Genomic DNA, 288358 nt, shown 5'->3' with positions numbered 1-288358 from the left:
GTTTTTTCCCCATTGAAAATGAATGGGAAAAATTTTGGACGTCCATGGACGTCAATGGCAGCACCCCCCATAAGCGTCAATGGAGTTGGGGACGTTTGGGGTATACGTCCTATTAATATCTGGTCATTTTCTGTTGATTTGGGGAAATTTAGTTTTTTCCCCATTGAAAATGAATGGGAAAAATTTTGGACGTCCATGGCCGTCAATGGCATCGACATCCATATAGTCAAATGAATCCAAGTACATTGGCATCAATAGATTCGACATGCATGGCCGTCAATGGCATCAATGCAATGTAAAGTCCATTGGAAATACTATTGAAAGTGAATGGGAACTTTTCCCATTGGAAATGAATGGGATAGTTTTTGGCAAATATCCGGAGAACCGTAAATTTTTTCCAAATTCTGTATACAATCTTTATGCCCCCCACCGTCCCGGAATTTTTGATGTCCAAATTATGTGATTTGGTCAAAAATTGTAGGACAAGTAGCGTTTTGAAAAAGTTGTAAAAAATCGGAAATTTGCCGTTTACGGGCAAACGAAAAATTTTTCGGGGTCGTTTGAAAAATTCCCATCGTCGCGCGAAAATTCCGGTCGTGTCGATACTTGAACGGTGCCGATCGGTGGTACGGTTCGGGCTGCGCGGCGCGCCGAAAAAACGCGGAGAAACCATTGCATAATAATAATAATAATTAGCCCCACTCAGGTCTATCAATGGAATCGACCATAATGCCAGTCAATGGCACTAAACAAAGTAAAAGCCATTAGAAAAGATTGGGAGAATTGGACGTCCATGGCCGTCAATGGCGGCACCCTTCATAAGCGTCAATGGAATTGGAGAAGTTTGGGGGACACGTCCTATTGATATCTGGTCATTTTTTGTTGATTTGGGGAAAAAAAAAAATTCCCATTGAAAATGAATGGGAAAAATTTTGGACGTCCATGGACGTCAATGGTATCAACTTACATAAGCGTCAATGGATACCAAGTACATTGGCATCAATAGAATGAACAAACATGAAGAAATGCCATTGGAAATGAATGGGAAGTTTGGACGTCCGTGGACGTCAATGGCATCACCCTCCATAAGAGGCAATGCAATCGGGGACATTTGGGGGACACGTCCTATTGATATCTAGTCATTTTCTGTTGATTTGGGGAAAAAAAAAAATTCCCATTGAAAATGAATGGGAAAATTTTTGGACGTCCATGGACGTCAATGGTATCAACTTACATAAGCGTCAATGGAATCCAAGTACATTGGCATCAATAGAATGAACAAACATGAAGAAATGCCATTGGGATTTAATGGGAAGTTTGGACGTCCATGGACGTCAATGGCATCACCCTCCATAAGCGGCAATGCAATCGGGGACATTTGGGGGACACGTCCTAATGATATCTAGTCATTTTCTGTTGATTTGGGGAAAAAAAAAAATTCCCATTGAAAATGAATGGGAAAAATTTTGGACGTCCATGGACGTCAATGGTATCAATTTACATAAGCGTCAATGGAATCCAAGTACATTGGCATCAATAGAATGAACAAACATGAAGAAATGCCATTGGATTTGAATGGGAAGTTTGGACGTCCATGAACGTCAATGGCATCACCCTCCATAAGAGGCAATGCAATCGGGGACATTTGAGCGACACGTCCTATTGATACCTAGTCATTTTCTGTTGATTTGGGGAAAAAAAAAAATTTCCCATTGAAAATGAATGGGAAAAATTTTGGACGTCCATGGACGTCAATGGTATCAACTTACATAAGCGTCAATGGAATCCAAGTACATTGGCATCAATAGAATGAACAAACATGAAGAAATGCCATTGGAAATGAATGGGAAGTTTGGACGTCCATGGACGTCAATGGAATCACCCTCCATAAGCGGCAATGCAATCGGGGACATTTGGGGGACACGTCCTAATGATATCTAGTCATTTTCTGTTGATTTGGGGAAAAAAAAAATTTCCCATTGAAAATGAATGGGAAAAATTTTGGACATCCATGGACGTCAATGGTATCAACTTACATAAGCGTCAATGGAATCCAAGTACATTGGCATCAATAGAATGAACAAACATGAAGAAATGCCATTGGAAATGAATGGGAAGTTTGGACGTCCATGGACGTCAATGGAATCACCCTCCATAAGCGGCAATGCAATCGGGGACATTTTGGGGACACGTCCTAATGATATCTAGTCATTTTCTGTTGATTTGGGGAAAAAAAAAAAATTCCCATTGAAAATGAATGGGAAAATTTTTGGACGTCCATGGACGTCAATGGCAGCACCCCCCATAAGCGTCAATGGAGTTGGGGACGTTTGGGGTATACGTCCTATTAATATCTGGCCATTTTCTGTTGATTTGGGGAAATTTAGTTTTTTCCCCATTGAAAATGAATGGGAAAAATTTTGGACGTCCATGGACGACAATGGCAGCACCCCCTATAAGCCTCAATGGAGTTGGGGACGTTTGGGGGACACGTCCTATTGATATCTGGTCATTTTCTGTTGATTTGGGGAAATGTAGTTTTTTCCCCATTGAAAATGAATGGGAAAAATTTTGGACGTCCATGGCCGTCAATGGCATCGACATCCATATAGTCAATTGAATCCAAGTATATTGGCATCAATAGATTCGACATGCATGGCCGTCAATGGCATCAATGTAATGTAAATTCCATTGGAAATCCCATTGAAATGAATGGGAAATTTTCCCATTAGAAATGAATGGGATAGTTTTTGGCAAATATTCGGGGAACCGTAAATTTTTTCCAAATTCTGTATACAATCTTTATGCCCCCCACAGTCCCGGAATTTTTGATGTCCAAATTATGTGATTTGGTCAAAAATTGTAGGACAAGTAGCATTTTGAAAAAAATTTTAAAAATCGGAAAATCGCCGTTTTCGGGTGAACGGAAAATTTTTTGGGGTCGTTTGAAAAATTCCCATCGTCGCGCGAAAATTCCGGTCGTGTCGATACTCGAACGGTGCCGATCGGCGGTATGGTTCGGGCTGCGCGGCGCGCCGAAAAAACGCGGAGAAACCATTGCATGATAATAATAATAACTAGAAACTGCAATTTCGGGAGAAATTACACCATGGTCTTTCCTCTGTGGAGATACAAATCTTAGCCCCACTCAGGTCTATCAATAGAATGGACCATAATGCCAGTCAATGGCACTAAACAAAGTAAAAGCCATTAGAAAAGATTGGGAGAATTGGACGTCCATGGCCGTCAATGGCGGCACCCTTCATAAGCGTCAATGGAATTGGAGAAGTTTGGGGGACACGTCCTATTGATATCTGGTCATTTTTTGTTGATTTGGGGAAAAAAAAAAAATTCCCATTGAAAATGAATGGGAAAAATTTTGGACGTCCATGGACGTCAATGGTATCAACTTACATAAGCGTCAATGGAATCCAAGTACATTGGCATCAATAGAATGAACAAACATGAAGAAATGCCATTGGAAATGAATGGGAAGTTTGGACGTCCATGAACGTCAATGGCATCACCCTCCATAAGCAGCAATGCAATCGGGGACATTTGGGGGACACGTCCTAATGATGTCTAGTCATTTTCTGTTGATTTGGGGAAAAAAAAAAATTTCCCATTGAAAATGAATGGGAAAAATTTTGGACGTCCATGGACGTCAATGGTATCAACTTACATAAGCGTCAATGGAATCCAAGTACATTGGCATCAATAGAATGAACAAACATGAAGAAATGCCATTGGGATTTAATGGGAAGTTTGGACGTCCATGAACGTCAATGGCATCACCCTCCATAAGCGGCAATGCAATCGGGGACATTTGGGGGACACGTCCTAATGATATCTAGTCATTTTCTGTTGATTTGGGGAAAAAAAAAAATTCCCATTGAAAATGAATGGGAAAATTTTTGGACGTCCATGGACGTCAATGGCAGCACCCCCCATAAGCGTCAATGGAGTTGGGGACGTTTGGGGTATACGTCCTATTAATATCTGGTCATTTTCTGTTGATTTGGGGAAATTTAGTTTTTTCCCCATTGAAAATGAATGGGAAAATTTTTGGACGTCCATGGACGTCAATGGCAGCACCCCCTATAAGCGTCAATGGAGTTCGGAACGTTTGGGGGAGACGTACTATTGATAACTGGTCATTTTCTGATGATTTGGGGAAATTTAGTTTTTTCCCCATTGAAAATGAATGGGAAAAATTTTGGACGTCCATGGACGTCAATGGTAGCACCCCCCATAAGCGTCAATGGAGTTGGGGACGTTTGGGGTATACGTCCTATTAATATCTGGTCATTTTCTGTTGATTTGGGGAAATTTAGTTTTTTCCCCATTGAAAATGAATGGGAAAAATTTTGGACGTCCATGGCCGTCAATGGCATCGACATCCATATAGTCAAATGAATCCAAGTATATTGGCATCAATAGATTCGACATGCATGGCCGTCAATGGCATCAATGCAATGTAAAGTCCATTGGAAATACTATTGAAAGTGAATGGGAACTTTTCCCATTGGAAATGAATGGGATAGTTTTTGGCAAATATCCGGAGAACCGTAAATTTTTTCCAAATTCTGTATACAATCTTTATGCCCCCCACCGTCCCGGAATTTTTGATGTCCAAATTATGTGATTTGGTCAAAAATTGTAGGACAAGTAGCGTTTTGAAAAAGTTGTAAAAAATCGGAAAATTGCCGTTTACGGGCGAACGAAAAATTTTTCGGGGTCGTTTGAAAAATTCCCATCGTCGCGCGAAAATTCCGGTCGTGTCGATACTTGAACGGTGCCGATCGGTGGTACGGTTCGGGCTGCGCGGCGCGCCGAAAAAACGCGGAGAAACCATTGCATAATAATAATAATAATAATAATAACTAGAAACTGCAATTTCGGGAGAAATTACACACCTTGGTCTTTCCTCTGTGGAGATACAGATCTTAGCCCCACTCAGGTCTATCAATAGAATGGATCATAATGCCAGTCATTGGCAAAAAACAAAGTAAAAGCCGTTAGAAATGAATGGGAGAATTGGACGTCCATGAACGTCAATGGCATCACCCTCCATAAGCGGCAATGCAATCGGGGACATTTGGGGGACACGTCCTAATGATATCTAGTCATTTTCTGTTGATTTGGGAAAAAAAAAAAAAAATCCCATTGAAAATGAATGGGAAAAATTTTGGACGTCCATGGAGGTCAATGGTATCAACTTACATAAGCGTCAATGGAATCCAAGTACATTGGCATCAATAGAATGAACAAACATGAAGAAATGCCTTTGGAAATGAATGGGAAGTTTGGACGTCCATGGACGTCAATGGCATCACCCCCCATAAGCGGCAATGCAATCGGGGACATTTGGGGGACACGTCCTAATGATATCTAGTCATTTTCTGTTGATTTGGGGAAAAAAAAAAAATTCCCATTGAAAATGAATGGGAAAAATTTTGGACGTCCATGGACGTCAATGGTATCAACTTACATAAGCGTCAATGGAATCCAAGTACATTGGCATCAATAGAATGAACAAACATGAAGAAATGCCATTGGAAATGAATGGGAAGTTTGGACGTCCGTGGACGTCAATGGCATCACCCTCCATAAGCGGCAATGCAATCGGGCACATTTGGGGGAAACGTCCTATTGATATCTAGTCATTTTCTGTTGATTTGGGGAAAAAAAAAAAATTCCCATTGAAAATGAATGGGAAAAATTTTGGACGTCCATGGACGTCAATGGCAGCACCCCCCATAAGCGTCAATGGAGTTGGGGACGTTTGGGGTATACGTCCTATTGACATCTGGTCATTTTCTGTTGATTTGGAGAAATTTAGTTTTTTCCCCATTGAAAATGAATGGGAAAAATTTTGCACGTCCATGTAAGTCAATGGCGGCACCCTTCATAAGCGTCAATGGAATTGGGGAAGTTTGGGGGACACATCCTATTGATATCTGGTCATTTTCTGTTGATTTGGGAGAAAAAAAAAATTCCCATTGAAAATGAATGGGAAAAAATTTGGACGTCCATAGACGTCAATGGCAGCACCCCCCATAAGCGTCAATGGAGTTGGGGACGTTTGGGGGGATATGTCCTATTGATATCTGGTCATTTTCTGTTGATTTGGTGAAATTTTGTTTTTTCCCCATTGAAAATGAATGGGAAAATTTTTGGACGTCCATGGCCGTCAATGGCATCGACATCCATATAGTCAATAGGATCCAAGTACATTGGCATCAGTAGATTCGACATGCATGGCCGTCAATGGCATCAATGCAATGTAAATTCCATTGAAATCCCATTGTAAGTGAATGGGAACTTTTCCCATTAGAAATGAATGGGAGAGATTTTGGCAAATTTCCGGGGAACGGTAAGTTTTTTCCAAATTCTGTATACAACTTTTATGCCCCTCACCGTCCCGGAATTTTTGATACCCAAATTATGTGATTTGGTCAAAAATTGTAGGACTAGATACATTTTTAAACTTTTTTTTTTTTTCGGAAAATTGCCGTTTACGGGCAAACGGAAAATTTTTCGTGGCGTTTTGAAAAATTCCCATCGTCACGCGAAAATTCCGGTCATGCCGATACTTGAACGGTGCCGATCGGGGCTACGGTTTAGGCTGTGCGTTGGCTCAAAAAAACGCGGAGAATAAGATGAATAAATAACTAGAAACTGCAATTTCGGGAGAAATTACACACCTTGGTCTTTCCTCTGTGGAGATACAGATCTTAGCCCCACTCAGGTGTATCAATAGAATGGATGATAATGCCAGTCATTGGCAAAAAACAAAGTAAAAGCCGTTAGAAATGAATGGGAGAATTGGACGTCCATGGACGTCAATGGCGGCACCTTTCATAATTGTTAATGGAATCGGGGAAGTTTGGGGGACACGTCCTAATGATATCTAGTCATTTTCTGTTGATTTGGGAAAAAAAAAAAAAATTCCCATAGAAAATGAATGGGAAAAATTTTGGACGTCCATGGACGTCAATGGTATCAACTTACATAAGCGTCAATGGAATCCAAGTACATTGGCATCAATAAAATGAAAAAACATGAAGAAATGCCATTGGAAATGAATGGGAAGTTTGGACGTCCATGGACGTCAATGGTGTCAACTTACATAAGCGTCAATGGAATCCAAGTACATTGGCATCAATAGAATGAACAAACATGAAGAAATGCCATTGGAAATGAATGGGAAGTTTGGACGTCCATGGACGTCAATGGCATCACCCCCCATAAGCGGCAATGCAATCGGGGACATTTGGGGGACACGTCCTAATGATATCTAGTCATTTTCTGTTGATTTGGGGAAAAAAAAAAATTTCCCATTGAAAATGAATGGGAAAAATTTTGGACGTCCATGGACGTCAATGGTATCAACTTACATAAGCGTCAATGGAATCCAAGTACATTGGCATCAATAGAATGAACAAACATGAAGAAAACCATTGGAAATTAATGGGAAGTTTGGACGTCCGTGGACGTCAATGGCATCACCCTCCATAAGCAGCAATGCAATCGGGCACATTTGGGGGAAACGTCCTATTGATATCTAGTCATTTTCTGTTGATTTGGGGAAAAAAAAAAAAATTCCCATTGAAAATGAATGGGAAAAATTTTGGACGTCCATGGACGTCAATGGAATCAACTTACATAAGCATCAATGGAATCCAAGTACATTGGCATCAAAAGAATGAACAAACATGAAGAAATGCCATTGGAAATGAATGGGAAGTTTGGACGTCCCTGGACGTCAATGGCATCACCCCCCATAAGCGGCAATGCAATCGGGGACATTTGGGGGACACGTCCTAATGATATCTAGTCATTTTCTGTTGATTTGGGGGAAGAAAAAAAAATCCCATTGAAAATGAATGGGAAAAATTTTGGACGTCCATGGACGTCAATGGTATCAACTTACATAAGTGTCAATGGATTCCAAGTACATTGGCATCAATAGAATGAACAAACATGAAGAAATGCCATTGGAAATGAATGGGAAGTTTGGACGTCCATGAACGTCAATGGCATCACCCTCCATAAGCAGCAATGCAATCGGGCACATTTGGGGGAAACGTCCTATTGATATCTAGTCATTTTCTGTTGATTTGGGGAAAAAAAAAAAAATTCCCATTGAAAATGAATGGGAAAAATTTTGGACGTCCATGGACGTCAATGGAATCAACTTACATAAGCGTCAATGGAATCCAAGTACATTGGCATCAAAAGAATGAACAAACGTGAAGAAATGCCATTGGAAATGAATGGGAAGTTTGGACGTCCCTGGACGTCAATGGCATCACCCTCCATAAGCAGCAATGCAATCGGGGACATTTGGGGGACAGGTCCTATTGATATCTAGTCATTTTCTGTTGATTTGGGGAAGAAAAAAAAAATTCCCATTGAAAATGAATGGGTAAAATTTTGGACGTCCATGGACGTCAATGGCAGCACCCCCCATAAGCGTCAATGGAATTGGGGATGTTTGGGATATACGTCCTATTGATATCTGGTCATTTTCTGTTGATTTGGAGAAATTTAGTTTTTTCCCCATTGAAAATGAATGGGAAAAATTTTGGACGTCCATGTAAGTCAATGGCGGCACCCCTCATAAGCGTCAATGGAATTGGGGAAGTTTGGGGGACACGTCCTATTGATATCTGGTCATTTTCTGTTGATTTGGGGTAATTTTGTTTTTTCCCCATTGAAAATGAATGGGAAAAATTTTCGACGTCCATGGCAGTCAATGGCATCGACATCTATATAGTCAATTGAATCCAAGTACATTGGCATCAGTAGATTCGACATGCATGGCCGTCAATGGCATCAATGCAATGTAAATTCCATTGGAAATCCCATTGGAAGTGAATGGGACTTTTCCCATTCGAAATGAATGGGATAGTTTTTGGCAAATTTCCGAGGAAGCGTAATTTTTTTCCAAATTCTGTATACAACTTTTATGCCCCTCACCGTCCCGGAATTTTTGATGCCCAAATTATTTGATTTGGTCAAAAATTGTAGGACTAGATACATTTTGAAACTTTTTTTTTTTTCACGGAAAATTGCCGTTTACGGACGAACGGAAAAATTTTCGGGGCCATTTGTAAAGTTTCCTGTGTCACGCGAAAATTCCGGTCGTGCCGATACTTGAACGGTGCCGATCGGTCTAACGGTTCGGGCTGTGAAGCGCGCGTTTTTTTTCCATTCAAAATGAATAGGAAAGTTTTTGGCAAATTTCCGGGGAACCGTAAATTTTTGCCAAATTCTGTATACAACTTTTATGCCCCTCACCGTCCCGGAATTTTTGATGCCCAAATTATGTGATTTGGTCAAAAATTGTAGGACTAGATACATTTTGAAACTTTTTTTATTTTTCGGAAAATTGCCGTTTACGGGCGAACGGAAAATTTTTCGTGGCGGTTTGAAAAATTCCCATCGTCACGCGAAAAATCCGGTCGTGCCGATACTTCAACGGTGCCGATCGGTGCTACGGTTTGGGCTGTGCGTTGGCTCAAAAAAACGCGGAGAATTATTGAATAATAATAATAATAAAGTTGCACAACAACATAACCTTGTTCTTTCCTTCAGAAAGACCAAGGTAATAATAATAATAAGTACAATAAAGTTGTAGAATATCATTACCTTGTTCTTTCCTTTGGAAAGACCAAGGTAATAATAAAGTTGTAGAATAACATAACCTTGTTCTTTCTTTCAGAAAGACCAAGGTAATAATAATAATAATAAAGTTGTAGAATAACATAACCTTGTTCTTTCTTTCAGAAAGACCAAGGTAACTAGAAACTGCAATTTCGGGAGAAATTACACACCTTGGTCTTTCCTCTGTGGAGATACAAATCTTAGCCCCACTCAGGTCTATCAATGGAATCGACCATAATGCCAGTCAATGGCACTAAACAAAGTAAAAGCCATTAGAAAAGATTGGGAGAATTGGACGTCCATGGCCGTCAATGGCGGCACCCTTCATAAGCGTCAATGGAATTGGAGAAGTTTGGGGGACACGTCCTATTGATATCTGGTCATTTTTTGTTGATTTGGGGAAAAAAAAAAATTCCCATTGAAAATGAATGGGAAAAATTTTGGACGTCCATGGACGTCAATGGTATCAACTTACATAAGCGTCAATGGATACCAAGTACATTGGCATCAATAGAATGAACAAACATGAAGAAATGCCATTGGAAATGAATGGGAAGTTTGGACGTCCGTGGACGTCAATGGCATCACCCTCCATAAGAGGCAATGCAATCGGGGACATTTGGGGGACACGTCCTATTGATATCTAGTCATTTTCTGTTGATTTGGGGAAAAAAAAAAATTCCCATTGAAAATGAATGGGAAAATTTTTGGACGTCCATGGACGTCAATGGTATCAACTTACATAAGCGTCAATGGAATCCAAGTACATTGGCATCAATAGAATGAACAAACATGAAGAAATGCCATTGGGATTTAATGGGAAGTTTGGACGTCCATGGACGTCAATGGCATCACCCTCCATAAGCGGCAATGCAATCGGGGACATTTGGGGGACACGTCCTAATGATATCTAGTCATTTTCTGTTGATTTGGGGAAAAAAAAAAATTCCCATTGAAAATGAATGGGAAAAATTTTGGACGTCCATGGACGTCAATGGTATCAATTTACATAAGCGTCAATGGAATCCAAGTACATTGGCATCAATAGAATGAACAAACATGAAGAAATGCCATTGGATTTGAATGGGAAGTTTGGACGTCCATGAACGTCAATGGCATCACCCTCCATAAGAGGCAATGCAATCGGGGACATTTGAGCGACACGTCCTATTGATACCTAGTCATTTTCTGTTGATTTGGGGAAAAAAAAAAATTTCCCATTGAAAATGAATGGGAAAAATTTTGGACGTCCATGGACGTCAATGGTATCAACTTACATAAGCGTCAATGGAATCCAAGTACATTGGCATCAATAGAATGAACAAACATGAAGAAATGCCATTGGAAATGAATGGGAAGTTTGGACGTCCATGGACGTCAATGGAATCACCCTCCATAAGCGGCAATGCAATCGGGGACATTTGGGGGACACGTCCTAATGATATCTAGTCATTTTCTGTTGATTTGGGGAAAAAAAAAATTTCCCATTGAAAATGAATGGGAAAAATTTTGGACATCCATGGACGTCAATGGTATCAACTTACATAAGCGTCAATGGAATCCAAGTACATTGGCATCAATAGAATGAACAAACATGAAGAAATGCCATTGGAAATGAATGGGAAGTTTGGACGTCCATGGACGTCAATGGAATCACCCTCCATAAGCGGCAATGCAATCGGGGACATTTTGGGGACACGTCCTAATGATATCTAGTCATTTTCTGTTGATTTGGGGAAAAAAAAAAAATTCCCATTGAAAATGAATGGGAAAATTTTTGGACGTCCATGGACGTCAATGGCAGCACCCCCCATAAGCGTCAATGGAGTTGGGGACGTTTGGGGTATACGTCCTATTAATATCTGGCCATTTTCTGTTGATTTGGGGAAATTTAGTTTTTTCCCCATTGAAAATGAATGGGAAAAATTTTGGACGTCCATGGACGACAATGGCAGCACCCCCTATAAGCCTCAATGGAGTTGGGGACGTTTGGGGGACACGTCCTATTGATATCTGGTCATTTTCTGTTGATTTGGGGAAATGTAGTTTTTTCCCCATTGAAAATGAATGGGAAAAATTTTGGACGTCCATGGCCGTCAATGGCATCGACATCCATATAGTCAATTGAATCCAAGTATATTGGCATCAATAGATTCGACATGCATGGCCGTCAATGGCATCAATGTAATGTAAATTCCATTGGAAATCCCATTGAAATGAATGGGAAATTTTCCCATTAGAAATGAATGGGATAGTTTTTGGCAAATATTCGGGGAACCGTAAATTTTTTCCAAATTCTGTATACAATCTTTATGCCCCCCACAGTCCCGGAATTTTTGATGTCCAAATTATGTGATTTGGTCAAAAATTGTAGGACAAGTAGCATTTTGAAAAAAATTTTAAAAATCGGAAAATCGCCGTTTTCGGGTGAACGGAAAATTTTTTGGGGTCGTTTGAAAAATTCCCATCGTCGCGCGAAAATTCCGGTCGTGTCGATACTCGAACGGTGCCGATCGGCGGTATGGTTCGGGCTGCGCGGCGCGCCGAAAAAACGCGGAGAAACCATTGCATGATAATAATAATAACTAGAAACTGCAATTTCGGGAGAAATTACACCATGGTCTTTCCTCTGTGGAGATACAAATCTTAGCCCCACTCAGGTCTATCAATAGAATGGACCATAATGCCAGTCAATGGCACTAAACAAAGTAAAAGCCATTAGAAAAGATTGGGAGAATTGGACGTCCATGGCCGTCAATGGCGGCACCCTTCATAAGCGTCAATGGAATTGGAGAAGTTTGGGGGACACGTCCTATTGATATCTGGTCATTTTTTGTTGATTTGGGGAAAAAAAAAAAATTCCCATTGAAAATGAATGGGAAAAATTTTGGACGTCCATGGACGTCAATGGTATCAACTTACATAAGCGTCAATGGAATCCAAGTACATTGGCATCAATAGAATGAACAAACATGAAGAAATGCCATTGGAAATGAATGGGAAGTTTGGACGTCCATGAACGTCAATGGCATCACCCTCCATAAGCAGCAATGCAATCGGGGACATTTGGGGGACACGTCCTAATGATGTCTAGTCATTTTCTGTTGATTTGGGGAAAAAAAAAAATTTCCCATTGAAAATGAATGGGAAAAATTTTGGACGTCCATGGACGTCAATGGTATCAACTTACATAAGCGTCAATGGAATCCAAGTACATTGGCATCAATAGAATGAACAAACATGAAGAAATGCCATTGGGATTTAATGGGAAGTTTGGACGTCCATGAACGTCAATGGCATCACCCTCCATAAGCGGCAATGCAATCGGGGACATTTGGGGGACACGTCCTAATGATATCTAGTCATTTTCTGTTGATTTGGGGAAAAAAAAAAATTCCCATTGAAAATGAATGGGAAAATTTTTGGACGTCCATGGACGTCAATGGCAGCACCCCCCATAAGCGTCAATGGAGTTGGGGACGTTTGGGGTATACGTCCTATTAATATCTGGTCATTTTCTGTTGATTTGGGGAAATTTAGTTTTTTCCCCATTGAAAATGAATGGGAAAATTTTTGGACGTCCATGGACGTCAATGGCAGCACCCCCTATAAGCGTCAATGGAGTTCGGAACGTTTGGGGGAGACGTACTATTGATAACTGGTCATTTTCTGATGATTTGGGGAAATTTAGTTTTTTCCCCATTGAAAATGAATGGGAAAAATTTTGGACGTCCATGGACGTCAATGGTAGCACCCCCCATAAGCGTCAATGGAGTTGGGGACGTTTGGGGTATACGTCCTATTAATATCTGGTCATTTTCTGTTGATTTGGGGAAATTTAGTTTTTTCCCCATTGAAAATGAATGGGAAAAATTTTGGACGTCCATGGCCGTCAATGGCATCGACATCCATATAGTCAAATGAATCCAAGTATATTGGCATCAATAGATTCGACATGCATGGCCGTCAATGGCATCAATGCAATGTAAAGTCCATTGGAAATACTATTGAAAGTGAATGGGAACTTTTCCCATTGGAAATGAATGGGATAGTTTTTGGCAAATATCCGGAGAACCGTAAATTTTTTCCAAATTCTGTATACAATCTTTATGCCCCCCACCGTCCCGGAATTTTTGATGTCCAAATTATGTGATTTGGTCAAAAATTGTAGGACAAGTAGCGTTTTGAAAAAGTTGTAAAAAATCGGAAAATTGCCGTTTACGGGCGAACGAAAAATTTTTCGGGGTCGTTTGAAAAATTCCCATCGTCGCGCGAAAATTCCGGTCGTGTCGATACTTGAACGGTGCCGATCGGTGGTACGGTTCGGGCTGCGCGGCGCGCCGAAAAAACGCGGAGAAACCATTGCATAATAATAATAATAATAATAATAACTAGAAACTGCAATTTCGGGAGAAATTACACACCTTGGTCTTTCCTCTGTGGAGATACAGATCTTAGCCCCACTCAGGTCTATCAATAGAATGGATCATAATGCCAGTCATTGGCAAAAAACAAAGTAAAAGCCGTTAGAAATGAATGGGAGAATTGGACGTCCATGAACGTCAATGGCATCACCCTCCATAAGCGGCAATGCAATCGGGGACATTTGGGGGACACGTCCTAATGATATCTAGTCATTTTCTGTTGATTTGGGAAAAAAAAAAAAAAATCCCATTGAAAATGAATGGGAAAAATTTTGGACGTCCATGGAGGTCAATGGTATCAACTTACATAAGCGTCAATGGAATCCAAGTACATTGGCATCAATAGAATGAACAAACATGAAGAAATGCCTTTGGAAATGAATGGGAAGTTTGGACGTCCATGGACGTCAATGGCATCACCCCCCATAAGCGGCAATGCAATCGGGGACATTTGGGGGACACGTCCTAATGATATCTAGTCATTTTCTGTTGATTTGGGGAAAAAAAAAAAATTCCCATTGAAAATGAATGGGAAAAATTTTGGACGTCCATGGACGTCAATGGTATCAACTTACATAAGCGTCAATGGAATCCAAGTACATTGGCATCAATAGAATGAACAAACATGAAGAAATGCCATTGGAAATGAATGGGAAGTTTGGACGTCCGTGGACGTCAATGGCATCACCCTCCATAAGCGGCAATGCAATCGGGCACATTTGGGGGAAACGTCCTATTGATATCTAGTCATTTTCTGTTGATTTGGGGAAAAAAAAAAAATTCCCATTGAAAATGAATGGGAAAAATTTTGGACGTCCATGGACGTCAATGGCAGCACCCCCCATAAGCGTCAATGGAGTTGGGGACGTTTGGGGTATACGTCCTATTGACATCTGGTCATTTTCTGTTGATTTGGAGAAATTTAGTTTTTTCCCCATTGAAAATGAATGGGAAAAATTTTGCACGTCCATGTAAGTCAATGGCGGCACCCTTCATAAGCGTCAATGGAATTGGGGAAGTTTGGGGGACACATCCTATTGATATCTGGTCATTTTCTGTTGATTTGGGAGAAAAAAAAAATTCCCATTGAAAATGAATGGGAAAAAATTTGGACGTCCATAGACGTCAATGGCAGCACCCCCCATAAGCGTCAATGGAGTTGGGGACGTTTGGGGGGATATGTCCTATTGATATCTGGTCATTTTCTGTTGATTTGGTGAAATTTTGTTTTTTCCCCATTGAAAATGAATGGGAAAATTTTTGGACGTCCATGGCCGTCAATGGCATCGACATCCATATAGTCAATAGGATCCAAGTACATTGGCATCAGTAGATTCGACATGCATGGCCGTCAATGGCATCAATGCAATGTAAATTCCATTGAAATCCCATTGTAAGTGAATGGGAACTTTTCCCATTAGAAATGAATGGGAGAGATTTTGGCAAATTTCCGGGGAACGGTAAGTTTTTTCCAAATTCTGTATACAACTTTTATGCCCCTCACCGTCCCGGAATTTTTGATACCCAAATTATGTGATTTGGTCAAAAATTGTAGGACTAGATACATTTTTAAACTTTTTTTTTTTTTCGGAAAATTGCCGTTTACGGGCAAACGGAAAATTTTTCGTGGCGTTTTGAAAAATTCCCATCGTCACGCGAAAATTCCGGTCATGCCGATACTTGAACGGTGCCGATCGGGGCTACGGTTTAGGCTGTGCGTTGGCTCAAAAAAACGCGGAGAATAAGATGAATAAATAATAATAATAATAAGTACAATAAAGTTGTAGAATATCATTACCTTGTTCTTTCCTTTGGAAAGACCAAGGTAATAATAAAGTTGTAGAATAACATAACCTTGTTCTTTCTTTCAGAAAGACCAAGGTAATAATAATAATAATAAAGTTGTAGAATAACATAACCTTGTTCTTTCTTTCAGAAAGACCAAGGTAACTAGAAACTGCAATTTCGGGAGAAATTACACACCTTGGTCTTTCCTCTGTGGAGATACAAATCTTAGCCCCACTCAGGTCTATCAATGGAATCGACCATAATGCCAGTCAATGGCACTAAACAAAGTAAAAGCCATTAGAAAAGATTGGGAGAATTGGACGTCCATGGCCGTCAATGGCGGCACCCTTCATAAGCGTCAATGGAATTGGAGAAGTTTGGGGGACACGTCCTATTGATATCTGGTCATTTTTTGTTGATTTGGGGAAAAAAAAAAATTCCCATTGAAAATGAATGGGAAAAATTTTGGACGTCCATGGACGTCAATGGTATCAACTTACATAAGCGTCAATGGATACCAAGTACATTGGCATCAATAGAATGAACAAACATGAAGAAATGCCATTGGAAATGAATGGGAAGTTTGGACGTCCGTGGACGTCAATGGCATCACCCTCCATAAGAGGCAATGCAATCGGGGACATTTGGGGGACACGTCCTATTGATATCTAGTCATTTTCTGTTGATTTGGGGAAAAAAAAAAATTCCCATTGAAAATGAATGGGAAAATTTTTGGACGTCCATGGACGTCAATGGTATCAACTTACATAAGCGTCAATGGAATCCAAGTACATTGGCATCAATAGAATGAACAAACATGAAGAAATGCCATTGGGATTTAATGGGAAGTTTGGACGTCCATGGACGTCAATGGCATCACCCTCCATAAGCGGCAATGCAATCGGGGACATTTGGGGGACACGTCCTAATGATATCTAGTCATTTTCTGTTGATTTGGGGAAAAAAAAAAATTCCCATTGAAAATGAATGGGAAAAATTTTGGACGTCCATGGACGTCAATGGTATCAATTTACATAAGCGTCAATGGAATCCAAGTACATTGGCATCAATAGAATGAACAAACATGAAGAAATGCCATTGGATTTGAATGGGAAGTTTGGACGTCCATGAACGTCAATGGCATCACCCTCCATAAGAGGCAATGCAATCGGGGACATTTGAGCGACACGTCCTATTGATACCTAGTCATTTTCTGTTGATTTGGGGAAAAAAAAAAATTTCCCATTGAAAATGAATGGGAAAAATTTTGGACGTCCATGGACGTCAATGGTATCAACTTACATAAGCGTCAATGGAATCCAAGTACATTGGCATCAATAGAATGAACAAACATGAAGAAATGCCATTGGAAATGAATGGGAAGTTTGGACGTCCATGGACGTCAATGGAATCACCCTCCATAAGCGGCAATGCAATCGGGGACATTTGGGGGACACGTCCTAATGATATCTAGTCATTTTCTGTTGATTTGGGGAAAAAAAAAATTTCCCATTGAAAATGAATGGGAAAAATTTTGGACATCCATGGACGTCAATGGTATCAACTTACATAAGCGTCAATGGAATCCAAGTACATTGGCATCAATAGAATGAACAAACATGAAGAAATGCCATTGGAAATGAATGGGAAGTTTGGACGTCCATGGACGTCAATGGAATCACCCTCCATAAGCGGCAATGCAATCGGGGACATTTTGGGGACACGTCCTAATGATATCTAGTCATTTTCTGTTGATTTGGGGAAAAAAAAAAAATTCCCATTGAAAATGAATGGGAAAATTTTTGGACGTCCATGGACGTCAATGGCAGCACCCCCCATAAGCGTCAATGGAGTTGGGGACGTTTGGGGTATACGTCCTATTAATATCTGGCCATTTTCTGTTGATTTGGGGAAATTTAGTTTTTTCCCCATTGAAAATGAATGGGAAAAATTTTGGACGTCCATGGACGACAATGGCAGCACCCCCTATAAGCCTCAATGGAGTTGGGGACGTTTGGGGGACACGTCCTATTGATATCTGGTCATTTTCTGTTGATTTGGGGAAATGTAGTTTTTTCCCCATTGAAAATGAATGGGAAAAATTTTGGACGTCCATGGCCGTCAATGGCATCGACATCCATATAGTCAATTGAATCCAAGTATATTGGCATCAATAGATTCGACATGCATGGCCGTCAATGGCATCAATGTAATGTAAATTCCATTGGAAATCCCATTGAAATGAATGGGAAATTTTCCCATTAGAAATGAATGGGATAGTTTTTGGCAAATATTCGGGGAACCGTAAATTTTTTCCAAATTCTGTATACAATCTTTATGCCCCCCACAGTCCCGGAATTTTTGATGTCCAAATTATGTGATTTGGTCAAAAATTGTAGGACAAGTAGCATTTTGAAAAAAATTTTAAAAATCGGAAAATCGCCGTTTTCGGGTGAACGGAAAATTTTTTGGGGTCGTTTGAAAAATTCCCATCGTCGCGCGAAAATTCCGGTCGTGTCGATACTCGAACGGTGCCGATCGGCGGTATGGTTCGGGCTGCGCGGCGCGCCGAAAAAACGCGGAGAAACCATTGCATGATAATAATAATAACTAGAAACTGCAATTTCGGGAGAAATTACACCATGGTCTTTCCTCTGTGGAGATACAAATCTTAGCCCCACTCAGGTCTATCAATAGAATGGACCATAATGCCAGTCAATGGCACTAAACAAAGTAAAAGCCATTAGAAAAGATTGGGAGAATTGGACGTCCATGGCCGTCAATGGCGGCACCCTTCATAAGCGTCAATGGAATTGGAGAAGTTTGGGGGACACGTCCTATTGATATCTGGTCATTTTTTGTTGATTTGGGGAAAAAAAAAAAATTCCCATTGAAAATGAATGGGAAAAATTTTGGACGTCCATGGACGTCAATGGTATCAACTTACATAAGCGTCAATGGAATCCAAGTACATTGGCATCAATAGAATGAACAAACATGAAGAAATGCCATTGGAAATGAATGGGAAGTTTGGACGTCCATGAACGTCAATGGCATCACCCTCCATAAGCAGCAATGCAATCGGGGACATTTGGGGGACACGTCCTAATGATGTCTAGTCATTTTCTGTTGATTTGGGGAAAAAAAAAAATTTCCCATTGAAAATGAATGGGAAAAATTTTGGACGTCCATGGACGTCAATGGTATCAACTTACATAAGCGTCAATGGAATCCAAGTACATTGGCATCAATAGAATGAACAAACATGAAGAAATGCCATTGGGATTTAATGGGAAGTTTGGACGTCCATGAACGTCAATGGCATCACCCTCCATAAGCGGCAATGCAATCGGGGACATTTGGGGGACACGTCCTAATGATATCTAGTCATTTTCTGTTGATTTGGGGAAAAAAAAAAATTCCCATTGAAAATGAATGGGAAAATTTTTGGACGTCCATGGACGTCAATGGCAGCACCCCCCATAAGCGTCAATGGAGTTGGGGACGTTTGGGGTATACGTCCTATTAATATCTGGTCATTTTCTGTTGATTTGGGGAAATTTAGTTTTTTCCCCATTGAAAATGAATGGGAAAATTTTTGGACGTCCATGGACGTCAATGGCAGCACCCCCTATAAGCGTCAATGGAGTTCGGAACGTTTGGGGGAGACGTACTATTGATAACTGGTCATTTTCTGATGATTTGGGGAAATTTAGTTTTTTCCCCATTGAAAATGAATGGGAAAAATTTTGGACGTCCATGGACGTCAATGGTAGCACCCCCCATAAGCGTCAATGGAGTTGGGGACGTTTGGGGTATACGTCCTATTAATATCTGGTCATTTTCTGTTGATTTGGGGAAATTTAGTTTTTTCCCCATTGAAAATGAATGGGAAAAATTTTGGACGTCCATGGCCGTCAATGGCATCGACATCCATATAGTCAAATGAATCCAAGTATATTGGCATCAATAGATTCGACATGCATGGCCGTCAATGGCATCAATGCAATGTAAAGTCCATTGGAAATACTATTGAAAGTGAATGGGAACTTTTCCCATTGGAAATGAATGGGATAGTTTTTGGCAAATATCCGGAGAACCGTAAATTTTTTCCAAATTCTGTATACAATCTTTATGCCCCCCACCGTCCCGGAATTTTTGATGTCCAAATTATGTGATTTGGTCAAAAATTGTAGGACAAGTAGCGTTTTGAAAAAGTTGTAAAAAATCGGAAAATTGCCGTTTACGGGCGAACGAAAAATTTTTCGGGGTCGTTTGAAAAATTCCCATCGTCGCGCGAAAATTCCGGTCGTGTCGATACTTGAACGGTGCCGATCGGTGGTACGGTTCGGGCTGCGCGGCGCGCCGAAAAAACGCGGAGAAACCATTGCATAATAATAATAATAATAATAATAACTAGAAACTGCAATTTCGGGAGAAATTACACACCTTGGTCTTTCCTCTGTGGAGATACAGATCTTAGCCCCACTCAGGTCTATCAATAGAATGGATCATAATGCCAGTCATTGGCAAAAAACAAAGTAAAAGCCGTTAGAAATGAATGGGAGAATTGGACGTCCATGAACGTCAATGGCATCACCCTCCATAAGCGGCAATGCAATCGGGGACATTTGGGGGACACGTCCTAATGATATCTAGTCATTTTCTGTTGATTTGGGAAAAAAAAAAAAAAATCCCATTGAAAATGAATGGGAAAAATTTTGGACGTCCATGGAGGTCAATGGTATCAACTTACATAAGCGTCAATGGAATCCAAGTACATTGGCATCAATAGAATGAACAAACATGAAGAAATGCCTTTGGAAATGAATGGGAAGTTTGGACGTCCATGGACGTCAATGGCATCACCCCCCATAAGCGGCAATGCAATCGGGGACATTTGGGGGACACGTCCTAATGATATCTAGTCATTTTCTGTTGATTTGGGGAAAAAAAAAAAATTCCCATTGAAAATGAATGGGAAAAATTTTGGACGTCCATGGACGTCAATGGTATCAACTTACATAAGCGTCAATGGAATCCAAGTACATTGGCATCAATAGAATGAACAAACATGAAGAAATGCCATTGGAAATGAATGGGAAGTTTGGACGTCCGTGGACGTCAATGGCATCACCCTCCATAAGCGGCAATGCAATCGGGCACATTTGGGGGAAACGTCCTATTGATATCTAGTCATTTTCTGTTGATTTGGGGAAAAAAAAAAAATTCCCATTGAAAATGAATGGGAAAAATTTTGGACGTCCATGGACGTCAATGGCAGCACCCCCCATAAGCGTCAATGGAGTTGGGGACGTTTGGGGTATACGTCCTATTGACATCTGGTCATTTTCTGTTGATTTGGAGAAATTTAGTTTTTTCCCCATTGAAAATGAATGGGAAAAATTTTGCACGTCCATGTAAGTCAATGGCGGCACCCTTCATAAGCGTCAATGGAATTGGGGAAGTTTGGGGGACACATCCTATTGATATCTGGTCATTTTCTGTTGATTTGGGAGAAAAAAAAAATTCCCATTGAAAATGAATGGGAAAAAATTTGGACGTCCATAGACGTCAATGGCAGCACCCCCCATAAGCGTCAATGGAGTTGGGGACGTTTGGGGGGATATGTCCTATTGATATCTGGTCATTTTCTGTTGATTTGGTGAAATTTTGTTTTTTCCCCATTGAAAATGAATGGGAAAATTTTTGGACGTCCATGGCCGTCAATGGCATCGACATCCATATAGTCAATAGGATCCAAGTACATTGGCATCAGTAGATTCGACATGCATGGCCGTCAATGGCATCAATGCAATGTAAATTCCATTGAAATCCCATTGTAAGTGAATGGGAACTTTTCCCATTAGAAATGAATGGGAGAGATTTTGGCAAATTTCCGGGGAACGGTAAGTTTTTTCCAAATTCTGTATACAACTTTTATGCCCCTCACCGTCCCGGAATTTTTGATACCCAAATTATGTGATTTGGTCAAAAATTGTAGGACTAGATACATTTTTAAACTTTTTTTTTTTTTCGGAAAATTGCCGTTTACGGGCAAACGGAAAATTTTTCGTGGCGTTTTGAAAAATTCCCATCGTCACGCGAAAATTCCGGTCATGCCGATACTTGAACGGTGCCGATCGGGGCTACGGTTTAGGCTGTGCGTTGGCTCAAAAAAACGCGGAGAATAAGATGAATAAATAATAATAATAATAAGTACAATAAAGTTGTAGAATATCATTACCTTGTTCTTTCCTTTGGAAAGACCAAGGTAATAATAAAGTTGTAGAATAACATAACCTTGTTCTTTCTTTCAGAAAGACCAAGGTAATAATAATAATAATAAAGTTGTAGAATAACATAACCTTGTTCTTTCTTTCAGAAAGACCAAGGTAACTAGAAACTGCAATTTCGGGAGAAATTACACACCTTGGTCTTTCCTCTGTGGAGATACAAATCTTAGCCCCACTCAGGTCTATCAATGGAATCGACCATAATGCCAGTCAATGGCACTAAACAAAGTAAAAGCCATTAGAAAAGATTGGGAGAATTGGACGTCCATGGCCGTCAATGGCGGCACCCTTCATAAGCGTCAATGGAATTGGAGAAGTTTGGGGGACACGTCCTATTGATATCTGGTCATTTTTTGTTGATTTGGGGAAAAAAAAAAATTCCCATTGAAAATGAATGGGAAAAATTTTGGACGTCCATGGACGTCAATGGTATCAACTTACATAAGCGTCAATGGATACCAAGTACATTGGCATCAATAGAATGAACAAACATGAAGAAATGCCATTGGAAATGAATGGGAAGTTTGGACGTCCGTGGACGTCAATGGCATCACCCTCCATAAGAGGCAATGCAATCGGGGACATTTGGGGGACACGTCCTATTGATATCTAGTCATTTTCTGTTGATTTGGGGAAAAAAAAAAATTCCCATTGAAAATGAATGGGAAAATTTTTGGACGTCCATGGACGTCAATGGTATCAACTTACATAAGCGTCAATGGAATCCAAGTACATTGGCATCAATAGAATGAACAAACATGAAGAAATGCCATTGGGATTTAATGGGAAGTTTGGACGTCCATGGACGTCAATGGCATCACCCTCCATAAGCGGCAATGCAATCGGGGACATTTGGGGGACACGTCCTAATGATATCTAGTCATTTTCTGTTGATTTGGGGAAAAAAAAAAATTCCCATTGAAAATGAATGGGAAAAATTTTGGACGTCCATGGACGTCAATGGTATCAATTTACATAAGCGTCAATGGAATCCAAGTACATTGGCATCAATAGAATGAACAAACATGAAGAAATGCCATTGGATTTGAATGGGAAGTTTGGACGTCCATGAACGTCAATGGCATCACCCTCCATAAGAGGCAATGCAATCGGGGACATTTGAGCGACACGTCCTATTGATACCTAGTCATTTTCTGTTGATTTGGGGAAAAAAAAAAATTTCCCATTGAAAATGAATGGGAAAAATTTTGGACGTCCATGGACGTCAATGGTATCAACTTACATAAGCGTCAATGGAATCCAAGTACATTGGCATCAATAGAATGAACAAACATGAAGAAATGCCATTGGAAATGAATGGGAAGTTTGGACGTCCATGGACGTCAATGGAATCACCCTCCATAAGCGGCAATGCAATCGGGGACATTTGGGGGACACGTCCTAATGATATCTAGTCATTTTCTGTTGATTTGGGGAAAAAAAAAATTTCCCATTGAAAATGAATGGGAAAAATTTTGGACATCCATGGACGTCAATGGTATCAACTTACATAAGCGTCAATGGAATCCAAGTACATTGGCATCAATAGAATGAACAAACATGAAGAAATGCCATTGGAAATGAATGGGAAGTTTGGACGTCCATGGACGTCAATGGAATCACCCTCCATAAGCGGCAATGCAATCGGGGACATTTTGGGGACACGTCCTAATGATATCTAGTCATTTTCTGTTGATTTGGGGAAAAAAAAAAAATTCCCATTGAAAATGAATGGGAAAATTTTTGGACGTCCATGGACGTCAATGGCAGCACCCCCCATAAGCGTCAATGGAGTTGGGGACGTTTGGGGTATACGTCCTATTAATATCTGGCCATTTTCTGTTGATTTGGGGAAATTTAGTTTTTTCCCCATTGAAAATGAATGGGAAAAATTTTGGACGTCCATGGACGACAATGGCAGCACCCCCTATAAGCCTCAATGGAGTTGGGGACGTTTGGGGGACACGTCCTATTGATATCTGGTCATTTTCTGTTGATTTGGGGAAATGTAGTTTTTTCCCCATTGAAAATGAATGGGAAAAATTTTGGACGTCCATGGCCGTCAATGGCATCGACATCCATATAGTCAATTGAATCCAAGTATATTGGCATCAATAGATTCGACATGCATGGCCGTCAATGGCATCAATGTAATGTAAATTCCATTGGAAATCCCATTGAAATGAATGGGAAATTTTCCCATTAGAAATGAATGGGATAGTTTTTGGCAAATATTCGGGGAACCGTAAATTTTTTCCAAATTCTGTATACAATCTTTATGCCCCCCACAGTCCCGGAATTTTTGATGTCCAAATTATGTGATTTGGTCAAAAATTGTAGGACAAGTAGCATTTTGAAAAAAATTTTAAAAATCGGAAAATCGCCGTTTTCGGGTGAACGGAAAATTTTTTGGGGTCGTTTGAAAAATTCCCATCGTCGCGCGAAAATTCCGGTCGTGTCGATACTCGAACGGTGCCGATCGGCGGTATGGTTCGGGCTGCGCGGCGCGCCGAAAAAACGCGGAGAAACCATTGCATGATAATAATAATAACTAGAAACTGCAATTTCGGGAGAAATTACACCATGGTCTTTCCTCTGTGGAGATACAAATCTTAGCCCCACTCAGGTCTATCAATAGAATGGACCATAATGCCAGTCAATGGCACTAAACAAAGTAAAAGCCATTAGAAAAGATTGGGAGAATTGGACGTCCATGGCCGTCAATGGCGGCACCCTTCATAAGCGTCAATGGAATTGGAGAAGTTTGGGGGACACGTCCTATTGATATCTGGTCATTTTTTGTTGATTTGGGGAAAAAAAAAAAATTCCCATTGAAAATGAATGGGAAAAATTTTGGACGTCCATGGACGTCAATGGTATCAACTTACATAAGCGTCAATGGAATCCAAGTACATTGGCATCAATAGAATGAACAAACATGAAGAAATGCCATTGGAAATGAATGGGAAGTTTGGACGTCCATGAACGTCAATGGCATCACCCTCCATAAGCAGCAATGCAATCGGGGACATTTGGGGGACACGTCCTAATGATGTCTAGTCATTTTCTGTTGATTTGGGGAAAAAAAAAAATTTCCCATTGAAAATGAATGGGAAAAATTTTGGACGTCCATGGACGTCAATGGTATCAACTTACATAAGCGTCAATGGAATCCAAGTACATTGGCATCAATAGAATGAACAAACATGAAGAAATGCCATTGGGATTTAATGGGAAGTTTGGACGTCCATGAACGTCAATGGCATCACCCTCCATAAGCGGCAATGCAATCGGGGACATTTGGGGGACACGTCCTAATGATATCTAGTCATTTTCTGTTGATTTGGGGAAAAAAAAAAATTCCCATTGAAAATGAATGGGAAAATTTTTGGACGTCCATGGACGTCAATGGCAGCACCCCCCATAAGCGTCAATGGAGTTGGGGACGTTTGGGGTATACGTCCTATTAATATCTGGTCATTTTCTGTTGATTTGGGGAAATTTAGTTTTTTCCCCATTGAAAATGAATGGGAAAATTTTTGGACGTCCATGGACGTCAATGGCAGCACCCCCTATAAGCGTCAATGGAGTTCGGAACGTTTGGGGGAGACGTACTATTGATAACTGGTCATTTTCTGATGATTTGGGGAAATTTAGTTTTTTCCCCATTGAAAATGAATGGGAAAAATTTTGGACGTCCATGGACGTCAATGGTAGCACCCCCCATAAGCGTCAATGGAGTTGGGGACGTTTGGGGTATACGTCCTATTAATATCTGGTCATTTTCTGTTGATTTGGGGAAATTTAGTTTTTTCCCCATTGAAAATGAATGGGAAAAATTTTGGACGTCCATGGCCGTCAATGGCATCGACATCCATATAGTCAAATGAATCCAAGTATATTGGCATCAATAGATTCGACATGCATGGCCGTCAATGGCATCAATGCAATGTAAAGTCCATTGGAAATACTATTGAAAGTGAATGGGAACTTTTCCCATTGGAAATGAATGGGATAGTTTTTGGCAAATATCCGGAGAACCGTAAATTTTTTCCAAATTCTGTATACAATCTTTATGCCCCCCACCGTCCCGGAATTTTTGATGTCCAAATTATGTGATTTGGTCAAAAATTGTAGGACAAGTAGCGTTTTGAAAAAGTTGTAAAAAATCGGAAAATCGCCGTTTACGGGCGAACGAAAAAATTTTCGGGGTCGTTTGAAAAATTCCCATCGTCGCGCGAAAATTCCGGTCGTGTCGATACTTGAACGGTGCCGATCGGTGTTACGGTTCGGGCTGCGCGGCGCGCCGAAAAAACGCGGAGAAACCATTGCATAATAATAATAATAAAGTTGTAGAATAACATAACCTTGTTCTTTCTTTCAGAAAGACCAAGGTAATAAATAATAATAATAACTAGAAACTGCAATTTCGGGAGAAATTACACCTTGGTCTTTCCTCTGTGGAGATACAGATCTTAGCCCCACTCAGGTCTATCAATAGAATGGACCATAATGCCAGTCAATGGCACGAAACAAAGTAAAAGCCATTAGAAATGAATGGGAGAATTGGACGTCCATGGACGTCAATGGCGGCACCCTTCATAATTGTTAATGGAATCGGGGAAGTTTGGGGGACACGTCCTATTGATATCATGTCATTTTCTGTTGATTTGGGGGGGAAAAAAAATTCCCATTGAAAATGAATGGGAACAATTTTGGACGTCCATGGACGTCAATGGTATCAACTTAAATAAGCGTCAATGGATACCAAGTACATTGGCATCAATAGAATGAACAAACATGAAGAAATGCCATTGGAATGAATGGGAAGTTTGGACGTCCGTGGACGTCAATGGCATCACCCTCCATAAGAGGCAATGCAATCGGGGACATTTGGGGGACACGTCCTATTGATATCTAGTCATTTTCTGTTGATTTGGGGGGAAAAAAAAAAATTCCCATTGAAAATGAATGGGAAAATTTTTGGACGTCCATGGACGTCAATGGTATCAACTTACATAAGCGTCAATGGATTCCAAATACTTTGGCATCAATAGAATGAACAAACATGAAGAAACGCCATTGGAAATTAATGGGAAGTTTGGACGTCCGTGGACGTCAATGGCATCACCCTCCATAAGCAGCAATGCAATCGGGGACATTTGGGGGACACGTCCTATTGATATCTAGTCATTTTCTGTTGATTTGGGGAAAAAAAAAAAATTCCCATTGAAAATGAATGGGAAAATTTTTGGACGTCCATGGACGTCAATGGTATCAACTTACATAGGCGTCAATGGAATCCAAGTACATTGGCATCAATAGAATGAACAAACATGAAGAAATGCCATTGGGATTTAATGGGAAGTTTGGACGTCCATGAACGTCAATGGCATCACCCTCCATAAGCGGCAATGCAATCGGGGACATTTGGGGGACACGTCATAATGATATCTAGTCATTTTCTGTTGATTTGGGGAAAAAAAAAAATTCCCATTGAAAATGAATGGGAAACATTTTGGACGTCCATGGACGTCAATGGTATCAACTTACATAAGCGTCAATGGAATCCAAGTACATTGGCATCAATAGAATGAACAAACATGAAGAAATGCAATTGGAAATAAATGGGAAGTTTGGACGTCAATGGACGTCAATGGCATCACCCTCCATAAGCGGCAATCCAATCGGGGACATTTGGGGGACACGTCCTAATGATATCTAGTCATTTTCTGTTGATTTGGGGAAAAAAAAAAATTCCCATTGAAAATGAATGGGAAAAATTTTGGACGTCCATGGACGTCAATGGTATCAATTTACATAAGCGTCAATGGAATCCAAGTACATTGGCATCAATAGAATGAACAAACATGAAGAAATGCCATTGGAAATGAATGGGAAGTTTGGACGTCCATGAACGTCAATGGCATCACCTTCCATAAGAGGCAATGCAATCGGGGACATTTGGGCGACACGTCCTATTGATATCTAGTCATTTTCTGTTGATTTGGGGAAAAAAAAAAAATTCCCATTGAAAATGAATGGGAAAAATTTTGGACGTCCATGGACGTCAATGGTATCAATTTACATAAGCGTCAATGGAATCCAAGTACATTGGCATCAATAGAATGAACAAACATGAAGAAATGCCATTGGAAATGAATGGGAAGTTTGGACGTCCATGAACGTCAATGGCATCACCTTCCATAAGAGGCAATGCAATCGGGGACATTTTGGCGACACGTCCTATTGATATCTAGTCATTTTCTGTTGATTTGGGGAAAAAAAAAAAATTCCCATTGAAAATGAATGGGAAAAATTTTGGACGTCCATGGACTTCAATGGTATCAACTTACATAAGCGTCAATGGAATCCAAGTACATTGGCATCAATAGAATGAACAAACATGAAGAAATGCCATTGGAAATGAATGGGAAGTTTGGACGTCCATGGACGTCAATGGAATCACCCTCCATAAGCGGCAATGCAATCGGGGACATTTGGGGGACACGTCCTAATGATATCTAGTCATTTTCTGTTGATTTGGGGAAAAAAAAAATTTCCCATTGAAAATGAATGGGAAAATTTTTGGACGTCCATGGACGTCAATGGCAGCACCCCCCATAAGCGTCAATGGAGTTGGGGACGTTTGGGGTATACGTCCTATTAATATCTGGTCATTTTCTGTTGATTTGGGGAAATTTAGTTTTTTCCCCATTGAAAATGAATGGGAAAAATTTTGGACGTCCATGGCCGTCAATGGCATCGACATCCATATAGTCAATTGAATCCAAGTACATTGGCATCAATAGATTCGACATGCATGGCCGTCAATGGCATCAATGTAATGTAAATTCCATTGGAATCCCATTGAAATGAATGGGAAATTTTCCCATTAGAAATGAATGGGATAGTTTTTGGCAAATATCCGGGGAACCGTAAATTTTTTCCAAATTCTGTATACAATCTTTATGCCCCCCACCGTCCCGGAATTTTTGATGTCCAAATTATGTGATTTGGTCAAAAATTGTAGGACAAGTAGCGTTTTGAAAATTTTTTAAAAAATCGGAAAATCGCCGTTTACAGGTGAACGGAAAAATTTTCGGGGTCGTTTGAAAAATTCCCATCGTCGCGCGAAAATTCCGGTCGTGTCGATACTTGAACGGTGCCGATCGGTGGTACGGTTTGGGCTGCGCGGCGCGCCGAAAAAACGCGGAGAAACCATTGCATAATAATAATAATAATAATAATAATAATAATAAAGTTGTAGAATAACATAACCTTGTTCTTTCCTTTGGAAAGACCAAGGTAATAATAATAAGACGAATAAAGTTGCACAATAACAATACCTTGTTCTTTCCCTTGGAAAGACCAAGGTAATAATAAATAAAGAAGTACAATAAAGTTGTACAACAACATAACCTTGTTCTTTCCCTTGGAAAGACCAAGGTAATAAAGTTGTAGAATAACATAACCTTGTTCTTTCTTTCAGAAAGACCAAGGTAATAATAAAGTTGTAGAATAACATAACCTTGTTCTTTCCTTCAGAAAGACCAAGGTAATAATAAAGTTGCACAATAACAATACCTTGTTCTTTCTTTCAGAAAGACCAAGGTAATAATAAAGTTGTAGAATAACATAACCTTGTTCTTTCTTTCAGAAAGACCAAGGTAATAATAAAAAGTACAATAAAGTTGTACAACAACATAACCTTGTTCTTTCCCTTGGAAAGACCAAGGTAATAAAAATAAGTACGATAAAGTTGCAGAACAGCATTACCTTGTTCTTTCCCTTGGAAAGACCAAGGTAATAATAATAAGACGAATAAAGTTGCACAATAACAATACCTTGTTCTTTCCCTTGGAAAGACCAAGGTAATAATAAAGTTGCACAATAACAATACCTTGTTCTTTCTTTCAGAAAGACCAAGGTAATTACTTACCTTGTTTTCATGGCTGGGTTAAAACAAAAACGGTTGCGCGATATCTGTAAACGGGCGTTTTGAGGGAAAAACGGGCCAATTAAAAATAGTGTGCGGGCAGCATAAAGACATATAGTTCTATCAAACACAACAGTTGTTTTTTTGCTTAAAATACAGCAGTTTCTTTTAAAGAGGAGTGCAAGAGCAGAAACTGCTTTTTCGGTCTTGTCTGTGTTTTCTGCCATATACATCTGGTATCGCTGCCAAGTCTGACACATCGTTTCGCCATTTGCGCGCTGCTGTCACTTCTACTCGCCGAGACGCCGACTCATCCCAAGAAAACAACGACAAATACGGTTCATCTTCTTCCTTGAGTTAATGAAATAATGCATTAGCTTGCGCTAAATGTAGTTTTAGATTCATTCTGCACGTTTCAAAGTCGCTCGCTCAAACCAACCGGCTGTTGCTTGCTTCGCATGCCTCCCTTTCAATAGTTGGCGCCTCGCTCGGAAATTTAGTAAAAATGATCACATTCAGTTCGTCCTTCTTGACATCACAAGGGCTCTTGGGATAAGTAGTCTTTTGTTCTGCTTTCGGTTTTGAAAAAGGACAAGAAATGATGGAATTATGGGATACATGGTTCATGCAGCGTTTTAATGCATATTTATGAGGGCAATAAAACTATAAAACTCAATGACGTTATCTCCCGTTTTTCTCGGCCGATTGACTTCAAATAAAAACTGGTGTGGACATCAACTTCCGCACTTTCAAACGAGACCAACCAGCAGCACGTGGGTGACGTAATTACAGCTTCAAAGACGATATGCGTAAACGTGTCGCTGCCGACACGTTCGGTGTTAAAGGGTTAAGCAGAGAACAGCTGTACTCCCGTCTCTCACTATTGTCAGTCATTTGTTGTCACAAGAAGAGAGTGGCGGTAATAGGTCGAGGTCATCGGACAAGAGCAGGGGTTCCCAACCTTTTTTGCACCACGGACTGGTGTTATTTGGGTCTTTTTTTTTTCACGGACCGGTGTTCTGACAAATTTTGCAACCCATCAAAAATTGCAACGATGTGGTTCTGCGCATGCGTGTAACGTTAACCATAGCCGCAAATGCAGCGATTCTAAAGTAAGCTTAGCTGCACACAAAAACTGCACACCGCTCTCACCAGTAACGACTTCGCCTTGTCGTTAAGCATTAAATAAGAAGCCTGCTTCATAAAGATACGATGTTGGAAATTGCAGCAAGGTTTTCAATGCTCTCGTAGCAATGCCAGGATATTCCGGAATGACTTTAATCCAGAACCTCGGTAGAGTTGTTGTCTCAAATGTACATTTAATCAGGCCGTCGTCATTTGGATATCTACAAGTTGATCCTCCTGTTGCACAGACATGCTTAAATCACTCAGTTTATTCACAAACGGGTCTTCGCCGTTCGTGGGTCTTCGAGGTTGTAGGCTCGTCAGGTGCCGTTTTTGCTGTAAAAATATCTCCAAAGACGTCTGTTTTCCAGTCATCTTCGCTCGTGTGGGGGCTAATTATTTCCGGGAACAAATGTGCTGCGGCCGCGGCCTAGTAATACGTTATTATCGAGGACAAGATATATTATAAGGACATAGATATATTATATACACAAACAAGATGTACTGCTAGCGGTCCAATCAATGGATTTTGTATGACGACATTGTAATGTATCCCGTAGTATTATATCTAGAGTAGACAGGGATATTGGTGTGTTAAGCAGGGGCACAGGGTTAATTCGGCCCGAATGCGGTCGTTATTAAATTATTATTTCTGTGCGGCCCGGTAGCAAATGCGCACCGGAACCAGTCCGCGGCCCGGCAGATGGGGACCCCTGGACTAGAGTGTAGTTTTGAGCATGGACTACGGTTTTGAAGTTAACGGTTTCACTCGCTCGTTGACAGAACCCCCACCCAATTTTTTTCTTCTCGGATCTACGTGATTCAGAAGAATTACCCATTTTGATTTTAATACAGTGAACTTTCGCCGAAAGGTGGCAAGTTTGCATGCCTAATAACACATTCTCCCAGTCCTCCTCTGGATCATCCAAATGCTCTCTAGCGAACCGCAGATGGGCCTAAACGTGTACTGGCTTCAGCAGGGGGACACGTCTGGCAGTGCAGGATTTGAGTCCCTGGCGGCGCATTGTGTTACTGATAGTAGCCTTTGTTACTATGGTCCCAGCTCTCTGTAGGTCATTCAATAGGTCCCCCCGTGTGGTTCTGGGATGTTTGCTCAGATTCAAAATATTTACTGTCATTGTTACAAAAAGCACAACAAAATTTTGTTTGGAGGAACCCATAAATACCCTTAAGCACCAAGTGTAAACATTGACACAGTATTAGACATACAGTGCCTTGCAAAAGTATTCGGCCCCCTTGAACCTTGCAATCTTTCGCCACATTTCAGGCTTCAAACATAAAGATATAAAATTTTATTTTTTTGTCAAGAATCAACAACAAGTGGGACACAATCGTGAAGTGGAACAAAATTTATTGGATAATTTAAACTTTTTTAACAAATAAAAAACTGAAAAGTGGGGCGTGCAATATTATTCGGCCCCCTTGCGTTAATACTTTGTAGCGCCACCTTTTGCTCCAATTACAGCTGAAAGTCGCTTGGGGTATGTTTCTATCAGTTTTGCACCGAGAGACTGACATTCTTGCCCATTCTTCCTTGCAAAACAGCTCGAGCTCAGTGAGGTTGGATGGAGAGTGTTTGTGAACAGCAGTCTTCAGCTCTTTCCACAGATTCTCGATTGGATTCAGGTCTGGACTTTGACTTGGCCATTCTAACACCTGGATACGTTTATTTTTGAACCATTCCATTGTAGATTTGGCTTTATGTTTTGGATCATTGTCCTGTTGGAAGATAAATCTCCATCCCAGTCTCAGGTCTTGTGCAGATACCAACAGGTTTTCTTCCAGAATGTTCCTGTATTTGGCTGCATCCATCTTCCCGTCAATTTTAACCGTCTTCCCTGTCCCTGCTGAAGAAAAGCAGGCCCAAACCATGATGCTGCCACCACCATGTTTGATAGTGGGGATGGTGTGTTCAGGGTGATGAGCTGTGTTGCTTTTACGCCAAACATATCGTTTTGCATTGTGGCCAAAAAGTTCAATTTTGGTTTCATCTGACCAGAGCACCTTCTTCCACATGTTTGGTGTGTCTCCCAGGTAGCTTGTGGAAAACTTTAAATGAGACTTTTTATGGATATCTTTGAGAAATGGCTTTCTTCTTGCCACTTTTCCATAAAGGCCAGATTTGTGCAGTGTACGACTGATTGTTGTCCTATGGACAGACTCTCCCACCTCAGCTGTAGATCTCTGCAGTTCATCCAGAGTTATCATGGGCCTCTTGGCTGCATCTCTGATCAGTTTTCTCCTTGTTTGAGAAGAAAGTTTGGAAGGACGGCCGGGTCTTGGTAGATTTGCAGTGATCTGATGCTCCTTCCATTTCAATATGATGGCTTGCACAGTGCTCCTTGAGATGTTTAAAGCTTGGGAAATCTTTTTGAATCCAAATCCGGCTTTAAACTTCTCCACAACAGTATCTCGGACCTGCCTGGTGAGTTCATTGGTTTTCATAATGCTCTCTGCACTTTAAACAGAACCCTGAGACTATCACAGAGCAGGTGCATTTATACGGAGACTTGATTACACACAGGTTGATTCTATTTATCATCATCGGTCATTTAGGACAACATTGGATCATTCAGAGATCCTCACTGAACTTCTGGAGTGAGTTTGCTGCACTGAAAGTAAAGGGGCCGAATAATATTGCACGCCCCACTTTTCAGTTTTTTATTTGTTAAAAAAGTTTAAATTATCCAATAAATTTTGTTCCACTTCACGATTGTGTCCCACTTGTTGTTGATTCTTGACAAAAAAATTAAATTTCATATCTTTATGTTTGAAGCCTGAAATGTGGCGAAAGGTTGCAAGGTTCAAGGGGGCCGAATACTTTTGCAAGGCACTGTAAGTACAAAAAAAGACTCAACAGCAGCATAAAGTCATGTCAGTGCTAAAGTGCAGAGCAAAAGTATACCTGATAAGAACAGTTCAAAACCAGATGAGTTAATCAAGTATAATCAAGTATACTGGCTGTCAACCAATAGGTAAGGGTAAGGGAGGAGGAAGTAGTGGGTAGTGACATACTGCGTTCTACCTATTGCAGATTCAGTCTTCCCAGCCTGGTGCAGGTCTACAATTTTGTCTCTGGTGTCCTTCGACAGCTCTTTGGTCTTGGCCATAGTGGAGTTTGGAGTGTGACTGACTGAGGTTGTGGACCATGTCTTTTATAACGATAATGATTTAAAACAGGTGCCATTAATGCAGGTAACGAGTGGAGCCTCGTAGACCTTGTTATAAGAAGTTAGACTTCTTTGACAGCTAGAAATCTTGCTTGTTTGTGACCAAATACTTATTTTCCACCATGATTTGCAAATAAATTCTTTAAAAATCATAACAATGGGATTTTCTGTTTTTTTCCACATTCTGTCAGTCATGGTTGAGGTTTACCCATGTTGACAATTACAGGCCTCTCTAATCTTTTCAAGTAGGCGAACTTGCACAATTGGCGGTTGACTAAATACTTATTTGCCCCAGTGTATATACATCGGACTTGCTGTGTGTTTTCATCAACAACACAGGTTTGCATGGTTTAAACATCATATCTGTGTAACTAAAAAGTAAAAAATACCAAACGTCAAACGTTTTTTGACAATTTATTTACAGTACTGTGGTGACCTTTTATTATAGGACATAATTCACCCACCGAACTTGTGTGTGGGAGATGTTGTACGTCACAGTCATGTGACACAGACACTTAAGTGCCGTGTGTGTTCCGGCTGAGTGAGCAGAGTTCCTAGCGAGTTACAAGAGACACATGAGCCGCCGAGCACGGCAAATAAGTCTCCATCCAACGTCTTAGCGCTACAGTACCATGTTTCCAAATTGTAACGTGTCCCAGAACAGAACTTATATTGAAATGGTATTAACAAGGAACATTTGTAACGGACAAAATTCTTAAAAACAAGATTTTTTTGGGTGTAAAAACAATATGCTCACTGAACTGCTCAAACGAAATGAACCCTTTCAAAGAGGAGCAAGTTATTTGGACCACAGCAGTCCAACTGGCTTCAGTCATGCAGAACCTTGAAAGAGGGAGTAATTCACTTGATTGAGTCTCCGCTGCCCTCTGACACCGTTAATTTCCTGCAGGAATGATAGAAAAAATACAAAGATATATGTTCATCCTTACACAAAAAAACAGTATACACCCACCTTCAAAAACACCTACACACACCCACACAGACTGCAAATAAACACACTATACCAGTACTTCTCAAATGGTGGGGCGCGCCCCTCCAGGTGGGTGCAAAGCGATGCCGGGGGGTGCACATGTGGCTTCATGGAAGATACATTTTTGCCGACGTGTAATTGCACATCCACTCAGTGGATGACAGTGGCGCTCTCGTTTTCAGAGTGTTTGCAGTGTTTTTGCAATAAACTAGAGCACACAGCATAGAGCAGGATATATGAAGTCTCCCGAAAGCGAAGTCGAGGAAATATGAAAAAGCATACCTTGCATTTGGCTTCACTTTTAAAACATTGGGAAACGAGTAATGCTTGTACATCTACTGTGTCCCAAAATTTTGAAGGGAAATATGAAGTGAAGTGAAAACAATGAAGACATCACTTAGGCTAGGTCCATACCGAAGGTCTTAATGCACAGATCCTAGTTTTTTGTCATAACTGACCCGCATGTGCAGGAGCATCAAAACAAATGACCACAAATGCTGGCTCAACGTCATTCAAAAAGAGGACACAAATAACAGACATACTAATCATAATAATCCCTGTTTAGTCTCATATTCAAAGTTTATATGGATCGATAGCAAGTACGTACTGTCCGTGCATGACACACACACATACGGACAGTTTGCCCCGACTCTCGGCCGTGTAAACAATCTTGAAATATTGCTCATATGTAGCAGAGAGAAACCGAGCATTCTCTGGCTCATCCTCAACCCATGACTGTTGTCAAGCCCGACTCTTCCCCAAAAGCCGTGTTTAAGGCAAGCTAGGCGCTAACGCACAGCTGCACCGCTACCGTAACACCCCGCCTCTCTCGCTCTTTGATGACATAATTGCTGCTGAATTCCGATTTGGGAGACTTGACAGTTCAGACCGCCGCGACATTCTGGAAAAATGTGGGCCAGATCGGATTTAAACCACACACGAAAGTGACCATTATCGGATTTGAAATGGTCCACTTCTATGTGACTTATCCCATTCAGACCGTCAAGTTAATGCTTCACTCGAGTCAGATAAACACGGAAAAATCGGATTTGTGCATTAAGACCTGCTGTATGAACCTATCCTTGGAGACATTAGACCCCAATTACATTGACAAAACTCTTGAATTTTTTTTCAGCAAAAACATGCTGAATATTGCCAACAATTGTCCCGCTTTGTGAGTGCTGCATCAGTAAACTAACAAGCACTGTTAGCATCATACAACATGGCATTCGAAGTTGCTCAGTCCAAAAATAAAATAAAAACATACCATTGCAGAGGAGCTGATACTGCCTGCAACATTGAACATGATCTCGGTTATGCTGGACGATACAAGTACTGCAAAAATAAAAACTGTCCCTCTAATGTTAGGCTAATTTTTTTCCATTCATTTCTATTATTTTCAAAGTGCATTCATGGTGCTATTTTATATCACAATTACATTGACTCCTCGACCAAATTACTCTTCAGATATTCCTTCCTGCTTGTATGCAGTACAACTTTCATGCTGTTTCAACCTAAATCCGGCGTTAGAATTAAAGATGCACCAATTCCGATACCAGTATCGACAGGAAGGGCCGATCCAGCCCGAAATGGTATCAGTATCGGCGAGTACCAGCAAAGAAGGTTACCGGTCAGGTAACACTGAACGCAGCCTTTTTTTCTCATCACTTCACGATATGTTGTGTGATCAAATGTGATTACTTTGCATGCTTTGCTAGGGATCACACAGACCGGCCAAGCTGCTCAACTGGAGCATCCAGAAGTCAAAGGTACCTTTACTTTTCTTGTCTTTTACTGAAAAAAAATGTCACAGTAATTAGAGGGCCCATTTCAAAAGTGCTATACAGTAGAAGTAAGCTAACTGTAGCGGACCCGCCCAGAATAAGGGTGAGACTTGACTGATGATTTGGTGTCTTTTATTATCAAACCTTGCAAAACGTTTCTTTTAACCAGTGTTACTGTAATCTGATTACTTTCGTTCAGTAACGAATAATCTAACGCGTTCATTTTTCGAAGCCAGTATTACCATGCTATGAGCGCTGTTGGCGGCCGACAAATAACTGGCTACCTCTCAGGATGCTAACAGTGGAAGACGTAGGAGAAGAACCACAAACGGCTGCATTTGCTTATTGGACATGCAGCCATGACTTCACATTTCTCTCCAATAAAGAATAAAAATATAAATAAAATATAAAAAAAATATCTCCGTGCGTCGCAAACTTTGCACTGGCTCAAAAGGGCATTCGACCGCTAATAACTCTACATCTAATTCAAGGAACCACTTGGAATTACAGCACAACGCGACAAAAATCGAAACAAAGTCATCAGGTAACGAGACAGCCAGCACTTTTACAGTTTGTAACCAGCCTTTTCGTACATTTTATAGTTACAGTTTGTAACCATAGGCGGAGTCTGACTTTGTGTGTGTTTGGGGGGGGGGGGGGGGGGGCAAAGAGTGAGGCAAAAGTCAAAAGTTTGGTCAAAAGTCATATGTGCTTTTTACATATTTTCACTACTAGTTATTCTCACTGAAAATATCAAAAGTATGAATGAACATGAGGAATTATGTTCTTGAAAACAGGTTTTATAATTCTATTCTTCAAAGTATCCACCCTTGAGGTGTCTCCAAACTTTTGGCCTATACTGCATGCATTATGAAATACTTTGTTGGATTCTTGTTCATTTCATATGTTTTTGTTGTTTTATTGCTTTACAACTTTTATAGACAGCATTTTAACGGCTAGGTCTTTATTTTAAAGGGGGAGTTCAGAAATTTTGACATTAGGCTTAATCGTCGAGTTAGCGGGGGTTTAATTAGTCGTTGGAGTTGTTTTGAACAAATTCCGTGCAGTTTGTCAGTTATTTTTTAGTTTCAGGGCTCCGGAGTGGCTGAGCTAGCGCAAGTCAAAGGTGGTTGAAATCAACTCCATCGACTAACTAAACCCCTGCTAACTTGAAGATAAAGCCTTATCTGAAAAATTCAATTACATGCGAGGAAATTTTTCTGTTGAGCCAGCAAAGAGAGAAAAATTGGGAAAAGTAACTGACAAATTACTTTTAAAGTAACTTAGTTACTTTGATAATAAAGTAATCAGTAAAGTAACTAGATTACTTTTTTGAGGAGTAATCAGTAATCAGTAATTAAATTACCTTTTTCAAGTAATCTGTGACAACACTGCTTTTAACCATAAGAAAATTAAACCGATCACCTTAGAAAATTAAAGGATCACTAAAATCACCGTAAGAGCTTTGCCTCTTCCAGAGGGGGCGCTACACAAAATCAAAACACTCATTCACCGTCACTCCTTATCCCCCGCCTTCAACCTACAACATTGCAAAACACTTGAATCAGGAAATACACTAAAATAAAAGCGTAACCTGAAGTAATGGTGAATTGGAAAATAAAAGGCATTCGGTAGATAGGAAAATTAGGCTTCTTTTATTTACAAAAGAAGAAGAAGAGAGTAAATCTGTGCTAATGTAAAGTGCTTTGGGCGTTGTAACAATTTAAATAAATGTGCTATATAAGTACTCTCCATTTACCATTTACTATAAGCAGCTAAGCTGTGTGTACATGTGCATTGTTTGCATTTGTGTGTTGCTATAGATGGAGTTGAGTTATGTTGCTGCTGGTGCACAAAGAGGGCTAATAGAGAGACAGGATGCTGTGGTCAATTATTGTTACTTATAATTTCATGAAAGTTGCACTGTTTGGCCTATGAGAGGTTTAAAAAAGTTTATTCAGTTCATTTAGAGTTTATTATTATGACTGTGTTTTTACTTTCTTACTGTTGGGCTAGTGTTATACGTGTTTTAATGTCACGAATTTAGCACTATTTTGGCCTTTGACAGCCAAAGGTTTATTCAACAGTAGCCACGTTTACATGCTGACTTTTATTCATACCGATTCAAATCATTCCGAATGGAAATTTCAGATCAGCTGTTTACATGTCACTTCATCTATTCCGATCCAGCGTTTACATGTGTCTGCCTTTATTCCGAAAGGACGTTTGACAACTGCCGTCTGACATGCGCAGATTAATCAAAACAAAGCGTCACGTTGCAAAACATGGAGATCGATCGTCAGATCAGCTGCTGTTTTAACTTTTCGAGTGGAAACAAAACTTCAGAATGACACGCCGTTCATTTAAAAAGTTGTGTGGGTGCGCTGTGCGTGTGCTTGGAAGCCATGTTGCAAGTGACGTCACCACGGAGCATGTGCAGAAAGAACGCAAACAGACACCATTCCGCTTCCCTGTTTACATGATATAATTTTACTTCTAATCGGTTTGGGAAAAGGAATATTCCACCCCTGTGAAACGGAATGAAATTCCATTCGGTTTGGGCCTGTTCATTCCGAATGAGGTGTCTATATGGAACACATTTATTCGTTTTGAACAAATATTCCGATTGTAATTGGAATATTTGGCTCCATGTAAACGTGGCAAGTGTCACCCATACGAGATATGCAATAAAAAGATCTACTGGATTCACTTTGTATTAGTCTTGTTCCTGTTTCGCAAAGGTAAGCAGCAGCCTGACAAAGCCATGATAATATGTATAAAAAACAGTAGTATTGGTATCGGGGCCAAAAAATGGTATCGGTGCAACACTAGTTAGAACGCAGCGTGTGTTTGAGTTTATCAAAGCTCTGCCTGCCTGCGTCGGCCTCCTTCCGGAAGACGTGGCGCAATGTCTGTAGGAGCTGTCCCGTCAACTGATGGTGAAGTCTATGGCCCGTGAATGAAAACTTACCATTTGGATAATTTAAGATGTCATACGTCTCATGAACAGTCTCACCAATTTTGAGGACGATCCAACTAACTCCTTAGGTGCCAATGTCTCAAATGGGCACTTTGCAAACATACTAAAATTTCACATTTGATCCAAAATACTCGATTTCATGTTGGATTTGGGATATGAGTCCAAGAGAAGTGAGTCCAAAGAATTTTTTTCAAAATTCAAGGGAACGTTGTTGAGTCATTTTGTTATGGATTTTTGTAAAGTTTCAATATCATCAAAATTTGTGAGTTTTAAGTTTGTTAAGGCCTCCAAATTGTCCATTTCTATTTGCCCTGCGAAAAAAATCCCTTTGCCTTACAATAGGGCTCTCGCAACACTCGGTGCTCGGGCCCTAAAAATTGGAATTGACAGCGTAATTTTTGAGTTACTGCCATACCAACACCTTAGCAATAGGGATGACGTAATTTATAGAACGCCGGCCTAGCACTCCATTTATGGAGTAAATAGCATCACACTATCATCGCCTTATTTCAAAACAATTTTCAACGATTTAACCGCGAGATTCGTCATGCCATGTCGATATTTAGGGATTCATTGCTCACGTGAAGGATCGAGATTTTATCTGTGGCCCAAAAAAAAAAAACTTTAGCCAGGATTTGGGCATCGTTCGTGAGAGTCAAGCGGATCAACTTCACACTGGCTGTGAGATCTGTTCTTTACCTAAACCCTTTCAACGATGACAGCTTTGAAAATATAGCAAAATATAACCCTTGTTATTCAAAGAATCTTAGTGCCCCCTGATTGGCATTTCTAATTCTAATAATGTAACCACATTCTCACTAGTCACAGAGTGAATTTGGATTCACCTTAATCAGTTGATGATGACTTGGTTTGGTTGGGTTTTGATTTTGGGCTTCGAGTTGGCATCACTACTCATTGATACTGATCAGTGATAATGAATAATATTGCAAAGTGACTGTGAAAGAAGATTCACAGAGAAATTGGTCCACCACTCGTTCCTTCGTGACCAGTGTTGTTAATAATGATGTTAGAGTATCACAGCGTTTCTAACGGTGTTATGTTGTGTTATGTAATTATTATACGTGTATAGATATCCAAAATCCAAAAACCTCTTCATCAGCCCTTTAACTGTTAAGTTTCCAAATGATGGCCAGACTCAGTTAAGTGTGATCTTTATCATGATTCCCTCTATATTGTGTGTTGCATCTATTTTTAGTCATGCTTATGTTCGAAATTCTCATCCTTTTCCCTGTGTTTATCCATGTTGTCTGGTTTCAACGATGTAATCTTGATTGGGATGAGGCTTTCTGGGTCATATGGTCCTTGCCACTTTGCCAGTAGCTTGCTGTTGGCAGAAGGAAGAACTGAGAGGAGAAGAACTGAGCTTCTCCAAATGAACAGAGTGAAATGGTTATTTTTACATACAGGTGAAAGCGGCTCACTAAAGAGCCCAAGAAGACCAGAAAAAGGATTCGAAATAGGCTCATGAGAGGTAGTATTACAGCCACTTCTAAATTTAGATTTTATTGTAATTTTTCAAGACTGTGCAGGTCCCTGAGCAACAATGCAGCACACAAACGAGGAATAATTTCCCAGTTTTCAAGCTCTTGTTTGACCTAAGATTTTAATGACCTGCCAGTGATCCGTCAGCAAGGAACAAAGTGGCAATGAGATCACATCAGCGTCAATGTCAGTGAACAGGCTGACCCAAGTATTGTTATTATTCCTTTACAGGGTGATGGATTACAGTATTTGATGCCTTCAGCTTCACACCTTCTACGTTAGACATGAGCCAATATCAGTTTCTCAAAGTATGCTATCTGTCGCTGGGACTTTCAACAACAACAAAAAAACTTCTCGAAAACTGATGGCATAGTCAGGAAAAATGGTCAAATAGGGTTAATTTGGTTCTCCTTCCAACAAAGTGCATCATTGACAATTTCCAAAAAATAAAGAATAATACCATCCATCCATCCATTATCTTCCGCTTGTTCCGGGGTCGGGTCGCGGGGGCAGCAGCTTTAACAGGGAAGCCCAGACTTCCCTCTCCCCAGCCACTTCAACCAGCTCCTCCGGCGGGATCCCAAGGCGTTCCCAGGCCAGCCGAGAGACATAGTCTCTCCAGCGTGTCCTGGGTCGTCCCCGAGGCCTCCAGCCGGTGGGACATGCCCGAAACACCTCTCCAGGGAGGCGTCCGGCAGGCATCCGAACCAGATGCCCGAGCCACCTCAGCTGGCTCCTCTCTACGCGGAGGAGTAGCGGCTCGACGCCGAGTCCCTCCCGGATGACCGAGCTTCTCACCCTATCTCTAAGGGAGAGCCCGGACACCCTGCGGAGGAAACTCATTTCAGCCGCTTGTATCCGGGATCTTGTTCTTTCGGTCACGACCCAAAGCTCGTGACCATAGGTGAGGGTAGGAACGTAGATCGACTGGTAAATCGAGAGCTTTGCCTTTCGGCTCAGCTCCTTCTTCACCACTACGGACCGGTGCAGAGTCCGCATTACTGCAGACGCTGCACCGATTCGCCTGTCGATCTCCCGCTCCCTCCTACCGTCACTCGTGAACAAGACCCCAAGATACTTGAACTCCTCCACTTGGGGCAGGATCTCATCCCCGACCCGGAGAGGCCACTCCACCCTTTTCCGACTGAGGACCATGGTCTCGGATTTGGAGGTGCTGATCTTCATCCCAACCGCTTCACACTCAGCTGCGAACCGCTCCAGTGAGAGTTGGAGGTCACGGCTTGATGAAGCCAACCGCACTAAATCATCTGCAAAAAGCAGAGATTCAACGCTGAGGTCACCAAACCGGACCCCCTCAACGCTTCGGCTGCGCCTAGAAATTCTGTCCATAAAAATTATGAACAAAATCGGTGACAAAGGGCAGCCTTGGCGGAGTCCAACCCTCACTGGGAACGAATTCGACTTACTGCCGGCAATGCGGACCAGACTCTGACACCGGTCGTACAGGGACCGAACAGCCCTTACCAAGGGGCTCGGTACCCCGTACTCCCGGAGCACCCTCCACAGGATTCCCCTAGGCACACGGTCGAACGCCTTCTCCAAATCCACAAAACACATGTAGACTGCTGGGCGAACTCCCATGCACCCTCGAGGACCCTGCTGAGGGTGTAGAGCTGGTCCACTGTTCCACGGCCGGGACGAAAACCACACTGCTCCTCCTGAATCCGAGATTCGACTTCCCGACGGACCCTCCTCTCCAGCACCCCTGAATAGACTTTACCGGGGAGGCTGAGGAGTGTGATTCCTCTATAATTGGAACACACCCTCCGGTCCCCCTTTTTAAAAAGGGGGACCACCACCCCGGTCTGCCAATCCAGAGGCACTGTCCCCGATGTCCACGCGATGTTGTAGAGGCGTGTCAGCCATGACAGCCCTACAACATCCAGAGCCTTTAGGAACTCCGGGCGGATCTCATCCACCCCCGGGGCCTTGCCACCGAGGAGCTTGCCAACCGCCTCAGTGACTTCAACCCCAGAGATCGAAGAGCCCACCTCAGAGTCCCCAGACTCTGCTTCCTCAAAGGAAGGCGTGTCGGTGGAATTGAGGAGAGCTTCGAAGTATTCTCCCCACCGACTCACGACGTCCCGAGTCGAGGTCAGCAGTACACCATCTTCACTATACACAGTGTTAATAGTGCACTGCTTTCCTCTCCTCAGACGCCGGATGGTGGACCAGAATTTCCTCGAAGCCGTCCGGAAGTCGTTTTCCATGGCCTCACCGAACTCCTCCCATGTCCGAGTTTTTGCCTCGGCGACTGCCGAGGCCGCAGTCCGCTTGGCCAGCCGGTACCTGTCAGCTGCCTCCGGAGTCCCACAGGCCAAAAAGGCCCGATAGGCCTCCTTCTTCAGCTTGACGGCATCCCTTACCGCTGGTGTCCACCAGCGGGTTCGGGGATTGCCGCCACGACAGGCACCAACCACCTTACGGCCACAGCTCTGATCGGCCGCCTCAACAATGGAGGTGCGGAACATGGCCCACTCGGACTCAATGTCCCCCACCTCCCCCGGGACAAGGGAGAAGTTCTGCCGGAGGTGGGTGTTGAAACTCTTTCTGACAGGGGATTCTGCCAGACGTTCCCAGCAGACCCTCACAATACGTTTGGGCCTGCCAGGTCTGGCCAGCATCTTCCCCCGCCATCGGAGCCAACACACCACCAGGTGGTGATCAGTTGACAGCTCCGCCCCTCTCTTCACCCGAGTGTCCAAAACATGCGGCCGCAAGTCCGATGACACGATTACGAAGTCGATCATTGAACTGCGGCCTAGGGTGTCCTGGTGCCAAGTGCACATATGGACACCCCTATGTTTGAACATGGTGTTCGTTATAGACAAACCGTGACGAGCACAGAAGTCCAATAACAGAACACCACTCGGGTTCTGATCGGGGGGGCCGTTCCTCCCAATCACGCCCCTCCAGGTCTCACTGTCATTGCCCACGTGAGCGTTGAAGTCCCCCAGTAGAACGAGGGAGTCCCCAGAGGGGGAGCTCTCTAGCACACCCTCCAAGGACTCCAAAAAGGGTGGGTATTCTGAACTGCTGTTCGGTGCATAAGCGCAAACAACAGTTAGAACCCGTCCCCCCACCCGAAGGCGGAGTGAGGCTACCCTCTCGTCTACCGGGGTAAACCCCAACGTACAGGCGCCAAGCCGGGGGGCAATAAGTATGCCCACACCTGCCCGGCGCCTCTCACCATGGGCAACTCCAGAGTGGAAGAGAGTCCAACCCCTCTCGAGAGGATTGGTACCAGAACCCAAGCTGTGTGTGGAGGAGAGTCCGACTATATCTAGTCGGAACTTCTCTGCCTCACACACCAGCTCAGGCTCCTTCCCTGCCAGAGAGGTGACATTCCATGTCCCAAGAGTTAGCTTCAGCAGCTGGGGGTCGGACCGCCAAGGCCCCCGCCTTTGGCTGCCGCCCAACTCTCTACGCACCCGACCCCTTTGGCCCCTCCCACAGGTGGTGAGCCCATGGGAAGGGGAACCCATGTTGCCTTTTCGGGCTGAGCCCGGCCGGGCCCCATGGGGACAGGCCCGGCCACCAGACGCTTGCCTTCGAGCCCCACCTCCAGGCCTGGCTCCAGCGGGGGGCCCCGGTAACCCGCGTCCGGGCAAGGGAAACTGGGGTTCATTAATGTTGCTCATCATAAGGGGTCTTTTTGAGCCATACTTTGTCTGGCCTCTCGCCTAGGACCTGTAGGGTCACCCATGGCAAAGAATAATACCATTTACAGAAAATTTGAATGGAGTTCAGCAATAACGTCCAAATACACACAAACACAAAAACTCACACGAAGCACAGGTGGGAAATCGGTTAAGAAAACAACCTTTATGCTTTGACGTGGACCCACCTGCCACGGTCCCTCTACTTTCAAAAATGCCTCTATTTATGCAATTAGCTTCTACATGGATTATTTATGCCACCTGGTCCGGCTACAGATGCTCCAGTGCCGAGGCGGCTGTTTTGGCCAGGGCCTCCAGGCTTGTGTCGGCTTCTTCTCCATCAACCCCCTTCTTTGTGAGTACAATCGCCTTCGCTCCTTCCACTGCTTGAGGAGGTTCTCGTGGTATGTTAGCTTGCTCCTTTTCTTATCCGAATGGAAAATTAGGTCCCTGGGCACATTTTCCTGGTGAAATCATATGGTCCTTGCCACTTTGCCAGTAGCTTGCTGTTGGCAGAAGGACGAAGCAGGACCTGCTTGTTGGTCTTATCATGTCTTCTGCGTTTTCCGGGCGTCATGTAGATTGACCTCTGCCTTCTCATGATAATTTGCCAGCCTCACTCTCAACTCCAGCACGAACTAGACCACACTTCTGTCACCTGACACAATAGAAGGGGCCTCCAAGTTCTTCCTAAGTAGGTTCAATGGTCCTTGAACATCCCAAAGGTACAACAGTTCAAATGGAGAGAATCCGGTCTATGCCCAGGGCACTTCACGGGATGCAAACAACAGGAACGGCAGCCATCGAGCCCAGTCTTTTCCAGTGTTGTTCGAAAACTTTTGAAGCATCTTCTTCAAGGTTTGCTTGAACCTCTCCACGAGTCCATCAGTTTTTGGTTAGCATGGAGTGGTCTTGATGGTGGAGATGCCTAGTTGTTTGTGAAAAAGTTGCATTAATCTGGAGGTAAAGTTGGTTCCATGGTCTCTAATGATTTCATCTGGTATTCCTATACTCTGGAGAAGTGTTGGACCGATGCATGGAGTACAGCATCAGGGAAGCATGTGGCATATTCACACATGACCAGGAGGTACTTATGTCCACCACCACTTCAAGTCAAGGGGCCAATAATGTCCATCGCAATCCTGTGGAAGGGGGTAGAGATGATCGGGAGCGGCCAAGGGTGGACTGGCATACGGGGATTTCCCCAGTGTGGCCTAACCATCAAATTAGTACACACACGCAATCCAAGAATTACGATAAATGCAGCAAGCAGAAAGGCCGTTGACTTTCGTGTGCTTGCGTTGTTCCCAATGCTTAAAAACACTCTCAACACTAAAAAATATAATGCCACCATTGTCATCATTTAAAACTGAAATAAAGTCGCCTGATCTTAAAACAGCTCGATCTACATGTGCATTAGATGCACTGTCACATCAGTACAACATTAGCAACAAGTCGTTTTAGTCGGTGGTAGGTTACAGTTCTCATTTTTGTTACACTGTAAATGCACAAATCCGAATAAGTACTGACCAAGGTTGGTGAGTATCAGTAGCAGACCTTGCTGACTACTCTCATACTCAAAACTATCAATTTTACTGTACAAATATTTAGAAAAATGAATTGAAAGTTCTAGATGTATACAGCACTTTAATCAGGTTACAGTTCTGATGTTTGTGGTACTGTAAATCCACAAATCTGAATAAGTTCTGGCCAAGTTTGGTGAATATTCGTAGTGGACCTCTCTGACTACTCACATACACACACACAAATCTATGCATTTCTACCACACATATATATATAGCAAATTTGAATTAAAAGTCCTACATATCGGCTTTGATCTGGTTACAGGTTACAGTTCTCATTTTTGTGGCACTGTAAATCCAAAATTTTGAATATGTTTTGGCCAAGGTTGGTGAATATTAGTAGTGTAGCTCTCTGTGTTGCTGTCTGGATGGCTTCCAACACGATCAATGAAGTGACCCCCGGGTGATCTGACCTGCGGGTGGCGTAGGTCTTTTGACAGGTTGGACATGTGCCACAATACTGCTGTATGTCAACATTGAGAGCCAATAACACCGTGAACTGACCCGCTGAATGTTTTATTGGGACCAAGATGTCTGCTAGGTGCATGATAAGTGACCTACAGCTAGCTGAGACTACCAAACGTTTGCGGTTTTTGTCTTTTGCATACAATATCCCGTTTTCTACCACTAATTGTTCCTTTGCTAAACCACTTTCCTTTGTTTCTTTAGTCACTTTAGCAAACAGATTTTTCAATGACTCATCTTCCTTCTGTAAAACGGACAGATCTGGTATTGACAGCTTTTCAATATCTGCCGACCCATCGATTTTTGGAATTTCTGAGCTCAACTGTTTTTCAAATCGGTGTTGGGGCCGAGACTGCCTGGCTCCCATTGTGCCCCCATCAAACAAACTACTGTCAAAATCTGATAGCAGTTGAATACAGGAATCTTCTTTAGTGTCTTGAAACCGACCATTCACACAGTTTGGTAGTAGGCTCTGGGCTTAGTTGGACACCGGCCTTTGCCTAAGCTCCTGTGATTATAGCTGCTATTGGTCATTTTTCAACCACCCCGACAGCAAAATATGGCTGTTCGTTGATTGTAACACTGAGCTCTGCTGTGGGATAAGGATGCCTATCCCCATGGACACATACAATTTCTTCTTGTTGCCCATAGTTTACACGCTACCGGTACAACATCCTGGCTGACCAATGACATGAAGCTGCCACTGTCTATAGCAGACATGTTCAAAGTCCGGCCCGTGGTCAAATTTCATCCAGCCCCCAGCCTCCGTCATAAAATCAATAACATCTGGCCCACACACAGACTTAATAAATTGGTCAGCAGTACTGGTACCAGCATATGAAGTATCTTACACACTAAATGCTGCTCCTCATTTACCCACACATAGGCAGCAGCACTTTAAGCAACATTACCCCGTGTGACCCTTTACTCACAATTTTCTAAAATGGCGACAATCAACAAAAAAAAAGAAAGTTGACTGCGACGGCTGGCACTTCAAGGATAGGTGGAAATTGGACTACCGTAATTTCCCAAATATAATGCGCACTTTTTCCCCCAAAATCAACTTGTAAAATCAAGGTGCGCATTAATAACGGGTACAGGGATGGAGACAAAAATATAAATATATATTATATCTATATATATAAGACCTTTTTTTTGTTATTGACACGGCCTGTTCTAAAGTCAAGTCCTTCTTGTTATTGGTTCGCTCGCCCACCAGAGGGCAGTATAGGATTCCCTCATAGTCCTGTGAGAGTAGAGTAACTGAAGTTGTTTTTTTCCCGGTTTAAGAAATGTTATTGCAAAGAGAGGCGGTTGCTCTGCTCATTCAATCTGAACTAGTAACAATTCCTTGTTCTATCCCAAGTTATTGTGTGCGTCCAATACCAAAACCACACATACCTGTATTAACGTGGATGGAATTCAAGTAAACTTGTGATTCTCAACTCCTCTTCTGTGTTCATTTAACCCTAAAGTCTTGGGGCAATACATGGCTAATATTACATTCTAATAGATGTACATTCTGCGATTATCAAACAGGATCGCCAGTAATCATTCGACACTCCAAAACACGGCCATATTGTGTTGAAGAAATGTATGCGGCAATTTGTTGCCAACCATTACGGTACGTGACGTCACCATTTTGTTTCGGTCGTGGTGAGCTAGGGAAGGAGTCGGAGTATCAAACAACGGAGCTAATCCGTGTTGCTTTATTGACATTTAGGCTGCAACAAAACACGGTAGCAATGTCTGTCTCACATGCAACCCGCGGAATATAACAATCTTTCCAGCTGTTCCCTCAACAAAATCCCTCCCCCGGGAACTATACAACGTGCCAACATAAGTTCCGCCGGTGAATTCTGTTATAACTCGTTACACGGTAATACTTCACTCTGATTGGTCGAATAATTTCATCTGTGTTAAATTCTGCTTTTTCATTCTTCATAAAGCACATAATTTAGTGTCTTGAATTCATTTGAGTCAATGTTTATTGCAGCTCCGCAACTCGGACCGTAACAAATGTAACACAAAACAGACTTTCTGTGTCCGTCAACTATATCTGTCCCTCGGGAAACTCAAACACAAATAACAATAGTTCCTCTTGTTAGTCTACAGCGATGCGCGCTTTTGGTTTTCCGACTTCTAGCCTCACTTTTATTTTATCGTATCTATCCATGGAAGAAACATTTATTCATCATGATGAAACGAGCAAGTTATACACCAGCCTTTAAAAGAAAAGCCACATCTTTTTTGTTTTCTCCTGGATTCTTGTAAGTTGGAGAAGTTGTCAAATCATATTATTACGTACATATTGTCAGTTTACGGTAATGTTTTGAACTACCAATGTGCTATGCTTGTACTGTGTTTCACCAGTCAGTAAAATGACATTTCTTTATCTGTACACGAGCTGTTTTCTTGTATTCTTGTATTCTTCTATTCATTGGTGCTAAAATTAGGGTGCGCATTATAAATGGGTACAATAATTTCCCCTAGATTTTACAAGTAAATTTGGGGTGCGTGTTATACATGGGTGCGCCTTATATTCGGGAAATTACAGTATTTCTTCACTAAAATACGCAACTGTCTGCCTCATTTGCAAAGAGACAGTTGCTGTTTTTAAAGAGTTCAATGTGAGGCGATATTACCAAACAAGACACGCTGACATGTACGACAAGATTACAGGGAAGATACGTAACGAGAAATTGAAGCAACTTGAAGCTAGTTTAATTACACAGCAGCTGTAGTTCGCAAGAGCCCGAGAGTCGAAAGAGAACACCACAAAGGCTAGTTGCGAGATTGTTGAAATTATTAATTTAAAAAAATAATAAAGCAAATGTGACACACAGAATGGCTGGCTGAAATTTGCTTAAATATATTGTTCTACATTAAGGACGTCAGCCAAGGTCGGCCCCCCACATTTTTACCACACCAAATCTGGCCCCCTTTGCAAAACGTTTGGACACCCGTGGTCTAAAGGCTCGCCATGTTATTTACATCATCAAACTTCGGGCTGTGACCCGGGAATGAAACGGTTGCTTTCACACATGCTTTTTTTAAATTTTTTTTTAAAAAAAATTTTTTTATCAGGCAGTCTCATTGAGATTAATATCTCTTTTACAAGAGAGGACTGAGCACAAAAACCATTCACAAATATCAAACAACACAAAATACACTAACGGAAACAGTTACAATAATCAGTAAAAACATCAGACAAAAGAGATTTAAAATCACCAAGATGAATGATTGACTATAGTTTAAGGTTTGGAGAACTGATAATAAAGATTTAACATCTTTAATTTGACATATTGTACATTGAGTAAATGAGCACGGAGTAATTTACATTCCAAAAATGGCACTTTTTGACAATAGTTTGTAAACAATAGACTTTATTGTCATGAAACTTGAAACAATGAAATCATACATTCAAAATGTCAATGCCAATTATACAATGTTGTGAAACCTAGCAAAACAGTTCCTGGCTGGAACTAAACAAAGTGCACTCTCACAGCCATTTACACTTCCAGGTTGTCTTGGTTCCGCACTGCTTGAACTTTCGATGACCCTCCGTGGCGGCACTAGATGGAGATGCAAGTTCCTGGCGGAACTCCATCTGGCTGAGAGGTCGTGGAGTATTGGTGGCAGCCATCTCATCGTACAAAAGCCAGGAATTCACAATTGCTACATCCACCATGTGGAAGAAGAAAGTCTTATACAATTTATTGGTCTTGTGCAGCACATTGTAACAGCTGATAAACTAATCAGCCAAGTTCACCCTTCCCATGTATGAGTTGTAGTCTCTGATGGACATGGGCTTTTGCAGATGACGACTACATGCTCACCAGTCTTCTTGTTTTTCAAGCTCAGTTGAATGTTCACCAAGTCAGTACCACTGTGAAAAGACTCACATCTTTGGTATCCCACTCACAACTTTAGTATCTCGCCACTGCACAAAGAGTAACCTTCCATCTCTGATCCGTTTGACGGTGCCTCGGTCTCTAGGAGGTAAAGCATTGTGACCATTCTGGGGGAAGCCTAGACAGTTCTCACGAAGGGTGCCGACTGCAATTGTCCTATGATCAGCCAGATAATTGTAGGGCTCTGGACTGCTGTAAAAGTTATCAATGTAGACTTTGTATCAACGACTGAGCATAAGGTGGGTCAGATTATCTACAACATCGAAAGATCAGCCTCTATTCGTATTATGCGCTCTTTTCCAGCATAAAGGTCAAACCTTCAGGTGTATCAGGTCTTGGAAAATGCTGCAATCCAGAGTTTGAATCCCCATTTGCTAGGCTTTTCCTTTATATATTGTTTGGAAATAAACCTGGCCTTGCTTGCCTCCATCCTCTCATCAATCGGGAATGAACAATCTTTGGCAGGATTGTTCTATCTGATTGATCGATGGCTTCAGCTTGTGGAGGTTGTCATAAGCAGGATCATCGGCTCATTTCTGTTGCTCATTCTCTTGGTCTTCTTCTGGATCAGACAAGTGTAGGTTCCATAAGATGGACATGAGATCCAGCCGGCTCATGGTGATCTTGCAGAACTTTTGGCCAAAGAAATCATCACTAGCCCAGTAACTCTGGGCCTCGGGGACACAAAACCATGCCCATGCCCAAGGCACCAAACTTCTGACTGTCCAGGGGAGTCCACTTGAAGTTCTTGCCAGCCTCTGTGTTTCTCACAAGGGTATCAACCACTTCCCTGTTGAAGAACTCCTGGAAAATCTGGATCAGAGTGTACTAGGCCATTGAATTGACACCAAGGTTCTCCAGCTGGATGAAAGTGTGGCTGAGGTGGCGGCTGGACGTTACCATCATCCACCTACCTTGAGATTGGCCTATCTCTTTTTCTACATCAGGGAGGGGTCTGTTTATGCCTTTATGCTTGGCCTGCCCCTTTGTGGGATTCTGCCCCTCTCAGGCCCTGGAGCTCAATCTAAAAAGAGAAAAATATATTATATAATGTATTGTTATGGATAACCATTTATGTATATATATGTATATATACTTATTATTATTTATAATAGCCCATAGCCATTTTTACTCCGTATTTTGACATTCACACAAGAGTATCATATATATCATTGAATTTTTAGATCCAAAATGAATTTGAGCAGTTTACAGAAAAAACACCTTTTTTGTCATTGTTTATATGAGCAATAATCGCGCTGTTTAAGGTAGGTCGGGAGGGCTCAGATCTTATCTAATTTATGTTCATTATAAATGGCAATATTTTTTCATTTTACTACGTTCTTGGAGGGGAACAATGCCATTGTTGATTAGCTCCTTTTCCACCGAATCCATGTCCCCTCATTAAACTCTGCATAATTGAATGTTTTTATTCACCTTCCACAGTTTGGATGGCCTTCTGCTGGTGTCCCAAACTTTCTTTTCCCCCTTCCTTGTTGCGATGCCATATTTCCAGTATAATTGTAATAAAACCCGAAAATTGCAGCAGAGAGGGCATATAAAACTTTGTGGATGAAGAAGGCTGCCACTGACGCAAACTTCGACCACCTTTTTCCGGTCACCTGGGAAAACTCGTTTGGTTACAATATAACAGTGCTGCCGTCTGGTGTTGAATGAAAGAGCTACAATTTGACTATACTGGGAAAAAATGACGTCGTTATGAGGCATACAACAGTCATTACGGCCTAGAGAAATCAAGGGGAGGCCACCCCTTGTACAGCGCGGAGTGTAAAGGGTTAATGTCCGTGCCAGTCGACCTGGGAAATTGCTTTCAGACATAAGGGCTAACCCTTCAAATCCCGGGATTTAAGCAGAGTTTAGCGTATGTCATAAAGGGGCTTCACTCTCCTGGAAGTGGCGACAATTTGACAAGCGAAAAAGTCATGAAAGTGAAACCGAATGCATGCCTGTGTGGCTTGGGGTACCACGCAGTTTACTTTTGTTGTTTCATTTTCCCCTACTCATTTTTATATACTACAGTTTGCATGGCATTGATTTGGGAGCGGCCAGCCCCGCTGCTGGCTGAGCAGAGACTTGAGAGCTCTGTAACACCTATATCCATGTAATCCGCGACAGGAGGAGCACCAATGGGCACCGAATTAAAGCATATTATTGCAACATATGTTTGAAGTGTCCAAAATCAATGTGTGGATGGACCATGCGCTCATCACAGCTCGTTCATGTCAAGCAAGCCGGTCGGTTCCGCATTCAGGATTACAGGTTGGCGGAGAGGCAGATACACTCATCAAAAGAGCCAGATATGGCTCGTGAGACATAGGGCTAGAGAATCCATTTTTGTGCAAAGTGAGGCGGCTCACGGCTCTCAATGAGGAGGAGCAACTTCTTTGTTGTTTAGTACTACTCATGAAGAAAAGAAAAGGGCATAGAGCACCGTCCTTTAAATAAGAATCGATGGACTGAAGGAGAATACAATTCACTAGTGAGACCAATGTGTGACATAGGCAAAGAAGTCCATTTCAAGTACTTCAATATGTCTGCCCTCAAGTTCGACGATTTGTTACATTGAATCCGACCCTATATCAGTCTTGCAGGTACACATGCTTGCCCAGCAAAACGGGAAGACAGACATTCTGTCACTCTCCGTTTACTTGCTTCGTGAAACAGCTAGCAGAGCCTGGCACATAGCTACATGTTGGGGGCCACAAGACTCTATCAAATTTTCACTGAGGTCTGTGAGTTAAAATGGTCAACGTTGTCGAGCGAATTTGTTTCATTACTAGATAAGGACAAGTGGACTGATATAGCCTATGAATTCTGGCATGTGTGAAATTTTCCAAATCATTTGGGTTGCATTGACGAGAAGCACGTGGCTATTAAAGCGCCACCAGATGCAGAGAGTGACTACTTAAATTATAAAGGCTCTCACTCCATAGTTCTCTTGGCCATCTGGGATGCCACATACAAATTCTGCATGTTAGATATCGGACCATGGAAGGGAAGCGATCGTTGGAATTTCCAGGAGTGCTGATTTGGAAGAAAACAGCTTCAAGGGACCTTGTACATACCACCCCCAGCCAACCCTCCTGGTACAAATGTCACACTTCTACATGTGTTCCTGGGTGATGAAGCATTCCCCCTACACCAAACCTCATGCGTCCTTTTCCAGGTTTGAGTCTTTATTCATATATTTATAAAAATATTTCAATCATTTTCTTTATTAGAAGGGAAAAAAATCTCAATCATGAGGAACAAATCTACAACATCGGCAGTCACTCGACAGGATAGTTGTACAGAACAGGTTTGGCATTCTAGCTGCATGATGGCAAATCATGAGACATCATATAGAATTCCACCCAGACAAAGCTGTGAAAGTTTTGAAGAACTGTGTTGCTCTTCATAATAATCTCAGCATCACAGTATCACCAACACCCCAGCCACACGCTACAACGCACCTCTGACATCGCCATGATCGGCCTAGACCAAAAAAATCATGTAGTCTGGGGAAGGCATTAGAGACTGTGCTGAAAAGAAGAAAAGAAACTGAGCTAAGCTGGAGGCGGTGGAAATGAACATGTTGAGCTTCTCTCTAGGAATGACCCAGTTGGGTAGGTTAAAAAATGATTTCATCAGAGGAACAGCCAGGTTCTTCATTATTTGAAGACAAGGTTAGAGAGAGCAGACTTTGGTCGTTTGAATGAACTGTGAGTAGAGTGGTAAAAAGATGTTGAATCAAATCAAATTTATTTATGTAGCCCCTTTACAACAACCCGAAATGTCCTCAAAGTTCTTTACAACAACGAAAATATAGTTCAAGATTAATAAAAGGATGGAAAGTATTGAACAATAAAACTGAGGGGAAAAAAACCAAAACAATGCAAGGCGCTAAAAGTAAAAACAGCAGATAAAACAATAAAACTGATCAAATATGAACACATTAAAACCCTTAAGAAACATAACCAGGCTACCCTAGTCAGGAGAAAAGGAGAGTCTAAAAACGTGGGTATTTAACCATGATTTAAAGTGCCTGTGACAGGCAAAAAAAAAACAAAAAAAAAAACGAAGAAAGTAGCAAAATGTCATTGTTTCAATCGCTCTACTCCAATACTTTTAAAGGATATTCTTTTTATCTAAGTATTTTCCCCAATTGCTAAATAAATGGTGTGGCCATGACAAATAACAGTTTTGTGCTAAATGGAATATAAAATATTAAAAAGCTAGCCGATAGATATGCTAACCCGAACTAAGCAGCTTTTCCAAGTCTTATTCTCGCCTTTCGAAGCGAAAAATCACTACAAAAATTCCCCCGATCATATCACACGGCGGCGGGGTTGTTAATTGTCTTCACCGATCGGAAACCGAGATATAAGGACTGTATGGTCGACTCCATTGAATACTGCTGTGAGATGTAGTGTTTCATTAGATCGGACGGCTGTGTTTCCATTATCCAAAGAAAGGGTAATGTCGTTTTTTTGGGGGGGGGGTTTGATACACAAACTTTTGTTTTACTCCATGCTCTCCGCACAGTCTCTCTCCTTCCTTCCAGCTCAGCAGTCATCGGCTCCTCCCCCTGCAAGAGCGGAGTGGAGGGACGTTCTCAAACTGAAAACAAGCAACTCGTTGAAGGAAGCGATGGAAGACTTTGTCCCCAAAAGAAAATCAACATCTGAAATTTGGAAGTATTTTGGCTATCGACAAGATGATATGGAACAAAAAACAGCCCGTCTGTCGACAGTGCCCCACTGTGGTTGCCTCAACACGAGGTAATACGTCGAACATGTTCAATCATCTAAAACGCAAGTATACCTGCAAGTATCTACTCATTCCTGCTACGAGCTCCCCATCAGAGAGGCTTTTTAGTAAAAGTGGGAATATTGTCACTGCCAAAATTCTTGTCTCAAGCCCGCAGTGGTGTATAAACTAGTATTCTTGGCCAAAAACCTGAGACCCAGTTGAGAAATGCTGAGCGAGGAAGGTGGCAGATATGAAGACAAATACCAAACACAGCCGCAGGGATGACTTTTCTTCTTTTTATTCCTGTGACAGCTATGAGAAAGGCAAGAAATTTGGGAGTTAAAATGGTTCTGTTATTCATCAGTTATTTACAGTTATTCACAAGTTCAATTTAGTTTATTTTTTTTCTTTTTAATATATTACATTTATTGTAAATTGTATTTTTCAAATAACACAGAGGTACATATATTTTTCATATTAAATATTTTTGTTTAAAGATTTTTACAACTTTTGCATATTTATATTTTTTTGTTATATTTCTTGTACAACTCAGGGGACTTGCACTTGCACTTTTATTTGGCATTTAATATTTTTGCTCAAATATGTTCACAATTTTGTTATTTAAGATGGCGCCCCTGTGTTTGGCTGGCCGTCTCACTCTGCTCGATGTATTGTTATTTTGCCTGTATTTACTACTTGTTATACGGACAGTGTCACCGCTGCACGTGTACGATCGCCTGACACTTTTAAATATACGTGACACGTTGGAAAAGTTGCCGTATGGTGGCTATAGTCACTCAAAGTCACCGCCGCCTTTTTTGGCGTTTTTACCACCACATCTACGGCGTCTTCCTTGTTGGTTGCCTCGTACCTACCGCCGCCGGAGACGTGGAAAGCGGGGAGGAATTGCAGTCAAATTAAAAGCCTACCTGGCGTCCTATCGCTGCGATCGCTATCATCCACCGGCTAGACCCCTGACTGCCTTCAAGGGATATGATCTACGGAGTTCCTTGGAGTTCCGTTATCGGTGGATTCGGCTGACTAACCGGGACGTCGGGACGCTACTTCCGCGTTGTCGGCCGGTGAGGCTTTCCCTGCGTGGCTCTGTGCCGGGGAACCATCGCCCGCTCCGCGGCTTCACCCCCACAGCTGAGCACTCCCTGGTTCACTCAGCGCTAATTAACACAAGGTCCCTTACGAATAAGACGTTTATTTTGAACGACTTCTTTTCGACACATCATTTGGATTTCCTTTTTCTAACGGAGACCTGGCTGAAACCAGGTGAATGCAGCGCCTTTTCGGAGCTCCTCCCATCTGGCTGCTGTTTTTTCAGCACCCCGCGAGCGTCTGGCCGTGGTGGCGGCCTGGCTGCTGTATTCAAGGACAAGTTCAAATGTAGGACCATAACTGCTCATAATTATTCAAGTTTTGAACTGCAGTTATTCTCTATCGGGCTTTCTCCCCCATTGCTTTGTGCCACTATTTATCGGCCCCCTGGTTTTAACAAGGATTTTATCCAGGAGTTTTCTGAGTTTTTATCAGACTTTATTCCAACATTTGGCAGGGTTTTAATTTGCGGGGATTTTAACATTCACGTCTGCTGCTCTGCAAATCAGCTGGCGAATGAGTTTAAAGGACTTCTGGACTCATTTGGCCTCACCCAGTCTGTGAATGCACCAACTCATGAGCATGGTCACACTTTGGATCTGGTGATTTCGCTTGGACTTTCAGTCTCCATCAGAGAAATAGTGGATACTGCCATCTCGGACCACCTTCCCATCATTTTTGACTTTGCTGCCCCTTTGTCTGCAGAAAAGCAAATTTCTCCAGCTTGTTACCGCCGGCGCATCACTCCATCCACAGCAGGAGAGTTTGTGACTGCATTTGGAGACCTACAGCAGCATCCTGACGCCGTTCTGCCTTCTCCTGTCTGCTCAGACAGTCTTCTCTCCATTTTTTGTTCCACCTGCACTGCTGTTTTGGACTCCATTGCCCCTCTACGGCAAAAAAGTTCCAAACCCAAAGCCACTCCATGGTTTAATGACTATACCCGCCTGCTCAGGCAAAAATGCAGGCGGGCTGAACGTCAATGGAAAAAGGACAAACTCCATGTTTCTTTGGAATTGCTGAGGGACACCTTGGCTGCCTATCAGGAGGCCCTAAAACAGGCCAAGTCGAATTATTTATCTTCTATTATAAATAACAGCTCCAGCCATCCAAGACTGCTTTTTAACACAATTGACTCTGTTTTAAACCCGCACCCCACTGTCTTAACTGATGTGTCAGGTGCCACTTGTGAGGAGTTTCTCGCTTTCTTTCAAAACAAAGTCTCTTCGGTTAGGCAAAATGTCTGCAATTCGGGTATCTCATCAGATAATCTACATCCTCCAGAACTGCTCACTGTTTTTGAACAATTTGATCTCCTTTCATTGTCATCTCTATCTGAAATAGTTAGTGGCATGAAACCCACTAACTGTCCGTTAGATATAATTCCAGCTGGCCTTCTAAAGGAAGTCTTTAGTTGCCTCGGACCAAGTCTGCTGGCTCTTATAAATAACTCTCTCAGTACCGGTTCTGTCCCAGCTGCCTTCAAACAGGCTGTAGTCAGACCCCTTCTTAAAAAACCCCATCTCGACTCCTCCGTGCTGTCCAATTTTAGACCCGTCTCCCACTTGTCTTTCCTTTCTAAAGTTTTAGAAAAAGTTGTTTTTATTCAATTGCAAACATTTCTAGAGACAAACTCCATCCTTGACAAGTTTCAATCAGGCTTCAGGTCCAGACATAGCACTGAGTCAGCACTGTTAAAAGTGCACAACGACATTTCCCTTTCTGTAGATAATGGAAACCCAGCAATCCTTGTTTTACTAGATCTCACAGCAGCATTTGATACAGTCGACCACACAGTCCTTGTATATCGTCTAGAACACTTTATAGGTATCCGTGGTAAAGCTCTACAGTGGTTTAAATCGTACCTGGAACATAGGACCTTCTCAGTAATGATTGGGGAATTTTCCTCCTCACAAACCTCTCTGTCTTGTGGGGTGCCACAAGGCTCCATTTTAGGGCCTGTTCTCTTTGCACTTTATCTCCTACCTTTAGGATCAGTTATAAAAAAACATAATATCTCTTTTCATTTTTATGCTGATGACCTGCAGCTGTATCTCCCCCTGAGACCCAACGAACAAACTGCTCTCACTAAATTAATGGAGTGCATATCCGATGTGAAGCAGTGGCTAGCGCAAAACTTTTTACATCTTAACGAAAGCAAAACTGAATATATTACTTTTGGCACACCTTCTATGTTAAATGCCCTTGAGCCCAACCCTGGCACTCTGGCTCCCTTTTCTAAAACACATGTTAAAAATCTTGGAGTGATATTCGATTGCAGGCTCAACTTTGAAAAACAGATTAGTTCTGTTGTAAGAGCAAGTTTTTTCCAGCTCCGTCTCTTGGCCAAAGTGAAGCCTTTTCTTACTCGCCACGACTTGGAAAAAGCAATTCACGCTTTTATAAGCTCGAGGCTGGATTACTGCAACGCACTTTATGTTGGTCTTCCCAAGTCCTCAGTTTCTCGTCTCCAACTTGTTCAAAATGCTGCTGCTCGATTTTTAACAGATACACCTAGACGTGAACATATTACCCCCGTGCTATCATCGCTCCACTGGCTTCCAGTCCATTTTAGAATTGATTTTAAACTTTTACTGTTTGTTTTTAATTCTATTAATGGCCAGGCTCCTTCTTACTTATCAGAAATTTTAACCATCCGTAACTCTGGCAGGACTCTTCGCTCTACCGGCCAGCTTCATTTGCAAGTCCCAAGGTCCAAACTCAAACAGTGGGGAGACCGATCTTTTGCGGTTGCTGCACCCAGGTTATGGAATAGTCTTCCCCCGGAGATCCGCACCACTACAAATTTGGGCCTTTTTAAATCTCGTTTAAAGACACACCTTTTTAGACTCGCCTTTCCCCAAGATTAGTTTAGCCTGGTTTTATTTCCTTAGGGTTTTTAATGTTTTCGGATTTTATCTGTTTTATTGTTTTGTTTGCTGTCTGACTAATCGTGATGCGATGTTTCGTTTCTTTTTTTCTTTTCTTTTCTTCCTAATGTCATTGTATAATACTTTCCTGCCTTTTATTTACTATGTGCCATGTTTGTCTTTGTTGTAAAGCACTTTGGGGACCTTTCGGGTTTTGTAAAGGGCTATATAAATAAATTTGATTTGATTTGATTTGATTTATTTTACCGAAATTTTTATTTTTTGTTATATTTTGTGAACAAATCAGGGGACTAATGCACCTGCTTTTTTATTTCTCATTTAATATATTTGCTGCTGTTGAAGTGTAAGATACAGAGTTTAATAAATCTATTTTGTGAAGAGACATGGCTTCCTTTATCCCTTCATTCAGCAATCTTCATCATGCACAGATTAAACGGTATTATATGAATAGACTGTGGTCACAGTGAGTCAACCAAAGTCTTTCGAAAAAGCTATTCAAGTCATCTTGTGAAAACTTCAGTTTTAAGATCACAATATAATACCGCAATATAATATTGCTAACCCCCCAAAAATCGCAACAATAGTTTTTTTTTTCAAGTAAGGGCCAGCAGACTTGATCCAAGGGAACTAAAAACTTCCTTACGAAGCCTAGCTGGCATTACAGCTAATGGACAGTTAGTGGGTTATATGCCACTATTTCGGTGAGATATGAGAATGAAATAAGATCAAATTGCTTAAAGACAGTGAGCAGTTCGGGAGGACATATATCATCCAATGAGATACCCGGGTTGCAGACATTCGGCCAAACCAAAGAGACTTTGCTTTTAAAGAAAGTGACAAACTCCTCTTAGGTGGCAGCTGACACATCAGTCAAGACAGTGGAGTGTGGGTTTATAACGGAGTCAATAGTGTTAAAGAGCAGCATTGGATGGCTGGAGCTGTTAGTTATAATAGGGGGGAGATATTTTTTTTCTTTTTTAGAACTGAAAGTGCCAGTGAATTTAACTCTCAACATACAGAGAACAATCCCTTGGGAGTAAGAGCATTTTATTTATACAACTCCAACTCTTATTAATTAAAGCAATAATGAAATAAAGTGCAAAAACCATTTGAAAAAAATCAAACATGAGAAAAGGTAGTCAGTCAGGCTGCAAACCAAATAGCCTGATAGCAAGTCAGTCTGCCAACCAGCTAGCCAGTCAGTCAGGTGAAGAAGGCAGGCAGCGAGGCATGTGCTGTCACATTTCTCCTCATGTCTTACTTACATTAATGAATGATTAGTGCAAAACTGTCACTTAATAATAACAATATGCAAAGTGGCAATCACATTGTCCAAACAACCACAAATATGCACCCAAGTGAAGGTAACAAACAGAATGATCCCTTACGTTTATGAGCACCTCATCTTTACAAAAGATGTCAGGTCAAACTCATTAATTAATTAATATTAATTAATTCATATTAATTAATTAATTAATAGGCCAATGAACAATATGCATTCACTTTTCAAATGTAGACCTATGCATTCTGCCAAAATATGTTATTATATTAAATAGATAAACGGACATAAAGACTTGTACTTCTTAAAACATTAATGTTAGTATGAGTTATAATGATTTGTTATTAAAACCCCTTTTGATGTTTTCGTTTTTATAAGATTTGTAAAATTAGTTTAACTAGAAGGTCCCCATTGTTGTTGACGTTGCAGTGCCGCTTTCAGAGTATGAGTAGTGGCGTAAACATGTCATCTGTTCAGTCCTTTCAATTTGAACCCAAGAGGAACATTAACTCATTCACTCCCAGCCATTTTCACCAGATCAAGGCCCTTCGCTCCCGGCCGTTTTACTGAATTTTGACTGATTTTGCAAGGCCGACAGAAAATTCTGTTCTTTTGCTGTATAAACATGGAACCCACCAAAAGAAAGATTAGACTCTCTTCTTTCAGCTGAAAAATAAGTAAGTTCATATCTTTCTCCATTCTTTAGAAATCAGCATTAGAAAATAGCTTAGTTTGAGCAACTTTCCAATTACTGATGAAAAAACGGAGAAAATGAGCTTTTTGTAAACGCATACATGTCAAACATAACTTGTGACTTTAACACAGCTATTTTTTTGCATTAGTTACATCCCAAACATCTGAATGTTTTCCTTTTACAAATATCATAAAGAACAAGACAAATAGAACTTTTGATGGCAAATTAACAATTTATTTACACATTACTACAGAGTATGACGCTGGTGTCGCCGAGATGACGCCGTTGTCGCCGCGTCAGCCGTGTAAACTTTTCCCTCATCTTTGTCTGTCTCACAAAGATGAATAATTTTTAGTCTCTGCGGGGTCTGCTTGGCGAGCCCGCTGCACGGTGGTCTCAGTCGTTTTGCTCGGTCGTCCAGCGCCTGGCATCATGCCACCAGCGCTCCTTTGTTTTTTGTTTGTCAGAAAGAGTGGAAGCTATAGATGCTTCTTATAAAAAAAAAAGAAAAATGCAAAAGACGTATAAATACGTTTTTGCGACAATGAAGCATTTAAAAATAGAACGTGTTTATACGCTTTTGGGAGCAAATGAGTTAGTGAGCAGTAGAGCACTGTAGATATTTCACAAAACGAGCAGCAAAAGAAAAATGAACAGAAAGGACGGGATGAGACGAAAGTAGGACAAAAACGGTGTTCTGCCAAAATGTCCTTCACCAGCAAAATGTCTACTAGAGACGAATTTAACACCCAAACTAATACCGTGCGCTTTCAGCTTGTTTTGTTTAAATGAACAACATGACATGCTTTCAGTAGCCGCAACCTTGACAGGAAAACGAGACGGGGACAGACACACACAGACAGATACAAACACACGCATATACTTTCGTACTTGTGGTATAGTGCAATATACACTCAGCCAGACGTGGCGCTATATTTCTGTCTGTCATTGTGTTGTACATGAAAGTGTGTAGACAAAGTGAATGAGGAAGTGTTGACCATTTCAAGGCTGGATGTTTTATTTGACAAACCACTGCAAACCTTCAACATATACAACAAAACTATAAGTACATCATGTTACAATACTCATGGCTTTGGTTTGCTGAATCGCCAGTAGCCATGGTTGTTGTTAAGACTGCGCCCTCTCGTGGGAGGAAGTGGAAATGCAGAGGAAACTACGAAGGCTTAGATAAACCAAAATGGTGCGGTTTTCAAAACTGATTGTACCCAGTTGAACGTTTTTACATCATTTTAACCAGAAAATAAATTCATGAAACTGCCTTAAAATACAGTTTATGGGGGCTACTGCCAGTTTGAATTGAATCATCTGTTTAATTGACAAAGGAGGCGAAGCTCGACTTCGGGGTGCCAGAGCTCGGCTCCAGAGGGCTCCAGCCCACTTTAACCCCTGGTTACGTGTCACCCCAAAATGGCCTGTAATCTAAATTTGGCAATTCTGAATTGTCTTTTGGTCCACCCTGGGTTTTACATCCCTAACAGATGACCCTATTTGTGCAAAGTGTTTATTTTAACTGGTTTGTAACTCTAAAAGCAAAATGAAGTAGGCTCTCACCAGTAAATGATATGCAGAGGTGAGTGGAGCTCATTACTCACTGTCACAGGGTGATAGGCAGGAACATGGTCTCTGAAAACACACGCAGAGGGCTATTTATAAATAACAGTGGAAGGAGCGAGAGGTTGACATGCAATTTCATGTATTTCTCACCTAGCCCTCCTGTGACGATTGTGTGTTTCTCCCTAAACAGCTGACACAATGCATCAAAAAGATCCCAAGCGTGCACACAATATTACAGCTACAATTTTAGCTTTATTGCAAAAATAATAGAACATACATATACAGAAATGCCTGTTGTGAGCTAGCGTACATGCTCCTCTGTGGGAGCTATACATTCCAGATTTCTTTTAATTGGTCGCAGCTTTCCCCAGGGTGGGATGCTGTGTGGAACAGAAGATACAGTAATTGTTTGCCTTGGGAGATGCGCATTAAATACAATCCAGAAGTGTCCCCTATTGATGCCCCCTACCAAGGAACCACACAACTTACTCTGATATCATTAATAAGAGTATTAACAATGTATTTCATATGAACTGTGTTGATGTATTATTATTCCTATGATATTGTTGAATTAAAACAAGCAAACTGATAACGTGATCTTCATTATGTTGCCCTCCTGTGATCAGTTGCCTTTGATAGTTTTTTCGGCATGGGCAGCAATTAGGGATTCCATTATCGATATTGCTTAACGATTTGATTCTTTATCGATTCTCTTATCGATTCTAATTTAAGGAAAAAGAAAAACAATCGTTTTGATTGGCGAGATTGTTTTTTCAGAAGTCACAACCTTACAAACTCACAACAAGGTCAAAAGACGCCCAAGGTCTCAATGTTAACTGTGGCAATAAGTGGCAAATATACAAAAAGGTGATATACTGAAACATTTTTCTAACAGAAATTTAAAAAAAAAATTGTATACAGTATATTGGCATATAGGTTGCCGTTCTTATTGTTGTTATTATTTACCATTATACTGAAATGCATGCCTTAGTTTTTAGTGTGCTTTCACGCTCAAGTGACGGCGCCCTTGCTCTTCCTCACGCGAAGAAGAACGCACTCAAGTAAAGAAGAGCGCGCTTACACGCAAAGAAAAAGTGCAGCTACAAAGCATCCAAGCGAGTGAGAGAGGGAAACACTGATACGAGCCTACGTTCTTTGTTCATGTTTGTAAAATATCTACAGAGGCAACGTCTGTATGTATCATCTTTTGTGTTGTTGTTGTGTGTTTCCATTCAAGATCGGATGTAGTGGTTTAACGATGCGCTAATTCTAGCGAACGCATGCTAACCCTTTGTGTTATTACTGTATTAGCAGGTAATCATCGCTGATTTACGCTGATGCGAACCTGTTTGTTATTGGGGATGAATTTGATTTGTTTCATTTCTATTTTTAGTTTCATTCTTCAAGTGATGGTGTCATAACGTAGGCTGAATAAAGCTAGCATATTATACCAACGTCTTCTGCATCGTCATAGTTCGCTGTATAGCCAGGACTGAGCCTTTGCGTTTCAGTGAGGACAGTACAGCCGTATTCCCTCCAGATGCAGTTATCTCCACTTTGCAAAGACTGCAAGTCGCTTTTCTTGTAATTTTTCCTCGTAAAGTGAAGAAACACTTTCGATTCATACTTGCGTTTGAACCTACGTGCTGTCATTGTTATGTTTACGGCTGCAATGCTCACGCTAAACCATCGTAACCTTTCATTTTCACCCACTTTCCTGGTCAAGTGTAGCCAAACTTTGGAGCGAGTGGTTCTTGGCGCCATGCTGGTTTGATGCGTCTGGAAAACAAGACACGTCACGTCATGTGATGACGCAATATGCGTCTTTAGGAATCGTTAAAGGGATCGTTAAAGCTTTTTCATTGTGATGTCGAGGCCTCGAAACATTAGGAACCAGTTCGGAATTGGAATCGGATTTCGATTCCCATCCCTAGCAGCAATTGCTTTCATAATAGGCTTAGACCGACTAGACCTTTGCTATAAGGGCATGGAATGGCATGAAACAGTATTTACGCAAGAAGCTTATTTAAAGTGTTTACACACAACTACTCTAAGTAATGAAGGGAATAGTATCTTTTCTCGTATTTACCGTTTGTATTACTCTAACACACCCAATATAAGATAAATAGCATTTATATCATAATTTAAGAAAAACAAGCAGAATATATTTGATATTATGAACAGTTGGACTTGCATTTGAATTTGCAGCGCCAAGACAACGATCAGATAAGGGCAGAACAGATACAGGACGACTTCTGACTATGGAAACCCAACATGCGCGTCATGCAGCTGACTGAGCAAGATTGACGCTGACAAGCAGGTGATAGGCAAGACATCTACAAGCCTTGCCTGACACAGCCAGACTATTCTCCCTGTATTTTTCAAACACTGTGAGAAATAGTCTGGGACCCAGCCCATTAACGGCCTATTGAGCAAGGTACAAAATCAATCGTCCAATCAGATTCGTTTATTGGCGTGACATGTTCTTAACAAGTAACGTCACTCTTGCGCTCCGAAAGTCGCGTCTACAAAAACACAGATGGCAAACGGGAGAGCCGAGAATATGTTCCAAATCGCGCTAAAACCAGTTTTAAATTACCAAAAACACATCGGAACAAGTCATTGACAACAGTCAACATGGCTCACGCTAGCCATGTTGAATAAACTTCTCCATTCTCCGCTCAACCTAATTACTTGTCGCTTTAACAACGTCAGGTCTGCCCATCACGGCTTGCTCCACCCTCGGAATTTGATCCGCCGAACAGTCGCCAGACTCAGTCGTTGGAACAGCGGTGAGTCTGGTATACCAGGCAACTACAAGCCCACGTCTGCACCACCAAATCCCGTGATCAGCTCTTCTGGACAGTCCAGAACAAATGGCGGGACATCTTATCTTGCCACAAGGAACATCTGATACGGAGGACCCCGAAGTGAACACTCAGCACTCACGTGGCGCTGGCGATGGCAAAATCCTTAACTCTCATAGCCCTGACAACGGTAATGCCCGAATTCTCCCATCCAACAGACAATAATCCTAAACAACGCCCAAACAAGCCCTTCTTCCGGACAGCAGCGCACCTCACCAGAGCCTTTAGAAGACTGAATGTATATCTAATCGTTGTCCTTTTTCTCGGGAATCTTTAGTTGACTTGTGATTTGGTGCCCCTGGATCCAGTTTGCCTCCTCGGCTGGTCTCTCTGTGCTGTCTAAATGCTGCCGACTTGGAATAAATTGTCAACTTGTGCTTTGAAGCCTTTACCCAGCTTTTAAAATCGTGTCAGAACAAGGGGTTAAAACTAAGGTGAACGTGCAGAGGTTGGTCTTTTGGCCGGGTGTTCGGACTTCCGCCCACCCAGATCATCGGAATTGCGCTAGCGCGGTTCGGCTGGCGTGATTCCGGCAGTCTGGCCAAGAGGTCAGATTCCTTCAGTAATTTAAGTAATGTAGCTAAATAAAAACATTCCCAATTTGTTTAAGTAAGACATTGTTACATACTGAATACACAGTAAGACTGTTCATAAGAATTACAGCGCCCTCCATAATTATTGGCACCCCTGAAAAAGATTTTTTTTTGTTTTTTAGCTTCTAATATATTTTTTTTTAATTCAAATAATATGGGACCTTAATGGGAAAAAAGAGAAAAATCCAACCTTCAATACAAATGCATTCATTCAGTGGGGAAAAAATCCCACATCAAGAAAAAATTATTTGACATCAAATAATGTGTGTCACAATTATTAGCACCCCTGGTGTTAATACTTTGTACAACCCCCTTTTGCCAACAAGACAAGGTCTGGGGACTGAGATGGACACGGGAGGAGCTTGATTTTGTGTCTGGTGAACCATTTCTGTGTAGATTTGGCCATATGATTTGGGTCATTGTCTTGCTGAAAGACCCAGTGACGACCCATCTTCAGCTTTCGGGCAACAGATTTTGATTTAAAATCTCCTGGTATTTCAAAGCATTCATGATGCCATGCACCCTAACAAGGTTCCCAGGGCCTTTGGAAGCGAAACAGCCCCACAGCATCACTGACCCACCCCCATACTTCACAGTGGGTATGAGGTGCTTTTCAGCATGCGCATCTTTCGTGGCACGCCAGACCCATTTAGAGTGTTTGTTGCCAAAAAGCTCAATCTTGGTCTCACACTGGGACCGTGTGCTTTGGTCAGATGAGACCAAATTATTTAATGCGAGACGCGGCCCTCCTGCGTAAATACTACTACCGGTAGCTAGGATTGGGCCGGAAGTCACTCGTGTAAAAATACGGTGGATCCGATCAATTTTCAAACTAATATGCAATCATGACCTACTTTTTGAGTCCATCAGATCTCTTGAGTGGTAGATCGGGGCACAGTTGACTTGTCTTTGTTGATTTACTGCTGTCTTCTCTGCTATAATAATAACCAACACGGCCCCGTGTTCAATACAAAACTCTCCTACCACAACAAAACAAGTAGGAACTAATATTCACATAGGAACTAAAGATATACAATATAAATGAACACTACATCACATTTGTAAAATATAAACAGATAATAAAATAAGTGGCACGGTGGCTGAGTGGTTAGCACGTCTGCCTCACAGTTCTAAGATCAAGGGTTCAATCCCGGGCTCCGGCCTTCCTGTGTGGAGTTTGCATGTTCTCCCCGTGCCTGCGTGGGTTTCCTCCGGGAACTCCGGTTTCCTCCCACATCTCAAAAACATGCTTGGTAGGCTGATTGAACACTCTAAATTGTCCGTAGGTATGAGTGTGTGCGTGAATGGTTGTATGTCTCCTTGTGCCCTGCAATTGGCTGGCAACCAGTTCAGGGTGTCCCCTGCCTACTGCCCCGAGTTAGCTGGGATAGGCTCCAGCACCTCCGCGACCCTCGTGAGGAGAAGCGGCATGGAAAATGAATGAATAAATAATAGCCCATTCAAATAAAATAAATTGAAATGAGCTAAAACACCTGTAATTAAATAATAAGAATAATACACAGATCCTGCTTACACAATTAAATTTATTAATTTCTGTGTCGTGCTTTAACTTGAGAAAATCCACCAATAAAGCTTTTGGAAACCGTTCATAAGAAAAAACATGTTTCATTGAGGCATTTCATTTGTAAAATACATGTTAAAATCTTTGTCATTGGGATTGCTTTTCTCTTTAGCACAGGACTTCTTTTTTCTTCTTTCTTTCAGAAAGTAAACTGACCAATACGCGGGGTCGTAAAGGCAAATTGTTGTTGGATTATCTTTAAATACCCACTACTTTTTGAGCAGAATTCTAGCTTTGTATAGGCTAATGTTCCTATTGTTGAAAGCACAAAAGTGTGTAATAAACAACTAGCACATTTCTATTTTGCATTTTGTTTTCTTACTGTACCGAAAATGAACCATGACCTCAAAACCGAGGTACGTACCGAACCGAGACTTTTGTGTACCGTTACACCCCTAATAATCAACATTTTGGACCCAAAAAGACTAGACAAAATCCAAAAATCTTATGTCAAAAAGTGTAATATTGATTTCCCATTGACAACCAAACATGCTCGACGAATCGTTTGGCAGCTTGATAATATTTATTGAACTTATTAGCATTTAACTCAACAAGAACTCAACAGAAAAAAATAAGACTGAATAATTTTATATTTGACAATTCAACACAAACAGCAGTTATGGTTAAAACAGGTTATATTCAGTACACTTTCAGTGTTAAAAGGTGAATATATACACTCACCGGCCACTTTATTAGGTACACCATGCTAGTAACGGGTTGGACCCCCTTTTGCCTTCAGAACTGCCTCAATTCTTCGTGGCATGGATTCAACAAGGTACTGGAAGCATTCCTCAGAGAGTTTGGTCCATATTGACATGATGGCATCACACAGTTGGTGCAGATTTGTCGGCTGCACTTCCATGATGCGAATCTCCCGTTCCACCACATCCCAAAGATGCTCTATGGGATTGAGATCAGGTGACTGTGGAGGCCATTTGAGTACAGTGAACTCATTGTCATGTTCAAGAAGTCTGAGATGATTCCAGCTTTATGATATGGCGCATTATCCTGCTGAAAGTAGCCATCGGAAGGTGGGTACATTGTGGTCATAAAGGGATGGACATGGTAAGCAACAATACTCAGGTAGGCTGTGGCGTTCCAGCGATGCTCAATTGGTACCAAGGGGCCCAAAGAGTGGCAGGAAATTATTCCCCACACCATCACACCACCACCACCAGCCTGAACCATTGATACAAGGCAGGATGGATCCATGGTTTCATGTTGTTGACGCCAAATTCTGACCCTACCATCCGAATGTCGCAGCAGAAATCGAGACTCATCAGACCAGGCAACGTTTTTCCAATCTTCTATTGTCCAATTTCGATGAGCTTGTGCAAATTGTAGCCTCAGTTTCCTGTTTTAAGCTGAAAGGAGTGGCACCTGGCGTGGTCTTCTGCTGCAGTAGCCCATCTGCCTCAAAGTTCGATGTACTGTGCGTTCAGAGATGCTCTTCTGCCTACCTTGGTTGTAACGGGTGGTTATTTGAGTCACTGTTGCCTTTCTATCAGCTCGAACCAGTCTGGCCATTCTCCCCTGACCTCTGGCATCAACAAGGCATTTCCGCCCACAGAACTGCCGCTCACTTGATATTTTTTCTTTTTCGGACCATTCTCTGTAAACCCTAGAGATGGTTGTGTGTGAAAATCCCAGTTGATCAGCAGTTTCTGAAATACTCAGACCAGCCCTTCTGGCACCAACAACCATGCCGTTCAAAGTCACTCAAATCACCTTTCTTCCCCATACAGATGCTCGGTTTGAACTGCAGGAGATTGTCTTCAACCATGTCTACATGCCTAAATGCACTGAGTTGCCGCCATGTGATTGGCTGATTAAAAATTAAGTGTTAACGAGCAGTTGGACAGGTGTAAAGTGGCCGGTGAGTGTATATACGTATATACTGTATCTATATATAAATACGTAGGCCTACATGTATGTCATCTAACACAAAAAGGGTTTGGAGGATATCTCTTTGTGTACCCATCACCTTAACAAAAGTATATACATGAAATCAAGCTTCTCAAAAACACACAACTATATACAAATTGAAAAGATTGACAGTGGAAAATATATCAAATATAAGATTGAAAAAGAGTGTTAACAATTATTGACAATAAACTAGTTCTATTTTTTTTTTTTTTAGGCATGCCACTCAGTTTTCCCAACTTATTCAGGACACAGAGCTTATGTCACATACTAGTCACAAAGCCAACCCTTCCACCGTTTGCGCGCTGCTGTCACTTCCCTTTCCGACTCATCCGAAAAAAAAGACAAATCCGCCTCATCCTCATTCTCGAGTTGGTGAATGCATTAACTTGAGCTAAATTTAGTTTTCGATTCATTCCGCACGTTTCAAAGTCGCTCGCTCGCTCACTAAATCCACCCGCCCGTCGCTCACTACCTTGCCTCCTTCTCCTTAGGTGGCGCCTCGCTCGGCAATTTATTTATAAATCTTCACCCATAGACTTCATTATTATATTAATGGGTCACATTCAACAGGCACTTGTCTTCAAGTAGGGGGTCATCCCACACTCCACTTCAGTTATTCGCAGTCGGTCGCAGCAACACATGCAGCGATCCAACGCCGGATTTTGGTTGAAAAAGTACGAAAGCTGTACCGTATACAAACAGGAAGGATTGTCTCAGGTGTGATTTGTTCGAGGAATCAAGGTAATTATTATATTTTTCGTACCATGCATGCATTTTGAAACGTAAAAAAAAAAAAAAAAAAAATCAATTGGAGAAATTAGCCGCTACGGCATTGGCGTCATAGTTTGCAATGTTTAAGTAAAATAAATGCTAACTGCACATTTTTTGTTGTTGTTGCTTTTAACCAAGAATGGAGACTGTTTTACATCCATATCTATAAACAACTCAGGGATTTAAGCATTTATTCACAAGAATTTTCACTGTAAAAAGCTATTTGTCTGTGATTCCACTTCAGCTCTGACGCCAACAATACTGGCCCCCTATTAATCGGCCCCGCATCCTGTGAATATATTATGAAGTCTATGGTTCACATTACTTCTGTCCTTCTTGGCTCAGGGGATATGTAGTCTTTCATGGTGCTTTCAGTTTTGAAAAAGTACAAAATATGATGGAAATATGGACATAAACACATGGTCCATGCAGCATATTAATACTTATTTATTAGGGCAATAAAACTATAAAACTCAAATGACATTATATCTCGTTTTGCTTGGTCGATTGACTTCAAGTAACGACGGGCGTGGACCTCAACTTCCGCACTTTCAAATGAGACCAACCAACGGCGTGTGGGTGACGTAACTACAGTGTGACGAGGCTTCAAAGATGATATACGTAATTTTGGCGCCACCGACAGGTTCAGTGTTAAAGGGTTAAACATTTCCAATTCAAGTTGTGTAAAGTTTACACGTTAGAACTATTTCACTTATTGGCTACATGTGGAATTTAGTGACAGACGCTCTGATTCCATTTCCGCTCCCTCCACTGCTGGCGTCTGATTGGTCGTGTACAATGGCAGCTTGTTCAACGCCCTCCCATGCAAGTCCCAACTTCATCAAGAACAAATCAGTGCAGAAGGTGATTAGTTCAGTCTCGTTTCTCCAAACAATTCGTTCAAAAAGAAATAGATCATTCGTGACCGACTCAACACTATTGCCCCATTCTTGTGTGGACCACAACTGTACGCGCATCTTGTGGAATTTACCATTTAGGCATAATTGCTTAAAGTGCGAATGACACCAAAAAGCATTGTTTATTTCATATTTCACGCGGTGCTTTATAATCCTAAATGAAGTGGACCGCTTGGATGTGTGTGGAAGCGATCGTTTTTTATATTCGATTTTTGAATCCCGCGCTATGAAAATGAGTGACTTATTTTTAGCATCACGCCAGCCAAACGGCGACAGGTAATTGTTGCTGCACCAGGCAGAGGTGTGTAAGCCTTTTTGGGCTTTAAAAGGTTCCCGTTCACCACGGATATTGGCAAAACAAGCCCTACTACTGTGGGACCATTGGACTTACGAGGAAGTGAGTAAACATCGTATTTTGTATTATGTCAAATACTGGGATCATGGCACATGTTTTAATACGGAGGTGGCTTGTATTTTGTGGCTGATTGTCCACCGAAAATGCCACTCGGCCGACGACCGGCGGCTTGATTGCACCCCCCCTCTATACTCGGCTTATTGCCCTCTTTGTGTGCCCAGTGTTCTGTCAAATTTCCAAGCCCATCAGAAATTGCAACTTTGTGTTAAAAATGGCCGCGAATACAGTGATTATACTGTAAAGTAAACAATACAAACCTTATTTAAATAAAGCAGTATTTACTTATGTTTGCTCACTGACGGAAATGTAGAAAAGTTCTCCTCAGACACATCCTGACATGTTAGCTGCACAACAACTGCACGCTGCTCTCTTTTCACGTCTTCGCCGTGTTGTTAAGTATTATTTTATGCCATATTCGTGTTGACCATGTGGCAGCTACGCGCTCCTCCGACGTCGGCCGTTTTGCCCGGCGGTACTCTCCAGCTGGTTCCCAGGCGAGCTCACCTGTCCGTAGCAGGAGAACTAGCTGTGACTTGCTCGCAGCCGGGCGGGTTGCTGATCGGCGAAGACAATCGACAACCCCGCTGCCATGTGAGATGTTCCGGGCTAGTTTTGTGTGATTTTAGGCTTCGAATAGCGAAAATAAGACTTTGAGACGTCACTCGGTTTGGGTTAGCATGTCGGCTAGCTCTCACAGCTCTTGGTTTGTTTACATTCTCCGGAGCCGGCAGGTAAATGACAAATGCCTAACTACGTTGGCATAAAATATTGTTCGTGAGGTGTAACAGAAAAGGTGAAGTCGACAGTTTTGACCATTATGGAGTAATTTTGCCATGTCGTACTGAATAAATATTTATTATTTCATACTCCATTTAGCAAAAGACTGTTATTTGTCATGACCATACCATTTATTTGGCAATTGGGGAAAAATACTTCGATAAAAAGAATATCCTGTAAAAATAACAGAGTAGAGAGGCCGAAACAATGACATTTTGCGGCTCTCCTCGTTCTGAATAATTCCCCCTCAATGGGTTGAACTCTAAATCAGATGAAACTATGACCCTGCCGACATCGTCCTCCTGTTAGGGACGTTAGAGCCCTATAATGGTAGGCGTGGCTAAACGGTGGATTAAAAGACTAATTTTTCGTCATCTGCGCTTTGCCAAATTGTTGTATATGGCCAAATCGTCTTAAAATATGATGGGGGGGAGGGTTTGGAGGACCGTTGGGGGAATAGAGTACAAAATCAAACGTTTCTGTTTTGAACATTGTCATATGCAATTGTTTAGCCACAACTGGATTCACGACCTCATTACTATTCATCCTTCACACAGCTGCTGGAAACAGAAATACTGTTTAATCCATCTGCAGGTGACCGATACATCAGGATTTAATGACACTGTGCGCTGGTTCTTATGGGAAACGCAGTCTTCCTTAAGGAAAAACACTACCGCTTTTGTCTACCTGCGTCGCTAAAATTGCCTAAAACTGAAAAGTTACCTAGCGTTGCTTTACATGTTCCCAATACACATGTTTTAATAACACGGAATAACGCACGTATTGTTCAATATGTATCAGTGGGAAATTCTGTGATATTTCATGCAGTGAAGTCATACTCAACTCCCAGCCCTCTTATTATTATTATTTTTTTTTTTACAGGAGATAATTTTAGTGCAGACATCCTATTTGCATACTTTGTACAAAACGTCCACTGTTACCAACTTGACTTTTTCGCGAAAGCAGGCAACTTTCTAAAGCAGTGGTCTCCAAACTATTCCACATAGGGCCGCAGTGGGTGCAGGATTTCACTCCACCAAAACAAGACCACACCTTTTCATCAATCTGGTGTTTTATAAGTGTAATCAGTTGTTTTAGTAGAAATCACATTGGTTAAAAGGTCTGTGCTTGATCGGTATGAACACAAACCAGGACCCACAGCGGCCCTTGAGGACCGGTTTGGAGACCCCTGTTCTAAAGCCTCTTGGCGACTTTTTTTTTTTTTTGTGAGTGAGTCGTTGATTTGTGTGTGTGCATCTGTTAGGCAGGAATTAAATTACCAAACATTGTTTCACCAAATCCTCTATGTACATAGATTAGCACATACAATTAGTGATGGGTCCGTGAGACCTAATGAAGCGTGTCGACACAGTGACACACTGTTTTGACACAGTGTGGATACTGTGTCACTGAATACTGACACCTGCTGGACATAAAAAATCCCTACAGGCAACCCACTTGACAGACTGATACTGAATTGATGACATAGCATGTAAAATCAAATCATTTAAGTCTTTGCATTCATATTGCATTATTCCATGTCTTTAAATTAATGTGAACATATATTATAATGTGAAAATGTAAGTAATAATGAATGGGTGAATGAGGATGCTTGTGGACTTTTTGTTCTGATAAAATTTTATTCAAAAACATAGCTTTTTTTAAAGGGGAACTGAAGACCTTTCCAGATTTTGGTGTAATTTTATGAATACAAACTTGGGACAAGTTCGTCAAAACAACCATGACATTATCAACACGTAATTGTAAGGATAATTTGCGTTTTTTTTTTTAGTTTTTTTGCACTCCCTTAATGGTCCCTTCGCAAACCCGGAAGTGTGACGTAGGCAACAGAAGACTACTCACAGCTAACATAGCAGCAACAACGATGTCAGTGATATTTCCACCAAAGGTAACCATTCAGGATCGCTCTTTCGTGACGCTACCGATGGCAAAGGCTCCCAGGAAAGATGAACTACAATTAATCCCTACATGTTTGAACCTGAGGCGTCAGATGACGGCGATTTACTTGACACAGCAGATGGCGTCATGACGCCAATTGACAGCTCGACACTTCACGAACGGGAGAGTGGTAAATCCAGCATCGTGATTTTTTTATTAGAATGCGATTACATGATTGTATATTTTTCCATGCTCTACACATAGCTAAAACTGGATATTAGGTAATGGGACAGCTCCTACCGATCTAAATATGATAAAGCTAGCCCAAATGTGGCTAAATGAATGCTCTACACATAGCTAAAACTGGATATTAGGTAATGGGACAGCTCCTACCGATCTAAATATGATAAAGCTAGCCCAAATGTGGCTAAATGAATGCTCTACACATAGCTAAAACTGGATTTTAGGTAATGGGACAGCTCCTACCGATCTAAATATGATAAAGCTAGCCCAAATGTGGCTAAATGAATGATATGGTATTGATATTTCAAAATAAATGACAAAACCATTTTATTTTCCAGGTGTTGCTGTAAACCGTCAAGTAATTACCCTTCCAAGAGTATGCCTGTGTGTGTATGCCAGGAGATCCCAGACGTGAGAGCCAAACTTGCGGAGGCTGAAGCACTGACAGGGGCATGAATTTCATTAAAAAAATAAAACCATAAATTGTTAACAACATTGACACATTTTGTTGACTGTTTAATGTATTCTATTGGTATATAATATATTCTAATTATATTACATTCTGAAAAAATATTCAATAGGCCGCAATAATAAATGATACCAGGTTTATGTTGAATCAGCATTAGCTTTCGTTGTCAGATTGTGACACGTTATACCAAGCACACAACGGCACACATCAAAGAGCATAATTTTAGTAAGCAACACAAAGTTAGGATAGCAACGGACTAGCGCAACATTGAAAAATGATAATGGCAGTGGGAAATATGTATTTACTCTTTTCTGTAGCATGAAGTGTTCTCTATACAAAGATAATGCATTATCATTAAAATATGAAGGTAACTTGATTTTTCTTTTAAAAAATGTGTACTGTATATATGACTAGTTTATGATTTCATATCATCAAAATTTGCTACATTTATTTCTCCTATATCATCGTCATCTGATGTCGCAGACGGAGGAAATTCAGCATCTGGCAGGCCTCATAGGATCTCTTCAGTCGTCATCGCTGGACACCGCATCACTTCGGTCATCATATGACTCGACCCACTCTCTTAATTTTGGGAAACTGGGGGGCAACTGACTTGCAACGCTTTTTTCATCGTGTTGAGGGTTTCCGCCACTTAATTTTTTATGTTTGGCTTCCTGGAGGAAAAAAAAAAATCACAGCAGCATGAAAATATTGGATGAATCCCAATTTTAATTTAATAATAATTTCTTGGTGATCAAATAATAATGCCCCAGTCATAGCAGCATCTATTTGATGCTATTGTTCCCTCTTCAAATAGGCAGACCTTGATGTTGAAATATAAAAAACAACGAGCCAAGGACCTATTTGGTGCTGGGGACATTTGAATTTACATAACACCTATTGATATAGTAATAAAATCACGAGTAGACGACATGTCAGCCAACCTATCTACTTATGACAGGCCAACAGCAAAAAAAAAAAAAAAAATGTCGCACTTCAACAAACTGGCAGTAGGAGTCCCCCTCGTTTATAAAAAAAAAAAAAAAGCAATTAATGTTCTACTTACGTCTTTGGAAAACCAAGGTTGCATTGTTGTAGCTTTTCAAAGCTGTCGTGGCTGAAATGATGAAAACAATGAGCCGATTGGGGACCTGTATGCATGCTAACAAAAACGGTCCAAACCTTTGCAGGAGAAGTTTTTTTTTGGACTACTCCTAGAGTCTCGAGTCTTCCTGTGAGTAATTCATATCGCTACACATCGAGATGGCATGACGAATCCCGCGAGTAAAACCCAGAAAATGTTTGCAATATATGGCGAGGATAGCGTGGTGCTATATTTCCGTGTTCAGAGTGGTGGCGAGGCTTCCTGGAAGTTACGTCACGAGGTAGGGGTCGGCAGGACGGCGCGTCCCTCGTTGCTATGGTGTTGCTATGGCCATAACTCAAAAACTACGCGGTCAATTATTATTATTATTTTTTTTTTTTTATGTGACTTTTTGAGAGAGCGAATGACGCATTTAATTCAACTGAGTAAAACACTTAAGAGCGAAATCTGAAAAGCTCTTCAGTTCCCCTTTAATGTTTAAAACAGAGTTGGTTCCTTTTTATTTGTTTATTTTTTAAACAAGAAATTTCACCTGCTGTGGACAATACACACTCGCATGGAACCAACGATGCCAGCATACACAAGAATTTCTTAGCCAGTTGAAAGAGGTTTGGATAAGATGTCCATTGGCTCCTCCAGTATTGAAGAAAATCTGCATTGCGTGCCATATTCGGCTCAACCATGCATTGTTGCACTTTTGCGATTTCATCTACAGTTGCATTGCCTCCTTGACTCCCCACTTCGTCATCTAAGTGGTACCATAGCCCATCAGAAAAAAATTGAAGTGGAAAATAAATAAATTATAGCTTAATTACCAATTTCTAATAAATTACCAAAAAAAGCTACTGAGGGAAAGTAAAGCAGTGGCTCTATACCTGTGTTTATTTTGGGATTATCAGAAACTTCATTCTCATGCTTGGCCCAATAATGCTTCAGCATTGAGGAGGTGGCTACTGTATATGACAGGTTGAAAGTACAAACGAGACATTTCACCTGCAAAAAAAATAACATTAATAATATAACTGGTGACTTTGGAGCCGCGCCGTGCGACGCAATCCGCTCAATACGTTCAGACCAGGAGTCATACCTGCGCGAAGGACGCATAGAGGACGAAAGGTGAGTGCTTTGACCAGTAAACTAACTGCCAACGCTTCCTTTTGAAGGCATCAAATGGGTTATTTCCCCGCACTGCAAGCGACGGACCCGCGTGTACCCGTCATACTAATAAACTAAGAGTTACCTTAAAATTAATTGTATTTTGAATGGAAGATGACAAGTGTGTTTTCCCTGTGTTACGTACATTTCGACAGCATGTAGACAACGAGGAAGTAACCAATGAGATGTGGATTATTTCAGCAGATCCATTGCGTTGACAGATGCGCTTCCTTTTGAACCAGTTTGCCGCGTCATGACTGTGTCGACACAGTTCAATGAGTTCATGCATTGGTCACGTGATTTTCTTGTAACGATACGCGCACCAAAGCAGGGGTTGCGCTATGAGCTTGGCGCGCGCGCCGGTGCATTTGTGTCACTGTGCCCCTTCACTACATACAATATGTATATACAGTGATCCCTCACTTATCACTGTCAATGGGGACCGGACCCGACTGAGTGAAGTGAAAAACTGTGAAAAAGGGACACACCCTAGCTTTGACATACTTTTTTTTTTTTGTGTGTATCTATAATAATATGTGTATATAATATCCTATAAATGCACATGTTATCATCAAAACATTAAAAAATAGTTTGACACATACAGTAAATAAAACATTTATATAAATAATACATACTGTATATGTCAGGCCGAGACGACGAGCTTCAGGCAAAAACTTTTATTTAGAAAACAGGTTCTTCCACTGACATGCGGGGATGAGGAAAAATACCAACATAAAGTGCTCCAAACGGAGGAATACGTCACGATCAAAAGAAGAAAAAAAAAAGCACTCCAAAAGGAGGAAAAGTACAAACATAAAACGCTCCGAATGGAGGAAAAAGCCAAGATATCTATGATCAAAAGTTCAAACAAAAGCACTCCAAATGGAGGATAAAATCTAGACAACTATGATTGCTGTGAAACCAGGCCAACGTGACCAACATGGGTAGTAAGACAATTTGGCACAAGACAAGGGAGATGCAGGCTATCTATACATAAGAGGTAATGGGGAACAGGTGGAAACAATAGGTTATTAGCTGACAAGAGGAAAGGCAAGTGTGCAGACACAAATACCCCTTTCCCATTGGCTAAAAAAACCCATGTCAACCCACTAACAATCGGCTTTTGGTGGCAGTGGGAAAGGTCCAGCGACCCGCCTCGACCCGTGTCAATCAACCCGCCAAGCGACCCGTGTTAAAATCACCTCGGCTCTGATCGTCATGCAGTGTGAAAGCAAAACCCCGGGTCAACAGTCAACACCCTAATCTACGTGTTGACGTAGGCTCTTACGTGATGCGTCATAACAACGTGCCAGTCGCCTCCCATTTAACAAGCCCCACAACCGTAGTTACGTCGATGCTCACAACAAAGCTAGTAGAAGAAGAAGCAGCCAGTAGCGCACCACATTGAACAACATGTCCCAGCATTGGATGATGCATGATGAGACCTGCTAGCTCCTTTCCATCCGTGGAGAAAGGAGGCTTCCATGTTGCTCTGCATTGTATACTTCCTTGAACTGAATGAATTCAGTCTAACCCTTTTTTTGTCAATGGGAAAGGTGCCAAATGTCAATTGCTAGTGGGTTGCATCGGCTTGGAAAAAATACGCATTGACCCACGAGTTTCAGTGGGAAAGGGGCAAAAGAGGGTGAAGCCTTCAAAATAAAACAGGAAATGACGTGACACAACTCCCCCATGACGTGACAGTATCATTACGTGACCAATCTTTCACGTGATACGTGTGTGGGTGTGTGCAGGTGAACACAAATATGTAGATGAAAATCAAGTGTACCAAAGGCACCAGCAAGTAACAAAAAAAGAAATAATTCCACTGGCGTAAATGGGCTTCTTGTTTTGTGGGAATTAAAGTTTTCATACTTTTTTTTTTTTTTTAAGTGGCGGGAATGGGACTTGGGGTTCAGTCATTTATATTTAAAAACAAAAGTTTTTCCGGACTAGGGAACTCCTCTTTCTTGCTGGCTCCATCCTATCAACTACTGTACTACATCTTCTCTCCTAACTCATAAACCTTTCACTCTCGAAACTACCTCCAAATTATCCTACCCCTCACCTCGCAACTGTCCTTCAAACACTCACATTTTGAATGTAGCCAGAGGTGTTCATATACTTTGGTGAGCTGTCAAACCGCCAATCTAAACCAAAAATCTAAAGCACTCCCTGAAGCAATCACGTGGTACAGCTGGGCAGCAAGGCTTCGTGCATCATCGTTTTTGTAACCTCCCCTAAATGAAGCGAGCCTCGATACACTTCGTGGAAACATCCCTTCATTACTTGACACACGCTTCGAAGGCTCGGCGCACCTCGTTACGTCAATACTGGTCGCCATTCGACACCTTGTACTGTACTTTCGAGTCGCATTGTATTTGCTCGCTTGTTCGTCAGCCGCCTTTGTTTTGTGACCCTCTACCTTGTGCAGGTATTCGAGTGTATTTATTTTTGTTGTCTTATCGGTTCTCTGCCTAACGCTTAGTTTAGTGTTATTGGTCCCGTCGACTTACCGTCACAGACCCATTTAGTTATTCCTCTTTTTCCGCGCCCGTGTGTTTATTTTGTTTGTATTTAATAGATAAGTGTATTTTGTAATCATGTTTGAACAGACATGTTTGCAACTCCTAATAAGTGCAACTGTCATATTACGGTAACTGTGTTTCTATCTGCATGGCATACTGTGATAATGATTTAAGCCTGGTGTTCCTAACTGTGGGCCAACAGGCCAAAAATGCCCCTCCTGAGCGTCCAGTCCAGCTTGTGGTTGTTGCTCTGCCTGCCAGGTTTTTGTTTATTCACAGGCACAAATAATAACCCTCAGCAAGTGTGGCAGGGCAACCAGACCAGATTACAAACATCAGAGGCTGCAACGTGACACCAGGCATCCCAGATACAGGTCTTGCAGAAGACATACAGAGAGAAATACAGAGAAATAGTCTGCTCTACCTGTCCCAGTTCCATCTTTTGCTTTAGGATCAGTCCTTCATTCTTTTGGTCTTGGATAGAGGAATAACATCTGTGATGGTGGGGGACTCCACATTTAGCTGTATGATGACCCTGAGTATGTTCAGCACTGTAATTTCCCTGTCATAGCACTGCTACTGCCACAACATTGTCACATGCAACTTACTAAATAATATGATCTCATCTGCCTCAATCTGGCTACTGCATAATTTGGGTGAGATTTGTGCAGCAAACCCGGAGCGATTTTCGAGAACCGGGACCACGGGCTGTAGTGTGTTTGCGATATTTGATGAGTGCTTTGAAAAGCGCAATGTGTTTTGAAATCCCTTGCGGTGCCATCCTAGAAAATAAACAGGAATTAGGACTGCAAAGGGTACGTTCGTTTCTCGACTTCCAATGTTGAATAGCAGCCTTAGTCCGGCCCCAGATGGGCTGTGTTGAGACTAGGACAGGAGGCAGGTATGGTATCCTCATTCAAGTAAGTCTTCCAGAAAACTAAGATTTTTTTATTAGAAATCCATGTCAAATGTGGCACACATGAGAAACTTCCATGTTTGAAGATTCTTTCTACAATTTGCAACAGTCATGGAAGTTAGTTGTTCTCATGAACTGGTGTAAATGTTGCTGTATATTTTGTAAATATCATTATGTTGTGAAAATATTAATGTTTGTGTGTTTTCTAAAAATCCATGTTTAATGTGAACATTTTGTTTCTGTAAATTTGGTAAATATTTAAAAAATAAAATTTAAATTTAGTATTATGTGAAATATAGTCTATATTAATACAGAAAATGTTTTCCCCCTTCCATCCAGACTCTCTGGAAGGCTTGAAACACATTGGATTTACGGTTTGCATCAATGGTATCCTCTCATAAGAAACTTCCCAATAACAGAAGAGAATACAGTATTCCCATTTTGTCTCATACCAGCCTTCTCCAGCTGGTCACGTGCAAACTCGTGCGCAGTCTCCAACTGGTCCTGAAGCTTTCGGCTATTTCTCCAGTCCCGGCGGGGCCTCCAGGCTGTCTGGTGGTCTGCCAAACGCCAACTCCACAAGGCCCAGCATCAGCAAAGAAAGGGTGCAGTTTATTGGACTCTGCACAGCTGATCGATGGGCCATTCAAATCAGAGGAATGCGCAAATCCCAGTCACGTTGGGTGCGGTCTTTTCACCAATCCGTCGCTCTGAGGGTGCAAAGGCGTGATCCGTGACTTTTACATGTTCAGTCGTACTCATATGGAAGCAAAAACCTTGCTACGAACTGACTGAACATTCCCTCCGGCAGAGAATCTGCCACTGTCTCCGCCTCCTGATCTGACAACGCATAAGCCCCCATCCATTTGGTGAAGTACTCCATGGCACATAATACATACTTATTTCAACTCTTCGTCAGAGGAAAGAGTCCCATTACGTCCACAGCCACTCGCTCCATGGGTTCCACCACCCCTTGCTGCTAAAGAGGTGCATGTGACTGATCCAGGAGTCCTTTTAAACGGCACACATTCAACACAATGCCGACAAAAGTCCTCCACGTCCTGCCGATGCTGTCCCCAGTGGAATCCTTGGTGCAGTTGCCACAGGGGTCTTGGTGCTTCCAACGTGTCCAGAGGCAGTGCCCCAATGGCATGCTCCCAGCACTGCGTCACTGAGCGATCTGGGTGCTACAATCTGCTACCGCTCCTCTCTGATAGCTTGCTCTTTCCAAGCACACTGTAGCATGCCGTCCATCATCCCCAGTACAGCAAACTTACTCCAAAGTCCTTTCGTGCCTGCATGCCTGCGTAGCGACCCACCACACTCTCCCATGGCAGCCAACAACCGTGAATGATCCACTCACGTACTAGCTTGAATTTGCTGTCCTGACTGTAATGTGCAGCATGATGGCCCGTCAGCACCGCCACTATCTCGTAAGTCCATTCTTGAGCATCCAGTAACTCCAGCCGTCCACAGCGCATGGCCTCCTAGAGAACACATCAGCGTTGACATGCTCTGCTCTAGCCCGATGAACCACACTGAAGTTGAACAACTGGACCTCCTCCAGCCAACGTGCCACCTGTCCTTCAGGTTCTCAGAAGGACATCAGCTACTGTTGTGCAGGGTGATCCGTCATGGTAGGAGGCAGGCACAGGTAGTACTGGAAGTGCTTAACAGCCAAGACGACCACCAATAGTTTGCGCCTCGTCACACAAAAGCGCCTCTCACTCTTATTGAAGATGCAGCTGAAATAGGCCAATACTTGTGAACCGTCAGGCCCGACGTCTACAGGATCGCTCCCATGCCGACATTGCTCCGTCTGTGTCCAGTATGAATGGCAGGTCTGGGTCTGGCAATGTGAGGACACTGGCATTAGTGAGCGCCCTCTTGAGGTTGAAGAACGCCTCCTGACAGTCTTTTGTCTACATGAACTGCTGGTTGTTCTGAAGGAAGCGGTACAAGGCTGCCCCAATGCAAGAGAACCCCTTCACCTACCTCCGGTAGTAAGAAGAAAGTCCCAAAACTTTTGAGCTGCGGTCTGGTCTTTTGGAACCGGCCAGTCTCTCATCGCCCTAATTTTCTCCTCCAATGTGCTGATGCCCCTGTAATCCACCTTGTGCTCCAGGAATTCCAGCTCTTGCCACAAGAAGTGGCATTTTTTCTGCCAGCTTCTGCAATTCTTCCCAACATTCGTTTCAGGGAGCCCAGTGCGGCCTGGATGAGGACGTCATCCAGGTAGGTCAAGCACTCCTGCCTGGAGATGTCCACCAGCACTGAGTCCATCAAGTGCTCAAACGTCCCTGGCGCGTTACACAGGCCAAAACTCATGACCTTGAACTGCCAGTGTCCTCTGGTGGTGTAGAAGGCTGTGTTTGGTCTTGACTCAGGCGTGAGGGGAGCACTGCACAGGTTGAGCGACAAGAACCATGCAGCCTTGCCTGAATATGCTGCCCATGGCACATCACTGACAGTTCTTCACCACAGCTTCCCTCTAGTCCGAAAGGATGGCAGATATGATTGAAGAAATCAAACGGATCATCTGCATGACCCTGCCAAACCTGCCTGAAGAGACCCAACGGAAAATAATATCGAAACTTCGGCATTCTGGCTTGGAGTCAAAACAAGACTTAAAATATGTGCAACACGAGGACATTGCTGATCTGTTACCTGTTATCCAGTGCCCCAATCTCCTGAATGTATTTCAATTATGTAAAAGAATGGTTGATTTAATATGGCACTCTCATAATTTATGCTCTTGTACCTTCCTTAGTTGTTCGAATATGCCTGATATAGTTATGGGGGGAAATATCAGAGCATCCTTTTTTCTTAAGTATCATGATATCTTTAGTGTCTGGAACAACTAAACGTACATCTATTTGGACAAATAGAATATTTGATTATAATAAAAGTCAGGAAAGGCAGCTAACATTATGGTGAAACACCTTATATAGGGCAATAAAATAAACACAAAATTGAAAACAAGGGTGCTCTAATAATTTTCAACTTTTGGACAAATATCAGCAGGGACATATGTGATATAGTTTATGGGCTCTATTCATTTATTTTGTTTGTATTTTTAGAAACCGAGACAGTTGCACTGGATTTGGAATTCATTCCAACATGGTCACCATTGAACAGTTATTGTTCAATGTCTTCATCACCATTTTCATCACAGCTATTAACCATTTCAACTTCTTCAGCCCAGTCAAGAAATGCGCCAACCAATGGACACTCCACATCACAGGATACGGAAAACATGGCCAGAATTATTCCAGGTCCCTTGGGAACAAATGCCAAAAGATATCCGTTCTGCAATTGCGGATGGCCGTCAGATGATACGAGTCCTTGCAGATGAAATGAGAAGATATGAAAGTAACCCCACTTGCAGTTTCTGTATGTGGTTCAAAATATCATTAGGCAGTACCCAAAGAGTTTTACTGACATGTCATCAGACGGATCACTCCTGTGTGGAGGATATTTATCACTTTTGAATCAACTAAAAAACCGTAGTGAGAATTTGAAACAAGATGGAAGTTTCTCATGCCACTGAACCTCTACAGGCAAGAGGGGTCTGAGTGACACATATGGCCAGTGGTTCACGTTGAGCAGCGAATGCATATGGGCGCGAACCAACACGGGGTGCCGTCAAGAGGAATCCTCCCGATCACTCCCAGTACCAGTCAAAATTTCTCCCTCTCCCGTTTAATTTTTTTATCTCACACCTTCAAATAGTTCATTAGGAAAGTCAATAGATTGTTGCCAACAAATTTGATCATCGATTTTTAGCGGCAGTTATTAGCAGTCCCGTTTGGGTCCTAGTTTGTGTGCAATGTGAGGCTGCACGTGCACCAGTGATTAGACCCAGAGAGAAGGAGTTCGCTGCAACAAAGTACCCGAGTTCGATTGTCTTGTGTGTTGTTAGATCCATGAGCATTTGAGTTATTACCATTTTTCAAAAATGGGTAGTTGTGCGACTGCTTATTATATGGCTGGACCAGATTTCGGCAATAAATGAGCAAATCAGCAAACAATTTAAATTGTGGAGCAACACCGACAGAGACCTGAGGACATTTACAGACAGGAGGGTGTAAGTGGAGCAGAAATGTGCAGAAGTTCAAAATCGAATGCCGCCCCAATTCTCGCTACACCATAGCCATTTTAATACACTTCCACCACCTGTGTTGAAGATTTGAAAGAAAAATGCCCTTTCTCTTCACGCCAAGTACATACAGTATATAGACATTTTGAGTTGCTTACAGACATTAATGTGCTTCGTAGCTTGGAACTCCGTATGGAGGAATATGGAAAAGCTATTCTAGAATAATTCATTCAGGGTGAAATCTACCCAAAAAAATGTCAAGAAAATCTTCTGTAATGGTGACGATAATAAGATGGCATTTCGTGTGGTTCAATTGTTCATGGCGCACTTTGGAGAGGACCGTAATGGACTTATCCTCCTCACAGATGTAGTTTGTTTTTTCTTATTGACACATACATATGTCATATTACATTACTAGTATAGCGGGAGCATGTTTTTCTTTTATAAAGTTTATTTGGTCTTCTTTGGCCTTATTGTCAGACCTGTATAACTGTTACCATTTAATTTTGTTATGCAAAATTTCTTAAGCATGTTGACTGCAGGTATGTCCGAAGCATCATTCCTCTCTAAATTTTGCTCATATTTTTACTAATTCTGAGTTTGATCTTCAATTTCTTTCTTTCATAATGTATTTGTACTCAATAGGTGTCCATCACAGCAGCTGGCGTTGAGACAGCGCTCAATGTTCCTTCAAATCCTCATCTGATACTGTATGGTATGCATTTAATAAAAATTAGATGATGAACATATTGTCTATCATTTGGGCCTTTCGTTGTAAGTTTACTCATTTCTATACGAAATAACGTAAGGTCCAAAGTTTCTATGAAATTAAGTTTCAGATGGAACAAAGCATGTCCTGATAGGAGGATGGATGATTACATTTGAAAGCTGTGCATTCTCAGAGAGTATCACACCAAGATTCACAACAGGGCTTGCTGCTGTGTTCGTATATACAGTATCTACAACCTTCACTATCAGGAAGACGCTGAATGCGCTCTGGAGTTCATTCAGAGGTAAAACCCCTCCAATCTTGATCAGCATAAAATTACTGTAAATTTAAGAAATGCAAAACTCAACAGTTTTTCTGTCACAAGCCAGGAAACAGATACACCCCCCAAAAAAACTGACTCCGGGACAGAAGCACAGTTCACAATTTAATAGCACGAGACTGCAGCTAGAGTCGGTCGTGAATCCACGACGACAGGGGTCATGAACATCAACTGTAGATTCTTGCCAATAAGTCACATCATGGGGTCCGAAATAGCAGAGGTACAGGCACGGAAAAGCTGGGTCAAGGTCCAGGGCAGGCCGAGGCTATGTCTACATAAGGATGAGTAATGGCCCTAAACGACTAATTAGTTAGACTATATGGCATGTCAGCCACACTAATGTAAGGGAGACTGGAACAATGTGAGACATTTTTTACATTTGTTCTCCTCCAAGCAAGCTAAAACAACAAAACCGTAAAGTTTCCATGTTTCCCATTAATTTATGATGACTATAACAATGGAAATTATCAGAATATACTAAGGAGGAATATTATTGACAATATAACTAGTTAAACAAAAAACCCAACTATTTATCCATAACCATTTACCCCCATCTAAAGTGCAAACTATGACAGAGTAGAAAAATCAAAGTGGTGAAGTGAACCAATGAGTGGTAAACTGATTCAGTTACTTTTTCAATCTTAATATTAAAAAAAATCATAATTGCAAATGGTGTGAAATTTAGAATCCTAACAGGTAGCTTGACAATAAGACTGTTCAGAGTGAATGTCAGAATAGTAACAGCATCCTCAGGTTTGGTCGATTAAACACATTTTTTAAACACCTGAACGCAACTCAAGATTTACTTCACCATAATAGAATATCTATCTATCGGCGGGGCCCATGGGGCCTGAGGTAGGGCTTGCTGTTCCCTGCCGGTGGGGTGGATATCCCCTGGTCTCCGGCACTCGGTGTGGCGCCTCTCTAGGGTGCGGGGTGGGTGCCCGGGCGGATGCGGGGGCGCGTGGGGTGGTCTAGGGCGGGGGTTGATCGGGGCCATGGTGCTTCTCCCGCCCTGCGGCCGGCAGCTCAGAGTTTGGCCTGTCAGACACCGTGAATGGTATAAAGGCTTAAATCAAAGAGATTTCAGTAGATCTAAATCCAGATGTGATGTTGTGTAGTGTCACTGCTGAAATGAAGGAGTGAAACAAGACGTCCTATCGAACAGCAAAATTTTGTAATTAAAAAAAAAAAACTAAAAAAAAAAAACCCCTCTCCTAGCAACACAGGCTAATCTGAAGCTAGAATCATCACATTGTTTTATTAAGTATGTTGTTAGTTCATCAGTAACTACACATTCTTGTTAGGGTATGCCCCTCCACATCCCAACCGGCTGTAACCCAGCAGACACAAACACTTTCTTATTTTTTGTGTGTGTGTGTGGCATCTTTGCTGCATTTTTAGTATGTTGGTTATAGGACTGCAACTAACAATTTTATAATCGATTAATCGGATGATTAATTTAACGATTAATCTGATAAATGTCACTTACCTTCACAATTTAACTTAAAATTAACTCAAAAATATATGTGCCGAATTTGCTGCTCAACATGTATTTGCGCCACTGTAGTTCATCAACTTGAGTGAAAAAATATTTTCAAGCTTCAATTAATTTGCTCTGGGAAACAGCTGATTAAGTTGACAGAAAAAAATGTACTTTTACATGCAAAAAATATATTTTTGTGGAAAAAAAACATTTACCACAGTAGGAGAAGGAGCTCTTCTTCATGGACAAGGTGAGCTGGTAGGGGCTTGAAATCATGACGGGTGCGTGATCACAAATGTTCTTCCTCACTTAGATACAGGAGGTGTCTCACATTACCCCAGACTCCCCTACTTCTTGTCCAGAGGTTTTATTATACGAGCTAGAGGAGTGCATGATTCTTTAAATCTAAACTGCTTAGTATAGCCAGGCCTGAATTGGGAACGAAGGAAGTGACATCACAGAGCACGCCATCACCTTTACGCATTACGGCATTGTAAACAATGGAGGCAAATGGTACAAATGTGACCTTCCTTCTTTTTTTACATGTGAAAGAGCTTGTAAATTTTACACTTGAATATGTCTGGAGAAAACATCGAACAACACCGAAAAATTATCAGCTTCCGGTTCAGCTCCTATTTGTGTAGACTGCGCAAATGCAGGCATCTCTTCCGGGAGCTTGGCGATTATAAATCCACCTTAAACATAGTGCGGCGCAGGTATAAAATGTTGTCTGAATTACAAGGCAAATTTATTATACATCCTAGTGTAGACATAGTAGCCTGAGGGTCAAAACACAAATACCGCAGAGAACAGGCAGAAGCACAGGCAAGGTACAGGCTCGGGCAAAATTCACTGGGTCAAAAAAGATGTCAGGAATCCTGATTATCATGGTGGGAAAAATGCTCATATGCTGCTGAAAGGCAAACAAACTCGCACTGAGGCAAAGGGCTAAGAGTGTATAAGTAGGGAGGCTATGATAAGGATCAGGTGTAGAGAACAGGTGGGTTGAATGAGTGCTAATGACTGTATGTTTGTGTGTGTGTGTGTGGGGGGCACAGGGCTGATGCTGCGCTTTAACATTTCCTGGATTGCTCAACGCCCTCCCTCGCAGCTAAAAAAGCCCCAACTTCATAGAACGAATCAGTGCAGATGGTGATTAGTTCGGTCTCGTTCACCCAAACAATTCGTTCAAAAAGAACGAATTGTCTGGACCGATACAACACTAACTGAGACTTGTCCACACAGACTCACTGCTGTGATCGCAGCCCAAGGTGCATCTACAAAATGATGACCTTCATGTCCAAACTGTTGTTTTCTTCAATAACCAATTATAATCAACATTTCGGACCCCCCCAAAAAATCCCAAAATCTTTTTTCAAAATTTGTAATGTTGATGTCCCATTGACAACCAAACATACAAAACAAAATAAGACTGAATATTTATGTTTGACAATTCAACACAAACAGCAGTGGCCTATACTACGAAGCCGGTTTTCTGGCTTAGCAGGGTAACTTCGAGAGTAACTTTATCACGTGCGACGTAAGTTCGCGGCTATGCGAGACTACGAAAGGTGGATATGTTGGAACCGAGAAGTGTTGCCATGGCAACACACGCCACACGCCAAACCTGGTCGTGTCAGAGTTAGATCTTGCTTAACATCAGGATTCCAATGAACCACGCTCTATTTAAACAGCACTCCTCCGCGGACGTGTCTTCCTGACAATGACAGCGTACTTGGACGACCCATACGACATTGGCGCGCGGATTGTGAGGGGCTCTCTCCGGAGGACACGGGTATTTCGGGACCGCCAGAATCCGCTGGCGTACCCGGCAGATGTTCTCCATGAAAGATATAGATTTTCAGCTGAGGGAATTTTTTACCTGTGCCAACTGATCTAGGCAGACGTCACTAATGTAACCCGCCGAGTCAGGCCCTCACAACCGCGCAGATTGTGTGTGCCTGTCCGTGCGCTCTTTCGCCAGGGACAATATATGTATTCCATCGGTGATGCTGAATATCTGCGTAAGAACACTGTATGCCGTGCGATTCGGAGTGAGGTATGGAAACGCTTCAAATTGATGCATTTATAATAATCATAGAAATATGTAGACTATTTAAACATTGAGAAAACGTGCGTTTTTTTCTGCCAACTCGAGGAGATTAAATTAAATGTCAAATCCACTGATAGGACAGACGCACAGATATAAAAGATATAAATGTTTATTGAATATGCATCTTACAGTCTTGTTTAACTGTGAAAAATCGTTACAAAAGACGGGCTTTTATTTACGCAACAACGCATGGCATCCCCGCATTTCCTTCTTCTTCTGAGTCCTCACAAATATAACATAATTTTTTGGGGGGGGTTCGGGCTCGGGCCTGCAAATCAAGTTTATTGATCGGACTCGGGTCGGGTCGGGCTGGATTTTTTAGGCCGAAACTAAAAAAAAGAACATACGTATTCGTACAGTCAAGGGGACTAAACATACAATCATCATGTTTCGTGTGGTGATGCGTGACAATTATTTCTTACTGTTAATGTACCAAATCTTATTTTATTGTCCTGACAGCAGGCTTTATTTCTTTTCATGGACATAAGTAAACTGGCATATTGACGCATTCACAAATCACACGAGCAGTAAATTAAATTCGCTGTCAACAGACCCGTTGCGCTCTACTCGCCGAAGCGGTGTTGGATTTCGCAGTGGGGGTGGATTTTAATTCCTCATAATTCCGCATGATCATCGCGCATTCCTCCTCCGTGAAGTAAGGTGCCCGTGCCATCGTCACAAGTAGTGTTTGACTCTGGTCACCGCCCCCTTTTATGTGAACGCGCAGTAACTCTGACTGGGTTGACACAGGTTCGACTAATCAACCTCATAATCAGCGTCGTAGCACCGATTGACCACAAACTAGACAACCAGGTTTTGTCAACTCCGGTTACCCGATGGTAAACTGGATTACTTCTGGGGAGGTTGAACTCGGTTCGTAGTATAGGCCACAGGTATGGTCATAGGCGTTTATTTGCCTTTACACGTACTATGGACAAAACAGGTTATACATATACAGTGCGAAATAGTGAAAAAAAAAAAAAAATCTCTATATATATACTGTGTTGGCCCGAAAATAAGATGGCCCTGATTATAAGACGACCCCCTCTTATTCAAGACTCAAGTTTGAAAAAAGACTTTTTGAACACCAAATTAATATTTATACAGAAAATAATTACAGTACATTCGAAACAAATAATTATAACAATATATTTGAGAGAAAAAGCATGTTATTTTGCCTCATTCAAATCTTAATATCTGAACATTTAAATATGTAAACTAAAGTGCAATCACATTCATAAATGAATGGCTTCTGGTTTTTGAAATGTAAATAAACCAATCTATTGTGATAAAACAACAAAATTGCAATAACTGCATTAACCATCAAAGTGAAGTCTAACTGTAATGATAGTCTTGAAACAGATCTGAATAAGGAAAAATATTGCAATAAAATAATGCAAACCAGTTAAACTTCAGAGTAGCTGAGATCTGTCATTTCAGAACATCGCTTCAATGATATCTGGCGCCATCTAGCGTCGTGAATGGGTATAATGTCTAGACAGCAAATATAAGACGACCCCCTCTTTTTCAATCATATTGCAATGCAAAAAACACCGTCTTATATTCGGGCCAATACAGTAAGTAATACATATCATCTAACACCAAAAGGATTTGGAGGATATTTCTTTGTGAGGTTAGGTATTGTACCCATCACTTTATCAAAAGTATATACATGCAATAGAGCTGCTCGAACACACACATCTATATACAAATTGAAAAGATTGATAGTGAAGGGAAAAAAATCAAATATAACATCGGGAAAAAAGTATTTAAAAAAATATTGACAATAAACTACTTCAGTTCAATTTTTTCAGGAATGCAACTCAAAGTTTCCCCTAGAACAGAACACGGAGCTACGTCACACACAACGTCACAGAGTCTACTCTTCCGCCGTTAGCGTACTGCTGTCAGCCTGTCACTCTTCTAACTCGCCAACTCATCTGAGGGAAACAACGAGAAATGCGGCTTATCCTCCTCCTTGAGTTTATGAAATAATGCATAAGCTTGCGCTAAATTTAGTTTTCAATTCATTCCGCATGTTTCAAAGTCACTCGCTCAATCCAACCGGCCGTCACTCGCTCCCATGCCTCCCTTTCCTTAGGTGGTGCACCGCTCTGTTATTTATGTAATATGCTCACATTAGGTGTGTCCTTCTTGACCTCACAAAGGCTCCTGGGATATGTAGTCTTTCGTACAGCTTTCCGTTTTGAAAATGGACAAGAAATGATAGAAATATGGAGTTACAATGCTGTCAGCATTGATGCAGAGATTGAAGAGGTGGGGGGTCAGCCTGTTAGTGCTCAGACCATACGCCCGCCCGTCTCATCGGACCATAGGACATGGTTCCAGTAATCCATCTGCTTTGTTGACATGTCTTCAGCAAACTGTTTGCAGGCTTTCTTGTGTACCGTCTTCAGAAGAGGCTTCCTCCTGGGGTGACAGCCATGCACACCAATTCGATGTAGAGTCACGTGACATTTTGGAGGGAAAATGACAAGCAGTACTCAATTTGGATATTTAGGGATCTACATAGTTTCTATGGGGTTTACTCACTTTTGTTGCTAGGGGTTTAGATATTAATGGCTATATTTTGGGTTATTTTGAGGGGAAAATAAATTAACTCTATTATATAAGCTGCACACAGACTAGTTTTCATTGAGTCAAAGTGTCATTTTGTCAGTGTTGTCCTATGAAAATATATACTTAAATATCTGCAGAAATCCGAGGGGTGTACTCACTTTTGTGATACACTATGTTCCATGCAACATTTCAATGCTTATTTACGAGTGCAATAAAACTATAAAACTCAAATGACATTATTACTTCAAGTAAAACTGACGTGGAGCTCAACTTCCGCACTTTCAAATGAGACCAACCAGCGGTACGTGGGTGACGTAATTACAGCATGATGAGGCTTCAAAGATGATATGCGTAAAAAAGTCGTCACCGACACGTTTGGTGTTGAAGGGTTAATTAGTCGTTGGAGTTGAATTAAACAAATTCCGTGCAGTTTGTCATTTATTTGTTAGTGTCAGGGCTCCAGAGTGACTAAACCAGGGGTGCTCAACTCCAGTCCTCGAGAGCCCCTATCCAGCTTATTTTCCATATCTCCCTCCTCCAACACACCTGACTCAAATAATGAGGATCATTATCAGGCTCCTGCAGAGCTTGCTGATGAGCTGATCGCTTGATTCAGGTGTGTTCAAGGAGGGAGACATGGAAAACAAGCTGGATAGGGGCTCTTGAGGACCGGAGTTGGGCACCCCTGGACTAAGCCATCGCGAATCAATGGTGGTTGAAATCAACTCCATCGACTAATTAAATTCCTTCTAACTAGAAGATTAAATGTGAAAAATTCAATTACATGCAATGACATTTTTCTGTTGTCATTCTTATGTTGAGGCAGCAAAGGGAGAAAATTGGTAAAAAGTAACTGATAAATTACTTTTAAAGTAACTTAGTTACTTTGATAATGAAGTAATCAGTAAAGTTACTAGATTACTTATCGAGGCGTAATCAGTAATCAGTAATTAAATTACTTTTGCAAGTAATCTGTGGCAACACTGTTGACTGATTAATGATTGTTGTGAAGCAAAATGTTGAATTAGCTGTGAGAGGCTCCAGCATCTCTGCGACCCTTGTGAAGATCAGCATTTCAGATGAATAATGAATTGATATGAATGTTATGGAGAAATGTGGCGTTAAAGGTGATGCAATGAAAAATGTGCCATTTTGTGCTGGTACACAAGAAGAAAAAAAGACGCACCAGCGCAACCAATAAAAAAAGTAGGTGTGGAGCTGTGGCAATATGTATCGCAATGCATAGATTTCATAATGATATTGACGGGGCATTGGGCCGACTAAAAGGGGATCTGCATTGTTGGCGTGGCTGTCAAAGCTGACCGAGTGGAATCACAGACAGAGCTTTTTTCGTTGAAAAATCTTGTGAATAAATGCTTAACTCCCTAAATTCTTTATAGATATGGATGTAAAACAGTCTCCATTCTTGGTTAAAAGCAAAAAAAAAAAAAAAAAAACCTGCAGTTAGCATGTATTTTACGTAAGTATGTCAAAGAATGATGCTAGTCTGTTAGACAATAGCCACGTTTACATGCTGACTTTTATTCATACCGATTCAAATCATTCCGAATGGAAATTTCAGATCAGCTGTTTACATGTCACTTCATCTATTCCAATCCAGCGTTTACATGTGACTGCCTTTATTCCGAAAGGACGTTTGACAACTGCCGTCTGACATGCGCAGATTAATCAAAACAAAGCGTCACGTTGCAAAACATGGAGATCAATCGTCGGAGTGCTGCTGTTTTAACTTTAACCCACTTGTTGTGTTTGTGGGCTCGTATCCGCTTCTGCTGTTTTGCTCTTTTGCCTTGTAGTAGCCGGTTTTCCACCGGTTTCTAATCCGGTCTATTCTTCGTGTAACCTCTCGTGAACTTTTTTAAATAGTTCACTGTTCCTCGTTTTACGCCCGTCTATGCAAGCAATTATATTCAATTCTTTTAAAGTTTGAATTAAATACAATCTTTCCGCCGGACTTAGGTGCGCTGTGCTTGGAAGCCATGTTGCGATTGACGTTACTTACGTCACAAAGTGACGTCACCACGTCAGTACGGAGCATGTGCAGAAAGAACGCAACCAGACACCATTCCGCTTCCCTGTTTACATGATATATTTTTACTTCTAATCGGTTTGGGAAAAGGAATATTCCACCCCTGTGAATCGGAATGAAATTCTATTCGGTTTGGGCCTGTTCATTCCGAATGAGGTGTTTATATGGAACACATTTATTCGGTTTGAACAAATATTCCGATTGTAATTGGAATATTTGGCTCCATGTAAACGTGGCAAATGTTGGGGCAGCCTTTCACCAAAGAGCTTTTTACGTTGAACATACTTGTGAAAAAACGGAAAATATAATAATTACCTTGAATCTTCAAACAAATCACTCCTGAGACAATCCTTCCTATTTGTATATGGTACAGCTTTTGTACTTTTTCAACATATATCCGCCGTTGCATTGCTGCATGTGTTGCTGCGACTAACTTCGAATAACTGAAGCGGATTGTGGGATGGCCGTCTACTTGAAGGTGTGGCGCAGTGAAGGTCGAATCTGACCTGTCAATATGATTATGAAGTCTATGCGCATTGTTAACTTTTTCCAATATCGTTTAGGCCTTTCCCAGAACTATTCAAGTTATCTGGTGAAAATGTTTCTAATTTTAATATTATCTATAGCAACCTCCCAAAAAATCGTAAAGATAATTTATTCCAATATCGTTCAGGCCTATTCTAGAGTGTTAAATATTCATGCTAATTTGTGTGTTCAAACTGGTCTCTCAAAAAAGTGATTGAAATTACTGTTCCATGTACTGCATCCTTGCTTGCACACAGAATGATTAAATCCGAATTGTTAGTGGTTCATCTCTGTTTGACAGTTTCACGCAAAGATGTTTTACCACTACATGCAGGATAATCTGCGTATTGCCTTGTTGACCAAAATAAACACTGAACAAAGATGGCAGCGACACTTGGCTCCTGAGGGTTACATGTGGCCCCTGTTTCAGAAAAATCCTGGAACCGCCACCGTCCATAGTGCCTAACTGTAATTTTGCAGTGTGGCTAAAAGGAGTCATAAGGTTTTTATGACATGGCGAGCTTTAACGTTCCACATCAAGAGGAGAAAAAAGAAGAAGCCCTTTGAGCTGTTGTGTAGTCAAAATTTTCTCGAGCAGAACGCAGATGGCGAAAAAACAAACTCCTAGTTTTTTATGATATCTACAAAGAGAGTCTTCGCAAATACAACCAGGAACTGAAAAATGCTAGACAATCATATTTTTCAGAGATCATTAGTAGAAACACCCACAATACTCGCACACTATTTTCTGTTGTTGACAAACTGACAAACCCACAAGCATCAATACCTCAGGAATTGGCATCTGAGGTGTCCTGTAATAATTTCGCAGCATTTTTTACACACAAAGTACTAATGATTAGACAGACTGTGTGCAACTCCGGATTAACAAATGTTACACTAAATGCCTCCCAACATGTCCCCCACGTCAATCTTAGACAGTTTAGCCTCTTGGACTATGCCACTTTAACAGAAATTGTGTCGAAACTAAAGCCCACAACATGCTGCCTTGACATCCTTCCATCAAACTTTTTCAAAACTGTTTTTCATTGCATAGCCCCAGACATACTTCAGATTATAAATACTTCCCTCCAAACAGGAGAGTTTCCTCAGACTTTAAAAACTGCAGTAATAAAACCTCTCCTAAAAAAACCTAATCTGGATGCCTCAACCATTAGTAATTACAGGCCAATATCAAATCTGACATTCCTGGGGAAAATTATCGAAAGGGTTGTGTTTGAACAGATCCAGACTTTTATGATCCAAAACAATCTTTTTGACTCATTTCAGTCTGGATTTCGGCCACAACACAGCACCGAGACCGTGCTTATCAAAGTCCTAAATGATATTCGTCGGAATACCGATGCAGGCAAATCATCTGTTCTGCTACTATTGGATCTCAGCGCCGCATTTGACACGGTTGATCACAACATACTACTCAGCAGATTGGAACAGTGGGTAGGGCTTACTGACACTATTCTTCAGTGGTTCACATCCTATTTACATGATAGGGATTTCTTTGTGTCAATCGGAAATTATCAGTCAGAACGAACCAAATTCACGTGTGGAGTCCCTCAAGGGTCAATTCTTGGACCACTCTTATTTAACATCTATATGCTTCCGTTAGCTCAGATAATGGAACAGTATGACATCTCCTATCACGCCTATGCAGATGACACACAACTGTACATTTCTGTGTCCCCACATGATTATAGTCCCTTAGTCTCCCTGAGTAAATGCATTCATCAAATCAATGAATGGATGTGCCAGAATTTTCTCCAGTTAAATGTGGAGAAAACAGAGGTGATCATTTTTGGGCCAAAAAAGGAAAGGTCAAAGATAAGCAGCCAACTTAGCACAATGTCACTTACAGCTACAAATCAAGTCAGAAACCTTGGCGTAATTATTGACTCAGACCTAAAATTTGATAGCCATCTAAAGTCCGTTACTAAATCCGCTTATTACCACCTAAAAAATATAACCAGAATTAAGGGGCTTCTGACTCAACAAGACATGGAAAAACTTATGCATGCATTCGTTTTCAGCAGATTGGACTACTGCAACGGTATATTTACAGGTCTTGATAAAAAATCAGTCAGGAAGCTGCAGCTAGTACAGAATGCTGCAGCCAGAGTCCTCACAAATACAAGGAAGCTGGACCACATTACACCGGTTTTGAAATCGCTACACTGGCTTCCAGTGAGTCAAAGGATAGACTATAAAATACTACTGCTCGTCTACAAAACACTTAATGGCCTTGGACCAAAATACATACTTGACTTGTTAGATTCCTATGAGACATCTAGACCCTTAAGGTCGTCTGGAACGGGTCTTCTGCATGTTCCAAGAACAAGAACCAAGCAGGGTGAGGCAGCATTTAGTTATTATGCTCCTCACCTCTGGAACAAGTTACCCGAAGGTCTGAAGTATGCTCAAACCGTTAGCTCATTTAAATCAGGGCTAAAAACGCTTTTGTTTAGCACTGCATATCCATAACTGTCTATATATTTCAATCTACCTGCCTTCTATTCCTCTTGTGCTTATCTCCATTGCTGATTTCAATGATTATTATTAGTAGTAGTTTTTGCTTTATTTCTTGTTTTATTTTTATTTATTTATTTTTATTCTGTGATTAAATGCGATCTTTTGTCTTGGTTTTTACGTTGTGTTGATTTAAATGTGATTTTTATGGTTTTCATGTGATGTAAAGCACTTTGAATTGCCTTGTGTTGAATTGTGCTATATAAATAAATTTGCCTTGCCTTGCCTTGCCTTGCCTTGGATCGCCTTTTTCTCCAACAAAAATTGATGGATACCCGTCGTGACGTCACGCCTCTGCTTGCTTGTCAGACTAGTGCTTAATTCTTTTCTGGCTGGGGAGATAAACATTGAGGCTGCGAAGCTGTTCTATCGAAGCTCTGAAAACACGAAGTTACAATCGCTTCTCCTTCGAGCGGTCATCACTCTTGGTCTGTTGGCTCTTACAGGTCAGTCCAAATAAACTAGTTGAATTAGGACTTTCTGTGGGACATTTCTTATCAGCTTGAGCACTCGGTGAGACTTTTGCCTGATGATATTGCAGAAACACAGATTAAATCAATTTTCATTATTGGAATTCTTGAATACAGTACTGTCTTGGTGCCGATAAATACTTGAGAGCACGCTTCTGTCAAGCTTTACTTGAGGAGGGCATTTATTTATTGTCCTCTACCGCCTCTTAGAGGGCTGCGCTTGAAATAGCAACATAAGAGGAGGATTTGCCACTTGGTTCAATCTGCTTTTTGCATTCGTCACTTCACCAAAAGATCCCTCCCATAGGGTTTCAAGCAGTTGACGTCAAAATGTTAAATAAATACTAGGCCAGTTTTTTTTTGTTTTTTGTTTTTTTAATTTGTATTGTTGTGAGGCTACGATTTGATTTACATTATTTCACTAGAAAGAGAAAAGAGCTTTTTGTTAAAACTGGATTTTTTTTTTGTAGAAAATCTATCATTTAAAACATTAATTCAGATTATTTATTTGTACAGTAAGATTTGAAAAGACAGGTCTAATTTTGGTCAAGGTTGACTCGCTAATACCGAAGAGGATTTTTTTTTTTTTAATCTTTATTTCATTTTTTTTTTTGTTTGTTTGTTATTATCGTTAGGAATAAAAAAGCCTGTTGAGTAACCTATGAGAATTTTAATATGTGTCTTTGGTTATATAGTTATCATTTTGTTATAAAACTGATTTTTCTGTCCAAACGGAGGAGGCACTCTTTAAATATATTAAATTTTACTCAAAGTTCACTCAGAACTCCTGCGGAGGAAACTAATTTCCGCCACTTCAGTCTGAAATGTTGTTGCGGTCACGTCCTTGACTTACCACTTTCATTATAATCCTCTGTCGTTTGAGGCCGCAAGCTCGTTGCATTAAAAAAAAAAAAAAAAAATTTGCACATTTTCCAGATTCGTTTACAAGTGCTTTTCTCTTTTTAATTTTTATTTTTCAGCCCCACCCTTGCTTTTTTTTTTTTTTTTTTTTATCCATGATCCAGCACAGGACCGAGCTATTAGCTAATTTGGCTCAATATTGACTCTGATTAGCGGGTGGAGCTGCATTATTTTTCTTTTGCGTTAGCCTGCACACATCAGGATGCCTCTGAAAAAAAATATATAAATATGATAATACGTATATTTTTAAGATGACCCACAGGGACAGCAGTAACTAGAGATGTCCCGATCTATCGGCATCCCGATCGATCGGGTCCGATCACATCATTTTCAAAGTATCGGAATCGGCAAAAAAATATCGGCCATGCCTTTTTTTAATATATATATATTTTTAATTAAATCGTTTTCTAATTGTATTTAACGTTACAGACATAATATGTTACACTCATCCAGAGTCTTTAGTTTAGGCTTAAGGTAGGGTTACCAAAAATATCCCGATAACGGCGGCAATTTATTAAAAAATGTGTCACGTTAAAATATTCAACGCAATTAATGTATACACTGCACGACCCTCTCACTCATTGTAGCGCTCAATCTGTAATGACCCTGTTTTACCAATATAGAGAGGTAAAAGGCAGCGCAAAATCAGTAGAGTGAATTTTGGCAGCCTTTGGAGCCTTCCTTTAATTGGCTATATCCTTGCAATCCCTCTCCCTGTGATTAGAATTATCATGGGAGGCAAGGTGGGGAAGCAAGATGGCAATTGATCTTTGTCTTAGCACCTTAAGTTCTTTCCCAAAGCAGAGAAGATATATCCATTGGTAGCACGACGCACAGTCATGGGTCCACTTCCCATCATGCATTTGGGATGGCCACAGTATCATTTACTGAAAGCTCAGCAAATACGCTAGATGGCAATATTTAGTCACAATACACAAAGTCACAAATCTTTCTATCCGTGGATCCCTCTCACAGAAAGAATGTTAATAATGTAAATGCCATCTTGAGGATTTATTGTCATAAGAAACAAATACAGTACTTATGTACTGTATGTTGAATGTATATATTCGTCCGAGTTTTATTCATTTTTTTCTTAATGCATTGCCAAAATGTATATGATCGGGAAAAATTATCGGGAATGACTGGAATTGAATCGGGAGCAAAAAAAAGGATCGGGAAATATCGGGATCGACAGATACTCAAACTAAAACGATCGGGATCGGATCGGGAGCAAAAAAACATGATCGGAACAACCCTAGCAGTAGCAGCATGTAAGTAATACTCACCATTATGCATAAATCCCAAACAAAAATTATAATAGTTAAAAAATGTGTAAAACCTGCACCAGCCTTCCTGGCCGGCCGGCCGGCCCACTGGGATTCGTCCCTGTCCTCCCGATTAGCCACTCCAGGCCTGGTACCAACGTAATGAAATCAAGTGCAGAATATGTCTCTGTCTTAATGACATGACTCTTTATATTTTGTATGACTTGGAATAGGCAGTGTAGCGCTACTCCAACAACGTGTTTAATCCATGATTGTCTAGCCTTTGAGTGAGCAAGGGCAGGTGTGTTCCATTTAGCTCTTTCATTCCCCCTCCGCCCTCTAAGTGGCCTCGGTGTGACATCATAGCAAGGGCTGAGGGCAAGTGAGCGAGGGCTACTTAAACTGTTTTTGAAATGCAGCAGTTTTTTGTTCATCCCAATGGATGAGAGTTTAAAGCAGTGGTCTGCAACCCTGGTCCTCAAGAGCCACTATCCAGCTTGTTTTACATGTCTCCCTCCTTTAACACACCTGAATCAAATGATCCGCTCATCAGCAAGCTCTGTGTGAGCCTGATAACGATCCTGATTATTTGATTCAGGTGTGTTAAAGGAGGGTGACATGGAAAGCAAACTGGGTAGCGGCTCTCGAGGACCAAGGTTACAGACCCCTGCTTTAAAGTGCGTACAACAGGAGAAAAAAAGTCTTAAATAGGAGTATTATGTGAATTAGAATCATATTTTGAGACGATTCGACTATATACAACAATTTAGCAAAGTCCAGATGACGAGAAATTAGTCTTTTAATCTGCCGGTTAGCCACGCCTACCAATATAGGGCTCTAGCGTCCCCAACAGGTGGATGACGTCAGCGGAGTCACGATTTCATCTGATTTAGTATGCAGCCCATTGGGGAGGAATTTTTTACAACGAGGAAAACGCGACGAAGAGAGCCGCAAAATGTCATTGTTTCAGTCTCTCTAGTCCAATATTTTTACAGGATATTCTTTTTATTCAAGTATTTTTCCCCAATAGCTAAATAAATGGCTTGAAAAGGACCAGTCAGCCCGTTGAGGGGGAATTATTCAGAACGAGGAAAACGTGACGAAGAGAGCCGCAAAATGTCATTGTTTCAGTCTCTCTACTCCAGTATTTTTACTGGATATTCTTTTTATCCAAGTATTTTTCCCCAATAGCTAAATAAATGCCATAATCATGACAAATAACAGTCTTGTGCTAAATGGAATATGAAATAATACAGATGCATTTATTCAAGACAACATGGCAAAATTACTCCATAATGGTCAAAGCTTGTTCCCCTGCTACTACGGACAGGAGAGCTCGCCGGGGAAGCAGCTAAACAATGACCGCCGAACAAACTGGCCAACGTCAGAGGAGTGTGTAGCTGCCAAATGGTCAACATGAATATGGCAAAATAATGCTTTACTACACAGCGAAGTCATGAACAGCGAGAGACTCAGTTTAGGAGGGCAGCTGCAGTTTTTGTGCAGCTAACATGTGCAGCTAATGTGTATGGGGAGAGATTTTTACATGCCCATCCATGATCAAACGTAAATAGTCCTTTATTTAAAGAAAGTTTGTAGTGTTTACTTTGTAATCACTGTATTCGCGGCTATTTTTAACACAAAGTTGCAATTTCTGATCGGTCGGAAAATTTGACAGAACACCGTGCACATGAAGAGGGCAATAAGCAGAGTACTGTATAGTGCTCTCCCGGCGGGTGGATGTGCAACAAGCCGCCGGTCGTCGGCCGAGTGGACAAGGGGCATGTCAGCCACAAAATGCAAGTCACCTACATATTAAAATGATCCCAGTATTTGACATAATACAAAACACGATGTTTACTCACTTTCTCATAAATCCCATGGTCCAACAGCAGTAGGGCTTGTTTTGGCCAATATCCACCGGTGAATGGGAACCTTTTGAAACCCCCAAAACGTCTCTCCCTCGTACAGCAAGATTTTTCTGCAGCCGTTTGGCTGGTGTGATGCGAAAAATAAACGTATTAATCCGCAAAATCAGCTAAATCCTTAGTCCTTCTCATACAACAGTACGGCTGTATAGTGAAGAGGACTCCTTCCTCTGTACACGTCACAGCGCCCTCTTCCTCAATGCAAGACTGAAGTATGTCATTTTCGTAGTTCGGAATTCAAAAAATTGAATAAATATATCGATCGCTTCTTCACACATCCAAGGGGGGGCAATTTGGACGTCCATCCAGCCAGGGATCAGGATAGTTAGGAGGCTGTGGCTGAAAAATAGCCCCTCCCCCCTAGATATTAGGATTAGAAAAGAGAAATAAAGTAAAGACAAGTGGTAGGTAGAGTGAGAAACGGGATAGGACTCAGTGCCTGTACTTCCCCAGGCATTATAGCTTCTAGTGCAGCTTAGACTGAACTGTGAGTCTAGTCCGATTTCATCTAGCCTGACCATAAGCTTTGTCAAATAAGAACGTTTTTAGTCTAATTTTAAATGTACAGACTGTGTCGGCTTCTTTAATACTAGCTGAGTGCTGATTCCGTAAGACAGGAGCTTGGTAGCTAAAGGCTCTAGCTCCTACTGTACTTTTAGAGACCCTGGGAACTACCAGTAGACCTGCATTCTGAGAACGAAGTGTTCTGTTGGGGCGGTATGGAACCAGAGCATCGGTGAGATAAGATGGCCCCAAACCATTAATGCTCTTAAATGTGAATGGCTTGGAGCACAGGGGTGATGTGCTCTCTTCTATTAGTTCCTGTTAAAATTCTTGCTGCTGCGTTCTGGACTAGCTGAAGACCTTTTAGGGAACTTTTAGTAGCTGCAAGTAAGGAGTTACAGTAATCCAATCTAGATGTAACGGACGCGTGAATGAATTTTTTTGCATCGTTTTTAGACAGAATATTTCTAATTTTGGCTATGTTGCGCAGGCTTTTCTGCAGGTTTGTTTAATATGAGCTTTAAATGATAAGTCTGGGTCAAATAGAACTCCTGGGTTTTAACTGTGGTGCTGGAGGCTACACTCACATTGTCCAGTTGCCTCTGATATTGTTGTTACTATGATGATTGTAATTATGATGATCTTTAATATTATTTACTTCAACTACTGTGCTGCTGTGGCTGCTAGCCTGTTGCTAATCAGTACGTGTAGATGGCCAAATTATGTCAACGCATAAATGCAAGTGTTACAAGTTTTTTGTTCGTTTGTTTACAGGTGCAAAATGCTGTTAGGCAACTGAAGACAAGTGGCTGTGCCTCACAACAACAGTAACTGTACGTTGCTGGACATATATCGAGGCTACGTATGTACTACCCGGGGGCGGCCGAGAGGCTGAGACAGATGGTGGCTCGCCTCGCGGCGGACTTTCAGCTCGATCCCGAGGTCTAACTACAAGCTTTTTAACTGTACAACTTTAAGATAAGCAATTAGAGCTAGAATTACCGAGGACAGTGGGAGGAAGCCCGTCTGGAGGCTGCCGAGGGTCTCCGTAATGTCGGGTAAAAGTTTGGCAAGGCTCCCTTAAGATCTGCTGTCTTAACATATTCCTTCGTTAATATTTTTCTCATAATTTTATAAACTGTGATTTATTGACCTGTTTTGCACATCCACCAATTGTTTTAAATTAAACAAGGAATGGAATCATGTTGTCCAAATGTTTTATTGTGATCAATATCTGCAATAAAAAATGACATACTATTTTTGTTTATATCTACATAACTTGTAGTATTTTGTATTAACAACAAAATCCGTGTCAGCCTTTCTGCATTCGGCAAACATAATAATTTTTGTAATTTCACCTCAACTTGGTCACTCAAGTGGCCGGCGTATCAATCTACACCTCATGTCATCACAGGCAGACAGGTTGTTATAATTTTGTCCACGAATGATCAAGGAAGTGATAAGAACAATCATACAATATTTTAGGTATATCCTTAGGTTTAAATCACATCCTTAACTTCTTGTCTGCAGCTTGTTTCGATTTAAGGCGTATCGCGAGATAGAGCCACACTTGCGCTTTGAAGCTTGTTAGAATTTTGTCCACGAACAATCAATGAACTGATAAGAACAAACGCACAGCACAGAAAGTCTCGGATCGTCATCTATGTCGTGCTGAATCTATTTTTGGAGATTCCGTGGGTTCCTCTGGTTTGTTTTTGCAGTTTTAACTTTGTCAAAACACTGCTTACGTCAACCAAAATTCATGTTGTTCTTTCTGAACCGGAAGTTTGGAGCAGACATTTTCTAAGATGCTGCCGCCCATGTTTCGCTCAGGAAACTTGTCTATAAAATAGTTTATGTTGAGAGAAATGTGTTAAATACATAAATGTGTCCTCAGTTGATGTAAAATACTGTTGTTCCTATTCCCAATTGTTTGTTGCTGATTGACTGTTCTCCATTGTTTGTTGGTGATTGGTTGTTTTCGCCACAAGATGGCAGTTGGGGACTCTATTTTTCCAAAGTGCGACACATATATGTACCTACAGCAGGAGTTACGTCACAATTGTTTGCCGTTTCAATGTCTAATTGTTTGTCAGGCCAGCAGAGAGTGATTGTATCTGCATGTTACAACAATTAGATAGCTGAGTTTTGGCTAAAAATAAAACATCTTTTCTGCCTTTCATTCCTGCAAATGCAAAGTTAAGCTGCAACAACCTCAACAGGTTCTTAAGTCAACCTCAAGTACTCCCTCAATTTTAGTAAAAATAAATAAATTAATTAATAAATAATTAAATAAATAAAAAGTATACTCATAGCACACTTGAATAAACTTTTTTACTAAGAATACTGTTGACATCAACTTTTCGTTGTTTTTTTCTGACAGGTTTCACTAAACTGCTGTCAGTCCACTTTGGTCTTTTGATGCAGATGGCTGGCTTCACCTCTCTTCTAGATGTGAGAAGGCACATGTTTGTACTTGAGGTACATGTCTGCTCAGTCTTTCCATACTTGACCCAAAGTTCAACTTTGATGTACATGGCTGTCAATGGAATCCAAGTACATTAGAATCATTGGAATCGACATACATGGCCATCAATAGCATTGATGTACATAACTGTCATAGGAGTTGATCAATGTGGTTACCTGACCTCAAATTTAAGCCTCACTAGAAACAAGAAAAGTTTTACTTTACACTTGCAAAGATGAATTAAACATCAATTTTGCCCAAATAACTTGTAAAAAGGGGGGCATGGAGGAAGAGTGGTTAGCGTGTCCGCTGACAGTTGAGATCAAGGGCTCAAGCACGGGTTCTGTGTGGAGTTACCATTTTATTTTTGGGGTACGGTACTATCGCTAATTTTATCTTGTATATTAGACTGACTTTTTAAAGGCTCAGAAACCGTTTGCAGGTGTTTTGATTTACACATGTGGCAACTGTGTACAAAATTGAGGCTTTTCATTTTATTTACTTTTTTAAGTTTGTGGTTATAATAAGCTGAAAAATCTTCAGAATCAGAAACACTATGAGGAACTGCTTGAGATGAGCCATTACATGCATATTGACATATACAATTTCGTTGGTTTAATCTTTTGTTAAATTGTCAAAATGAAACCTTTACTCGATGTTCAATTTTTTCGGGGAGTACGGTACATACTTTGATGTAATTACAAATGCTTTGGTAGTAATATCTTCATTTATTTTGCTTGCAATGAAAAAACACAAAAGAGAATGAAAACTGATAATGATTAATTTTTTTTCCCCATTCTCTTCTGTGTTTTTTCATTGCATGCAAAATACATGAAGATATTACTACCAAAGCATTTGTAATTGCAATCATTTTCTGGGAGAAATTGATCATTATCTGACAGAATTGCAGGGGTGCCAATACTTTTGGCCAGCAGTGTATATATAGATATTGCCGCCCCCCTCAAAACATTTCAACTTGAGGTCACTCAAGAATCAAACTGAACGAAGTACTTCTGAAATTGTATTGTAAGGGGAATGTCTGGAAGATGTCAACTGTAAAATCTCTTTGTGAGCGCCACCTTTGTCAATGCTGCTGACACTTATAAATCCTGAGGTAAAGAGAACTGAGGTGGAGTCATGGGACTAGTTTCCTGATGTCTTTACCCAAATCAAATCAAAAGACACCACACTGACCTCCAGTTGACCTGTCCTCAATCACATCTTTCTACTTTTTGGGCTTTCACACACTAGATTCCCACACTCATGTAAATGTTTGAAAACTCATTTTACTTTGCCGTTAACATGCAGAAAGGACCACTGTTTTTGTCCTGCTAACCATGGAAACATTTGAAATTCTAAACAAGTTTAATTCAGCACGATCAAGAAGAGGAACTAAAAGTTGATTGCAATATCTTGTGGAGGTACCGCAATACAGGAAGAGCACAGTCAGCCTCTACTTCCTGTGAGATTTAGTTGCCACACTGCACCATACAAGCATGCTATGATTAATAATTATATCACTGCATATTATTTTGTTTAACGCACTTGCCTAATCTTCCAGATTAGGGTAATCTTTTTTACAGGGTGCCATTTTGACATAACTGAGCAAACATCAACAGAGGGAACATTTTGTGCTAGTTAGCCCTCAGCCTTGCTTTGCTAGCATCATAGCTAACACGATTGGGGACGTCCCGATTGCATATTTTTGTGTCCGAATCCGAGTCACATGATTTTGAGAATCTGTAGATACCAAGTCCCCCCAAAAAGTTTTTTTTTTTTTGTATTTCTGGATTCTTTTGTTACTTTTAGGCCCTTAAAAAAAATCTAATCCTTTTCACCGGATTCCGAACCGCTGAAAGAGATTTAACAGACGTATTATATTGTTTGTAGAGTTACGTCCTATAATAAAGCCAGTCTGGTTTTATGAATTATAGTGGGAAGAGTTTTTTCTAATCTAGTAGCTGAAACCTTTGCAATCATTTTAATATCTGTATTCATTAAGGATATTGGTCTATAGTTTGCTGGTTGGGTTAGGTCTTTCCCCGCTTTTGGCAGTAGTTTGATTACTGCAGTGTTCATATTGTCTCCAATTTGACCCTTGGGACTGATTTCTTGAACCATTCTATATAAAATTGGTGCCAGCATATTCCAAAAGTGTTTAAGATATGATGTCGAGAACCCGTTGGGCCCCGGTGCGCTACCTGTTGGCATGTCCTTTACGACATTCCATAATTCAGCGAGGGTAAGTGGGGTGTCTAGCAATTGTTGGCTTCCTAAAGTTATTTGCGGGATGTCATATAGATAACTTTGTGCTGATAAAAAAAATACCATTGTTTAAAAAATAACAACAAAATCAAACATCTTAAGCAGTTACTGACAATGTTACTCATTACTTGAGTAATCTTTTCACCTAATACTTTTTTTATTTGTATTTGAGTACATTTTTGGATGGCTACCTTTACTTGAGTAATCTTGTTTTGAAGTAATGCTGCTCTTACTTGAGTAAAATCTTTGGCTACTCTACCCATTTCTGATTAAAGCCACCAAACCTCCCCCAATTCAAAATGGATTTGATGTTTATCACTGTCAATGGCACTAAATGAGTAAAACTTGAAAGTGAACCCCATCAAAATGTTTCTCAAATTTGGTGTCAAACTGACCGCATGAATCCATACAGTGTTTACAAGCTGAAGCATTGAGAATTAAGTGATCGCGACAGTTAGAAGACAAAAGTTTCATTGCCAAAGTCGGAGAAGCGGCTCTTTCTCTACACTGTGAGCACGTCTTTTCATTCCCAATGACACTCTGACCTCCAGTCTGGGCAACGAGGGGGAAGCCCTCATTGGCCTGTTTGTGGATTTCATAGTGAGAGGCGCCAGCGGACAGCGTGTAAACCCGATTGAAAGATACAACAAAAAGGCCTCTCTGTCCTCGCCGAGAAAACATGCGGCAGGAAGAAGGAAGCGGCACTGCTCGGCTAAACGCACTTAATGGAAAACCAGTCCATGACTCAAACACTTCCACCAAGTATTATTTGATGTACATGTGCCAAGATGGCCGCAGTCATTTATTTACTTTGTAAATGAGCTGCCCCAAGTGGAACTTATTAATCCTGATGTCATGAATGCTAAATGACTAATGTTACCCCTATTCATCAGTTAGCACTACAATGCAAATGTCTAAAGAGTAAAGACACAAAGGAATAGAAACAAAAATGTAACTTTTGGGCAATATTTTGAAACTTGCAATTTTCTAACAAGGGGCAACCGACCGAACCGAAATATTTCCAAGGATGCTCATTTTTATAGCATTCTGTGATTGTTCCACTTCCTTAGATGCAACATGCCGATGACACAAATGGGTAATTTTTTTTATTTATAGGGTGCCAATTGTTGTCAGTAAAATGCCAGTAAAAATGAAGCTGTATTTCACAAAAGTTGGACAAATACTCAATCAACATATTTTTTGTGTGTATTATCAATTGCTGTCTATTATAAATTTAGGGTACAGACTCCTAAATTCTGTTTTAAAATGTTTACTATTGGTAAAAGGTTGTTATGGAATTTTGCTCTGTCCTCAGTGTGTTTCAGTCAAATTCAATCAATAAAATAACTAATATGAGTCGAATCACAGTGTATGAGAGTACCTTTATAGCTGTCACCAGGGCTGTCGACAGACTTGCAGGGGCCCGGGGACAAGAGACCATTATACCCCCCCCCCCCCGGCCCACTCCTGCCACTGGCTTGTCACGACAACATTGAACAACTTTTAACGCTTTGAATCACTGTGTTAATAGGATATGTGATATTTGAACTAGCAAAACCGATGCTATTTATTGCTTTTTAATTATATTCATTTTGGTCATATCTGTATGAATTAAGTAATTAATTAATTATCTTTGGGATATAACCTCTAACAATTTTGTATGTGTGCTTATCGTCATTTTCAGATGGTTTCCAAGCAATTTGTTACTGCAGTCCCTCAAACAGCATGACTCTTGCAAATGGATATTAAAAAGTTATTTGCTCGCAGCAACAATAAAAAAATGAGGAATGAAAGAGTTAAGCTAGGTAACCCACCTAGGCAATATGGGGGGGTTTCATCCCTCCTTCCACAGCACAGCCATCACCCCCCCCCCCCCCCTCCCGGATCCAGGGTAGTCCCCCTGGCCACCCGCGCACCCATCGACTAGCCTTCAGGGATGGCAAGAGGGGACGCATCACCAACCCCACGCCCAGCACTGCCCGCCCACCCGGCCCACGAGCCGCAGCCCCTCAACCGGCATGGCACGCCACAGGGCCCCAGGTGGCCCACCGAGCCCAGGGCAGAGCAGGGTCCCTCGCCGGAGCAGGCAACGTCCAGCCGATACACCGGTGCCCAGCCAGCGACCCGCGACGGAGCGCAAGGTGGACATCCAGTCGGAGAAGAGAGGGGAAGGCGGAGGCAGGAGGACGCCGGGGAGCCGCCGCGGGGAGACATGAAATCGGAGCCCAGACCTCCCCCCACTCCCGCGGCCAGCAGCCCAGGCAGAGGCGAGGCCACGCCCCGGGAGCCACGCCATAGAGAAAAAATGTGGGACCCACCTACCATCCTATTACTGTGACTGCCAGGTTCGCGGCTGGCAGCAATTACCCAGCACCGTGATGGGATTGCGAGGGGAGGGTAGTGCAATGTATGCATTGAAATAGGAGAGCTTGGCTTGGGGCGGTAGCCATTCAAATCTAAACCCCTGGCAACAAAAGTGAGTACACTGCATGGGAACTACGTACATCCCTAAATGTCCAAATTGAGTACTGCTTGCCATTTTCCCTCCAAAATGTCATGTGTCTCGTTACAGGAGTGCTGTCAGCATTGGTGCAGAGTTTGAAGAGGTGGGGGGTCAGCCTGTTAGTGCTCAGACCATATGCCGTACTCTACATCAAATTGGTGTGCATGGCTGTCACCCCAGGAGGAAGCCTCTTCTGAAGACATTAGACAAGAAATTTGTGATACACTGTATTATCATATTTTATTGACTCTATGGCAGTGGATGGAAACGCAATCAGGAACCTTAAAAGCTCTGAGGCATTCCAGTACTTGCACAGCCACAAAGTTGGATGTGTCATCATACACAAACACGGGAATTTTGTCTTCATGAAGGCCTCACTGCTCCGTACAAACCACAAAGCAAGGCTGCTGGTAACAAAGGAGGGAGACGTTGAAATTGCCGGCGGTACATACAGTGTATCACAAAAGTGAGTACACCCCTTGCATTTCTGCAGATATTTAAGTATATCTTTTCATTAGACAACACTGACAAAATGACACTTTGACACAATGAAAAGTAGTCTGTGTGCAGCTTATATAAGAGAGTTAATTTATTTTCCCCTCAAAATAACTCAAAATATAGCCTTTGATACCTAAACCCCTGGCAACAAAAGTGAGTACACCCCTTAGAAACTACGTACATCCCTAAATGTCCAAATTGAGTACTGCTTGTCATTTTCCCTGCAAAAAGTCACGTGACTCGTTACAGGAGTGCTGTCAGCATTGCTGCACAGATTGATGAGGTGGGGGGGTCAGCCTGTTAGTGCTCAGACCAAACGCCGCACTCTACACCAAGTTGGTGTGCATGGCTGTCACCCCAGGGGGAAGCCTCTTCTGAAGACGGTACACAAGAAAGCCTGCAAACAGTTTGCTGAAGGCATCTCAACAACGCACATGGATTACTGGAACCATGTCCTATGGTCACATGAGACGGGCAGGCACCGCACAAATCGAAGTGTTACAAAATTTTGTCCGTTTTTTTACAGCTAGAAAACGCTGTTTGGCAAGGGAAGACAACTTGACTTGTACGTTGATGGACATATATCAAGACTACGTGCATTCTACTTTGATGATGGATGGCTCGACTCCCGGTGGTGGCCGAGGGGCAGGGGCTGGGACAGACGGTGGTTCGCCTCTCGGTGGACCGTCAGCTCGATCCCGAGATTCAACGCCGAGCTTTTTAACTACAGCAACTTAACACTAGAAGTCCCAGAGAATTCTGCTACTCCTAACAGTCCCAAGCAATGGCCAATTTGGCCTCTCCTCCAAAAAAACCCAGAGGTGGCCTAAATGACCCAAGTGCTTTTGAATTAGCAAGTCGTTGTCGGACAGACAACAGCCGTTCATATGGAAATGCAACCACTTGTGTTGGTATCTGGCCCAAATGGAGGGGAACACACAACAGTAGTACTATTCATGTAATATTATGTGTCAGTTCAAGTCAAGCTACATTTATGGGGTTTTGCACATTAATAATGTGTATTGTTTTACGATTTTACTGTCGGAAAAAATATCTCTGACAGTGTATTTGTGGGGCCTTTATATGCTAGCAATATTTGTTATAACAGTATATTTGTGATGCCTGCAGAAAATAGAACATTGAATCAGTATCAAATGTAAAACTGAAATAAGAGTCTGACAAAGTTAATTTTTGTCTTTTCTTCCTGGTATTTATTGATGCACAGGATTCAAACAAGAGTAATCATAGCAAATCAAAACTATCAAGTCAAAACGATGAAATACTATAGAACACACATAAATGTACCTCTAATACACCCTCTATCCTCTATACTGGACTTGTTGAAAGGTTATCAAGAATTTTTTGTTTTCCTGGGACTACTTGGTATACAATGAGGAGCAATTATTTGCACTCCTTGTGATTTTGCAAGTTCACCCACTTTGAAAAGAGGTGGAGGTCTGAAATTTCAATCATAGATGCATTTCCACTCATAGAGACAATCTAAAAAAATCCAGAAATCACATTGTATGATTTTTAAAATTTATTTGCTATATATTTTTATCTACTGGGGTTCAGTTCATGTATTTGTGCACCTGAGAATCAGCAATAATTATGACACTCAAAGAGTTGTCATTCTACCTTAAAAAAAGTCCACCTTTACCCAACCCGTTTGAGCTCATCATTGTCACCTGTGCACCCCACAGTCAGTTATAATCCACCCGCTACCATGGGCAATACCAGAGAGATTTCGAAAGGCACCAGATAAAAAAATTGATTAGCTCCACAAAGCTGGAAAAGGCTACGGGACAACTGGAAAGCAGCTTGGTGAGAATAAATCAACAGTTGCAGCAATTGTTAGAAAATGGAAAACGCTAAACATGACTGATAATCTACCTTGGAATGGGGCTCCATGTAAAATCTCTCCTCGTGGGGCATCACTCATGATGGGAAAAGTGAGGGCTCAGCCTAGAACTACATGGTAGGAGCTGGTCAATGACCTGCAGAGAGCTGGATGCACAGTTTCAAAGGCTGCTGAAGCCAGTACATGTAAAGGCCTGTCTGAAGTTTGCAAGGGACCATCTGAATGATGCAGAGGGGTCATGGGAGAAAATCATGTGGTCAGATGAGACCAAAGTAGAACTTTTTGGTGCTAACTTTACTGTCGTTTGTGAAGGGAAAAAAAGGCAGAGTACAATCTCAAGAACACCATCCCCATTGTGAAGTATGTAGGTGGAAACCTCATGCTTTTCGGCAAAGGGGACAGGACGACTCTATAAATCAGAGGATGAATGGTGCAATGTATCGTCAGATTTTGGGCCATGACCTCCCTCCCACAGTCAGGGACTTCAGGATAAGTCGTGGCTGGGTCTTCCAACATGACAATGATCCGAATCACACAGCCAAGCTGACCAAGGAGTGGCTGCGTAAAATGCATTTCAAGGTTCTGGAGTGGACTCCAGACATCAATCCAAGAATCCAGAAAATCTTTGGATAGAGCTGAAATTTGGTGTTTCTCAACGACAGCCCCGAAACCTGACTGATCTAGAGAAGATTTGTGTGGAGGAATGGGCCAAAATCTCTGTTTTCATATGGGAAAACCTGGTGAAGAACTACAGAAAGCGTCTGACCTCTGTAATTGCAAACAATGGCTGCTGCACTAAATATTAGCAATGATTTTCTCAAGGGTACAAATACTTATGAACCCTAATAAATTACGAATAATTTATTGAAAAAAAAATCATACAATAAGAGTTCTGGATTTTTTTTAAGATTATCACGAGAAGTCAATGGGGTTTTGGTGCTCTCTAATATTACTAAGGGTGTCCCATTTTGGGACACCCTGGAGATCCGCCCCGAAGCCGAGCCTACCCTACCGCCTACCGCAAGCCGCATCCAATTTCTACCCCTTGGCCTTTCAAACGAAGCAATAAGGGGTAGGACTTGAAACATCAGCCCTACGAATTGGGACACCTCTTTACACTCACGTACGTCATAAGTCCGTTCGGAAAGTTGTTACGTATCCAAAAGCAACGACAAAGAGTGCACTGAAAAACAAAACAAACATTACAAATGAAGAAACACAATGAACAATGAACTAACATTACAATTAGTTGTGTCGATTTTTTATTTATTATACCCCTAATTAGTGCAATTTTATCGTGATGAATCTTTTTTTAACTATTACTTTTCTGACTGAAGAAAACGCATTGAGAGTAGATAATACTGGTCATCAGCTGTTAGAATATTGTTTGGATGTATCAAGCTTGTTTCATTTAATTTAAGCAAAGCAAACAAAACAAACACCGGTAACTAAAGGAAGGGTCCACAACACATGCACATAGATGTGGAGCACGAGTTCAGTTTAATTTAATTTGGTTTCAAATTCAATGTAATATTTACACCATTGTATGAAACCTGAATGATGGCTTGTTTCTGAACCAAGAGTGGTATTTACTAATCTTGCATATTTTTTTCCCAGCAATTTCATGTGTGGTGCTCTTCATTTCACCACTGTGTCTTGCTGTGCTTAGTTGTATTATTTCTAAATATCTATGCACATAAATGTATATCCACAGCAAATTGTTAATTGATCTTTTTGAAATTGTTTTTTTTTTTTAACATGTAGAGGGTATTCAAACAAATACATCCGAATGAATTAGAATTATTAAAATACTGTTATTAAAATATTCTCAGAAGTTTAGCAGTTTAGTGTCAAGTAAGAAATAAGTGTCTGAGTAAGTCAGGCTACTTTAGCTGAGGCGGGGGTTGGACGAAAAAGGCTCAAGTCAGGCTACTTTAGCTGAGGAGGGGGTTGGGCGAAACCTTGCTGAGTGAGGCTGCTTTCTCTTTCGCCCAACCCCCTCCTCAGCTAAAGTAGCCTGACTAGTAGACACTTTGTTACTTGCCTACTGTAGGTTGATAAATTTGTAGGTAGATTTGTGTATGTCTTAGTCAATCCAAAAAAAAGGTTCCTTCAATCAAAGTATATATTTTCATTCGAAGAGCACCACACATGAAATATATATTATATATACGGTGTATATATATATATATATATATATATTTTTTTTTTTTTTTTTTTTAATGCAATTTCTATGTTATGACAAAATAAACACCTGATCATTTTACCACCTTAGGAAAGGATCGGCATACATATTGCTCCTTTGTTTTTTGGTGAGACTTATTAATTAGGACTCAAAATAAATAATTGAGGAGGGCGTAGGGACCAGCCCTGAGCAGTTGCTTTTGAACACACTGAAACAATGACTGAATGTTGAATTATCAGTCCTACTTATGAAGATGGTATGTCCTGTATCAGAATTTAAACAAATACATATAAAAACAAATTCCCCATTTATTTTCAATGGCAAGTAATCAAAGTCCCTGTGATTTTTTTACCATTTATCATGACAGCCCAATGAGATTGTATACCACTAACTCTCATATAGGTGAATTAAAAAAAAAAAAAATGTAAAAAATCTGACCTACGTTTTTGGGGGAGGAATGAAAAAATCAATTCAATCAGTTAACATAAACATCTTTGATGTGAAATGTTTTCTATTGTATATTTGTAATAGCGTGTAGAACATGAAAAGTAACATGAGTTTTTTTGCTGAGTAACAAATTACTCTTACAATGAGGTAACTGAGTTACTTCTCCCAAAAAGTAATTTAGTTAGTAACTTGTAACTAATTACTTTTTTACGTACGTAAGATCGACAACACTGTGCAGTATATATTCCCTTCATAATAATTAGGACTATTAGGACATTCAGTCATTGTTTCAGTGTGTCAAAGAAACAGTTCAGGGCCGCTCCCTTCCACCTTCTCATGACACAAATTCTGTTTCTGTTTTTCTCAAAGGTTTTCTACACGTTTTCTCGTACTAACTTCAGACAAAATGGCCACAATTCATGCTCCATTAGATCCAGTCATTCTAAACCAGACATGTCCAAAGTCCGGCCCGGGGGCCAAATGCGGCCCGTGGTCAAATTTCATCCGGCCCCCAGCCTCTGTCATAAAATCAATAACGTCTGGCCCGCACACAGACTTAATAAATTGGTCAGCAGTACTGCAACCAGCATATGAAGTAGCTTACACACGAAATGCTGCTCCTCATTTACCCATTAAAAGGCAGCAGCACTTTAACCCTTTATTGCCAAATGTATCACATTTGATACACCTAAAATTTCATGATTTTGAGACTAATTTAGAATTTTGACATTTCTTTTCGGGAAAAAAAAATGATGGATGCAAGTCAACACATGCATCTGCAGGTTCCATGAGAAAAAACATGATTTAGCATGGGTTATAGATATTAGAGCGCTTCTTACACATATGCATTTTGACTTTTCTTTTTACAAATTTGAAAAATAGGTTTCATTAGGACCTTATTTTTCAAATTTTGGGATTCTCTGATAATTGCTTCATGTTGCAGGTATTTAAGGGGTAAGCAACATTACCCCGTGTGACCCATTACTTCCATTTTCTAAAATGGCGACAATCAATCAACAAAAAAAAGAAAGTTGACTGATGCCCAACGTTTCAAGATTAGGTGGAAATTGGACTATTTCTTCACTAAAATACACAACAACTGTGTCTTGCCTCATTTGCAAAGAGACAGTCGCTGTTTTTAAAGATTTCAATGTGAGGCGATATTACCAAACAAGACACACTGACATGTGCGACAAGATTACAGGGAAGATAAGCAGTGAGAAATTGAAGCAACTTGAAGCTAGTTTAATTTCACAGCAGTAGTATTTCGCAAGAGCCCGAGAGTCGAAAGAGAACGCCACAAAGGCTAGTTGCGAGATTGTTGAAATTATTCATTAAAAAAATAATAAAGCAAATGTGACACACTGAATAGCTTGCTAAATTTTGCTTAAATATATTGTTATATATTATACGTAAAAAGGACGTGAGCCAAGGTCGGCCCCCCACATTTTTACCACGCCAAATCTGGCCCCCTTTGCAAAAAGTTTGGACACCCCTGTTCTAAACTATATACATGATCTCGCTTTAAACTCAAATTGCAGTTCTAAAATGTTTTTTTTTTGCAAAAACAATGTACACATTTGGGCCATTTTTTTCCTGTTTTTCTGTGTGGAGTATAGGAGAATTAAGTTAAAAGTTTGTAAAAAGCGTAAAACTCCATAAATAAATGTAAATTCATAAATGTAGCTTGACTTGAACTGACAAAAACTATCACATTAAGTGTGCAACCGTGGTGTGTTCCCCTCCGTTTGGGCCGCATTCTAACACGATGTATGTCTAGTGGTTGCATTTACATATGAATGGTTGCTGTCTGTCGGACAACGACTTGCTAATTCAAAAGCACTTGGGTCATTTGGGCCACCTCTGGGTTTTTTAGGAAGAGAGGCCAAATCGGCCATTGCTTGGGAATATTAGGAATATTTGTCTTGAGGAAGGGCCGAGTCGGCCTCTGCTGGGTTTTCTAGTGTTAAAGATACGCTATTGGATCTGGAATTACCAAGGACAAAGGGAGAAAGTCCGTCTGAATGCCATCGAGGGTCTCGTAATGTCGGGTGAAAGCTCCCTTAAGCTCTGCTGTCTGATAACACATTCCTCGTATGCTCAACCGTCATTAATATTTTTCTAATCATTATATAAATTGTGATTTATTGACCTGTTTTGCACATGCATCAATCGTTTTAAATAAAACAAGAAATGGAATCGTGTTGTCCAAATGTTTTTAATTGCGATCAATATCTGCAATAAAAAGGAAGGACATACTAACAAAATCCGTGTCCGCTCTTCTGTAACCCGCAAATATAATATAATATAATATAATATAATATAATATAATATAATATAATATAATATAATATAATATAATATAATATAATATAATATAATATAATATAATATAATATAATATAATATAATGTGTAATTTCATCTCATTTCGGTAACTCAAGTGTCCGGTGTATCAATGTATACCTTATGTCAACACAGGCCGACAGGTTGTTATAATTTTGTCCACAAATGATCAACAAAGTGATAAGAACAATCATACATCTCATCTACGTCGTGCTGAGTCCATTTTTGGAGATTCCGTGGGTTCCTCTGGCTTGATTTAGCAATTTTAACTTTGCAAAGACACTGCTAACTTCAGGCGCAACTCATGAGGTTTTTTCTAAACCGGAAGTTCGAAGCAGAAATTTTCCAAGATGGCGCCGCCCATATTTCGCTCAGGAAACTTGTCTATAGATTTCTCATCAAGTATCTAAAGTAATTTTCACTATTACGACAGCAAAGCTAGACTGAGGGCTAACTCTTGCACAAATGTCCCATCTTTTACTGTCCACTCACTTCCGTCAAAATGGCATCCTACTATATATATGTATGTATATATATATATATATATATATATATATATATATATATATATATATATATATATATATACAAAAAAATAATAATTGAGGAAACATCCCGTTTGAAACCTTGAATTTAGCTGTTCAGCTCTGTTAGAGCAAGTGTGTTCAAAAAGGACAAACAGTTGTGACATTCACTGGTTGAGACATCAAACGTAAATTTACTTAGAAAGCAGATTTTAAAACCTGTAACATTTTCTGATGCAATATAACCACGGCACACTGTGTAGCAGGGCGATATGTGCAAATACGGCATCATTTCCACATTTTGTAATCTTTATGCAGAATGTTAGGTATGATTCTTTAGTTCCCGTTTTCCGTACAACAGCCATGCCGACAGGCATTCATGTATAAAAGGTTGAATATTTGCATGTACAAATTACTATTATTATAATTACTCCCTATTCAATATTGAGGTGCTGGTCATCTTGAGCCGACTTTCCTAATAAGAATCAGTATGTTAAATGCCATCAGTAGTTTAGAGTTGTGGTCCATCGGAAATTCATTAACTTATTACAAAACGTATGTATTTTTTGACAATATCCTTGTCCATCTCGATTATTGTTGCTTTGTAGCCATTACATTTTTTTTTAATTTTTAAAAAATCTTTTCTTTTTCACCCAATTCCAATCTTCTAAAAATGTTGCTGAAAAACAATCGCTGCCAGCCGTCCCAGTCAAAATGAATCGGATGTAGTGCTGCAACGATGAATCGATTAACTCGAGTAATTCGATCAGAAAAAAAGCTCCGAATCAAATTTTGCTGCTTCAAGGATTTGTTTAATTAATTAGAGTTGTGTTGTAATGGTTTGTTTTGAAAGTGCTGCATTCAATTTGATTTGGGTGGATACACTGCCCTCTAGTGGAAACAGTGAATATGCCATAACTCATGTAACATAGCTGAATCCAGGTGCTCCATGTTAAGACCAACATAAGGTATGTTTTTGTATGAGCTAATAGGTTTGCTTATGCATTCGTTTTTTATTTTAGAAGTACTATATTTAGCTGTTTTTTTTTTCAGGGAATAAGTGTTTGAACAATTTGTTAAGAGCATTGTAAAAAAAAAAAAGTTAGCATTTTATAGGATTTATAAATATTATTCCAAGGAGAAACACTTGTTTTATATATCCTAAAATTTATTTTGCAACACATTAAATGTTACTCGATTTAACCGATTAACTCGATTTAATCGAAATTACTCGATTATTCGAACTGACATTCGATTATCCAAATAGTCAATAGCTGCAGCCCTAATTGGATGTCCATCGCCGTCAACGGCAATCAACAAGTTAATACTTAAAAATATAAGTACATTAAAAAAAAAAAAAAAAAAATCTTCTAAAAATGAGGTGATTAAGCCCAGTGTTGTCAACTTGGCAACTTTCTCGCTAAGTCTGGCAACCTTCCAAAGCCTTTTTGTGACTTCTTTTTGTCACAAGCAACAAATCCAGTGACAAGTCACTATCATTTTTTCTATTGTACAAGGGCCATATAGTTTAAAAAAAAAAAAAAAAAAAGTTCATTTTCTAGCTCTAGACATATTTAATGTGTTTTTGTGTTGTTTTTTTAACTAACATTTTGCATCTCCCACAACGTTATCCCTCTCTCATACAGCATCCATTACAATTACACGCAAATTAGGTGATGATGTCATCTAGCGACTTGACTGCAAATAACTACTTTCTTTACTGGTGAGTTGGCAACACTGATTATGCCAAATTTATGAAAATGTAATCAGATCGGGGACTTTCCAAGTGAGGGAAAATATCATGCTGCAAAGATTAACCGATTGATTAATTCAATTAAAAAAAAAAAGTTTCAAATCATACTTTTTGCTGCTTCGAGGAGTCGTTTAATTAGAGTGGCACTGTGCAGTGTTTGCATTTAGTTTTATTGATTTGGGTAGATACATAACCCTCTAGTGGCAACAGTGAGTATGACATAACTCATCTTACACGGCTGGATCCACCTGCTCCCTGTTAAGACCAGCATAAGGTTGTAAGTTTTTGTTTGTGCTAATGTGATTATGAATTCGTTATTTAGTTTAGATGTGTAATTAACAGTTTTCTGGGAAATATTGTGTTTAAACGATTTGTTAAGAGCATTGTAAAAAAAAGTTATAATTTATATTTTATATTATATTTTATAGCATTTAAGCTAGCTAACTTTTGCTATGCAAGTTTGCCAGTTCTCTTGTAGCTGCATCTTTATTTGTTTATTATTTTATACCGTTTGAGGCTCAGTTACTTTATTTTTAAATGCATTTATTGCTCTTGTAAAATGGAAATGCAATCCTGCATATTTTGAAAAAACTCTGGAGTTTCTTTTTTTAGTCGCATTTAATGCTGTTGTGGAACTGCAAAATTAGCAAGCCTTTTACATCTCTTGAAATTGATTCTGCAACGAATGAAATGTTCCTTATCCGATTACTCGATTATTTAAATAATCAATAGCTGCAGCCCTAGTTCATTATAAACCGATTTGACCTTTTAACATGACGGTTTTACCACAAAAAAACATTTAGAATGGCCTAACCAAAATCTGGACTCAAGACCCCCATAATTTAAAAAAAAAAAAAAAAAATGTGTGTGAAGGGATCTAAATAGGGCTGTAAATTATCATTGTACATGGTTTGGCACGGTTTCTTTCACACTAAAAGCAAGTGATACAAGCCCCCCTTTTTTTTTTTTTTTTTTTAAACTCATTATACTACTTAATGTGATCTGTTAATCAGGAATGTACCAATAAATTGTTTTAATCAAGTTGAGCCTTAAATGTATACTGTATAGTGAGATTGCTTACTTTCCTTGACTGCATTTGTTAGTTTACAGGTCTTTTTTATTTTTTTAAATGGAGTGCCATTTGGACGTAACGGTCGAAACAAGTGGGGACATTTTGTTAGTTAATCCTCAGCCTAGCTTTGCTAACACAATATCTAACATCCTTTAACCGAGTGGACACGTTATGATCAACTACACTAAACTTACTTCATAAAACTGCAACATCTGATTTTTAAAGGAGTTTTTTTTTTAAATTGCTTACCACAGTTGAATTTTGAATTTTATATAAACACTGAAGAGGTGTCATTAATAAATGGGGAATTTTCGAAAGGGACACTAACACAACAGAGTGGACAGTGATACTAGGGACTAACTATGAATAAAGACAATAAAATCATAATTATTTTGGATTTTTTTTTTCTACTTACATTAGTTATTTTATAGACTGAATTTGAATGAAACAAATTGGCAACAGAGCAAAATTCCATAAACATTGGACAGAAGTAAATTAAAATTTGAAAATAAAATTTAGGAGCCTGTACACTTGAATTTATACTAGACGGCAACTGATAATACACACACACAAAAATTTGAGTACTTGTCCAACTTTAGTGAAACTACAGCTTCATTTATACTGGGGACACAAATGGCACTCTATTAAAATAAAAATGAACGTACTTTTCTTCACGCTTACATTACATTCCAGTTCATTTGTACAAAAGGGTTTAGTGTCACATTATAACGTCATATTAATATTTTTTAACATGTTACACTACAAAGTGATAAATTTGCCGTTTTAATGATCTGTCCCCCATTTTAATGTAAAACCTCACGTTAAAGCATAATAATGAACTATTTTTCCTATTCTATTAGTATGAATTAAATGTTCAATTTGGCACAATCATCACACTCAGACATAAACTTAAGTTACCTTAGTGGATTGCATCAAGTTGTGCCTAATTAAAGTGAGTATAAATTACAAGTAAGACAAGCACAAAACTGATTGGTACATAAAATGCATTTTTTGTTGTTGTAATACAAGTCTCAAAACTGACAAGGTTCATCACAGATTTTTTTGTCCAAAAGTAGAATCACCACAATAAAAAGTTCTCATTACACCATTAAGGAAAAGCAGAACAACTAAACAACGTCACACATGGCTTCTTCACCGCAGTACCTGGACATTGGGCGTGATTGGAAAACGACCTAAGTAAAGGCTAAGAAATAAAACTTTCTGATTGCCATAGAGACGCACTGCAGAGAAAGGAGGGCTCGTCACTTGGCACAGTCGCAGGGAAGGCACTTGACATGTGGTTATCGTGACTTGGCCTCATGCAGCCACAGCAATTCACTAAAAGGTCCTTGTGCACAAAGTCCCAAGTTCTACTGGTAACACATCCAACATCTTGGAAAATAGGAGAAAAGGTACAACACAAATAAATCAGTAGAGAAGATTCAAAATAGAGAGGGGCATTATTGATCTCCGTGAATTTGGGCCCCCAACCGACGCAAATTTATATAAAAATGTTATTTGTGCTGGAAAAAAATTAGTTTGTGCTGCAATCGTTTTGAGATATTCTTTTATAGGTCAATCTGGGGTCATCCAGCCCCCCCATTTGATTAAAAATGGCTAAAAACTGTGTCGATTGTTTCTGGTACGTTTGTGCTGTAAAAGTAGTTTCTGCTGCCATGGTTTTTCAGATTGAAATATCAATTTTGAGTGATGTCATGGAGCCCCCCATTTATTGCGAAATGGACCCGAAATTGTGCCATTTGTTTATGCTACGTTTGTGCTGTAAACATTTTAGTTTGTGCGGCTGTCGTTTTATAGATATTAATTTCGAGTGATGACGTCAATCGCAGCCCCTCCGTTGCAATTGACATCATCACTCGAAATTAATATCTCAATGTCTACGAAACGATAGCACAATTTTTTTTTACAGCATAAACAAATGTACCATTTTGTAATAAATGGGGGGCTGAGTGATGTCATCACTCGAAATCAATAGCTCAATGTCTCAAAAACGATAGCAGTACAAACGAAACTACAGCACAAACGAAGCATAAACGAATGACACCATTTGTAATCAAAATGTGGAGCTGGTTGACTTCAAATTGACCCATAAAAGAATTGTAAATATCTTAAAAACGACAAAAACAAACAAAACTTTTTATAGCACAAACGATTAACATCATTTTTATATACATTTGCATCTGATAGGGGGCCAACTTCACGGAGGTGCATTGTTGTTGTCGTTTAATGGATTGCATGGGATTTATTGTTGACTAATCATGTCCATCCATAACCTAATGGTATTTGGAGAATATCCCAACTGACTCTGGTCAAGAGATTTGGGGTAAACCCTGCCAATTGACAGCCATTCACATTAATATTTATGAGAAATTTGGAGTCTTCAATTAAACAACATAGCAAGGAAGTTGCAAACTTTTTAACACAGAACTATAGTTTAAAGTAGGGCCTTAATTTATTCAGTTCAATATGCTCTGTGACTCAGCTGAACGATTATGTCTATAACAACTTGAGAGTGAAATGCAGGGCTTATCAGAAGCTTACTCAAACCAAATATTTTCGGGGCCTTGAAATAACAAAGAAAACAAAAAACAAAAACATGACCAAGCAATGGCTTGTAAGTCAATGTACAACTGCACTTCAATGAACCTAACGTGCATGTTTTTAAGATTGTGGGAGGAAGCCGTATAACATGAAGACTTCAAATATGAAGGCCCCGAGCCGTAGTTCAATCCCCAGAACTTTAAGGCAGACAATCTAACCACACTAAATCCACAGTGCTGCTTGACTAATGCAAAATAAAGCGCAGTAATTGGCAGCAACCAGCTGAGGTTCAGTTGATTCAGTCTCAACTAGTTTGCACACTTGAAGAAAAACATGACGCTAGTTTAGTCTTTAAACATAGAGAAGAGCTGCAAAAAGCTTCTTCTCAAAATTAAAATGAACACGCGTGTTGGATTTTTTTGCCATCTAAAATGAATACAAAAATATTTAACATCCAATTTTCCTCATTGTCTAAACACCCAGACCCCAGTTAAGCTCTTTCACACACCCCATTCCCCCCCTCAAAATATCTTAAAAGTGACCGACATAACACTGACTCCACCACTTAGCACAAAAGATTATTAAAGCAAAACATTAGAAAAAAGAAAAATGTTTCTTAGGTTTCACAATAACACATTCCCACTGAGGCACATTTTCAGAGAAGTGTTATATTATACAAAAAAAAAAAAGCTGTATTTGGGGAAGGGGGTTGCAAAAAACATTCAAGTACTCTGTCATGTAAACACATTTCAGGACTATTGTTATTAGGGATGCATGACTTTAGTAATTTTTCACTCGATAAGGTGGAAGCCTTCCATGGGAATTAACTGAAAATTGTATATTTGGACATTTACACTGGACCCCACTGTATTTGTGGTTCGGCATTCACAAATTCACATCAACTTTTTTTTGGGGTGGGGGTGGGGGGCATAGCTTATCTGCGGAAGTATTTTTCCCCCCATGTCAATTTTAAGAAGGCAGCAATTCAGGTTTTTTTTTTGCTATCCAACAGAGAAAAGAAACCAGGAATTTAGAAGGGGTCCACTGTAGTTAAGGAAAAAATATTTGGGGCTTAATCCTGATTAAAAACAAGCAGATTTAAATGTAAGTACAATGGTGCCTTTACTAACATGTGCCCTAATTATGAATTTAGTTTTGAGCCTGATGCTCGTTCAATTAATTCAGTTACTAGCAGGAGCAATTATGTGACAGTAATGTGTTCGTAACTGGCCAAGTATGGAACCCTAAAGGGGTCAACATTTAATAACATTACAATTTTTGTTTATTTCCTACTGCCATTTTTCACAATAACTTTTCATCATGTCTTTTTTCAGCAAAATGAGGTTTTTCAAGCTAAAAAGCATTTTTCACAGTCATTTTTCCCCCCATAATGTATTTTTCCACAATGGCCTTTTAATTTCATTCTGTCATTTTCCAGCACTATTTACTGTGTGCTGTCAATCAAATACGTGAGGCGGAGTCAGTTGAGGGATCGGCTGTATCGTAGAGCCACTTTCAGAATTAAGGTTGGATTGTCATGAAAGGCCTTAGAGGATTTCAGCAACAGTGTGTTTTCGATGAGATGCTTTCTGGAGGTTGACCTTATAGTTCACGGACGCTACCAAATGCTAACTACCAGACAGTACCAAATGCTAAAGGTCACACTCCATGATCCAGCCAATCACTCAACTAACTCCGCCTTATGTATTTGATTGACAGAAGACAATTCATTGTGCTGAAAAACATGAAATAAAAAAAAGCCATTGTGAAAAAAGACATTATGAAAAAAATGACAGTGAAAAATGCTTTTTATCTTGTAAAATCTCATTATCAAATCAAAAGACTATTGTGGAAAAAGGCATTCTGAAATTAAAAAAAATATAAATATGAAAATCGCTCTTTATCCTGTTAAATCTATTCATAATAATATTACCGTATTTCACATTTTATGGGCCATATTACACAATTTGTTATTTAACAAAATGGTATTTGAAAATTTTGCTGTTATTTATTTAATTTAGGCCCTTCTGGATTTCCATCGGCAAGGAGACCTGTCGATTTTGCGTGGATTTATGACACAAAAGAATGTTGACATTCAATGCATTTCTCTTAAATGACACTAATGTTCCATGGGAAGCTTCCAATTCAGATTTTTTCCAAATATCCCTTCCACCTTTGTAACCCTAACTAATACAAACAGCAAATTGTTGTCCTTTTGTGCGAAACCATAAGACAACGGTGAGTAGAAATACTTGAAAAGTGAAAAGGCATGATTTAAAAAGATAAAAAAAAGGGGGGAAAAAAAAGCACAATTATCTGATTGTGGTTTTTTTCTAGAGCAGAACACAAGAACAACACTGGTCGCCTCCAGCTGGAACAGTGGAGTAGTTCATCTGTCTGACAATTTCTGCAAACAGTTCATCCACGGAAACTTTGTTTTTGGCAGAGGTCTCCATAAAAGGGCAGTTCCAGTCCTGGGCTAGGGCCTTGCCTTCCCCGGAGGACACCTCTCTCTCTGCCTCCAGATCCACCTTGTTACCCACCAAGATCATGGGCACCCTCTCGTACCTCTTCACCCGGATGATTTGGTCCCTCATAGGCTTGATGTCCTGGAAGCTCTGCTGGTTGACCAGGCTGTAGACCAGGATGAAGCCCTGTCCGTTTTTGATGTACAGATCCCGCATGGAGGCGAACTGCTCGGTCCCGGCCGTGTCCAGGATCTCCAATACGGACGGGGACGAGTCCACCTCGATCTCCTTGCGGTAGAAGTCCTCGATGGTGGGATCGTACTTCTCGATGAAGGAGCCCGTCACAAACTGAACAGTGAGGGCAGATTTCCCGACTCCACCCGAGCCCAAAACAACCACTTTGTATTCCCTCATGGTCGTGGAGAGAAGAAAAAGGAGAGGAAAATAGCCAGATACCTCCTTTTTTGTTGTTGTCCCGCAACGAAGCCGTCAACGCGAGCGAGCAAGGCCAGGGAAGGCTGCAGCGCCTCGGCCGGAATCACACCGAGCGTGCGGGTGTCGCAAGCCCGGCCCCGGGGGAGAGTGGCCGCTCCCAGGACGTTGACGACCGAGTCAACCGAGGCGCATTTTCGGGGGTCCTCCGTTCGGGCGAGTACGCCGAGAAGCGTTGACGCTTCTGCTCAATTTCAACGGCATTTCCTGCCCACATCGTCAGCGCGTTAACAGCCCACGGCTCACTTCCGCTTTCTTAAAGGAGACGTCACACCCACGGCGAGGAAGGAGACAGAAGGAGACAGACGTTTGTGGACGTGACTGGACATGTGCCCCCCACCCCCCTTTAACTTGGGACATGGATGGAAGAGCGATAGACAGTTCAGAGCATCATTCGATTTTAAAATCAATTTTTCAAACTATACTGAAATATTTATTGCTTTTATTTGTGTTGGAAACATAGAACAGAGCAAAAATACAAAGCTATCCGGATTTTGTCTATTTTTGGAATACAGTCCACAAACACAGGAAGTATGGGTAATGCATTGTCGCTATCATTTTAATTTGATCATTTCCTTTATTGAATCTTAGACTTCATAACCTCTTGACATGACAGTGGAAACGGGGCCGATTCGTAGGGGGCCTACTTTCAAAAACTTCAAATAGTTTCAAAACCAAAGCTGCTACCGATCTAAAACCAAAACAAGCAACTACCTTAGCCATATATGAGTCTCCATGAGCAGCGGCATAAAAAAATTCATAGTCGTTCCCTTATAAAACCCCCGATTAATTATATTTTTATGTAAGTATAACCCAACTTAAAATGGCTATAAAAGTCTCAGATTTTACACTAGATGCACAAAAATCACCAAATGCAGAGACAATCACCTATGTTTTCAGGATCAACAGCAACATTAAATATATCATATAGGTTTTTGACCAAAATAGCAACTTAATTTTGTTTTTATTTCCTGCAAGTTTTCAACAGCTAATAAATCACTCAATTTAACATCACAAACTTAATACTTGAGGAAGACATGCAGAATCAATAATATAAAAATATAAATATAAAATATAAAATAATATGTAAATAGATGATTAATAAAAGTCTATATACAATAACAACTTATTATAGAATAGAATAGCCATTTATTATCATTATACACTATAAACTGTTCGCAAATGAGGCCTAGCGGCCGTCTGACGTGGGCAAAACTTTTCTGGCAAAGATTTATGTGAATAAATACTTAAATCCCCGAATTCTTCATAGATATGGATGTAAAACAGTCTTGATCCTTGGTTTAAAGCAAAGAAACCGTGCAGTTAGCGTTTATTTTGCGTATATAGGTCGAAGTACAATGCTACTCTGTTAGAGAATGAGGCTTGCGGCCACCTGGAGTAAACTTAGCTTTTCTGGCGAAAATTCATGTGAATAAATGCTTAAATCCCTGAATTTTTTTTTATAGATATGGATGTAAAGCAGTCTCGATTCTTGGTTAAAAAGCAACGTGCAGGTATCATTTAGTTTGCATAAATATTGCCAACTATAAGGCTAGTCAGTTACGAAAATTAGCCGCCTCCATGTGTAAACAAAGGAGAAAATTCCTGCGAATAAATGCTTCAATCACTGAATTCTTTGTAGATGTGGACGTAAAACTGTCTCGATTCTTTGTTAAAAGAGCAAAAAACAGGCAGTTATGCAAAAATAGTGTATTTACCTTGGATCCTCGAACAAATCACTCCTGAGACAATCCTTCCTGTTTGTATGCGGTACAGCTTTCTTAGTTCTTCAAAAATCCAAGCTTGAATCCAGCTTAGACATAAGCGTGTTCCGTCTTCGCCTGACTGTACTAAATGAAGCTCGGCCCCCCTGATAAGGCGTGAGGCAACCAATGACGAAGGGTCACATCAATAGGTAATGAAGTCTATGATTTAATATTATTATATTAATTTTGTATTTACTGACCTGATGTCAGCATACGCACACATTACATTCTGGGTCATGTAGACCACAATATTAACATTTGGTATTGTACCTGTGACCTACATAAACCAAAATCTAATGTTGAATTATAATTCTAAAAACATATATATATATTTGTGAGTTTTGATAATTTATTTATGCATTAATGAAGTTAAAATTAATACAAACAGTAATACACATCAGTTATGGTTGCTAATAACACTCCTAAGTGCCCCTCCCCCATCCTTAAAGTAATTAACTCATTGCCAGCCATTGACAATAATGGACGCCCAATTAATATACAGTCAACTGTGAGGACTGGCTGTGAATTTCATTTTTCAGTGCCATTGACGGCACAAGACGTCCAATCCATTTTGATTGGGTAGGCAGCCATTATTTGCTGCTAGCCCTCCCAGTCGAAATGGAATGGACGTCTAGCGCCGTTAATGGCAGCCAATGAGTGGCCTATAAAGGGTTAACCAAAAATACGCCTTTGTTCATCTCTGGCTGCCACAGTGACAGGCAGAACTATGCGAAAATCCTCTTCCACTAGATGGCAGTATGTGCAATAAGTCTATAAAACCTGTTGCCAGGCAATACTGTATGTCATATGAAAATACATTTCAGTCTGCACTTTTCTATTTTTTCTTAAATCCAAGCATAAGTATGATGTTCATCTCTGCTTTTATATACTGGCTAAAGCAGAGGTGGGCAAACCGGTTATCAAGGGCCGCAGTGGGGCTGCGTTTTAATCGCGGTTTAAATGAGCCCTCGCTCTCTTGCCCTAGCCACCGCCCCCCCGGGGGAATCCCCGCCGCCATCTTAAGGGCCGTTCCAATTCCTAAAACAGCGAAGTGAACTTGGTGAGATGGACCCTCAGAGGGCTCAGTGATCTAGTGAAAAACGATGGTCACTCCGGAGTTCCCTGTATCCCACAATGCATTGCAGTGGTACACGGAAAATATGTCCAATGTGGTGGTGATAATGAAGCTCAAATACCGTTGGCTGCTGTCTATTTACCACCAGAGAAGGAGACAATGAATGGAGGAGCCAGCACAGTGTTTGAATGTGCTACCAAACTGCCTTTGGAATTGTAAAATTTATCATTGTTGTTAATAAATAAAATTTAAAAAATAGACTGTATGTGGCAGTTATGGCAGGACGTATGGAATCACAGGAGTGCCCAAAAAAAAAAAAAAAAAAAAAAAAAGAATAAAGAGAAAAAAAATGAATAAATCTGATCTAGCACAAGCAGTTAAACCAATGAGAGGTCCCGGGAAACAAGAAGCACCTGACTGCAATCAACTGATTGCACTTGTAAGATACCAGATTGGTGAAAAGGTGTCCTCTTGATGGGTTGCAACAAAAACCCGGACCCTATATGGAACAGTTTGTCCACCCCTGGGCTACAGTATAAGTACAAAATCCGATGCAAACATGTGAAAAGCCTATTGAAATGATCATTTGTGGTTGCACATTGCGAGAGGACACCCTGGGCCACACTTCGATGATTGCCTTTGTTATAGTGTCATTGGATTTGCAGCCCCATGTTTTTGTCATTTGGGTGAAGAGAGGGGCGGAGCTGTCAACTGATCAGCACCTGGTGGTGTGTTGGCTCGAAGGTGGGGTAAGATGCTGGCCAGACCTAAACGTATTGTGAGGGTCTGCTGAGAACGTCTGGCAGAGTCCCCTGTCACAAGGAGCTTCAACACTAGAAGTGGGAATCCTCACGTTTCAATTGTGATTCGGAGGCAACGATTCAATTATAAATTGATTATTGATGCACAACCCCGAACCCCTTTTTAGCTGCTTTTAATGTTTCGTACATTAGTTATAAAAAATAGTACAAAAATCCTCTCAGGCTTAAATAAACTGTTATTTCAGTATCAAGTTAACAGTTGAAAACAGTAAATAAAATACTCAAGTCCTCATTCCGTATCAACAGAAATAATTGTAGCATTTTGCAGGAATATATTATTTTCATCCAACCAAATAGTGCAAGCAGGTGTAAATAAAAGACAATGTGTACTACTACCTCAATATAAATGGCTCAAAAAAGTGCTTTTCTGCTTTTTAAGTTGGGTAAACATGAACATGTAAACACTAAGGTGCAAATACCTATATATATATATATATATATATATTTTTTTTTTTTTTTTTTTTTTTTTTTTTAAGTCATTTTGCATCCAAACCTCAACAATCGAGTTGATCGACATGCTCAGATTAAAGTGCTCTGCTGTGCATTGACTCCTGCAGTCGAAAAAATAAGGTTCTGCGTGTGGGCGTAGCATGTCAGATGGCTAAAGTTATCCAGTTGGGCAGCGACAACCATATTAGTTGCATTGTCTGTAACAACAAAAACGTCTTTTTTTGCGATGTACCATTCATTTAGAGCACCGCTTACCAGCTCAGCCATATTATCACCCTTGTGGTTTTCATGCATTGCACATAAAGGTGAGTCGGTCTACATTCGACAGCGATGGCATGATTTCTACTTTTGTCTGCTTGTAGAGAGCTGGTGTGCCGTGTCAGTGAAATAGCGCCGTGATTTGATGGCGTAATTCGGCTGTATTGCTTTAACCATTCTTCGAAATCCCCTATTATCTAGAAGAACATTTTCTAGTCAAATCCAAAATAATTCAACACGTTTGCTTATAAATTTTTGGGAGCAGGTCTGATCTCATGGAGAAGTTGGTTGGTTAGGTCAGCTATGCTTGTTGCTGTTTTGTATTTAGGAAGTGTGAGTTGTGGATGTTTACTCTTGATCCGTTCCCCGTAGCGTCCGGAAGAATGTGCTGACTGTGTTTTAGTTCCACTCTACTTGGCATATTTAAATAATCGGAATTTGGATGTTTTTAATTGTTCTCAAATCTTCCTCGGCCGAATCGCGAATAATCTAAGAATCGAAAATTTCACACGCCTTTATTCAACACCCACCTCCGGCAGAACTACGTCTTTGTCCCTTAGGAGGTGGGGGACGTTGAGTACGAGTGAGCCATGTTCTGCGCCTCCATTGTCGTGGCGGCAATCCCCGAACCAGGACACCAGCGGTAAGGGATGCTGTCAAGCTAAAGAAAGAGGCCTTTTTGGCCTGTGGGACTTTGGAGGCAGCTGACAGGTACCAACTGGCCAAGCGGAATGCTGCTTTGGCAGTTGCTGAGGCAAAAACTCAGACATGTGAGGAGTTCGGTGAGGTCGTGGAAAATGTTGGTCCACCATCCGGCGTCGTAGGAGAGGAATATAGGGCACCATTAACACTGTGTATAGTGGAGATGGGGTACCGCTGACCTCGACTCAGGACGTCGTGAGTCGGTGGGGAGAATACTTCGAAAACCTCCTCAATTCCACTGACTCGCATTAAAAGTCATTCAATTTATTTTGTCAGCATTCCGGGCTTAAAAAGCAGTAGACGAAATATATGAGGCCCTAAAAATTATGTATGTACTTATGTATGTATAGGTTAATGGTTAAAAAAACTATGCTACATAACTTATTAGAGTTGTCCCATATTATCGGGTAGCTGATAATATAGGCCGATAAAATTGAATGATATTGGATAATATTGACATCAGTTTTTCATTATCGTATTTTGGCCAATATGCATGTTGCCTTCCAAGGTTAATGTATAAGACTTTTGCCTTTATTCAAGGGCTGGTCACAGCCTCTAGCACAGCAGTTATGCTTATTGACCATTAGGTGTCTCTAAACTAAGATGCTTAGGATTTGTTACGTGAGCATATGATTTGCATTCATGGTGCAAAAATTAAATGATCAATAACTGATTGAAAAATAATGTTGTTCACGAGTAAGGGTAGGAGGGAGTGGGAGATCGACGGCGGACCGGTGCAGCGTCTGCAGTGAAGCGGACCCGGTCCGTTGTGGTGAAGAAAGAGCTCAGCGAAAAGGCAAAGCTCTCGATTTACCAGACGATCTACGTTCCTACCCTCACCTATGGTCATGAGCTGTGGGTCGTGACCGAAAGAACAAGATCCTGGATACAGGCGGCCGGGAATAGTTAGGGTGTCTGGACTCTCTCTTAGAGATAAGGTGAGAAGCTCTGTCATCCGGGAGGGACTCAGGGTCGAGCCGCTACTCCTCTGCGTTGAGAGGAGCCAGCTGAGGTGGCTCGGGCGTCCGGTTCGGCTGCATCCTGGACGCCTCGCCTTGGGATTCCGCCGTAGGAGCTGGTTTAAGCTGCTGAGTAGAGGGAAGTTCGGGCTTCCCTGCTTAAATTGCTGCCCCTGCAACCTGACCCCGGATTAAGCGGTAGATAATGGATGGATGGATGGATGAATTTGTGGCTGTGAATTATCATTGATTGGTTCTGTCACTCGGCACACGTTTCTGGCTCAGAACAAAGAGATTATTTGTGATAAAAAGCAATAATTTACCGACAAATTAATGGTTATTGGATTATTTACTGGGGCACAGCTGATGTGGTTGTGGGAATTCGTTAGGTGTTTAGAAAAAGCATTCAGCCAATTACAGGATATATTACAGAAATAGTTGACTCAATAGTTTATGAATTGTACTGAGCGAGAATAACAATTCACACCTTGTAAGAACAAACAGGGAATTGATCATGACTCCATTTGAAGGTGTGACAGTGTGTGGGTGGTGTTACAGGAAGGTGAGAAAATGCCTTCATTGGCATTCTGATTTTTAAATTTGTTTGTTGTATATACTTTATTCCCGTAACTTGTGGCAAAAAAAAAAGCTACTTGCTGAAATTAATAAATTTTATTTGTTTATACCTACAATGGTCATGAGACTGAAAGTTGAAATTATGTAGTTCATTTTCATGTTTTCTACATTTTTTTCCCGGATAATCATACAGTAATCATAATTGAGGTAAAAAGTTTTCAAATTTGGCTGTGCTTGTGGACAAAAGCAGTCGTGTTTTACCTGAAGGCTCCATCTTTAATTATGTTAGTTATACCCTAAGATTTTTTTCAGTTATACTAGTATTTAATTTATTTAGTCAGACAGACAATGTTGCGTGGTCTTCAGACAAATGTTTATTTTTTGCATTCCTGGATATTTAAGAGATTATTAACAAGTTTGTACTTATTGTGTATGTTAAAATAATTAAGGGTTTGGGTTATTGTTTACGATATGATTTCTGTCCAAAACAACATTCTAAAAAGCTGTTGTTTTTTTCATCAAGGTACATGTACAGGTACTTGTGTTGCTGGCTGGATAGCTTCCAACACTGTCCATAAAGTGGGCCAGTCAATGACTCCCAGGCCACTCCACCCCCCAGTCCGCCCCTGAATGCGTGTGGTCTCATGGGCACCAGTACCACCGGCATAACCTAACATCTGTCACACATGAGCCTCGATGGAGCTGTTCCAGAACTCGTCACGAGGTCACCCCAAAGGCAGCGTGCAGTGCTGCTCTCATGCACACCCGTGTTAACCAGTGAAGTCTGTCCTAGATTTAAAATAAATCTCACACACACATGTCGTGTTGCATGAGCAAATCAAAGTTTTATTTATTTTTTTCATCCATACAGATAAGAGTCAATCATGGCAACAATCAAGTGTGCATAAAGAAATCAGACATCATTGTGTGGCAACTGTTAGCGAATACATAAGTGGTAGTTGCACCTACAGGTAAAAAGCTGGCAAAAAGCGTTGGTGTGTTTATGTGCCCTCAGCAGGGAAGATACAGACTGAACGTCTTGTTTTGGAGAATCTGGTGCTTTGGTTCTATAGCAACAATAGAGCAGCCGCTTTACATTCATTTCAAAGACTTGACTTTGCCCAAATGTGCATTTGGTGTGGCTGGCCTTCACCTGCTGAGTGCACAGTCCAGAGATAAGAGCAACAAAACGTGCTTTTTAAGTTGGCTGGAAATATATATGGCTCTGGAACAGTACAGCGGTGCCTTGAGATGTGTTCCATTTGTTCCGTCTTAGCTCAAAACATCTTTCCTAGGTAAAATGAAAGTAAAATGACATTGTTTCAGACCCCCCAAACATGGTTTCATTCACTGCCTTAATAAGTATAATCATTTATGTGTTTGGGTTATTTTTAATAGGGTGTCATTTGTGTCTGCAGTATAAATTAAGCTGTATTTTCACTAATGTTTGAGAAACACTCATTCAACTTAAGTGTATTATAAATTCTATTGTAAATTAAAGGGTACAGGTTCCTGAATTCATTTTTTTTTTTTAATTTAATTTACCTCTGGTAAAAGGTAATGGAATTTTGCTACGTCCCTAGTGTATTTCATTCAAATTCAGTCTATAAAATAACTAATATAGGTAGAAAACATTCCCAAATAATTTCCCAGATAGCAGACTGACGTTGAATGAACGCTGATTTTCCATCAAAATAATCAGTATGGTTGACGTTGAAATTCTCAACAATAAACAATGTTGAATCAACATTGCAAATACCGATGACACCTGACAGTGACGTTGAAACAAAATTGTTCTATGGTGTGTCAGATGATGGTTGGGTTAACATGTACTGTTGAAAGTTGACAAACTGATTTTTGATTGACCGGGAAATATGATTGAAAAGTCTTCGAAATATGGATGAACGGCAGTTGTGGTCAAAAAATAGTTGTGTTCGTGGTTGAGCGGGAAGACGTATCACCTCAAACAAACTCCACTGGAAATGCCTCATTTAAGGATAGCCATATTTAAAGGTAGGCCTGTTTCGTTTCTTCAGAGCCTTTATCAGCAATGATGTCTTACGGTAGAATAAATCGTGTTTGTCATCAAAGTTGTACATAAAACGGTTTGCCTGACACGTGACAAAGTTGCCGAAACTGTAAGAAACGGTGCATTTGCTGTGATTGGCATACAAGCGAAGACCTACTTAGCCTTCATGTTAGCTAACTTAGTTCAGACAAACATAATTCTTTTTCCAATTAAAAGGCTAAAATCACTAGATATCACGCATTCAAGTCTTGTCTAAATTAATTTATTGAATACAAAGACAGTACGGTCATTTTTCCATCGTAGCTAGCTAACTAGCTAGCACCGTTCCCAAATGTAGCCCTAATTTGGTTTAGGATTGGTTAAGAAACTCACTTCACCACAAAATACTGAAGTATGTTAAACTAACCCATGAGACCTGCAGAATTCCTTGATATGAATTAACTGTGAATGCCGTTTTGTTTGTATTTTTCAGATTCCCTGAAGAGGCAGATAGGGATGGCCGCGTCACAATATGCATTTGCTGTTGTTGTGCAGAAGTGGCTACGTTATATCCCAGACCACGTTGGTGGCAAAGTTTGTAGCAAAGTTTGTCAGAGTGAGGAGAAGGCTTAAGTTTTAAATAACTTTACTGAGGGTTAATGAAGTTTTCTATTGTTGTGATTCAATTAAAAATAATTTTGAAATCTGGCCAAATTTTTATTTTATTATTTATTCATTATTAAATTATTTGTTTTGTTTTTTTATCGATAATGTATAATATTTTATGAGTCAGCATAGCTGTTTCTTTTGTTTGTAAATAAAGCAGGACCTCTAAATATGGGCATATCTGAAAACATTAATAGCATCATGGTTGAAAATGAAGGAATTTAGGAAAACATTACATTGATTCAGCATTGTTCTAATATTATTAATAATCGAAAAGACGTTTAGGTTTTGTAAGGATTACAATGTTGGAACAACATTAATTGAGGGTGCAAAAGTGATGACAAATCAACGTCGGCTGTCAACGTTGATTCAACGATATAAGATTGACGGCGGAATGTCGATTCAACATCATTTCAACGTCTGTCTGCTATCTGGGTTATTTGATTTTATTGTCTGCGATAATCGTGTGTTGTTTTTAAATTAAAATATATTACCTAATTAAAAAAATATATATATATATATTAATGTTTTCTGTTTCATCCCAAGTGTCAATGTCTCTATTGTGTTCGTGTGATCATATCGTGCCCTCTCTGTTAAAGCTATAAATCAAAGAAATTAATTGAATTGAATAATTTCAAATGGTTTATTAGTAAAATGATAGATTTCTTATCAGGTATTCACAGTCATGTTCGCTATTATGCTAGCAAAGCAAGGCTAAGGGCTACCTTTAGCATAAAATGTCCCCTCTGTTAGTGTCCACTCCGTTTCGTCCAGATGGCACCCTATAAAAAAAATGACCCGTTTACTACTGAAAGGAATGGGTGGGACTGAGCCTCACACTCCTTTACATACAGTGCTTTTATCTCAATCTTCCGCTTGCAAGTCAAAGCAAAAAATACATATATGTACTGTATGTACAGGGTGTCCATTTATTTATTTATTTATTTTTAAAGAAAATTCATTCTCAACTGCTAATGGAAGTATAAAAATGCAATTCAAATGTGTACGTGTCAAATTATTAGCTGCAAAAGGGATGTATACATTTTTCTGGGACACCTTGTACTTATGTATACATGTAAACTAAACCAGGTCACTCGTATCTCAAGGCACCACCGTATTGGGTAGGATGAGTGCTTATATTTTCATTATTCTTTAAATAACATATTTGCTTGGAAACTTTTATCACACAAGTGTAAGATGAGCTGTTCAGAAGTGTTATTTCACCCCACTGTGGATGTTATCTACTGTACGGATTATTGTGAACTTTTTCCTTACACAACTATGTTTTTTTTTGTTTACATGGTTATACATGCAGTCAAATCATAATGGAATACATTTTATGTTTTTTTTTTTATTTTTTTTTTTATATCAAGTGAAGTGTGGGAGCAGCAATGTGGCCAACAAATGTTGTGATGTGATCATTTGTAGGGGTGGGTAAAGCAGGACACGGGGGGGCATTACGCCCCCTAAAACATTCCCAGGCAAAACTATACCACCGATAACAGAAGACAAAAAGCGCATAGCTTTCGCCGAATGCATTGGCCAAGAGACTAGTGCCCTTCTCTGCAAGCAATTTTAGCTGTTCTTCTAATTTATGAATTTAAATTAATCTAACAAAATTCCTTATAATTATAGATCTGTTTTTATTTTATTCAAAATAATATCTCAATATGATACACATTTGTCTCTGTTTGACTATATACAGAAGTGCAAAAAGTCACAACCTTCATCCCTTAGGTTAGAACTCATCATCTGCAGCATTTCTGACTTCACCAGCAGGGGAAAGTCTTCTCTCCGATTCTCACCAATCACTCCCCCCCCCCGCCCCCCACCCGAAAAACAAAACAAAAGCAAATAATAATAATATCCAAAAACCCCAAAATCTTAACTGCTCTATTTGGCCTGACATTCAGGGCAAACTTAAGAAATATTTCCAACCAAACGACAATTTCTTTTTTGAAATGGATACAGTAGAAAACAACGTTTATCCGAAAACATGGACAATCTTTAGATTGATACATTATACTTTCAAATATGATCTTTGACATGTCAACAAGGAAAACGGTTGCCTAATTCCTCGTATCAAAAGACAACTAGACAAACTTGTAATGTAACACCAACTGAAGAAAAAAAGGACATCCAGCTATGAATGATGTGAATATTTAAAACATGATCAGTTATATGCTTTGAAAACAAAAGTTATGAATGTCAAACAACCTCAAAATCTACGACGACTATATCGATGCGGTCAAGTAATATAGTAATATAGTAAGGCAAAAAAAAGAAACATCTACAACTATGCATATCAAATCCGTAAGTAGTACATAATAAAAGCTCTTAAATGGATTTTAAGAGAAGAATTGTTATCTAGAGAAAGAGAAAAGCACAAACGTATCGTAAGCGGCGTGTGAGATAACTAGAAAACATCATTGGTGCTCTTTACCTGCATGGTAATTGACAAGTTTGGGCCGTGACCCATTCATGGTCATCTAAGGCTTTGTTAGGTACAATACAATCGCTCAGGCGCAGTCATACTTCTCTGGCGACACAACAGTCCGATCAACACAAATGTAATACGGATGAAATAAAAAGATTCCTGGATGAGAAATACTGTAACGACTGTTGCTTTTTGTCATTTTCAAATGGGGGACTTAAGGCAGAGGTTCCCAACAACACTTCAGGGAGGAATTTGGAATACACTAAATTGTCCCACAAACAATAAAAACATGGTATTCTGGTCGGTATAGTATTCCTTAGGGATGTCCCGATTCGATCAAGTGATCGGAAATGAGGCCGATCGCGCCATTTTTCAGAGGATCGGAATCGTGTGAAAAGGGTTGCGGTTTTTAATTTTTAAATATATATGGCGGAAAACACAGATAAGACTGAAAAAGCCGTTTCTGCTCTTGCACCCCTCTTTAAAATAAACTGCTGCATTTTAAGCCAGAAGAACTGTTGTGTTTGATTGAACAATATGTCTATATGCTGCCATAGCGTATACATGGTGCATGAAGCCCCCGAACTATTTTTAATTTGTCCGTTTTACCCTGGAGACCCCAGTTTACAAACGTCGCACAACCGCTTTTGTTTCAACCCAGCCATAAAAAGAAGGTAAGTAATTATATTTATTATTCAAAATGTTGTTCATATTTAGCTTAGAATCATTAATTAATGTCTAATATTTAGTTTAAAAAAAACGACTTTAAAAAATTATTTACTCGCATGTTTTAAACTTTTAAACAACTTACGCCACAATAATAATTATAATAATAATACTGTCGCATTTTCCCCAATATTATAGATGATACATTATCAATCCAAAGAAAAACTGAAAAAAAAAAAAAAAAAAAAAACATTAAAAAAGGTAAATAATGAAAAAGAAAATCTCGACCACTCCTTGATGTCTGCGATTTCTGCATCGCAACCCTTTGTTATATGAACAGGTTTCACCCATAGAATCCCCCCAAAATTCGGCTGTGGCCATTCAAAGCTGTGTCTTGACACTCGGTGATACACGCTACATGGAGTTTTTGGATCGAAAAGAGGTAAGTACACTATAATATCTCGTTAAAATCATGGCGTCTTTAATTATGCTCTCTCATGCTCTTACCTCCAGTTAGGGTTTTGCTGTTTGAAAAAAATAATAAAAATGCCCTCCCGTTAAAAAATTTTCTTCCCCCAGAAAATTGAGATTTTAAGCTTTGTAATGATATATTACACATGTATATAGGATAATTTTTAAATTTGGCCAAATTGGGGGTCTCAGAGCGGAACTTCAAGTCACTGGAGTGTTTTCAGCCATATTTATGTTTTTTGGCTTCATGCTCGCACAGCCTATCACTGTCCCTCCTGCAGTTTTTTTTGGTCAGCAGTGCAGCTGTAGTTTAGTTAATATTAACGATGATTGACAGGTTTTTAGCTTTGATCTGGCGAGTGAAGGCTTTGTAGCGCTACGATCAAAGTCGTGAATGGGTCAACCATCGTCTAGTCAATCTTCGTTGTCAAGAGGCTGTTGTCGGCAGCTTCAGTGAATTAAAGTGGACTCACTCATATAAACTATATGAATGTTATGGAGAGTGATTAAAAGTACGGTATTAAAGGTGAAGAAATGTGGAGCTTTGGCAATATACTATATACCGCAATGGTCATTTTTTCCAATATTGTTCAGGCCTGAATTATATAATTATTTATTTTTTACTTTTTAAGGGCTAAAAATTAACAAAACAATCCAGAAATACAATGTCATTGTAAAAAATTACAAAAATAGATACGTTTTATACTCGCAACACTCCCGGAAAAAGCGGAAGAGGAAGTACTGTAAAAAGAACAGGACTGTAACATGTTTGGAACTTTTGTTCAAATTAAAAGAAAAAATAAAATTCAGTATCGGATCGGGACTCAGTATCGGCAGATCCTCAAAATCAGATGACTCTGATCGGGACATCCCGCGTATTCATAGAATTAGAATTAAGCAGAATATTTTATTAAATCTCCACCAATCTCAGCGGGCTGCTGTGATAGCCAATTATACTACTCCGTGTTTGATGACCAAATTTAATTATTTTAATTTTATAACTCCTACTGGTATGAATGTCTTTATTTTTTGAACTTGCTAAAATGTTGTTCTCACTAACATACAGCATACACCAAGTTTGCAAACCTGTTTTTCGCTTTAAGTGGGTTTGGCTCCCTTAAATACTGAGAGGTAATCTTTTTAATAGGGTGCCATTTGTGCCTCCAGTATAAATAGGGTTGACAACTATTGAAACCGAAAAACAAAATTGTCCCGTAGTCAAAAACAAAAGTGCGCGTCCTGTATTAATCTTAAAAGGGATGCGCTTTGTCCTGTATTTTCATGAAAATCAAAAAGTGTTTTATTTGTAGACAGAAAGAATAGTGGTATTGTGCTTTTCAAGAATATTCCCCTGCCTCTCCTGACCAATGAACTGACAGACAAAACAATGACAATCCCACTCATTTCATTGGTCGAGAAGTTACTGTCACTTGCCATGAGGAAAACGAAAGATAACATAAGAGTGTGGGATACAAGAGGTCTGAGTGAAGCAGGAGTAAAAGGCATGTTTAAAATGATCATTTGTTTTCTTGCTTTTTTTTATACGTATGTACCTTATTTTCACTATTTGTATTATATTTTTGTGTTCTATCAATTTCGTGTGCTATTCCCTATTATATTTGGAGAGATCATTTGTGGAATTGTTATTGCTCAGAGGACTTTGAACGCAGTTGTTACAAAAAGAAAGTTTACTTTATGTTTGCACGTTTCAAATTTTTTAAAAAAAAACAGACCCCCAAAAGCTTAAGCTTGACAACCAATGAGGTGTCACTTTTTTTCAGGAAGTTGGCAACCCTAAGTATGAATGAATCTGTATTATCACTTAAGTTGGACAAATACTCATTCAACTTATCTTTATGTGTATTATCCATTGCCGTCTATCATAAATTCAAGGGTACAGGCTCCTAAATTCTATTTTATTTTATTGACTTCTGTAAAAGGTTCATATGGAATTCTGCTATGTCCCCAGAGTTTCATTCAAATTCAATCTATGAAATAACTAATATACTGTAAGTAGAAAACAATTGCAAAATATATATTTTTTTGTCTTGCACGCCAGACCCACTTAAAGAGTGTTTGTTGCCAAAAAGCTCAATCTTGGTCTCAAAGAAAGATGCGTATGCTGAAAAGCACCTCATACCCACTGTGAAGTATGGGGGTGGGTCAGTGATGCTGTGGGGCTGTTTCGCTTCCAAAGTCCCTGGGAACCTTGTTAGGGTGCATGGCATCATGAATGCTTTGAAATACCAGGACATTTTAAATCAAAATCTGTTGCCCTCTGCCCGAAAGCTGAAGATGGGTCGTCACTGGGTCTTTCAGCAAGACAATGACCCTAAACATATGGACAAATCTACACAGAAATGGTTCACCAGACACAAAATGAAGCTCCTCCCATGGCCATCTCAGTCCCCAGACCTCGTTTTGTTGGCAAAAGGGGGTTGTACAAAGTATTAACACCAGGGGTGCTAATAATTGTGACACACATTATTTGATGTCAAATAATGTTTTCTTTATGTGGGATAATTTGCATGGATTGGGAACCACTGCCTTTACTTAACTCCTTGGCTGACATTGATGGTGATAGACTTCTAATTCATTTGACCTGGGAATGGGTAGCTCTCCCAGTTCAACTGGACCGGATGTCTATTCGTGAAAAAACTTTAAATTCACAGCAGAAGGATGAAAAGAGCCACATGATTGGACGTCAATCATCAGTTAAATTCGACATGGTGACATCTGACTAGGACAAACAATCATTCAAGTGTTTTTTTTTTGTTTTTTGGTGGGGTTTACTATGACCTAAAAGACCTTTCTTTCATTGCCATGACTACGTAGATCAACAGTGCTTCTAACAGGGTCGGCACTCTTTACAAGAGGACAAAGGTAACAACAACCCTCCTCATCAACAGGCTTTAGAGTCAACGGACTTGAGCGACGACTTAATCCAAGACAAGACAAACGAAAAATAAGAGCACTCTAGTCAATGAATAGGAACTACTTTTTCCATTCAAAAGTCATTGTTAAAGGACTTAAAAAGAACACAAAAATTAGCACAATAAACCCTCTTCTAAAATTAACATTAAAAAAAAAAATCTTAACATTAAGAGCCATACAACTTTTGTTGTTGTTGAAATTTTACCCTAAGTAAACAAATAACACTGCTGCGACAACAACACTCTGGTTTGAGCTGTATGACATCCATGGCACATGACAATGTGAAAAGAGCAAGCCTGGCTGTGCTTTCAAGGTACACAGGTATGTTGGTTTACCCACAACATTCATATGTCCACGACCCTCATTTACTGTATTCATCCATCCCTCCGTCCGTTCGTGTCTAGTTTGACTAGTAGCTGTACACTCACACAATACTGCACAGGCTCAATCGTCTCAGCAGTTTCCCCGTTTCAAAATGGCTGCGCCGTTTTCATTTCGATTCAAATTCAAGGTGCATGTCTTATTTGTAAACGATGAAATATGGCTGATTACGTCATCAAAAAAATAAGGAATAGAAAAAAAACAAATCTTGGTCGCCTGACGTACCAGAGGTGTACTTTGACTCATGCAACGCTACTCTTTGACCTTCTCTGCATCCGCTAAAGTGAATTACAACCAATCGAGTGCTGTGATTTAGATATACAGTACAGCGGTTTGATGAGACTCACTGACTCCCCTAGCCCTAACCCATCCCCAGGCACCAAGACGTCCTCATCTCTCTCAGCTTTATAAATGTGGGTAGATGGCACGGGTCGCACCCTGGATGTTTTTGAAAGATGGCAGACCCTCCTCATTCCCGTTGCTTGACATTCTGAAGTTTTATGTAAATAAAGGCTGAACTGTTTTGGCTTGGACGGTGCCAGCAAACATTCATTTGATCTGGAAGAGAAGAAAAGACAAGTTGGGGCATCAGAAACTATTTGGAAGAGTTCATAGGAAAAACACAGGTGGACATGCATTCAAAAGAACAGTCACCCTGACGTGCTCAAAGCGCTTTGACAATACTTTAACGGTCTATAACAATTAGAGGAGTAACGCTACACAAAAATGTAATTTCGGTTTGGTTCAGTTTTTGAAGTGCTCGGTTTGGTTCATTTTCGGTACAAAAAGAACTTAAAATGCTTTTATTTTCAAAAAATGTATTTATAGTGGTAACTGGACATACGATCGCATCTACATACGATCCTTTCGACATTTGACGTAAAATTTGACTCGTCACAAATGACGACATGTTGGAAATACAGTGGTACCTCTACAAACAAAGTTAATTTGTTCCAGGACCTTAATTGTAAGTCGAAATGGTCGTATGTCGAGCAGGATTTTCCCATAAGAATACATTAGAATTTCATTAATTCTTTCCGCAGCCTGAAAACCTACACTAAATCCTTAATAAATACTGTTTGTACTATTACAGATGGCAATTATACACAGCAAAATAAATTAAATTATAAATAAAAATCGGAATAATAATGATAATTCCTGTAATAATGTAACAAATCGGGTTCTAATGTGGCCGATGTGTTTTGCGTACTGTACCTGAACACACCGCGTGGCTGACGTCACAGTAAAATAGCTGCATGCAGTAGAGATTTTAGTTTCACTTTTAATGTCCTGTTGTTCTGGTGTACTTGTGCAACACAACATGGCTACTGTCCGCTGTAGCCGATGCGAACAAGATGAAAAGAGAAAGTAAAAACTCTACCGCACCTCTCTCACTCTGTCATCAGGAACAGCATGCAAAACACAACCGCCACATTAGAACATAATTCAATACATTATTATTACTATTTATATTAATATTATTCCTATTTGTATTTATAATTTATTTGTTTTGCTATGAGTATTTGCTATTTGTAATTGTTTCAGCAGTGTTTATTAAGGCTTTAGAGTAGGTTTTTGGGCTGTGGAACGAATTAATCGAATTATAATGTATTCTAACGGGAAAATCCCACTCAACATAATACCATTTCGACTTAGAAACCAGGTCGTGGAATAAATTAAATTCATATGTAGGGGTATCACTGTATACATAATATATAACTGTTATTATTAGGGCTGTCAAAATTATCGTGTTAACGGGCTGTAATTAATCTTTTTAATTAATCACGTTAAAATATTTGATACAATTAACGCACATGCCCCACTCAAACAGACTAAAATGACAGTACAGTGTAATGTTCGCTTGTTACTTGTTTTTTGGAGTTTGGCGCCCTCTGCTGGCGCTTGGGTCCAACTGATTTTATGGGTTAGTACCATGAGTGAGCATGGTGTAATTATTGACATCAACAATGGCGAGCTACTAGTTTATTTTTTGATTGAAAATGTTTCAAATTTTAATAAAACGAAAACATTAAGAGGGGTTTTAATATAAAATTTCTATAACTTGTACTAACATTTATCTTTTAAGAACTACAAGTCTTTCTATCCATGGATCGCTTCAAGAGAATGTTAATAATGTTAATGCCATCTTGTTGATTTATTGTTATGATAAACAAATACAGTACTTATGTACTGAATGTTGAATGTATATATCCGTCCTGTGTCTTATCTTTCCATTCCAACGATAATTTACAGAAAAATATGGCATATTTCATAGATGGTTTGAATTGCGATTAATTACGATTAATTAATTTTTAAGCTGTAATTAACTCGATTAAAAATTTTAATCGTGTGACAGCCCTAGTTATTATTATATTGTACTATAACCTATTGCATGACGATATTACGCCAAAAAAATACAACACACCTTCCAACTATAACATGTACAGAAATAAAATATCACCCGTCCAATGAGCATGAGTGCCCTCTAACGGAGAAAACATTTCCTACCATTAAATTTTGTCATAGTCAAGTGGGGCAAATAAAGAAATCTGCACTTTAATGTTGACTGTATGTCAAATAGTTTAATTTTTACAGCGCTTTACAGACGCCACGTGATTAAACAGGCCGGCCATCATAGGACTTCCGACTTCAAGTTTGTGTGCAGTCATAGGACTATATCGTTACGTCTTATTGGTATAATAGAGTCATGTGGTTATTGTTGCGACGTCCCTTTGGTGAAACTCCTGCTGACATATCTAGCGAATATAAAGTAAAATCTAATGCTGTATGGAGAATACAGAGGAAAAATGTGAGGACGCTAGTGCAGAGGTGGGTAATAACGCGTTACATTTACTTGAGTAACTTTTTGGAAAAAATGTATTTCTTAGAGCAGTTTTACTACACAATACTTTTTATTTTTACTTGAGTAGATTTGTGAAGAAGAAACACTACACTTACTCCATTACTTTGGGTTACTCTAGAGTTGTTACATTTTTTTCTTTATTCTACATATTGACTTTATTTTTGCCGACAGTACTGCGACCTTTTTCAACAATGAGAAGTCGCAACAATAAACACATTATACCATTCAGAGGTAACAATGTTTTTTCTCTACTAGAGGGCTCTCACGCTCTTTGGATGGGTAATCGGTCATATGTTCCGGTCTAAATTTGATGATTTTTGTATCATTTTTGGCATAATACAGTCATGTAATAGTCTCAGTAACTAACCAGGGATCCCCAACCATCAGGCAGGGGACCGATACCAGTCCATGGTGCATTTGCTACCGGGGCGCAGAGAAATAATTTGTTAACGACCGCAATCTGGCCTGTGCCTCTTGACATATCCGAGTAGAGATTTGCATACGTTGGCTTCTAGTGGTTGGCCACCATTACTGGAGTGTTTGTACACCTATAGCAGCCCAGCATCAGTCAATGTAAACGGAAATGTTAGCTCCTGTTGGTAGTGTGCTGCGGGCAGCGATTTCTTTGGACAGCTTTTTTACGGAGAAAAGGCCACCTGCCGATCCAGATGAGGAGCATACAATCAAGTCCATTATGTATAATATGTGACTAAAAGCTAGCAAACGAGGTAACAAAGGCAATAGCAGTATATTATTTGTCATTTAATTTTGTAAACTATTAAATATAAATGCTTGATCTCTATTTGCTATGCATACCTGGTATTTCATTATATTATACTGTATGCGTGGTCTGCTTTCCTTTGTTGTACTTGGACTTGTTTGACGTCACACCAGCACCAGTTAACATTTCAAACGGTAAACGACGCGGGCTCGGTGATGCCCCCCCATTGGCTCGCTATTAGCCGGCTAGCTCATTGAGCAGCATTTGTTTTCACCGCTCCACCGGTGCCACTAATAGCTGCCGTTTTCCTTGTTGAATTGCCCGAGATTTGGATTTCCCTCAGTATTATTGCGCAGCAATTTAGATATGTTTCTGAAATCAAATACGTCTCTATTGATTTACCTTATAGCACTATTGTACGCTCTTTGTCATTATTGTATTTTATTTTCTAATTGTGTGTCCATAATTTGACTGTGACAAATTAATAAATGTCAGTTGCAAGAAGAACTATGGTGTGATCGATATTATCGGCGTGAAGAAATATCTATCTTATTTTTTACTTTATTTAATTGATATGACTTATAATACATGTATTTGGATAGTTGTTTTGAGATTTAGGGGGTATTTAGAAGTACTTAAAGGGTTAATTCTGACTTACGTGGAAATTCGGGTTACGTCGCCGGCGTAGAAACGGAACTTGTTTGTAAACCGGGGACTACCTGTACTGTAATTTTTCTGCCACACAATACTGGTCCGTTAAAAAAAAAAAAAAGGCCCATATCACAACAGTCCATGGTGCAAAAAAGGTTGAGGACCACTGGGTACAGTATAATAATAAAAGTTCATGTCGCTGAAGTTGTGCTGAGAAAAAAAAAACCATTATTTTAAAACTAAATCAGACGTAGTAAGCAGTTACTCACAATGTTACTCATTGAGTATTCTTTTCAACGAATACTTTTTTACTTGTACTTGAGTAAATTTTCGGAAGACTACATTTACTTGAATAATATTAATTAGAAGGAACATTACGCTTACTTGAGTAAATTTTTTGGCTACTCTACCCACCTCTACTCTAGTGTAGCCCAAAGTAGCGGAGTGAGAGTAACGTTTCTTCTTCACAAATCTGATTAAGTAAAAGTAAAAAGAACAGCTTTACATTTTTCTCCATCAGTTACTCAAGTTCACGTTACTACTCACCTCTGCATACAAAATATCCATTTTAAATGGCTACAAATGATCAATTTCGTTTTTTTTTTCTTTTTGGTAGATTCGTTTGATGAGGAAAAGTAAAACAAGTAATAATGTTGGTTTATGTTTTTTGTTTTACAGTATATGATAAATATATATTGTATTTAGTGAAACCAGTAATTAAGAAATATTGGAATAATATCAGTCGGTAAAGTGTGTATGCATGATGGATCAAAACAGAGACTCACTGTTCTTGATAGGAACTACATTTGAGTCAAGTACTTGTGACTACTCAGATGATCTGCAGATATTATTGGAATCTGGAGAGGGGTAGAAAGCAGACACGTGATCAAATGGTGAGCGATCCGGACACAAAATAAAGTCAGCGTAGCGTTGTGCACACAAACAAACGCCATCCTTTCATTTTAAGAGAAGTTCTCAGCTGGAAAAACAAACAAACCAAAACAAGACCGAGATGACAAAGAAGAAAAGCTATTAGGCTAAACTTGAGTGAGAATCAGCGCATCTGGACAGCATGAAGAAGGGGACAGCATTATGATTATTATAAAGGCAGTGAAGGGTCAGTGAGTTGGCTCCCCCATGCGAATCTAAGTCCTCCATGTTGTTGACCTGCACACCGCAACAGAATAATACACAAAACTGGCTCCTCATCCTCAAACATGTCTTCATATAGACTTTGACTGGAATGTGCCCGTAACAATAATACTGCACTAGAACATGGTACAGCTGCGATTCACGTGCCGGAAGCAGCGGCGGAAAATTTCAAAATTCAAAAAAAAAATAAAAAGGAAGAAGAAAAAAAGCCAAGCACCAAAGGGCACAGATAGCAGCTGTTTGCATGAGCTGTGCGAATGGTGAATGTTGGGGGAGGTTAAAAAAAAAAAAAACAACAACAAAAGAAAACTACCTCATACATACCAATTGCATGTATTCGTTGGTAGTCAACTTTGATAGGGAAGAGTCCTCAAAATGGGAAAGGACAAAAACGGGAGTTACAATGAGGACAACATTATAATGCAATAGAATTTATCAAGAAGGACAGATGAGTATTTCTCATGTAATCATTGGCAAGTTGGACTGCAGTGTAGGCCAACAAGAGGGAGTACCGCCTATTTTGCAACCCGCCCACTCGCTGTGAGACACGAGCATTGCTTGATCTTCCATGTGTAGTGGGAGAGAGAGAGACAAGAAAGAGAGAGAAAGAGGGAAAGAGGCGGTTAAGGTGCAAACCTGATTGGTGGAGGCAGTTGCGAAGGGAACGCTTGTGGCAGATGTGGTGGCTGCAGACACAGTGACTGGCGTACCACCGTGCATCATGGGAACTTTTTTGGAGGGGAAAATCATGTAAGCAAAAATACACAGAAGAGCAGTGTGGCCACACAAACACAAACACACGACAGAAGGGGTTAGACAAGAGAGTGCGAGACAGGAAGTTCTCGAGGGATTCAATTTAACGTGGGCCCTTTTTTTTTACTCTGCCAACACATAAAATGGTAAAGGTGATTTGGAGTTAAGGGATTTTTTTTTACAAAAAAGGCTAATTCAAATATAACCTCGATATTTTCACTCGTTATTGTTTAAAAATATATATCCAATCATACTGGAAGTCTCCCGCAAAGTGAGCAAGGGGCACATAAAGAGACTTTCCGACAAAATCTAAGAGAGCTCATAGATTTGCACCAAGCTATTTAAATTGGGACTGACCAATGAAGAAGAAAATGTTTTCTCTTTTCACCGGTTCTTTAATTCTCTAAATGAACAGATGATGACGACACACATCTCAGGAACAAAAAGAAAGTGATAATCACCTAAATACTTGGGATGTCCCGATGAGATCACGTGATCGGGAAAAGGGTCGATCACGCTTGTTTTTAGAGAATCGGAATCAGGTGAAAAGGATCGGGTTTTTAATTAAAAACAATATATTGATGTTTTTCTGCCTCATCATAGACCTCATAATGGTATTGACCGATAGGGGGCCGCCCACATCGAGAGGAGCTATTCACAAACACGCACGCAGCGATCTAACGCCGGATTTCTGTTGAAAAAGTACGAAAGCTGTACCGCATACAAAACAGAAACATTATCTCAGGAGTGATTTATTCGAGGATTCAAGGTAATTATTATATTTTTTGTACCATGCATGCATTTTGAAACGTTGAGAGAAAAAAAATCAATGGGGAAAAAATTAGCCGCTACTGCTTTGGCATCATAGTTCGCAATATTTATGTAAAATAAAGGCTAACTGCAGGTTAGCAACAATCAAGATCAAGGGATTTAAGCATTTATTGACAAGAAATTTCAACTGAAAAAGCTCTTTGTTTACATAGTGCGGTTGCTAATTTCCTTATTAGACTAGCCTCATAGTTCACAATATTTATGTAAAATAAATGCTACCTGCACATTTATTTTTTTTTTGCTTTTAACAAAGAATCGAGACTGTACGACTGAATGTACGTCCATATCTATAAAGAATTCAGGGATTTAGGCATTTATTCACAAGAATTTTCAACGGAAAAAGCCATTGTGGCAGCCCCCTTATCACAACAAAGAGACTAGCATCATTTTTCGACATGGTTACATAAAATAAATGCTAAATGCACGTTTTTTTTTAGCTTTTAACCAAGAATCGAGACAGTTTTACGTCCATATCTATAAAGAATAAGCCGCTACTTCTTTCCCTCACTTTGAATCCTGCGGCTTATAGTCGAGTGCGGATTATTTGTTGATTTATTTGGGTTAATAGGTAACCCTTTATTTGACAGATAACATTAAGTGTCATCCGGCAAATTATGTCCCTAACTCCATTAATGTCCAGTTGGGATCGTTTACATCCATTAAAAATGGAGATAATTTGCTGGATGACGCAAAATGACATCTGTCATCAGCATTCATTAATGGTCATGGCAGTGTCATATCAAAATTAAGATGTTCTTATGACAGTCTTATGCCGCCACTGTCAGTAGAGTCTTAGCAAATACCAAAACTAGCAATTATTGAAACAACTGGAACAGTAACCGAAGAAATAATTAGCACAGAACATGAGTTAGATTGTTATTCAAATCTGTAGCGCTGCAATGCATGCTAGGAGGCATGTTGGAAGACAACAGTGTTGACAGCAGGTGGCAGCAGAGGTTGCCTGTGTCCCCCAAGTGAGCAGTGACGGCCAAATGAAGCTTCTTGAAGCAATGAAGCTTTCCAGCCCATTGGCTCAAAGCTTAATGGTTCATTTGGTCTTATGATGGATGCCACTGTCAAATAAACTGTTCCCGGTTAATATCTTTTAATGTAAATATACCATAATACAGCGAGGACAGCGGCGGTTTATAGTTCAGTGAGGCTTATCTGTGAAAAAAATGCCGTTTTCGTGTCAAATTTGGTGTAGGCGGCTTAAAGTCAAACATGCCTTATGGTCCGAAAATTACGGTATGCAGTTCCCACCAGATCATAACAATATTCGAACATGCATCTTATAGAAATTGTTTTAACATGATTCATAAACACAAGGTAAAATGGGCCGCATCCTTCTCCAGTGATTTAGGGTTTGACATGCTGCATTACCAACAGTCACATACATACAGTGGGGAGAACAAGTATGTGATACACTGCCAATGGGAAAACCCATTGGCAGTGTATCACATACTTGTTCTCTCCACTGTACGTAATATTTAGGAATAGTTATTTTGGCAGAGGTGATAAGGGAGCACGGTTAAATTGATCTCCCTCTGTGTTTGAATGTTTTTAGTTTTCATGGTAAGGCACGCTAAGGTGTGACCAGCCAGAAGCAAGTATAAGAACATGCATGAGAGGGTATATGGTCATGCAATAGAGAAAACAATAACAACAATTAGAAAAAGCACTTCAACCAAATCCAATGAATAATGATGAATCACAGGTAAAATACAACATTGAAATATTTGTCTTTTACACAAAGGAGTATTACTTTTGCAGCAGTGTCAGCAGCTCAGTCTGCCACATTTAGACATTTCTCAGGCTCAACTAGTAACATTTTGGTGCCGCATGCAAGCCACAGACAGGAAGTAACACAGAACTGAAAAAGGAGAACTGGAACCTACCAACGCCGGCTGCAGGGGTCATGCACAATATTGAGCCTGCCCATCATGCAGTGCAACAGGAAGTGGATTGGATAAGGGGAAGAGAAATCAAAACAGCCCGTCACAAGGTTCGTTAGAGTGAGAGGGAAGAGATAAGGTGAGGTAGGTTAATATATCAGGTCAGTCATGATGGATGTTTTCAAGTTTAAATATGGAACACCCGAGAGGTATGAAACTTTATATAAACAAACTTGAAGAAGAGTAAACGCGTGCAGAAGCCACACTCTGCAGCCTGTTACCATTAGATGTGGACATGTCCCCCGTCCCAGCTCCAACAGAAGCCCAAGTCATTTGAAATCAGTGACCATTTGAAATGAGAAACTAATGGGCCACCAATAGAAAACCTTTCAGTTTTTTTCAGGTCGTGAAAACGTATCCAGATTCCAGGAACACCGTTTCCACCAAGCGGGACAGTTTGATACACTTGTATAGTTTATACTGTATGTCATTTGGCAGTGGTGGAATGTAACGAAGTAAAAGTACTTCATTGCAAGTAAAAGTACTTTGTTACTGCACTTAAGTACATTTTTGTGGATCTGCACTTTACTTGAGTACATTTATGAAGTGGTACGTTTTACTTTTAAATTAGTAATTATGAACTGTTATTTTTATATTGTACTATAACCAGTGTTGTTAATCTTGCTTTAAAAAAGTGATTAATTACAGTTACAAATTACATCTTCCAAAAAGTAATTGAGTCACTCAGTTACCTGAAAGTAAAAGTAATTAGTTACTTGGCAAAGTAACTCGTGTTACTTTATATGTTTTTTTTTTTCATTAAAAAAAAACATACGTCACAAAATGTGAAGTTCAAAGGGTTTTTGGGACGATTCGCCTTAGCCTAATTCTTTACCCTAAACTTAACTAGACACAGTAGAATTGTGGATATTGCGATATCTAGACAGTCACCTTTGCTATGTTTGGATGTTGTGAGTCAACCGTTAAAGTTGTTAAAATTGCTCCCGTTATTGCATTAGGTCCCGTCTGTCTACATTCTATATGTGACAGTTTAAAAACTGTTTCGTCTCGATAGATTCAAGTCAAGATTTTTCCCATTTAGGAGTATTTTAGATAAGAAGTTACTTAGGTTCTCTAGGAAGGTTCTCTACAACAGAGCCTTCCTGAGAAGTCTACTGCTTTAAGATGGCGGCTGTTTACTAAAGCGGAGAGTGTATCATCTACTTCTCTATATATTTGCAAACGCCACCGAGTCTTTCATTTCGCATCTCGTTCTATATGCATGTGATATCTAGCGTAGCATAATGTGGGCATAGAGATTGCAGGCTGTCGGCTACAGTCAGGTATTATTGGAGCCATCTAGCCTAGCATTGCGTTTGCAATGGCGTCACAACTCCCTTCCCTCCTTCCCACTCCCGCTCTTCTCTCTCCGTGTCTCTCAGACTTTTCTCGCGTCATTCAACCAATGTAGTAACGCATAGAATCATCCGTCGAAAGAGAATGAGTGCGTTCTAGTGGAGAAAAAAAATGTTACCTCTGATTGTTAGAATGGAGTCATGTGGTTATTAATGCGACGTCTCATTGAAACTGAAACTGTTGGCAACTCTGGCAAAAATAATATCACTATGTTGAAAGAGTAAAAATGTAACGAGTCTAGTGTAGCCCAAAGTAGCGGAGTAAGAGTTTTGTGTCTTCTTCACAAATCTCCTCAAGTAAAAGTAAAAAGTATTGTGTGGTAAAACCACTCTAAAAAGTTGTTTTTCTCAAAAAGTTACTCAAGTAAATGTAACTGAGTAATAAATGTAACACATTACTACCTACCACTGGCAGAGGCATTTAGTTATTTTCCATTGTGTGACACCACCCACAAAAACAATATAGTGGTACCTCCACTTACGAATATCTCTACATATGGAATTTTGAGGTCACGAAACGCCTCAGCGGGAAAATGTTACCTCTTGTCACGAAAGAAATGTTAGTTCCCAGAGTTTACTGAATGTAACATACTTATAGCCGTTTTGCCATTCGATTGCCTAGCCCTAGCATCTTCCTGGCATCCAACTGGCTAAGAGTGACCCCTACTGCATGTGTCTATCCCAGCATCTTCTTCATTCGCCACTTGTGTTGTGACAGCTTTACGTGTATTAACTTTTCTTTATTCTTTGTTTTTATTTACATTATGCACAACTCTCACTTTATGTTTATTCTGCAATTATCTAATTGTAAGATGTATTTGTGACATGTTTTCATGCATTTTTATGCTTTATAAAAGATTTATGTCTGAATTTTGGGGGCCTTGGAAAGGACTAGGGCATTTACATAGAAAACGCCTCTCTACTTAAGGAATTTTCAATTTACAAGACTACTTCCAGAACCAATTAATTTAGTAAGTAGACGTATCACTATATTGTAAACTGATTACCGTATTTTTCGGACTATAAGTCGCACCTGAGTATAAGTTGCACCAGCCATAAAATGCCCAACGAAGAGGAAAAAGCATATATAAATCGCACTGGAGTATAAGTCGCATTTTTGGGGGAAATTTAATTGATAAAATCCAACACATAGACCAGATATGTCATCTTGAAAGGCAATTTAAAATACACATACAATAGAGAACAACATGCTGAATAAGTGTACAGAATGATAATGTGACATGATGCATAAACAACGAAATGCGAACCGGGCTGGTATGTTCTCGTAACATAGCTATTTAGAGTTATTCAGATAACTATAGCATAAAAAACATGCTAACAAGTTTACCAAACCATCAGTGTCACTCCAAAACACCAAAATAACATGTGAAATGATATAATAATGTGTTAATAATTTCACACGAGTCGCTCCAGAGTACAAGTCGCACCCCCAGCCAAACTATGAAAAAAACTAACTTATAGTCCAAAAAATACGGTATGTGACTTTCAGGGAAATTACCTCAAACTAAAATCATAGACTTCATAATGATTGACGGGTCAGATTCCATCTTCACTGCGCAACGCCTTTATGTTGGGGGCCGCCCGACAGTCCGCTTCAGTTATTCGCAGTCGGTTGCAGAGTCAACACATGCAGTGATCCAACGCCTGATTTAGGATTGAAACAATACGAAAGCTGTACCGCATGCAAACAGGAAGGATTGTCTCAGGAGTGATTTGTTCGAGGATTCAAGGTGATTATTATATTTTTCGTACAATGCATGTATTTTGAAACATTGTAAAAAAAAAAAACAATGGGAGAAATTAACCGCTTCGGACTACCATCATTCTTCGACATATTTACGTAAAGTAAATGTAAACTGTCAGTTTTTTTTTTTTACTTTTAACCAAGAATAGAGACTCTTTTACGTCCATATCTATAAAGAATTCAGGGATTTAAGCATTTATTCACAAGAATTTTCAACGGAAAAAGCCATTGTGGCAGCCCCCTTATCACAACAGAGCTAAGAGACTAGCATCATTCTTCAACATAGTTACGTAAAATAAATCCTAACTGCATGTTTTTTTTTTTTTTAATTTAAACCAAGAATCGAGACTGTTTTACATCCATATCTATAAAGAATTTGGTGATTTAAGCATTTATTTACAAGAATTCTCACTGGAAAAGCTCTGTTTACATAAGGCGGCCGCTAGCTACATTCACTAACAGACGAGCATTGTACTTCTACATATTTATGTAAAATAAATGCCAACTGCACCTTTTGTTTTTTGCTTTTAACCAAGAATCGAGTCTGTTTTACGTCCATATCTATAAAGAATTTGGGGATTTAAGCATTTATTCACAAGAATTTTCAACGAAAAATGATCTTTGTCAGTGATTTCACTCGGTCAGCTTTGACGGCCTCGCCAACAATGCAAGCCCCCTATATATCGGCCCCGCGCCCTCTGTCCCGTCAATACATTCTCTAGAGGTAATCTTAATTTGACCTCAAAATTGTTTAATGCACATATCTGTTTAATGTATCATTACAGTTCTCTTTGCTACCTACAATTTGACATTAAGAGACCAAACCTGGTAATGACGTACTGTACAGCTTCCTGTTTGAGGGCAAAAAAAAGAAAAAGTTTGGCATTCTACTGTTCGGAGAAAGTTATAGTCCATGTTATGTTTATCTTGAAATTTCATTTCAAATCCAAATACACTGCACCTATAATTTTGGTGAGAATTAAGTTAATAACAGTAAAAAACCTGTATAATGATGATTCAAACTGTACCACTTTGTGGAAAAGTGACTACACGTATAAACAGCACCAAGTTTACATGTGCTTTTAGAGAAATTAGGAGGGGTTGTAAGGTCTTCTAAATGGGCATGCAAAGCAAACAATGAGGTGTCTTGAGCTGACTATCTTTGGAGCATCCCCCCACTCAAAATAAAAAAAAAATGCACACGCGCCGGCTAGACGATCCACATTGTTATGAACAGCCTGCCATCTTTCCAACTCCAGCCAAGCGATCCAGGCATCATCTGGCTGATAGTTTGCATACCTGATGGGAGAAAAGCAGCCTGCTGCTGAAACTGCATGCTGGCCAGGGCCTGTTGGTACTGGAGCATGCCGGTGTTAAACACAGCAGAGGCCCCGTTGGCCTTCTCCAGGGCTGCCCGCTTTGGCAGGGGAGCCATGACATTGGGGGCGATACCCTGCCCAGCCAGATGACGTGATAGAGAGATAAAGAGTGTGTGGAGGGAAAAAAAGATGAGTTGGAAAAACAAAAGAAAAACAAAACAAAAAAAGGAATATATGTTAGAGGACATTATAGGAGCAACATTTACAACATCCTGTGTGTACATCAATAATATGATCATATCAGTAGCAAGCAAGCAGCACTCCGACACATGTACAACACAAGCAGGAGCATGGTGCCGACTGGAGCTATTGGCTAATAAGCAAATATGAAATAAACATCTTCGTATTAACTTGGTACTTGCGGCTAACTAGATAGCAACACAAGCAAGCATTAACAATTAAAGAACAACAACAACAGAGCTGCTAACAAGAGGTGGAAGCACAGAGAGAGGGAAGCTGCACTGCTAGCTCCATGATAAACTGTGGAAGCCGTGTCTAAGTGATGGTTCACTCACAGACTCAAGTTAAAAAAATATATCTTTGACATGAGGCCACCTTCGAGGTCTGATGGCATGAACCATCTCTTTTGTATCACCTGTTATGGTGTGATTCCCCTGTATAGCTGCAAGACCTCTTAGCCCCACCTGGCGTGCACTTGCGACACATTCATGCACACAGTCGATAGCTTCACGACACTTAGACATAAGACATAAAGCCAAGCTCCTACAGTATTATAAAGGCTTCCCTAACCCTCACAAGCTTTTTTTGGGTTAAAAACACTCTAGGCAATGAACTGGTTGCGGCTGCTTGTGAATTCATGTTTGAGGTGACCTCGTTTTGAAGTCCCAAACCCCTAATCGAAAACAGCCGCTGCCGCAGTCATTTCATCACACGCAGTAATGACAGAAGGAATCAACAGACATTGCACTGAGACAGAGACAACCCAACAATATCAGTTAAAACACTGCTACAACAAAGCCACATGCCAAGCTAAAAGGTGAAAGGTCATAGTACCAGGTCAAAGGTTGCGTCGAGGGGTCGCTTCAGTGATTTGACAGCCGACTGAGTCTTAATTAGCAGGCAGCGAGCACATGATGGCAATGGGCCAATGGGGTTCAAGCGCATTAACATAAACCAGCAAGCAGAGGTGCATCATGGGGGCAGCAGTGCAGTTTGGGTATAGGTGAGAAAAAAAAACAAATAAAAAAACAAATCATTGGAATGCATTTTTACAAGGGGATTACAGGACTAAGGCATGCACAATGTGGATACTATAGCTCTACTGCTCAACAGTTACATGATCATCATGAAACTACAATACATACAATACTGCTAGTCTACATTAGTTAACGCCACACACAAATGGATGGCTGTAGCAATGAAAACATTGTCCACTCATTATTTAACTTGGTAAATAATCATATCAGACTGAATACAGTGAATCTCCGCTATGTTGCGGTTCATTGTTTATATCCTCGATTGTTAGGCAGGTACATAAAGGGAGTGTTTTTGCGTTATTCAATATGGGCTATTTACACCAAGCAAATTTCAATTAGCCCATATTTAATTAGCTACTTTTGTTAGATGAAATGATATGGTGTGGTTGACATCGCTCATCTTAAAATGTACATTCTTAAATCTTTTGTTTTATGTGACAAAGTCGGAGTAACAACGAAATTAAAAAACAGCCTGAAGCAAGTAGAATTTGCAGAAGAACCGGCGCAAAAGGACAACTTACTAGAGGTCGACCAATAGGGGATTTTCAAATGCCGATATCCAAAGCCGATTTTGTTAGCTGATATTTGAGGCCGATATACTTTTTTATTTTTTTTTTAAGCACGTAGATCATGAAAGACACTTTTTTTAAAAATTGCTTCAGCAGCTTCAAATTCACAAGTACAATGATGACCTGAGACTTAAAGTATTAATTCAGTCTGGTGCCACCAAACCAACGAACGCACCACTTCTTTTTATGATTATATACACTCAGCAAGAACAGAACTTTTTTTTTTTTTTTTTTTTCAGTTTGAGAGGATGCTCGCCAAGCCAAAGCTAATGGTAAGGCGAATGCTACGCAAATTCTATGAGTTACATTTAGAATGTAAGTATTCGTGTTGCACCGATATCTCGCTGTGCTGCATCTAACCCCACCAATATCATTCCGATACCTCTCTGTTTGGGGGGGATATATATATATATATATATATATATATATATATATATATATATATATATATATATATGTATATATACAGTATATATAGTATACAGTATATATATATATATTTATACACATACATATATACATATATACAGTATATATGCCGGAAAACACTCAGGTGACTTGAAGTTCCGCTCTGAGACCCCCAATTTGGCCAACTTTCAAAATTTTCCGAAATGCATGTGTGATACATCATTAGAAAGCTTAAAATCTCAATTTTCTGGGAGAAGAAAAATAGGGAACAGGAGGGCATTTTAAAAGTTTTTTAAACAGTAAAACTCTATCTGGAGGTGAGAGCACGTGAGGACATTATTACAGACGCCATGACTTTAACGAGATATTGCGTATTTACTTTGTTTCGATCCAAAAACTCCATTAAGCATGTATCACCGAGTGTTAAGACCAGTGTTGTTAATAACGGTGTTACAATATAACGGCGTTACTAAGGGCGTTATTTTTTTCAGTAGTGGGTAATCTATTTAATTACTTTTCTCATCTTGGCAACGCCGTTACCGTTACTGAGGACGGAAAGGCATGCGTTACTATATTGGTCGAAAAGTCTGAGGGAGACGGACTCACCGAGACGACAGAGCAGAGCAGGAGTGGGGAGAAGGCAAGAAAGTTGTGACGCCGAGCAAACGCGATGCTAGGTAGCTCCAATAATACATGTTGTAGCCGATAGCCTACAAACTACGCCCGCATGTTATGGTAGATATGGTAGACATGGTAGATATCACATGTACTGTATATAGATATAACTAGATGCAAAATGACAGACATGGCACTAAATGCGTTAGTAGACAGCCGCCATCTTAAAGCAGTAGACTTTTTAGGACGGCTCTGTTGTAGAGAACCTTCCTAGCGAACCTAAGTAACTTTTTATCTAAAATACTTCTAAATCGGCAAAATCTTGACTTGAATCTATCTTTAAATGATGAAACCGTTTTAAAACTTTCGTATGTCGGAAGTACAGAGAAGGGACTAATGCAATAATGGGAGCAATTTTAACAACTTTTAACAGTTGATTCAGGGTAAAGGGTAAATTAGGGTAAAGAATTGGGCTCGGGCCAATTGTACCAAAAACCTTCACAAAAAACTTCACATAGTGTGGCCAATGTTTTTTTTTTTTTTTTTTTTTGAGGAAAAAAAAAAAAAAAAAGTATTTATCACCAATTACTTTGCCAAGTAACAAATTACTCTTACATTCAGGTAATTGAGTTACTAACGCAATTACTTTTTGGGAGAAGTAATTTGTAACTATAATTAATTACTTTTTTTCAGTAAGATTAACAACACTGGTTAAGACACAGCTGTGAATGGCCACAGCTGGATTTTGGGGGGATTTTATGGGTGAGACATGGTAATATAACAAGGGGCGCGATGCAGAAATTGCAGACATCAAGGAGTGGTCGAGATTTTGTTTTTTATATACTTACCCTTTTAAACATTTTTTTTTCTTCAAATTTTCTTTGTTGGATCAATTATTTATCATCAAACATATCGGAGATATAAATACAATTAAGTGATAGTTATGAGGTAGATATCTGTGACTTTTTTACAGACACCATTTTTTTCATTGTTACATAATTTGTTTAAAAGTTTAAAATATGTGACTGAACAATTTTTTAAAGTCTTTTTTTTTTTTAAACGAAATATGAGACATCAATTAACTATTCTAAGCTAAAAGCGACAGACATTTTGAATAATAAATATAATTATTACCTTCGTTTTATGGGTGGGTTAAAACAAAAGCGGTTGCGCGACGTCTGTAAACGGGGTTTTTAAGGGTTAAACAGACAAATTAAAAATAGTTCGGGGGCTTAATGCGCCATGAATCTGCAATGGCAGCATATAGACATATTGTTCTATAAACGCAACATTTGTTTTTGCTTAAAATACAGCAGTTTCTTTTAAAGAGGAGTGCAAGAGCAGAAACTGCTTTTTCTGTCTTGTCTGTGTTTTCCGATATATATATATATATATATATATATATATATATATATATATATATATATATATATATATATATATATATATATATATATATATATATATATTAAGGCTGGGACTTTAACGCATTAATTTCGATTAATTAATTATAAAGCTTTTAACGCGTTAAAAATTTTAACGCAATTAATTGTTTCAGTTTCATTTGTCCGCATGCGGAACCTTCCTACTCATGTGTTTCTGGTACGCCGGTAAATCTGACGCACACAGACAAACGCTAACAGCAGCAGTGATGGGAGGTGACATTTTACTTGGACAGTTAGGGGCTAGTAGGCAGACCAAAGAACACCGATTGAAGTCTGTCGAGTATGTTGGTTTGACACGGGACTGGACTTTCTTGAGCAATTCTAACTATCTCAGAGTGACCACACATAAAATACAAGTCGTCAACAGTGAATGGCATTTGGTGTCTTTTGTCCTGACTGTGCAAAAAGCCAACGACAGACGCCAAAGAGTAAACTTTGCAGACCAGTTTTTTTCCGGTAGCTGAGTCCTGGAAGATTGAACGAAAAGTCACAACAATTGGTACGGATTGTTAAAAAACTTAATGTTGAAGTGTTGCACTTTGTTATTTTCTTGCAGTTTAATTATCAGTGTTTACATTTCACTATTTGAAAGAAAATGTTTGGCAATATTTTATGCCTCATAGTTTTATCTTGTAATTACTGAAAAATACCTAGTTAGTGTTTTTTAACTGTTTACATATCTAAAGAAAAATGTTTTCAAAGAACATAAATAATCCGGGTGCCTGAAACACTTGAAACCTGAATAGCTGATAAGCACTTTGACCAATTGTTTGCTGATGACATTACATATTAACAGTAATAAATTTGTTGTTAAGCTCAAAAAGGCTTTTTTTATTGAGAACATGATTTGTTTTGTCAACATATGGTTTTCAATTAGAATGCGATTAATTTCAATTAATTAATTACAGACCCTGTAATTAACTCGATTAAAAATTTTAATCGAGTCCCACCACTAATATATATATATATATATATATATATATATATATATATATATATATATATATATATACACATATATATATAATACTTGGATGTGAAATCATTGCTATCATGGCTTTGTCAGGCTGCTGCTTACCTTTGTGAAACAGGAAGAAGACAAAAACACTAATACAAAGTGACTAATACAAAGTGAAGCGAATAAAAGTGAAAGTGAAATGTTTATTGCATACCTGTTATGGGTGACAAATAATAATTTAATAATAACTACAATTTTAAATACATACATAAATACATAAATACACCTTTTCTCATACACATTTTATATTTATATTTAGCTTTTATACTTTATATTTGTAAGTCACGTTCGAGATTTTAAATGATCCTGCACTGTAAACGGAGATGCTCCGCAATTTCGTTGTACAACTGTATAATGACAATAAACTGCTATTCTATTCTATTCTATTCTATTCTATTCTATTCTATTCTATTCTATTCTATTCTATTCTATTCTATTCTATTCAAAGTGGGGGCGCACTTCCTCACACGAAGAACAGCACGCTTACACGCAGATACGAAGCATCCAAGCGAGGGAGCGAGCTAGTGAGAAAAACACAGCTGCGAGCCTACATGCATTTTTGATGTTTGTAAATTATCTACAGAGGCAACGCCTGTATGTATCGTCTTTTGTATTGTTGTTGTGTGTTTTCACTCAAGATCGGACACTTAAAGCCAGTGGTGTAGTTGTTTAGATGATCATTTGGGAGTTTAGTGCAATGAAACAAATAACTTCATCATCCAAACAACTATACAACTAGCTTTAAGTGTCCGATTGCGAGTGGAAACACACAACAACAATACAAAAGATTATACATGCAGGCGTTGCTGATAGCCACCGAGCGAGTGAGGAAGCTAGTGAGAGAAGAAAACACAGCTACAAGCTATGTGCGTTTTTGATGCTTGTAAAATATTTACATAGGCAACGCATGTATGTCTTTTGTATTGTTGTTGTGTGTTTCCACTCGTGATCGGACACTCAAAGCTAGTTGTATAGTTGTTTGGATGATGTGCGGATGCTAGCGAACGCATGCTAAAGTTTGTGAATGTCATAACTGTATTAGCAGCTAATCATCATGGATTTGCGTTATTGCGAACATGTTTGTTACTACTGACGAAGTTGTTTGTTTCATTTCTATTTTTAGTTTAATTCTTCAAGTTATGACGTTGGATCAACGGCAAAATAAAGTCAAAAAATCATACCGATGTCCTGTATCATCATTTGTATAGCCAGGACTGAGCCATAGCATCTTGGTGAGGACAGTACAGCTGCGTTCAAATGATGCCAATAAAAGGTATCAGCCCCCTATTTGTTGGTAATCGCGGATACGGATACCACCATTTCGCATCGGCGCCCCCTGCCGATACTGGTATCGGTGCAACATTAGTTAGGATCACTCAGAAAATGCCTTCCGGGGTCCTACCCTCAGTCAGCGGCGGCCAAAGTTGCCCACACAGATGCTAGACAAAAATATTTTTTTATCGGCTTATTCTCGTTGTTAATCAATCAATGGCTGATGTTGGGAAAAAAAGTCCATATATCGGCCGGCCGATATATCGGTCAACCTCTACTGCTTACCAAATGAAAGTTTGACTTTTAATGTGATTATGGCATTCAAGGGCCAAATGTATATTGTATATATATATATTAAAAATAAATAAATGATATGGTCGTTATACTATCATGGATTTGCATTTTGCACTTATTGTGAGTGGATTTGTAACAAATGCCCCGCCATAAACGGAGATTCGCTGTAGTATGTCTGAGAAGGTTTCACTGTGCACATCCTAGTCAGAGTCATATTCTAATGAATCACTTCCAGCTCTTGGCCACGCTAGGTCAACAACAGCAATTAAGAACAAACACAATAACCACAAGACAAGTGGCTGTACTAGTGCCGTTGCTAAGAGACAGAACTTGAAGCACAATAAATCTGTTTATACTGTCAAAAGGAAAGCAAGTAATAGATATGAATCAACAGAAACAAAGTCCCCCAAGAAAGATGAAACTTCTTTCTGTTTGTGGGCTAGGATACTGTCATATTGTTATATCTACACTAACATGAAATGAAAATTGGATCTTAAACACAATCCGTCAACAAAGCGGCCACATTGAGCAAGGTTGCTTACCATGGCGGCGGCGGCTGAAGCCTGGTTCACCTGGTGCTGGGTGGCCTTAATTTTAGCCTGCAGGTGTGCCGGTGGGTGGAAGTACTTGCACTTCTCACGAGAGCACCGCCCCTTGATGTAATCCATGCACACTGTCACCGTGTTGTCATTCGTATCAATCATGGTGCTGTCGGCAGGGTGGGCAAAGCGACAGTCATCCTCCCCCCGGGAACAGTTACCCCTCTGGTACTCACGACACACCTAGAGTGGTTAGAATATATGGTAATACCTACAGGCATATATTCTTTATCCTCAGTATAGGAGACTAATATGAGAGCAGCTTATCCAGTACTGTACACAGGTTCCATGTACATCATACCAGCAGACCTACTGTATGTAAGAATTATACTGCCCTCAGGTGGCCAATTCAAATAAAGAAAATAAATAAAAATAAATAAACCAGTATTCTGCAGCAGGGCGGATAACGAAAAGTGGTATTTGGTATGTGTCAAAATTGATTTTGCCATGTGGCATTTTTTTGCGATGTGGCAAAATGTGTTTTGGCATGTGGCATTTTTTTACCATGTGCAGTTTTTGGGTATTAGGGAAAATGAATTTTGGCATGGGGCATTTTTTTGCCATGTGGCAAAATTGATTTTGGCATGTGGCATTTTTTTGGGGTAAGTGGCAAAATTGATTTTGGTATGTGGCATTTTTTTGCCATGTGGCATTTTTTTGGTATGAGGCAAAATTTATTTTGGCATGTGGCAGTTTTTTTGCCATGTGTCAAAATTTTTTTGGGCAAGCGGCATTTTTTTTTTGCCATGCGGCAAAATGTATTATGGCATGTGGCTTTTTTTGTTTGTTTTTTTTTTGCCATTTGGCATTTTTCGGGTATGTGGGACAACGGGAAAATGGATTTTGGCATGTGCCATTTTTTTGGGGTAAGTGGCAAAATTGATTTTGGTATGTGGCATTTTTTTGCCATGTGGCATTTTTTTGGTATGAGGCAAAATTTATTTTGGCATGTGGCAGTTTTTTTGCCATGTGTCAAAATTTTTTTTGGGCAAGCGGCATTTTTTTTTGCCATGCGGCAAAATGTATTATGGCATGTGGCTTTTTTTTTTTTTTTTTTTTTTTTTGCCATTTGGCATTTTTCGGGTATGTGGGACAACGGGAAAATGGATTTTGGCATGTGCCATTTTTTTTTGTATGTGGCAAAATAGATTTTTCCATGTGGCAAAAAATTATTTTCGCATTGGGGAATTTTTTTTTTTGCATGTGGGATTCTTTTTGGTATGTGGCAAAATGTATTTTGGCATGGGCCATTTTTTTTGGCGTATCAGATTCTTTTTTTTATGTGGAATTTTGTTTGGTATGTGGTAAAATGGATTTTGGTATGTGGCAAAATAGATTTTGGTATGTGGCATAGCCTTATTTGGGTGCCAGTTGAATGTTAATGTGCTGTAATGTAAAGTGTATGGTCAAAAATCACAACTACACGTTTTTCTGCCATTCAAAAGGAATGGCAAAAGGAATGGAAAATGTGAACGTTTACAGTCGTCAATGGCATAGCCTGACTTGGGTGCCAGTTGCATGTCAATGCGTTCTAAAGGTAAGTGTATGGTCGAAAATCACAGCCACATATGCCTTTTCTGCCATTTAAAATGAATGTAAAATTTGAACGTGCATAGCCGTCAATGGCATGAATGTGCATGGGCTGTAAAAATGCCATATACCCCAAAAAATGCCACATACCCTCCCAAAGAAATGCCACATACCAAAAAACGCCACATACAAAAATCCATTTTGCCACATACAAAAAAAATGCCACATGCCAAAAAAATCCCACATGCCAAAATCCATTTTGCCACATGGCAATACAAAAAAAAAAAAAAAAAAACACATGGAAAAACAATTTTGCCACATACCAAATACCACTCGTCATTGTCTTGTATTCTTGTATCTTGTATTGTATTCTGACTGTGCTGTTTTTGTACTTCCTGGCTTCCTGTCATTCAAATTCATCTCTATGAGTTTACGATCAGATGATTATTATCGAATTGAAAATCTGAGCTATTCTCTTGATCCATGAAAAGACAGCTGATAAATAACAGGAAAGATATTTGTTTTATTGTTGCAAAGTTTTCCATGCGATTTATTGTTACGTTGTAATTTGCTACAGTTTTTCTGGTACAGTATGCACGTAATCCACTAATGCCTCACAATTTTTCTTCTCTCATAAAACACCACTGGATACAGCACAAATTGTTCGGCTTTTTATGTTTATGCAGATTAAGTATGAGTCATCAAGGTTTTTATCTGTCTCTGTGGAGGATGCGCAGTTTCAAAAAAATTACAATGACCTTAAAAATGGATGAGACCTGCAGTCTTCTGAACAGAAAAATGAACTCTTGTGATCATCTTACTACATATAGATAACCACTGTCACAGTACAGGCCAATTAAGTGGTGACTCCCAACTCATCAGATTTTACAAATTGTTTTATTTTCATTTATTTATTTTAGGGCTGTCAAAATTATCGCGTTAACGGGCGGTAATTAATTTTTCAAATTAATCACGTCAAAATATTTGACGCAATTAACGCACATGCCCCGCTCAAACAGATTAAAATGACTTGTTGAACCACTTGTTACTTGTGATTTTGGGAGTTTTGTCGCCCTCTGCTGGCGCTTCGGTGCGACTGATTTTATGGGCTTCAGCACCCATGAGCATTGTGTAATTATTTACATCACCAATGGCGGGCTACTAGTTTATTTTTTGATTGAAAATTTTACAAATTTTATTCAAATGAAAACATTAAGAGGGGTTTTAATATAACATTTCTATAACTTGTACTAACATTTATCTTTTAAGAACTACAAGTCTTTCTATCCATGGATCGCTTTAACAGAATGTTAATAATGTTAATGCCATCTTGTTGATTTATTGTTATAATAAACAAATACAGTACTTATGTACCGTATGTTGAATGTATATATCCATCTTGTGTCTTATCTAATTATATAATAATAATAATATAATTTACAGAAAAATATGGCATATTATATAGATGGTTTCAATTGCGATTAATTACGATTAATTAATTTTTAAGCTGCAATTAACTCGATAAAAAAAATTTAATCATTTGACAGCCTTAATTTATTTATTTATTTATAGGTTTCAATATCAGCAACATACTTTAGTGAGAGCGAAGCCAATTAAATTATCCTCCATTGGATGACAGAAAATTCTATTTATCAGTGGATCCACCTGTTGCCATAAATACCACAGCTGTTATTTCACACTACGCACATTTCAGAATGAAAAAAACATTCACATTTCTGGCTTGGGACCACTGCAGTATGGATGACCAAATGGAACAGAATGAAATATATAAATACATTTTTAAATAAATACTTAAATGTGATGTTATTAATTATGATGGGAATTTAAAAAAATAAAACCGTCATTAAATTTTTCATTAATTCATGAAAATGACAAGCCATATAACTCACTATTTAATTAATTCATGGACATTTGTTGCAGCACTTCATGATTTTATCTGTCAAACTCACCCATCAAAGTCAGTGGGCGGGACTAACACCTGAATTACTCAGCACAGCAAGCCAAGACGGGTGAATTTTAGATAAATGATGCAGAGCCAATATACATATTTCGACACACTAGGTGGGGCTTCCTTTACTCAGGTCAAATAATTGGAAGACAAGTGACAGCAAGTTTTCCATAGCCACCATGTTTTGAAAGACTTTAGACAACAGCAATCAATAGCGTACCGCACGAATGCTATTTTTAGACCGTACGTTGCCATCTTAACCCGGAAGTGGGTCAACATAGATACCCCCTCGCATACAATTCATGTAATTACTGCTTGTTTTCTGCCGGTAAGCTTTCAAAAAAAGAACATGCCAAGTAAAAACTGCTGCTATGGAACTTGTAAAAACGACTCTAGACATAACGACATATAAAGGATGTTTTCTTCATACATTTCCCGAAGCCAAAAACTCGAATGGAACGAATGGATCAACTTGTGTGGACGTCAAAAGACCAGTTTAATGCCAGCAAGGTGAAGCCATTCACCCTCATATGCAGTAAACATTTTGTTGGGGGCCATGGTCCTCACAGAGGACGAAGAGCATTTTGATATCTTTACTTATTTTTTAGCATGGGGTTTTCCGTGCTGAAAAAATATACAAATGGTATCTGACTGTCACTGTTGTTACTTTTTCTGTTGTAAAAAAACAACTTTAGTAAAGGGGAAGTGTAAATCAATTATAGAAGGAAGATTAGCATTTGTGATCGCTACACAAAAATAGCAATATAAATTACCCCCAAGAATGGTCGTAGCAAGACGCAAGACAACCAAATGATATTAAATATAAGAAAGACAGGGCATATGGAGGTAAAGGATAGATTGTTGAAAAAAGAGAATGTCATTGTCAGTGGCGTAAGGCAATGCACACAAGAAAAAGCTGTCGATAAAAAGCTACTTCTTCTCTTTTTCATCCCTCGACACTCAAGCCAGCTCTTTAACTAAACATTTGTATGTTCTTCCACATCTTTACCAGTGAATTTGGTGCCAGGGATATCATTTTCGGACAGAATTGGTAGGTTTAGCTCTGTAAATATCTCGTTCGTACACTATTTCCATGCATTTACTAATAGGGACGAATGGGAGGTTGACCCGCCTAGCAACAATTGCTAACGTCATGAATATTAATGAGCAAAAGTGACGTGTTGCTTGCGGTACGCCGTTCGACTTAGATCAGCGTTAGCCCACCCACTGACCTTAATGGGTGAGTTTGACAGATAAAATAAATTACCGAAGTGCTGCAACACGTGTCAGTAAAATAATTAATTAAATAGTGAAATAATTATATACAGTATGCTTTTAGTGCTACAACGATTAATCGATTAACTCGATTAGAAAAAAACTTTTAATCTAATTTTGCCGCTTGGAGGATTCGTCTATTTAGAGTGGCATTGAATGGTTTGTTTTGAAAGTGTTTGCATTTAGTTTTATTAATTTGGATGGATATACTGCCCTTTAGTGGCAACAGTGAATATGACATAACCCATCTAACACTGCTGAATCCAGCTGCTCCATGTTAAAACCAACATAAGCTATTGTTTTGTTTTGTTTTTTAGCTAAAATGTTTGTTAGGTATATTGAGCAGTTTTTTGTGGGAATATGTCTTTGAACGTTTTGTGAAGAGCTTTGTGTTAAAAAAAAAAAAAAAAAAAAAAAAAAAAAGGTTAGTTTTTTATAGCATTTAAGCTACAGACCTTTGCAATGCAAGTTAGCAAATTGTTCTTTTGTTGTACATAAATCCTCACTTAGTATTTTTTATATTGTTTGAGGCTAAGCTTAAGTATTTTACATCAACTAAAATTTATTCTGCAACATATTAACTGTTCGTAATCCGATTACTTGATTATTCAAACTAACTAATCAATAGATTAATCGATTACTTAAATATTCAATAGCTGCAGCCCTAATGTTTTTACATTAAATGAGCTGGTATTTTAATTAATTAATGACACTATTATTTATTTAATTCCCATTTTAATAAATTAATGACAAATTTAAGTATTTATTTAAAGACGAATTTATATATTTCATTCTGTCCCATTTGGTCCTCCATACTGCAGTTGAGTAACAATCATTTAAATCGAGCACTTGTGAATCTTCTGAAGTTCCTATATGAGACAGCGGGGGGCAGCACAATCCTAGTGGTGCCTGCCTGCTGTACTGTGACTAAGCAGAGTATGAATATAGCAGAATATAAATTTAACATTTGTAATTTGTAGCATATTTCCATTTTAAAAAATGCTTACTATGCATGCGTGTGCTTGTTGATGTAAATACTTGCAAACATCTGTAGTCTTATTGCATCAGCAATGATTTGTATTTATAATGATCAATCCACTGCAAATTTGAATTAGTGTAATAAAAGACTGAAACAGCTCTAACTGGTTTCAACAAGGGAAACCCACATTCGTTGTTATTAAAGTGCTGGGCTGGTTTTTAGATTTATGCTGTTGGTGTTATTTTTCCTAGTAAATACAAAACAGGCTCCATGAATGGTTTTCACTTAACTTTTTTTTTTAAAGAAGCAATGATTTACCTCAAGTCTGTCTGTTCTCAGCAGCTTCTGGGCTGCAGCAGCAGCATTGGGGACTTGGCTGACGGTGGGGCTTGAGGCCATGAGGACGGGGGTGCTGGGCAGAATCTCTGGTGGCATCAGGCCTGGCGACACGGGGCTCAGGTAGGGATTAAAAGCTGCGGCTGCGGCTGCAGCCGCAGCACTTGCGTTGGTGGCCAGGCCGGGTGTCACTGAGAACATGGGCTGAAGGATGGAGGAATGAGGATCCGGTGAACAAAACAGATCTTGTAGTGCAAACAATAAAGCAGAAGATAAAATCTGCTGCAGAGATAGTAAATGAGCAGCATTGTCCCCACTTTTACAAGTCCGCAGTCTTGCTGGGAGAAGCAGCTGTACCATGTCCATGTATGTAGTATTTCTTTTGTATATGTATTATTAGCATATAAAGAAACATCTAAAGGTGCATCAATCAAATAAATTGGTAAAAAAAATACTGTGGTACCTCCACTTACGAAATGAATTGGTTCTAACTTGATCATTCTGTCAGTAAAGACGCGTTTTCCATGTAAATGCCCTAATCCATTCCAAGCCCCCCAAAATTCAGACATAAATCTTTTATAATGCATCAAAATTAGGGCTGTCAAACGATTAAAAGTTTTTAATCAAGTTAATCAAAACTTAAAAATCAATTAATCATAATTACAGTAATTGCAATCCAAACCATCTCTAAAATATGCCATATTTTTCTGTAAATTATTGTTGTAATGGAAAGATAAGACACTAGACTGATATATACATTCAACATACTGTCCACAAGATGGCATTAACATTATTAACATTCTTTCTCTTAGAGGGATCCACGGATAGAAAGACTTGTAGTTCTTAAAAGATAAATGTTAGTACAAGTTATAGTAATTGCATATTAAAACCCCTCTTAATGTTTTCGTTTGAATAAAATTCCTAAAATTTTCAATCAGAAAATAAACTAGTAGCTTGCCATTGTTGACATTGCCTAGCGGTGACGTCACAGCCGATTTCTTCCACAGTGTCTTTAACTATGTAAGATAGTGACTGAAATACACAAGGTGCCAATGGCGAATTTTAAATTACTTACAAAATCAAGCCAATGTGTGTGTTTTGTCCCTCGACTGACGCCGTAGCTCCCTGTTTTTTTTTTTTTTTTTTTAGGTTTTTTTTTTTTTAGACTGGGTCTGTTGTGATTCATGTTGTTTTGAGTGCTGGCTTCACAATGTACGAGACCACTGATAGTTTGTATATTGTGACTAAATATTGCCATCCAGTGTATTTGTTGAGCTAAACGAAATGTTTGAATAGAGTTTGACCAAAGACAGTAAGTTTTATGTGTATTTTGCATAGCTATTTTGATTGGGAATGCCAGCTGTGATGCCAGAGATAGGAATATTATTTTTGTTCTGCTTTCACTAAATGATACTTATGTTTACTGTGAAGGAGTTGCCGAAGCTTATGCCAATAAACGATGCGTTCCACTGCCTTTTTCTGCCTCTTAGCTCTCAAAACGGCAAAAAACGGCGTCATTGTAATATGTTTGAGGCAATGCATGAGTGGGTCATTCTGCGCATGCGTTAAATGCTTCAAATATTTTAACGTGATTAATTGAAAAAAATAATTACCACCCGTTAACACGATAAATTTGACAGCACTAATCAAAATGCATCATATACATGTTATTAGATTATTGCACAATAAAAATAAAAGCTGTGCATAATGTAAAAAAAATCAAGAGTCAAGAATAAAAGTTAATATACTCATGTAATGCTGTCGAAATACAAGGGGCGAATGAAAAGACACTCAGATACACACATATAGTAGAGGTCCCTCTTAGCCAATTGGATACCAGGAATGCTAGGTAATAGCCAATGGCAGAGCAGCTATAAGTGTGCTACGTTCAGTACTCTGGTAACTCTGGAAGCTGCGAGTACAACCCATACTGTATTTTTGCCTTTTATATCCTGAAATTCTTTTTGTAACAAGAGGCAATATTTTTCCGTTGAGGCATCTTAAATTGCAAATTATGTATGTAAAGACATTCGTAAGTAGAGGTACCAATCTATTAAAAAAAAAAAAAAAACTGGGCAGGGATTATTTTACCACATTGACTAATGTAGCTGTAGTTGTTAAATTGAACTAAAAGGCATGTTCATACACAAGCTGCTGATGGCTGCAACTCAAAATGAGTCACTCAACACGCAGACTGGCTAACATCTAGCAAACTCAACATTCTCATTCATGCACCACGCCAAGCTCTACTTTTTGAGGCGATATATTTCGAATTCAAAGAAAACTTACAGTGCTGGCAAAAAGTACGGGCACCTCTGCAATTCTGTCAGATAATGCTCAATTTATCCCAGAAAATGATTACAATTAAAAATGCTTTGGTAGTAATATCTTCATTTATTTTGCTTGCAACGAAAAAATACAAAAGACAATTGGAAAAAAATTAAATCATGATCATTTTACACAAAACTTCAAAAATGGGTCGGACAAAAGTATTGGCACTCTCAGCCTATTACTTGGTAGCAAAACCTTTGGACAAAATAACTGCGAACAAATGCTTCCGGTATCCATCAGTGAGATTCTTACAATGCTCTGCTGGAATTTTAGACCATTCTTCTTTGGCCAACTGCTCCAGGTCTCTGAGATTTGAAGGGTACCTTCTCCAAATTGCCATTTTCAGATCTCGCTACAGGTGTTCTATGGGATTCAGGTCTGGACTCATTGCTGGCCACTTTAGAAGTCTCCAGTGCTTTCTCTAAAACAATTTTCTAGTGCTTTTTGAAGTGTGTTTTGGGTCATTGTCCTGCTGGAAGACCCATGACCTCTGAGGGAGATCCAGCTTCCTCACAATGGCCCCTACATTATGCTGCAAAATTTGTTGGTAGTCTTCAGACTTCATAATGCCATGCACACGGTCAAGCAATCCAGTGCCAGAGGTAGCAAAACAACCCCAAAACACCAGGGAACCTCCGCCATGTTTGACTGTGCGGACCGTCTTCTTTTCTTTGAAGGCCTCGTTTTTTCCCCTGTAAACTCTATGTTAATGCCTTTTCCCAAAAAGCTCTACTTTTGTCTCATCTGACCAGAGAACATTATTCCAAAACATTTTTGGCTTTCTCAGGTAAGTTTTGGCAAACTCCAGCCTGGCTTTTTTATGTCTCTGGGTCGAAAGTGGGGTCGTCCTGGGTGTCCTACCATAGAGTCCCTTCTCATCCAGACGCCGACAGATAGTACGGATTGACACTGTTGTATCCTTGGACTGCATGACAGCTTGAACTTGTTTGGATGTTAGTAGAGGTTCTTTATCCACCGTCCGCACAACCTTTTGTTGAAATCTCTCTTCAATTCTTCTTTTTTCGTCCACATTTAGGAAGGTTAGCGACAGTGCCATGGGCTTTACACTTATTGATGGCACTGCGCACGGTAGACAAAGGAACATTCAAATCTTTGGAGCTCAACTTGTAGCCTTGAGATTGCCCATGCTTCCTCACAATTTTGCTTCTCAAGTCCCCAGACAGTTCTTTGGTCTTCTTTCTTTTCTCCATGCTCAATGTGGTACACACAAGGACACAGGACAGAGGTTGTGTCAACTTTAATCCATTTTAACTGGCTGCAAGTGTGATTTAGTTATTGTCACCGCCTGTTATGTGCCACAGGTAAGTAACAGGTGCTGTTAATTACACAAATTAGAGAAGCATCACATGATTTTTCAAAGGGTGCCAATACTTTTGTCTGGCCCAATTTTGGAGTTTTGTGTAAAATGATAATGATTTTTTTTTCATTCTCTTTTGTGTTTTTTCATTGCAAGCAAAATAAATGACAATATTACTACCAAAGCATTTGTAATTGCAATAATTTTCTGGGAGAAATTGAGCAATATCTGACAGAATTGCAGAGGTGCCGGTATTTTTGGCCATCACTGTGTAATCGCAAACATTATACACTCTCGTGTATTATACAGCCCCCAAAATCACCCCTCAAAAAATACTTTGGTGTCCACATACTATATGTAATGTGAATATGTAATGTGTCATGTCTGTATAGGGTTGCCAACTCTCTGGGAAAAAAAGTTTGAAATTGAATTTTTGGGGGATTTCTTTTAATTATTATTGATAATTAGAATATTACCATAATTTTACCCAAACCTGAATCAATTAGGTACATATTTGGGTGATATACACACATGGAAAAACAGAAAATACCAGCAATGTAATTTTAATACAAAATATACTAGAACAAAATTAACATCTATCCTGCTTAATTATAAAAAACAGTAATACATTTTTTTCATTCAACGTTCTGAGCTTTTTGTGTATATTTTTGGCCATTTTTTTAAAACCAAGTCGAAACATAAACTCTGATGTAAACTTTATTATTATTTTTAATTTACGTGTCCCCCTCAGCAATAACATTTTTGCAGATCACTCCCCCCAAAAATGTGGAAATACAAATGAAATTGACAGAACACAAAAAAAATCACAAGTAGTGAAAATAAAGTACACAGAGAAGAACGAGAAAACAAATTATCATCATTTTGAACAGCCTTTTTACTCGCGCTCTTATGTCGTCTTCCGTTTTCATCATGGCAACCAACAGTACCTCGACCAATGAGATGAGTGAGATCTCATATTGTCATTGTTCCGTCAGCTCACTGACCAATAAGCAGGAGAGGCGGGGGAGTGTTTCCCTACATAATCTTGTAAAGCCCCATACCAGTATTCGTTCATTCTACAAATAAGACACTATTTTCGAGTTGCATGATAATATGGGACAAAGCGTGTCCCTTGAAAGTTCAAAACATGGCGCATATTTTTGTTTCTAAATACAGGACGATTCTGTTTTTCAAAGGATGGTATGTGTGTATGACTCCCTACCATAGGCGGTAGCTGCGTGGCAGGCATCATGGCATTAGCGAGCTGCATCTGCTGGGCTAACATGACCATGTTCTTCTGCTGTATCAAGTTGTTCCTGCCATTGATCTCCAGCTGGTTCTTTAAGTGTGGTGGAGGGTGCAGATATTTGCAGTTTTCTCTGGAACAGCGCCCCTGAAAGAGAAAAAACAAGATTTTCCCTAAATTTTATCCTTTGTGTCCCCCCTATAAACCGTTCCTGTTCACTGCATTCTCCTAAAATATACAGTTACAAAACCTGTTTATGTCATTTAGAGGCACTAAGACATTTTGCAATTGGTGGTGCATACAGTATCCCTAATAGATAGTAATTGGTCAGTCATTCAATGAGACTTGTTCGATGAACATCGTGACTGAGTGGAGCCAGCTTTACGGTAATGAATATAAACCAAAAATAATATACATATTTATGTATATATATGGTGGAAAACACAGACAAGACAGAAAAAGCAGTTTCTGCTCTTGCACTCCTTCTTATAAGAAACCGCTGTATTTTAAGCCAAAACAACTATTGTGTTTGATAGAACTACTGTATATGTCTATATGCTGCCATAGCAGATTCATGGCGCATTAAGCCCCCGAACTATTTTTAATTTGTCGGTTTTACCCTGAAAACCCCCGTTTATAGACATCGCGCAACCGCTTTTGTTTTAACCCAGCCATAAAACGAAGGTAATTTATTATAAATATTATTCAAAATGTCTATGATTTTTAGCTTAGAATCATTAATTGATGTCTAATATCTCGTTTTAAAAAAAATAAAAAGACTTTAAAAAAATTATTCACTCGCATATCTTAAACTTTTAAACAAATTTTGTCACAATGAAAAAAATGGTGTCTGTAAAAAGTCACGGATATCTACCTCATAACTCTCGCTTTATTGTAGTTTTTTTTGTTACTGTCGCATTTTCTCCGATATGTTAGATGATCAATAATCGAGCCAAACAAAGAAAAATTTGAAAAAAAACATTTAAAGTGGTAAAAATATAAAAAAGAATATCTCGACCACTCCTTGATGTCTGCGATTTCTGCATCGCGACCCTTGTTATATTACCATGTCTCACCCATAAAATCCCCCCAAAATCCAGCTGTGGCCATTCACAGCTGTGTTTTGACACTCAGTGATACATGCTACATGGAGTTTTTGGATCGAAACAAGGTAAGTACGCGATAATATCTCGTTAAAGTCATGGCGTCTGTAATTCTGCTCTTGCGTGCTCTCACCTCCAGATAGGGTTTTGCTGTTTGAAAAACATTTTTTTTTTCAAAAAATGCCCTCCTGTTCAAAATTTTTCTTCCCCCAGAAAATTGATATTTTAAACTTTCTAATGATGTATCACATATGCATATCGGACAATTAAAAAGAACACAAAAATCTGGAGAAATATCAAGGGTTGACGGAAGAGTTGGAGAAAATGTGGGGAGTGAAGGCAACAATGGTGCCATCAGTGATCGGGACACTAGGGGCAGTAACCACAAAGCTGGGTGCATGGCTCCAACAGATACCAGGAACAACGTCCGACGTCTCCGTTCAGAAGAGCGCAGTCCTAGGGACAGCTAAGATTCTGCGCAGGACCCTGAAGCTCCCAGGCCTCTGGTAGAGGACCCGAGCTTGAAAGGACAGACCATACATTCATTCATTCATATACATATAGGTGTTTAACAAGGTAATTACTTGTTAGAACAAAGACGTGTCCCTTTGCGCTGACGTGAGGAGCAGTGTCGTCGAGTGAAAACTCTGCATGTCATAGATTTGGCCTGAAAGCTTAGTTGAGTTTAAATATATCTGCTAAAACTATACATGTTCAAGAAAAACAATCGGGGTTAAGAGAATGTTTAATCTTATTGCAGGGGTCTATACAGATATATTTTTTTTAACGTGATGCTAAATAGTCGTTAGCACGAAGCTAGCGCTAATCGCTAGGAGTGGGTAATTGCTAGGCTAGCAGATACCCGTTGTACTTAATATAGCCACATTGTGAATGTGAAATGTGAATGTTTGATCAACATGTTCCGTCGTTTACCTGCAGATACAATATACAGTGGGGAGAACAAGTATTTGATACACTGCCAATGGGAAAACCCATTGGCAGTGTATCAAATACTTGTTTTCCCCACTGTATGTAATGCCTGAATTGGTTGTGCAATTACATGATGCAAATATGGAGTAATACAAGTATTTATTTAAATTGAGCAGAATGGAATAGAAATGGCATAGTGATTCTACATTCTACACTGTGTGTGTAGATTGTTCTTTTTTCTTTCCTATTTTTTCATATTGTACTCAAAGTACAGATACACAAAAATCTCTTATGTACACATTCCACCCCTACCCAAAGATCACCTCCTGTCAAATATGTACAATAAGGTACAGTGGTACCTCTACAGACAAATTTAAATAGTTCCAGGACCTGGTTTTACATCGTAATGGTCGTATGTCGATTATAATTCCATTAATCCATTCCACAGCCCAAAACGCTATGCTAAATCCTTCATAAATACTGCAAGTACAATCACAAATAGCAACAATTATACATAGCAAAGGTAATTATTATATTTTTCGTACCATGCATACATTTCGAAATGTGAAAAAAAAATCAAAGGGAGAAATTAGCCGCTACTGCATTGGCATCATAGTTCAATATTTACGTAAAATAAATCCTAACTGCAGGGTTTTTGCTTTTAACCAAGAATCGAGACTGTTTTACGTACATATCTATAAAGAATTCGGGGATTTAAGCATTTATTCACAAGAATTTTCACCTCAAAATCTCTGTTTACATAATGCGGCCGCTAGCTACAGTCACTAACAGACTAGCATTGTACTTCGACATATTTACTTAAAATGAATGCTAACTGCACGTTTTTTTTTTTTTTTTTTTGCTTTTAACCAAGAATTGAGACGTTTTTCGTCCATATCTATAAAGAATTCAGGGATTTAAGCATTTATTCACAAGAAGGTTTTTTTTTTTTGCTTTTAACCAAGAATTGAGACGTTTTTTCATCCATATCTATAAAGAATTCAGGGATTTAAGCATTTATTCACAAGAATTTTCACCGGAAAAGCTCTGTTTGCATTAGGCGCCTGTTAGCTACATTCACTAACAGACTAGCATTGTCCTTCGACATATTTACGTAAAATAAATGCTACCTGCACTTTTTTTTTTTGCTTTTAACCAAGAATCGAGACTGTTTTATGTCCATATCTATCAAGCATTCGGGGATTTAAGCATTTATTCACAAGAATTTTCAACGAAAAAAGCTCTTTGTCTGTGATTCCACTCAGTCAGCTTTGACAGCCTCGCCAACAATGCAGGACCCCTGTTTATCAGCCCCGCGCCTCGTCAGTACATTATGAAGTCTATGGCTTCATGTTTGTACAGCAATAGAGCCTCTCACCCTCCCTCCTGCTAGGCAGTGCTAAGCTTAGTAGCTCTACGATCAAAGGCACAAATGTGTCAATCGTTGTTAAACTTGCATAAGTATGCTGTGGCAACTCATGGTATCAGTGAGAGGCTGTTCTTAGCAGTGTGAGTGTCAAAGGGAGAGTAGATTCCAAAAAAATTAAAATTCGGTATCGGATCGGGACTCTATATCAGCAGATTCTCAAAATTAGGTGACTTGGACTCGGGTGTAAAAATATGCGATCGAAACATCCCTAATCAATACATATATATTAAGAAAAGAACAATTAAAAGATGACCAACCAAGACTGAATCCCCCAGAGTGCCCCAGTTGCCTTTTAGAAGATTCCGTCCTGACCTTTCAACGCATACGTTTTTGTTATTCCAAATGCAAATACCGTAATTTTCGGACTATAAACCACAATTTTTTATTCCCTCATTTGGAATCCTGCGGTTTATAAGCCAGTGCGACTTATCTGTTGATTTATTTGGGTTAATGGGTAACACTTTATTCGACAGCATCATCAGCATTATCATGGGCATTAATTAATGTTTATGACAGATAACATTAAGTGTCATCTGACAAGTTATGTCACTAACTCCATTTACGTCCAGCTCGGATCTTTTACATCTTTACGTGCTAACTGCACATTTTTTTGCTTTTAACCAAAAATCGAGACTGTTTTACGTCCATATCTATAAAGAATTTGGGGATTTGAGCATTTATTCACAAGAATTTTCATCAGAAAAGCTCTGTTTACATACGGCGGCTGCTAACTACAGTACATTCACTAACAGACTAGCATTGTACTTCGACATATTTACGAGAGAAATGCTAACAGCTAGTTTTTTTTTTGCTTTTAACCAAGAATCGAGACTGTTTTACGTCCATATCTGTAAAAAAAAATCAGGGATTTAAGCATTATTCACAAGAATTTTCAACAAAAAAAGTCTGTGATACCACTCGGTCAGCTTTGACGGCCTCGCAAACAATGCAGGCCCCCTATTTATCGGCCCCATGCCCCGTGTCCCGTCAATACATTTTGAAGTCTATGCACAAGACTGTAATACCTGTCACTACCAGTGGGGGCATGCTTGTGAGTATTTGATGGCCTCAGGAGGTCAGAGCTGATGCTTATCATGCGACTCTCTTGGCATCCAGCTTTTTCTGACCCTACAAATATTTTACTCATGTGATAATAACATATAATATAATATAAACCATCATCAAAGGGATGCGCTTTTAAGCATCTGAATAATTATCTAATATGTGGTACAGATTGCGCCATGTTAATTATACCAGTAGTTTGGGAAGATGGGTCCAAAAAAACAAAAGCCATTAATGCATGTACTCAGGGTCATGCAACAGGTGGCCTGAGCACACACGACACATCACATGACGTAAAGGCAAACACAGATAAACAACTACACAGGCCAGCAGGCCTGGTTGACCTCTCTGAGCAGCCCCCACTGGGAGACATCTCAGTACCCTATAATGACTTCACTCTCCTTCACTTTCACTCATACTGGATTACTCGACAGGTGCAAGGGTGAGAGGCGCGAGGTCAGGGCCAAGAGGTGTACTTAGATTGCAGCGGGGCTTTTCGAAGATATTTAGCCTTGTCCACTTAGTAGGAAGTTGCTGTCTGAAATTGTTATTGGATCTCTTCAAGACTGGGATGCACAAGTATATTTATAGTGATACACACTTGTCCCTTGAGTTACGAAGGACTCAATTCACATGTTTTTAGAGATAGAAGCTGTAGTTGTGCCCAACTTTCAAGGAAATTTGACGTACAAATTCAGTGTGCTGGCCGTCGCGTATTCAGTCAACATGGGGTGGAGAATGCATGGTGAAAAGTGTTAAGTTAATGATTCAATACCTCGGCATGCGTGAATTGAAGGTCCTTTAACAGCAGTTGTTTTCACACTGTCATTTGGCTGTGTTCATTTCATTCGTGTCTTCTGTATACAGCATTGTTGTTTCTGGCACCCCTTTTAATTTTTGTCTTAGTCTTTTGGTCGAAAATGATTATTAGGTCTTAGTCATGTATTAGTCATTTCAAAATGTGTTCGTATCTGTCTAGTTTTAGTCGACAAAATCTCACAAATTTTATCTAATAATAATAATAACCCCAACAACTACTACTACTGTGTCTTATAATGCGGTGCGCCCTATATATGAAAACAGTTTTAAAATAAGCCATTCATTGAAAGTGCGTCTTATAGTGCGTAAAATACGGTACTCAAAATGTTTTTGTCTGTAAAATTCAAACGTTTTCCTCCAAAAATAAATACAAAAATTTCAAATGAACATAGACAGACGAGCACATATTGTAGCGTCTACAAGGACAGCGCCAACTTGGATGGATTTCTTTGGCTATGCTTAGAGTCTAGCCAGAGCCATTTGACGAACACATTCCAAGGTGATGACTCTGCTGGCTATAATTAGCCTCCCTTAGACGACATTAAAGAGCGTCTAATATTTGCTATTTCGCCAACTATCTCTCTTCTAGACTTAAACTGACTAGAAAAATCAAGTGGCTCTGCTTTAGACTGGCCAGTGTTTTAAGAAGATGCTCGCCATTATGAAACTAATGGTAAAGCTAACGCGACAAGTTACATTTAGTGTCTGACGATCACTGAGCACAGACCTTTAAAGGCTAAAGCAGCATTTCATGTTCTCCCTTGCCAAGTTAAGGAAACAAATCTTACAGTGTTTGCAAACAAGAAAGATGGAGTGCAGCTTAACTTGAAACACACCCTAAACTCCAGTGATGAAAGTGTGCAAGCGGCGCAGCACATCTCACATGACACATGACATGACCCAAACACAGGTCCAATGCAAGCTGACATACTCCACATACAATATGAAAATGTCACGCATGGTGAACATATGACAGGAACTGTCACATTTCTGTCTAGTCAGACCTAAAACTGGCATTAGTTTCATTATATTTGAGTCTTCCAAGCCACGTTTTTGCTTGTCATCGTTGTGAAAAAAATGTTCATTATCGTCATTGTGGACAAACAACACTAGAATACAGTATACCCGGGTGAAAGTGGGCCGGACCGGTCCGGTACACTGTACCGGTAAAAGAATCGCAGCTGGAACTGGCCGGAATGGTGCTTCAATCCCGAAAATATGATGACAACTTTAAAAAAAAACATGTTAAATAAAAACCTGCAAGGCTGACACACACACACACATCTCCAAGAAGAAAACAATCTACTAAAGTCAGATTTAATTACTCAACTAATTATATCATGCATATAACGTTGCTTAAGAGTCGGTGGGGACAATTTGAGCCTCCTGAAAAGTTAGTAGTGTTATGTCCCTACCGTCCCTATGCAAACCTACGCCCTTGCTTGAATCAGTTTGAACCAGATTGAATCTTTTCTTATCAACTCAGACTTGTAGTCTGGATGAGTCATTAAGAATTTAGAGGGGTTAAAAATAAAATGAATTTGAGATTCCTTGCCACAAAGTGGCAGCAAGAGTGCAAGCAGAAGGGTAGAGTAAAAGTGAAAAGTACAGAAAACAAACGTAAGGGTGGCATGCAGTGAGGGCGATGAGGGCTGAATGACAGAGTGTATATGTGTGTTTGTTTGTGTAGCAGACAGATCAAATTGCATTCACCCTGTATGACCCTTCAAACTGACAACCAGATTCACTGTTGTGACACTCGTATAATTCTTTATAAAAACGAGCTTTGCTGATAACCATTTCAAAAGCAAAATAAACCTCTTATGTCCCGTTCACTGGCGGAAACATCTGCATTAGTGGAGGTGATGCAGCCATATTAACTCAGCTGGGCTGCGTCGGAGAAATGTTAGTACTTGCACATTGCGGGTCACCGCACACGCTGAGAGGGAAAGTGTTAGTTATTCAAAGGAGGAGATGCAGGATGATTAAAAGATAAGGAAGTCAACCCTTCGACCATTTTTGGGACTAGTCGTCTGATGGTGACATCAACAGCCTCGAGCCATGGCTAGAGACGGTAGCCACAGCAACAGGGCAGCCAGACACTCTCAAAAAAACAGTGCTTCCCCGAATGTTTTTGATAACTGGGTTGAACAGGAGCTTGACAAAGAAAACACTGACAAACTGCCTGCAGTAATGACTGCTCCTTGACTATAAGGCCTCCTGACATCAACCCTTTGGTCCTGTGTTCCTTTTCAATTGCAGTGTTGTTCACGCAAACATTATAAACCAGAAACTGCTCATGTCTTAATGGAATTACTTATCGACCCAGATATAAAGGTCATAATTAGAGTATGCAGATAAAAAGCTGGATATTGTCTGGAAGCCCAAATAGAGCAGCATGTTGTTGAAGTTGAGAAAACGGGAAAAAGTCCTCATAGAATTAACTAGTTTGGTTTCAATTTATGCCGGGAAGAAAAAAGGCAATAGTAAAGTTCTTTGACCAGGAAGAATGAACCAACCGAATTGAATCATACCATTTATTTACCTCCTCATTTTCTCACTTCTCTATTATTATATATAAATGTATATACAGTATACAGTGGTACGTCTACATACAAAGGTAATTCGTTCCAGGACAGTGTTTGAAGTCGAAATGGTCGTATGTTGAGCAGGATTTCCCCATACGTATACATTATAATTCCATCAATTCATTCCACAGCCTTGAAATCTAAACTAAATCCTTAATAAATACTGACGGTACTACTACAAATGTCCATTACACAGAGCAAAACAAATAAATTATTAATAAAAAACAGAATAATAAAATAATAATAATTCGTGTAATAATGTAACAAATCGGGTTCTAATGTGGTGGACGTTTTTTGCTGTACCTGAACGCAACGCGTCGCTGACGCGATAGAGAGAGGGAGAGGTGCGGTTGAGATTTATTTTCTTTTTTAATGTTCTGTTGAGAACATCGTCAACTGAGGCGAACAGTAGGCATGTTATGTTGCACAAGTTCTGAAATAAATTATAAAAACCTGATGAAGCTGGCGATTTCTTTGGCGATGTTACCACAATAATAATTGTCACCTTTACTTATAAAGACTGGCCAGTAGAGCCAGTTCACGGATGCGCACCCCAACCCTCATATTTTTCCATCATTTCCATCTGCATTTCAACGGTAAGCGTCACCTTTCCCTTGTTCCACCACCTGCAATAACCTTTTTGGAATCTGTGTTAATTTCTCTCCCAAGAAAATCTGCCGTGCGTCCGTCTGCGGCGCTGTCATATCATTGTATTTCGAGCAAGTTGTCGGATGTAGAAACAAATGGCGAGTCAAATTTTACGTCGGATGTCGAAAAGATCGCGTGTCAAAGCGATCGTATGTCGAGGTACCACTGTACTGTGTTTATATATACAGTATATAATATATATTTTTCAAATACCCAACTATATTGTTTCATGTTTAAAATACAGGTTGAGAAAAAAATAATGCAACTTAGCCCTTTATGAATAGCTAAATCAGGAAAGATATGTGTTTAATGGCATTTAGATAGCCAAGCTCATTTTCACTGACACCAGGGGCGTCACTAGACCTAATACAATACTGGGGCACAGCTGGGTACTGGCGAGCGAGCAATTTTATTTTATTTATTTATTTATTTATTTTCAGAAATAGCGCTTTAAATGTATATAATCATACCAAAATACATGTTTCTATGAAAAAGTGTCAGGGTGTTTTTTTGGTTTTGTTTCCAGCCATCAGTATTCATCAGTATCCCCACTCCTCACGAACTTCCATCTCTCCTTCATCTCTTCCTGCACTCTGCTGCGCTACTATATCTGGGGAGAAATAGGGATATATCACTGTAACTGTGATGCAATTAATACATGTTCCTCAACCAGTAGGTTGTCACCTAAAAAGTTTATGCTGCCTAGGCGGGTTACCTAGCCTACCTCTCTCATTCCTCCTTGCGGATTTATCCTTGCTTTAAGCAAATAACTTTATAAAATCCATTTGCAAGAGTAATGCTGTTTGAGTCAAATAGAAATAAAGATAAAATATCTTGGTACAGATTACATGGACTGCAGTAACATAAAATTCTTGTAAAACAGCTGCAAATTAAGAGCACACATACAAAATTGTTAGAGGTTATATCCCAGAAATAGGCAATTAATTAATATTAATATTGGGGCACGTTAATTTGTGCCTGATCCTGTGGGGACAGGATCCAACACCTCTTGATTTTGGCCTCCCTGTGTTCCGGGACTTATTTGGGCAGATCCGGCACCTCTCGTGTATAGAAAATAATAATAATATAAAAATGTTTCTTTAAAAAGTATAAAAGAAAATAACAATATGCATAAATTTATTTACAAAACAAATTCCAAGAATTGCATGTTGTTTATAAAAATTGAACGTCATTTGACGTCTAGGCAAGTGGGCATTTGCGTGTTGTTTTCAGCACCATTTTCTGCGTATGTTCCGGGACCCTTACCTGTCTCGTCATCTCTGCACTGTCATAGGTACTTTGCATTCCGGCACCTTATGATTTACAAATTAAGCACTGGGCACGTGCCCCAGTGAAATATGTTCAGCGACGCCCATGCTGACAACACCCAAGTTTGACTTCCTAATCAAAAAATCATTCAAATAAAACACGTCAGTTAACTAAAAGGTCTCAAAAACAGGCAACAAAATGTCACGATCCATAGAAATTGAAAACAGAGGAGTGCTAAAGTTGTGCAGAGATAGCCGGGTAAATGGGAATGAGGGCTTCAGGAGCCCTGTCTATCCTATCCTTGTGTTGTTGACAAAGTAGTTTGCACATTGAATCAAATCAATTGAGAACTTTTTAAGATTGTTGGCTTTGGGTCGCGCTTAACATTGTGCTAGCACTGTATCAGAATTGCTGTGGGCTCCTGTAAGAGTTGCCTTGACTTCAATGAGGCTAATCCAGTTCAGTGTTATCATATAGACAGGGGTCTGTGTCTCCTGGTGAGATCAGACTTGCGCAATCCAGGCCAAACAGGGATGCTTATGTGGCTGGCTACTGTGCGGCTTGACTGATGTAAGTAGTAAAAACACGACCCGCCCTGATCATGAACTCGTCCGACTCTCCTTGTTACACACCCTTGGTTTAGACACTGTGCGAGGTTGGAACAAACAATGAAGTGAGGTAAAAAGAATGCTGGGTGGGGCTGTGTCCCATCCTTTTGGAGAGGAGAGGAGGCATGCGGCAAGTGGTATGCATGAGTACAGATGCACTTTGCTTCACCTAGCCATCTAAACAACATACTCCCACGGCAAAAACAGAAATATTCTAGGAAAAGAGAAAAATAGCAAGTCAGTTATTCAATACTGCTGATGTGCTCTCATGGAACATTTTGCATCAGTTTTGCTTGCTCTGTAACACTCAAAGACTAAGGTTTGCGTCAGACATTATTTAATAATACTGCTAACGTTATTTTAATTAAATATTATTTGCACTCACTTATACTCCTACTTACTTCATATATGACCCTATTTTCCGCACTGTAAGGCGTACCTAAAATCCTCCAATTTTCTCAAAAGCCTAAAATGCGCCTTATAGTCCGATGCGCCTTATACTGTATACGGATAGATAGTTCATCATGGCATGACGCAGCTTCATCTAGTTGATACATAATGCAACGCCAATCACTACTACTACTGCGCCTTATCATGCAGTGCGCCCTATATACAGTATGAAAACAGTTTTAAAAATAGGCCATCCATTGAAGGTGCGCTTTATAGTTCGATGTGCCTTATAGTGCGGAAAATACGGTAAATTAAGTAGCTAAATTGGCCAAGTAGTTCTGCTTCCCAAAACTGTTTATAGTTAGTAATAACCAATGTATGTTTAGTTATAAAACATCTGTGATTAAAAAAAAAAACTAATAAATTATTTTCACATTATCTCATCACACTGAGTTACCACTCACAATTTTGTAGATGAATCATTGAATCTGCACTGGAAATCAATGAACAAATGACAGATGTACAAAGTTTTGGGAGGCAGAGTTATACGTCAGGCTAGCTGAAATATCAACAACCTATAGGGCAGATGAGTGATGATCACAATTTTTGTAAAAAGTCTCTTCAGAAGAGTGGAATCTATAAGATTAAAAAGGCGGATATTTATCAGGTGGGTCTATGAGGACCAGTGAGAGGCAATAACCTACGTGTATCATCATGTTTACATATTATTAAAATTAGGATCATGTTCACAGTGAACTGGAATGTTTGATGGTCTGTTGTTTAGTAAGAATGGTTTGGATCACGTTCTGTGAGGCTCTACTGTTCTACATCCCGCGTTCCAGTGACTTCTGTCCAAACATACACGGAGATGAAAGCGCTTTCTCCTTTTCGCGCACACTGTGAATGAAGCTTTGTGTTGCCGGCCAGCAGCAACCACTCAAATGCACACACCCAGTGGTTGGTCTTTGTTCAGCATGCCCTTACATAAATGCAGCAGAAAAAATATTGTTAAAAAAAATGTATATTGCGGAAAACACACACAAGGCCTAAAAAGCAGTTTCTGCCCTTGCACCCCTCTTTAAAATAAATGGCTGTATTTTAAGCCAAAAAACTTTTGATAGACCAATATGTCTATATGCTGCCATAGCAGTTTCATGGCACATTAAGCCCCCGAACTATTTTTAATTTGTCTGTTTTACCTTGAAGGCCCCCCAATTACAGACACCGCGCAACCGCTTTTGTTTCAACCCAGTCATAAAAAGAAGGTAAGTAATTATATTTATTATTCGAAATGTCTATCATTTGTAGCTTAGAATCATTAATTGATGTCTAATATTTAGTTTAAAAAAATGACTTTATAAAATGATTCACTCTTTTAAACTAATTACCTCACAATGAAAAAAATAGTGTCTGTAAATAAGTCACTGATATATACCTCACAACTATCACTTAATTGTATTTTATTCTGTTACTATTGCATTTTTTGCTATATTTTAGATGATAAATAATCGATCCAAACTAAGGAAAAAACAGAAAAAAAAAATAAAATTAAAGAGTAAACATTTAAAAAAGAAAATCTCGACCACTCCTTGATGAATGCGATTCCTGCATTGCGACCCTTGTTATATTACCGTGTTCCACCCATAAAATCCCCAAAGAGTCCGGCTGTGGCCATTCACATCTTTGTCTTGACACTCAGTGAGACATACTAGACGGAATTTTTGGATCGAAACAAGGTAAGTACACGATAAAATCTTGTTAAAATTTGTGTTGCAGCGATGCCATTTTTTGGCCCTGTTACCGATACCGATACATGGCTGTGCAGTATTGGCCGATACAGATACCGTTCCAATACCACTCCATTTGAAAAAAAAAAAACATATATATATATATCCTGTTTGTATAAAGAGCTACATACTTGGATGCGACATCATAGCTACCATGGCTTTGTCAGGCTGCTGCTTACCTTTGTGAAACAGAAAAAACTCTAATACAAAGTCAATTCAGTAGATTTTTTATTGCACACCTTGGTATGGGTGACAAATAATAATAATAATTGATCACAGCATCCTGTCTCTCTATGATACACCTCTCCACATACACATTTTATATTTATTTAGATTTTATACTTTTTACTTGCAAGTCACTTTTGAGATTTTAACTGATCCTGCACTGTAAAGGGAGATGCTCCACTATTTAATTGTACAACTGTATAATGACAAAAAAGAGCTATTCTATTCCATTCTATTCTAAGTGGGGGCACACTTGCACTTGCTCAGGCAAAGAAGAGCACGCTCAAACGCCGGAAGAAGATGCTCAGATAAGTAGTATCTGAGCGAGTGAGCGAGCTGGTGAGAAAACACAACTGCGAGCCTACGTGCATTTTGGATGCTTGTAAAATATCTACGGAGGCAACACCTGTATGTACTGTATCGTCTTTTATAATGTTGTGTGTTTCCACTCGCGATCGGACACTTGAAGCCACTTGTGTAGTTGTTTGGATGATGTGCGGACACTAGCGAACGCATGCTAACCATTTGTGATTGTCATAACTTTTAAACGAATCAAGTCACCATGAAAAATGTTGCGTCTGTAAATAGGTCAAGGATATCTACTTCATAAGTATTGCTTTAGTGGATTTTTTTTACCGTCCCATTTTTCCGATATTTTAGATGATAATAAAAAAATGATCCAAACAATTAAAATTTTAAAGAAAAAATTGGGGGGAAAATATTTTGTATAAGAAAATCTCGACCACTTGTTTTGTCTGCGATTTTTGTCTCGCGCTACATGTGAAATAACCGTTTTTAACATATAAAAGCCAAATGAAGCCCAGTTGTGTCCATTCACAGCTGTGTCTTTTCACTCAGTGATAAATGTTACACGGAGTTTGGGGATCGAAACAAGGTAAGTATGCATTAATATCTAGTTAAAATGAGTGTTTCTTTGACATGCCAGGAAAAAAAACGTACGTTGCAGTCGAATGCGAGTGGGAGAAGAAGTACCGATATAGCAGGCTAACTGACTAGCGTCCTATCCATTTTTTTTACCTGTCTTGCCATTTACATTGCTTATTATGGGATGATATCGATGTATTAGATACATCTGATGCTGAAATTATAAAGTCTAGGTCCCAGGCTTCTAGGCTAAACACAATAGATCGATGACTAGATAGATCGATCTTTTTATTGGGAATTCTCCATTCACATTATTACCAGCATTACACTTTTCAAAAGTCATCATGCCACATAGATCTACACAGTGGAGTAGAGAAATGAGGCAGAATGACGCAGATAAATATGAGATGCTGAGGGATGCTATTATAGATGGGGGGAGGACAGTGTGGTCAGGCAGGCCCACATCTTTATGACAGATGACATCAAACGCGACACAAGGTGGTCAACGAGTTTACGACACAACCTGTGAAGAATGAGCACAAAAAATGGCAGTGAAAAGGCTGACAATGTGGAGTAATGCTGCTGCGAGTCAGTACAAGGTAGGTTTTGTTTATCAGACTTCATAGGTTTATTATGGAGAGTCTTCATTGAATGTTGTCATTCATCATTTCTATTGCTTCAATCCATCAGAATAAATCAATACTTCATGACTTGAAAAGTCATGAGGTCACAAAGCTCAACGTTGCTTCTATGGCTCTGAGCACGGCAAAGGGGAGTGTGTTCGAGAGATTGGTTTCCTCTCCCAGACCCTCAGAAGAGCCGTGTACTCTGGACATGGTTGAGTATCACGGCACGGCCCTGAGATAACAGGTATCTTTTTTTCATACAAGTCGATGTGTCCTTTCACCCAACGACTATGAAATGACAAGGTTACTTGAAGTGTTTGTTCTTTATTATGTTCTATAATGTTTTTTTTTTATAACTCACCCAATTTGACCTACTTTCCAGGTGTCCAAAAATGCCCTTGTTTTCCGCATACTTTCAAATCGATAGTGTATAGAACGTCTTTCACCATTTTCACAAAGTAAATAGCGGAATAAATCAAAACTCATATTTCATTGCATAACTATTCAACATCCATATTGTTGACAGCAATAATCTTTGAAAATCCTGTCTAGGACCATGCACTTAAATAACTTCTGACTTGAGCTTATAGTTCAAAATCAACTGCATACTTGCTTTGACGTAAAAACCAATAGCAGAAATGTGGGGATTTTGCAATGGAAGGTGGTGGAGGAAGGCCAAATCCCAGTGCTTTACAGGGACTACACTGAGCAACTGTTTCTAAAAAAGAGTGAAAAGGCGACCCGAGCCAACTGGGTTTCTTGTTGCCATTGCATCTCTATTTCAGACCATGCACAACACACTTATATCCTTGTGATTATGTGCAGAGCACACACTGATGCTCACTGGTCAGGGAGCTGATATGTGATCAACAGGGTTTATGAAGACCGGGAAGGGCAGGAGTTGTTAATCTAAGATAATAGTTAGTTTGCCCCTAGTGACGCATTACCACCCTGCCCGAACAATGGCACAGAGGATTGTGGGTGGGAGTTTAGTTGCAACACAAAAATATGTGCAAGAATTGTAAATATTGGTGTAGATGGATTTCAACATTTTGATAGCGAGCACAATTAGTCCTCATTTATGTTTGTTCTCAACGAGGCACCTTAAATCATGCAATAAGCGTACCGCGCGAATGCTATTTTTAGACCGCGACGTCACCATCGTAACCGGAAGGGGGTCAACATAGAAGTGCGCTTGCATCTGACTTCTCTTTAGAGCCTGATTTGTTCGCAATGTGTCCATTTGTGTCCCCCGCATACACATTGAAGAGAGAATAAGTATCTGATTGGCACTTTGCACTTGCACTTGATCAAAAACAAATACTAATGTTTGCACTATTTTGAAATCAGCAATGAATATAGTGGTGCAATAAATGCATTTTTTCTCATAATTTCAGTTGCAGTTGTTCTTATTTTTCACAGAATGTTTGTTTGGAAAACAATGACATTTGCCACGTTTACATGGAGCCAAATATTCCAATTACAATCGGAATATTTGTTCAAACTGAATAAATGTGTTCCATATAAACACCTCATTCGGAATGAACAGGCCCAAATCGAATGGAATTTCATTCCGATTCACAGGGGTGGAATATTCCTTTTCCCAAACCGATTACAAGTAAAATTATATCATGTAAACAGGGAAGCGGAATGGTGTCTGGTTGCGTTCTTTCTGCACATGCTCCGTACTGACGTGGTGACGTCACTTGGTGACGTAAGTAACGTCACTTGCAACATGGCTTCCAAGCACACGCACAGCGCACCCACACAACTTTTTAAATGAACGGCGTGTCATTCTGAAGTTTTGTTTCCACTCGAAAAGTTAAAACAGCAGCTGATCTGACGATCGATCTCCATGTTTTGCAACGTGACACTTTGTTTTGATTAATCTGCGCATGTCAGACGGCAGTTGTCAAACGTCCTTTCGGAATAAAGGCAGACACATGTAAACGCTGGATCGGAATAGATGAAGTGACATGTAAACAGCTGATGTGAAATTTCCATTCGGAATTATTTGAATCGGTATGAATAAAAGTCAGCATGTAAACGTGGCTATTGTTACATTTAGCAGTATTAAAGAATGCGGAGGGGCACAACAATACAATTACCCATAATGTAAGTCCAAGACTTTATATATCAGAATCGGTTTGATATCGGTATAGGATTTTTGGAGTTGGACGATATCAGGTTATCGGTTAAAAAGTAATTATCGGACAACTCTACTAATTACTAAAACTATTTAAAAGGTGCGTCTCCATACTTAATCCTGTCTTGTGTGTCTCAGGAGCGAGAGTCGAACAGACCATGTTATTTGTGTACAGACAAACAGCAAGAGTTATTCACACCCAACAGAGTGTTGTTTTGAAGAAACGCCTCAGGTCAGATGTCATGTCAACAGAGCACTCCATCCGAAGTAAGACCACTATGGATTTCTTTCTATTTACTAGCCACCCCTTTGCACTACGTTTTTTTGGGTGACACGTGTTGTACCTTCTGTGAATTTCCTAATGTTTTTAAATTGTTGTTTTGACTTGGATGAGTTGGGGTTGGTCACTTTTAGGCTGCCTATCCTAATCGGATACTTCTATTGTGCATAATTCCATTTGATATAATACAAATTGTTAGATTACCATTAACTAAGGCTGCAACAACTTATCGATAAAATCGATTAATAAATTAGTTGTTAACGAATTTGATAATAATTTTAGCTGGCAGCTATCAGCAGTGCCGTTTGGGTCTCTGCGTGTGATGGGAGGCTGTGCGCGCCAGTGATTAGAGTAAGAGAGAGAGAGTTCACTGCTAGTTTGCTACATTCAGGTTGGGTTGCTGAATCACTAACTTTATCAATAATTTTATGAAATGTCGAGAGTTAGATTGTCTTTTGTGTTGTTAGATCCAGTGTGCCTCTGTCAGAAATGAGTAAATGAAGCCAATTGTATATTTTTTGTTGATGAGACGTTACTAACGATTAGCGGTGATGCTAATCAGTGTCTTAAATGTCCGTTTGTATTGTGTTTTGGAGAATCATATTAGCATTTGACTTATTGTTAGAATGTAAAGTTATCTCATTTCGTTTTCTAATGAAACCACACACATAAACCCATTCATATAACCGCTTAGTCACCTTTCAACACAAACTCCCATTCAAACTGTAAATTGTCATACAAGAGAGTGTGCTTTGATATTGTAATTTGTTTTCATTTATGAACAACTGTTTGATAAAGAAAACTGATTCATTACGGTCTGCCTCCTCCGTACTCAATTATGTTGTTTAGTTTGTTTAGAGAACATAAATTCATTGACACAATTTATATCAGTGCTTTGCCCACAAAATAAAAAAAATGTCAATTAGCAGCACTTTTTTTTTAAATGTGAATGAACAGGACTTTTGTCTAATTTGTGTACTGAGAAATTGTTTTTATGTTTTAGTGTTTCACTCAGAATCTTTATTAAAAACCTTGAAACAAGTTTTATGTACTTAAAACAGTTCAGTTGTAGACCACAGGTAATTCAGGAAGCTAGTTGTATTTAGTTCATTTTGTCTACACTTATAGATTAGTAGAATTTCTCTTTTATCCAAGACAATTGTTTTAGGTTGTTTTATTTACCTGACATGTTTCGGCGACTTCTACCACCTTCAACAGAGACTTCATAAGCTTGCTCGTCATTGCTGCTTGTCGCCAGACCAACACTTTCGGCATACCCGTCAGTCACGTCCAGCATTCAGGTATTTCTTTTATTATATCACACCCGGCTAATTTGACTTCTTGTTCCATCTCAGAATTCCCCGTGCCTGATCCCGAGCTGTACCGTCGCCTGATGGACCGCCAGTCAACTATTGACAGCTACAACCGGGCGTGCAAGTGCGCTGCTCCAACCCTCGTGCGAAATTAAATAAACGTTGCACACTACTAGCACAGTTATTCTCTTTGTCTGCTTCGGGGTCCACTTCCCAGCACACACTAAAATTGTCGCTGAAATGTTGTGAACAAAGACGCGATCAAGGATCCGGGGAGAAGTTCTTCCACTTGACTCACACAAAAGATGTCCAAATCCTTCAAGAAGAAGAGTTTTTTGGGCCATTCTTAAGCGTTGCGTGTCTTCGTGTGAGCAGTTCATTGCTACACATCGAGATGACGTATCTCGCGAGTAAAACCCAGAAAATGATTGCAATACATAGCGGGGATAGCATGGTATTCGTATGGAGTGCTGGCGAGGTTTTAGCGAAATTACGTTATCAGGTAGGAGCTGGCAGCGAGGCACGTCCCTTGTTGCTAAGGTGTTGCTATGGCAGTAACTGAAAAACTACGCTGTCAATTAAAAAAAAAAAAAAAAAAAAAAAGGGGTAATGTGAGTTTTGAGACAGCGAATGATTCATTCGGGCCAATTTCACTGCGTAAAACGCTCATCCGAAAAGCTCTTCAGCTGCCCTTTTAGCTAAATTGTGTAGATAATTGAAAAAGTGGCATTTATTTGATGAATCGATTAATCGTTTAATTAACCGTCCGATTAATCGATGATCAAAATAATCGTGAGTTGCAGCTTTACATTTAACTATCTTGACCGTTTCCTAATTTCAAATTTATCATAATCCCATCAACTAGAGAGGAGTCAAAAACAGCCTTGATAAAAAGTTTCAGATTGTATGAGGCAAAAAGACACACAATGGTACGAAACATGCTGCTGCGAAACTGCTGACTTTTGACCAAACGTACTCTTTTGCCCGAACATGTCAACTTTTTTTATCCTGTCCTGGGTGTTTGGCGGGGTTGTATAGGTATTCTTTTGTTATAAAACTGAATTTTCTATCCAGACGGAGGAGGCACACTTTCAGTATGTTAAAGTGATAGGGTATCTTTGAGAAAAACTTAAACTGAACTCAGTAAACCTTAAGTAAAATTTAAGTATTTCGAGGTATCTTTGAGTGAACTTCGAGTAAAATTTATAAGTATCTCGAGAACGAGTCGAGTGTCCTCTTTTTTGGGAATCAAAATATGGTCACCCCACTTTCTTATACTTATATACTATTTATACTTAACTTATATTTCTAACCCCTTCAAGTGGAAGATATTTCAGATTTCCATTGTACAGTGCCTATCTTTGATCCATGCACTCCTTTTCTAACTCAAATCTGCAGCTTCCATCTCAGCTCTGGGATGCCTGCATTGTAAAACGTGTTCACACACATGCTCTTCCAGCAGTGAATTTACAGAATCAATCCGGCACATATTACACTAATCTGATCTCAAAAACCCTAATCCTATCTGCAGCTCTAATCCCACTGTCAACTGGCCTAATCCTGTTTCTGTGTGTGATTATCCCTTCAGACTTGGAACCAGCAAATGCAGGATGTTTTCACCCCTACTTGAATCTATTAAAGATGCGAAAGCCAACAGCAGAGTAGGTGTAATTTAATTTGTTTCAGACACTGTTTTAAATTATGAGCAGACTTTAACCTGAAGTAAAACAAGAGGACACGTTAGGTGCTTCTCCTGGCACTTTCTTAAATGACTTGAGTTAAGCAGCCTAATTGGATTGCATAAAGAAATTATACATAGCAATACATCTTGTCAGAAATAACAGAATGGATAAGACGTATTTGCTGGTGCATTGCAGCATGGAGGCGTAGGTAGCATCAGCCGTCTCAATCAAAACGAAGAGCACACAAACTGACCACGAGGGGAATTTAAAGGATTCCATTCATACATCATCTGGAAAATGAATACGTGATGGAGATTAACCTTTAAGGGAGCAAGTTAGTGGCCCTAAGACAGGTTTAGAATAGATGTGTGCTTGTGCAGAAAACTGTCAAGCATGTAAATAAAGACCGCACCCAGAAATCCAGATGGATCCTGTACCGTAGTCAAAGCAGAAAAAAAGGCGCTTGGATCCAAAGTTGGAGACCATAAAAAAAGTTGCATCCCTCTGCTCCTCCCAACCACAAACTGAAGGCTAATGAGCAGGATGGCTAGAATTCCCGGAGGCCAAAACTAACGAAAGCACCTTTCTGGTGCTGGATTTGGATGGATCTATTTTCTTTATCCTGTTAAGTAAATTAAAGCGTAGCCCATCTGATTTTAGGTGAGACTGGCTGTTCGTCAGTTACAAGGCACATATGTATAGACAAACAAATGTCCACACTCTTCTTCACACCTATGAATGTGGGAGGAAGCCAAAGGAGCTGGAAAAAACACCCACACACTCAGAAGGACATAAAATTCCAGCCTAGAATTGTTTCCACTGTGAGGAAGACGTCCTAACTATCCTGCCATGCTGTTCCATTCTTTGTGTGTATTTAAAAAAAAAAAACAAATGACATACTCACTATACTCCTAATATTAACTGTCCTGACCTTGTTTAAGCAAAATATAATAAAATAAGTGCCTCTCAGGAGTCAATGGAGCCTGCGGCATCGAGCAAAACCTCACATGCAAATATACCAGATATGCAGATGAACTGTAAAATGGAACTGCCTTTTTCTTATTCAAACATTGTGTTCCCCAATTATTTGCGAAGCATAGGGACCAACCCTATTCACTTATAGAGCAGGTTCAAAGGCAGGTTTCACACGAGTGGCAGCCCAGTGTGAAAAGCGGCCCGCAGCAAGCACAAAATGGGAGGAGCCACGTAGGTTTACATTGACGCTGTCAGGAAGTGAAAAGCGGGTGGACTCCAGCAAGCATACTTACTATAGTCCCAAGTACCAATGCATTTTTCATCGTTGCACAAGAAAACCGTGATTTTTAAAGGGTTTTAGTAGTTTCAGTGAGAAGGTGAATCTTTTTTTTTTTTTTGTTATTCGTGAACTACATTTCGACTAGAGGTCGACCAATATGGGATTTTCAAATGCCGATACCTAAAAAAGATTTAGATTTCTGCTGATTGCCAATGTCCAAGCCCGATTTTGTAAGCTGATATTTGAGGCTTATATACTTTTTTTTTTTTAAAGCACGCAAATTATGAAAGGCAATTTAAGAAGTTACAGTTAATTAAAGTTAATTAAAAAATTGCATCAACACCTTCGAATTTACAATGATGACCTGAGACGTAAGGCCGACTTATGCTTCTGCGGCAGACCTACGCCGTCAAGGCAGACCTGATTTATGACCCTCCACCATAGCCTGACATGCAGCTCATCAGAATTCTGACTGGGCGTCACGTTCAACACGTGGTGATGTGACGCAAATGGGCTGTGATTGGTCCGCTCAGACTGTTGTTTCTGGTTCAGCGCGAAATCCCCACCATTTTCAACTAGTGTTGCACCGATACCATTTTTTGGCCCCGATACCGATACCTGGCTGTGCAGTATCGGCCGATACCGATACCATACCGATACCACCCCGATTATATATATATATATATATATATATATATATATATATTTTTTTTTTTTTTTTCTTAATTTTTATTTATTTTTTTCCAAAGAGCTACATAATTGGATGTGAAATCATTGCTATCAAGGCTTTGTCAGGCTGTTGCTTACCTTTGCAAAATAGGAAAAAGTACACTAAACCCTAGTAGACAATAGTTGAATAAACCTTCCGCTCTCAAAGGCCAAAATAGTGCTAAATTTGTGAAATTAATAAAACATGTATAATACTAGCCCAACAGTAAGAAAGTAAAAATAAATTCATAATAATAAACTCTGAATGAACTGAATAAACTTTTTTAGACCTCTCAAAGTTCAAACAGTGCAACTTTCATGAAATTATTGTCACATTCTGCTGCTGGTTAGATTGTGTTTTGTTGCTGGGCGTGGGGGCGCGGCACTTGAATCCAATGCAGGCTCATCAACGCAGCATTTAAGCACGGGTGATCTCAGAGAAGGCTGCCGAGATATTTGCCTTGCTGATCGCTATTTGACATCTGGCACAATAATCTCGCTACATTTGTTTGTTATGCCCCTGCATTGGGTTTTTCTGTTAGTGTGCTGCTCTCGTTTGTAACCGCTGCCTATCGTCTTAGTTTGTCCGTTGACCTGCTGTCACGGACTCCTTTTGTTATTTCTACTGTCCCGCGATCGCGTGTTATTTTTTGTTTGCAATCATTAAACCCTTTTATGTATCTCCCGCTTGTTGTCTGCTTCGAGGTTCAACCTTGTTTCCACATTTGCGCACGCTAACAATTATAAGTAATAATAATTGACCACAGCATCGCATCTCTCCTTTTTTTCGGGAGGTGGGAGTCCTTTATTTCTATTTCTGAAAGGTGGCAACAATACTTTGGAAACACTTCCCAAATTACTGTGGCAGTTCTTTCAGTAAAAGACAATAAAAGTAAAGTAGACGAAGTGAACTGACCAGAGATTGTCGCTCTGGTCCAGCGGCCTTCTTCCTCTGGATAGCAGTCCTGCTCTTGCAGGCTCAAACTCGTTGTGTTCGTTCACGTTTCGTCTTCAAATGTTTTATCAAGTTCGAGGTAGTGAAACTGGCCGATTTAACTCCACATCTCCAAACTTTCAGGCCGCAAATCTTGCATGCAGCCATTGATTTTAATCGACAGGATTTCTATTTGGAAATATTTCCCGACCGCCGCGGCGCCACCATATTTCCTGGTTTGTTTTTCGTCCATATGAAAAAGCCCCCTTTTGATTGGTCAGGAGTGGCTATTGGCCCGCTCTCATTGGTCTGGAGCAGGCCAATAGCGATAGCTGCTTGGTGTTCACGTGTCATCACACAACACAGAGACAGAGTGTAGTGAGCGCCAGGAGGAGAAAAAGGCTGTGGTCAAATGTTATAATAATGGACCGGTAAATGGTATCGGCGCCATCTTTGTTGGTACTCGCCGATACCGATACCACCATTTCGGGCCAGATCGGCGCCCCCTGCCGATACTAGTATCGGTATCGGTGCATCTTTATTTTCAACCATAGTTGTGCTACACGCAAAAATGGACCAAGCCTACGAGAGTATCACCGAAGAGATCCACAAGTATGACAACCTCTACAATGTCTCGTCAAGACAACTCCTCTGCTCAACACAACAACGGCAGAAAAAAGTGAAATCAAACCAGTAAAAAAAAGTTTGATATCTAGTCAAAGGCCCAACGCAAGATTGTGATGGCTGTTAGCTTGAATGGAAGTATTCTATTAAAGTTGTGGATAGCATGCTCCTTTCTTATGTATCTGTTCCTTTAAGACAAAGTTACTATGCAAAGTAATGATTAGCCTTAAAGTTTGGATCAAATTTCACAAGACAATATTTAACAAATTATCGTAGCAATGAAAAACACATACTTTAGTATGAACACGAAACCAAGTCTGAATCAAGGGAAGGGTAGTGCAATAAAAATGTTGACAGGTCCAGACACTGCCTTTTGATGAAGGAATGTGCTTATAAAAACAAAAACATTTGCACAGTCAGAGCAGCCGCATTGAAGAAGGATAAAATGAATCAGGTATAAACTGCGACTAGCACTTCGGTGACAAGCGGCAGCCGTGGCCATGCGCGAATGCCGTTTCACGCTGAGCAACGAGCGAGAAATAGGGGACACGGTTTTGACTGATGGTTCTAAACGCTCACATGAGGGGGAGGGACAGCTTGCACAAGTGTTGAGTAAATGAAGCTAATGCCCCAGAGCTCTACGCTCACCTGTCAAGTGTGAGGATAATTGCTGAGTTGGGTTGTCTGTGCGTGGGATTGTTGGTGTACAAGAAAGAAATGAAGAGATGTCATTAGGAAAAGCCGAGGCCAATATAAAGTTCAATTCTATCTGGTCTCCCAACTTAAAAGTGCTTGAATTCCCTCTATTAAGTTGTGGAAAGTCAAAATAGGGAGATTTTTTTTCCGCGCCCGACATTGCGCACGCAACAAAGATAAAACATGCACATCGGAATATAATTTTACATTTTATTGTGTATTGAACCTTCATATGAATACAATGAGCACAGTAAATGATTAAAAAAGTTTTTTAATCATGCATCATAATCGTTCTTACATAATCTTTCTTACTAGTTATGTTATTGGAAAATAAATTAACTACTAAAATATTTTGTTTAGCAACATTACAATACAAACTTATATTTATCATTTTTTTTATATTTATTACAATTTGCTGTGAGACGATCATTGCTAAAATGTAAAAATATCAAATTCTATTAATTCTATATTATATTTTGAAAAATTACAGAATACTAATTACATACCTGAAACACTGAGTTAAACAATCAAATATTGATGCCCCAGTGCCTACGTTACACACAGGCGTGTTGAGAGACCTTGTGACTGATCTGCCAATGGTGCCATCAAGTAGCCGAAACAATACCACAAGGTTCTTGTCTGTCCCAACGTTGTTAGATTCGTCAATAAGAAGAGAGAATGGCTGATTTTGGCACTTGTCTACGACAGAGGCTTCTCATCAGCCATCTTGCTCGTCTGCTACTTCCGCAATAAATGAAGTCACATGGGAGCATGCATGTCTCGCGAGCAGATCTTTCACTCTCAGACAAAATGTTTTCAGTTTGTGAATAGAAGACAGATAAATGACAGATTAAGTTGAGAACTACAGTAAAAAAAATTTTTTTTTGTCGGCAGATTTAACTGGTAAATCGGGAGGCGGGACAATTTGTAAATAATCGGGAAATTTCCGACCAAATCGGGAGACTTAATAGGTATATTTGAATCGACTTCAATATAACCTGCACCAAACGTGTACTGCCCCATCAGCGCAAACAAGCTTTTTTGGAAGCAGGATATGACTATGCAGGCACAGGCAAACACATAAAAAACAGATCCAAAGAAAATATTGTCTTCTTTCGTAACACTGTTCAAAAAATAGTTTCTCACACTATGTACCATTATATTCTTGTTGCAAATGCGCCTTTAAAATTCAGAAAAACATGTTTGGAAACTTTGGGTCATTAACGCACTTTGTGGCTGCACAGCATCCCTCGGTGGTGATGGAAGAGATTTGTTGCATGCTTATGCTTGTGAGAGGCAGCCAACAATAATGTTTTGTGTGGGCATAGGCATTGAAATAGTCTCCAGAAGGATATACAGTAAGGCCTCAACTCAGAAGCAAACATAAAATATCACTGAAAATATTATCTGAAAAACATTTAAAGAAAAACTTCATACATATATGAAAATAAGCATCTGGAATCCATTTATTTTGATTGGACGAAAAAGGCCAAACATTATAACAGTGTTTGTGCTATTGTGCTATCATGTTCATGTATCAAAAAAGGTCAAATAAAAACATGCATACAAAAAGATAACTGTTTGCATCAAACTTATAAAGATGAATGTTTTAATTAGGCTCTAAAATTAAAGCTGAGTCATCTAAATTCAAGTGAAAGATATCTTATATCTTAAAGATTATGTCCCATGTAACTTAATTCACCTGTATAATCAATAAGTGAAAGGATGCACTAATAATAGAAAAATCAATGGGAGAAATTAGCTGCTACTGCATTGGCATCATAGCTCACAATATTTACGTAAAATAAATGCTAACTGCAATTTTTTTTTTTTTTTTTTTTTTTTGCTTTTAACCAAGAATCCAGACTGTTTTACATCCATATTTATAAAGAATTCAGGGATTTAAGCGTTTATTCACAAGAATTTCCAACGAAAAAAAGCACCTTGTTTGTGATTCCACTCGGTAAGCTTTGAAGGCCACGCCAACAATGCAGGCCCCCTATTTACCGGCCCCGCGCCCCGTGTCCCGTCAATACATTATGAAGTCTATGACTAGCGGTGTAAAGATAAACCGATTTGAATCTGTTACCAATCTGTGACGTACAGAGCTGGGTAGAAATGCATTGCATTTACTCCTTAACATTTACTTGAGTATAAATATACACATACATATACTGTATATATATATTTTGTTTGTTTGTTTGTTTGTTTTTGAAAAATGTACTTTTTAGAGTAGTTTTACCACACAATACTTTTCACTTTTACTAGAGTAGATTTATAAAGAAGAAACACTACTCTTACTCTGCTACTTTGGGCTACATTAGCGTCGTTGCATTTTTCCTCTTTATTCCACATATTGACTTTATTTTTGCCGGACATGCCGTTAGAAGCGCTACATGTTTCACCAGCGAGATGTCGCAACAGTAAACACATGACTCCATTGTACCATTCAGAGGTCACAATGTTTTTTCTTAACTAGACTCACTCATGCCCTTTGGAAGGGTAATTTGGTCATCGTGTTCAGGTCTAAATTTGTTGATTTTTGTGTCATCTTTTTTGACATAATAGTTTTAAATAATTTTTGGCATATAATAGGCTCAGCAACTCAGCAGGGATACGCAACTATGGTGCCAGCTGGGGACCGGCATCAGTCTGTGGCGCATTTGCTATCAGGTCGCACAGAAACGATAAATAATAATCATTTTTGTCCTCCTAAAGAAACTATATCAAAACAAAAAATATATTTGCCCTCCCCATTTTTTTCCATTTTCAAACATTTTTAAAAATGCTCCAGGGAGCCACTAGGGCAGCGCTAAAGAGCCAATTGCGGCTCTTAAAACATGGGTTGTTGACCCCTGGGTGAGGTATATCTAATGATCCAAATGTATTTGGCTGTTGTTTTATTCCAGTTTTACCTCAATTTTCAAATTGAATGTGGCGTGTCAGTAGTGCTTGGAACGGATTGGGCATTTATGTGTAAAACACGTCTCTATTTACGAAATTTTCGGGTTACAAGACTACTTCCAGAACCAATTAATGACAGACGTAGAGGTCCATCTGTCCATTAAAACCTGAATGTGAATGATTATAACAATATGTACTTTAATATATAGTGATGTGATGCTTGCTGACATCTTCATTACCTTCATAGGAAGCAAGCTTTTGGAAAATGTGAATTTAATATGATTCAATAAGATAATACAAGTGTTGAGACATCAATATTTGTTCACCAGCTCATCAAATACACCTTGAGGTGTTCGTATTTGTACAGTATGTAAGGGGTACAACACATGGAGTTTTGGGGAGGGCAGAGAAGTGTTCATTGTATTAACGGCGTTATAAATGGGGCCAGTGTGATGCTAGGACAGTATCAGCTCACACTAAGAAGAAGAAGGGACAGGCTGTTGTTGACAAATTGCGCAGTGATCTGATGAGATGTCTGCATTGTGGATAAAAAACGCGAATGAATTCTCCGGCACCTTTTAAAAATAGGGTGCAAGCGCATGTGAGGTATTAATCCCGCGTTAAACAAAACCCTTTGGAATAAAAGTGACGAAGCCAAAAGAATAGCGCCATCACACCGAATAGACTCAAACAAAAGCTACTGAAATATAACCTTAGACGACAACACCCCCGCGGCTGTCATAAAAAGCTCACTTGGAGAAAAAGCTTACACCTTATGGATGACTGATTCCAGGCCTAATTCTTTAAAGGATTTCTCTATGAATGTGCAAAGATATCCAATTAATTACTTAGAATTTCCGTGTGGACAGCAGCCGTCAGAAGCTCATGAGGACACTGGAGTTCATCTGGATTATAACATCACTGCAGGACTAGCTGAAGATCAGCATAGAGCTACTAAAAACAAACCTACGGTTTGTGATTGGAGGGAGGAACTCCTCATGAAAAGACACTTGTCTTTGTCAGATTGTCACATCATAATACTACACAAACAGATGTCTTATTTACGATGCATGCCCAGGTGCACGGTGGCAAGTAAATAGCGAGGCCAGCAATTTGGGATCACGCTTTTGCAAGTCCACACGCTGTCATGCAGATAAAGACTGCAAACATATTTTGATGCTATCATAAGAAAGGACTGATCTGTTTTGCCTCAATCTTTGCACACATTTCCACAGAATGAAAAATTAAATTTTAGAGTTTTTCAAACAAAATACCCAGTTTTTAATTTCCATTGGAGCATCTTTTTGTAGAGTTTGTGTCCCAGGCTTGCGCAGGTTTTCTCCAGGTACTTTGGATGGCGCTTATCTTCCAAAGACATGCAAGCAAGGCTAATTAAGGCAATGTTCATATATACTGTTCATATGATCTCTATATTGTGCATTTTAACCAATGGACCAATTGCAAAGCCCCGCCCCCTTGTAAAACTTGGTCAACCCAAGGCTCTGTCAAATTCTCTCAAGCCCCTTTCAGACATACGCTGAACTCCGGTTAACTCATGGGATTTAAACAGGTAGCCCTTATGTCTGAAAGCAATTTCTCGGGTTGACTGACACGAAGATAACACGGACCGGGTCGCGTCCTAGTATAATGTCCGGGATTTACCTGGGGCGCGGAATGTGTGAAAGCAGCCGTTTAATTCCCGGTTCACAGCGCGAAGGCTGATGACGTTAAATATCATGGCGGGCCTATCGTCATTTCCTTTTTCTTTGCAGTGAGACGAAAAGCAGTAAACAAGCATCGTATTTATCAACATGGCAAACTGGAAAGATAGCACAATTAAACTGGAAGCATAACGAAATTAAATTGCTACTGGATCCTAAAGCTGAGGAAGAGACAGTCCAGGGTTTCCCCTACATAGTAGTTATTGTGGCGCACCGCCAAACCAAAATAAAAGCTGCCACGCCGTGCAAAAGAGATGTTTAAAAAAAAAAAAAAAAAATTAAGGCCGTTTCAAACCAGCAGCAGCCTCGTGTGAAGGGTTCAGCGGCAACCAATTCATTGTGTATTGTAATGTACGTAACTCAGCGAGGCCCCCTTAAGAGACAATCGGACGAGGAGCTGTGACATAGAGGGAAGCGAGATAGCGGTCGCATGTCACAGAAGCCCGCTGTTATTTTGTTATTGTTTTTCTTTATTACCGTTTCCACAATAAAGTGGGTAAGCCAATACAGACTCCTCTCCTTCTTCCCCCCATCCTGGGCATTACAGTATTTTGGATCTGACTTTTCGGCGAAAGTTAGCAGTGGACGGCCGTCTTGGACGGAATGGCAAGTTTGAATGAAATTGCGCCGAGAGGCGGGGAGAGCGCTAATATCAACGACGTGTTCAATAGCAGAGGGGCAGGCGTACTTATTATATCTGCTACCAGGCTGTTTCGGCGGACGGATATACGCAATCACGTCTGACGAAACCTTGATAAATGCGCTCTTTTCATCAAAGTTTCGCAAGCTCTGGGACACTCGAAAAATGACTCTCATACTTCTCCTTGCTGAGCTAATTGGTACCTCAATGTGAGTTTGTGTGGAAATCTCTTTACAGGGCAATTGAAAATTCCCCCTACTCCTTGAAATTGATCCATTACAAGGGCGTAGGTCAATATTTGTAGGGACGATATAACAGCATAACCTGCATGTACACTTTTTGCTTGGGACGGACATTACCGTTGTAAGACCCAACAGATTGGGTGAACGGGGGTCAGGGCTGCATTTCTCACCACCAATTTGAACCTAATTAATTGATAGGCTAAATGATCAATGCAAAAACAAATCTGTATTGACATACCAACTTTCACACTGCAAATTTAGAACGTTTTAATAAGAGGATTTTTCTGAAATCTATTTGAATAATTTTCTCCATCTTGTTTTGAGTGTTAAAGACTAGTTAACAGATTAGTGGGTCAGATTATTCAATTTACCTTAGGTAAATATTACCATTTGTTCTTATTAAGCCCATACATCTAAAGCTTGGTAATTTTTCAACAGAGGAAAAATTCTTTCAAATAATGTTTAGAACGATAACACTTGTTGAATTAACATTCCTGACGAAAAAAAAAGTTTGTTTTTTTGCTTAAAATAAGTGTGTTGAAAAAATAACTATCTGAAAATAATCTTATTTCAAGAAATCTGAGTAAAATTTACTTAAAGCACTGGCAGATAATTTCACTTATTTCTAGTAGATTGAAAACAAGGGAATTTAGTCATCTGCCAATCAAACGTGCGTTTGAGGGGGGGAAATGGTGTCAGTGTAAGTCTGAACATAGTGAAAGTAATTCACTTAATAATAGTAGGGTCAATTATATCCTTACAAAATATGTGAAGACAATCTAAATGACCTCTATAACTAAACTCATTATATAATGCAAAAAGGTTGCTTAAAATTTGGTGGGGACAATTTGAGCATCCTGAAAAGTTCCTAGTGTTATGTCCCTAACGTCCCTATGCAAATCTATGCCATTGGTCCATTAACAGAAGTACTATCATTGTTGTGTCAATGTAGTACATATTAGGGCCAAATAAAAGGAAAAACAAAGACTACGAAATGTAAATCATACTATTTGCTATGAGAAAAAACAGTCGTATTATTACGTAGGGTAATGTAACTGTAATCAGCTACGCATTTTACGTACATGAACCGTAGCTGAAAGCTACGACATTAGCCTGGCTCATGAAATATTTCAAATAGATCTTTGTTATGGTTCTTTTTGGGAAGCAAAATGTGAAAAAAAAAATGTCATGATATGACGCAATTTTGCCGTGGCACGACATGGTGAGGCAGTCCGACTCCGATGCAGCCCACCACCGCAGCTTCAAAAAATCCTAGGGGAAACACTGCAGTCCATCGTCCATCTTTGGAAATGTCAGTATTATCTTGTTGCCGATGCCGACCAAAAATGACGTAATATCCTGGTTATACCCGCGCCCCCACCCTTCCCGCACAGAGAGCGCCGAGTTGCCAACGAGGGACATGTCTGAAAGTAGTACCAGTAAATCTCCCCATGTGTGAAAGCCATGACACGGGTAAATCACACATCAACTAAAACGGGAATTTAGCAGGATATATGTCCCAAAGGTGCTTCAGTGACATTGATTGAGTGAACGAACGATTTATGGATGATGCTGGGAGTTCAAATTTCTGAATTTGCACTACCACAACTGGAAATACACTCCTTTTTTTTTTTTTTTTTTTTTTTTTTTTTTAATAAAATGTTTTTTGTTTGTTTTTTAATGACTTTTGTCTAGAAGCAGACAGAGAGGGTTGTACTATGCAGTAGAGCGGTATGTCCATGATATTAAACTCTAGAGAGAACAGACCATTATCATATTCGAGGCGAAATGCTACCACTCGCAACTTCAAAACGAGAAACCCCACATCCCGAATATCTGTCGAGCTATAAGGTTAGCTACTTTGTAACGTTATGTCACGTGGTCTGTCAATTTTTTCTCCCAAAGCCTTTGTGGCAATGAATATGCAGTTTTTCACATTCAGTTGGTGAAGTGCTAGATAAACAACTTACATCATGTGCAACATGAATACGACGTAAATAAATGCTCCACGTTAACAGAAGCGGTGTGCGTGCATTCAAGATGACCACAGCCAAATGCTAGGTGTGTGCGTGAGAACTTTCGTTCATGTGCGTCCATGACCAAATGTAAGAAACGTATTGGCCCAAATATAAGACGGCCCTGATTATAAGACGACCCCCTCATTTTCAAGACTCAAGTTTCAAAAAAAGACTTTTTGAACACCAAATTAATTTTTATACAGAAAATAATTACAGTAATCCGAAACAAATGATTATAACAATATATTTGAGAGAAAAAGCATGTTATTTTGCCTCATTCAAATCTTAATATCTGAACATTTAAATATGTAAACTAAAACTGCAATCACATTCGTAAATGAATGGCTTCTGGTTTTTGAAATGTAAATAAACCAATCTATTGTGACAAAACAACAAAATTGCAATAACTGCATTAACCATCAAAGTAAGTTCTAACTGTAACTGTAGTCTTGAAACAAATCTGAATAAGGAAAAACATTGCAACAAAATAATGCAAACCAGTTAAACTTGAGAGTAGATGAGATCTGTCATGACAGAACATTACTCTTCAAGTTCAGCATTCACTTAATTGATATCTGGCGCCATCTAGCCTTGTGAATGGGTATAATGTCTAGACCCCGAATATAAGACGACTCCCACTTTTTCAGTCTTATTCCGATGCAAAAAACACCGTCTTATATTCCGGCCTGTATGGTACATCATCTTTTTTTTATCGAAAGTTTGTGGTGGTTACTTTGGACTTTCAGCGCTGGGGTCTTGACAGCTTCGATTAGGTCAATTTTATTCTATTTGTGTAGTGACAGGCTAGTAAACAAGTAGGCCCGTCAAATGTTAGCAAACTAACGTTAATAGTTATGTCTACGTTTTTACTAAATCCTATCAATTAATATTATTATTTTTTACAAATGGACAATTAACTTACCTTTGAGCAAGCATAAGTGTCCTTGGGTGACTGTCTTGACATTCTGTTGTTTATGTGGTCGACGACAGAGCCTTATCCATAACGTGCATTTGGCATGCCTTAATTCTTTTAGGCTTTGAAAAAGGCACAAAAAAAATCTTCCCCCCAATCTTTCAGGGTCCATGGTGTCGGAATTACAGGTACCCTGCGCACAGCAATCGAGTTTTGCTATTTTAAAGTTATAAAAAAGTTGTTTTAAGTCACGACCTTACAGTAATCCTATGCAACTCTTCGGCTATGTTACCGACTTTTGTGATTTGGGGGCGTGGTTTTGCGATAGGTCCATTGCACGTGGGCCAGCGGAGGTTAAACCAGGTCTAATACTGTACATCAAAGTGGACAGTTGTGGATTATAGCAACTGCTGTGTTGGCTACTAAAATGGTAACTGTTGCTCAAAAGGGGCCATGTGTATTGTATCATTTAATTTGGTGCCAGCATTGTGACAGAAGTGTCAAATAGACATTAGCCCCCTGAACTCAAGCTCGAACACAGCCGCACACTGTGCCTGCCATGTTGATTTTATTCCAGAGCACGATAACTGCTGTCCACTAGCAACCTAACAAATATTTACACCACTGTGTTTGTGCTTTACCTGACTGTGATACCTAACTACTCGACATAAACACGCTGTCATAGCATGAGAAAAATAGGAGAGACAGATAGAGGGAACGGGATAGAGGGAAGATAAGGTATGAGGCCTTCGGCTCTGTGGGAATGTAATCTTGGCTCCGAGTAGGAACCTGCTCCAACAGCACCACTAACACAGATATAATACGCACGTGCATGCGCACACGGTCGGCCTGTTTTTCTTCACGGGGCAGACAAGATCACGGTGGGTGTGTCGAGTGAGTGAGCAGACAGACGACGTGGTCAATGGCGTGGCAGTACGTATTCAAACTATTCCCGTTTTAGACCGTTAGCGAGCCGCTCATTTTACGACAGAGTGGGCTTTGTTTGGTTAGACGAAGCCCTGCTGCTGGTGGGTTCACACCAGGTCAGGGTTGATGTCATTTACCTAAAACCACATGGATTCATGTGTGTGCTCGTGTGCGCGCATGTGAGTAATGTGACCCATGGGTGTGGCCTGAAGTAAAAACCAGACTGAGCGGCAAATCAAGATGGAGGGAAAGTGAAAATAAGCACCAGTGGAAAGAAAATGTGTGACAAGAATAGGCTTGCTTCAAATGGTTTTAGTACATTTTCTTTACGTCTAAAAATGTTTTTAAAAAGTCATTAGGCAATGCGTTTGTCATGAGAATAACACATACAGCATCTAATTACACAAATGAGCTCATGGTTACATGTAATTACTTCACTCATCAGGTTTAGCATACCTCTCATTCTTGTTTCTCCTTTTATATTATCACTTAATTGACAGAAAACAGACTCTCAATTGTAAATTCTGAATTGTTGGATAAAGACAGGAAACAACAACCCTTGTCTTATACAGTAATACCTCTGCATACGAATTTAATTCGTTCCAGGACCTGGTTTGTAAGTCAAAATGGTTGTATGTCGAGCAGGACTTTCCATAAAAATACATTACAATTCGTTCCACAGCCCAAAAACCTACACTAAATCTTTAATAAATACTGCTGGTACAATTACACATTGCAATTACACATAGCAAAAAATATATACATACATATATATATATATATATATATATATATATATATATATATATGCATATATATATATATATATATATATATATATATATATATATATATATATATATATATATATATATATACAGTGCCTTGCAAAAGTATTCGGCCTCTTGAATCTTGCAACCTTTCGCCACATTTCAGGCTTCAAACATAAAGATATGAAATTTAATTTTTTTGTCAAGAATCAACAACAAGTGGGACACAATCGTGAAGTGGAACAACATTTATTGGATAATTTAAACTTTTTTAACAAATAAAAAACTGAAAAGTGGGGCGTGCAATATTATTCGGCCCCATTTACTTTCAGTGCAGCAAACTCACTCCAGAAGTTCAGTGAGGATCTCTGAATGATCCAATGTTGTCCTAAATGACCGAAAGATGATAAATAAAATCCACCTGTGTGTAATCAAGTCTCCGTATAAATGCACCTGCTCTGTTATAGTCTCAGGGTTCTGTTTAAAGTGCAGAGAGCATTATGAAAACCAAGGAACACACCAGGCAGGTCCGAGATACTGTTGTGGAGAAGTTTAAAGCCGGATTTGGATACAAAAAGATTTCCCAAGCTTTAAACATCTCAAGGAGCACTGTGCAAGCCATCATATTGAAATGGAAGGAGCATCAGACCACTGCAAATCCACCAAGACCCGGCCGTACTTCCAAACTTTCTTCTCAAACAAGAAGAAAACTGATCAGAGATGCAGCCAAGAGGCCCATGATCACTCTGGATGAACTGCAGAGATCTACAGCTGAGGTGGGAGAGTCTGTCCATAGGACAACAATCAGTTGTACACTGCACAAATCTGGCCTTTATGGAAGAGTGGCAAGAAGAAAGCCATTTCTCAAAGATATCCATAAAAGTCTTGTTTAAAGTTTGCCACAAGCCACCTGGGAGACACACCAAACATGTAGAAGAAGGTGCTCTGGTCAGATGAAACCAAAATTGAACTTTTTGGCCACAATGCAAAACGATATGTTTGGCGTAAAAGCAACACAGCTCATCACCCTGAACACACCATCCCCACTGTCAAACATGGTGGTGGCAGCATCATGGTTTGGGCCTGCTTTTCTTCAGCAGGGACAGGGAAGATGGTTAAAATTGACGGGAAGATGGATGCAGCCAAATACAGGAACATTCTGGAAGAAAACCTGCTGGTATCTGCACAAGACCTGAGACTGGGACGGAGATTTATCTTCCAACAGGACAATGATCCAAAACATAAAGCCAAATTTACAATGGAATGGTTCAAAAATAAACGTATCCAGGTGTTAGAATGGCCAAGTCAAAGTCCAGACCTGAATTCAATCGAGAATCTGTAGAAAGAGCTGAAGACTGCTGTTCACAAACACTCTCCATCCAACCTCACTGAGCTCGAGCTGTTTTGCAAGGAAGAATGGGCAAGAATGTCAGTCTCTCGATGTGCAAAACTGATAGAAACATACCCCAAGCGACTTGCAGCTGTAATTGGAGCAAAAGGTGGCGCTACAAAGGATTAGCGCAAGGGGGCCGAATAATATTGCACGCCCCACTTTTCAGTTTTTTATTTGTTAAAAAAGTTTAAATTATCCAATAAATTTTGTTCCATTTCACGACTGTGTCCCACTTGTTGTTGATTCTTGACAAAAAATTAAAATTTTATATCTTTATGTTTGAAGCCTGAAATGTGGCGAAAGGTTGCAAGGTTCAAGGGGGCCGAATACTTTTGCAAGGCACTGTATATATATATATATATATATATATATATATATATATATATATACATACAATTCAGAATAATAATAATATAAATAATAATGTAACGAATCGGGTTCTAATGTGGCGTTTGTGTTTTGCATGCTGTTCCTGAACGCATCATGTGACTGACGACAGAGTTAGAGAGGTGCGGTAGAGTTTTTACTTTCTCTTTCCGTGTTCTGTTGCTGTTGGCGTCAGCTACGGCAAACAGCAGCCGCTTTGTGTTGCACAAGTTCTGAAATCAATTATTAAAAATCTGACAAAACTGGCGATTTCTTTGCCGATGTTACAGTAACAATAACTGTCACCTTAACTTATAAAGACTGGGGACTGAGGAGTACCGTCGAGATCGTAGACATATTCCGGCTGTATTGTCAAACCAATTCACTGACGCTCACACCACATCCCTGTACTGTATTTCTGTCATTTTCATCTAATTTCAATGCTAAGCGTAATTTTTTTTCACCACCTGTGCCTAGTTGCAAGAAAATCCGCCGTGCGTCTGTTATGCAGGAAAACAATGAAATTGCGACACTATCAAAAATCGTTGTATTTGGAGCATTACGTCATATGTTGAAACTAGGCATGTCCCGATTGCATATTTTTGCATCTGAATCCGAGTTACCCGATTTTGAGAATCTGCCGAAACCAAGTCCCGATCCGACAGCGAAAAAAAAATTCAATAAATGTTTATAACATGCTACAGTCCCACCGTGTTGCCTTCATAATGTGAATTATTTTTAAACAAAAAAACGTACAAAAATGCTTGTCTTTATTAAAAGCTTCATTGAGTGAGTCCACTCACGCTGCTGAGAACAGCCTCTCACTTACACAGTAAGTTGCCAGCGCATACTACCATGAGTGTGTATTCAACTGACAATTGACACATCTGTGCCTTTGATCATAGGGCTACAGAGCCTTCACTTCACAAAACAGAAATATATATTTTTAATTAAAAACATGATTCCGATCCTTTGAAAAACGGCGCGATCGGCCCGATTTCTGATCACGTGATCGGATCGGGACATCCCTAGTCGAGACAAATGACGAGTCAAATTTTACGTCGGATGGTGAAAGGATCATATGTTGTGGTAGCACTGTAATCATGTTGTTTGTGTGTAACAGAACAAATACCTAATGTAGATGAAGTTTATTGCAAAATTTAAAGAAATGGCGCGATACATCATAAAATATCTATACTAATAGTTATGAGAAAAATAAACCCCGTGGATTACTTGAATTTCGGTATTAATTCATCGTAAACTGATCTGATCCTTATATAAGTCACAACAAAAACAATCAGCTTAATTATTACTTCACACAAAAATGTGGGTGTGTAATTTTTTTTAACTGAACCTTGGATCTAAATATCATGGTGCAGGGTGGAGAAAATATGTGAAACCTTTGGATTTAATTACAAGTTGACGCTCCTACAGTGGCATAAAAAAGTATCTGAACCCTTTGGAATTTCTCACATTTCTGCATAAAATCATCATGTAATCTGATCTTTGTCAAAATCACACGGATGTAAAAACAGTGTCTGCTTTAACTAAACCCAACCAAACATTCATAGGTTCATTCATTCATTCATTCATTCATTTTCCATGTTTCATATTTTAATGAGAATAGCATGCAAACAATGAAAGAAGGGGGGAAATAAGTAAATGAACACTCTGCCTAAAGAGACTTAAAGAGCAATTGAAACCAATTTTTACCAAACAATTTAAGTCAGGTGTGTGCCCATTCACTGATGAGTGGCTTAATGCTGCCCTGTCCACTATAAAACACACACACCTGGTAATAATTGTTTTGATGAAAAGCATTGTCTGATGTGCATCATGGCTCGGTCAAAAGAGCTGCCTGAAGACCTGCGATCAAGGATTGTTGATTTGTATAAAGTTGGGAAAGGATACAAAACCATCTCTAAAAGTCTTGATGTTCATCAACGACAGTCAGAGACGTTGTCTACAAATGGAGAGAGTTTGGCACTGTTGCTTCTTTCCCAAGGAGTGGCTGTCCACCAAAGATGACACCAAGAGTTCAGTGCAGAATACTCAGAGAAGTAAAAAAGAACCCTAGAGTGTCTGCTAAAGACTTAGAGAAATCACAGGCAGAGTCAAATATCTTCTGTGCACACATCAACTTTATGTAAAACGATGGCCAAGAATGGTATTCATGGAAGGACTCCACGCAGAACGCCACTACTGTCTAAAAAAACATTGTTACTCGTTTAATGTTCGCAAAAAGGCACTTGGACATTCCACAGAAGTTTTGGCAAAATATTTTGTGGACTGATGAAACCAAAGTTGACTTGTTTGGGAGTAACTTACAACATCATGTGTGGAGGAAAAATGGAACAGCTCACATTATCGATACATTGGGGCCTGCATTGTTGGCGTGGCCGTCAAAGCTGACCGAGTGGAATCACAGACAAAGAGCTTTTTCTGTTGAAAATTCTTGTGAATAAATGCTTAAATCCCTGAATTCTTTATAGATATGGACGTAAAACACTCTTAAATCTTGGTTAAAAGAAAAAAAAAAACGTGCAGTTAGCATTTATTTTACATAAATATGTCGAAGTACGATGCTAGTCTTTTAGTCAATGCAGCGGCGGCCATATGTAAACAGAGCTTTCCCAGTAAAAATTCTCGTGCATAAATGCTTAAATCCCTAAATTCTTTCCAGATATGGACCTTAAATAGTCTCGATTCTTGGTTTAAAGCAAAAAAAACCATGCAGTAATCATTTATTTTACGTAAATATGTCGAAGTATGATGCTAGTCTTTTAGTCAATGCAGCGGCCGCTGTATGTAAACAGAGCTTTTCCGGTGAAAATTCTTGTGAATAATTGCTTAAACCCCTGAATTCTTTATAGATATGGATGTAAAGCAGTCTCAATTCATTGTTAAAAGAGCGAAAAACCGGGCAGTTAACATTTATTTTTCGTAAATATTTCGAAGAATGATGCTAGTCTGTCAATATAGCGGCTTCCATATTTAAAAAGAGCTTTTCCGGTGAAAATTCTTGTGAATAAATGCTTAATTTCCTGAATTATTTATAGATTTGGACGGAAAACAGTCTCGATTCTAGGCAGGAGCATAACGACAACCTTTTGGGATACAAAGTATCACAATATATCGCCATTTCGATATTTTGTCACACCCTTATCTACTTTATGTCTGATGTATGTGCTTGATTTATTCCTCCCCCGTGCCCACAGCAGGTGCTTGGCTTTTCAATTGTGAGTGTAACCAGTTGCAAGCATACTTAACCTTTCACTCAGGAGTTAATCATTAAAAAGTTACAAGCCAACTTTAAAATGAGGGGGGTTCAGCCAGTCATTATCTTCCTCCAAATATTTACACCTCTTCCACATTACTGAGCTGCCTGCACCACCAGATACACAGACAGCAAGGAGGGCAGTGTGCTGGCGAATTTGCAGACACATCGAGGCCTCGTTGAACATATTGATTTTCCTTTTTGAGGAAGATATCTCATTAATGTTGTGAAAATGTTTTAATGAACAAAGCTTCCAAAAGCCTTTCTCCCTAGTATGGTAGAGTAGGAACGGTTTCAAAATTCTATCTTGGACACTCAAGTGTGTGTCGCATGATAAAAAGAGGCCAGCTAGAGAAAAAAAAAGACTGTTGGTGAAGTGACTGGGTTTGGGTGTGACCTATTCAGCTATGCGCTGATGATCATGTGAGACCTGTTCTAATTATACACACTCCAGAAGAAGGTCGATCCTCTCTCACATGCAGTAAGAGTGTGCACATGCATATCCAAGTGGCTGCAGGACACAGAAGAAGGGGCGGGGTCAGACCACCGCATAATGAGGGTGACAAGCGATACGGAGGAATGTGAACGTGAATAAGTGAGCTCATAGCTTTACGCCTCAGTTGAAGTGTAAAGCTGCGACGGAACAATCAAAATACATGATACCCACACTGTTTCGGTTTCCAATGTGGGTTTTTCATAAGTCTTGACAACGAACATCCCTCTGCATTAAAACACTAAGTTCCAAAATAAGGCCGTCAGTTCACTGGAATAAACCTATGTGCCTCTGCCAGTTACTCCTTTCGGGGTGGTAGCTGATTCTGTCAGCATGAAAGACAATTCAAACACGTGTTCACATATCAAGAGGCTTCAATCGGCAAGTTGCTGCTCTACTGCTGTGTCGGTGAAAGTTGACACTGTATTGAATGCTGGGATCACGACATTCAGTTTAAATAGATGTGGGTCATTTGTAACGGTTTTTGTGGCGCTTCTGTTTCTTAACTTTTCAAAAGATAATCTACTAAACTCTACCAAAGTAGTTCACAAATCATATTCCAGTTCCATGATATATGGCTTGGTGTGGTACACTATACAATAAAATTTTTAGTTCTGCATAGACATATTGCGCAAAACACTTAGCACACTGCTTAATGTTGAAGATGTTGTCCAAATTAGTATTTAGAATACCTCACCTTTGTCTCCAAGTTTTTGTTTTTTTAAAGTTGAAACAACAACTCGGGAGTACCCTTTGATTGTGTAGCATTAAAAGCACAGTAGCGCTGCGGTTAAGCTTGTAATATACTGGAACATTATTGTATGCATAGACATACTGTATGTATCTGTGGGACAGTTGTTTACTGCATAAGATTATCATATTTTGTCTTTTGAGGCTCCAAAACAATTTACAACGTATTCTACTGTAAACTATCCGTCAAAACAGTTTTTTTCTGATTAAAAATTGATTGGCTGGCAACTATTAGAAGGTGTACAGTTAACAGTTAATACCTATGTAACATGAAATGTGTTGTTTTCGTCAATGATGACAATAACGATAAATATTTCGTCAACGAGCACTTTTTTCATGACAATGATGAAACGATAAAGAGCTAAAAATGTGTATTGGGAGACTAAAACATGGCGAGACGAATGCCAGTCTTCGTCTGATAACGAAAATGCTAAAATATGACTAAGACTAAAAAATATTTTTGTCCAAAAGACTAAGACAAAAAATAGGGCTGCCAAAAACAAAACAGCACTGCTTTTATGGGAAGAAATTCCTTAAGAACAAGGAAATCTGTCTTCTTTTAGCTGGTTTATGTTTTTTTAGTTTTTGTTGTTGTTTTTTTTTTACACAGTTGCAAAGATAACTTAAACAGGAAATAAGATTTTGTTCATCTGACCACACCTTATGAGTGGATGGACAAACTGCTCTCGCCACCTGAATTCAGCCCTCTTCCTCACATTAAGCCAATGACCATGACGCCGAGAGCACAGGTTTGGCCTTAATATGGGTAGGGACGATAAAACAGCATAACTTGCATGTACACTTTTTGCTGGGGACGGGACATAAATAAGACCAAACATATTTGGTGAATGGGGTCAGGGCTACATTTCTCACCAATATGAACCTAATTAATTGATAGGCTAAATGATTAATGCAAAATAAATCTGTCCTATACTGACCTTGACGACCTGACCGTCCTATACTTCACCTATACTAACTGTCACACTGCAAATTAATAACGTCTTAGGGTTGGGGGGGGGGGGGGGGTGAAGTCATCACCCAATCAAACGTGCGTTTTAGGGGAAAATATGGACTGGCACATCCAGCGAGTGAAAAGGGGTCAGTGTAGGTCTGAACATAATGAAAGTACTGTAATTCATTTAATAATGGTAGGATCAGTTCTATCCTTACAACATACAGGAAGACTAAATTACCTATGTACAGTGACTGCAAATAAGGTTGCTTAAAGGTTGGTAGGGATAATTTGAGCATCCTGAAAAGTTGGTAGTGTTATGTCCATACCGTCCCTATGCAAACCTACGCCCTTGCATGACACACATGAAATTGTGGGTAAAAAGATATAAGCATAAACCTACCTAGATTTAAGTTCCGATCAAATGTGACGTCAAAATTTTGATTTCTTACTTTTTTCCTTAGAAGCAAACCCATACAGTGTGTGTTTGTATTCAGAAAAAAACAAGCCCCCTCTAACTGCCTCGAGGCACAGGAAGTGGTTTGTGTGCTACATGATGGCGCTATCACCTCATTTCTCGCTAGACGTTCAGACAACTGGCGCTAAGGGCATCTGGGATGTTATGTGGCAACCTTTTTCATGTATTTCCACTCAGTAGACGTTTGTGTTGATGCTATACATCTACGCAACAGTGTTTACAGTGTAACCACACACTGATGTGACTGACTGAAAAAGACGGGTGCTACAGCGAAGGCCTGCAAAATGTCTGCTTCCTGAAACAGACAAATTTCGACTTCTCTCCCCACTTCGATGGGCCCTCAATCACATGTTCTAATCACCTGACCAGAAATGGGCGTGACGAAAGGGAGAGCACATGCTGGGACCAGATGGTGCGCTCTTCACTGGCCGTAGAAGACTTCTATTTGTAGCTTGTGACTTTGTCTGCTACACTGCATGCGCTCAGTGTCTTATCAATGGTCTTTGTCATCCATGTCTACTAGAGGTCGACCGATATATCGGCCCAATATATGGAATTCGATTAACAAAAAAATTAGCCGATAAAAAAGGATTTTGATTAGGCATCTGTGTGGGCAAATGTGGCCGCCGCTGACTGACGGTAGGATGCCGGAAGGACCCTGCAGCAGCTTGAAGGCAGGCTGCTACAGGAAGCTTCAGGCTTGTTTTGTAATATTGTAAGATTTGTTTTTATCTTGCATGAGAGAATATGCAATGCTGCTTTTGCCTCTTAAGGTGTTTACTGTTTGATACTTACACTCTAAATGTAACTCGTAGCATTAGCGTACCATTCACATTAGCATTAGCATGGCGAGCGTCCTCTTAACTCTCATTTGTTTGCATCTCGTCGTGACATTTTAGTATGTATAATAATAAAAAGAAGTGCTTCGATCGTTGATTTGGTAGCACTAGAACGAATTAATCCTTTACGTTTTAGGTCATCCATAGACTTCATAATTGTATTGACAGGTCACAACCGTAAGCCACTGCGCAACGCCTTCAAATAGGGGGCTGTCCTACAGTTCGCTTCAGTTATTCGCAGCCGGTCGCAGTTAGTGAACACATGCAGGGATCCATCGCCGGATTTAGGTTGAAAAAGTACAAAAGCTTTACCGCATACAAACAGGAAGGATCGTCTCAGGAGTGATTTGCTCGAGGATTCAAGATATTTATTATATTTTTCGTACCATACATGCATTTTGAAACGTGAAAAAAATCAATGGGAGAAAATTGCTACAGCATTGACATTATACTTCGCAATATTTACGTAAAATAACTGCTAACTGCACAGTTTTTTTTGCTTTTAACTAGGACTCGAGACTGTTTTATGTCCGTATCTATAAAGAATTCAGGGATTTAAGCATTTATTCACAAGAATTTTCAATGGAAAAGCTCTATGGCGGCCGCCACATTGACTGACAGACTAGCATTGTACTTTGACATGTTTACGTAAAATAAATGCTAACTGCACGCTTTTTTTTTTTTGTTGCTTTTTAACCAAAAATCGACTGTTTAACATCCATATCTATAAAGAATTCAGGGATTTGAGCATTTTTTCACAAGAATTTTCAAGGGAAAAAGATCTCTGTTTACATATAGCGGCCGCTAATTTCCTTACTGACTAGCCTCATAGTTCGCAATATTTACGTAAAATAAATGCTACCAGCACGTCTTTTTGCTTTTTACCAAGAATCAAGACTGTTTTAAATAAAGAATTCAGGGATTTAAGCATTTATTCACAAGAATAAACAGACCTTGTACCCCATGCCCCGTCAATACATTATGAAGTCTTTGACTGAGTGATCCTTACGCTCTAAATGTAACTCGTAGCACTAGTGTAGCATTCGCGCTAGCATTAGCATGGAGAGCATCCTCTTGAATTCTCAATTGTTTACATCTCGTCGTGACATCTTAGTGTGTATAATCATAAAAAGAAGTGCTGCTTTCATGATTTGGTAGTCCCAGGTCATCAGTGTAAGTTTGAAGCAGTTGAATCGTTTTTTTTCTTAAATTGCCTGTAATAATAATATATGTGCTTTGAAGAAAAACAAGTATATCGGCCTCAAATGTCAGCCAGCAAAATCGGCTTTGGATATCGGCAATCGGCTGAAATCATTTTTAGATAACCCATATACCAATGCCCCATATACCAATCTCTAATACCTACCACCCAGCTTCTCTTTCGTTTTCTTACCTTGAGCGAGTCGAAGCAAGCGATGACCCGTCCGTTTTCCACCTGGCAACTCTTAGCCGGATGAGCGAACTTGCACTCCTGGTCCGAACGTGAGCACGTGCCCCTCTGGAACTCCCTGCATACCTCGAGCGTCAGCCACTTTGTGTCGCGGATCTGCGCTATGTTCATAGCCATGGTAACGATCTCCCAGGTGAGATCGGTTTAAGAGTTGAAAAAAGTACCGCTTGGGTTTTAATCCACGACTTCACTTAATTTTTTGGGTTTACGCTGATATTATCTGCAAAGTCAAGATGACATTAAAAAAAAAAAGGTTTCAACTGATACTGTCCAGAGTGAAATGTTGCAGGACTAAGTAAGGCTGTAAATTTTACTGTGCCATCTTCTCAAACAGTAAATTGATTTCATCCAGGAGTCAACCTGCCTGAATGTTCACTCTTCTTGCTCGTTAATGTTTGTTCTCTAGAACATTCACGTGCCAAAGCAGTATGGAGAGAAAGCCCTCTGGTTAAGATGCGGTGAAGCAGGCAACAGAGGTGATAATCTGGGTGTAGTCTGCTTTTTTGGGGGTGGGGGCTTAAAGACACTGAGGACTGTGTGGAGGCTTAGAAGGTCCAAGGCGAGGGTAAGTAAAGGCAAGGTGTGTGATGCTGTGCAAGGGCCTTGTATTGGACTGGGCTACTGGGCTTGTCCAGGTGAAGATTAGCCCACTGGGAGGGGGTAGATGGTGATGACGGCAGATGAACAAACGAGTCGGAGCGTAGTCAGAGGAGGGTGCGGCCACCTTTTCTTGAGCTGTGGCAGCAAGCGAGCGAGGCAGAAGGGGCGGGGAGAAGATAGCTTCAGCGGTAGAAGCAGGTCAAAGCTGCGGCACACATCAACAAAGGCACTTCCTCTGGGGAGAGAGAGAGAGAGAGAAAACAATGAGAATTTAGGCTGATGTTACACGTTTAAAAGCTTTACTTTTTTGTTACTCTTTGGGATATGGCAGTGATCTTTTGGTTACGGTCCTACAAAAGGTATGCAACTGTGGGAATGAAGAATCCAGAAAAAATGTTAGAAATGTGATAGTTGTCAGCTAAACAAATAAAACTTTCACCCGCCCACTGCTATGAACACACACAGCGTGAACACAAACTCATCATGCAATACCGCGCACACACACACGCTCACAGTGACGCGCACAAAGCAGCCATTCACAACTTTCCACCATGTCCATGACATGAAAAGAGATCAAAAAGCAGTTAAAATTACTTACAATGGAGTGCAGCAAAGTCGGCCTTTGCAAATATGACTGAAAAGCGAAAGAGGGGAAGAGGGTGATAGAAAAGGGGAAGTTGAGGCAGGGCACGAAGGGAAAGAGGTTAGTCATTTCCCTCCTTGCGAAGCTACATGGGAGTGTGGGCCAATGGGAGCTAGCGGAGTTGCAGCAACATTCTGGGCCAAGCGCCAGGTGAGAGGAGGCGGAGCCTAGAGAAGGCTGACCTGCCTGCTGCTAGAGCAAAAAAGGCAGTCAAAACTAACGACTTTGTGTTTTTTGAATATATTCTAACAAGTAAGAGGCACCATATTTAAGAGTCAAAAGATTGATTGATTGTTGAGTCTCGTTGTCTAGTTATTTAACTAATCATAATATGCAATAAAGAATGTTGTATGTTTTACTTTGGAAATTACTTTCTATTTCTGGTGAAACCACCAATGGAATTTAATGGTCAGGATACAGAGAAGCAATTCTGCTCTTATCAAAGTAAGTTAAGTCACCACACCCTGTGTAGAGAAATCTTTTTCCCAGAAGAGTGTGTGCACTTTGTGCAATCCTCGGAACTGTGACTGTTACGGCACTGCAGCACTGCAACATGCTGTAACAGAGCCGTGCACTAGAGCAGCCCTGGTCATGATGACCCAGCATCATGGTTTCGATGTCTTTGTACGAAAGAGAGAGTGAAGTTATGACTTGTTTTTACATTGCGTGATGTGATAGGAAAAGTGGCCTTGCTGCTATGAATGAACTTTGAATTGTGGGTCTTATCTGAATACAAACACTGCACTGCACCCAATGTGCACTGGATGCACACTAGCACTCTTATAATCATACAACTTAGAGCGGTGGTTCGCACAGTACATCACCCATGATAAAACTAATGCAGCGGTCACCAACCTTTTTCTCACCGCGGACCAGTGAAGGCATTCCAATTTTTCTCACGGACCGGCGGGGTGCCAAAGACTGGTTGGGGGCACACGATGGCAAAAGACCAGCCAGGAAAGGAAATCCCAAGTGCAAATATATTTATTTTTCATTGTCGCACAAGAAAGCCGTGACTTTTACGCAGTGTTGTTTTCGTCAATGATAGCAATAACAAAAATATTTCATTGAAGAACAATTTTTTTCATGACGATGACGAGACGAGCTACAAAGGTGTTTTGGGAGACTAAAACATAACGAGACAAATTCCAGTTTTCATCTGACGAGACGAGAACGAGATGAAAATTTGCTACAGTTTCCGTCATAAGTTCACAATGTGTAATTTTCTTATCGTATGTGTAGTTAGCACACTCTGTATCAGTGTTTGGTCATTTCACTCTAGTGACGTGCTGCACCACCGCTGCCCCACACACACGCTTACTCACCGGTGTCCTCTCCAGGCTCTAGACTTGCCTTTTGTGAAACACATGTCAGGTGCTGTTTGGTAAGTTTTGTTTTCTTATCTTGGCTAGATATGCCATGTTCTTTAGGCTTTAAAAGTTTGTGCTGAGTGATCATCACACGCTAAATGTAACTTGTGGCATTAGCATTTAGCATCAGTGTTATCTTAAACCCTTGGAAAACCTTACCTATAGTTCGTGCCATCCAGATGAGTTTAATTAATTGAAAGTAATGTACTGTTTTCATGACGAGTGTGTATTATCACGAAGATGGTGATGTTCTTGTAGACCAGGGGTTGGTAACCTTTTAGACAGAGAGAGCCAAAACCCAACATATTTTAAAATGTGATTCCGCAAGAGCCAGACAGTGTGTGTCTATGTGTATGTATGTATATAAACACATACTGTATATTCTATGTTCTTTTGCCAGCTTGTCGGACTCCGTTTTGTAAGCACTGTTTGTTTCATGAACGCAATTGAATGCATAACGAGAGGCAGAGGGTGGTCACGCTCTGCTTTTACGAGCAGTCGCCGAGTTGCGATTGGAATAAATCTTGAGAAAACGACAAAGAAGGTCGTTACTCGGGTTGTTACAATCGTTGCACAGTTGTCTATTCACAAGGAAAATAACAAATATAAACATGGTGTGGCGCCGCGTATATTTCCTGGAATAGAAAACCACAATCGGGGACGACTAGGGTGACGTGTCAGTAAGAGTAGCCGAGACAGGCGGAGCCTTTCAGGGCGGTCGTTTCGTGAATCTCAGTCTCGCTCTCCTGGAAGTGGCGACGATTTGACAGTTCAAAAAGTCACGAAAGTGAAGCACCTGTGTGACTTGGGGTACCACGCAGTTCCCTTTCATGGTTTAATTTTCCCCTATTTATTTTTTAAATACTCCAGCATCGAGCCGGGAGGGGCTGAACCTGCCGCTGGCCGAGTGGTGACTTAAAGCACTAGGCGATCTCGCCCATCTCCGCGCGACCCGACTTGAAGTATATTATTGCGACGCACATTTGCAGTGTCCAAGATTAATGTGCGAATGCGCTATCAGCTCATCATAGTTGGTTCGTGTCAAGCGAGCTGGCGAGTTCTACATTTAAGATGACGGGTTGGCATAGAGCCATATGTGCTCATCAAACGAGCCATATATGGCTTGCGAGATATAGGTTTCCGACCTCTTTTGTAGACTACAATCATGTGCTCGTCTGTCAATGTTCATTCGAAATCGTTAGAAACCTTTTATTTATTTAAATATCTATTCATGGACTAAAACTTTTGAAGATTACAGACGAAAACACTTTTAGTAATTGTTGACTAAAACTAGACGAAATTCGTCTTGAGCTTTCATCGACTAAAACTAGAAAAATACGAACAAATTTTGAAAGGACTGAAATATGACTAAGACTAATGAGTATTTTGTTTCAAAAGACTAAGACGAAAATTAAAAGACCTCTCAACAACAACACTGCTTTTATCATAGGAGGGTGAAATTGAAACGGCCATGCTAGTTTTGGTGAGAATGTGATTCGAGACCAACTTTCCGAGCGTGCCAAGACTTACGAGACGGCCGCTCTCACATGCAAAAATGAATGGGTGCTGCAAGCTGGGCACTGATGTTGCACCAGTGGTGTCCGACACAGTGTTCCCGATGGCTCTCGAGAGTCTAGGGACTACCGATGGCAACGTTCTTAGTTGTAACTGAAAACCGAATATTTTAATAAAGTTGGGCGACAAACCAAAAACAGAAAGGCCGAATAATACACATGTAAACAGTTATTTTTTTTCTTTCTTTCTTTTAATTATTGTATTTCTTTATTTTCTGATGAATAACCTTTGCCATGGCCTTTTTGGCTCGAGAAATTTAGTTTGAAAGGCGCAGATTGAAACCCCTTGGAAGGGTGTGCTCCCGGCAGCAGTGAGCATTATGTGGCAAACTCTGTGCGCGTCCTCTACTAGAGGCACCGTCGTCGTCGTAGCATTCTGTTCCATGGGCTTCACGGCCGATGAAACCTTGATAAATGCGCTTTCTTGGAAGTTTGCGACACTCGAGCCAGGTCACATGCCTCCAGTTGCTAAGCTAAATAAGATCTCAACATACGTTTGTGTGGAACTGTATTTCACACCAACAACAAACAATTCCGCTCTCACCGAAACTAGTAAAGCTCTCTTAAAGTACGGTTGAACGATATTGCAGGCATGAAAATCTCTCACCTTTCGGCGAAATTCGCCGTTTTGAAGTCAAAAAGGATGACCTACGTGAATCGTGTAGATCCGAGGAGAAACATTTTTAAGGGGAGGGGGTCGTTTGTAGGCATGTGCCAGTTACCTTCACGGATTACCATGCTATGAAAACGTTGCGGTTACAAAACCACTAAAATTTTCTTTTTTTTTTTTTTTTTTTTCTTTTTTTTTTTTTTTTTTTTTTTTTTTAAACCTGTCCTGTTCAGCTGTTTGACACAGAGAATGGAAGTCTAAGTGCCCAGATTCTGAACAGTTTTAATGTTTCACATTGAGAGTCTGACATACTCCCATTGTGATCATTCAAAATACCTTTTTATTATGACAAAGCAGCGAACAGGAAGGGATTATGGGGGGACAGAAGAAAAGAAATACAAGAGAAGAAGGAAAAGAAACACATACACAAACAACAACTAGATATACATTGAACATCTAAACTAGTTACTAATATGCTGGTGCTATCGTCAGCGAGATGTATTTCCGGTTTACACCATGTGGGGGCCTATTGGCCAGTGAAAGAGGAGAATGGGGGTGGGGGTGTCTATAAGCCTATAAGCTAAGTGATTGAAAGGGGTAGAGTGTGCACAAATCAGTTCTGTGATCTAGAACCCAGTAATCGTGTGAATCTCTTACGAGTAAGCCCGTTGGCGACCAACCCTACGCCGCCGCATCGCCAATCCCGGCACCGGGACCCCCGACCCGAGAATGCCCTACCACATCCAGCAGCACGCAGGCCCCACCGGGCGCGCGACAGCCACGCAGACGGGCGGAGAAGCCGCGCGGGCGCCAACCCAGGGCCACAGCCCCCACCCAGCCAGCCCGGGGAGGGAGGGAGGGCGGGCGCGGGGGCGGGGGGCCATGCGCAGCCCATCCCTCCTCCCGCAGCCCAGCAAAGGAGCCATCGTCCCCCCCCCGGGACCCAGGGTGGTCCCCCGGGCCACCCGCGCACCCATCAACCGGCCTTCAGGGATGGCAGGAGGGGACGCACCACCAACCCCACGCCTACACCCACTCCCGCCCGCCCACCCGGGCCACGAGCCACAGCCCCCCAACCGGCACGGCACGCCACGGGACCCCCAGCGGCCCACCAAGCCCCAGGCAAGGCAGGGTCCCCCGCCGGTGCAGGCGACACCCCGCTGATACACCGGCGCCCAGTCAGCGACCCGCGACGGAGCGCAGGGCGGATGCCCAGCCAGAGAAGAGAGGGGAAGGCGGAGGCAGGAGAACGCCCAGGAACTGCCACGGGGCGATGCAAGATCGGGGACCCGACCCCCCAACCTACTCCCGCGGCCGGCAGCCGAGGCAGAGGGGAGGCCACACCCCAGGAGCCACGCCATATAAAAAAGTGTGGGACCCACCTACCACCCTATTACTGTGGCTGCCAGGTTCCCGACTGGCAGCCATCACCCAGCACCGTGATGGGGGTGTGAGGGGAGGGTAGTGCAATGTATGCATTAAAATAGGAGAGCTTGGCTTGGGGCAGTGGGACCGCAGCATGGAGCTTCTGCCCAGCCGCCCGTCCCACCGCCCTTTGCCAGAGCTCTCCTGTGGAGTATGATGTGTGGTGCATTTAAAAAAGGTGCAGAGATGGCGGGGCCTGTGGTGAGGAGGCAGCCGTGAGGTACCCCCACCCCCAACAGGTCCCAACCATCCCACAACCTTGGTGTGTGGTGCATTAAAAAACGGGGGGGAGCCGGGCCGGGACAAAACCACTAAAATTTTCCGTCATACAGTAGTACGTATTCGTTATTTTTCATGTGTCGAAAATGCAGCCAGAATTAGCTTGGCGCGGCAGCGCTTACCCCTTCCCCTGTTTGATGCTGCGTGTGTCAGTGACGCTATTCCAGCAAACCCAAAAACATGCACTCCAAACGCAAGGCGTAAATTCTTCAATTTATTGATCTCTCAAATCGTGGTAACTGAAATATACCAAATGAATACATTTAAAACGTTGTACACTCGTATTTTTCCACATGTGAGTAGCTTCAACAGTTTAGCTTCATGAAAAAGTTCGTCAAAAACAAAACACACATTTTCCTTTCAAATTCAATACACAAAGTTACTAAAAACTTACAAAGACGAATGATAGGCAAGGCTTAGCTAGGACAGCAACTTCATTGAGGTTAATCACAGTCGCTGAGAGAGAAACAAGTTTGTATGCGGGGAGGAGAAAGAAAGAAAAAAAAAAGAGCGTCAAAGATCGCTAATTGCGACAGATGATCTTGTACTAAGCACAAATTCACATTCGCTGGAGGAGGTAAAGTATCACTCCCAATTGTTTTTAGATGAATGCATTTGTCAGCATATTGAATTTAGTGAGTAATGGTTCTCGTTTTCATATTTTGTGGTATGACAAAGTTACTGCCGTTCGTTGCAGCTTGCGTTGAACACTGCCGGAGCGTCCGGTGAAAAAATAGCTCCCGTTAAGGTAGCGTCAAGCTTGTGTATTTAACGGTAATATAAAAGCAGTGTTGTCAATAACGCGGTATCGTAATGCGTAACTAATCTGATTACTTTCTTTCAGTAAAGAACAATCTAACGCGTTCATTTTTCTAAATCAGTAATCTGAGTAAAATTACTTTCCTTGATGCCTGTGCGTTACTATTTTGTTATTGCCCCATAATGTGTGTAGAATGAAGAATACTGTAGTCATGGGAGTGACATCACATGTCACATTTTTTAATCGGGGATGGAACAAAAAGGGTCACGTGTATTACCATGATGCGTGAGCGCTGGGAGTTTGCGGCCAAAACAACACAGCCTTACTACCTCGCCAGGATGCAATGAAATAGGCAGGAGATATACTACAAACGGCTGCATTTGCACACTGGAAACACAGCCATTACTTCACATTTTTGTCCAGTAAAGATAACAAAAATATCTCCGTGCGCTGCAAACTGCGCTGGCTCAAAAAGACTGTCCACCGCTATAAGCATCCAATTCAAGCACCACTTGGAATTACAGCACAACAGGTAACACGACAGCCAGGACTTTTTGATACTGCTCGTGCTCAATCCTCGGTTTAAGCTCAGTTGTTGTTGAGGGTTTTGAAAGCTTAGGTTTAAAGAAATTCTAAATATCCATCTTGCCTCCTCAGCTGTAGTTTTGGCTAAGCAATGCAAACGGCTGTCTCTAAGGTTCTATAGTCACATGATCTGTTCGAAAAATAATTTGGACCCATTATGAAATACTTTGAAGGATTCCTGTTCATTTTATTCATTTGTGTTGTTTGTTTTATTGCTCTAAAACTTTTATAGACAACATTTTAAGGGCCATATTCAATGGTCTTTATTTTAAAGGGGAAGTTCAGAATTTTTTACATTAGGCTTAATCTTTGAGTTAGCCGGGGTTTAATTAGTCGTTGGAAATGATTTGAACAAATTCTGTGCAGTTTGACAGTTATTTGTTAGTTTCAGGGCTCCGAAGTGGCTAAGCTAGCGCGAGTCAATGGTGGTTGAAATCAACTCCTTCAACTAATTAAACCCCCGTTAACTCGAATATTAAGCCTTATGTGAAAAATTAAAATGGTCAAATTCGCCACATGTAGGACGTTTTGCCGACGGCGGACATTTTGGCAAAACGCCGGAACATATTTCCTCCACACCTTTCTCACCTTTTTAACCCCTGACCCATTTTCATGCCTGATATTGGAAAAAACTGACATTGCGACTTTTGGGCTGTTTGCGATATATTGCGTTAGTAAAACTAGAAGAGTTTTCACCAGATGACTTGAATAGCTCTGTTTGGGAAGACTTTGATTGACTATCTATGAGCACATTATATTCATTAGAAATGTCCCGATCCGATCACGCCATTTCTCAAAGGATCGGAATCAGGTGAAAAGGATCGGGTTTTATCTTTTTCTGCTTCACGCTTGCACACTCTCTCACTCTGCCTCCTGCTAAGCAGTGCGACCTAACTGTTCTTTTGGTCACCAGCGCAGCTGGCGTTTGTTACTTAAAGTTAATGATGATTGACAGGTTAGTAGCTTTGATCTGGCCAGAGACGCCTCAATAGCTCTATGATCAAAGGCACGAATCTGTTAATCATCGTTAAGCTTGGTACACAGTCTGAAGTGTGCTGTGGCAACCCATTTATTGTGTAAGTGATAGGCTGTTCTCGGCAGCATGAGCGTCAAAGCATAAAAACCAAACTTTTTTCAGCTCTTAAAATCAGGTGACTCCGACTCAGGTGCAAAATAATGCAATCTGAACATCCCTAGTATTCATATAATACCGTTTAAACTCCACACAATTGCTGCTTTATGAAGAAAAACAAAGGTTTACTTTTTTTTTTTAAAATCAATCAGACGTCCTGCGATTGGACTACTGCGCACATTGTGATGCTGATGTTCAAACGATATATTGTGCAGGCTTATTTACAAGGCTATTACAATCTCTTGTACTCTTTAAAATAAGATTCACTGTTTTATTGTGCAACAAATGGAATCGATTGAGAGCCAAGCGAGTGGGCCGAGTCCTAGCGGCGACCAAGCAATAGAATAGAATAGAATAGAATAGAATAGAATAGAATAGCCCTTTATTGTCACTTTATTGTAACTATACAGTTACAGTGTAGGACAGGTAAAAATTTCAAAGTGGCTTGCAAGAATAAAAGTATCAAATCTAAATAAATGTAAAATATGGAATAGATAATCCTATGTTCAGGCAGTGCAAATAATTGAAGTGAAGTAGCAGCAGTTGACAGGGAAAGCAGTGAATATTGCACATTATTATTGCAAGTAAATAAGTATTGCACATAGAATATGTGTGAATAGAAGTTAAGTAGCAGAAGTTGACAGTGAGGCATTGAATATTGCACTTAGTAAGTATTGCACATAGTATATTGCATGTAAATGAATATTGGACATTGGGTGATGTGTTACGTATGGCTGTTCAGGGTGGAGATGGCTTATTATTGTACTAACCACACCAAAGGCACATGTATGCATATAAATACTACTTTACTTGTATACTGCTAACTTTATTAAACTCCAAACTACCCACACACGGGCTGAAATGCACTGTACTCAATGTGGCGCGGGATGAGAAGCAATGTCGCGGTGTTTTGATTGCGTCATTACAAGAGGACTACGGTTCTTCACACTATTCGGTGATAAGCTTTCGGTCTTTTAACTGAAAACTGAAAATGCAATTTTAGCTATTTTCGGCACTGGATTTTTGGTCACGTCTCTAATTATTTCTCTTGCGGACCGTTGCAAGTGGCTCACGGACCGGTGGTTGGGGACCACTGCTGTAATGTACAAGTTTGGTGATATCTTATGATACGCCAATCCAGGAAAATGTTTGGAATCACTTGTACATGACAAAACGAAACCAAAATGGAATTGTCCTTAACTTTGGCAGAAAGACATCTTTGCCAGATTTCTTTTGAAAATGATTCCCAATTCACATAAAGAAAAAACTGTTCCCAAAAATCTAAACGTGTGTAAGAGTTCAGGTATAGCAGAAAAAAAATGTATTGGCCACTTCTTGTGAACTGCACAAACAAAATGGTTGTGTGATGTGAAGCTGCTCTGTACTGCAAAAATATCAAGGACATCAAAACAGGTTAAGATGATTATCTGTAATGTTGATTGTCATTTTCTAGTTAAATGCCAAATAATAGAAAAAGGCGCCATCTAGGATACAACTTTGGCACCCTACTATTGCACTACGAATTGCAGTGGTTATTATCCCACCCTTAGGAATTATTGACAACTGAAACAAAACAAAAAAAAGCAACAAACTCAATTGTAGTGCTCTGAGAAAACTGGTACTAGTTATATATATATATGTAAGGGCAACATAATATAAATTCCCTACTCCAGCTTATATAAGGCATACACTGTATTTTCATACTTTTAGTAGATTGCAAGTAGCTGAAAAAGTTGAATTTAGACAAACATGGCCCAACACCATTTTAGCTAAATCTTTGACTAATGAGGTGGAGTGGAGCCATGTGTTGCAACTAGGGGTGTGACAATTAGGGGTTTGACAAAATATCGAAATGGTGATATATATAGTGATACTTTGTATCCCAAAAGGTTATCGATTTGCTCCTGCTAAGAATCGAGATATCATTTTAAAAAGGTGTCAATGTTTTAAAAAAAAAAAAAAAAAAAAAAGGAACCAACAAGTTGCTACCAAAATCTTCCACCATAATAGTGTCTCAGGTAACTCATTAACCCATTAACCCAGTAACCCATTGACGGTGCTCGACACCCAATCCATTTAGACTGGGAACGTTCGTTCATTCGAAATAGGGCTGCAGCTATCGATTATTTTAGTAGTCGATTAATCGATGAACCATTTAGTTCGAATAATCGAGTAATCGGATAAGAAACATAAAAAAATTAAAATACCTGAGCTGAGTCTCACACGGTATATAAAAAAAAGAGGAATTAAGTACAACAAAAGAACAATTGGCTAACTTACATAGCAAAATTCCGCAAGCTTGAATGCTATAAAATGCTAACCCTTTTTTACAATGCTCTTAACAAATGGCTCAGACACATATTCCCACAAAAAATGGCTAAATATACCTTTAAACTAAATTATGCATTCAAAAAAATCATTAGCTCAAACAAAAACAGCTTATGTTGGTCTTAACAGGGAGCAGATTGATTCAGCCATGTGAAATGAGGTAGACTAGAGGGTCGTGACCCAAATGAATAAAAACAAATGCAAAAACTTTCAAAACAAACCATTACAACACCACTTTAATTAAATGAATACTCGAAGCAGCAAAATTTCATTTTAATCTTTTTTTTTTTTCTAATCGAACACTTGAGTCAATTGATTAATCATTGCAGCACTAATTCGAAACCAGAGCATTCGCAGTCATTCTTTCCGATTTTCGGGGAATTTACAGGTCACTTGCTGTTCATTTACAGGTCATTTCTTGTTGAGTCACTGCCCATTCAAGATTATTGGCAGAATGTTCATTCGCTGCCACCCTCCCAGTTCAAATGGATTGGACGTCTACTAGTGATAAACTCATTCCAATTCACAACAGAAACTTGTTTTTCTCTTTATTAGTAGTTTGTAGACTATCTTAGAATGATTTCCTGGCCAACGTATCGATAATCGTTGTATCACAATATCGTCAGATCATCGTTATCGTGAGCTTTGTATCGCAAATCGTATCGTATCGTGAGGTAACAAGAGGTTCCCACTCCTAGTGACAATATACCAAAATGGTAATATATCGCGATACTTTCTATCCTGAAAGGTTATCGATATGCTCCCGCCAAGAATCGATATATCGTTTTGAAAAGTTGTCACTGTTTCAACTGGTTGCTTGCAAAATTTCCCACTATAATCGTGTATGTTAAGGCACTGGCTGCCATATTGAGCCATTTCCTATACATTTTGGGAGATTCCAGGGTCCCTTCTTGTTCATTAACCCAAAATCAACAGGAAGTGGTACGTAAATTCACCAAAATCAACAGGATCCAACGGAAAATCAACAGCAAAGAACCTAAAATGCCCCCAAAATAACTCATTGGGCAAGGTCATACCTATCAATTCCAAGTCCAAGGTCTCAGAACCTGGTGCGAGGTGAACGAGAATGGTAGGAGGAAAGATGGTGAGACAGTGAGAGAGAGAAAAGTACAGAGGAAGCCTTAAAAATGAGCCTTTTGACGAAAAATTCAAAATCTGGGACTTGTTTCAATGTGTCCCCCCCCCCCCCCCCCACCATATATGACGCAAATTTATTGAAAAATGGTGTCATTTGTTTTTGGTAGGTTTGTGCTGCTAACCTTTTTGAGATATTTAAAATTCTTATATAGGTCAATCTGAGGTCAGCAAGCCAGTTTTGATTAAAAACAGCTAAAAATTGTGTCAATCGTTTGTGCCTCGTTTGTGCTGTAAAATTTTCGTTTGTGTTGCTATTGTTTTTGAGATATTAATTTCGAGTGTTGACGTCTCGCAGCCACCCATTTATTGCAAAATTGACCGGAAATTGTACCATACGTTTATGCCACGTTTTTCGTTTGTACAGCTATCGTTTCAAAGATAGAGATATTGATTTCAAGTGATGACGTCAATCACAGCAGATGAAGCATACCAAATCTCTCAGTAACAGAGGAGTGTCCCAACAATTAGCGCAAGCATAGCACAAACAAATGACACCACTTCGGATCCATTTTGCCGTAAATGGGGGGCTATGAGTCACGTCATCACTCAAAATTAATATCTCAAGCCCCCCATTTACTGCAAAATGGACACAAAGGGGTGCCATTCATTTGTGCTACGTTTGCGCTAGTTGTTGGAACACCCCTCTGTTATTGAGGGAGTTGGTCTGCTTCGTCAGCTGTGACGGAACTGCTGCAATAGCATACCGCACGAATGCTATTTTTAGATCGGGACGTCGCCATCTTAACCCGAGAGTGGGTCAACATAGACACGCCCTCGCATACAACTCGTGTTATAACTCCTTTTTTCTGCCGGTAATCTTTTAAAAAAGAACATGGTGACGAGACACTGCTGCAATGGAACTTGTAGAAACGACTCTAGAAATTACAACGTATGTAGGATGTTTTCTTCATACGTTTCCTGAATCCAAAAACTCGGGAGGAAAAATTTGAAGAATGGATCAACTTGTGCGGATTTCAAAAGACCAGTTTAACCCCAGCAAGGTGGAGTCGTTCACCTTTATATGTAGTAAACATTTTGTTGGGGGCCATGGTCCTACAGAGGACGAAGAGGTAAGCCATTTGGATATTTTTACCTTTTTTTTAGCATGGCGTTTTGCCGTGCTGCCTCTGTCCGACAATGAATGACCTGAAAAACAATTTAAATGGTATCTGATTGACACTGTTTTTACCTTTTCTGTTGTTAAAAAAAAAACTTTAGTAAGGTGGAAGTGTAAATAAATTATAGAATTAAGATTTGTTATTAATGAAAAAATTAAAACAGGGGGCTGGTTGCCCTCAGATTGACCTATAAAAGAATTTTTAACATCTCAAAAATGATAGCAGCACAAACAAGAATGTTTTCAGCACATTCGGATGACATAGTTTTTCTTTAAATTTGTGTCTGATGGGGGGGCAACTTCACAGAAGGTGTTGTTTCAAACAATCGTGGACGGTTTCTGACATGAAGAGTAAGCGTGTTTCTTTTTCTTTACTTTGCCAATGAGTCACAAAAGCAATTTTGTGGTGTGTGTCCTTCAGGAGTATCCGTTAACCCAAGCCAAACACTGACGATGGAGCACAGATGAGCATAGAGTTCCGCAATAAAAGTAATGTGTTTCTAACAGGCAAGTCTTGGAGTTGTCAGTATGACTAATTACTTAAACACCGATGAGAAAACAACACAGTTAGTTCTGATGGACCTTCCTAAAAGAGCACAGCTAGGCGATCCACTGTTAGTGAAGAGACACAATAGCTCAAGTTGAGTGAAAGTTTATGCAGCATACAAAATCCACATCTCACTTGTTTTGCTGCAACATAGCAACAGAACGAACAAAATGATAGCTTCCAGCAATCGCTTCTATTTTCAGCTTTTGACTGCAGTGAAGGTTTCCTTTTGTTTGCTGCTGCTGGGTTTCAGCATACTGATAGAAGTGGAGGCAGGGTGACAGTGAGCTGAGATAGGTCATCAAAGTGGAGGACGGCAGGAGGAAACACAACACCGCAGGGCTCCATGAAGATGCTACTGCTGCGGCTACTGGGATTAAAACATGTCAATAATGCCCTCTCTGACCTATACATATTGTTTACCACTATGTTTCTAGAGGTTTCTATAGTCAGAAACAGAAAAACATTTAATAATTGCGACCAGGGGTGGATGATATGCCTTTTACAAAATCATATGGCATGCATTGAATCCCTTGATTGGTAATGTGTGTGCGAGATAATAAAATTTGAAGAGTAAAAAATATAATGGAAATATGTTTGACTCAACAACATAGTTCCAGAGGAAAACTGTTTATAATATATTCATATACAAGAAAAAGAAGTGAAATTTTGAGAACATTTATTGACTAGATCTCAAAAACCAAAATTTTATCTCAAGACTATTATTATAATACATCCATTTAGTACATGTTTACTATACAGTGGTGCCTCTACTTACAAAATTAATTGGTTCAGGAAGTAGTTTTGTAAACTAAAAATTTGGTAAGTAGAGACGCGTTTTCCATGTAAATGCCCTAATCCGTTCAAAGCCCCCAAAATTCAAACATAAATATTTTATAAAGCATAAAATTTCATAAAACAAAACATGTAACAAATTCCATAATTTTCAGACTATAAGCCACTACTTTTTCCCTCACTTTGAATCCTGCGGCTTATAGTCCAGTGAGGCTTATTTGTTGATATATTTGGGTTAATAGGTAAGACTTTCTTTGACAGCGGCGTCATAAGACTGCCATAAAACGGTCGTAATTATGACATGACACTATCATCGGCATTACTGACATTATGAATTGTCACAACCTCAATTTAAATCCATCTAAGACCTTCACATCCATTCAAAAGTGAGATAATTTGCCAGATGACACAAAATTACATCTGTCATTAGCATTTATTAATGCTCATCGTAGTCTCATGTCATAATTATGACGGTCTTATGACAGACTTATGGCGCCTCTGTCAAATAAAGTGTTACCAAATACCATAACTAACAATTAATGAAATAACTGGAACAGTAACTGAAGAAATAATTAGCACAGAACATGAATTTTGATTGTAATTTACATCTGTAGCGCTGCAGTGCATGTTAGGAGGCATGTCTGACGACAACATTGTTGGCAACAGGTGGCAGCAGAGGTTGACTGTCTCCCCCAAGGGAGCAATGATGACCAAATGAAGCTTCTTGAAACTTTAAACCAATTGGCTGCAAAGCTTAATGGTGTTTCATTTGATCTTATGACGGTGTTATGATGCCGCTGTCAAATATAGTGTTACCGGTTAATATCTTTTGGTGTAAATATCCCATAATACAGTGAGGACAGCTGCAGCTTATAGTCCCGTGCGGCTTATCTGTGAACAAATGGCGTTTTCGTGTCAGATTTGGTTGGTGGCGGCTTACAGTCTGATGCGCTTTATAGTCCGAAGATTACGGTACATGTTACAATTGGATTATTGCACAATAAACATAAAATGACAGTCGGGGTGTGCCGGTTACCGTTTTCAAGGATTACCTTGGTATTAAAACGTCACGGTCATACCGTAGTACGGTATTAGCTATTTTTAATATAGCAAAAATGCAGCGAGAAATGGAGCGGGAGCGCTCACCCCTCCGGTTGTTGCTATGTTCGTCAGTGACGCTACAATGTGCCATAGACTAGAGTTGACATAATGGCTGAAGGTGGTGAGCTTTTTCCCCTGTCAAAAAAAACCAAAAAAATCGCTTGTATGGGAGTATTTTGGCGACCGAAAAGAAGCAGACAGCCGCTGTTTAGAGGAGGAAGGACATCCGACGTCAAGACTTGCTTGCGGTGGGTGGCTGCAAGGGGGGAAACACCTCAAACTTGATTTCACATTTACGTGACCATCACACGTCACTTTATACAAAATTTATATACAAAATATACAAAACGGTAAGTAAACTGTCATTTACGTTTCTCACCAGCCACAAGAGTTCTCTCCAGCGTGTTTAGTGTGTCTAGCGATAGCAAAGTAGCTTGTTAACACGTTCCTCTCTACCAATAGCCAACTTTTCTATAGTCTTCTGTGCTACGGTACTTGCCAAAAGTCCCGGATTCACCAGGATTGTGTGTGTGTTTGTATTCTTTGTTGATGAGACGTTATTACTTGGCACCGAGCGCTACGCTAGCTAGCGATTATGCTAATCAGTGTCTTAAGTGTCCGTTTGTATTGTGTTTTAGAGAAGCATATTATCAGATTATTGTTAGATAGTAAAGTTATCTCATTTCTTGTTATAAAGAAACCACACACATAAACCCATTAATCTAACATCTTAGTGTCCTTTCAACACAAACTCCCAGTCAAACTGTTAATTGTCATACAAGAGAGTGCGCTTTGAAATTGGATTTGGAATGTATTGATGAACAACTGTTTGATAAAGAAAACTGATGCATTACAGTCGTCCTCCTCCTTATCAGATGTTGTTTAGTTTGTTTAAATAAAATTAATGAGTCGTTGACACAATATCAGTGCTTTGCCCACAAGAAAAAAACAGTGTCAGTCAACAGTATGTTTTTTAATTTGAATGAAAAATTTATACTGACCTTGTGCACTGAGAAATTCTTTTTTATGTTTTATACTCAGAACCTTTATTAAAACTTCGGTCTAACTGTACTGTTTTAAGTCAGGAAGCTGAATTAAAATATTATTTTTTGAAGGAAATAGTCATCCATATTGTCTTTATTATTTCTTACAACATGATTAAAACAACTTAAAGTTAAATTTTGAAGGCAATTGAAAAAAAAATTACATTTATCCGATGAATCGTTTAATTAATCGATTATAAAAAATCATTATTAGTTGCAGCCTTAGTACAAGTTCAATTTTCTGGTCCGTCGACCTGTGGCCGAATCAAGTCCTGCTGTTTAGCACGCACCAAACAGGAAATAGAATTTGCTCTCCTCTGTTTCGTGGACGCGTCTGCGGGTCTGTCTCTAACGCAGTCTGCATGCAGGCGGTCCGCAATGGAGTGACGCTGAGCGGGCACGTACTATGTGGAATTTGGGGGTAACACTTTTCCACAGACACAGGATGACAGATGAAAACCAAGAACGCATTCTACAATACACAAACACACTCTCCCATTCTGCATTCCCTCACCTAGTTGCGAAGGCTTTCAGTCCCCTTCTCAAGTCATTGCCCCCTCGCGACTATTCGTTTAACTCACTGGATTGCGGTCGTCTTAGGCCAAGAGTGCACAAACCCCAGTTATTCTTCTGTAAGCCAACCTCTGGAGACAATGAAGCCCCTTGTTTAGCATGCACACGCACACACGCACACACACAGACAAACTGTGTCCCGGTGGTGTTTACTCTTAAGTTGCAGTGTCTATACAATTTTGTGCAACATTGGATCTTTGTGTGTGCTACGGATGTGATGAAGTCAATGGATATTACCGATAAATTCTGGCCTTATGGCTTAACGAGAAGCTCATTGGATCTCATTCATATTGTTTGGGTCATCACGCCAAACATTGTCAGCAGCTCACAGAAATATTTCTACACAGTGGCCACAGGCATGCATTCAGGGAGCATGTTTTATTTAAGTCATTTAGTAGAGACGTGACTGAAAATTGAGCGCCGAAAACCTTTGGCCGAAAAAAGCTAAAATTGCATTTTCGGTTAAAAGACCGAAAGTTTACCACCGAAAAGAAATGTAGTCCTCTTGTAATGACGTCATCAAAACATGGCAAGAAGCAAAAGCACTGGCTCACCGCCAATATGTCAGCGGTTTGGAAGTATTTTGAGGTATTAAATTAAATAACATTTATTTATATAGCCCTTTACAAAACCCGAAATGTCCCCAAAGTGCTTTACAACAAAGACAAACATGGCTCATAGTAAATAAAAGGCAGGAAAGTATTATGCAATGACAATAAGACAAAAATGAAAAGAAACAAAACAACGCATCACGATAAAATTCAGACAGCAAATAAAACAATAAAACAGATAAAATCCGAAAACATTAAAAACCCTTAAGAAATAAAACCAGGCTACACTAATCTGGGGGAAAGGCGAGTCTAAAAAGGTGTGTCTTTGACCGAGATTTAAAAAAGCCTAAATTCTTAGTGATGCGGATTTCGGGGGAAGACTATTCCACAACCTGGGGGCAGCAACTGCAAAAGATCGGTCTTCCCACTGTTTGAGTTTGGACCTCGGAACGGGCGAATGAAGTTGGCCGGTAGAAGGAAGAGTCCTGCCAGAATTACGGATGGTTAAAATTTCCGATAAGTAAGAAGGAGCCTGGCCATTAATAGAATTAAAAACAAACAGTAAAATTTTTAAATCAATTCTAAAATGGACTGGAAGCCAGTGGAACGATGAACGCACGGGGTTAATATGTTCATATCTAGGTGTATCTGTAAAAAATGGCACAGCAGCATTTTGAACAAGTTGGAGACGAGAAATTGAGGACTTGGGAAAACCAACATAAAGTGCGTTGCGGTAGTCCAGCCTTGACCTTATAAAACTGTGATTTGCTTTTTCAAGGTCGTGGCGACTAAGAAAAGGCTTCACTTTGGCCAAGAGCTGGAAAAAAACTTGCTCTTACAACAAAACTAATCTCTTTTTCAAAGTTGAGCCTGCTATCATATATCACTCCGAGATTTTTAACATGTGTCTTAAAAAAGGTAGCCAGAGCGAGTTGGGCTCAAGGGCAAAGAAATACATAAAGGATTAAATGAAGGAAAATCAAACAAATTTGCTCAATCGCTGCTAAATGCCCGTTCTGAAGTTGCTTTCCATTGATGTCCCGCGTCACATCGTGTACAGTGCATTTGAGCCCGTGCGTGAGCAGTTTGGAATTTAGCCAAGCGAGAGGTATATAAATAAAGTAGTATTTAAATGCATACATGTGAATCTTCTAAGTTTTAGTACAATAATTTCATGGCATGACTACTTCTTCGTTTTGTTACATTTTTCCGTGACTTTTACACCCCCTCTGCCAGTCCCCGTTTAATCCAGCCGGGAGTGACTTCGCTCAGGTTTGTCGTCGCTTGAACTCGGCCCACTCGCCTGGCCCTCACTCGATTCCATTTGTTCCACAAGAAAACATCAAGTCGTATTTTAAGGAGCAGGAGAGATTGTAATAGCCTTGTAAAGAGCTTTACTAGTTTCGGCGAAAACAAAATATTTTTTTGTGTTGTTGTGAGCTATAGTTCCACACAAACGTATATCGAGAACTCATTTAGCTCAGCAATTTGAGGCGTGAGATCTATTTTTCCGAGTGTCCCAAACTTCCAAGAAAGCGTAGTTATATACACTAGGTCTCTTAGACCGTGACGTGTGTCTACATCCAAGTCATTTCTCTTTTAAATTGTCAACTCTTTCAGAGGCCTTTTGTGACAAATACACTTATCTGTTTTTGTGAGTGTTGGTAGACGATCTGCTTTCACATGCTTGTTAGCTTGATTTTGTCATCTTTGAGGGTATCGCCCTCATTGAAGAGTACCAAGTTAATGCATGACAAGCTGTATTCTTTAGATGAAAATGTCTGATACTTTGAGGACCTTTCTGATTTTTGTAATGGCTATATAAATACATTTGATTTGATTTGTGTATAGACTGAAAAGTGATGTCAACAAAAAATAGAATTATAATGAAAACTAAATTTAATGCATACTATACATATTTTTTTGTTACATTTTCATGATGCACATTATACTGCTGCTTATGCTGGGGACAGCTGCTAGTGCCTGCAGATGGTGACTACTATCTTTGGTCACTGAGCCCCTTTTTAAACAGCAAAAAGCAAAAAAGAGCCTTTCAATTTGATGTTTTGATGGCTGACCATTGCCATCCATTTTTTCTGCTGCTCTTAGTCCTTGGGGAAACCATACATTAGATAGCTCTTTTCTAACCGATCGGTGCATCCAAATGCTACACAACCAACCATCACAGCCCGCAGTTGTTATTATTACACATTTCACCATGTTACGGAAAAACTAAAATAAAATTTGTTCCTTGCTTGTAATTTGATTCTCATTGCTTGGGTCCAAACTACTTGAAAAAGTGCCACTATAAAGGAAAAAGTTTGGTTTTGGTTAAAATTAGAGGCTATCTTCAAAATTTCCAATTTTACGTCCTATTTTTGCAGAAAATATTTGTTAAATGTCATTTCTCTGTGTTTCAGGTCAAACTAAGTCTATAAAACGAGGAAGAAAAAAATATTTCTATATAAATAAACACAAATATGCATTAGAAAGTACAACAATAAGAAAATTGGAAAATAGAATTTCAAAGTTGTGACCACAAACCCAAACATTTTGGGGGAAAGAAGTGTTTTTATAAGTCAATGTGACGAAACAAAACTAGGAAGCACCACTTACAACCTGTGTAATATACTGTATGGGTCACGTGGTGTTATCTTTAACATATTACCACTGGGGAGTGAATCAAGGAATCTAGATATTCTATGGGAAAACGTATTCTTTTTGTGAAAAAGAAAAACCTAAATCATTTTACAATTCAATGAAGAAGTCCCGTGCTAATGCTAAAACAATCATGAAACTTTCCCTCCACAACATGAGAAAGTTCCCTTCTGTGTAACAGTTTACATCATTTTCCAGTTGACGCCTTACCACTCCAAATGTAAATCTAGCATTTGCAAATATGTTATCATGCAATGACTTAATCAAACAAGTACTCAGATACGTGATTTTATCCATTTTCCCATAAATTTCACAATCAACGCCGTCAGTTGCGTAGAAAGCCATTAGAGCGCTGCTTGTGCTTGGTACTATTCACGCCTACTTGAACCACGTGACCACCCGTGGCGAGATCAGAGTGTCGCAACTCTCTTTCTACATGGCATTGGAACCCACCTTCCCATCCCAATCATTTTCAAATGCTAAAAAAAATAAAATAAAAATGTTTAAAAAAGATAATAATGCAGACACAAACATGCCCAGTGAGCTGGTCAAGAAAAAAACAAGGGTTGGAGCGAGCAAACAAGCCTGTCGGGGTAGAAATGGCTTATTAAAATGGGTTTTTAAAAAAGTTAAATAATTAAAAAGAAAACCACTTTTTTACTATATTTGGTCAATTTTGAGTAAAACCGTAAGAAGAGCATGAGTAAAAAAACAACAACAACAACAAAAAACATCACTCTTGCCCCATCTTTAACTAATGACGTTTTTACGAAATCATCACTCCTGGGGAAAAAAGGTCAATAATTTGCTCTCACGGACATATATGGTGGGCATATTTCTTAGGCCGCACACTAATATAATTATTGTACCTGTGGAAAATAAAAAAATACCCAATCCTTGTTTTTCTACAACAGGGCCTAAGTCTATCAAAAAGAAGAAGCAGTAAGGGGCCTCGGAGAGCTGGGAGGATCCCCTCGAATTAGACAGATTTAGCAACATTTCCGTACGACAGATATCTTTTTCAACTGTAGATTCCTAAAAGTAAAACTTCAAAACTGACACCAGTCCTACATTATTGCTCCATCCATCTATTTTCTCCCGCTTATCTGAGATCGGTTCGTGGTGGAAGCAGCTTCAGCAGGGAAGCCCAGACTTGCCTCTTCCCAGCCACTTCATCCAGCTGTTCTTGGGGGATCCTAAGGCGTTCCCAGGCCAGCAGGGAGACGTAGTCTTCCCAGCGTGTCCTGTGTTGGCTCCACGGCCTCCTCCCAGTGGGAAGTGCCAGGAACACCTCACTAGGGAGGCACCCCCGGAGGCATCCTAATCAGATGCCCGAGCCAACTCATCTGGCTCCTCTTAATGCGGAGAAGCAGGGGATCTACTCCGAGCCTCTCCCGGATGACCGGGCTTCTCACGTTATCTCTAAGGGATTGTCTGGACACCATACGGAGGAAACTCATTTCAGCCTTTTGGATCCGGGATACTGTTCTTTTGGTCATCACCCACAGATTGGGACCATAGGTGAGGGTAGGGATGTAGGTCGACCGGTAAAAGAGAACTACGAATTTCGGCTCAGCTTCCTCTTCACCACGACGGACCGATGCAGAGTCCGCATCACTGGAGACGCGTCACCGATCTGCCTGTTGATCTCCCGTTCCATTTTTCCATCACTCATTAACAAGACCCCGAGATACTTGAACTCCTCCACTTGGTGAAGGACCTTATCCATAACCCAGAGAGAGCATTCCACCTTTTCCCGACTGAGGACCACGGTCTTGGATTTGGAGGTGCTGATTCTCATCCCAACTAGGGTTGGGCATCGAGCATCGATGGGATCCAGGACTAACACTCCGATGCTCCCGGAACCATTCAAATTTTAAAATTTCAATTCCATGTTTCGGTGCCCTGATCGCCGATCGGAAAAAAAATAGCTTCTGAACACCACGAAGAAGAAGCCAAACGAATCGTGTGTTTGTCATTGCAACTTGATTTTAACCATGGATACGGTGCGGCGGCACTCAAAAGTTTGGCTCAACTTCACAAAGAAAAATGACCAGTCAGCTCAGTGCAACATTTGCAACACAGCTATATCATGCAAAGGTGGTTGCACGACAAATATAATTAAACACCTCTGGCTTCATGGAATACAAGTTCTGAGTAGTGCATAGCTGAGTGCCGCATATTTGATACGCTGTGCCGGTCTTCTAACCCGTCAGAACCAGGTAAGTAAAACAATAAATTACATCTCTTCTGCTGCCACTGCGACACTACCCCGGAATAAGCGGATGGATGGATGGATGGATGGATGGATGGATGGATGGATGGATGGATGGATGGATGGATGGATGGATGGATGGATGGATGGATGGATGGATGGATGGATGGATGGATGGATGGATGGATGGATGGATGGATGGATGGATGGATGGATGGATGGATGGATGGATGGATGGATGGGTAATATTTGCATGATATACATAATTTTTACATAATATTTGCTAATTTTTCTCGCTTTCTCAAATTTATGCATTCAAGCTTCATCTACACGCAGTGTTCGTGTGTTCTTCACTGCAAGAGACACTATATGTCGAAAACGTTCACGCTTACTGCCTGAGAAGGCAGATATGATTTTTATCCTCAACAAAAACTGTTTCTGATTTTATACCATACCCGCTGCTAATCTGGACTGGGTTTTACAAGTTGTTTTTTTGTTTATTTGTTTCATATTCTGCACCAAGTTAGCCCATTAGTGGAGCTCAATAACATGTAAAAATGCCAGCATCATAAGACGCTCTAAAATATAGGCAAAAGAATATGTGTAAATGTTTTCTCCGTGAGATTTTGAAAAACAAACATCATTGTGAAAGTGCACTCCTCTGGAAAGAAACTTCTTCATATTCAAGCTATACAGATCGCCTTGTGAGAAATTCAGAGTTAATTTAAAGTTTACATAATTTAAAAAATAATCGAGATGTTAATAAATTAATATAAACTATGCAATTTTTTTTACAATTCCTATTAAAAGAATCGGAATCGTTTGTAACCGGAATTGAAACATGGAATCGGAACCGTTCAAATTCAAACGATGCCTGACCCTAATCCCAACAGCTTCACGCTGCGAACCGTTCCAGGGAGAGTTGAAGGTCATCGCTTGATGAAGCCAAGAACACTACATCATCTGCAAAAAGCAGAGATGCAATACTGAGGCCGCCAAAACGAACCCCCTAAACGCTTCGGCTGCACCCAGATATTCTGTCCATAAAAGTTATGAACAGAAACACTAATATAGGGCAGCCTTGGAGGAGACATTTATGCTCCATTATGAAAGTCATGCTATCAACCAAGCAATTGTGGCTTGTTCACAGTTCTATTGTTAGCAAAGTATTGCTAGCATTAATATTTTGTTGTAGCTAAATAGTTTTTCCTGTGACGATCACAACTGATTATGTGTCATCGTTAGGGGTGGGAACCTCTAGGTACAGCACCATATGATACGATTTGCAATACAAGGTTCACGATGACGATCTCACAATATGGCGAAACAACAATTATCAACACATGGGTCAGGAAATCATTCTAGGATATTCAAAAAAACAACTAATAAACAGAAAAAACAAACTCTTTTAATCCTTCTGCTGTGAATTGGAATCAGTTTATCACTAATAGACATCCAATCCATTTGAACTGGGAGGGTGGCAGCGATTGATGTCATCTCTCCCACTTCAAATGATTTTTACTTCCATGGCCGTCAGTGGCAGCCAATGCCAGGGTACGAGTGCATTTTGGGGTATTTCACGTCATTTCCTGTTGATTTTCAGTCACTTCCTTTTCCTTTGATGGTTTGTACGAGTCACTTTTTGTTGATTTTGGGTTACTGAAAAGGAATTGACCCAAGAATGTCCCCAAATGAATAGGAAGTGACTCGAAATCAACAGGAAGTAACCTGTAAATGTCCTAAAATGAATCAGATGTGACCATAACCATAACCTTTTGGGCTACAAAGTATCGCAATTTATCAAACCCCTATATACCATTTTTTAAAATAGGGAGTAAATGGTAAATGGTGTTACACTTACATAGCGCTTTTCCACCTTTCAAGGCGCTCAAAGCGCTTTACACTATCTCACCATCCACCTACTGGTGACGCAGCACCAAGAGCAACATGGGGTTCAGTGTCTTGCTCAAGGACACTTAGACGAGTTCATCAGGGTGGAGAATCAAACCCACAACCTCTGGGTTGGGGGACAATTACTCTACCACTGAGCCATGCCACCCCGTGAGTGAGGGATATGACATTGGTTGAAGATGGAGGGGCTGTTCATGTACTAGTATGACTGAAGAAACATGTTAGCCACTGCAAACTGCCTGTTAAAATGTGTTAGTAAATGTCCTTTTGTTGAAAATGTCAAGAAAGTGGGGGCAGAGAGTTGCGCGGGTGAGCAGCACTGGACACAACAGCGAAAAACAGACAAACGAATGTCACTTGCGACTTTCTCGAGAAACAGCGTGACTCAAACGGTTCTTGGGAATCAGTTGGATCACATATTGAATCATATGAATTCATCAGAAAATATAAAAATAAACATTACAGAAGGTTAACAAGTTAAATAGTGGTGTCATGAGCCATTTGTTTTGGCTCAGTGAGGAATATTATGGAACAGAGGTCTCGCATAATGGTGTGAAAAATTGTTGAAATGTGGTCACAACAGAGTTGGAACAGAGAAAAGCCATCGTCTAATAAAGGCTTAACCTGTCAGCGCCAATGCTGTCAAGCATATAATCCTGCATGTACCTATACCATGGGCTCCACACGCACTTGAACAGCTGTTTAGCAAAAACAGCAAGCACCTTAAGTTTCTGCTCGAATATAATGATGGAACTAGTCAACTGTACTTGGGACGTGTTGTAATTGACAACAGATCTCTCTCAGCATCAATGTACAGAGTGCACTAGTGATACTGTGTGCGCATGAGCACCGCTGTATGAGCTACTTACTGACTCCCACAAAGTCACAACAACATTCCAGATCATTGGCCCTAACCACAGACACACTAACGACAGGTAGCCTGGAGTAACGAGAGGAAAACGGATGTAATGAGCATTGGTGGGGCAAAGAAAAGAATGATAAGATCATTTTCGAAAGCTTCAGAAGATCCACTGATCTTATCATGACTTTCGCAGAATCCCATGCTGATGTAATTCGGGCCGTTAGTGAGTTAAGGCAATTTAACCACGATTACACTCATATGATCCGGGGAAGATATTTTTGAGGGGTGTCATCTCATTTGACTTCAGAAAACAAGCAAAAGAGAACGACTTACGTTTAATTCAGTTCAAACATTGAGAAGAAGGTTCCCTCCATTTGCTTGTTTTCGTTCTTTTTCGCAACTTTGTCCCTCTCTTGGTAACTCCCCCTCTACCAGACACATGCAAACACTCCCCTAGTCACACACACAAGCAAACACACCGCCACAGACAGAGTCACCCACTCAAACACACACACACACACACACACACACACACACACACGTACTCTCCAGCCGCGATCCGGAATACTTGGCAAGATTCTACTGTACTGAAATACTGTGCTTACCATATAAGGAAGCAGCAGTTTCACATGTCACATATAATTTACATGCAGCAGGGCGGTAGTTTGCGGTGCGCGCACACACCCACACATTGAGAGAAACACACTCACACACAAACGTGCAAAATCATGCTTCCCCTTTGGGCTGACGCAGCAATGGAGGGAAGGGAATCAAATTTTATCATTCCTCAACGTCATAACCCTGCTCTGCGGGACAACTCCAAAGAGTGTTGAGTCAGACGTGGGGGAACGAGAACCGAGTGGGTGATCTATTGATTATCTTCTACTTCTTCCTGATTCAACAACGGCCCTCTGAGCACATGCAGGCGCACACATAACCACGTCAGACAATGTTCTGGTGAACTAGCCCCAGGAAATGGCTATTGTGGCTGTCCGCTTTGAGGCAAGAGTGTTTTTTACTGTGTGTGTGTGTCAGTGCCAATGGCTGTAAAACAAGCTGTAACAAACAGACGTTAACCCTTTGGCACATTGACTGGATACACAGAGTAATCATAGCACACATAATTGTTAGACGGAGCAATCACGAAGGACAACAATCCACACATTGTCGCTTATGCTCCAATGCACAGACGCCCACTTTGGAAAGTCAAGACTGCAGCACCCACAGCAGGAAAGATCGAGATAAACCACCGTGGTTGGGAGGAGGGTTACGAAGGGAGCTCTTACCTCTCACATTGCTCTCCAGATAATATGTGAGTGCTTCCGCGTGTCGACCAACTCTTCGCGCGTGTGTTCAGACAGGCTGCGACAGCAGACCCCCAGGCACCGGCTGGACCATTCTCAGGCAGGCAGGCAGGCAGAGCACAGCACGGCAGAGCGACTGGCAGAAGAGAGGCAAGCGGGTGAATCAGCAGCGAGTGAGTGGAGGAGCTGTGCAGTCTAGCACCACAGTGAGAGAGGGAGGGAGGGAAGAGAGGGAGGAGTGTGTATCTGCGATTGCGTGTGTACGTTGCAGCATTTGCCCTGTACGTGTCTCCTCACCGCAGCCTCGTCAAGTGGCTGTGCTAACTGCTTTAAGGAAAGAAATGTGCCCACTTTCTCCCCAGTCTCAAGATCGTCTGTCTGCTGTCCAAGGTAACTGATGCGTACGGGCGGGTGAGGGTAGAGGGAGCAGTAGCAACAGCTGTGAAGGAGGCGGAAGCTCTGACGGCACAGCAGACCCCGCAGTCCCCTCATATTCCTTCGATTCCTTACTGCAGGCGGACCACGCCCCCTCCCTGCTGCCCCCTTCACAAGAGGTACATAGCCATTGCGTATGAAGTCAGACCCGGAAGTGTATTGCAAAGACAGGGGATGAATTGAGACTTGAAAAATTATACAGATAGAGAGAAAGGGGATGCAGGAAGGAAGTGAAAGGAGACCAAAAAAGACTGAGAAAGACATGACTGAACAGAGTGAGGATGGCACATCTAATAGAAAATAAAATATGTACAATCCAGAGAGAGAAGGCGAAACCCAGAATAAGAATAGCACATCTACCAACACTTAACATTCCAATAATCAATAACGATCAATGATTTTCATATGAACACACACATCAATTTTGTTCCATTGAATCCAAACAGTCTGATAATGAAATGAAACCCATTACTATATCAAAGATCTTAGATAAACACAAAAAAATGTACAATCTCACCAAAGGAGCAGCAAGATACTGTACACAATCAAAGGTTTGGGTCAATCCAGACTCTACATTTCCTATTAATCCAAATTGGGATTTGCAGATTTTTACAAAAACCCAGCCTTCTGTTATTCATCGAATTTAATCATTTGCAATTTTCTGTACCGTAGCTAAAAAGTCGTAAATTGTTTTTTAATATTCATGACAAAATCATTTCTGGTACAACTACTGTATGTACTGCATGTATGGCAGTATGTACTAAGTATATGGAGAAGGATTGCAGTGGATTGTCAAATAAAACATACAGCCTTGAAACGTTAAACACTTCCTCATTTACTTCGTCTGCAGACTCATGCACAACACAACGACAGACAGCAGTTTAACGCCACGTCTAACTGAATGTATATTGCACTATACCACATGTATGAAGTGTACAGTGGTAGGAAAAAGTATCTGAACCTGAGGCCGTCTGTCAAACAGTTGAAGCTAAAAAGAGGATGGATGCCGCAACAAGACAATGATCCAAAACACACAAATCAACTTCAGAATGGTTTCAGAAGAACAAAATACACGTTCTGGAGTGGCCAAGTCAAAGTCCAGACTTGAACCCCATTGAGATGCTGTGGCATGACCTAAAGACAGCGATTCATGCCAGACATCCCAGGAATCTGACCGAACTACAGCAGTTTTGTGGAGAAGAATGTGCCAAGATTAGTCCTGATCGTGTGACAGACTAATCTGCAGCTACAGGAAGCACCTGATTGAAGTTATTGCTGCCACAAAATATTAAATGTGATGGTTCACTTACTTATTTTTTCCCCCTTCTGTCATTGTTTGCATACTATCCTCATTAAAATATGAAAACCTATATATTTTTGGGTGGTTTTAGTTAACACAAAAACTGTTTTTTCATCCGTGTGATTTTGAAAAAGATCAGATCACATTTGATGGTGATTTTATGTATTTTTCAGATTATAAATCGCAGTTTTTTTCATAGTTTGGCTGGGGGTGCAACTTATACTCAGGAGCGACTTATGTGTGAAATTATTAACACATTATGATATCATTTCACATGTTATTTTGGTGTTTTGGAGTGACACTGATGGTTTCATAAACTTGTTAGCATGTTCTTTATGCTATAGTTATCTGAATAACTCTTAATAGCTATGGCCACGTTTGCGTTCTGCAATTGGCAATGTGTGTTCAATTGTATTATTGACTTTTTATATTGAAATGCATGCTTTTAGTTTGTGGCGCTTTCACGCCCACGTGGGGGCGCACTTGCGCTTGTTTACGTGAAGAAGTGCGTTCACACGCCAGAAGAAGACCGACAGCTACGTAGCTTTGAGTGAGTGGGCGAGTTAGCGAGAGAGAAACACGGCTGTGAACCTACGTTCAATGATTTATGCTTGTAAAATATCTCTACAGAGGCAAAGCCTGTGTGTGTCAACTTTTCTGTTGTTGTTGTGTGTTTTCCACCCGCGATCGGACACTTAGAGCCAGTTGTGTGCTTGTTTGAACGATATGCTAATGCTAGCGAACGCATGCTAACCGTTTTTGTCATTGCTGTAAAAGCACCTAATTATCTTTTTTTTTCGTTGATGCCAACGTGTTTGGTATCGAGGACGAAATTGATTCAGCAAATTATACAGACGTCCAGCATCGTCATTTGGGAGTTTAGCCCGCTGAATAGCCAGGACCAAGCCGTAGCGTCCTGGTGAGGACAGTATATTCGCATTTCGTTGTTCATCCACTGTACACTGTACACTTATTCAGCATTTTTATATTAAAAATTGCCTTTCAAGATGAAATGTCTGTTCTATGTGTTGGATTTTATCAAGTAAATTTCCCCCAAAAATGCGACTTATACTCCGGTGCGACTTATACAGTGGTACCTCTACATACGAATTTAATTCGTTCCAGGACCTTGTTTGTAAGTCGAAATGGTCGTATGTCGAGCAGGATTTTCCCATAGGAATACATTATAATTCCATTAATTCGTTCCAAAGCCTAAAAACATACACTAAATTCTTAATAAATACTGCTGGCACTGTTACAAATGGCAATTAAACATAGAAAAACAAATAAGTTATAAATAAATAATTCAGAATATAATAATAAGAAGAATAATTAATAATTATTCCTGTAAATAATGTAACGAATCGGATTCTAATATGGCGGACACTTTTTACTGTCCCTGAACGCACCGCGAAGGTGACGTCTCAGTGAGATAGGTCGGTGCGGTAGAGATAATACTTTCGTTTTCTTGAGAGCGGTCAACTGCTTAAGACAATGGGCGTTTTGTGTTGGATAAGTTCTTAAATAAATGATAAAAACGTGACGAAGCTGGCGATTTCCTTGGCAATGTTACCACAATAATAATTGTCACCTTAACTTATAAATAGTGGCGAACGGTGGTCGGAAGAGGACCATGGAGCTGTATTGTTGAGCCAGTTCAGGGACGCGCACCCCAAGCTCATATTGTTCTATAACTTGCATCTTCATTTCAAAGGTAAGCATCACTTTTTTCCTTGTTTCTCCAACTGTATCAACTTTTTTTGAAAACTTTGTTGATTTCTCACACAAGAAAATCCACCGTGCGTCCGTTTGCAGTGCTGTCATGTCGTCGTATTTCGAGCAACTCGTCGGATGTAGAAACAAATGGCGGCTCAAATTTTACGTCGGATGTCGAAAAGATCGTGTGTCGAAGTGATCGTATGTAGAGGTACCACTGTATATGTTTTTTTTTCTCTTCATTGGGCATTTTATGGCTGGTGCGACTTATACTCAGGTGCGACTTATAGTCCGAAAAATATGGTAGAAATGTGACAAATTCCAAAAGGTTTAGATCAGACATGTCCAAAGGCCGGCCTGGGGGCCAAATGCAGCCCGTGGTCAAATTTCATCCGGCCCCCAGCCTCTGTCATAAAATCAATAACATCTGGCCCGCACACAGACTTAATAATTTGGTCAGCAGTACTGCTACCAGCATATGAAGTAGCTTACACACTAAATGCTACTCATCATTTACCCACTAAAAGGCAGCAGGAGCACTCTCAGCAACATTACCCCGTGTGACCCTTTATGTCCAATTTTTTAAAATGGCGACAATCAATAAAAAAAAAGAAAGTTGACTGCGATAGCCGACGCTTCAAGGATAGGTGGAAATTGAACTATTTCTTCACTAAAATACGCAACAACTGTGTCTGCCTCATTTGCAAAGAGACAATGTGAGGCGATATTACCAAACAAGACACGCTGACATGTACAAGATTACAGGGAAGATAAGCAGCGAGAAATTGAAGCAACTTAAAGCTAGTTTAATTTCCCAGCAGCAGTATTTCGCAAGGGCCCGAGAGTCGAAAGAGAACGCCACAAAGGCTAGTTACGAGATTGTTGAAACTATGAATTGAAAAAAATAATAAAGCAAATGTGACACACAGAATGGCTTGCTACAATTTGTTTAAATATATTGTTCTACGTAAAGGACGTCAGCCAAGGTCGACCCCCACCATTTTTACCACACCAAATCTGGCCCCCTTTGCAAAAAGTTTGGACACCCCTGGTTTAGATACTTTTTTATACCACTGTACGCGTGTGTGTGTAGGTTCCTCTGTCTTGTTTTCCAGTAAAGATTGCTGCCACTAGATAGCAGTAACCAAAAGCATGCCATGTGGATTTTTTAATATCATATTTTGGAAAACTCTATTGGTCTACATTTGAAAATTGAATCTTCATGCATACTGTTCATTGGCCCACTAACCCTTCAACATTGGACGTGTCAGCGGCAACACGTTTAGGCATATCATCTTTGAAGCCTCGTCATGCTGTAATTACGTCACTCACGTGCCGCTGGTTGGTCTCGTTTGAAAGTTCACTCCCGTTTTACTTTAAGTCAATCCACCAAGTAAAAATGGAGATAATGTAATTTGAGTTTTATTGCCCTCATAAATAAACATGACAACGCTTCATGGACCATGTGTTTATGTCCATATTTCCATCATTTCGTGTCCTTTTTCAAAACGGAAAGCACAACGAAGAACTACATATCCCAGGAGTCCTATGAGGTCACAATGGAAGGACTTCGTCCGAAAACTTACTATATTGCCGAGCGGGGCGCCCTCTAATGAGAGGGATGCGACTTAGCAAGCAACGGCCTGTTGGACTGAGCGAGCGACTTTGTGAAACTAAACATAAACTAAATTTAGTGCAGGCTAGACATGTGCCGGTTACCGGTTTCACGGTTTACCGTGGTGTGAAAACATCGCGGTTTCAAAACCACTAACATTTTCCGTCATACCTTAGTATTCGCTATTTTTCATGTGCCAAAATGCAGCCGAAGTGGCTTGGTGCGGCACCGCTCATCCCTTCACGTTTGTTGCCGTGAGTGTCACTAAACAGCCAGCAAACCCAAAAACAAATCCTCCAAACACAAGGCGTACTTTTCTTCAATTTATTGAGCTCTCAAATCGTGGTGAAATATACAAATGAATACATTTAAAACGTTATACAATTGCATTTTTCCACATGTGAGTAGGTTCAACAGGATAGCAGTAGAACCATGAAAAAGGTCGCCAAAAACAAAACACACATTTTCCTTTCAAATTCAATATACAAACTAACTAAAACTTACAAAGACGAATGTTAGCCTAGGGTAAGCTGGGAGAGCAGCTTCGTCGACGTTTCATGTCTCACAGCCGCTGAGTGAGAAACAAGCTTAAATGAAGGAGGGAGAAAAAAAAAAAAAAAAAGGATTGCGTCAAAGATCGCTAATTGCGAAAGGAGGTCTCACTCCTCACTTTTTGTTTTAGATGAAACCTTTCCTCAACAATATTTACATTTTAACTAACTTATAAAACTAACTTACACATCTTTAACTAACTTATTAACTTATGAATTCTTTGTTCTTTTTAACACAAAGGCATGACATAATGTAGAAGAGAGTTGACACAGTGGCTGAAAATGGCGAAATTGCAGCTTCTCCCCCTCAAAAAAAAGTCATACAGTATATATTTTTAATTTAGAAGTGTTTTTACTTTTTTATAGCAATTATTTTGTTCTTGCTCTAATATTGAGCAACTTGAGCTGTGGCTGTGGTTATAGTCTAGGTTCTATTTATTTTAATTTTATATAAAATATTTGTTATTTTTTGTTAATTTATTTATTTTCACATTAATTTATTTTCACATTATATTCATGTTCCAATTTGCAAATATGTTCTGAAAAAAAAAAACCCTGTTCAATGGAAAAAAGTTTTTTTTTTTTTTTTTTTTTTTTTTAAACCCATACATTTCAAAATTTTGGAGCTATAATTGCAATACCGTGATACCGTGAAACCGCGGTATTTTTGTTCACGGTTATCGTACCGTCAAAATCTCATAGCGGCACATGCCTAGTGCAGGCTAATGCATTATTTTATCAACTCGAGGAAGAGGTTGGGCCAGGTTTGTCGTTGTTTTCTTCAGATGAGTCAGCAAGTGAGAAGAGTGACAGCAGTGTGCAAAGTGCGGAAGAAGGAATGACGACACCTGGAAGTGTGGGCTGTGTGACGCATGGTAACCTTGTGTTGGACGAAACTGAGTGGCATGCCTGAAGAAATAGCATACCGCACGAATGCTATTTTTTGACCGCATGGCTGCATGATTTCACCGTCGTAAATTGGAATGGGGTCAATATAGAAGTGTGCTCGCATACAACCCATGCTATTACTGCTTGTTTTTTGCTGGTATTCTTTCATAAAAGAACATGCCAAGCAAACACTGCTGCTATGGAACTTGTAGAAACGACGCTATGCCCTACGACATATGAAGGATGTTTTCTTCATACGTTTCCCAAAAAACTCGCAGGAAAATTGTGAGCAGCAAGGTAAAGCCATTCACCTTCATATGCAGTAAAATATTTTTTGGATGCCATGGTCCTACAGAGGACGAAGAGGTAAGCCATTTTGATATTTGTACGTATTTTTTAGCGTGGCATTTTGCTGTGCTGCTTCTGTCTGACAATGAATGAGCTGAAAAAAACTAAATGTGGTCTCTGACTGTGACTGTTGTTATCTTTTCTGTTGTAAAGAAACAACTTTAGTAAGGGGGAAGTGCAAATGAATGAATAGAATAAAGATTTGTTATTTAAAAACTAAAAGTATTTGTTGGCTGTCACTGAGTAGCATTTGTGATCGCTACACAAAAATAGCAATATAAATTACCCCCAAGAATGGTCAGAGACGTATGACAACCAGAGGATATAATATATAAGAAACACAGGGCATATGCTGGCAAAGGATAGCTTGTTGAAACAGGAGAATGTCATTGTCAGTGGCATAAGGCAATGCACAAAAGAAAAAGGTGTCGATAAAAAAGCCAACCTGGATCAGGTTGGCTCTTTTTCCCGTATTTTTCAGCCCTCGACACTCAAGCCATCTCTTTAACTGAACATTTGTATGTTCTTCCACATCTTTGGCTGGGAATTTGGCACCAGGAACATCATTTTCGGACAGAATTGGTAGGTTTAGCTCAGTAAACATCTTGTTTTTTACTATTTACATGCATTTAGCATGAGGGACAAAAGGAAGTTTTACCCCCCCTAGCAACAGGTGCTAACGTTATGAATATTAATGAGCAAAGGTGACGTGTGACGTGCAGTACGCTATTGAACTGAACTGGTTTATTGTGCAAAATTTTTAAAAAATACTTGTTTTCAGTGTTATATTTTTTTCACAATCAATCTTTTCAATTTGTATATAGATGTGTGTGTTCGAGAAACCTGTCTGTCCTATGCTTTGATAAAGTGATGGCTGCAATACCTAACCTCACAAAAAGATCCTCCAAACCCTTTTTGTGTCAGATGGTATATATGTACGTATGGGTGAGACAACGATTTATATATACTGTATATGTATATATAGCGAAAAACACTCAGGTGACTTGAAGTTCTGCTTTGAGACCCTCAATTTGGCCAAATTTCAAAATTGTCTGACATGCATGTGTGATACATCACCATTTTCTGGGGGAAGAAAAAAATTGAACAGGAGGGCATTTAAAAAAAAAAAAGTTTTTTAAACAACAAAACCCTATCTGGAGGTGAGAGCACGCGAGAGCAGAATTACAGACGCCATGACTTTAACGAGATATTATCGCATACTTACCTTGTTTCGATCCAAAAACTCCATGTAGCATGTATCACTGAGTGTCAAGACACAGCTGTGAATGGCCACGGCTGGATTTTTGGGGGATTTTATGGGTGAAACATGGTAATATAACAAGGGTCGCGATGCAGAAATCACAGACATCAAGGAGTGGTCGAAATTTTCTTTTTCATGTATTTACCCTTTTAAATGTTTTTTTTTTTTTTTTTTCTTTTTCTTTGTTTGGAGCTATTATTTATCATCTAACATATCTGAGAAAAGCCCAAAGTAACAAAAAAAAATACAATTAAGCGATAGTTATGAGGTAGATATCCGTGACTTTTTAACAGACGCCATTTTTTTCATTGTGACATAATTTGTTTAAAAGTTTAAAATATGTGAGTGAATAATTTTTTTAAGTTGTTTTTTTTAAACGAAATATGAGACATCAATTAATGAATTTAAGCCAAAAACGACAGACATTTTGAATAATAAATATAATTAATTACCTTCGTTTTATGGCTGGGTTGAAACAAAAGCGTTTTTGCGACGTCTGTAAACGGGGGTTTTCAGGGTAAAACGGACAAATTAAAAATAGTTCGAGGGTTTAATGCGCCACGAATTTGCTATGGTAGCATATAGACATATTGTTCTATCAAACACAACAGTTCTTTTGGCTTAAAATACAACAGTTTCTTTTAAAGAGGAGTGCAAGAGCAGAAACTGCTTTTTCAGTCTATTCTCTGTTCACAATTTTGCACTGTTGGTCTACTGTATGCTACATAACCAGTTTTGACAATAGTATGTAGAAAGAATCGAAGACCATACCTGCTGTTCTGTTTATCAAACATAAAACTATAGTCTCATTTTTTTCAGTTGAATGTTTATCCTAACAAGTTGAATAAATATTATCAAGCTTCAAAGTGTTTCATTGAGCATGTTTGGTTGACAATGGGACATCAATATTACAAATTTTGACAAAAAACTTTGGGATTTTTTTTTTCTTTCTTTCTTGGTCCAAAATGTTGACTATAATTGGTCAGTTAAGAAAACAACAGTTTGGACATAAAGGTTATGGTGTCCTGGATAAAGGGACCCAACTTACCCAGTGTGAACATTTTTTTTTTAAACATACTGTACTTCACCTGACTGATTTGATTTACTGGCTAGCTAGCTCTTTGTCAGACTGACTTGCTGACAAATATCTGGTGACTACCTTTTCTCATGTTTGATTTTGTTTTAAAATGGTATATGCACTTTCTTCTTTCTTATTTGCTTTCATCAAGAAAAGAGCTAGAGTCCGTTGTATAAATAAAATGCTCTTATTCCCATGGGATTGTTCTGTGTGTATAAACAGAGTTAAATTCACTGGCACTTTCAGTTCTAATGCAGAAAAATACATTTTAAAAGAAGACATTCCGAATACTTTATTTGTCGTTTAGTTATTTTTCAAGAAATCGTGATTGAGCTTGGAAAAAAATCGGGTTTGAGAGACAATAATCAGGATTTTCTTGTTTGGCAATATCAAACAGCACTAGTGTGTACTGCATGAGGACAGTTCTGATTCTTAATCTGAACATGACTTCAGATCTCCAACCGCATCAAAACACGGTGTCTATGTGTGCGGTCTCGGTTTATCTATGATGTAATGCAGTAGGACTTCTGCCGTATCGGTTTTGTCAGCCCGTTGTGTGATGTAAACAGCCAGCATGAACTCCCTCAGTAGATAAAAAGGTCTGCACTTTACCATCACGTTTTAAATGTCTGTCTAGCCGTATTTCATCCCTACCCTGAACTTCTGCTGTTATCCCGGCTGTCACCTCAGCAATTTTGTCGATAGACTGGACGTTAGCTAACAACTGCCTGATTCGAGGTTGTTGTGTAGATATAGCATTTAGATTAGTACCGCAACAATTAAATGATTAACTCGAGTAATTCATCCATCCATCCATCCATCCATTATCTTCCGCTTGTTCCGGGGTCGGGTCGCGGGGGCAGCAGCTTTAACAGGGAAGCCCAGACTTCCCTCTCCCCAGCCACTTCAACCAGCTCCTCCGGCGGGATCCCAAGGCGTTCCCAGGCCAGCTGAGAGACATAGTCTCTCCAGCGTGTCCTGGGTCGTCCCCGGGGCCTCCCGCCGGTGGGACATGCCCGGAACACCTCATAACTCATACAATTCATAACTTATTTAACATGACTGAATCCAGTTGCTCCCTGTAAAGACACACATAAGGTAAGCTTTTGTCTGAGCTGATGTTTTTTATGCTTTCGTAATTTAGTTTATAGATATATTTAGCCGTTTATGGAGGGGAACATGTGTTTGAATGATTTGTGAAGAGCATTGTAAAAAAAAAAGTTTGCATATTTTAACATTTAAAGCAACACTTGGTAAAATTTTTTAGTTTTGGTCGATTTTTGCGACGCCGTTGGACAAAAGTGGTAGTGTTTTGCCTTAAGGAAGACTGCGTTTCCGATCAGGACCAGCGCACACCCGCAAAGTGTCACAAAATCATCAATCAATCAATCCAAAATCAATCTCCCGGTCGCCAGCAGATGGATTGTGAAGGGTGAATAGTAATCCGGTAATGAATCCAGCTGTGGCTAAACCATAGCATATGACTGTTAGCAACCATGTGGCTTAGCATGGCCAACTCAGACAAAACTTTTTGTCTCTTGGGTTCGCATCAACTTCCGTCTTTATAATGAATGGGGAAAGGGAAAAGTGAAGTATGCTGTCAGCACATTTGTACTTTTTTTGTGTGGCATGGTTCCTGCCACCCTTCTCAAAGTTAATTACTGCGGGTGAAAGCGATACAGACCCCCCAAGATATAAAAGAGGTGTTATTCTACTCGTTGTCAGTCAACATATTACAGTTATGTGAAAAAATTAGGACACCCTATGGAAGCCTGTGTGTTTTTCTAACATATTTGGTCGTATGGATATTTAATATCAATATCTTGCCTTGTCTCTATTTTGAGAGATTCAAGTAATAGAAGTAAACAATTAAAACTGAAAAAATATATATATATATTTTTTTAACTTTCTGTAAAATGTCATTTCAAATAAATGCAATTTCTGTTGAGAAATAAATTAGGACATGCCCACATTCAGTCCCACTTAAAATGGCTAAAATCAAACACAGGGGTGTCACATCAGATGCACGTGATTAAAACATCCTTACCCAGTGTTTTGAAGGAGGCTTGCCTTATTTAAACCTCACATTTAGTTTGGTGTGCCCCTGACTGTTGAAGTGAGAGAAAACACCATGGTAAGATCAAAAGAGCTGTCTGAGGCCTTCAGAAAGAAGATTGTAGACGATTATGAGTCTGTTAAGGGCTTTCAAAAGATCTCAAAAGAATATCAAATCAGCCATTCCCCTATCCGGAAAATAGTCTACAAGTGGAGGACATTCAAAACAACTGCCAACATGCCCAGGTCTGGCTGTCCAAACAAGTTCACCCCGAAAGCAGACTGCAAGATGCTAAAAGAAGTCTCCAAAAAACCTAAAATGTCATCATGGGACCTACAGCAGGCTCTTGCTACTGTTGACGTGAAAGTGCATGCCTCTACAATCAGAAAGAGACTTCATAGGTTTAACCTTCATGGGAGGGAAACCTTTGCTCTGCAAGAAGAACATGAAGGCCAGACTGAAGTTTGCCAGAGTGAATGTAGATAAAGACCAGGACTTCTGGAAAAATGTTCTTTGGACAGATGAATCTAAACTTGAATTATCTGAACACCAAAACAGAGGACATGTTTGGCGTAAACCCAAGACAGCATCCAGGAAAAGAACCTCATACCAACTGTGAAGCATGGAGGTGGAAGTGTCATGGTTTGGGGATGCCAGCTGCAGCAGGACCTGGCCAGCTCACCATCATAGTATCCACCATGAATTCTATTGTGAATCAGGGTGCTTGAGGAACATGTGAGATCTTCTGTGAAAAAAATTAAAGCTGAAGCGAAACTAGACCCTGCAACATGACAATGACCCAAAACTTACCAGTAAATCCACCAAGGACTAGCAGAAAAGAAAGAAATGGAGAGTCCTGGAATGGCCGAGTCAAAGCCCAGATCCTAATCCTATTGAGATGCTGCGGGGTGACTTGAGACGGGCTTTACATGCAAGAAAACCCTCAAACATCTCACAGCTAAAAGTATTCTGTGTTGAGCAGTAGGGCAAACTTTCTTCAGACCGATGTCAAAGAATGGTAGATGGCTACAAAAAGCTTCTCACTGAAGTTATTTCAACCAAATGGGGTAACACTAGCTATTAGGTGGTGGGGTGTTCTAACTTTTTCCTCAGTTAGAATATACATTTATGTTGATATATTTGGTTTAATGAGTAAAACAGTTAATTTTTGTTGTTTACCTGCAATTAAAGAAAAAAAGTCCTAAAAATGTATTTTCCAGAGATAAGAAAAACAAAGATCAGACATTGATATGTGAACATTTCTTAATAAAGAACTGAATATTTCGTGGGGTGTCCTAATTTTTTCACATGACTGTATCACAAATGTTATGAAAATATTTTATAAAGCTTGAAAAGTTACCTAGTGTTGCTTTAAGCGAGTAGTGCTTTTGCTACGTATGTAAGTTAGCCAATTGTTCTTTTGTTGTACTTAGATCCTCATTTATTTATTTTATACCATTTGAGGCTAAGCTCAGGTATTTTATTTATTTTAAAAATGAAAGTGCAATTCTGCATAGTTTGAAGAAACACTGTGGAATTTTATTTTGTATTCTCAACTGATGCTCTTTTGAAAGTGCAATCTTAGCATCCTTTGTTTTACATCTCCTAAAATTGATTCTGCAAAGCATTAAATGTTCCTAATCCGATTACTCGATTATTCTAACTAGTTGATAGATTAATGGACTACTAAAATAATCGATAGCTGCAGCCCTAATTTAGATTAGCATGTTGCCTGCTTCTCTAGCATGTGTGTCGGTGTCCTGTTCACGTGAGTCAGTGATGTTTTCGTCAACAATGACGATAACAAAAATATTTTTCAACAAACAATTTTTTCATGACGACAGGACGATGACAAGCTAAAAACGTGTTTTGGGAGATTAAATATAACGAGACGGATGCCAGTTTTAGTCTGACGGCACGAGAACGAGATAAAAATTCGCCATTGTTTTCGTCGTAAGTTCACAATGTGCAACATTTTTTTTCATATGTGTAGTTAGCACGCACCGTAGAAGTTTGGCCGTGTCACTCATGTGATGTGCTGCTTCCCCACCCCACACACACACTTAAATGACCGGTGTTCTCTCCAGGCTCAAGACTTTCCTTTTGTGAAACACGTCAGGTGCGGCTTGGTATGTAGTTTTCTTATCTTGGCTAGATATGCCATGTTGCTTTGGTCTTTAAAGGTCTGTGTTGAGTGATCATCACACATTAAATTTAACTTAACTAGCGTTGCCATAGCGTTCACATTAGCATTAGCATTTTGTGTGGTGAATGTCGTCTTAAACTCTTGGAAACCCTTTTACATACAGTTCGTGGCGTCCAGGTGAGTTTAATAAATTGAAAATAATGTACTGTTTTCCTGCTGTGTGTATTATCTCAAAGATGCTGATGTCTTTCTACTGTACACACTACAATTATGAGCTTGTCTGTCAATGCTCAATCGAAATTGTTGGAAACCTTTTACTTATTTATTCAAGGACTAAAACTTTGAAGTTTACAGAGGAAAACATTTTGTGTAATTGTTGACTAAAACTAGACGAAGATGAACACATTTTGAAATGATTAAAATATGACTAAGACTAAAGCCTGAGTTATGCGTCTGCATTGCGGTGACGGTGCAGTGACGATGTAGACCCTACGGCGTCGATGAGCGTTCCGCGGCAAGGGAACGCGTTGCTCTGTAATTCACCACCAACCCACTAGAGGGGTGTGGCGTTGTGTTTGTACGGTTTTGGGGGACTCTTGTCAACTTTCTCTAGTTTTCTTCCGGTTACACAACAATGCCAACGGAGATGGAACGCTTGAATGTGGATCTTCAGCTCATCTACAGTGAACAGCAAGTGTTGATCATCGTGTAATGTCTGTAACTATGTGTGGGTCCTTTTAGAGGCGATCAGACTGGGGAGCGGTGATGTAGTGGGAAGTGAGTGGAAAGAACGGGAGAAAGCGAAAGTTAGCGGTCGCATGTTGGGGCGGCCCGCTATTATTTTTTTTTATTTGTTTGTGTTATTGTTGCCACAATAAAGTGGGGAAAGCCATAATCGACTCCTCTACTTCTTCCACCCATCCGGGGCTATTAATGAAAGATAAAGTGCACCAACAAAAATAAGACCTCAAGTGATAAAAAGCTGGTAGTTTTTGGCCTTATATATTCCAATAAACACGATGTATGTCACGTAACTTACTCATGTTACACACAGTCAAATCAGCAAGTAAAACTACATGATTACTCAAAGAGTGACCACTCACCAAGTATAATCGGAAGAGTCGTTGGCGAGTGATTTTGCGTTGATTTTCACAGGCCAGGTGATTATTCATGAGACTGCTTAAAGAAGTGGTGATTTTTCCCCAAAAGTCTATCGTATTCCTCGTCGAATACTCTATCAGAAAAATATAACACATATGCATCTAAAAAATTCCTAAACGATTTTATTAGCAATTTTAATACTCCGGTTATAAAGGTTCCTTGGCGTTCGTTCCCATAGCAACCAGTCAGTTATTTCCTGTTATTGTCCTACATCACACGCGCTGCGTATTCTGGCATCGAGAATAGGCGTAAGGTGCGCATTTCGAGCAAAGTGCGGCGACCTGTTAATCTGTGTGCGTCCATGAACAAGTATTTCTTCTTCATGTCATTACGTTCTTATGATAAGTTAGAGCCGTTTTCAGTGCGACCGATTCGTGTTTTTACTGTTACGTCGGCTGGTTGCTCGTCCTAGCTGCGTTGAGGAGAGCATTGTTTACATTATATTCGCGTTGCACATTTGTGTTAAGAGGGAATGTGTTAGTTTACCATCTTAAGATGATGTTGTACATCCATATGAGTGTAAAGTGCTTAGTTTTCGCCACTTTTATGGCCAAGAAGACCGCACGTGCACGCAGCGTGCTTCCGGGTTGTGCTCGCGCACTCGCCTGAATGAACCTTTGTGTTCATTATACTGTGCGAGTCATGTATGTGTGTCATTGACTGCTTTACAGTCAATTTGCATTGTTTATTGCATCAGCACTAATATGATGTAATTTTTTTCCTGTCAGGACCACACATTTACCCTCACATTCCAGTCTTCTTCCACACACGTACAAATACATCAACATCTTTCCACGCATGCTTTCATCTGCTCATTGAGTGATTCTCATATCAAGTGCCATATCCTGTACATAGTTGTGCCTGTTGCCAAGTTGGATTAAAAGTGCCAAAGACCAACTCCACTGTCCGCTCCTTGTGTTCTAACCGACACCCCGAGGCGATTGAACCATAAAACATTGAACCCAGAACCTCATACAGTCCCTAATAAGCCTGAACGATTTATCGTTTAAACATCGCCATCGCGATGCGCGCGTGCGCGATAGTCACATCGCAAGCACGTGCGATAGTTTTTATTTTTTTTAATCCACATATGCCTTGCTTTCTGATCTGCGCACAACCTCACACCCTCCCTCTCCCAGGCCTTTGTTCCTCTCAGTCACTGCAGCACTTGCTTATTAAAGTTAACATGGCTTTGATCTGGCCAAAGAAGCAGACTTCACACGGGCATCTGTCAATCATCGTTTAGCTTGTTAAACAGTTTCTGCAAGGAAGCCGCGCTGGAATGAATATGTGTGTGTGTGGAGACGTTGGAGACATATAAATGCCAGAAGTGATCATGAGGAGCTTGAAATTTCTACATGTCACTCTAACTGTAACAGCGAAGGTAGATAAACAGAAGCATTTAATAAAGCCAAGCATTTATCTTCTACAGTACTTTACTTTACTTCTTGTTCATAAATGATTTGGTTGGACAGTTATGTTTAAAACTGATCATAATTATGACATTTGAAGTGCGTAAAAACCATTTATTTATATACATTTTTTAAAGCACTTTGGGGGGGAAAGTGAGAAAAAAACATGTCTTATATGTATCTCTTTCCAATGCAAAATCTGAATAAATACATTGAGCACAAAAACACACACACACACACACACACAAAAATAAATTGGAGGGTGGGGGTGCGCTACTTTGCAGTTTTTCACTCATCGCGGCGGGTTCTGGTCCCCATTAACCACGAAAAACGAGGGATCACTGTACACTGTGGTGATGGTGAGTCATCCAAAGTCTTTCCAAACAGCTATTCAAGTCATCTAGTGAAAATTTCTTTCAAAAAAAAAAAATATATATATATTTTTTTTTTAAATATCGCAATATAATATCGCAATATATCGCAAACCCCAAAAAAATCGCAACAATAGTTTTTTCCAATATCGTTCAGGCCTAGTCCCTAAGTCCCAAATTAGAATTGATAAAGAATCAAATCGTTAAGCAATATCAATAATGGAATCGGAATCGTAAAAATCGTATCCATTCCCATCCTAACTGACTGGCCAACTATCACTTATACAAAATAGCTCTTCGGAGAAATGCTAACTATTGCAGTTTAGTTTCCAATCAGCAAAATCATTACAAACAGACCCATCAAACTCTAGTACAAGGTGATAATTTTTTAGAGTACTTGGCATTGGCAGATGTCTATAATTGTCTCTGCCATTCTCGTGTTACAAGGGCATGTTAATTTAATTTTAAGCACCCCAAAGCTTTGCATGTCTTTCTGTTCCCTTCCAATCTTATAGTTTCTAATTCTGCAGTGCTTACACATAAAGCTTGTGATAAGTCACGTCTAATTGACAGAGTGTGCCCTTAAAGCCAATGTTACAAGCTGCAGTCACAGCTGCAACACTAATTTACAGTATGTGACTGTAATATGCCTGTACACCATGACAACAGTTTGTTTAATTCACAGGCAGAGACACATTTATGTATGTAATTAAGATTGGCCCACATAAAGGTGATGGAGATAACATTTGACAATTTCGGCAAAGATCTGAGTATTAAATGTAGTATTTCCTATCATCCGCTGAAGCTAAGCACAGGTCAGCCTTCTTCATTCATAGCTTTCTTTACAATGTTTCCAAATATATCATCGAAGGGTTAGCGTACATAGGAATATTTTGTAAACTTGTATGAAAATAAAAGCACTGCTATATAACCAGTGGTGGAATGTAACGAAGTAAAAGTACTCCGTTACTGTACTTAAGTACGTTTTTGTGTATCTGTACTTGAGTACAAATATGAAGTGGTACTTTTTGCTTTTACTTCACTACATTTTACAGCCTGAATCCGTACTTTTTACTCCACTAGTTTTCAAATTGAGTTACACATTATTTTTGTTTGTTTTTATCTCATTGTGAATTAAGAATTTTGATTTCTTCCAGCACAATCAATAAGCCTTGTGCAACTATTTATTATTTAGCACTAGAGGGAGCAACATGACTGCAAGCAAGATTAGGCAGGTGAACAAGATGTTGACCAATAAAAGTAACAGTGAATATAGCGTGCCTTCACTCTTCTGCACAGTTTTCTGCAGTAGGTGGGGCTATGCACCTGATAATTGCTTGCAATCCACCATTAAGATCAGTTTTGGAGTTGTTTAAGCTTGTTAAGCTTCTGTTTACAATCGATTGTATTACTTTTTTCCATTCTGCGTGGTTATATACTTATATTCAAAACATGAAAAAATATATATCACATTTTTGCCTCGGTAAAAAATACTTTTACTTTGTTACTTCTAGAGTAAATTTTAAAGCACTTAAAGTACTTTTGTACTTTTATTTGAGGGATTTTTTTCTTAGATACTTCTACTTTAACTTTTTCCGATTTCTGTACTTTTACTTATTTTAACAAAAAATGTGAGTACTTTATCCACCACTGTATATACAGGCATGAAAATCTCAGACCTTCCGGTGCAATTTGTTGTTTTGAAGTGAAAAAAGGTGACCTACGTGAATTAGGTAAATACGAGAGAAATTTTTTCGGGGGGGGGGGGGGGGGGGGGGGTTTAATGTCTGACGCTTCACATGCAAGCGGGGGAAGCGGCACAAAGCGAAAAAAGCACGCCAGATTGGCCAAAACATTGACTTATTTCAACGAAACAAAGGAGGATACACTGTTGTGTCCTGGCTCCTTAAGCTTGGCTGCACGTCGGCCATGAATGAACACCTAAAGCGCCGTCACCCAGTTGTAATTTTGGAAGACGACAGGAGACAAGCTGGCAGATTGTAAGTCCATCTAACTAACAACATGTTTTATTGAAGTTGCTAAGCCTGTCGCGATATGCATTGAATCCATTTATCGCACAGTTAATAAAAATGAGAGCTGTTTTGGAGGGCAATTTTAGGTGTTAGCTTTGTTTTATCGTCGCGTGCGTGCTTGTACACGTGCGTGTTGACGGCATATGAGACAACAGTTCCTTTCACAGATGTTTACTGGTCATCAACACGCCGTAGAATTAAAATTCAGACATACAAAATAAGAAAACACATCTATATTAAACACTGTAAACGTTAGCAATGCTACATTGAGGCTAATGGGGGGAAAAGACAACCTACTTTAGCCTGCTATAAAACAGCAGTCTTCTCTAAAACCCAAACTTGCGGGTATAAGGTGACATTTCAAACATGAAAAATCGCTCGTTAACACCATTTGCAAATAAAAACATTAAAAAAAAAAAAAAAATTGATTACTGACACCCAGTGTTGTTAATAACGGCGTTACAATATAACGGCGTTACTAACGGCGTTATTTTTTTCAGTAATGAGTAATCTAATTAATTACTTTTCTCATCTTGGCAACGCCGTTACCGTTACTGAGGCGGGAAAGGCGTGCGTTACTATGCGATACTAAGTTGGTTGAATAAAAAAAGTCTGAGAGACGGACTCACGGAGACGAGAGAGCAGAGCAGGAGTGGGGAGGATGCCGTTGCAAACGCGATGCTAGGTGGCTCCAATCGGTCTTTGTCAGTCACGTGCCCAAACTAGCGGACACGCCTCCATGCGCCATTTTGAGTGTACCACGGATGTAAACAAACCAGAACAGGAGTAGCTCCGACGCCACATAACTGCTTCCAACTTCATCGCTGGATATAAAATAAACTCCCTCGTTTACCTGAGTGTAGCTATAGCCTACAAACTACGCCCACATGATACGGTAGATATCACATATTATAGAACTACATGCAAATGACAGACACGGCTGCATTGGTTTAAGGACTACATGCGTTAGTAAACAGCCGCCATCTTAAAGCAGTAAACCTCGCAGGAAGGCTCTGATGTAGAGATCCTTCCTCGCGAACCTAACCTAACCGAACCTAGTAACTTTTTTAAAATTTTATTTTAAAATGCTCCTAAATCGGCAAAATCTTGACTTAAATCTATCTTTAAATGATGAAAACTTAAAACTTACACATGTTGATTGTTGAAAATTGACAGAAGGGAACTAATGCAATAACGGGAGCAATTTTAACAACTTTAACGGTTGATTCACAACTTTAAATGATTTCCACACCTAGCAAAGGTTACTATCTAGTTATCGCAAGACCCTTGTGTCTAATTAAGTGGAGGGCAAAGAATTGGGCTAGGGCCAGTTGTTCCCAAAACCCTTTAAAATTCACATTCTGTGACCTTTTTTTTTTTTTTTTTTTTTCTTTTGAGAAAAAAAAAACATGAAAATTATCACTAGTTACTTTGCCAAGTAACTAATTACTCTTACTTTCAGGTAACTGAGTTACTAACGCAATTACTTTTTGGGACAAGTAATTTGTAACTGTAATTAATTACTATTTTAAAGTAAAATTAACAACACTGCTGACACCACATGCAATGACAAAAGGAGGCTTGTTTTCGGAGTGTAAAGCTTACTGTTAGCGGTTTAGCGAACGTACTTGAACATTTCAAAATAAAAGCACGTCATGTTCGTCATATGAATAAAGATTTCTGGAGTTAATCCCACATACTTCAGAATTCAGATTCTACACTAAGAATAGCTTTAAAATGACACCCTTTATGAAAAATCTGATTGGCAATGAATAATTATTATACTACTATTACTGTATATATAGTAGTATACTATATTATTAATGCGAAATATTTTTGAAGACTTGTTTTGAGTCATGTTGGAAAGGCGAAGTCAGTGTTCTGGATCTGTTTACATTCCATTCTTTTGCTCTAGTTAATGCTATCAGCATTTGACCTCATTGTTTATTTGTGATATATTGTTGTTATTTACGTGTTTATTTACATATTTCACATACCCATATTTCCTCCATACCCTTATCACCTTGTTAGCCCCTGACCCATTTTCATGCCTGTATATAACACACTAAATGTATACAACAAGTTCAATTAATATTTACAAGAAAAACGCCCAATTAAATTATTAAGGGAAAAAAACCATTTCAAGCACTGGCAGTAATGCTACTAAGAAGAAGTTCACACATGTTAACCAACGTTAAAACTCACCAACAGAAAGCAGGAAGTGGTGCATGAGTAACTACAAAATGGAGTTTTGGGGGATTTCCATCAACTGGACACATCAAAGCGGTTCATTTTCAACAGTTTGAATGAATGCTAAATGTTTGATGGCAAGACTATAAACAGATGGAATGCTGCTTTAAGCGATTAAGATAAGGACAATACTATTCACCTTCAACTTTTCACTATTTTCAGTTTTTTTCCTCTTTCCTGATGATACCAAATTTCCACTTTAAACTGTCCTATCATGTCAGAGCTATGCTATTTCCCAACCTCCTGTAAATGCCACCGGCTGGCTAATGTGAACTCTCACTCTCCTGAGGAAATGTCCCTGAGCCTTGGTGTGCCAACCTCTGACTGCTCATCTATCACTAAGCCGCAAATACACATTAGGCTTCCATTACAGAGCATCACAGCGATATGACTGCAATGGAGCACACAGCCTGCCTGCAGAAAGGCCAACAGCTGGGAGCAGCAATCAAACTAACCTATTTAACTAGAATTTATTTTGGTGGCAGTGAAATCAAAAAGTGAAATAACCCCAGAAGGGTAATTTCCTGATTGTGTTACATGTCATCTTAGGAACAAGGTGTGTGCTATGTAAACAACCAGGCAATTAATACAATACATTTAAAAAAAAAAAAGAAAAAAATCTAAAAAGCATGAAAACTGCTGCAAACCACCGCATAGTTTAGCGCTTTTCTTGCTTCATAATTTGTCTTTTTCTTTAAATTTATTTTCCACAGAGAGAAGTGAGGGGGAGGCAGGTGTAATTCAAGCAAGCTGTCAAGTTTGAAATACAGAGCGAGGAAATAGCGCGCTGCCTGATCGTCCTCATCTGGCACTGGAAAGAATGTGTGCGTGCGCGTCTATGTCTGTTTGTGTGCCTTCTCCACAAGCTGGAGGCTTATCTTGCAGATAAAAACCAATCGAATAGAAACACCCTTTCCGAGGAGGCTTTTTCACTTGGGCCCCAAGCAGGTTCTGTGCCAAGATAAAAGATGTGACATACACTGCAAATACAAAAATATCAAACAAATGCCCTCATTCCTACAAAAAAATCTTAGGTCTGGATAGATGTTTTCCAACAATGAAACTGGACAATGTTGTAGAAGTGCAAGCCACCTCGCAAGTAAACCTTTCGAAGTTAAAAATAAAACCTTACTTGACTCAACTGATGAAAAGTGATAAATTACAAACACATATTAGATGTGATAATAGCGTGCTTACAGTGATCTTACCTGTGTGTGTCTACCGCTGAAGTGCTACTCAGACAAAGCCACTTCAAGCAAAGGTCACGCTGATGCAACGCCCCGCACCATGAAGGAACATTTTCGCTTCGACCTTCCGCTACTTCACTCGCTCTACCCTCTTGCTCACTCACAATAGCGCCTTCTGCTTAGCAACGGCTATACTGCAATTGTGGTCAGGTTTACAGCGAACCATCACTGCGCAACATCAAGTCTCCATGACAACCACTCCTTTATCTCATTTGCATCTTCTGCTTGCATTAATCTTATGCCAAATATGGTCACCTAGTTATTTAGCTCTCTCTCTCACTCTCTCTGCCCCTTTTTTCTAACTTCCTCTTCACTTTCACAACTGTGTGCTGTGGTTAAAATGTGCACTGTGTATAGAAGTACCTAGATGTGGTGCTTAAATCAACAAATTACCTCATAGAACGCTGTGGATGCATAGACTTCATAATGTCTTGACGAGACACGGGGTCGATTCATATGGGATCTCCATCAAAGCTGACCGAGTGGAAACACAGACAAAGAGCTTTTTCCGTTGAAAATTCTTGTGAATAAATACTTAAATCCCTGAAGTCTTTATAGATATATATGTAAAACAGTCTCGATTCTTGTTTAAAAGCACAACAACAACAAAACCAACAACAAAAAACGTGCAGTTAGCATTTATTTTACGTATATGTTGTGAACTAAGATGCTAGTCAGTAAGCAAATTAGCGGCTGCCATATCACAGACAAAGAGCTTTTTCCATTGAAAATTCTTGTGAATAAATATTTAAATCCCTGAATTCTTTATAGATATATATACGTAAAACAGTCTCGATTCTTGGTTAAAAGCAAAAAAAATGTGCAGTTAGCATTTATTTTACGTAAATATTAGGCTCGAGCGTTTTCGTCACAGCAGCACGGGATCATGCGAGATTTGCGACAACACAGCCATTTCGGAAGCATGTCTGCATCACGGGACATTTAAACTTAACGGCAAATACAATTCAACTACGAGTGCCAAAGATGGAAAAAAGTAAGGAAAACTTGCCAGTTCGATACAGAGACAAACTTGTTACCACGATGAAGGACAGATATGTGAGCAATTTTAAGGATGTGAACAATGTTGACCCTTACAAGCAAGCCGAACACAAATGGAATAAAAATGTCGACAAGCTTCCACCACTACGCGAAATGGACATCATGCTGTATTTAGTGTTTGGTGTAAGTTACTACACTCATCAGCAATTCCGAAACTACAAATCGCTACAAAGCGCGAACAGTTTTGCTGCAGATGGGTGCAGGATCTGCACATTATGACCATAGCAAACGGCAACACCATCTTTCTAGCAAAGGTAGGCAATGTGTGTTTACATTAGTCTGTGACCACGGATGTACACATTTTTTGTTGCAGAAAATGAAGCCTGTGTACAAATTCTTTGCCACTCTCTCACGTCAAAATATTACAGCTTTTTCATTTAGCAACGACAGGAATTATGTCCTATAAAGACAATGCACATGTATGCATGCTAGTTGTTTAGCTGTAGCTACAGCTAACAACAGGCCGACTTAGGGCATAAAGTTACCGAAATTTGCGTAAACAAACGAAATAAACTTACCGGAGTGGAAGTGCATAGAGCAAACTGTGTGTAACTGGAGAATCAAACGTTATGCCCTTCCTTCTGATCGAGGCCACCCATGCCATTCTTCGACGTTTGGTAAGTTCAGATATGACCTTTCCCTCGCCTTTTCTCCATGTAGGGATCTGGAAGAAACTCAATGGTGTTCCGTCGAGCTGTACATTCTCCTTTCTATTCGATCGGTTGTTGCAATTCTTTACCTCACAATAATTTCCAACCATTTTTAAAGGGCGACCTGTGTTGAAATGCCTCACTATTTATGTTTCTCGCTTCCAAAATGGCGATAGCGGCGGAAACCTCGCGAGTACCACGTCATACGCTCGAGCCTAATTGTAAACTCTGATGCTAGTGAGTAAGCAAATTAGCAGCTGCCATATCACAGACAAAGAGCTTTTTCCGTTGAAACGTCTTGTTAATACATGCTTAAATACCTGAATTCTTAATAGATATGGATGTGAAACAGTCCCAATTCTTGGTTAAAAGCAAAAAAAAAAAAAAAAAAGTGCAGTTACCATTTATTTTACGTAAATATTGCGAACTATTATGCTAGTCAGTAGGCAAATTAGCGGCCGCCACAGTCTCAATTCCTGGTTAAAAGCAAGAAAAAGAAAAAAAAAAAACGGGCATTTATTTTACGTAAATATGTCGAATGTGCTGCTAGTCTTTAAGTCACTGTGGCCCTCTTAGTAAGACACAGAGCTTTTTCCGTTGAAACGTCTTGTTAATACATGCTTAAATACCTGAATTCTTAATAGATATGGATGTGAAACAGTCCCAATTCTTGGTTAAAAGCAAAAAAAAAAAAAAAAAAGTGCAGTTACCATTTATTTTACGTAAATATTGCGAACTATTATGCTAGTCAGTAGGCAAATTAGCGGCCGCCACAGTCTCAATTCCTGGTTAAAAGCAAGAAAAAGAAAAAAAAAACGGGCATTTATTTTACGTAAATATGTCGAATGTGCTGCTAGTCTTTAAGTCACTGTGGCCCTCTTAGTAAGACACAGAGCTTTTTTTGTTGAAAATTCTTGTGAATAAATGCTCAAATCCCTGAATTCTTTATAGATATGAACGTAAACCAGTATTGTTACGTCCCACAATTTATTCACAATAATCAAACTCGCAATGAAAAATATATACAAAATGCGGAAGAAGGGTTGAACAGAAATGGCAGCTTACCCCTACTGCTTCAGTGCTCTTATTTACAGTGGTGAACAAAAGTGATCCAATAATGAATAAACACAAAAGACCTCACCGAAAAAGCGGGAGTGTAACAAAGTAGCGATCAAATGCACACGAGCGTGAATGGCGAGCAAACAGCTGGCGAGGAGGACCGTGGCACGAATGCTGTCAAATGCAACCTCAGCTGTCAGTTGACAACATCTGACTTTTCAAGCTTGGCGCCCTTTTTCGTGGCCAATCAGCTGCGGCGACGTCGTCTGTCCATCCGGCATCGATCAGCTTACGTCACATTGGGAGGGGAGGCAGCCAGCTGCGGAGGCGACGATCAGCTGACTGAAAGAGTCTCAAAAAACAATAATTAAATGGCCAGGGCCGTCACAAGTCTCGATTCTTTGTTAAAAGAGCAAAAAAACGGGCAGTTACCATTTATTTTATGTAAAGATGTCAAAGAATGATGCTAGTCCGTAGTGGTTAAGTTCTTCAATTGATTTTTTTTTTACGTTTTAAAATGCATGCATGGTACGAAAAATATAATTACCTTGAATCCTCGAACAAACCATGCTCCTGTGTCAATCCTTCCTTTTTGTATGCAGTACAGCTTTCATACTTTTTCAACCTAAATTGGATCACTGCATCTGTTGACTAATTGCGGATAACTGAAGCGGACTGTAAGAGGGCCCCCTACTTCAAGGCTTTGCGCAGTGGCTGACGGATGTGACCCGTCAATACAGTTATGAAGTCTATGAATAAATTTGCGCCGAGAGGAAGGGCCCAAAATAGTGCGCTCTATTTTCAGAGTGCCGCTACGCTGACGCTTACAACGCATCCAATAGCAGAGAGGCAGGCATACTAATATCTGTGCTATCATGCTGTTACGGCAGACGGATATACGCAAACCACGGCCGATGAAATCTTGATAAATGCGCCTTTTTAAAGTTTCGCAAGCTCTGGGATACTCGAAAAATGACTCTCACACCTCTCCTTGCTAAGTTAAATGGTACCTCGATGTGCGTTGGTGTGGAAATGTTGTTCACCAACAAAAAAATTCACCCATTCACCTTCTCACTGAAACTAGTAAAACTCTTTGCACGGCTATTATAATGCCCCCTACACTTTGAAATAGGAAAAGTCCCTGTTTTCTTGTGCAATAATGAAAAATAAACGCATTGGTGCTTGGGACTATAGTAAATAAGCCTGTCGCAATATACAAGAAGTCAATTTATCACACGGTAAATTAGAATGAGGGCGGTCATTTCCCAGCTGCGATTTATCGCCACATGCGTGCATACATTTGTGCTCGTGTGTGCTGCGTACATTCGGCACACGTGCATGTTGATTGCATATGAGACAGATGTTTATTAGTCATCAGAACTCCATAGTATTAGGAGTTCAGCCATACCAAAAACAACACTGGTTGTGACACATCCTAGCAGATTGCTTCGCAGTTACCTCCATCAGAAAATAGTTTGGGTACAATTGACACACATTTGACTCACATTTGTACCAAAATGGCAGCGCATCTAAATTTGGACATTTTCTGCATTATCAGAAGAAATTTGTGATTTGTGTATTTTGATTTTTTTTAGGCAAGAATTTCTCACATGAAGGTTGTGTATACTAGAGCTTCCCTCTTCCTTTAAATGCTAACAAGAATGATTGTATTCTTGCAGCCAGTGAGTGTGAAAAGAGGAAGTGGTGGAGAATGAGAGCAGTTTACACTGTGCAAAGATGAAGGAAGTGGTTGCAATTCACAAAGCTAAATAAGGATGTGACAAAATCCTGAAACCAGGTTGATTTCAACCAGTGGCGTATGCTGGTATTTCAAAGAAGGGAAGTTCAAAGTGTGTCCACATCTGAGTGCTTTGTGAGAGTGGAGGGGCTCACCGGCACCCGCTGCTTGGTAGGAAAAGAAACTAAAGTGACAGAAATCAGTCTACAAATACAAGCAGCTATAAAAGAAATACAAACACCAGAAATAGGAGCTTGATTTTTCGCTAGTCGTTTCCAACAAAGAATGTGTCATTAGGATGATTATAAAGCTCTCCGGTACAATTCCAGCACGGCCTTAGCGAGATCATCTAATCCTCATGCAGGCAAGCAGAGCGTCTGGGCCAGCCAAGCCCTGCCCATTACCTATAGACCTCCAGAGGCGCACAGCTTCCAATGGGCGGGAAAAATCCAGCCTTTAGCCAATGACTCATCTCATTTTTGCATTCATTCATTTATTCATTCATTCATTCGTTCATTCATTATCCATGCAGCAGTAATGGAAAAATGCATTCTTACAGAGGTATGAAAAAGTATCTGAACCTTTTGGAATTTCTCACATTTCTGCATAAAAGCACCATCAACTGTTATCTGATCTTTGTCAAAATCATACAGATGAAAATACAGTGTCTACTTTAACTAAAACTACCCAACGGTTAACATATTTTAATGAGCATAGCATGTAAACAATGATAGAAGGGGGAAAAATAAGTAAGTGAGCCCTCTGCCAAAGGAAAGTTAAAGAGGCAATTGAAACCAATTTTTACCAAACATTTTAAGTCAGGTGTGAGCCCAATCACTGATGAGTGGTTTAAAGCTGCCCTGCCCACTATAAAAGGGGGCACAAAATATAAAATATGATGGTTCATTTACTTATTTTCCCCCCTTCTGTTATTGTTTGCATACTATCCTCATTAAAATATGAAAACCTATAAATGTTTAAGTGGTTTTCGTTAAAGCAGACATCGTTTTTTCATCTGTGTGATTTTGACAAATATCAGATCACATGTGATAGTGATTTTATGCAAAAATGTGAGAAATTCCAAAAGGTTCAGATACTTTTTCATACCACTGTAACTCCGGAGATGCACAGCATCCACACAGTTTAAAAGACTTTGAAGCTGCGTGAATTAATGAAAAGTAAGCTGCGTCGTAACCAGTGATAAAGAAGCTGATTCTGAACAAAAGTTAAGCGTGTTGTAGCGCATATTTCATCAATGACACAACAGTATGCATTTGCTCACTTATTTTTCACATTTTCGGGAAAACTCAGCTTCCCTTGCAGTCTTAGAGCAATCACCTCTTATTTAAACTTACCACCATCACTTGTTTTTTTAGTCAGGGCCTCCACCTATTTCTCCCCCAGGACCACATCTCTGGAAGCATCACAGGAATGTTAAGGCAGGCCTCTGGAGGTCTTTGGAGCCATCACTACACACACGCATACACAAGAAGGGTCACTCAGCAATACTAAGCACCGTCTACCGTGGCTGCTAGTGCAGAAAAAGAGAAGCAGTCAGTAAAACACTGTACAGCCCAGCAAAAAGGGCAGATACAACAGATACACAATAAATATAAACTTGTTAAGAATCTCTTAACTATCCTGGAATGCTAAAAATAAACATTTGACTTAAGACCACTCAACACAAGATTATTAAATAAATAATGTAGAAAATAAACATAATTATTAATACATGAAATGCATATAATAGGTATTTCATTTTAAAAGTGTAAAGTCACAGCATGCTCTAGCCTTCTTTCCTTTTAAACCAGGCAGTTTACAAGAAGAAAATCATTAGCATGTGTTTTTTTTTTTTTTACTGTCAACTCTTTCCTGTGAAACATAGACTGGTACCTCTCTCTATAAGCTTCTTGCTCACATTTTTCTGGTTTTATAGTTTCCAGCAGAGTTCGATACTTTTCTCATAGTTTAATGTTAACAGTGGAAAACAGATCCAGGAGGATATTTCTCTCTAAGCAGATTCCTACTCCAGTTTTGCAGATTAGCAAATTCACACAGTTTATAATTATGATAACTCTGATCCAGGTCAGACTTTAAGCAGCAAAATTCATGGCCACCTATCCAAACTTCTAATATCCCTCCTCTTGGAAGGGCGCAGAGGAGGCGACATATTGTATTTTTGTTGGGGCTGAGAATGCGCGTTTGTGTGGAACTGTGGATGAAGTCATCAGCCAATCAAATGTGATTTTGAGGGCAAAAAAGTGGGCTGGCATATTCAGAAAGTGGAAAGGGATAAATGTAAGTCTGAACATAATGAAAATAATTTACTTTATAATGGTAGGGTCTATTTATTCTATCCTTACAACATATAGGAAGACAATCTAACTGAACTCATTATATAATGCAAATAAGGTTGCTTAAAAGTTGGTGGGGACAATTTGAGCATCGGAAAAGTTGGTAGTGTTATGTCCATACCATCCTTATACAAACCTACACCCTTGCATTTGGAGGTGATGAAGATTTTTAAAAAGTACTTCAGGTAGTCTCCGGGTTACGAACAAGTTCCGTTCCAACGCTGGCGACCAGGTAGTCTCCGGGTTACGAACAAGTTCCGTTCCTACGCTGGCGACGTAATCCAAATTTCCCCATAAATCGGAATTAACCCTTTGAGTACCCATAAATCTCAAAAAAAACATCCAATAACATGTATTACACATCATTGTACTATTCTTGGCAAGATGTTGGAACTGCAGTGGTATGAAAAAGTATCTGAACCTTTTGGAATTTCTCACATTTCTGCATAAAATCGCCATTTAATGTGATTTGATCTTTGACAAAATCACACAGATGAAAACACAGTGTCGGCTTTAACTAAAACCACTCAAACATTTATAGGTTTTCATATTTTAATGAGGACAGCATGCAAACGATTACAGTAAAGGGAAACATAAGTAAGTGAACCATCATATTTAATACTTTGTGCCCCCCTCCCCCTCCTTTGGCAGCAATCACTTCAACCAGACGCTTCCTGGAGCTGCAGATCAGTCTGGCACATCGATCAGGATTAATCTTGGCCCATTCTTCTTTACAAAAATGCTGTAATTCAGTCAGATTCCTGAGGTGTCTGGCATGAATTGCTGTCTCCAGAATGTGTATTTTGTTCTTCTGAAACCATTCTGAAGTTGAATTACTTTCATGTTTTGGATCATTGTCTTGTTGCAGCGTCCATACTCTTTTTAGCTTCAACTGTCTGACAGACGGCCTCAGGTTTTCCTGCAAAACATCCTGATAAACTTTTGAATTCATTCTTCCATTAATGAGTGCAAGTTGTCCAGGGCCTGAGGCAGCAAAACAGCCCAAAATCACGATGCTCCCTCCACCATGCTTCATGGTGGGGATGAGGTGTTGATGTTGGTGAGCTGTTCCATTTTTCTTCCACATATGGTGCTGTGTGTTACTCCTAAACAATTCAACTTTGGTTTCATCAGTCCACAAAATATCTTGTCAAAACTTCTGTGGAGTGTCCAAGTTCGTTTTTGCGAACATGAAACAAGCAATCAGGTTTTTTTTTTTTTTTTTAGACAGCAGTGGCTTCCTCCATGGAGTCCTCCCATGAACACCTTTCATGGCCATAGTTTTACATCGAGTTTATGTGTGCACAGAGGTGTTAGACTGTGCCAGCGATTTCTGTAAGTCTTTAGCAGACACTCTAGGGTTCATTTTTACCTCTCTGAGTATTCTGCGCTGAACTCTTGGCGTCATCTTTGGTGGACGGCCACTCCTTGGGAGAGAAGCAATAGTGCCAAACTCTCTCTATTTGTAGTCAACTTCATTGACTGTCGATTGATGAACAATCAGACTTTTAGAGGTGTTTTTTTATCCTTTCCAAGCTTTATACAAATCAGCAATCCTTGATCGCAGCTCTTCAGCTTCAGCTATCTCATCAAGATATTTCTTACCAGTTGTATTTTATAGTGGGCAGGGCAGCTTTAAACCGCTCATCAGTGATTGGGCACACACCTGACTTAAATTGTTTGATAAAAATTGGTTTCAATTGCTCTTTAAGTCTCCTTAGGCAGAGGGTTCACTCACTTATTTTTACCCCATCTGTCATTGTTTGTATGCTATCCTCATTAAAATACGAAAAACTATAAATGTTTGGTTGGTTTTAGTTAAAGCAGAGACTGTGTTTTCATCTGTGTGATTTTGACAAAGATCAGATCATATTTAATGGCGAATTTATGCAGAAATGTGAGAAATTCCAAAAGGTTCAAATACTTTTTCATACCACTGTAGTTCCAACAGCTTGCCAAGAATAGTAAAATGATGTATAATACATGTTTTTGGATAGTTATTTTGAGATTTATGGGTACTCAAAGGGTTAATTCCGATTTATGCAGGAATTTGGATTACTTCGCCTGATTTTATGTGGAAAAGTAAGACATTCCAATGGGTTCAGATACTTTTTCATACCACTTTAAATCCTAGCTAGACAACAAGCTAAACTGTAATCTATCCCCTCTCTTTCACTCGGCTGCGTGACTTCTTCGTGGGAGCAAATGCGCTCTTTGCACTGGAGCTAACAACATAAAAGACAATGTAACTCAGCAACTCAACCTGAGTGTTGCAGTGAACTCTCTCTCTCTCTTGCTCTAATCACTGGCACGCACCTGCAGCCACAAATTACACACAAACAGGGACACAAAGGGGACTGCTCATAGCTGCCGGCAAAAATCGATTATTAAATTTGTTGGCAACTAATTTATTAATCGATTCAATCGATTACTTGTTGCAGCCTTAGTCAGTACTGTACTGTACTTTGAATAGCTACAAGCCTTGGATCATTGATTATGTAGGAGCTCAGGAGCTACCAAAATGCTGAATTGATTATTTTAATGGAGAAGCAAGCTCTTAAGATGCTCATCTCATCTGATTTACCAGGCAGGGCATCAGACGCTAAGAGCACCACCCAGTCTCTCCTCCTCTGGGCTGTGGGGATGCTGGGCCTCTGGGAATTGGAAGTCAATGAAACCATGCCTAATTTAGTCTTCACTCCTCCTTGAGCTGCCAGGAATCAAGAGTGAGACTCTTTCCCTTTTAGGGTTCCCTGGACACGGCGATCGGCGAGTTGCACTCCTGCGTTTCGATTGTCGCTCCGGAGTGGTGGAGGTGACAGAAAGGGAACAGTCAGAATTATCTTCTAACTCTGTTAACTGTGTATTTTGTAATAAAACTACCAGCGCTGTGAAGTTTTCTTTTTTAATTTACAACAATATTATCAACTCATTCAGGGATCTTGCCATGACATTTTGCAATTAGTCCAGTCACATCCCATAATTAGGTCTGATGAATAATCATGAAATGTTACGTCCGCGAATACGGAAATAAGTTTGGACCAAGCAGCAGACAACAAGCGGGGATGGCGTACAAGGGTTTATTAATCATAAACGAAAAAACAACACGCGATTGCGGAAAGGTAGAACAAACAAAAAGGGTCCGTGACAGTAGGTCGACGGGGCTCAATAATACAAGGATTTATTAAGCACTAACGAAAAACCACACGCGATTGCGGAAAGGCAGAAAAAACAAAAAGGGTCTGTGACAATAGGTCGACGGGGCTCAATAATACAAACTCGAGGATAACCAAGACAATAGGCAGAGAGCCGGCAAAATACGAATACTCAAATACCTGCACAAGGTAGAGATTAAACGGAGGGCAGCACAACAAACAAAATCCGAGACCGGGAATAAGCGAAAGTAGCAAGGCGAAAGTGCGAGAATCTAATGGCGATCAGCAAGCATTATCTCGACAGCCTTCTTCAGGATCAGCCGTGCTTAAATGCTGTGTTGATGAGCCCGCATTGAGTGCAGGTGCGACGTCAGGAACGCCCCCCACGATGAGCTCTGTAACGAAACATAATCTAACCAGCAGCAGACTGTGACATGAAATCTATATCTAACCCGTTCAAACATGGTCCAGCACCATGTCACACATTGCACATCATATCATAATACGTTTTTAATTTCTCTGCATGTCATATGTACAAAAAGTGCTGCAAAGAATGAACGTGAACAAAATCCAATTAAGTTATCTTCACTGTTAAGTTATCTCGGCTCATCAAGGAATTGCCAGGACTGAGTGGGACTATATCAAATACATCATCAGTAAGGTAGCAAACTGGCCACTTAGTAGCCTAGCAACCAGCAAGCTCAACACGGCACCTATTGTAATTCTAAAACTCAGGCGAGATGAGTGCCTGACATTATTACATTGCCGTCACCCAATCACTGGAGGATCTGAGTCATAAATAACAGACAGCTCCACGGACCAAGCACATGTCTGTTCCGAAAAAGTCAACAAAAGCTCTTGCCACTTGATTCATATGGTTGGAGGAGGACAAACAGAAGCAGAAGTTCAGTTTTATTGAGTGTTGCTACATGAGCATAGATCGCAACCAATTGGGAATGAAGCGCAGTCCATGTTTAGTGAGTTATAACGAGGCTTGTGAGATGGGCCTGTATTATTAAAGACAGGTCGGAAAATATAATGGTTTCAATGTGAAACACTGGCATGTCGGCAAAAGTGGGTAGAGTAGCCAAAAAAAGTAAGAGTAGTGTTACCCCCCCACCCCCAAAAAAACCTAAACAAAAGTAGTAATTCAAACATTTACTCAAGTACAAATAAAAAAAGTATTGATTGAAAAGAATACTCAAGTAATGAGTTACATTGTTAGTAAGTGCTTAGAAAGTCATATATTTTTTAATAATGGAGTATTTTTTTTTTCTCAGCACAACTTTATCCCTATGAACTGTTATTATAATACTGTACTATAGCCTAGTGGTCCCTTTTTTGCACCACAGACTGGTGGAAGTGGTCCCCAACCTTTTTTGCACCACAGACTGGTGGGATATGAGCCTTTTTTTCACAAACTGGTGAATGTGTGGCAGAAAACTACAGTCAATATAAAATAACACGACGGTGCTAAAAACGAACATTAAGTGTCGGGAAAATGTAACTCACCATACGCTGACTCAACCTTTTTTTTTAACAGCGGCCCCTCTAAAAACTGGACGGCAAATATCCTTGGTCACAGGCATAATGGGTTCTCCAATCATGACAGGTTTATTGGCTTTTGTAATACGGTTCGCTCTCAGTGCATTCACTTTTGTTGCCGCGTTTGCAACAAACAACAACTTTTAGCTTTTTAGTTAGCTTTTGTTATGCAAAATAGATTTGGTTGTAGGCTCCTCTTCTGGCTCAGCAGGTGGCCTTTTCCCAATAAAAAAGCTGTCCAAAGACGTCACCGTCTGCAGCACATAGCCAACAGCAGCTAACATTACTGTTCACATTGACTGACGCTCGGCTGCTATAGTATAGCACCCCAAAAGGGTCTAAATTGACGAAATAAAAACGTTTTGAAATAAATACAATTTTGATGAATAACAAATTGTGTTATATGGCCCTTAAATTGTAAAAGGTTTTTCACAGAGTATTTTTTATTTCACAATTCCTTTTTCAATAAATGCTAACCACCAGATTCCACGATCCAGCCAATCACTTAACTGACTCCGCCTTATGTGTTTTATTTACAGAAGACCATTCATTGTGCTGAAAAACAACATTATGAAATAAAAACGCCATTGTGCAAAAAGATATTATGAAAAAAAATACTTGGTGAAAAAGGCTTTTTATGTTGTAAAATCTCATTGTGCTGAAAAATAACATTATCAAATAAAAAGGCTATTGTTGAAAAAGGCATTATGAAATAAAAAGCATGTGTCACAATTTTTTTATATATATTGTAAAATATTTTCCACAATAATATTATCTTATTTAACAATATAAGGGTGATGTTACACAATTTATTATTCATCAAAATGCGCAGCGAGGTATCTTATTTGTGTGTTGTAATTTTTTGATATTTTCTCACTGTGAAATGTTAATTGTTTGTATTAATTTTTAGTTTCACGGTGTGGTAAGGAGTGTTGGAAAATAAAGAAACCTTACACATACATTTATTTTAAAATGTTGTTTTTATGCTACTTTTATACATAGGTGTGCAAACCCCCAGTAATGGCGGCAAACCACTGGAGGACGATGAATGCAAATCTCTACTCAGATTAGTCAAGAGGCCAGATTGCGTGCGTTAACAAATTATTCATTATTTCTCTGCAGCCCGGTATCAAATGCGCCACAGACTGTTACCAGTCGGGCGTTGGGGTTGGGCATCCCTACTGAGTTGCTGACACAAAAATCATCAGATTTAGACCACAACACTATGACCCATTACCTGTCCAAAGAGCATGAGTGTCCTCTAGTGGAGAAAAAACATTGTTACCTCTGAATGGTATGGAGTCATGTATTTTTTGGTGCAACATCTCATTGGTGAAACTGGTAACGCTACTGTTGGCATCTCTGGCAAAAATAAAGTCAATATGTAGAACAAAGAGGAAAAATGTAACGACTCTAATGTAGCCCAAAGTAGCGGAGTAAGAGTAGGTTTTCTTCTTCACAAATCTACTCAAGTAAAAGTAAAATGTGCGGTGTGGTAAAGCTACTCTAAGAAGTACGTTTTTCTCAAGTAAATGTAACTGAGTAAATGTAACGCGTTACCACCCGCCTCTGCATGTGGGGTGATGGGGACGAGTAACACTGTATTAAAAGTCATCTAAAACAGCTCTTTATTACTTAAAGAGGCAAAACACCACTATAAGCACTAATTTGAACAACAGTCTCCCTTGTACGGTTGAGAATCTTTTTGTTATTACCATTACAGTGTATGTTCCGCAGCGCTGCGAAACTGCTCAGCCTCCGGGGCCTTATATTTAGATTTTATGAGCAATATCGAGTTCTACCCCGAGATGTTTCAACGGGGTGATTAAAGATGTCACGTTCACTGGGCAAGAAGTTATCACAGCAATTATCGGTAGTCCACATCGCATGGTGTGGTGATGACATTGGTACATGCGAATACACATCCACCGATTTTCAGGTGGTGAGAGATGTTAATGCACAACCTAGCCATTTCGAAAGTGATTAATCAGTTTCAAAAGGTTTCTTGACTTGCAATAAACACTGGTTCGAAATATTTTTACACTAAATACCATCTAAATAAAGGAGTTAGCCCTCAAAGTACCATCAGTACTGCTCTGCTAACTCCCAGGAAGTTGTGACCATTATGGTTAATAACAACGTAAGAGTATAACGGCGTAAGAGTATAACTGCGTTATTTTTTTTCCATTCGTGAGTAATCTAATTACTTTTCCCATCTTTGCAACGCCGTTACTGTTACTGAGGAAGTGAAGGGGCGCGTTACTACAATTTGGTTGAATGAAGTGCAAGCTGTCTAAGAGACACAGAAAGAGAGGGGAGGAGAGAGGGGGGCGTGGCGGCGTTGCAAATGCGATTATAATTGGCTAGGTGGCTTGAAGTGTTAGCATAGCATTCGCATTCTCATTAGCATTGTAAACTCTCAGGTAACTTTATTTACATGGAGTCCATGGCGTCCAGCAACGTTCCCTCTAATTTTTCATGTGTCTGAGCAGACACGCAAGCTCCCTGAGCACACTGAGGGCCACTGTGAGCAACATCAGATGTGTACGCTGTGGCCACACGCCAGTATCACGCCTGTTCAAAACCTTGGATCACAGCAAGTTACAGGGCTTATTAAAAGAATGAAATTACAGCAACAATTTTTATTTGTTTACTTTTAATATAATTGATTTGGCCCACCTAAAATGAAAAATACAAAAATGTAATTTTTCATAAAATGTGTACTATGTTATATGTGAGAGTCCTGCAATAACCAAAGGAAGAGTCCTGCTTTGGCCTGGAAAAGGTCCAATTGTGGCATAGATGAGTTAATAAGTAAAACATAATAAACAACCACAATGGGAGTGTATCAAACTCCCACATTAAAACTGTTCAGTCAATAAGGACACTCAAGATTCCTATTCTCCTTGTCTACGCAGCGATACAGGACAGGTTTAAAAAAAAAAAAAAAAAATCTCACTGCTTGTTCTTCTATTTGCACATACTGTACTCTGACAGCCATTCCATCTTGAAAGAACTGCATTTCTTTTTTACTTTGGCTTGATGAGTGTAGTATCGCTGCCTGTTCCTTTCGCCATGATAAAGGGTTAGCATTTGTGTCTCTACTCCACTGCACTGTTGTTGGCTTGCTAACCTGCAAGGCATGTATGGGCTATGTACCGTAAGTGAAGTGAAATGTGACACATTATTGGCTAGACACCTGTTGCCCATTGAGTTATGTTGCAAAATGGTACAGAAAACAATTTTGTTGGTCTAAGTAACCAGATTATAGCAGTTCTAAAATTAGATAATAATTAGTACTGTCGCGCTTGCAAAAATTGGCAGCGGAATGTTGCTTCCGTAAATCAGCACAGGAGTGTAGCCCACTTTTCACTCTTTATTTTTCTCTGCACCCACCTGGGTCATGCACCTCACAACTGTATACAATCGTAATGAAGTAACCCACCAATGGGAGCATCGCGTTCCGGTATTGAACGCATGAATAAGAGTGTCACGTTGCCGTATGGAACGCACCAATAAGAGCGCTGCGTTGCCGTATCGAACGCTCCAATACGAGTATCGTGCTGCGGCGCCAACAGTAGTCCTAGTGACACTACAATACGTTTCTGTTGAATTTTATTTCAGGCAGCTGCATCGATTTTCTTGTGCGCTGAGTTTGTGCAAGCAGTGCGCACGCGCAGAGCTTAGAGGGAACATTGTCGTCCAGGCGGGTACAATTAATTGAAAATAATGTACTGTTTTTCTGCTGAGTGTGCATTATCATCACTAGGTTGGCGATGTCCTTGTCATAGACGCTGCAAAATTATAATAATATTAATAATAAATTAATTTGTGAAATTAACAGCACCTATTACTTACCTGTGGCACACAACAGGTGGTGGCAATAATTAAATCACACTTGCAGCCAGTTAAAATGGATTAAAGTTGACTCAATCTCTGTCCTGTTTCATTGTGTGTACCACATTGAGCATGGAGAAGAGAAAGAAGACCAAAGAACTGTCTAAGGACTTGAGAAGCAAAATTGTGAGGAAGCATGGACAATTCCAAGGCTACAAGTCGATCTCCAGACCTCAAAATGTTCCTGTGTTGACTGTGTGAAGTGTCATCAATAAGTGTAAAGCCCATGGCGCTGTGGCTAACCTTCCTAGATGTGGACGGGAAAAAAAAACTGACGAGAGATTTCAACGAAAGATTGTGCGGATGGTGGATCAAGAACCTCGACTAACATCCAAACAAGTTCAAGCTGTCCTGGAGTCCGAGGGTACAAGAGTGTCAACGTGTACTATTCGTCGGCGTCTAAATGAAAAGGGACTCTATGGTAGAATACACAGGAAGACCCTACTTCTGACTAGGGGTGCAACGGTTCAGTTAGCCCATGGTTCAGTTTGAACCTCGGTTTTGGGATCACTGTTTCGGTTCGGTTTCGGTTTGCGTTTTGCTTTTTTTTTTTTTTTTTTTTTAACTGCCTTTATTTTGCTTTTTTTAAAAATGAAATAAACACTTAAAATGTAAACATTTTCAACTGTTAAAATGCCTCTTAGCTCTTTGGCTAGTGTAGTGACTGACTACTGAAATACACACACAGTAGTAAAAAATTTACTTGGCAAAGTAACTGGTGATACCTTTCATGTTTTTTTTTTTTTTTTTTTTTTTTTTTTTTGTCATTAAAAAAAAAACCCCAAACAAACCCAAAAACATGGTAACCTTTGCTATGTTTGGAGGTCATTTAATGTTGTGAATCAACCGTTAAAGTTATTTAAATAAATAAATTTTTATTTCCAATTTTGATTGTCTTGGTTTTTACGTTGTATTGATTTAAATGTGATTTTTATGATCTTCATGTGATGTAAAGCACTTTGAATTGCCTTGTGTTGAATTGTTCTATATAAATAAATTTGCCTTGCCTTGCCTAAATTTGATAAAATTGCTCCCGTTTTTGCCTTAGTTCCCTTCTGTCTACTTTCGACATGTGAAAATTTTAAAACTGTTTCATCCTTTAAAGATAGACTCAAGTCAAGATTTTGCCGATTTAGGAGTATTTTGGATAAAAAGTTGCTTAGGTTCGCTCGGAAGGTTTACAACAACAGAGCCTTTCTGAGAAGTTTACTGCTCTAAAATGGCAGCTGTTTACTAACGCTACCGAGTGTCATTTCGCATGTAGTTCTATAAGCATGAGATATCTAGGCGTAGATTGTATGATGTCGGCTACAGTCAGGAAATATTGGAGCCACCTAGCCTAGCATCGCGTTTGCTACAGCGTCTCAACAAACACTCTTCCCTCTCCGTGTCTGACTTTTCTCGCGTCATTCAAGTACTAACGAACATTGGCTCTTTGCAGAAACGGTGACCAAATCCGAAGGGATGAAAAAAAAAAAAACGCAATGCACGAAAAACGTGCAGATTTTTAACGTAACGTACGGCGTACACATTTAAAAATCAGTGCTCACTTGTACAAATTACGACGAGACCGCACAACTTGATAGGTATGAATTATAGTGGACCGTCACAGTTAGGTAGTAGCACTCTGTAGCACGGGACGTCCAACTATCAGTGGTCAGGGCGAAACTATGTGCTTTAGCGAAATCATCTTCGATGGCTTTGCGTGCCACTTCATAAATGTCGGGGATTACGTTGTTGGAGAAATATGTCCGCGAGGGAACAATGTAACGCGGGTCAAGCGTTGCAAATAAATTAACGAAGCCCGCCGTGTGTTTTCACTGGTGTCATCTTTGGGGTTGTCCTGCTCTGAGAAAGTGATATCTGTGGGTGATGCCGGCTGAGGTGCCCGAGTCATGTTATGAAAGTGTTGCCATTAGCATGGGGAACAAGCGCTGAGCAATGCTTGCAACCCCCCCCCCCAATATTTTCTCTCCATCCGCATTGTAGTCCAAGGGGAAACCAAAATGTTGCAACACCGCAGATTTGAAAGAAGCCAGTGCTTCCTCAAAATTCGGTCTCTCCACTCCTCCGCTCGCCATAGCTATTTGTTTTCTTTTTTGTTTCACTTTCACGTCGCTCGTAAGCGAGAGAGGGCATTACTCGGCTTCTATTACACAGGTGCTTGACAGCGACCAGACATTTACTTGCGGGGCGGGAATTTCTCCACAGCGGTGCTTCACGTCACACACAGGCACACAGAGCTCGATCAATTCATTCCACAAGCGTTCGGAATACATTAATTGCAAAACCGAAAAGGCACGGTTCATAAAGGCGTATTGAACCGTACAGGGCGAACCGTACGGTTCGGCTTTGAACCGCAAACCGTTGCACCGCTACTTCTGACCCAGAGACACAAAAAAGCCAGGCTGGAGTTTGCCAAAACTTACCTGAGAAAGCTTAAAACGTTTTGGAAGAATGTTCTCAGGTCAGATGAGACAAAAGTAGAGCTTTTTGGGAAAAGGCAAAAACGTAGCGCTTAGATGAAAAAAAAATGAGGCCTTCAAAGAAAAGAACACAGTCCCCCAGTCAAACATGGCAGAACTTCTCTGACGTTTTGAGGTTGCTTTGCTACCTCTGGCACTGGACTGCTTGACCGTTTGCATGGCATTATGAAGTCTGAAGATTACCAACAAATTTTGTGTGAGAAAGCTGGGTCTCCATTTAGAGGTCATGGGTCTTCCAGGAGGACAATGACCCAAAACACACTTCAAAAAGCACTAGAAAATGGTTTGAAAGAGAGCACTGAAGACCTCTAAAGTGGCCAGCAATGAGTGCAGACCTGAGTCCCATAGAACACCAGTGGAGAGATCTGAAAATGGCAGTTTGGAGAAGGCGCCCTCCAAATCTCAGAGACCTGGAGCAGTTGGCCAAAGAAGAATAGTCTAAAATTTCAGCAGAGCATTGTAAGAAACTCAGTGATGGATACCGGAATCGGTTGTTCGCAGTTTTTTTGTCTAAAGGTTGTGCTACCAAGTATTAAGGCTGAGGGTGCCAATATGTTTGTATGGCCCATTTTTGGAGTTTTGTGTAAAATGATAATGATTAAAAATATATATATCTTTCTCTTTTGTGTTTTTTCATTGCAAGCAAAATAAATAAAGATATTACTACCAAAGCATTTGTAATTGCAATCATTTTCTGAGAGAAATTGAGCATTATCCGACAGAATTGCAGGGGTGCCAATACTTTAGGCCAGCAGTGTAGGCTTACCACTCTTTCTTTCGCGAAGTGTCGAGCTGCCAACCGCTATCATCACCAACATCTGCTGTGCCGAGTAAATCATGGTCATCTGATGCCTCCGGTTCATTAGCATCACGAAAGAGCGTTCCTGAATGGGTTCTTTCGGTGGAAATTTTACTGATATCGTTGCTGCTGTTATACTTGCTGTCGATAGTCTTCTGTTGCGTTCTGGAATTTACGTCACACACACTTTGGGGTTTAAAAATGCAGTATTGACAGAGTGCTAAAACACCTAAAAAACGCAAATTACTGTGGCAGTTACATGGTAGAAATGACATGGTTGTTTCAACGAACAAAGTTCATATTCATAAAATTACACCAATTATAAATTACACCAATCCAAAAAAGCTCTTCACCTGCCCTTTACGACAGGATAAAAAAAAGTCTTAAACAGCATTATTATGTGAATTAGAATCATATTTAGAGACAATTTGACTATATACAACAATTTGGCAACGCGCAGATGACGAGAAATTAGTCTTTTAATCCGCCGTTTAGCCACGCCTACCATTATAGGGCTCTAGCGTCCCCAACAGGAGGATGACGTCGTCAGGGTCATGATTTCATCTGATTTACAATGCAGCCCATTGAGGGGTAATTATTCAGAAGGGGAGAGAGCCGCAAAATGTCATTGTTTCAGTCTCTCTACTCCAGTATTTTTACAGGATGTTCTTTTTATCAAAGTATTTTTCCCCAATTGCTTAATACATTGTTTGGTCATGACAAATAAGTCTTGTGCTAAATGGAATACGATATAATAAAAATGCATTTATTCAGTATGACATGGCAAAATTACTGCATAATAGTCAAAATTGTTGACTTCACCTTTACTGTCGCGACTCCCAAACGATGTTTTATCTGAGTGACGTCTCAAAGGCTTCGAAAAGCGAAATTTCACACGGCAGCGGGGTTGTCGATTGTCTTCGTCGATCGGCAACCCGCCCACCAGCGAGCAAGTTACAGCTCGTTCCCCTGCTATGGACAGGAGAGCTCGCCGGGAAAGCAGCTGGAAAGTACCGCCGGGCAAACCGGCTGACATAGGAGGAGCTGCCACATGGTCAAAACGACTATGGTGTAAAATAATGCTTTACTACACGGCGAAGACGTAAGCCGCCGGTCGTCGGCAGAGTGGCATTTTTGGTGGACAATCAGCCACAAAATGCAAGCCACCTCCGTATTAAAACGTGTGCCATGATCCCAGTATTTGACATAATACAAAATTCGATGTTTACTCACTTCCTCATTAGTCCATTGGTGCCACAGTACTAGGGCTTGTTTTGACCAAAATCCGCGGTGAACGGGAACCTTTTGAAACCCCAAAAGGCTCACACGCCTCTCCCTGGTGCAGCAACAATTTTCTGCAGCGGTTTGGCTGGCGTGATGCGAAAAATAAACAAATTAATCCGAAAAATCAGCTGAATCCGCAGTCCATCTGCATGCAATAAGGCAATGCTGTATTGTGAGAGGCTGACCCGGGTGACGTCACATTCGCATTCGTCCTAAACTCGAGACTGAAGCCGGAAGTCATTCATTTTCATGGTGCGGGATTCAAAAATTTTGAATATATAAAATGATCACTTCCACACACATCCAAGCGTACCATTTAATTGAGCAGCACAAAACACTGCCTGAAATATGAAATAAACATGCTTTTTGGAGTAATTTTTTAAAGTGTTCACCTATGTGTGTGA

General features: G+C 39.9%; 2 protein-coding genes across 17 annotated transcripts; both read right to left on the bottom strand.

The window, feature by feature from the left end:
* Positions 1-120017: 120017 nt before the first annotated feature.
* On the bottom strand, positions 120018-127071 carry LOC130929828 (ras-related protein Rap-2b-like). The gene has a single exon (XM_057857387.1). The coding sequence runs from the start codon at positions 126683-126685 to the stop codon at positions 126137-126139; it is 549 nt and encodes a 182-aa protein (XP_057713370.1). The 5' UTR covers positions 126686-127071; the 3' UTR covers positions 120018-126136.
* A 7119-nt stretch (positions 127072-134190) lies between these two features.
* On the bottom strand, positions 134191-273804 carry mbnl1 (muscleblind-like splicing regulator 1). Of its 16 annotated transcripts, none has more exons than XM_057857372.1 (13): positions 273790-273804; positions 246043-246196; positions 218863-219754; positions 174756-174926; positions 169867-170088; positions 163739-163978; positions 157373-157426; positions 156279-156432; positions 151803-151838; positions 148957-149048; positions 148645-148689; positions 147954-148025; positions 134191-143491 (listed from the first exon to the last, which is right to left on the bottom strand). In XM_057857372.1, exons 3-12 carry the CDS (start codon positions 219034-219036, stop codon positions 147969-147971), a joined length of 1245 nt encoding a protein of 414 aa, XP_057713355.1. In that variant the 5' UTR covers positions 219037-219754; positions 246043-246196; positions 273790-273804; the 3' UTR covers positions 134191-143491; positions 147954-147968. The 16 variants fall into 16 exon arrangements, with proteins under 16 accessions (XP_057713355.1, XP_057713353.1, XP_057713354.1 ...); XM_057857370.1 differs by lacking the exon at positions 273790-273804 and adding an exon at positions 267890-268043; XM_057857371.1 differs by lacking the exon at positions 273790-273804 and adding an exon at positions 246358-246507.
* Between the last annotated feature and the right edge of the window lie 14554 nt (positions 273805-288358).

Source organism: Corythoichthys intestinalis, chromosome 14 (genome assembly GCF_030265065.1).
Source record: "Corythoichthys intestinalis isolate RoL2023-P3 chromosome 14, ASM3026506v1, whole genome shotgun sequence".
Lineage (NCBI taxonomy): Eukaryota > Metazoa > Chordata > Actinopteri > Syngnathiformes > Syngnathidae > Corythoichthys > Corythoichthys intestinalis.
This window is presented reverse-complemented; position numbering and strand designations above follow the sequence as displayed.

What these genes read in the sequence shown, in the direction of transcription:
- LOC130929828 (XM_057857387.1), bottom strand. Translation starts at nt 126,685, where the DNA reads ATGAGGGAATACAAAGTGGTTGTTTTGGGCTCGGGTGGAGTCGGGAAA.
- mbnl1 (XM_057857372.1), bottom strand. Translation starts at nt 219,036, where the DNA reads ATGGCTATGAACATAGCGCAGATCCGCGACACAAAGTGGCTGACGCTC. An exon ending in TGAGAACAGACAGACTTGAG is followed by an intron (nt 163,979 to 169,866) that starts GTAAATCATTGC and finishes TAACCACTCTAG; the next exon opens with GTGTGTCGTGAGTACCAGAG. An exon ending in GGCTGCTTTTCTCCCATCAG is followed by an intron (nt 151,839 to 156,278) that starts GTATGCAAACTA and finishes CATGATGGGCAG; the next exon opens with GCTCAATATTGTGCATGACC.